Source organism: Ostrinia nubilalis, chromosome 10 (genome assembly GCF_963855985.1).
Source record: "Ostrinia nubilalis chromosome 10, ilOstNubi1.1, whole genome shotgun sequence".
NCBI classification, from domain to species: Eukaryota; Metazoa; Arthropoda; class Insecta; order Lepidoptera; family Crambidae; genus Ostrinia; species Ostrinia nubilalis.
In genome coordinates this window covers 14,915,420-15,134,846 of record NC_087097.1, presented here as the reverse complement: position 1 = coordinate 15,134,846, position 219,427 = coordinate 14,915,420, and the positions used below count along the sequence as shown (strand labels likewise).

The window sequence follows — 219,427 nt, the reverse complement described above, 5'->3', positions numbered from 1 at the left end:
GATATGGCCGCTGTTTCGGCAATACAACACCTGCAATGTTTTGTATATTCATTTTTATAAAATGAATGAAGTGTTTTTTACTTATATTTAGTGTTTAGTGGACTGTGTACAATACTGTGATAACTGTAATGGATGCAGAGAGCGAGTACGAAATAAAGAGAGCCCGTGATGCAATTCAAACGATAGACACCATCCAGTCTATGATCGACGTTTCTGCTGATATTCTCGAGGGTTTGAGGACGCAATGCTCGACGAGCGCGGAGCTTACGCAGCAGGAGATCCGGACCCTGGAGGTAGGGCTGGTGTTGGATGTGGTAATTTATATTTGCGTTAGGGAAACATGCCCTTGAAAGTATTGAGAGCGCCAAGAGATTCAAGGACCTTTAGACTCCAAGGACTGCAGTCGGTTGCCAGTTTGGAGGCCGTTCGCAACGTATACGTAGTGACCTTGCTTTTACGTCTTCCCTGTTTTCTGCACACGTTTTATTCGCGTTTTAATCTCACATTGATTCAGTTTTAAATGTTGATATCCACATGAGCAGTAATGCTAAGAAATTGCAGCAATAGTTGGAATGGCATACTAAATAGAAAGTAGAATAATACTGAATACTTGATACATTCCTCAAGAGAGAGTTTACTTGTGCATTAATGCTGATTTTATAATAACTTTCTTTTAAATCTTTAATGGGTGTAATTACCTCTGTTAGATAATAGTGATTGATGCTTGCAATGAGTGTTCTCATTTATTTTAAGTTAATAGTTTTTAATTAATTTACTGTGAAAACTACCTAAAAATATTTATTTTTTATGAAATACATTACACAGGTTTTTAGGCTTTATTGTAATTAAATTTTACATTCAAGAATTAATAATGTTGCCAATGACTGACATAGTTTCTGAAATCAATCATATAAACAGCCATTTAGTATTAAGTGACTGCATCAAAAAACATATGGTTGGCCACACTAATGTTGTCACAATACACATGATATTGATCAATAACAATGCAATTAAAACAATTCAATGTAAATGTTTATTGCTGTCAGTTTACATTATGGCCCCTGTGCCAAAGATTGTTTATAATCAATAAACAAAACATAATTAAACAATTGAGATTCCACTTATAAACACAATAAGCATTAATAATTATTTATCTTGATTTATAGCTTGTGGAGCAGAGAAAGAGTAATCAATTAGCAATTTTTAATACTCTGTTTATTTCCTCTGTAACATATTTAAAAACAAGAAGTAACGTAAAGAAAATAACTTACATGAATTTGGTGTCCCAAATGCCTATTTCCCAATGTAGGCCAGGGCTTTCTTTATACAAAACATTTTTATTTATTTTATTCAGAACAACAAACAAACATTAGGATATTCACAAATAAGCTAAAGTTTAATTTTGTACTATTTTTAACAGGTTTCAATCTTTCAATGGCTTTTTAGTCGGAAAAAAGTGATGATGAATATCATTGTGTATTGTTCATGTCATAGAGGATAAAATTGCATATCCCACTTGAATTCAAATACCTGTATGTGTTGTCACTCTGCCTGTCTTAGGATCATGAGTCACCGTCTAATTAAAACAAGTGAATCTTTTCCTGTGTTCGGATTGTATTCAAATTTTGTTTATCATACAAGTGACAAATAAATTCCACGAATTTAGGCATGTTTTAGTATTACAAACCTTATAATGCTGTTATTAGAAGTGTGCTAACTTTACTATTAAAGTACACTAACTTCAAAATGAGACCAAAATATGGTGGGTATTTTAGATGAGGTGATTACCTAAATAATATTAATGTGTTAGAAAATTAATTCAAGTAATTTACCACATGTCATTCTTATGGAGTTCAAACTCTACTTGAACAGTCCATTGCCATAAAATAATAGTTTTTTAATAATAGATTTAAACTTTTACTTTTATATCTCAGTTTTGTGATGATATAACATCCCTTTTATGCATCTAAAGCCTCCATTGCACTGAAGTGGTTGTATGTCAAGGTAATAAATTGTGCAATGCAGGTCATGGCCAAAGCTGTCACATGAAGGGATGTTTTTCTGGAAGACTAGGCTTTGAGCTTTTGAGACAGAAAGTTGATCACATACTTGTAATTACATTAATGCTAATCGAAGTATAGCAATTATGCAGTTGTATGAAACTTTTTTAAATTAATAAATGAAAAAGATATTTTTTTGTGAAATAATTTTTATAGGTAGTTCTACTAACTTTATACAATTTGTTATTGGAGCCGCGTGTCTTTTCCTGGATTGCAAAACAGTTTTTATGCTGCAATTGACACTTACTTTAAATCGTCTGCTTTCCCCTTTAAATGATTATGCAATAAAGTTTATCAAAACAATTTATTGTGGATGAGTAATACGAATCCTTGGAGCCCTTTACACAGCAGTGGACATTTTGCTGAAATGAACAAATACAGTGTGAGTCACGTTAAAGTGTACATATGAAAATAGATGAAACTAGACCTATTTTTATCGACAAAAAAGAGGTCAAAAAATTTTTGAGATTTTATTTTTATTTTTTATAGAATTTTTTTTCTTCCAATTACTTATTGTAAAGAAAACGTAATAACTTTTAAACTAAGCGGTATATCCTGATAAAATAAAAACAGTAATAATGCTAAATAACAGGCGATACTAAAAAAATACATAAAATACACAAAAAATGCCAACAAATAATAAAAAGTGATACTTTTTGAAAAAAATCTGCTCAAAAATTCGTGTTTTTTTGGTTATTTGATAAATTTCTCCAAAAAATGCCCCTATAACAGGTGGTTTTTATTACTTTTTATTATTCTCTATCGTATTATCTTTGTAAAACCAAAAATCGCATGTCTCTATCCCTATCACAACATTTGCTATGAACGTTTGAACAAAGGCCTGTCACCACATTATTCTCCGCTACAGGTAGAGACAATTTTAATTTTAACTAAAATGCTTATTTTACTTCGAAATTTTTTGTTTTTATTTGAAATCTAACTTGTCTTTATCAAAATTACAAATCTAGAGTCATTTTCAGTTTTGTTGATAACGATGCTTTGAATGGCGCGCCCGGAGAGGCTTAGTTCAAACGATCATTGCAAACGTTGTGATAGGGATAGAGACATGCGATTTTTGGTTTTACGAAGGTAATACGATAGAGAATAATACAAAGTAATAAAAACCACCGGTTATAGGGGCATTTTTTGGAGAAATTTATCAAATAACCAAAAAAACACGAATTTTAAAGCAGATTTTTTTCAAAAAGTATCATTTTTTATTATTTGTTGGCCTTTTTTGTGTATTTTATGTATTTTTTTAGTATTGCCTGTTATTTAGCATTATTACTGTTTTTATTTTATCAGGATATACCGTTTAGTTTAAATGTTATTACGTTTTCTTTACAATAAGTAATTGGAAGAAAAAAAATTCTATAAAAAATTAAAAAAAAATCTCAAAAATTTTTTGACCTCTTTTTTGTCGATAAAAATAGGTCTAGTTTCATCTATTTTCATATGTACACTTTAACGTGACTCACACTGTATATTGTTTGTTTTCAGGGGAAACTAGTGAAGCACTTCTCTCGGCAATTGTTCATCAAAGCGCGGTTCGGTGAGGAGTTGCAGCGGGAGCTGCGCGACGTGCCATGTCTCGCGCAGTGGCTGCGGGTCGTGGGGCTGAGCCCCGAGGCGATAGAGGTACGTTATGGCTGGGAGAGAGGTATAGAGAGCACTCCTCTAGGACACTGTTCATCAAAGCGGGTCGGTGAGGACCTGCAGCGGGAGCTGCGCGACGTGCCATGTCTCGCGCAGTGGCTGCGGGTCGTGGGGCTGAGCCCCGAGGCGATAGAGGTACGTTATGGCTGGGAGAGAGGTATAGAGAGCACTCCTCTAGGACACTGTTCATCAAAGCGGGTCGGTGAGGAGCGCCCCGACGTGCCATGTCTCGCGCAGTGGCTGCGGGTCGTGGGGCTGAGCCCCGAGGCGATAGAGGTACGTTATGGCTGGGAGAGAGGTATAGAGAGCACTCCTCTAGGACACTGTTCATCAAAGCGGGTCGGTGAGGAGCTGCGCGACGTGCCATGTCTCGCGCAGTGGCTGCGGGTCGTGGGGCTGAGCCCCGAGGCGATAGAGGTACGTTATGGCTGGGAGAGAGGTATAGAGAGCACTCCTCTAGGACACTGTTCATCAAAGCGGGTCGGTGAGGAGCGCCCCGACGTGCCATGTCTCGCGCAGTGGCTGCGGGTCGTGGGGCTGAGCCCCGAGGCGATAGAGGTACGTTATGGCTGGGAGAGAGGTATAGAGAGCACTCCTCTAGGACACTGTTCATCAAAGCGGGTCGGTGAGGAGCTGCAGCGGGAGCTGCGCGACGTGCCATGTCTCGCGCAGTGGCTGCGGGTCGTGGGGCTGAGCCCCGAGGCGATAGAGGTACGTTATGGCTGGGAGAGAGGTATAGAGAGCACTCCTCTAGGACACTGTTCATCAAAGCCGGTCGGTGAGGAGCTGCAGCGGGAGCTGCGCGACGTGCCATGTCTCGCGCAGTGGCTGCGGGTCGTGGGGCTGAGCCCCGAGGCGATAGAGGTACGTTATGGCTGGGAGAGAGGTATAGAGAGCACTCCTCTAGGACACTGTTCATCAAAGCCGGTCGGTGAGGAGCTGCAGCGGGAGCTGCGCGACGTGCCATGTCTCGCGCAGTGGCTGCGGGTCGTGGGGCTGAGCCCCGAGGCGATAGAGGTACGTTATGGCTGGGAGAGAGGTATAGAGAGCACTCCTCTAGGACACTGTTCATCAAAGCGGGTCGGTGAGGAGCTGCGCGACGTGCCATGTCTCGCGCAGTGGCTGCGGGTCGTGGGGCTGAGCCCCGAGGCGATAGAGGTACGTTATGGCTGGGAGAGAGGTATAGAGAGCACTCCTCTAGGACACTGTTCATCAAAGCGGGTCGGTGAGGAGCTGCGCGACGTGCCATGTCTCGCGCAGTGGCTGCGGGTCGTGGGGCTGAGCCCCGAGGCGATAGAGGTACGTTATGGCTGGGAGAGAGGTATAGAGAGCACTCCTCTAGGACACTGTTCATCAAAGCGGGTCGGTGAGGAGTTGCAGCGGGAGCTGCGCGACGTGCCATGTCTCGCGCAGTGGCTGCGGGTCGTGGGGCTGAGCCCCGAGGCGATAGAGGTACGTTATGGCTGGGAGAGAGGTATAGAGAGCACTCCTCTAAGACACTGTTCATCAAAGCGGGTCGGTGAGGAGCTGCAGCGGGAGCTGCGCGACGTGCCATGTCTCGCGCAGTGGCTGCGGGTCGTGGGGCTGAGCCCCGAGGCGATAGAGGTACGTTATGGCTGGGAGAGAGGTATAGAGAGCACTCCTCTAGGACACTGTTCATCAAAGCGGGTCGGTGAGGAGCTGCAGCGGGAGCTGCGCCACGTGCCATGTCTCGCGCAGTGGCTGCGGGTCGTGGGGCTGAGCCCCGAGGCGATAGAGGTACGTTATGGCTGGGAGAGAGGTATAGAGAGCACTCCTCTAAGACACTGTTCATCAAAGCGGGTCGGTGAGGAGCTGCGCGACGTGCCATGTCTCGCGCAGTGGCTGCGGGTCGTGGGGCTGAGCCCCGAGGCGATAGAGGTACGTTATGGCTGGGAGAGAGGTATAGAGAGCACTCCTCTAGGACACTGTTCATCAAAGCGGGTCGGTGAGGAGCTGCAGCGGGAGCTGCGCGACGTGCCATGTCTCGCGCAGTGGCTGCGGGTCGTGGGGCTGAGCCCCGAGGCGATAGAGGTACGTTATGGCTGGGAATGAGGTATAGTACGGAGAAAGAGGTATAGAAGGGAGATAGAAGGTTGGGAAAGAGGCATAGAGCGGGCACTGGGGTCATAGGTCTGAGCCTCGAAATGAAAAAGATATAGTGTGAGACGATAATGTTCATGGCCCTAAGCCAAAAGGTGAAACAAGTACAATAAAAGCTGTGGGATTGAGCCTAGACGCGAAAGATGTCCAGTGGGGGAGATGAACATGATATACGACTGAGCATGGCGTAGTGTTGTTATTATTCTAAATATTGAGACTTTTCAACTACAAAAAAGTTTAAGATTTTAAACTTTCGCGTTCCATTTCAATTAAAATAGTAAGACACGGGTCTTAACGCGACGTTTATTAATGAGTTACATTATGTACTCACGACTTGACGTTTCGGCTGCGATGCATCGCGTCGCGTTAAGACCCGTGTCTCACTATTTTAATACCAAGAAGTTCTTTTGTGTCAAAAACAAATATGTTGACCATATTCCAATGTTGTTCCAGGCAATATGCACCCGTGTCGGTTCTCTGGAAGAGCTCAGAGAGCGATCCGATCACGAGTTACGCGCACTACTGGCCGGCGCGCGCGACGAGGAAGTGCGACGGCTCTGCCGGGCCATGCACCGGCTCACCACCTATACAGGTGCGTGCGATTGTAGTCCTAATGACGCAGGTATCAAGGTCTGTTCTCTGGAAGAGCTCAGAGAGCGATCGGACCACGAGTTGCGTGCTTTGCTGACCGCGCGTGACTAGGAAGTGCGGCGGCTCTGCCGGGCCATGCACCGGCTTACCACCTATACAGGTGCGTGCGATTGTAGTCCTAATGACGCAGGTAACAAGGTCTGTTCTCTGGAAGATTGTAGTCCTAATGACGCAGGTAATAAGGGTCTGTTCTCCGTGCGCTGCTGGCTGGATAATGCGACAAGGAACTTCGGCGTCTCTGCCGGGCCATGCACCGGCTCACCACCTATACAGGTGCGTGCGATTGTAGTCCTTATGACGCAGGTAACAAGGCCTGTTCTCTGGAAGAACTCAGAGAGCGGTCGGACCACGAGTTACACGCTCTGCTTGCCATGCACCGGCTCACCACCTATACAGGTGTGTGCGATTGTAGTCCTGATGACGCAGGTAACAAGGTCTGTTCTCTGGAAGAGCTCAGAGAGCGATCGGACCACAAGTTGCTTGCTCTGCTTGCCGGGCCATGCACCGGCTCACCACCTAAGCTATACGGGTAGATGCGATTATAGTCCTAATGACGCAGGTATCATGGTCTGTTCCCTGGTAGAGCCCAGCGAGCGATCCACCACGAGTTGCGCGCTCTGCTTGCCGGGCCATGCACTGGCTCACCACCTATACAGGTGCGTGCGATTGTAGTCCTAATGACGCAGGTAACAAGGTCTGTTCTCTGGAAGAGCTCAGAGAGCGATCCGATGACGAGTTACGCGCTCTGCTTGCCATGTACCGGTTCACCACCTATACAGGTGTGTGCGATTGTAGTCCTAATGACGCAGGTAACAAGGTCTGTTCTCTGGAAGAGCTCTAGAGAGAGATCGGACCACGAGAGCGCGAGGAAGTGCGGCGGCTCTGCCGGGCCATGCACCGGCTCACCACCTATACAGGTGCGTGCGATTGTAGTCCTAATGCCGCAGGTAACAAGGTCTGTTCTCTGGAAGAGCTCAGAGAGCGATCCGATGACGAGTTACGCGCTCTGCTTGCCATGTACCGGTTCACCACCTATACAGGTGTGTGCGATTGTAGTCCTAATGACGCAGGTAACAAGGTCTGTTCTCTGGAAGAGCTCGGAGAGCGATCGGACCACGAGTTACGCGCTCTGCTGGCCATGCACCGGCTCACCACCTATACAGGTGCGTGCGATTGTAGTCCTAATGACGCAGACAATAAGGGTCTGTTCTCCGTGCGCTGCTGACTGGATAATGCGACAAGGAACTTCGGTATCTCTGCCGGGCCATGCACCGGCTCACCACCTATAACGGTGCGTGCGATTGTAGTCCTAATGAGGCAGCTAACAAGGTCTGTTCTCTGGAATAGCTCAGAGAGCGATCGAACCACGAGTTACACGCTCTGCTTGCCATGCACCGGCTCACCACCTATACAGGTGCGTGCGATTGTAGTCCGAATGACGCAGGTATCAAGGTCTGTTCTCTGGAAGAACTCAGAGAGCGATCCGACCATGAGTTGCGCGCTCTGCTTGCCGGGCCGTACACCGGCTCACCACCTATACAGGTGCGTGCGATTGTAGTCCTAATGACGCAGGTAACAAGGCCTGTTCTCTGGAAGAGCTCAGAGAGCGATCCGATCACGAGTTACGCGCTCTGCTGGCCATGCACCGGCTCACCACCTATACAGGTGCGTGCGATTGTAGTCCGAATGACGCAGGTAACAAGGTCTGTTCTCTGGAAGAATCGGAGAGCGATCAGACCACGAGTTACGCGCTCTGATTGCCATGCACCGGCTCACCACCTATACAGGTGTGTGCGATTGTAGTCCTAATGACGCAGGTAACAAGGTCGGTTCTCTGGAAGAGCTCAGAGAGCGATCGGACCACGAGTTACGCGCTCTGATTGCCATGCACCGGCTCACCACCTACACAGGTGCGTGCGATTATAGTCCTAATGGAACAGGTAACAAGGTCTGTTCTCTGGAAGAATCGGAGAGCGATCGGACCACGAGTTACGCGCTCGGATTGCCATGCACCGGCTCACCACCTATACAGGTGTGTGCGATTGTAGTCCTAATGACGCAGGTAACAAGGTCGGTTCTCTGGAAGAGCTCTAGAGAGAGATCGGACCACGAGAGCGCGAGGAGGTGCGGCGTCTCTGCCGGGCCATGCACCGGCTTACCACCTATACAGGTGCGTGCGATTGTAGTCCTGATGACGCAGGTAACAAGGTCTGTTCTCTGGAAGAGCTCAGAGAGCGATCCGACCATGAGTTACGCGCTCTGATTGCCATGCACCGGCTCACCACCTATACAGGTGCGTGCGATTGTAGTCCTAATGACGCAGGTAACAAGGTCTGTTCTCTGGAAGAGCTCAGAGAGCGATCCGACCATGAGTTACGCGCTCTGATTGCCATGCACCGGCTCACCACCTATACAGGTGCGTGCGATTGTAGTCCTAATGACGCAGGTAACAAGGTCTGTTCTCTGGAAGAGCTCAGAGAGCGATCCGACCATGAGTTACGCGCTCTGATTGCCATGCACCGGCTCACCACCTATACAGGTGCGTGCGATTGTAGTCCTAATGACGCAGGTAACAAGGTCTGTTCTCTGGAAGAGCTCAGAGAGCGATCCGACCATGAGTTACGCGCTCTGATTGCCATGCACCGGCTCACCACCTATACAGGTGCGTGCGATTGTAGTCCTAATGACGCAGGTAACAAGGTCTGTTCTCTGGAAGAGCTCAGAGAGCGATCCGACCATGAGTTACGCGCTCTGATTGCCATGCACCGGCTCACCACCTATACAGGTGCGTGCGATTGTAGTCCTAATGACGCAGGTAACAAGGTCTGTTCTCTGGAAGAGCTCAGAGAGCGATCCGACCATGAGTTACGCGCTCTGATTGCCATGCACCGGCTCACCACCTATACAGGTGCGTGTGATTGTAGTCCTAATGACGCAGGTAACAAGGTCTGTTCTCTGGAAGAGCTCAGAGAGCGATCCGACCATGAGTTACGCGCTCTGATTGCCATGCACCGGCTCACCACCTATACAGGTGCGTGCGATTGTAGTCCTAATGACGCAGGTAACAAGGTCTGTTCTCTGGAAGAGCTCAGAGAGCGATCCGACCATGAGTTACGCGCTCTGATTGCCATGCACCGGCTCACCACCTATACAGGTGCGTGCGATTGTAGTCCTAATGACGCAGGTAACAAGGTCTGTTCTCTGGAAGAGCTCAGAGAGCGATCCGACCATGAGTTACGCGCTCTGATTGCCATGCACCGGCTCACCACCTATACAGGTGCGTGCGATTGTAGTCCTAATGACGCAGGTAACAAGGTCTGTTCTCTGGAAGAATCGGAGAGCGATCAGACCACGAGTTACGCGCTCTGCTTGCCATGCACCGGCTCACCACCTATACAGGTGTGTGCGATTGTAGTCCTAATGACGCAGGTAACAAGGTCTGTTCTCTGGAAGAGCTCAGAGAGCGATCCGACCATGAGTTACGCGCTCTGATTGCCATGCACCGGCTCACCACCTATACAGGTGCGTGCGATTGTAGTCCTAATGACGCAGGTAACAAGGTCTGTTCTCTGGAAGAGCTCAGAGAGCGATCCGACCATGAGTTACGCGCTCTGATTGCCATGCACCGGCTCACCACCTATACAGGTGCGTGCGATTGTAGTCCTAATGACGCAGGTAACAAGGTCTGTTCTCTGGAAGAGCTCAGAGAGCGATCCGACCATGAGTTACGCGCTCTGATTGCCATGCACCGGCTCACCACCTATACAGGTGCGTGCGATTGTAGTCCTAATGACGCAGGTAACAAGGTCTGTTCTCTGGAAGAGCTCAGAGAGCGATCGGACCACGAGTTGCGCGCTCTGATTGCCATGCACCGGCTCACCACCTATACAGGTGCGTGCGATTGTAGTCCTAATGACGCAGGTATCAAGGTCTGTTCTCTGGAAGAACTCAGAGAGCGATCCGACCATGAGTTGCGCGCTCTGCTTGCCATGCACCGGCTCACCACCTATACAGGTGCGTGCGATTGTAGTCCTAATGACGCAGGTATCATGGTCTGTTCTCTGGAAGAGCTCAGAGAGCGATCCGACCATGAGTTACGCGCTCTGATTGCCATGCACCGGCTCACCACCTATACAGGTGCGTGCGATTGTAGTCCTAATGAGGCAGGTAACAAGGTCTGTTCTCCGTGCGCTGCTGACATGATAATGCGACCAGGAACTTCGGCGTCTCTGCCGGGCCATGCACCGGCTCACCACCTATAAAGGTGCGTGCGATTGTAGTCCTAATGAGGCAGGTAATAAGGTCTGTTCTCTGGAAGAGCTCAGAGAGCAATCCGATCACGAGTTGCGCGCTAAACTGGCAGGAGCGCGCCGGCTCTGCCGGGCCATGCACCGGCTTACTACTTATACAGGTAGGTGCAATCGGATTCAGAAAAAGGCCGAATATAAGTCGGAAATAAACAACGGTGGTAAACTCAAAAGGCTCTTTCAAGTTAGACGTTTTGAATCATTGGTTTCTAATGTAATATCTTTCAGACGACGTGTCGTTAACTTCGAGAGATATTTCATAGAAACCAGTAGTAATGTTGCGACTAGACGTCGCCTGCTGCGACCACGTGTAGTGTTGTCACATTTATCATGTCATTTATTGTCCTCTGCAGAGACGTATTCTCGTCTCTAATTAACAAGAGATTTGTCATTTAATTTGCGTATCTTTTCACAGAGGCCTTAGCGAAAGGCGAGGGCGGAGCACAGCTCCAACTATTCTGGGACTCATGGGAGAGACACGGGCACGCGCGAAACTCGCCGCGACCGCGCGCGCGTAACCACAAGCCTGAAACGCACCCCCCACCTCATCCACACCAAGCGACGCATGGGAAGAAAGGTATTTACCGTACATAGCATAAAATTATGGATAAGCCCTAGTTAAGAAGCGGAGCATGGGGAAGGAAGGTACCTAGCAAACAAACTATAAGCTTGTAGAAATCTGTCATACGCATCGCATTCTATCATACGACCTCACAAGTGCGCATCCGCATATTACATACGCCGGCGGTCAGTGATGTCACACGCGCAAAAGTAGCGGCGTGGCCGATCTAGTCGTGCGCAGGACTTTTGTAGATCGGCTAACTAAACTAAAGAAAATCTCGAGCGCGCGGCGTATATATTTGGCATATAATATGCCTACCTACACTAGGTAGCTACAGTAAGAGACGTGATATAGCACTAAGTTAGCAAAATAAGTTTTCTAAGGCCAAGCTGTATTTGGGACGTTCAGAAGCGCCCTAGAAAGGGCCTATGTATGTACTGAATAAATTATTTGATTTGTCTTTATGAAGTCCAGGATAGGGCAAGTTGTATTGCCTAGCTGGTCTTTTAAAATTATTTCCTGAGCTAAATATACTTTATCTCATCAATCTCATCATAAATCATCAAATCAAATAACAAACACTTATCCACAGGTGGCAAATCCCCCACAACGCCAGTGAGCAAGCGGAAACAGAACTGTAGTCTACCCGCGCCCGCCGCCTTGACCAAGTCGAGGTCGCACGAATCCCAGCTGTCGGTGCGGCCAGACGCCTCCGATCTTAGGTGAGTGCGATATTGAACCTTATTACTGAAGCATAATGATAAAGAGTATGTGAAATTCATTTCTGAATTGTGAAAATGACATTCCTAGACTGAAATCGACGTCACAACATAATCTCCAAAGAATTTTGAACCTTACAACTTAAGTATAAGGGTCAAGATCAAGAGTACCCGAATATGACGTTTACTTTCCGATTAACAATTGTCATTTTTCTGACATTGGATAGTGGCCCATTGGCCATAGATGGGTTATAGTCGATCTGCCACAGATAAAAAGTAAAAGATAAAGAAAACCATTAAAATTCGTCACATTATTTCTAACTCGTTTTAAATTTAAATCTGACGTTCGTCGACGCACCTTTACGTTTACGCCCATGTGGCATCTTTCTCACGAGGTTACACTTTCAATGTGTTGAATTTATAAACGTGTGATGAATCGATTTTGTGGCAAATTGACAATGACACAGATTATAAATATTTGAAATTGAATATTCATCTCCAAGTCGAGCAAAAAAGCGGCACGGCCGTACCATCCTTTTCTCGAAGCAATTCAGGCCATTTTCGACCCCCTGTATCATCGTTGTGGATAAAACTAGAAGACTGAATTTTCAGTATCCATGCACGCATTGTAAAGACACGGTATATTTCAAATTTCATTCAATTTGAACCAGTAGTTTAAGAATTATAACGGGTCAAAGTTTCTTAATTTTGTCACTCACTGACTGACTGACTGACTCACCAATCATCAAAATTCTAAGGCAATTCTAGCAGACCTAGAAGCTTCAAATTTGGAATATAAGTAGTGTTTAGTGTATGAATCAAGGAAAAACTAAAATATTAGGGGGCACGGTAGTGCAACCGCTAAGTCTAGCAAAATTTTTCAATTTCGGTCCAGTTTTATAAATATTTAATTAATAACTACTTACCTAAATAAGTTTGTAATATCATATAAAATTAAATATAAAGGCACACGGTAGTGTCCCCGCCAAGTCGAGTAACATTTTTCAATTTCGGTCCAGTTTTCAGCTCAAGAAGTAGAACCGGAAAAGAAAAAACGGAATAGGCCAGTAGAATTAAACACAAAAATTGATTGAATGATGAACCAGTAGAATTAAACACAAAAATTGATGAACCTTAGACCAGGCATACGGCTAGGCAACGTAGTCATGCAGCAGGATACAAGGAAGAGGGGCAGCCACAGTAGGTAACACAGAGTCGTTCAGGTGAGTGCCAAGAAGAGGTGCAGCAACCGCAGTTAAGGAACGGCTGGGACGAACAAGGATAGGCGCATCAAGCTCGTAAGCCTTGATAGGGTTACACTGGTTGAGGTGGCCCTTTTCAAGACTTGGAAGCCTGTGGGTAACAAACCATTGGACGTGGAGAGGGTCATTAATTATACGTATATTTTCTACTTTGCCAAACTTTAGCGCGAGAACGGTTTGTCCAAAACATATGAATTTGGTCTTATTCAATGCAGGATTAAGTGCCCTTCAACCGTCATGAAGACCACTTTTTGATAGGGTAAGTCCTTTACGCGGTATAACCGGAAAACCGAAAAAATGCCCCTTTCGGGGGCCCCCACCACTTAAGCACAACTCCGTCGAAGTCGAAAACTTAGGAGAGTCTTAATGGGCAACCAATGAAGCCATTAAAACAATAAAATCTTTTGTAGGAATTATTTCCGATTTAAAAGCTAATTCTACTGGACTAGAAGGCTACTTACAAAAATAAGAAAATTTCATAAGTCAGAGAGAGGACTTTAAGAAAATTCGTTGCTGGTTAGATATACATACAATAAGTAGAAGGTACCGAAAACGAAAAAAGTAGAACTGTTTACAAAATACAAAAAGAAATGAGATCCTATCAAAAACAATACTTGTCAAAAAAACCAAGTCTCGCAACTCAGTTGTTCTACGGTAAAAAGTTGTGAGATCCATGTAATACCAAGTCCAGGCCAGGAAATCTTTAACGTTTTACATAAATTATTGACTTGGCCATCGCACTAAATAATTTAATTTACACGTGTTTTCATGCGATGGCCAAGTCAATATATTTATGTAAAACCTTAAAGATTTCCTGGCCTGAGCCCCAATTAGCAATCCCAAATTACCATTAGCCCCTCGTGTTAAGCTAAATAAGCTTGTGTTACGAGTGGGCTCACCACAATAGTCGAGCGGCTTTGGGATTCGAAACCGCGTTCCTCGGATCTTGAGTCGGCCACTCCGACCCCTTCACCGTTCGGCTATCGTGGCTAATCAATTTCTTACATATTTTTTTTTGAAAATTATAAATAACTTGAAAAAATCGAACTGCCTAAGGCGGGAATTGAACCCACGACCTTCCGCTTGCCGGGCGACTGCTCTTCCAACTGAGCTACTTAGACACTGGATGAAACATTATAATTTTCAAATTAGTTTGAGATGCGACTCTTAACGCTAAAAATTTAATAACAATTTCTTACGCCCTGTATCTCACATTGACTTGTCCCCTTCCAGCGATAACAGCCAGTCATCCGCTGTAGGCACGACGGAGGGCACGCCGCCTGCCTCGCCGCCGCCGGAACCCGACACCACGCCGCTACACCGCCCGGCGATATGCAATAACAACGTAAGTGTACCACGAGGTTGAAACCTTTTGTCGGCCGTTTGGTGTAGTGGTCCGAATCGGACTACTATTCCGGAGGTTGCGGGTTCGATTCCCGCACAGTACAAACATTTGTGTGCATGAACATATTTGTTTGTATTGGACTGGGTGTTTTTCTATGTATAATATGTATGTATTTACAAAAAAAAGTATTTAAGTATGTTTATATCCGTTGTCTAGTACCCATAGTACAAGCTTTGCTTAGTTTGGGACTAGAAGCGCAGTGTAAAATGTCCAAGGATATTTATATTTATTTATTTATTTTTTTCGCAAACGCTACGGCTTTTGACCTGCATCTCACCTATACTCGATAGCTCGACAGATAGCTTAATTTTTTTTGTTGTGTTCATTACTGATCTCATTTGATAGCCCAATAAATAAATGCTCGTGGTAATCACTTTTGAATTGGCCCACAAATATTTCGCGCTATTTGATTGGTGACGTCACGTCACTCATTCCGAGAACAAACAGTGAATCACCCCTGGTCCAGGGCTGTTGACAGGTCCAATTTTTAAAAATCTAATAGTTTTTATTTTTTCAGCCAGTGTCACTCAAGATTTGATTTTCTTAGTAACATTTTGTAACGTTTTTTGACATATCCCAGACCTGATCATAATACAAAAAGAAGAAGAAGACTTTGAAATTAGTGTCATTCTCGACAACGTGCCGGGGGTGGTAAGCATAGTGGTTGAAACTAGAACGGGTGGCGTGAATCACGGCATCGCCCTATGTTTGAGTTCCACGCGAAAATATATAGGTAATTTAAATAATTAATTTCTCAGCCATTTCTTGATGGATTTAAAAAAGGAACTTCACCGTCTTTTTAAGTTTTGGTCTATATTTTAATCCCATTCAGAGAAATATGATGTTTTCAACATCACGAAACTTCTCCATTGAAGTCTACGCTATCTTACTTAGCTCAACATCGCGAGTAGTATAGATGACGTATTATACTCTCCCATTATTTCCAGGCAACCTTCGGCGCTCCCCGCTCGCCCAGAACGCCGACCGTCAGCCGCTGCATGGCGCACGACATCGCGCACCGCTTCACCAAGACATTCAACATGATCGCCACCTGCGACTACTGCGACAAGCAGATGCTCTTCGGCTCCGGCCTCAAGTGCAAGGAGTGCAAGTTCAAGTGCCACAGGTAGGGAGCCGCCAGGGAGCCGCATGGCGCACACATCGCGCACCGCTTCACCAAGACATTCAACATGATCGCCACCTGCGACTACTGCGACAAGCAGATGCTCTTCGGCTCCGGCCTCAAGTGCAAGGAGTGCAAGTTCAAGTGCCACAGGTAGGGAGCCGCCAGGGAGCCGCATGGCGCACACATCGCGCACCGCTTCACCAAGACATTCAACATGATCGCCACCTGCGACTACTGCGACAAGCAGATGCTCTTCGGCTCCGGCCTCAAGTGCAAGGAGTGCAAGTTCAAGTGCCACAGGTGACACGATCACGCAACCTAAACCTAAGCCCCAGATCAGACGGTGAAACGCAACTGCAACGAAACTGCAACTGCTAGCACTTTACTAGCACTAAGTTTCTGCCATAGCGTCCGTTGAGAGACCACACATGACGCGACCAGTTTGAAACTTTCAGTTTCATTCATCAGAATCATCAGAAAGTTGCAGTTTCGTTGCAGTTGCGTTTCACCGTCTGTTCTGGGCCTAGTTCGCATACTTTGCCGCAAAGTGTCATCAGTTTGTCGATCGACCAGTGACGGTGCGCACGCAAAATAGGTATTTATCTTGAAGCGCTGTCGTCTGCACAAGACCATGAAGGCACCCTAACTCCACAAATCGGTAATCCAAGAGAGAAGAAAGAATCGATATTAATTACTTTATTGTATCATCATTTCAGCCATAGGACGTCCACTGCTGAACATAGGCCTCCCCCAATGCTTTCCATGTTGATGGATTATTGGTAGCGGCCTGCGTCCAGCGCTTCCCTGCTACCTTTATGATGTCGTCGGTCCACCTTGTGGGTGGACGTACCACGCTGCGTTTTTCGGTACGCGGCCTCCATTCTAGAACCTTGCTGCCCCATCGGCCGTCAGTTCTGCGTACTATGTGCCCTGACCAATGCCACTTCAGCTTGCTAATCCGTCGGGCTATGACTAGTTCGTTTACGGATCACCTTATTTCTGATTCTATTCGATGCAAATACCCTATGTTTTGTATACTCTTATTCATTTGTAAATTTTTGTTGCAGAGACTGTGAAAGTAAAGTTCCTCCTTCGTGCGGCCTTCCGCCAGAGTTTGTGGTCGCGTTCAAAGAAAAATTTCACAAAGACGGTAAGTTCAATTACGATTTTAGCAAGAGTAATAACACTTTCTATCTAGTAGATTTTATGTGTCTTCAACTTTTGGACGGTGTGTTGATTAACCACTCCTTTCGGATAAGATAGATTCAAATTAAGCCGCCCGGATTTCACCAAAGCGGAGATGTCCCAAGCGGATACAGTTTTCAGCGAAGCACAGCTCACACACAAATATGACATATCTCCGCTTAGTAGGTTCCACATAAATATGTGTGAATAATGAAATTCTATTCGTTGTTTTGAACACATCTTCGCTCCGTTCGTTTTGTCGTCGTCCTGTGTTAGAGCCTTTGAATAGCAAGGGTTTAATTCACAGATTTATTTATTCACCGAGAGAGGAGAGTGCAGCTTATCGCACTGGCATGTGAATTTGTGCGAAAATTGTATCCGTAATTACATTAATAATATAACTTATTCCTTACAGCAGCGCCGGTGACAGGCGGGTACTACGGCTGCGCGTCGCCGGTATCAACTCGCGCGGGCGCGGGGTTATTCTCGTCGTTCACGAGTCGCCCGCGTCGTCGCCACGCGCCGCAGCCGCACCACCACCACACGGTGAGATTTTGAACTTTATGGCTTAGGCATAAGGTGGAGAATTGATTGAGAACGGGGGGCTATTCTCATCGGAGTAAGGTGGAGAATTGATTGAGAAGGGGGGGCTATTCTCATCGATCACGAGCCGACCGTGCCGCCGTCACGTGCACCACATGGTGAGACTTTGAACTTTATGGCTTAGGTTTAAGGTGGAGAATTGATTGAGAACGGGGGGCTATTCTCATCGATCACGAGCCAACTGCGCCGTCACACAGTATGTGAACTTTGTCTTTGGAGTAAGGTGGAGAATTGATTGAGGAAGTTTGGTACTTTATGGGGGGTTATTCTCGTCGATCACGAGCAGTCCGCGCCGTTGCAACGTGCCGCAGCCGCACCACCACCATACGGTATGTGAACTTTATGTCTTTGGAGTAAGGTGGAGAATTGATTGAGAATATTTGGTAATGCTGCCCGCGCCTCCGCCACACGGTGAGATTTGAACTTTGTGTCTTAGGTGTAAGGTGCAAAATTGAATGGCTTAGGTAATTTGTGCGGGGTTATTCTCGTCGTTCACGAGCCGCCCGCGCCGCCGCCACGTGCCGCAACCGCACCACCACCACACGATGAGATTTGAACTTTATGGCTTTGGAGTAAGGTGGAGAATTCATTGAGGAAATTTGGTAATTTTGGAGGGTTATTCTCATTGTTCCCCATTATGGGATGACAGGGGCGCCAACTGGTGAACTTGTTAATGACTGTACAAAGGTATTTGTAAAGCTCGACTTGTTCAAATCTCTTAAAAAGTCAAATGAGATTTTATTAATGAATGAAAATTTTAATGATCTAAAAATAGTACGTTTTTATTAAAAAAAACCTTTTGCAATATTGTATGTATAATTAATAATTGTTACTACTGATGTAATATTGTAACTTCTTCTTTTATTTTGTAAAATTTAATTTATCTTACTTAATCCTTCAAGCTCCGCGAATCTAGACACAATAGATAATCAATTGTTATGACATTAATTAATGCCGTCTGGGACTGAATCGGTTAAGAATTAATTCAGCAAAATATACCTTTATGTTTATTATACTTAATACTTGCTATGCCCTTACAGGGTGCTTGTGATGTATTACCCTACCATTTACCAACTGTCAAACCACACATGTAATGCAATGAATGATTTGATTTGATTTGATTTATAAATTAACGTATACCTCCCGCCAACAGGGCAACCCGGACTCCTCATCGAACACATCATCCTGCAACAGCTCGACTCCATCGTCGCCGGCACTGTGCGCGCCCGCGCCCGCCACGCCGCACCACCCGCCGCACGGCGCCAAGCAGCAGTTCCACTTCCCAGGTCAGTTGGCGCCGTCACTTACACTTCAAATTGTTAGTAATCTCCTGCAACAGCTCGACTCCATCGTCGCCGGCACTGTGCGCGCCCGCGCCCGCCACGCCGCACCACCCGCCGCACGGCGCCAAGCAGCAGTTCCACTTCCCAGGTAAAAAGTAAAAAATGTTTTATTTGACAAACAGAGCGACGTCACATTTACATATATTACAAAAAGAAGAAACATTGTGCCCTGCTGTCAAATAGGGGCCCGCTCAGCATTAATCGGGGCATGCCTCGACACCGATTTTCAGCGGGTCCCTTGACGTTGCTGCGCCCTACCGCCGAAGGAGAAGCACTCCGTAAAGTGCCTGTCCGTCGGCGGGAACACGCAATAAGGGGGCGGCGAAAATGTACCCAGGTCAGTTGGCGCCGTCAGTTATACTTCAAGTTATAAGTAATTTGGCATCGCCACGCTACCTTTGGCGCCAAGCAGCAGTTCCACTTCCCAGGTCAGTTGGCGCCGTCACTTACACTTCAAATTGTTAGTAATCTCCTGCAACAGCTCGACTCCATCGTCGCCGGCACTGTGCGCGCCCGCGCCCGCCACGCCGCACCACCCGCCGCACGGCGCCAAGCAGCAGTTCCACTTTCCAGGTCAGTTGGCGCCGTCACTTACACTTCAAATTGTTAGTGATTCTCCTGCAATAGCTCCACACTGTCGTCGCCCGCGCCCGCCACGCCGCACCACCCGCCGCACGGCGCCAAGCAGCAGTTCCACTTCCCAGGTCAGTTGGCGCCGTCACTTACACTTCAAATTGTTAGTGATTCTCCTGCAATAGCTCCACACTGTCGTCGCCCGCGCCCGCCACGCCGCACCACCCGCCGCACGGCGCCAAGCAGCAGTTCCACTTCCCAGGTCAGTTGGCGCCGTCACTTACACTTCAAATTGTTAGTGATTCTCCTGCAATAGCTCCACACTGTCGTCGCCCGCGCCCGCCACGCCGCACCACCCGCCGCACGGCGCCAAGCAGCAGTTCCACTTCCCAGGTCAGTTGGCGCCGTCACTTACACTTCAAATTGTTAGTGATTCTCCTGCAATAGCTCCACACTGTCGTCGCCCGCGCCCGCCACGCCGCACCACCCGCCGCACGGCGCCAAGCAGCAGTTCCACTTCCCAGGTCAGTTGGCGCCGTCACTTACACTTCAAATTGTTAGTGATTCTCCTGCAATAGCTCCACACTGTCGTCGCCCGCGCCCGCCACGCCGCACCACCCGCCGCACGGCGCCAAGCAGCAGTTCCACTTCCCAGGTCAGTTGGCGCCGTCACTTACACTTCAAATTGTTAGTGATTCTCCTGCAATAGCTCCACACTGTCGTCGCCCGCGCCCGCCACGCCGCACCACCCGCCGCACGGCGCCAAGCAGCAGTTCCACTTCCCAGGTCAGTTGGCGCCGTCACTTACACTTCAAATTGTTAGTGATTCTCCTGCAATAGCTCCACACTGTCGTCGCCCGCGCCCGCCACGCCGCACCACCCGCCGCACGGCGCCAAGCAGCAGTTCCACTTCCCAGGTCAGTTGGCGCCGTCACTTACACTTCAAATTATTAGTAATTCTCCTACAATAGCTCCACACCGTCGTCGCCCGCGCCCGCCACGCCGCACCACCCGCCGCACGGCGCCAAGCAGCAGTTCCACTTCCCAGGTCAGTTGGCGCCGTCACTTATACTTCAAATTGTTAGTGATTACTAATTTGACATCGCCACGCTATCTTTGGCGCCAAGCAGCAGTTCCACTTCCCAGGTCAGTTGGCGCCGTCACTTGTGATGATGACGATGATCCATCTCATTAAAAAACATGTTTTTTTTGTTAAATAACACCTATACAAAATATTTATCTAAAAGTAGGTTTCACTAACTCTTAGAAAAAAATCGATAGATAAATCGCTATGGTTTAGTTATGTGACATCTCTATAACTTTCAAAATCGAAACGTCATACGAATCATCTAGGTGAAAAAGACTACAAGTTGATATACTTTAAGTTTATTACACAAGTTCTAATTACACAATGTAAAAGTGCTTTTTTAAAGCCTACTTACAGAAATAAATGAGTTTTACTGAGTTTTTATAATTGAAAATTGAATTACCTTGGCCACTGACACATGACATAACCAGCCAAATACATCCTACATAATATACGAGTATATCCTCACAATGAAATTAACAGATAATTTAATACTTTACATAGCAACGTTTGTTCGTTCAGAAGTGAAGACGCCGGTATCCAGTCCGAACCATGCGTCGGTACAGTCCCCGGCGCGAATCTCCAACGATCACAAAGACGACCTCACTTCAAGCGTCAAAAGCGGTGAGTTAAACTTGAAAAATGTTAGACATTGACCTGGTATCTGAATTGAGATTTCCAGCTTTGAGCAAGCAAAAAATGTTCAGGATAAATTTAATATGAAAAGTTCATACTTGATTAGAAGATGATTGAGCAGACTCAAGCCAAAAATCTGGACGCAGGCCGCTAACAATCGATCAACGTGGAAGCATTAGGGGAGGCCTATGTTCAGCAGTGGACGTCCTATGGCTGAAATGATGATGATGATGATGATGATGATGATGAAGCCAAAAATCTCAATTCAGAAACTGGGAGATTGTAATTTCTCATACTATATTTTTAAAAGATGTCCAAAACCTTAAATGTCCAAATCGGGCGATCTTGTCGTCCAGTGCAAATCGCCAAAACGAGAGTATAAGTGACCTGGAAATGCCTGCTTCAATAATTATCCCGCATTCTGGAGTATGGCGACTCATGGCTATTTTCTTCAAATAAATTATAAAAAATACATTTAAACACTTCGAATTTGAGCGCGCATCGAGTGTCGAGTGGGTTGTCGTATGAACAACCTGCTTTGAACCCGGTGGCGTCTTGAAACCTGCTTATGGGCATACTTAACTCCACGGAATCCACGGACCCACGTTCTATTGATAATATTATGTCAATTTTTCACTCGGATTGAAAACTTGGCAGAAATAAGCCTCCCAAATAAAATAAAAATGTCAAAACCTATTTGACATTTGATGTCCTCCAATAGGGTGATTACTTTTGCCCCACCTTGTACAGTTACGAAATGAAAAGGTTCGTCAGTTTTCAAATTGATTCCTTCAACGAATCGCGAGCACATACATATTTCCTTTTGAAACTATGTTACAGAATTATCTCGAGTTAGAGAAAATAATCTTTAACTGTTCGTCAGTAAAGTTCAAAATTATTTAGATCAAAGTTGTTTGACGATTTAACTTGTCAAGAAGATTATTATGATTGATGAACTAAAACCTTCTTGTTGGTTCAGCCTGCCATTATCTATTAAATAAAAAAACTACATTTTGTGACATTGCTCTGATGGGATAGAAAAATAAACAAGCAAAACCTTATTCGTTAGCAAACATCATATTTATTTAAATGTTAGCAGCAATGTTTCTTGCACGGTTATGTTGGCAGGTTTGACTCTTACAGTACCTAGTGCAAGCGAAAACCGACACTGAGGTGACGAACCTTTTCATTCCGCGACTGTACTTATGCCACATATTGTTAACGCACAACGCGTTATTATACAGACGGCTCCCGCGGCGTCTCTCTAAGCGGTTCAGGCTCGACGGACAGCGGCGGGCCGCAGCGTGCCGACTCGCTGGACCGAGGCAATAAGCACGCCGACTCGCGCTGGCCGAGGCAGAACAGCGTGAGTATTACAAGTTTGATTCGTTCGTTTCAGCCAAATGACGTCCACTGCTGGACAAAGGCCTCCCCCAAGGTTTTCCACAATGAACGGTCCTGCGCTGCCCGCATCCAGGCTCTTCCCGCGACCTTTACCAGATCGTCGGTCCACCTAGTAGGAGGCCTGCCCTCGCTACGTCTTCCAGCCCGTGGTCGCCACTCGTTTGATTTTGATTGATTGCTACTTGATTATTTGGAGAAGTATTTAACATATTGCAACACTTTTTGGATTATTTATCTAAAGAAATATAAGGTTAGGGTAACATTGCAGTGTTGCCAATTTTTTACGTTAATAATAATTACGATAAAGCCCTGAATATTGTTCTATAGAATTTATTACAATTTGCCAACATCTTTATCGATCTTGAACTCGAACTGAATAAGGCTTGGCGCAGACCACCGATTTTTAGTTGGCCGATAGTTGGGCCCGATTTTAATTTGTATGAAGAATCGGCCAAATGAAATCGGTGTAATGTGCGAACTTCCATACATGCTCATACTGATGAACTCCTCGACTAAACTATCAGCCGACGAAAAATCGATGGACTGCGCCTAGGCTAACCCGTTTAAAAAAAATAGATGGTAATACAGTTATTTCAACTATATTTATTTCGATACAGAAGTTGATGTTACTATGAAAATAACGTTCACAAACCTATATTTACATACTTGACCAATTACACAGACAGACACCGAATAGTAGTCGAATGATTACAGGAAACAATTTTAATTCCTAACCGCAAGTGTTATAAGTTCAAATGTTAGACGTTGATGACGTATTCTGTGTTCCAGACGAAGCCCTACACGAATGTTCCCTTAATGACTGCACTAATTGTACTTAAGCGCTCGTTACGCCGATAACATGCACAGATAAAACTCTCGGTTTTTAGGGATGCTCGAGCGCATGTTTTAATCATATCGATAAAAGTAGAGAAGGTTGCATGACGAATAGAATTGCTTAAATATTTAATCCGGAGTAACTAAATCTGCATCCGGATTAAACTACACATAGAAAAATATGGGACACGTGAATCCAATTAATAAGGTTCTAAATTTTGAAATTAATAAGGTAACTTTTTTCAACTATAACGCCGCATACCTACTAATAATACGTACGAATCACCAAAATAAATGAGGAGTTCACATCGTCTTTTTAAATATAATTTTGTAAAAAAATAATTTCACATCACTAACATTTGCTCAAATGGTATAAAAACCCACTGACACTTTAAAAAAAATCCAAGACTATGATGATAAGTATGTTTTTAAAAATTAAAGTAGCAAAACACTATTCCCGAATTGAAATTGAACGCGAAAGTTTGAAGTCTAAAAAATGACAAAAAGTATCGATATCGGTAATCGACTCTATCCCAACATTATCCGGACATCGTCAGACGCGGGATACTGAGTCAGTGGCGTGATAATAATATCGTGCTGAGCCCTTGATCTCTCGTGACAGTGCGGTCTTTGTGAGCGAAACATGTGCATCTGTGATTGGAAATAATTTGAAATAGTGCGTTACAATGACAGACTTTAAAAATCGCCGCAGGTTGTTCGAAGAAGTAAGAATATAAATGTTTTTAAAGTTGCCAGTTTACTTTTTATATTTTAGGCCAGTAAAATGCGTCATAAATATGAACTGAAATAAAACAAATTAGTTTATAGTTTTTAATTATCTTGTCTCTATTTCTTCGTAAGTTCAATTTCCAGATGGGACAAGTAGCTAATCAGTCAAAATATTCCCCTTTGTATAAGAATTTCTGTTACTACTTCAGTCAGAGTAAAGATTTGAACGAAAATGGTAATAAATAACTGATTTTTTTTACCATTTTGAGATATCAATGAGTTCTCAAAGTTTTTCTAACTGTGTCGATAACATACTTATACATTTTTTTTCTGTTGAACTGATATTTTAAAGGCTTTGTGTCATAGTATCATTGGTTAATGGTGTAACCTATTCAATTTGCTTATATCATTTGCAGCTGTCAATGAAAGAGTGGGACATCCCGTACGACGAGCTGAAACTCCTAGAAGTGATCGGGCGCGGTCGCTTCGGCACCGTCTACCGCGGCAGCTGGCACGGCGCCGTCGCTGTCAAGCTGCTACACGTGCACTCGCTTCACTCGGACTGCGTGCCGCTGGATACCTTCAAGCACGAGGTATGATAGACTAGTACCTCATCTATACTAAAGCCTGGTCCGTGAGCACGTAGAATCCCGTCCAATGACCCCAAGCTACCCATCCTTATCGCTCGCGCGTAATTATATTGCTGTCGCGACTGTGCGACGGGCGCCCGCAGTGAGTGTGCGAGCGCGACAGCAACATAATTACGTGCGAGCGACAAGGATGGGCAGCTTGGGGTCATTGGACGGGATTCTACGTGCTCACGGACCAGGCTTTAGAAGTGATCGGGCGCGGTCGCTTCGGCACCGTCTACCGCGGCAGCTGGCACGGCGCCGTCGCCGTCAAGCTGCTACACGTGCACTCGCTTCATTCGGACTGCGTGCCGTTGGATACCTTCAAGCACGAGGTATGATAGACTAGTACCTCAGCTATACTAAAGCCTGGTCCGTGAGCACGTAGAATCCCGTCCAATGACCCCAAGCTACCCATACTTATCGCTCGCGCGTAATTATATTGCTGTCGCGACTGTGCGACGCGCGCCCGCAGTGAGTGTGCGAGCGCGACAGCAACATAATTACGTGCGAGCGACAAGGATGGGCAGCTTGGGGTCATTGGACGGGATTCTACGTGCTCACGGACCAGGCTTTAGAAGTGATCGGGCGCGGGCGTTTCGGCACCGTCTATCGCGGCAGCTGGCACGGCGCCGTCGCCGTCAAGCTGTTACACGTGCACTCGCTTCACTCGGACTGCGTGCCGTTGGATACCTTCAAGCACGAGGTACGTGTGACTCGGAAAGGGATCGTAATCGTATCACCATTCGCCTCGTCGTCAACTAGCATCAACCTAACGTAGGCACTTAACGTAAGCATATCGGCAGCGACCAGGTGACGCTGTGCCTACGGCTCGTCGACCGAGAATGGCAAGAGTGGAGAGTGGATGAGAGACGTAAGCTTGGTATGAAGAGCGGGGACGACAAAGCGTAAGCTAGTTTTGGTCGCCCTCTAACTCCCGGCTGAAGTCGTATTTAAAAGTTAAAAATCCATTGGTAGCGTAATCCTAAATTCTTTAGAAATTTCCATCGATGTAAGCAAACACTTGTGCACAAATTACACTATAATACTCACGTTTTCTTAATATCATACACATTATTTCACAAGCTCATGAAACCAACTTTATTCTCATGATGAAACAAATATGAAATCTAACATTGAAAACAAAATATTTTAACAAAATATTTGGATGGTGAAAATTTGTGCTTCATGTTAAAATGTCAAATCGACATGTGACGTTTAAATTTAGGTCCTATCTCTGGAAAATCTGTAAGTCATAGACAATATTCATAGATAATAATCTGTAATTTTTTTCGATTTTATTTCAAGTATTCAATTATTTCAATTACCAATTACTTTGATAATATTAATTTAAAATAAAATATAAACGAGGTTATATTCAACAATGTATTTTTTCTTCATTGAATGCAACAACACACTTTGCGAAGAAGTCTTTGAATTCAGCTTTATTATACAGACGAGTGTCACATAAAAAAGGCCTTTCTACCACTTTTCGACTGGTTTACGATTTTATTGTGCACTTTGTCTAGACCCACAGTATAATTTAAATTATATTTCCTATACAAATAAAAAAGGGAAAATTAAATGTTCTTTGATTAAGAAGATCCTATTTTGACGATCACATTACTGATCTCAATATCAATCAGAAGAGGGATTGATCTTAATAATTATACAAACGATCTTTAAAAATCTAATAATCGTCAGTTGCAGTCCGTAAATGACATTTACAGAATTGCGATTAACGAGAGATTTTGTCGCATCACTAGTAGATCAACTGACATAGACTAAAAATTCGTCAATGTCAGTTGGCCATATTTGTTTACATTTAGGGAAATTTCTAAAGAACTAAGGTATAGTTACCTCATGTCAGCCCCATAAATATATATGTTTATGTTTTTTCCAGGTGGCAACATTCCGAAAAACCCGACACGAGAATCTGGTTCTATTCATGGGCGCGTGTATGAAGCCGCCGCGGCTGGCCATCGTGACGTCACTGTGTAAAGGCATGACGTTGTACACACACATCCATCTAAGGAAGGACAAGTTCACGGCTAACAAGAGTGTGCTAGTCGCGCAGCAGATATCACAGGTGGGTATCATCATTATTATTATCTTTTAGTGTACACTGCAGGAGGAAGACCCTCTCCAATGAAGGCTATCGTTTTAGCGCTCACCAGTTAGCGCCACTGTAGAGGAAGGTCCTGTCACTTGCTAGTAGCGAAGACAGTGGCGCCAACTTGTGAGCGCTAAAGTGGTAGGAGGACTATCGCATTTGCACTCATCAAGATGGCGCCACTGTAGAGTAAGGTCCTGTCACTTGCTAGTAGCGAAGACAGTGGCGCCAACTTGTGAGCGCTAAAGTGGTAGGAGGACTATCGCATTTGCACTCATCAAGATGGCGCCACTGTAGAGTAAGGTCCTGTCACTTGCTAGTAGCGAAGACAGTGGCGCCAACTGGTGAGCGCTAAAGTGGTAGGAGGACTATCGCATTTTCACTCATCAAGATGGCGCCACTGTAGAGTAAGGTCCTGTCACTTGCTAGTAGCGAAGACAGTGGCGCCAACTGGTGAGCGCTAAAGTGGTAGGAGGACTATCGCATTTGCACTCATCAAGATGGCGCCACTGTAGAGTAAGGTCCTGTCACTTGCTAGTAGCGAAGACAGTGCCGCCAACTGGTGAGCGCTAAAGTGGTAGGAGGACTATCGCATTTGCACTCATTAAGATGGCGCCACTGTAGAGTAAGGTCCTGTCAATCGCCAGGGGTGCCAACTGTTAAGTATAAAAACGATAGCCCTCATTAACCAGAGATAAATGAAAGATTTGGACTACATTTCTCATGTTGATCAAATTATAGGTTTAGGAGCTTGGTGTTCTCAAAAATTTTAAAGTTAGTGCATCTTCAGGCATCCACGGGAAGAGCGAGGATGTTTCTATTTACTCTGCCGGAACCTAGTAGACAGATTACAGCATCTCAATATGCACGATAGCGATAGTAGTTGTGATAGGTTTTCAACAAAAAAATATTTACACAACACAAAAATTATCCTATTGCAGCAAATGAAACAAGCTGTGGTGTCAAGCAATATTTGTCAGTGTAATTCTTTGGATCTGCCAAGTTTCGGTGTAAAGGCTTCTGTTAATTTTCAATAAGCAACCTAATGGCAATCCTACTATCCTACTAATATTATAAATGCGAAAGTTTGTATTGATGTCTGGATGTCAACATGTTTGTTACTCTTTCCCGCTAAAACACTGAACGGATTTTGTTGAAACTTTATGGTATTGTTGTGTATAACCCAGATTAACATATAGGCTATAATTTATGACGATATGAGACCAACTAAATTTCAATAAATAAATAAGACGTGAGCAAAAAGCGCCATCTATCGTCATTGGTTAATTAAAATCTAATTTTGACGTTCGTAAATTATTCATGCGGGGGAAGCCGATGGCCGAGGTCCACGCATACGAAGTCGCGGGCGGCCGCTAGTTTCTTCATAAATTCTATGTCGCCTTATAGTCCATTTATAAGGTCGAAAATCAATTCAATGTTCTTCCTTAATTCCAGGGCATGGGCTACCTCCACGCGCGCGGCATCATCCACAAGGACCTGAAGACGAAGAACATCTTCCTGGAAAACGGGAAGGTGGTCATCACCGACTTCGGACTCTTCAGCGTCACCAAACTGTGCTTTGGGAATAAGTAAGTCAAAAGTAGTTACTTAGTTAGCCTTTGACAGTGCGGGATTAACCCGTAAACAAATTAGGCAAATGCTTAGTTAGAGCATCACTAAAGGGCGCTAATAATACAGGTATGATTTGCTGATACCCGTTTTCAACATCAATTCCTTATGACCCCTATGAAAACAAAATTCATAATAAGTGTTACCATAGGGGTCACTTTAAAATAAATTAAAAAAAGATTGATGCTGAAAACGAGCATTACACTTCTTATACCAGACCAGGCGGGTTGGGGAGGCCTGTGTGTTAACCATGAGTTTATATTAGGTTTACTCGCTAGGGACTATGAAAAAATACATAAAATGTATGATAGATCGTACAGCGCACTTGCTAGCAATGAGTTAAATTGTTAACTTATGGTAAAGCTACTGATATTCGCATATTTCTCCCTTATTCGCCTCTTTCGATATCCAAGTGAAGAATGGGAGTTATCCTATTCTACTCTGCTGGAACTGCACGTTTATTTCTCTATCTATTTTACAAATCAAATCAAATAGTTTCTTCAGTACATAGGCCCTTTCCAGGGAGCTTATACACGTCCTAAATTTAGATTTCCCTACCATCACTTCGGGATAACATATGGGCTGGTGCTGAAAAGAAGTGACGGAAGAAACTCAGTCACGTTTGTTAGCCTCTTTTCAATATCTATTTTACAAATCCTTGTTTCTTTTGCAGCGCGCGTGGCGATAGTTTGGGCATCCCGGCGGGCTGGCTGTGCTACTTAGCTCCGGAACTGGTGCGGGCGCTTCGCCCCCACGCGTCTCTCCACCTGCCCTTCTCCAAAGCAACTGACGTTTATGCGTTCGGGTACGTTATCATCAAGTCATTTAGGTCCGGTTTCTACCAAAGTGGAGGGGAGAGGACCAATCAAATTTCGGTATTTGCGCATTACTTCTCCGCTTAGGTTCGGTTCCGAAATCGGATTGATTTCATTCAAACACATCTTTTCTTTCCGCTCCGGTGTAAACCTGACCAGAGGTGGAATTGTGTAAAGCAATCGTAATCATTTGACAGTTCATAACGTACGATAAAGTCAGTTAAACAAAGCGTTTGAAGCAGAATAATCGTACGTTATGATGTTATGAACTGTCAAATAATTACGATTGCTTTACACAATTCAACCTCTGATTGATTTCATTCAAACACATCTTTCCTTTCCGCTTCGGTGTAAACCTGACCTTATTCTCCTCACTGAGTCCTCACTACCTTCCATCCCACGTTTTTAACACGTTTTTTATGTAATCGCCGTAAACGTGGAAACGTGGAAGTGACCTTCACTCGCGACTCAGTGGCCGCGACAAGCTACCGGTAGCGGCCACTCGTAACTCGTCACATAAATCATCGGTGGCAGTCAAATTTGGTGGGACAAAAGAATGGGGATTTGTCGAAGAAAAATTCTACAAATCCCCATTGATAATCCAAAAAAAATACACTGTCACATTGATTGAACATTGAAATTTACTTGTTACTTGATCTATAAAATATTTGTATATTAACTTATTTGTCCCACAGCACCGTATGGTACGAGCTTCTGTGCGGCGAGTACCCGTTCAAGGGGCAGCCGCCGGAAGCCATCATCTGGCAGGTGGGCAAGGGCGTCAAGCAGAGTCTCGCCAACATGCAAGCCTCTAGGGATATCAAGGTGAGTGGACTTTGGGTTGATGTAGTTACAGAAAAACTTAGGCCCGGTTTTATGATTCGTAGTTAAAATAACCAATAGTCAAATTTGACAGATGTCAAATGACAAGTGGTTAAATATCAGAAATAAATGTTTTTCGAACTATGGTTAGCTTGACTTTTAGTACATTTTTTAACTATTAGTTAACATTTTGTTAATATTTAACCATTAGTAACTAAATTTAACAATTTGTTATTTTAACTATGAATTAAAAAACTGGGCCTAGTAGATTAATGTCGGACTAGCAGACTCGTAATCTGAAGAACGCGGGTTCCATCCCCGCTGCCGCTTGACTATTGTGGTGAACCCATTCGACCACTCTTTCGTTGCATTTTAGTTTAACACGAGGAGATATTGGTTAGCATTAATTTAAAAATGAAAAAAAGTATATACGTTTCAGCAGTAGACGTCTTAATCGGCTGAAACGAACGAACGAATATAAGTGGTGAAAATGCTGTCATTTTTATATAAGAACTTTAAGAAATAATAGAAGTGAAGAATTAACAGACTGTTCACTTGTGATGAGTCATTATAATTGTATTATAATAATGTTAATGGATTTCTAATTGGAATTGAAGAAAAATCGGGTGACTGTTGTACCCTAAACAAAGTCTCATGTTTGGCTAAGGGTTAATAAAACCCAAGTCGAATGTAGTAGTGACGATAAAGTTATGGACCAACATTAACCTCATCTTACCCTCAGGACATCCTAATGGTATGCTGGGCGTACCGCGCGAGCGAGAGAGCCGATTTCCCGCGACTACTGACTACCCTCCAGAAGCTGCCTCGCAAGCGCCTAGCGCGCTCTCCTTCCCACCCGGTGCATCTGTCTCGCTCTGCCGACTCCGTGCTCTGAGCCCGCGCTCCGGCGTGCCGGAAGCCTACACAAACCAGTGCGAATGTACCCGTGGAGTGTGCGTAAGGGAATATCTGTGCTTCGGAATTCGAACGTATTCGAAGTTCGAATAGTGAAGTGTGCCAGTTAAAATTCCAGTGTTGCCAGTGGGAAAATCCAGTGGTTTAAATCTAGATGCGAGGAGCGTAGGCGGTTCGTGTGGGAAAGCCGGTTGAATCTAGGCATGCAGTTTGTACAGGAAATGAGGCGACTACCTGGCGAATGATTGATATCTGCCATATGATCTGTCAAACATAATTGGTGATAACCAGGAGTTTGAAATTATAATAATAAAAAGCAATACCAGCTGCATCGTCCACCAGTGTCATCCAATCCCTGACCACAATAATACCTGAGCGTCGCGTAGTTGGCTATCTGACAACACTGACAAGCAAATACACACTGCAAATGCACGCTGGACCGGAAAGCGCAATAAAGTGGAGAAGTCGTAACAAGTGGCCCGGTTTTCGTAAATTTCATTGGTCTGTCTGATCACCCATAAAATAACCCATTTTTTAGACATGTCCCTAAAAACCATAGACAAATGTTGCTTTATAAATAGATTGATTTTGCATCAGCCTGTTAGATAAGTATTGCTCGGTCCTATTTTTTAAACTATCAAAAAGTTTGCGACCAAATTCATTTACAAAAAATCTCATGAGAGACTCAGAACTGTCTCGTCTACCTAACTAGTGTCTATGGTCAGACGTGCTTAGTTTTCGTCTATGCGATCGTCATTTTAACGTTCAACGCCGAACGTCGCTCTTACTTCGAGTTGCATTGAAATGTGTTACTATAATAAAGTTATAGTTACATAAATTTCAATATTTTTGCGCTATAAACAACATGGGAAGGCAATGTTGCCAGTTATTTTCATTAGTTCCCAGTTTTTTTCGTAGTCTATAAAAAATTCAGAGCTGGCAATCTTGACATCCCATTTTGTGCAATAATTAATTTAATAAATCTTATTGTTATATTTTAATTAATATAGCAAACGGGTAATCGCTACTTAGTAAAACAATTATAAATACAAAAAAAATGTAATTATGTTCATATTATAAAATTATGTAGAAATATCGACTATTGTAAGTAAAATCTTGATCTCCGATTAATCGATAGATTAAATTATATTTTCGTATTTTTAAAATGTGAAAAGTTGACTGCTTTGTTGATAATGTAAATTTTGTACAGTGTTACGGATTTTGCTGTGATTGGTAGCATTGGGTGCACTGAGCTTTGGGAAGTGTATATAATCAGGCGAACATAACATGCTCTTGTAGTCAATAAATACTATTTTTACATAATAAACTCTTGCAATTACTTTGTATAGTGTACAGAGGTCAGTGCATACCAAGTTGTGAGAAAAGATGTCACATTAGGATAAGAGTTGACTTTTTAATACCTACTACAGATTATATTTCACTCCGAAAGCATCGATTTTGATCACAAACAAATAAAATTCAGTTTAATAACAGCGTTGAATTCAAATAATTTTACTTTGGAGTAATTTGTAAATAATATAAGAACATTCCTCTCTGTAGGTTGTTGAAGTTTTAAAACTTGATAGTTACTATTTCGAACTAAGTACATTTGTTTGTATAATATTTTAAAGAGTTACCACTTTCTATAATATTTCTAAAGAGGCTTAAATTTAGAACTAGGCTGAATTGACCACTTACGTGATACATTTATTACTTATATTCTTTGGTTATTTATTTATCTTTATTACATTTCTATCTACTTAATTTCTTTCTTCTATTATTCTATTCTATAATATAATATTGATGAATGGTTCTGCAGTAATGTATAGGTCAGATATCTTTTGAACATAATTACTTAGTTTTATTAGCATTTGTGTTATTAACATGTATTATTTAACTGAAAGCCAAAGAATATTAGTAATTAGATGTATCTGTATTATTGTTGGACATCAGGGACTTTAAAATGGAATGTATGTTGTAGAAATAATTTCTCAAACTAAAGTCTACATTGAAATAAGTATTAATCTTTCAGTTATTAAAAAATATTCAAACTGTATCTATGTAGGTAAATAGCAATTATTATTATGAAACATTCTCATTTTAAGTCCGTGTTTGGCACACAAATACTTAACTGAAATTGTAACTGAATATGTTATTTGTTTAGAACATTGCTCTTCTTCTAACTGTTGATAAAAATAAGTCCTATGACTTAGCCACTCTGTCAATTGTTTTGTAAAGTATTATTGATCACAAACATAAAATAGTTGATAAAATTAAATAAGATAAAAAAAAAGAAAAAACAAATTCATTACATAATAAAATGATAAGTAATAGTTTCATGTTTTCTTATTGTTATTTTATTGTTTACTTACTAAATTATTATTAAATTTATCGAAAGGAAATTATTCTGGTCACTCAACTCCTATTAAATTAATAGTTAGTTGTTGTAAATTATAAAATTTGCTGAAGTGACATTGCCACAATAATATGTATATATGTGAAAGTGGCATGGCTTGATCAATTGTATTATATAAATATTTATTCAATAGGTACAGGATAATGATCGGATTGCAATCAGTTGTAGTTTTACAAATGTATTGAGGTTTCAAGTGAATAGGTTAGTTGCATTTGCCAAAATAAATCTCCAATCACTGTTTGTTGTTGTTTCATTTAAGTACTTCATTTCAAAGACACTCAAAATGCACCTACCCTATATAAAAAAAATCACATAAAATGTGTGTATCGATGGTATCATATCATACCAGAAGAATAGATTTATGTTTCAATTGATAAGGAATCTTCTAAATAAATATAACAAAATTGTGTAAAATAACATTTATTGCAAGCATTTTATGAGACATGTCCAGCAAGAATGCTAGCAATATTCACACACATGCTCTTGATTTCATCACTATTTAGATATTCACATCCTAGGATAGCATTTCCTACCGCTATTGTTTCTCTCATGGAGTTTGCTTTTATCCAAATTCTTCCGTTCATGCCTGCAGCCAGTTCAAATGGCCATTCGTTTTTCAGAGCATTTAGTAATGGGCAATTTGGATTTAATATTTTTCTAACTAGATTTATGGAGCATTTAAAGACAAAGCCTTCATTGAGAACTCCTAAACGACCCTTCTTCCCATTTGAGTCCACACACACAATCTCAGGTTCCATATCTTTACTTGCCACTAGCATTTTGGCATACACAATGTCGCCTATCTGAACTTCTGGTCTATTCTTTTTTGTGGCATTTTCAAAGGATAAGTAGGACAGTGTGGCCGTACAACTGCCTCCAACATCAACGCGGAACACATCTCCAGCCTTCTGAACAACAACACCTATAACATTCTCCCCTCGCGAAGGAACGTATCGCTTCTGGTAGCTGTCCACCCAGTAAGTGTTTGGCGCTCGTTTCCTCAGAACTCCAGGTTTTGTGATAAATATTTTGTCTAGTTCTTTCCGCAAGCCAGGCCCGAGGATCACTCTGCTCTTTTCGCCGGCTTTTATGATGTCTTCACAGACGTCACCTGGCAGCACAACGTCGTCAATTGCAACTTTCATTCTGGAAATAATCACTGCTGGCTCGGTTGATTAACAAATTTTATAAAAATAATTTAACACACGTGAGGAAACCAAAACAAACCCTTTGGCAATTTGGCATTTGTCTGAAATGACACTAATGACAAGATAAGAATATTTTCACCCACGTCTGATTCGGACCAATAAAAATTGATTTGAACGGTCCGAATCGAACCCTACGAATCATCCCTCCGGTACCAAATACCGATTGATGCAGCCACCACCATTCACACGTGGTAGATCACAGCTGTCACTTTGACATTTCAGTGTGTTTATTTTCATTTTGGAGATGGTGTTTTTTGGTTATTTTCACTTCTAAAAATTAAACAAAATGCCAGCAGTTCTGGAGAACGATGTTCTCACCTACAAAGGCAGTAACTTCTTCCGGCAACGCTTACTTCTGGCGACTTTGAGTGGGCGTGCGGTTAAAATTGACGAAATACGGAGTACCCACGACGATCCTGGCCTCAAGGAGTATGAAGTGAATTTGATCCGGTTGCTGGATAAGGTTACGAACGGGACTCGGGTGGAGCTCAGTGAGACCGGCACGTCCTTGTATTTCCAGCCGGGAATTCTGATCGGTGGTCAAGTTACACACACTTGCTGCCCTCAACGGGGTATAGGTTAGTTTTTAAAAGTTTCTGTTTTAACCATCTCAAATTTTAATTAGTTATTTAACGGTTTTTTAGTTTCACTGCTACCATTATTACTCTTTTACACAACTTTTTGAGGTTATTGTTTTGAAGTTCATTTATTTTTGGATTCTAATTTCATTCATCATATTAATAATATCGTTCCAGGATATTACTTAGAAATCTTGCTGGCTCTCGGCCCGTTTTGCAAGGAGCCCCTCAATGCAGTCCTTCAAGGCGTGACCCACAGCAACTTGGATGTATCGGTGGACAAGATTAAAGCAGCAGCGCTGCCCATATTGTTGAAATTCATATTGGTGGATGATGGGTTGGAACTTAAAGTTGTCAGAAGAGGTAAATTTTTTTTTCACTTTCTTGTTTATTTTATGTACTAAAATAAAACTATTATAGTTATTTATCAATCTAATTTAATAACAATACATCTTTCCCAAAATTAGCTTTATTATAATAATATTTAAAAAAATCTACTAGTCAAGCTTCTAATAACTATCCTCTAGGCTTAGAACTACACTCGGCATCAAATAAATCGCACCTCCCGCAACAAGCACTTCTCAAACGTATGCATCCCCACTTCCCACCAACATTGGTTTCATTTGAAAGCTTAGTTCTAAGCTTCATTTCATTAAAGGAAAGGTTTTTACCCCAAAAATGTGTTTTTAGAAGGATCCAGAGTCACTTAATCAAAAAATAGGTAGTTATGCTTGAGCCAAATTTTATGGCTATAAAACTGTTAAGTTGGGATTAATTGCTATCCATCTGTTAAAAAGGACACGTAAGATCATTATTTGGTTTTATAACCACAAAAATTGGTCTACTTGGTCCCATAGGTGAGCCCCAAGTGAGGCCTTTTTTCAAGTCACATTTATGGTACCTGTTAATTGTTTATAAAAAAATTAAACGTGTTTTTCTTTAAGTTTATTTATTGGGCTTTCAAATAACACCAATATTGTTGAGGCACCATGATTGTGTCAAAAGAAAATCATTAAAGTTCGCGTCGCGGAAGGTGCGGTTTATTTGATGTTGAGTATATATTATATCAATAGGTCTAGTCTAAGCCTTTAAGGTCTTTACTTAGAAGTTAAAATTAAAACCATCATGCCACATTTAAATTCTTGTCTATGTTAGCATTTTATATTGCTGTATGAATTCCCAATAAATAAATTATAACAATGTATTTTTTTAACTGAGTTTATTCCGGTGTTTCTTCTCGACACTTGCTATATGTTTGTTTTAATTGCTGGAAGGGCCCTAAAGATAAGGAGACATGTAAAGTGCCCCATAAGTGACACTATAGTCTTTTTCACGTAAGATGATCCGTATGACGTTTCGAGTTTGAAAGTTATAGAGATGTCACATAACTAAACCATAGCGATTTATCTATCGATTTTTTTCTAAGAGTTAGTAAAACCTGCTTTTAGAGAAATATTTTGTATAGGTGTCATTTAACAAAAAACATGTTTTTTTTAATTAAAAATATTTCTGTAACAATTTTTTATTGATAATATTCAAATTCCATGGACTTCTTGTTCAAAAAAACGATTCCTAATAGTATAAGATCCCGCTATACAAGGACCTTCACCGAGATGCTTATTTGATGAAACATATTTTATATTCAATTTAACATGTCAATAATTATATTGCTTAAGGGTTGCCTAATAAATTTCAGTCCAGGATATGATTAATTAATCATTAAAAAAAGTTTTATTTTTAAATATTTCATCGGTTTGATTATTAAACAAACTCCATACCAATCGAAAGTATGAAGCCCATAGAATATGCAAACGTTAGGTTGCCTATTCTTTTCCAGTCATAACTCTCGGGTTGCCAGGTATAAACAGGTAAATTGATAGAGCATTTTGCATCGGTCTGATAATTTAATCAAATATAAATGAAAATAAAGATTATTTCATTATGAACACGGTGGTATAGGGTTGCCTGCGAAAAATCAGTCCTGAATGACGGTTGTCGAATTTTGTAAAGTGAAATTAAAACTGAAAGGTGACATTTTTCGAGTAGTTGGCAACATTTGGGAAAGACGAGTTGTATGAGGCGTTTGTGTGTCTTGTCAAGAGGTGTCGCTTGGGTGAAGAAATTTCTCCAGTGTTGCCATGCTTTCGGAGATTTGGTCCAAAAATGTCGAAAGTGGAAATAACGACTTCCGGTCAAAAATTTGGATGACGCCTCCTGCAAAAGGGTCGTACAAATGACATTTGACCATTTTCATCTCGATCACCTGGCAACACTTGCAGCTATGGGGAAAAGTATTTTTTTTCGACATGGGTGTCTTTAAAGTTAAGGACGGACAGAAGGAGATATGGCAGAAAAAATCCAAAAATGGGGTTTGGTCGGTTATACGACCCAAATTATGGGAAAAATCCGAAAATTCAGAAAATCAAGATGGCGACCGAGTGAGCGGCCATTTTGTAAAAAGTTTCAGATATCTGATTTTTCAAATGCATTTTTTGGGCAGTTGGCAACATTTGGGAAACTCGAGTTGTATAGAGCGATTACGTAGTTTGCTAAGGAGTATCGTTTGGAAAAACAACATTTTCCAGTGTTGCCATACTTATTGCATTTTTCGCTTAATCTAGACCATTTTCCGCGCCGTTTTTACTTTTTTTCTAACTTAAACCAATCCCGTGAAACAATTTCTTAAAACCACCCAAGTCCCAAAATTTTGTGGCCCCGTAACTGCCAGTGTTGCCAGGTAATCGAGATAAAAATAGTCAAATGTCATTAGTTTGACCTATTTGCAGGAGGCGTCATCCAAATTTTGGACCAAAAGTCGTTATTTCCATTTTTTACATGTTTTGACCAAATCTTTCAAAGTATGGCAACACTGGAAAATGTTGTTTTTCCAAACGATACTCCTTAGCAAACTACGTAATCGCTCTATACAACTCGAGTTTCCCAAATGTTGCCAACTGCCCAAAAAATGCATTTGAAAAATCAGAAATCTGAAACTTTTTACAAAATGACCGCTCACTCGGTCGCCATCTTGATTTTCTGAATTTTCGGATTTTTACCATAATCTGGGTCGTATAACCGACCAAACCCCATTTTTGGATTTTTTCTGCCATATCTCCTTCTGTCCGTCCTTAACTTTAAAGACACCCATGTCGAAAAAAAAATACTTTTCCCCGTAGCTGCCAGTGTTGCCAGGTGATCGAGATGAAAATGATCAAATGTCATTTGTACGACTCTTTTGCAGGAGGCGTCATCCAAATTTTTGACCGGAAGTCGTTATTTCCACTTTCGACATTTTTGGACCAAATCTCCGAAAGCATGGCAACACTGGAGAAATTTCTTCACCCAAGCGACACCTCTTGACAAGACACACAAACGCCTCATACAACTCGTCTTTCCCAAATGTTGTCAACTACTCGAAAAATGTCACCTTTCAGTTTTAATTTCACTTTACAAAATTCGACAACCGTCATTCAGGACTGATTTTTCGCAGGCAACCCTATACCACCGTGTTCATAATGAAATGATCTTTATTTTCATTTATATTTGATTAAATTATCAGACCGATGCAAAATGCTCTATCAATTTACCTGTTTATACCTGGCAACCCGAGAGTTATGACTGGAAAAGAATAGGCAACCTAACGTTTGCATATTCTATGGGCTTCATACTTTCGATTGGCATGGAGTTTGTTTAATAATCAAACCGATGAAATATTTAAAAATAAAACTTTTTTTAATGATTAATTAATCTTATCCTGGACTGAAATTTATTAGGCAACCCTTAAGCAATATAATTATTGACATGTTAAATTGAATATAAAATATGTTTCATCAAAAATAAGCATCTCGGTGAAGGTCCTTGTATAGCGGGATCTTAGACTATAAAAAGTACTGGTTCTATTTCTTTAAATTGAAAACTATTAATTTATTTTCAATGCGTTTATTAAAGTCAACAATCGAAAAATATAGTTGATTTTTGTGATGTTTTTAATAACTAAGTATTCACTGCAATCGATTAATGAATCTGTAATCGATTTTGTACAACAAATACCCCAGCACTAAATCTATTCCGTTTCACACATTGCATACATTAAATAAAAAATATTTTTACATCGTATTTAATTAAAATATAATCAATAGACTCAGATTTTACTATATATTTCAAGACAAGTAGTTAATTTTTTTTTATTATATTGCTAATAATATACAAATATTTTTTCAAAAATATTCTGCATATGTAGTATGCGTAATATGGATAACCTTGAAGTGTCATACGGATCATCTTAGGTGAAAAAGACTAGTGGTCTAAATTGAATAAAATATTTTTGATTTGATTTTATCAACAGGAGCCCCTCCTCTTGGAGGTGGTGAAGTAGTCTTCAAGTGTCCTGTACGGCGACACCTCAGGCCGCTGCAATGGACCAAATGGGGGCTTGTGAAGAGGATCCGCGGAGTAGTTTACGCGCTACGAGTTTCACCTACCATGGCCAATAGGGTGGTCGATTCAGCTAAAGGGGTGAGTGTGTTTATTTAATGTGATTAAATATACAGCTTTGCAATGGTAATCTTAGTACAATCTTTTGTCCCTTACTGCAGCATACTTCCTTACTATATGTTGATAAGATTTGAAGAAGTTGATTATATCTCTTGATTTCTTCTTTAGCAATAATAATGACATAGGTCAGGGATGGCGAACCAATGGCACGCGTGCCATCGATGGCACGCGCCACAATATTGAGGGCACGCCACCAATCACAAAATTCACTATAAAATAAAATAGTAAATAAGTCGTCCGTTAGTGCCACTGTAAAGTAAGGCTGTGGTAAGGCCTTTGCACTCGCCAGTGGCGCCACTTGTACTATTCGCTGGGTGCGAAGTACTAGGTGGGGGTAACATAATCTATCGCAGCGCTCATGGTGGTCAAAAGTAGAAATAATGTAAGCTCTGTCATCAGATGTATCTGTCAATGGCAAAGCGATTCTACATAATACATTTTAATATCATCAATTAATCGCATGAAAAGGGTCCTACTGGGAACTTAAATAAAAGAGTGGACTGTATTTCGATAGGGCTGGTTTAATAGCCGTTTACAATTTGGAAAAAACTAGACTATACATCGTGGTAGTACAAAAATGAGTCACAGTAGTTGTTGTGCACAGATGTTTGCCTTATGTTGAGAGCGTAAATTATTGAACTCTGCCCTTGTTTTGTTCTTAAATTCTTCTACATCTCGGACTTGTCCAGCCAATACCAACAACTTTTCTTTAAATACGGTTTGTGGTTGAAATTTGATATTGTAACACTCACAAACCCGTCTTCAAAACAATTGGCTCTGTGCACGATTACAGCGCCAACTAGCGTCCACAACTTTGTGGGCTCTGTCACATTGACATTTAGGTCGTATATTTGTGAAAAAATATCGAAATGAAAAAATAACAAATATTTTCGACTAATAAATTGTTGTGATATCACGATTTGGGTGGAAAAAAGGTTTTGAAATCATTTTGGTCATTCAAATCAAATGAGGTAAGTCCTAAAAGTGTGTTTAATTTTGATTGTGTCAGGGTTTGTTTACTTCATTTATAGTTGTAGTTTTACAGTAAAACAAAAAGAAAAAGCTACTTTAACGGTTTCATTATATAACAGTAAATATAATTAAATGTTCCTGTATCGCTAGTAATAAATTAAATATCGTTTTCAGATCGAAATGAGTATTGTTTTGAAGACCGGGTTTGTGAGTGTTACAATATCAAATTCCAACCACAAACCGTATTTAAAGGAAAGTTGTTGGTACTTCCGGTTCCGGTGACGAAAGTGTCAACACGTACGAAAGAGATCTCTGCAATCATTGTGAAATTACCAGTGCAAAAAGTGGAAAATCGGCGCGTACCGCGGTCGATCCGTGGGGCGAGCCAGCCGTGGTGGTGTTCAGGCAAAAATTACAGTGAAGCAACGAGTTAATTGCAAAATTAAACCAAACAAAGTGCCATTCAATATAACCTCAAAATTGAGCACATAAAAACATCGAAGGTAGTGCTGTTGCCATACAGAAAGTGACGTTGACGTATCTGACGTTGACGTTGACAGTTTGACACATTTGACGTTGATAGCCATAGACAGCTGTCGTCAGTGTTGCCACCACAGAAAAGTGATATTTCCATATTAGTGTTACCACTGCATAAAATTAAAACACACAATGGAAAAACAAATGGAAATACTACTCTCAAAAATAAACGAAAAATTCAATGAACAAACAACAACTCTAACAACAGCAATAACGAAAAATGTTATGGAGGCTTTAGACGAGAAGATGAAAATATTGATGGAAGAAAACAATAACCTGAAAACCAAAGTCACGAATTTAGAAAAGAAAATAACACTCCTAGAAAAAGAGAAGCGGAAGAATAATTTAATTTTTTTCGGCATTGAAGAAAAGGGAAAGACAGAAATAGAGATAGTAGATTTGGTGAAAGAAATTCTAGTCGAATCAGGAACATACTTAGACAGTCAAGAAATAAATAATGTCCAAAGAATAGGAGCAAAATCAGATAAAAATCTCCCAATCAAAATATCTCTAACAACAACTTGGAAGAAACACCTCATTTTGAGAAACAAGCATACCCTCCCAACAAATATTTATGTCAAAGAAGATTTCCCAAAGGAAGTACTCGAAATTCGCAAACAGTTACAGCCAAAAGTGGAAGAAGAAAGAAGAAATGGAAATATGGCATTACATATGGCGGAACACTAGCCGCGACAAAAGAAAAAGAGGAGATTCAGGATCACCAACCACTATAGCGAAAAAGATAAATACGGAGAAAACTGAAAATGTTAAGACAACCATAAGCAAGACAAAAGAAGTAGTAAAACCAAGCATACTTACATTTGTAGCGCGGGAAAGATCTGCCTCGTTGTCAGAGATACCAAAAAACAAGTAAAGGCCTTCTCCGACCGGAACCAGCATAGAGATACAACAATAACAACCACAAGAAAAACCTCAAAAATTTCTCCCCCAAGCCGGCTGGTCACCGTGGGGGAAGTCGACCAGCACCCTCCAACAAATCTACAATTACATTCTATAAACATGCCAACTAAACCTCATACAAAAAAAGGGAAACATAAACAAAGTAGACTATACCTATGCACACTAAACACACGAACCTTGAGAACACCAGAAAGTCTGCAGGAATTAGAAATAGCTATCGAAAACGTCAAGTGGGACATCTTAGGAATAAGCGAGATGAGGAGAATAGGAGAAGGTATAGAAGAAAGAAGCCACTATATCCTGTACCACAAAGGCGAAGTCGCTGGACAGAGAGGAGTAGGTTTCCTAGTAAAGTTAAAACTCAAAAACCAGATCATAGGATTTGAAGGGATATCAGACAGAATAGCGGTCATCCACATTAACATACCAAAATATCCGAAGGATTGGACAGTAATACAAGTCTACTCGCCGACAGAACAAGCAAAAACAACAGACATAGACGATTTTTACGACAAACTAAACGAAGTTACCGAAAAATATGCAAAAAACAATTTAGTCCTCATGGGAGATTTCAATGCTCAAGTTGGCGCTAGATCAGCTGGAGAAGAACATATAATAGGGAAATACGGAAAGGGCAAAAGAAGCAAAAATGGGAAAAAATTGGTAGAATTCCTGCTAGAGCAAAATCTAACACTCCTCAACTCGATGTTCTGCAAAAAACCTAAAAACAAATGGACCTGGGTATCTCCCGACGGTAAGGTTAGAAATGAAATCGATTACATAGCAACCAACAAAGCAGGATTATTCTCCGATACAGGAGTAGTACAGAACCTGAACTTCAACACTAACCATCGTATGGTACGCAGCTGCCTCAACGAATGTGGTCCAAAAAAGCCTAGGCCGAAAGCAATCCTAACTAATTACTTGCAGACTAGCAAAAGGAGAGATCCAAATGATAGTATAGAAAACTTATTGGAAGTTGTTACTTCGAATATGGACCTGGAGGAAAAATATAATAGATTAGAAAACAAGCTCACGAAACAGACACGAATACAAACAAGATACGGTAAAGAATCCTATCTAAGCGATAATACTATGAAACTAATTAAAGACAGGAAAAACTTGCTGTTAAATAAAGAAAAGAAAGGAAACCAGAAAGAAATATCTAACCTTAGCAAGCAAATTCGCGAAAACATGAGGAAAGATAGGAAAAATAAAAGACTCAAAACCCTAGAAAGTCATATTAACAGAACGGGAGGAACAAGAAAAGCGCTAAAGGAACTCTGCGAAAAGGGGAAAGAATGGATACCAAAATTAAAAGACAAAGAACTGACAACTACTTCTCGCAGCAAAATCCAGAATATAGCAACAAACTACTACCGCTTACTATACTCAAATCAGCAAAACAAACAGTCACCCGAAGAAGAACATGATATGCAAAAACATAATATGAACAAATCAACTGAGAGCATACCAGAAATATTAATATCGGAAGTAGAAAAAGCTATAAAAAGTCAAAAGACGGAAAAAGCCCCTGGTCCAGATGGGATAACAAACGAACTTATGAGAGGAACAATTAAAGAACTAAGCCCAATAATAACGAAGATCTTTAATGACATTCTAATTACCGGTTGCATACCAAGCCAATGGGCAGAATCGCATATAATACTCTTATACAAGAAAGGCTCAAAGGACGACATAGGAAATTACAGACCCATCTCCCTCATTTCAAACGTATACAAAGTTTTTGCTAAAGTCATTCTAAACAGAATATCTACACAGCTCGACGAGAACCAACCCGTGGAGCAAGCGGGGTTCAGGAGAGACTTTAGCACAATCGATCATATACACACAGTCAAACAGCTTATCCAAAAATACAAAGAATACAACAAAACTATTTACCTGGCTTTCATAGATTACTCAAAAGCTTTCGATAGCATCAACCATGAATTCGTATGGCAAAGTCTTAAAGAGCAGGGGATTCAAAATACCTACGCAAACCTAATTAAAAACATATACAGCCAAAGTAAAGCTAGTATCAGGCTGGAATCTACAGGAAAGGCTTTTCCAATAGACCGAGGGGTCAGGCAGGGTGATCCACTCTCACCAAAGCTGTTTACAGCGGTGCTAGAACAAATTTTCAGAAAATTAGATTGGGAACACTTGGGATTAAACATAAACGGATCAAGATTGAACCATCTAAGATTTGCAGATGACCTGGTGTTATTGGAAGAGGACCCAACATTATTGGAATCTATGATACAAACTTTAGCAGACCGAAGCAGTGAAGTAGGTCTAGAAATGAATTCAAGCAAGACTAAAATGATGACAAACTCAAAACAAATTGATATAACCATCAATGGTCAAAAACTTGAATACGTAGAGGATTATGTTTATCTAGGCCAGATAATATCGCCAAATAACCAAATGTCAAAAGAAATAGACAAAAGAATTGCGACAGGATGGAAAAAATACTGGGCTTTAAAAGAAATAATGAAAAGTAAGGAACTGGGTACCAGGATAAAACGGAAGACTTTTGACACCTGTATCTTGCCCTGCATCACTTATGGCTGCGAAACCTGGGCCTTGACAAAACGCCATAGGGACAAACTAGCAAGGTGTCAGAGAGGAATGGAAAGGAGCATGCTAGGATTGAAACTAATGGACAAGACCAGAAATACAGATATCAGGTGCAAAACAAAACTAACAGACATCCTAACACGCATCGATCAACTCAAATGGAGATGGGCGGGACATATGCTACGCTGTAACAAGGAGAAGTGGTGTAAACGGTTGACAGTGTGGTACCCGAGAGATAGCGCCAGAAACCGAGGTCGCAAGGCTTTAAGATGGGAGGATGAATTGAGGTTGACCGCAGGACCTCTATGGATGAGAGTGGCGGAGGACAGAAGGCAATGGAAGGAGTTGGAGGAGGCCTTTGCCAATAGGCACACCGAAATCTTAGACATTTTGTGAATGTTTTTTTTAAGTGAAGAAAGTGCCAAATGTAAAATGTAAAAATGTTTCGGAAATAAAAGGCTTATTATTATTATGTTGGTATTGGCTGGACAAGTCCGAGATGTAGAAGAATTAGGAACAAAACAAGGGCAGAGTTCAATAATTCACGCTCTCATCATAAGGCAAACATCTGTGCACAACAACTACTGTGACTCATTTTTGTACTACCACGTTGTATAGTGTAGTTATTTCCAAATTGTAAACGGCTATTAAATCAGCCCTATCGAAATACAGTCCACTCTTTTATTTTAGTTCCCAGTAGGACCCTTTTCATGCGATTAATTAATGATATTAAAATGTATTATGTAGAATCGCTTTGCCATTGACAGATACATCTGATGACAGAGCTTACATTATTTCTACTTTTGACCACCATGAGCGCTGCGATAGATTATGTTACCCCCACCTAGTACTTCGCACCCAGCGAATACTGATTTCGATCTGAAAACGATATTTAATTTATTAGTCAAAGTCAAAGTCAAAATTTCTTTATTTGTTTAGACTAATAAATAGTTCTTACAAATCGTCATATGCTCTTAAGGAGCCTCTACATGTCTCATAATCTTTTTACCCTACCAGCGCTTCGAGACCAACATTTGGCAAGTGCTGAGAAGAAGCGCCGCAACAAACTCAGTCACCACTGTCTGCCGGTTAATATAAATAAATAGAAATAGTAGTAGTAGGTACATTCGATTCAGGAGCAGTTCACTGAATTTACCATGCATTCTTGTATGGTGTATCATAAGAATGGGTATACAAGATTGCGTGGTATATTAAACAAGGTAGTGACGTGCTAATATCTAGACTTACATATTAAGGTACTAGTAGAAATGACTCGCATACATAAATTTGAATAACTTGGATTGACCAGTCCCCGAAATTACATTTTACTAGCGATACAGGAACATTTAAATATATTTACTGTTGTATAATGAAACCGTTAAGTAGCTTTTTCTTTTTGTTTTACTGTAAAACTACAACTATAAATGAAGTAAACAAACCCTGACACAATCAAAATTAAACACACTTTTTGGACTTACCTCATTTGATTTGAATGACCAAAATGATTTCAAAACCTTTTTTCCACCCAAATCGTGGTATCACAACAATTTATTAGTTGAAAATATTTGTTATTTTTTCATTTCGATATTTTTTCACAAATATACGACCTAAATGTCAATGTGACAGAGCCCACAAAGTTGTGGACGCTAGTTGGCGCTGTAATCGTGCACAGAGCCAATACTCCTCATTGATAGCATTAGGTGTTATTTGATGGCACGTCTATGACTACATCAAACATTTTTTTCTGAAAAGTGGCACGTTGAGACATAAAGGTTCGCCATACCTGACATAGGTAATCAAGAGTATTGTACCGAGATGAATGTAAAAGCACTTTCAAATTTATTATTATTTAGGTGACTTTAGCAGCGCGACAACAGAGCGACAGATGCACTGCCGATAATTTCATACTATATGACAGTGCGGCAGCGGCGTTTTTATAATGTGAAGGTTGGAATACGCTTCTGCCGCGCTGCTGTCGCGCTTCCAAAGTTCCGACGCCCTAATGTGAAAGCTCTAAGCCTTCATGTAGTTGAATGGAATACAGTTAAAACATTGTTGCCTATTTAAAATACAGGATCAGAATGTACTAATCACAGTTAACATTTTACTTCCAGGTGATGCTCAAGTTTCTGCCTGATGTGTACATCAACACGGACCAGTGCCGCGGTTCAAATGCCGGCAAGAGCCCCGGGTTTGGAGTCAGTCTGGTCGCCGAGACCAATGAGAAGACCTACTACTGTGCTGAAACTGTAAGTTGCATTATAATAATATTACAAAGGGCCAAAGTTTTTCAATCATCAACTATTTGTCTCCTTAAACTGCCTTAAAGGCTGGTAACACACCTGTAACGCCCCTGGGATTGCGGGTGTCTATTGGCGACGGTAATCACTTACCATCAGGTGATCCGTCTGTCGTCTGTCCGTCGTTTGCCTCCTGTCACATAAAAAAAAATCACTTTGCCTGATGGTTTGTGTGGATTGCATAAAAATAAAAATCAGTTTCGATTGTTCCACAATAGAGCACATTTGTTTTAAGATGATTTTCTTTATATGTTTTATTTTTCAGTTGTCTATCCATGTCGCACGCAAATGAATTTTTGCAACTCATAAAAAAATATTTATGCAGTAGGCTTTAGCACGTATTAACCACTGCTTCAGGACAATAAATGGACCAGTGCTAAGAAGCAGCGCAAGAAACCAACGCAAACGCAACATTCTCTTTTCGTCTGCGTCCACATTTAATATTAGATGACACTGTCTAATATATCCAAGAATAGAAACAATAACAGTGTAATTCTTTACAGAAATCCCTAGAGCCCGGCAGCGGCGAGACGTCCCTCCCTGAAGACATAGGACGGGAGTGCGCCAAAAGGTTGCTGGATGAAGTGTACCGCGGCGGCGCCGTCGACTCCGCCTTCCAGTGGCTATTGGCACTGTGGATGGCACTCGGACAGAAAGACGTCAGCGAGTGCATTGTGAGTACGGATTTCCTACGTAAAATAATTTTTTTATTCTGTTTGTTCTTTCTGGAACAGGCTAAGATTTTGATTGTAGCCGCTCACTGGAACAGGCTAAGGTTTTGACTGTAGCCGGTCACTGCAATAGGCAATGACTACGAGCGACGAGGCGACCATGCTGCCTAGTCATTAGAGTAGGCGCACACCGTTGATTTTTAGTTGGCCGATAGTTGTGCCCGATTTTAATTTGTATGAAGAATCGGCCAAATCGAATCGGCGTAGAGTGCGCACTCCCATACATGCCCATACTGATCAACTGCCCGACTAAACTATCGGCCGACGAAAAATCAACGGTGTGCGCCTACTCTTAATACGAAAAACAAATTCCACTCTAAATGTCAACACTGCAACTGGATGGAGAGATTTTGACATTCTAAAAGACCCAAAGTAATATAAAATCTCATGCATATCTGAATCTTATGATATTAAAGATCAAAGATTACTAATGTCAACTTTATGTAAACATTTAGCTTCCTATAATTCATTGAAGTGGAGAGCATAAAATTTTCTACAACTTTTGTCTAAGATATTTTTGTGAGATTATTGTTTTTGAGACAGTTGTATCTATATTTGTTTTGTACATTTTGGGAAAGAAGTCGCGACCATAAATTTCTCTATTTTCCAGGTCGGCCCGTTATCAGACTACACGATAACCTTCCTGCAGCATTTAAAAGAGTTCTTCGGCGTGATGTTCAAGCTGGAAGTGCAGAGGTCAGACGCCGACGAGTCGTCCGACGACGAAGACGGCGTCGCAACCGCTCATAAGATCAAGATGACCTGCGTGGGGATAGGATACGTTAATATTAGCAAGCGGACGCTGTGAATATACTTTAAAGAAAACAGTTTGGTTTTATTTTCATTTTGTGATGAATCTACAAAAAAGTTTCCACTTCTTCATTCTTGTAAAATATGCTCGTCATTATCAAAATTAACACCTAAAACAGTCCTGTTGTTGCATTTATAAATTATTATCGTTCTTTATAAATAAAATCGCTAAACTCGAGAACTTTTATGTTCAAAATATATTCGTTGTCTCAGGAATAAAACTAGGTTCAAAGAAAAAAAATGGCGGAAAAAATCTCCCCACAAAAACTTCGAATACTCGATATTATTTCGAGTACCAGGAGCACATAAATTCAAGACGTTATCTTTTCCTTGTCCGATATCTTTCGTCTCTTTCTCACTGTTGGTAAACATTATTCGTCTCGCTTTAAATAGATCTACAAAAAAATTACTAACTCAGTTTTGTCTTTTTCCCACTTAATAGGAAATCCGATATAGAGCTGTCTCACCATGCAAACATATTGTCCATTATTGTGGGTACGCGAATTATTTCGTACATGAACATAGTAAGGTCATCCATTGTTTTGTCTCCTTTCCACTTATACAAAATCGGCTATAGTGCTGTCTCACCATGCAAACATATTGTTCATTATTGTGGGTACTCGAAATATCTCCTTGACATTTATGCGGCCCTGGTACTTTTCAGTAATTCTTGTTTAGCCAATAGCCTTTTTCATGAGAAAAGGAAAGAAGAGGTGGTTATCGTGGGTAGACATAGACCACCTCCTTAATATTTATGGGTTCCTGGTACTTTTCAAGCATTCATGGATTTTATGGTTGAAGGAAAAAGAGCACAACCGCAACACCGTGCCGCAACAAACAGTCCACCAGTTTTGTGGGTACCCCACATTTCCTTGGTATTCATGTATTCTTGGTACTTTAAACGTATTCATAGGTTAAATGAAAAACCTTACCGTTTAACAATCAACCAATCGGTTGTGCTCTTTTTCTTCGTAAGTCATGAATTCTTGGAAAGTACCAGGAACCCATAGATACTAAAGAGGTGGTTTAGGTCTACCCACTTATCTTGTTTCCTTTTTTTTCTATAATGAGTGTAGAGTCTGTGGTAGAGTGAGGAAAATAGGCTAATGGCTAAACAAGAATTTGTGAAAAGTACTAGGGCCGCATACATGTCAAGGAGATATTTCGAGTACCCACAATAATGGACAATATGTTTGCATGGTGAGACAGCTACAGCCGATTTTCTTTAAGTGGAAAGGAGACAAAACTAAGTTCGTCATATCATTATATTATCTGTGGTCATATTATTTGCATGACGAAAGAGAGACGGATAATATTTATGTGGTGAAAGAAAAGGATGGCCTATTTTGTTGATGTAGGAAATAATTTCGAGTACCCACAATAATGGGCAATATGTATGCTTGGTGAGATAGCTCTATAACGGATTTCCTATTAGTGGGAAAAAGATAAAACTCTGCTAGTAATTTTTTTGGAAAGCGAGACGGATAGTTTTTACCAATAGTGAGAAAGAGACGAAAGATATCGGGTAAGGAAAAAACTCTTGCATTTATGTGCTCCTGGTACTCGAGATAATATCGAGTACCGACTGGTGCGATATTTAACTCTTGTTAGCAACACCATGAGATGACGTAGTCCGTTTGCCTTTCGATTACTCATTATTACCATTATTACTGTTAATGAATGAATGAATATGTTAATTAATTAATGAAAATGATAATAAGGTTGAATAAAACAATAAAATATTTATTTATTTTTTATTTCTTAAAAATAATTTCACATAAATCTTATAAACTAACGATTGTAAAATAATTAAGGCACATTTTGAAATAAGTTTCCTTTTTCGTTACTCGACTTAAATAATAATTAGGTAACAATATTGTTATTGGAAAAAGGAAAAAAAGATACTGAAAGTCGAGGAAAGTAACGATATACAAAAGTAAAACTTACAAAAAGTGTATAAAAAGATAGATTATACATTTGGCAGTGACCGATTTCAATAGGTAAAATATTATTTTGACTTAGAATATACAATTTTACTACAGAAACGTAACTAAACTAAGTATTAAGATTGTCCAGTGCAACAAATACAAGTAAAATAAAATAAGTAATGTACAAAATCATTTTTATCTTGCACCTTATTATAAATATGTTTTATATCAGTCAAAACCCACTTTATCACACAGTATAAAACGTATATTAATAAATAGTGGTTTAAAAAATTCAGAAAACTAGCGTGCATTTTATAAGTACTTTTTTATATTGTTGAAAGCAAAGACTTTATTTATTTCAATTAAAGTGTTTTTGTTCAATAAATAAAATTAGTAAATAGAAATTATTTTGACCCAGATTATTTGGGATTTTCACACCAAACTAATACGGAACTCTCCCAAAGCTTAAATATGCGAATTAGATTTCCTACGTCTTCAACGTCGTTAACAGGATACAGTCCATTTGTTCACTCCATAAGTATATAAAGATTTATGGGATTGTGGTAACGCATGTTACTACGCATCATTCATGAAAAATCTCTATAAATGGGCCAACCATTAAAAGAGGCTCTTGTTGGAGCCATTTTATTTGGCCATCAGCTGATACTGACTGATCTGTAAACTGTAATGAATGTTATAATGTCTACTGAACTAGTAGATGAGATTTACCTAGTTTGGTCTTAAACGGTAGGGCCAAATTCATAATTTTTATTAACATTCCACTAGTTCAGTATGTATCATGGGCTAATGGCTAAACATTGTGAACCATATTAATGATTCATTTAGGCTGGCACGGATGAGTAGGGTGAAATTTGGAATAATACGGTCACTTTATGTGAATAAAATTAATGTTCACTATTGTATTTACGCTCATCAGTTGTCGCCATTGCAATGCATTGGCGAGCAACAGGACCTCATTCGCCAGTAGCCCCATAAATTACACTTTCTATACTTGGAAACTATCCGTGCCAGCTACATAAATATAAATAAATCCAATAAGAGCCACTTAAATGACATTTCTATGTGGACAAGTCTATGTGGATTCTGTAGAGATGAAGTTACTGAGCTTGAATACGCCATCGGGTCTAAAGCAAGTTGTCCACGTGACAAGTCGCTTGACACTCGATGTGCGAACGATTTCAATGTATTAAATCACTAAAACCGAGATTAAGAACTGTGAATGACCATGCTTTCCGTTCAACTACCCTCCTCAGAAGCCAACGATTGTTTGACCTTTGGCTGGTTATTGTATCTAATCTGCTGTCTATGGATTCAATATGTCATTTAGGTGGCTCAAATCAAAAAGACACCTTCAAATTAGAGGCGTGAGGAATAGCTACAGTGGCGCCACTATGGCGCGCTTACCGCACCACTAGTAGTTTTTAAACAATTTCTATAATTTTTGCAGCTTCACTTCCATTACAATCACGCAAATTTCAAGGCGCCTTTAAAGAGGATCACTTAAACGTCCTTCTCGTCGCAGCCAAGCCCCGCCGACCAGTTACAAATGCCCCCCACGGGGTCGAAGCTGAGCCCCTTGGGACAGATGTACGCCCAGCCGATAAGGTTGCCCGTCTCCTGCCGGGAACACGAGATGAACTTCTTGCAGGACGTTGGATGCGGGAAGTTGCCGATGTCTAGGCACTCGATTGTACCTGTAAGAAATATTGATAAGACACTAATTTTATTTGCAAAATGACGTCTTGCTGACCGCGACTTTATATTTTACCCCTTACCAAAAAAGTTAGAATACACGATTTCCATTTGCGGAAAAATAATGTGGTGAACAATACATGAGTTGTGTACATCGCACATGATTCAACTTCGTAGAAATATTTATTTGGAATACTGGGCTTCAGAAGACCTTGTCGCTCCAAAGATTTTGGTTGCTCTAAAATTCTTTGACACTGCCATTTTTTTTTATCCAAAACGATGAAGCTCTTGGCCTGTATCTCACCGTATCTGATTCTAATATAGATTCAACGATAAATTAATAAAATTAGCCAATAGGTAAGTAGTAGGAGTTTAACATCTAGCGTCTAGGAATCTACTGAATCTACAAAAATGACGAGTAAAATTTTATTTTAAAAGACTCTTCTCACCTTTTCCATGCAGAACCACTTTAGCTCCTTCGATATATTTCTCCGCCACCTTCTCTTCCCCGTCATCATAGTAGTCATAATTCTCAATCGGCCTGTAGGTCCTCTTAGGCTCTACTGGCTTGATTTTCTCAAAAGGCTTCGCCCTGACCTGCCCCCTTCGGACCGCAGGCTTGGGGGTCGTCACCGGGGCTTCATAAGTTGGCGTGGTGGGCCTGATGGTGGTGGAGATTTTTCTTTGAAGCTTCTTGCGGAGGACTTTGCGCGTGGATGTTTGTGGGGTCGTGACAGGTGATAGGTATTGGTATTCGTCTGGAATTATTAGAATTTGTTAGTTTTAGTAGTTAGCGAAGCCGCGGGAAAAACAAGTCAAGATTAAGTTGGGATTACGCCTAGAAATCTATGGTGCTACGATTCTACTTATAGCAATATTAATAAACTACCTATGTTAGTTGATTAATATTATACAAAACAATATTCTTGACATAGACCTAACCAAGCTTAGCAAAACAAAAGTAGGTAACCTTTGGTTATCTTAAAAGAAAATCTAGATTGTATCTGGTCTGTTATACCTAGATAACGAGTTAATACATAATTATATACTTAACTATCGTCAATGAGGATCAGTACTGTTGTAGAAAATTTAATAAAACTAGTATCTACGTTAATCTTTAAGACATAAGAAAGATATATCTTTTTGAATTATCCAAATCGGACCATTACTTACGAAGATATTAAGTAATAAACATAGGCCGTTTCTGCCGCTAAAAGTCAACGTACGCAAGGCCGCGTGACGTCACTATATCCGAATCGAGCGCAGCCGGCGTACTATTGGGATGGAAAATATTTTTTTCCGGCTAAACTATCAGTTTTAGAAAAAAACTTTTAATAACATTTATTCATCAAAATAAAGTAGCCTATCGACCAGTAATTTTTTAAAATAAAAATTGTAAAAAATAAGTATCGCTATGTCCAAAAACCACATTTTCATAGGATTCGATGCAATGCGGAGACGCGGTTGGGGTGAGTGTAACTTAATGATTGTTTGTATTGAACATAATTATACATAATATGATGCTAATACCCAGTTTCTGGCCTGGGGGGGGGGGATAAGTCATACCCAGCTTATAGCCTGGGGGGAGGGGCAAGCCTTACCCAGCTTCTGGCCTTGGTGGGAGGGGGGGAGAGGCAAGTCATACCCAGTTTCTGGCCTGGGGGGGGGGTAAGTCATACCCAGCTTCTGGCCGAGCGGGAGTCATACCTAGCTTATGCTTATGGACTGGGGGAAGGGGCTAGCCTTACCCAGCTTCTGGCCTGGGGGGGGGGGGGGGTCAAGTCATAACCAGTTTCTATGGGCTGTCAAGTCATACCCAGTTTCTGGCCTGGGGGGGGAGGGTATGTAATACCCAGCTTCTGGCCGTGGGGGAGTCATACCCGGCTTATGCTTAAGGGCTGGGGGGAGGGACTAGCCTTACCCAGCTTCTGGCCTGGGGGGAGGGGGGGGGGGTCAAGTCATACCCAGTTTCTGGCATTTCTGGCATGGGGGGGGTGTCATACCCAGCTTCTGGCCGAAGGGGAGTCATATCCAGCTTATGCTTATGGCCTGGGGGGAGGGGCAAACCTTGCCCAGCTTCTGGCCTGGGGGGAGGGGGAGGGGGAGGGGTCAAGACATACCCAGTTTCGGGCCGGGGGGGGGGGGGGGGGGTAAAATCATACCCAACTTCTGGCCGAGGGGGAAGTCATGCCCAGCTTATGACCTGGGGAGAGGAGGGGGGCGGGGGAGTCATTTATTTATTTATTTATTTATTTATTTAATGAAAGAAACATACAGCTTTTATATTACATATAGGTACAGGAAAAAGTTTAGTTTATTCATAAGCCAAAAAAGTTTCCAACGTTAATTTGTCAATAGCGAAGACATATTATAAAAAGTTTCGTAGTAATTTAACTAGGTAATTTCGTTCATCAGAAACAAGATAATCCCACTTAAACGTGGTCAACCTTCTTAACATGTGAAGTAAAAACACGCAGAGAACAATTGAATATATCAATGTGACTGTATCGAACATTATGTGTGTTGCAAGCACGAACAAGAAATCTATTCTTTGAATAATTAGTTCTACAAATAGGAACAGAGAAAACTGCATTGGAGCGGGCACTGAGCCTGGGGCACCTGAATGACACTCGGCTGAGAAGGAAGGATGAATCTATGTAGTCATTTAAAATTTTAAACAAAAATACTTGATCCCTATGTTCACGTCTTAATTCTAATGACTGAAGCTTAAAATGTTGACACAGTATTATGAAAATACAGTAGCACAACATTTTAGGCAATAAAAAGTCTGAATTTGGAAATAACAATTTTAATCTCGAAAAATAACATTCGGCACAAATTTCAAGAAAATTTCAAACGTAAACAAAATGAAGAACAAAATTTTTAGATAAAGTAGAACAAAAAATTTAGAATTAAAATAAGAAAGCAAATTGGCACAAAATATGAATATTAAAATAGTAACTATAACATAGAATTTGGTAAAATGTTTCAAAAGTTAACAACAATCATAGTAAAATAACACAAGCAAAAACTCAAAAACAACTAACTTTAAAACCCTAAAACCCATAGCATATAAATGAACAAAATTAATACGAAAGGCTCTGATATGCAATCGTCAGAGGTATAAGAAAAAAAAAAAAAAAAAAAAAAAAAAAAAAAAAAAAAAAAATGACTGAAGCTGCGCTGAATGATCCCTAAACAAGTATTTAAGTCTTTTTAAGAATTTGTTTTGTATCCTTTCCATCTGATCAATATAAGTGGCATAAATTGGGTTCCATACTGTTGATGCATATTCGAGATGACTTCTTACTAAGGAGTTATACAACATTATATAGGTGTTTATATTTTTAAAATCTTTACATTGACGAAAGACAAAACCCAACATTTTATAAGATTTCGCAGTAACTCTATCAATATGAGACGCCAAGTTAAGTTCATTATCTAGATATACTCCCAGGTCTCTCACCTCGGCCACTCTTTTAATCAGAATGTTATTAAATGTATAATTATAATTAATCGGACGTTTTTTGCGTGAAAAGGTAATAGTATGACATTTATCAATATTTAATTTTAGGTTATTAGCTGAGCAATAATCATAAAAATTATTCAAATCGTTTTGAAATAGCAATGATTCTTCAACAGATTTAATGAATGTAAAAATTTTAGTATCGTCGGCGTATAATAATGCTTTGGAATGAAGAAAACAATTCATGACGTCATTAATAAATATATTAAAGAGAAGAGGGCCGAGATGAGAGCCCTGAGGCACGCCAGATGTGATAGGAACAAAGCTAGAAGTATAGCCCTTTATCGCAACTGCCTGGGATCTTTCGCGCAAGTATGAGGTCAACCATCTCAGGAGATCGCCGTGTATACCTACCCTTCCGATTTTGCTAATCAATAAGTTATGGGAAATTTTGTCAAACGCTTTTGAAAAATCCGTATACACAGCATCCACCTGGAAGCCATCCTCCATAGCTTGCAATGTTAAATCCAAAAATTCACATAGATTAGATTCTGTGGAACGACGAGGTATAAAACCATGTTGATTTGGGATAATTAACGGTTTAATTGCGGGGAAAAGAGAATCGTAAATTATTTTTTCAAAGAGTTTTGGTATTACAGACAATTTGGAGATGCCACGGTAGTTAGCGATATTATGTTTGTCACCATTCTTATGTATGGGCACAATAATAGATTGCTTCCAGATCGAGGGCATCACACCCTGTTTTAGAGACATATTAAATAGCAAAGATAAAGGAACTGCCATAAGCTTATTACATTGCCTGAGAAATATTGGGTGTATACCATCAGGGCCAGCTCCCTTGGTGACGTCAAGATTCTTTAAATATTTTTCGACAGTGTCGCTATCAATGTCCACAGAATTAATAATACAGGCGTTGTATGTTACATCACAATCCGAGGTATTGCTACAGGGGGGCTCAAAAACAGACTGAAAGAATGTGTTAAAAATGTCAGCAATCGTTCGACCCTCAGATGCATGCATATCCCCTAGATATAAACTGTCAGGTATACTACTGTTATCTCGCTTTGATTTTATGAAAGACCAGAAGTACTTGGTATTGATCTGGATATTTCCCTCAGCGCGAGCAATATATTGATCATAACACAAAATTTCATACTTTTTAACATCACGACGTGCATTAGAGTAGTTCTCATAATCGCACTGTCTACCATAAATTTTCCATTTTTTATGAAGTTTAAGTTTTTTATTTAGAAGTTTAATTAGACGTTTATCAAACCAAACAGGGTACCTATTGTTGTCTTTAACAATCTTTTGAGGAACAAACTTATTTATTAGATCATTGACAACCTTATAAAAGCTATTCACAGCAGTTAAAATGTCGTTTGGGTCTAGATGATTCTCCCAATCAATATTTGACAGTTCATAATTAATTTTAATATAGTCCGCCGCGTGAAATTGTCGCACTACCCGAGGGGCAGGACACAGACTTGATGTATAATTAATAATTATGTCGATACACAAAGGAGGATGATGACCGTCCTCAGGCAGTGACAACGGCGTGGCTCGTTGTACTGTACAGTTCAAGTCGGATATTACTAAATCTAATTTCCTACTGTTCATATTATCAACGTGATTATATTGAGATAAGTCGTTAAAGTTTAAAAACGCATATATTTGAGAAGTTAGTACATTATCTTGTGGATTTTCAAGACACAGTTTACTATCAGAAGTATGTGGAGTTGAGTTCCATCTAGCAATTGTTATATTAAAGTCACCTACAAGCAAAAACTTATCATGAGGGTAGTCAATTTTTAGATCAGAAATATAATCATAAAGCGATTGTTCCGCTATCAATTGGTTATCATTTTGTGGAAAGTAGCAACAGAACAATCTTAGCAAAGATGTTGTAGGACCCTGATTCAACAAGATATTAACACATGTTACGTCTGCGTCATGCATAAAAGGTAACTTACGTAATCCCTGCATACTCACGCTGATCCCACGACGAACTGCAACCAAGGTACCACCACCCTTTTTAACGGATAAGTTATCATAGTCACGATCAGTGCGGTACACGCAATATCGAGAATCGAACAACTCGGCGTCACAAATTCCCGGTAAGAGCCAGGTTTCAGTTATACATATAATATCATAAACGGAGTTTAGAATATTTCTGTAAAACATTTTTACCTTCGTTCTCAGACCCCTGACATTCTGATAATAAATGTTAAGAGTGAATGCAAATATTTGATTACCCAGCCATACCCAGCTTCTAGGCTAAGATTAAATAGATTTCCAGGAGGGAGCAGCTGTCCTTTCCTGCAGCAGCTGGCCCACCCATGGGAACGGCGAATAGATAGGTAGGTACGTAGGTTTAACTCAGAAAAACTAAATAACAGGTAGGTATTGCGTGTACATCGAAATGATCTTCATAGCAATGTCTTGTAGCCTAGGCAGAGTGTATCTGCCTTAGCCTTATTGTTAGAAGTAAATAAATTAATACTTATACATTTTTATATTTTACTTGGAAGAAGATTATGACTCTAACAACACATATGAACATTTTATTTGAATAAATCGCCAAATATACCACCGCGGAGACCCCAATCGCGTCTCTGCGTTCCATTGAATCGTATGAGCGTATGAATTTTATGCGTTGTTTTTCACAATTTCTATTTTAAAAAATTACCTATCGATAGCTTATTTTATTCTGATGAATAAATGTCATTACAAGTTTTTCTCTAAAACTGATAGTTTGGCTAGAAAAAAATATTTTCTATCCACGCAGTAACTGTACGCCGGCAGCGTTCGGATCGGATATAGTGACGTCATCGTCCCCGCGCCGGGCGGTCAGTGAACTTTTTTTAGTAATTTGGCCATAACTTCGTCAATTTTTGTCGTAGAACAAAAATTTTTGGACTGTGTATTAAGGATTTCTTAGCCCTATAAATCTGCATTCACAGCTAAAAATCGAAATGATCCTCATTATACGGTATTTTAATATTCATAGCGTAATTTACTCCAATTATCATAACTAGTGCGCAAATAAACGAATTAAGGCGCGTGAGAAAAGATTAAACTCGACTTGTTCTCATTATTGTCATAACTGTAATAATACCTAAATTAATCACGTTTATTACTTACCATCATAGGTCTTGGTAACAGGGGACTCCAGTAAGTATTCCCTTGTGAAATAAGCTGGCTCCGGGCTCACTCCAGTGTATTCTCCCGTCGAGAACGCGTAGTCTTCTACAGGAACAGGGATCAGCTTCTCACTGGACGATACATATCTAGGAGTTGAAGACCCTCGAGTGGTTGATGCAAATCTGGGTGACGATGAGACTATAGGAGGTGGTAGACTTGATAGTCCAGGATTAGTTGGAGGCACACGTCTTAAGGAGTTCGTTGGAGATACACCTGTCAGGCCAGGGTTGATGATTGTCGGCGTAGGGACAGCAGAAGGGCTTACATCTTTGACGGGGAAAGTACTGGACCTGAAGGTGGATTTTGGAATGTAAGTGGTAGTAGGCGGAACTCTTGGGACGTCTAAGTTTTCTGAGAGACCAGTGAAGACCTGCCCAGTAGCTATGTAGTCTTGAGTAGACGCTGGCGTTTGGTAAATTGGGGTGCTGGTATACTCGTCGAAGTAGACCGTCTTTCTGCTGTCAGTATACGGCTCCGTTTCTGTCTTTCTGCCTCCAGTGTATGGTTCCGTTTCCGTCTTTCTGCTGTCAGTGTACGGCTCAGTTTCCGAGCTGGTGTAGTATTGTTGCGTTGAGGTGATGGGCGATTTCTTCGTGGGGTTGGTGTCCTCTTCGAAGACTGGGATGCTTGGTATAGGCGCCGCGAGGAGCTGGTGCGCTGCGATGGCTACTGCTGTTTCTGCGTTGAATGCTGAGGAGCAAATATTTCCATTAGTTAAGAAGACCATAGGTATTTGAGTTATAGATCTAGTAATATGACTTCCGAAGATAAAAGATGTTTGTAAATGTTCCTTATTCAAAATACCTCGTAAAAATATTTAACTTTCCAGAATAAAAACAACGTGGTCATATCAGATTGATATATTGATTCTATTAGATTAGTTATTGCGTTAACATTCTAGATTAAAATTAGAGAGCCTTTAGGCTCTTTAATTTCAACTCTTTAGAATTGAGTTGAAATTCTATTCACAAGTTAGATTTATTTATAACACCTTTTTTGACGCAAAGAAAAGGAAAGGTCCATCAAGAACTTTACGTTGAAAAACTTGTCAATGCTTACCATCAATAGTAGTTCCCTTTCCTTCCGTAGTCTCTCCACTCTCCTGGCTCTTAGCAAGCAGCCTCAACTTCTCATCCAGCTGGTTCTGTTTGAAGCTGGCGCTGTACTTCTTGCTCTGGCGTTTGGTCTCGTCCTCATTGGTGGCTGAGGGGTTCTGGTCGCTGGCGGTGTCTTTAAGGTTGACTAGAGGACGCCGCTGGACTTTGAAGGTCTTCTTTTGGGTGGCCGGGCGAGGCTCGAGGGTTGGGTCTTCAATGATATCTATTAAAAAGCATAGTGTAATTACTTATACGGTATTAATACCTACACAAAGAAAAAACATAAGATCGCGTATTACTTGTGTTTGGCTGTGCTTGATCGATTATTTTCCGTCTGCCTTTTCTCATTCTACAATATCATTAGCTTGCAATGAGTGCAAAAGTTTTAAGTCAATTTAATTATTAAATATTCCGCTTAAATGCAGTCCGACCTTAAGATGTTGAAAAATAACAAACTTCTGCATAACTTTTTTAAATGGTCGCATAGACGAGGCCTCACTTCATTTCTTTCAAGAATCGGACACTTCTTTTCAGTAATTGTAGTTCTATAAAAATATCCACCTACACCACCACCTACAAGGTGGACCGACGACATCGTAAAGGTAGCAGGGAAGCGCTGGACGCAAGCCGCTACCAATCGATCAACATGGAAAGCAAAGCCTATGTTCAGCAGTGGACATCCTATGGCTGAAATGATGATGATGATGATGATGAAAAATATCAAGTTTTTTAGTGTCCTCAGTGTCCTTATACAAGACAAGACAAGATCAAGACACCTCATCTGAATGACTTATTGTGTTAACACAGATTGCAAAGTTGCAGAACTCATAATAAAAAAGTGTCCTTAGTTTTATGCAGGAACTCCATGTTAACCCGCTAGCGGATTTGGTCACTGCACCATTCGTTGGCGGCTGTGTGTACTAACCTGTATCCTCAATCTCCTGCAGCGACTCCTCGCTGCCCAGTCCCGCTGTGGAGTCGGTGCTGGTGGTGGCTTCCGTAGTGGTGGTGGTGGTGGTACTAGAGGCTGGTCTTCGGCGACTGGCCACGCGGAAGGGACGGCGCGTCAGCCCGGCTGAGGTGGAAGATGAAGAAGGCAGTGGTGTCGTGGTTGATGCTGTAACAAAAGAGTTGATGATGTTGAATAATTGTATAGTTAAATTATTTTAAAATACGGGTTTTTCAGGGTTCGTGTTTTTCAAATGTGTGCGAGTTTATTTGATAAGATAGGGGTTTATCGTGTTTTGGATGCCAATTAGCTTTGCTTATTTAAGAGTTCGTATACAGATTTACATTAGGAAAAGGTCAAGAAATGTAGAAAATAAACCCATATTATACGCCTATAAAATATGGTGGTTCACAAACTTACAAATAAGCATCCTTAAAACCTACCTAATTAGCAAAGTTTACAATGTATATTAACAAAAATAAATATGTGTTTATTACGCCCTTAAGAATATTGTAATGTAAAGAAAAATTAAATCAATAGAGCTATGATTATTAGAACTGCTTGTATTCACTTTGTATCTAGGTATTATCTCTATGTACAGTTTAGTTTTGATATACAAAACAAACGCGTTTAACATACGTAACACAATTTCATTGTATTCGTTTCATTAAAGCTTAATTAGAGGAAGTATTTACACAATACACAGCAAATATGCAAACAAGTCTTGGAATCAAACCTTGGCATTGAGGTGGCCTTATTATTCGGTATTAACCCACATACTGCTGCCAAACAGACAGACAATGCGTTTGTTATAGTTACGAAATAAAACCTATTTTGATACGATGGTGGCAATTTTAACGGCCATTTTGCAATTCTACATAATGACAGTCGAAAAGTTTTAATAATGTGAAAATACCAGTGGCTTTATTTAAATCATAACGATATATGAACTCATAACATTTTTTTGTTGGCAGAAACTGTACTACCTACTTGAGCACCGCGTCTCTCATTCTTTATTGTATTAATAACGATTTAGATAATATTTTATGTAAAAAAACGTAGATGTTAAAAAGGTATGTTTTAAGTTGGTAAGATATTATAGAATTTTTTAATGTTATTATTAACAAGATAATAAGTAGGAAACATAAAAAATACTTCAAGGATTTTTAAAATAGTAATGATAATGAGTCCGTAGCTCGTAGCAGTCGTAGCTACGAGCTGTCCTGTCTACATCGATTGTAGCTCACAGAAGTACAATAAAATAAAGATAGTAAGTGATTAAACGTGATTTTACACTTGAAAAACCGATGACCTCAGATGATTATGAACCCACAACTCTTCTGGCCACTGAGCTACGGAAAATCAAAGCAGTTAAAATTATAATTTGTTTGTAGAGATAAAGGTAGCAGGAAGGCAGAAAGCAAGAAGCCCGCTACCAATCGGGCGATATGGAAATAATTGGGGGAGGCCTATGTTCAACAGTGGACGTCCTGTGGCTGAAATGATGATGATGATGATGTAGATATGACTACGAGCATACTACAGCATGGATTAAAGTCCCATCATTGTCAGCAGTCCCCTTTTTAAGTGTTTGGGACTACCTCAATGGATTGATGATAAACCTTCGTAAAAACAGCCATGATGGATGGCTCATCTCGTCAGCATCAATACCACGCATCCACACATTGTTTGTCAAACCACAGACCGTGGAACGGAAGCATAGACAATGATTCATTAAAAACAGTAAAACAGTATCAACAATACGGTTATATCATTACAGTGGTTTACAGTTGGTTTATGGCACTTAGTGTGTAATTTATGTGATTAGTGGACGGTAGAGTTAGAGAGATCGGTTGATAATAATTCGTGACTTTCCCACAAATAATAACTACTTATGTTACAATTTTTCAGTTTACGCCCAGAAGTGTGATTATTTATTTGCTTTTTGCTCTTTGATGCAAAATGGTCCACAGTTCCAGCTACTCATTTCCGGTTATGACGTCTCGTTTTATCGTAATGAATTACCATTTGACAAGAAAGAAAGGAAAAACGGAAATGTGTAACTGGAACTTGCTGTCAATATAATATTTAAAAAGAAGAAATATTTTTAAATTAATACCGGTTTCTAGTGATACAGTACCTACGTAATACGATTACGTTAAAACGATCACAACACTATAACTTTATGCACGAAAGTGGAAGCATTGACCCAAAGCACGGAAGAGTCAAACATAACCTCGATACATTTAATTTATATCACGTCAAATCTCATACTTCCACAATCACTTCACCGAAACTAGACATGAAAGTGGAAGCATTGACCTAAAGCACGGAAGAGTCAAACTTAACCTCGATACTTACATTTAATTTATATCAAACCAAATCTCATACTTCCAAAATCACTGCACCGAAACTAGATTCATCACGACATGCATGCACTAAAAACTCATCTATCGTTATTATACTCGTAACGCTGAAGAATTTGTTTGTTTGATTGAACGCTCTCTAATCTCAGAAACTACTGCATCGACTTGGAAAAATATTTTTGTGTTAGACAAGTAGTTCATTTATCGAGGAAACCTATATGGTTGTTACCGGAGCATCAATTATTTTTTGTATTCCTCATGGTAAACTAAATATGCTTGTTACAGTGGGTTCAGTACACTAGCCCAGAGGTGGCAGGGATCGAACCCGCGTTCCTCGGATCACTATTCGGTCGCCTTCACCGTTTAACTATTGTCGCTAAATGTTGCAAAAACGTTTTTTAACTATGTATTTTCACGCATACGGAGTCGCGGGCACAGCTAGTACACAAACAAGTTGTTACATGGATATCGTGAGAAGTCGATTCGCACAAGCTTGATCTACATTATCCGTAGCCCAATTCTCGGCTATCAAATCAACACTCAGACCGATTATTCCCAATGATCCGTGATGCAAGCGCAACAGGTCGGCTGCGCAAGAGTGGATATACAGCAAACGTCAGTAGGTTCATTTTGAACATGAATAACTAATGTATGTGGTGTGTAGGTACTTTTGAGGTGAGGGATACTCGATTATTGATATTAATTGTCTCATTCTACCTCTAAATACCTAATAAAATATTAGTCCATTTTTTAACCAACTCCAAGAAAGGAGGAGAATCTCAATTCGTCCAATAAATCCTTTTTTATTGCAAGTAGGTTGAAACATTGTATATCCTAAAGCCTGTAGTTTACAGCTATTCCTTTACAGCCATCGCTAACAATTTTGGATGAAGAGAATTTTACAAAAATAGTAAACATTCTAAATAAACATGACGATATTACTCGTGCTATTAAGCATGCAATTTTCCACACAAAACTGATAACTTTGAGTAAGTTCGTAATATAATTTTCTATTTTGGTTAGTAGTGACTCTACCTACATCATGATAAGCTACCCGCTCGATAAAGCGTACCTACTGAATCTACCTCCACTATAGAACACCTCACAGAACACATTGAACAATTATAAATTGAACTCATTTCTTTCTTTGATACGTTTTGAAACTCTTTAGTGCTGGAAAAAGCGATCGAGCTCTGTCGATATGGACGTGGGAAAATATTAACTGGAGTTTATACTGATTGGAGTTTAGTAATTACGTGCCTGTAAAGAGAAAACTTACTGTTCATTTGAATTACTTTTCAAGAGAGTTTAATACATTCTTTTACTTAATTAATTCTTTACGTGACGTAGTGAATTTAATTACTTCTCTAGCTAGGATATAGTACGTAATACCTATCTAAGAATTAGGAAATAACTTGTAGTTTCTATAAGGTTAGAATTAATTTACTAGCCAAAGTTAAAGTAACGAAGCTCTGAAAATGGGATTATCTTCGTAATCACTTTTTCTCAATTTTCTCAGGACTTGGCGCATGCTTGATACAAACTACCTACCTTCAGGTGATGCTGTTTCGATGAGTTTTATAATGTTTATAGCCTAATATAATATGTCATCGACTAGGAATCCTATCGGGGTACCCACCCATCTGACTCAAAATAAAGAACTTAATTATATTTTTTGTATTTTAATTAATTTCGTAACTTTTATGATCAGCGTTTGTTTTTATAACAATAACAAAGTACCTGCTAGATAACTAAGTATTGCGACTAATCGCAGCGACTATCCGCACCGCGTGAGAACGCAACCCATTTGCCGATCGCAACGCAGCCCTATTGTGAGTCCCACGGTGTTGTTGTGCCATCATACTTTTCAGTTTTCTTGGGAAACGCCAGACCTAAAATGTTGCTTGCTCAATGGATTTAGAGATTAGAATTTGTGACGAATTGCTTTATAATAGCAATGGTCTGAATGAGATATGACATGGGAGTTTGTAACTCTAGAACATAATTAAAAACAAGAAGTCAATATTTAAAAATAAGCTGTGACGTTTAGTGTCTAAATAATTATGCTAGTATAAAAACTTAAAATGTACGTCGAAAGCTCTGCTTATGTGCTTTCCTAATGCTGATTTTCAGTGGAAGCTAACCTATCCTTGGTATTCCATAGCTGCAAGTAGGTAAGTACCTACTACTCATGTAAAAAAATATACGCTTGATTTTCGTTGCTGCCATTTTCCAATATTCCAAAGTACCTATTTGAAAACAAATATAATTTATTTATTTTACGATACATTAAGGCTGGGTTGCACCATCTTACTTTAACTGAGACAACCGTCAAATATCTGTCAAATTCTATACAAAAACACCGGTTATCGTCATAGTTACGGTCAAATTTGGGTGGTGCAACTCAGCCTTAGAAAGCTCAAGTATCGATCTTACTAGTTCAGTGTTACAAGCTACATGCCATAGAAACTTTTTACATATCTCGCCGAAGCAATAGAAAGGGCCGCACCTTGCGAAGGTATTTTGCTTGTCCAACTTGTTCGATCGATAGAAAATTATTACACAACTATGATTAACTTAGTTTGAACTTAATAGTAAACCTGGAGAGCAAAGCTTCGCTTGCAGACAAGCGATTTTAGATTTGTTGGATGGCAAGTCAATAATTAAGAAGTGTGAAGGACGAAATTATGTCTGGAAATAAATAACTTTGTTATTCCGTATTTTAATCGAAACTGACAAATTCAAATCCAGTTACACACTACAGTAAAAAACGAGTAGGTCTTCAAATTGCAAAAATTGTGTTCATCTTTTATAACTTCACTGTGAGGTAATGGAGCCGTAATCATCAATCTCTCCAAATTATAACTGAAAATCATCCACAAGCAAAGCTAATAATACAACCAATTTGTCTATGGATTAGGTGTTTTATAATCGACACTAATGATTGGTTACGAAACATGGAAAGCGACGCGGTAGATGGCGCGCGCTTTCTCTCATCTCCAGCAAGCACCAGTATGCTAATAGGTTATATTTGGAAAATATACATTTTGTCGATGAAGATTTACTATTTGACACTACGCAATAGTAGTAAGTTACCATAACATAGTGCAAGATAAGATTCACTTGCTTAAAGAAACATTATAGTATCTTTAACGTGTCTTGTCCATTTTATTCATATCATTTTATAAAGTTAAGACAAGTTCCGTAGTTTCTTGAGATTTAACTTCAATGTTTTTCTTGGAACCGTTCATTCAAACAGAGTACCTACAGGAAACCTAATTAAAAAGAAATATAGCAATTAAAATCTCTTACATAAAATCCTTACTTTCACGATACATTTTTAAAAGTTTTTGAATACAAATTCAAATATTAATTTTGAATGTAGTAATTTTTAGGGTATTTATAAACGTATAGTTTTATTTTAATACCAGAAGTACGGCGTTTGTTCGTTATTTCAGCCATAAAGCATCTACTACTGGACCAAGACCTCCCCCTAGAATTAGATGTTAGGGCACTTATACACATGCCCTAGTGGTGGTAGGGCATATTTGGGACAAGAGCGACAGAGAAGAAGTGGCGGAAGAAACTCGACTTTAAGGCCCAGTTTCCATTTCTGAATCGATCTAAAGTTGAGTGGAGAGATGATGAGGAAAAATTACGAAATCTGATTGGTCGGTTATTTAAAACACATCTCTCGTCTCCTCTGTTTTCCGCTATGGAGGAAAAACCGTCGAACCTTAGCTTTGAACTTCTATCTTCTTCTGATTAAATGTTGTGGGTCCAATGACAGTTTAACTTTCCCCCGGGACAAACTTGACATTCACTGGTTGGGTTTTTATTGGTGGTCAATCTGTAGATCCTGGCTACACAGGAGTTGCAGCGGTGGGAACGAGAGGTGGCAATAGTCCCGTATGGCGGAAAAACTCAACTTTAATGATGGCCCGATCTAGCGTACCTGTATGTAAGAGGTAGTAGCGTGAAATATTTGCTATGTCATCGGATCGTAACCTGCCTGATCCCCGGAGAAAGTTCTGGGTCAACACCCAGCGATAGCGTTGCATAACGTGAGAGTCATTGTTCGCTTGTTTTGAAGTGCAAAATATATTTTTGCTAGTTTTAATGCTGTAAACCAGGGCTCATCAATAGACAATTAACTCTCGGCAATTGTTAGGTAAATCAAGACATGTGATTACATATAGAAAAACAAAGAATGACAGGGTTTTTATTAAGAAACAGATTAGGCCAACGGCATCTTGAAAAGGACTTTGTGGATTTTTATATGATATACATTAATTTTAAATAAGGCACTGTCTAAAGTCAGGAGTTCATTTTCATAGAGATCATGAGCCTTTTAAAGCTACTGAATTACCTACTTAGCCTTTGCTGTCTGTACCGGATGAGAGTAAACAAGTAGCATTACCGTATATTATCGCCGATTACTTAATGTTTCTTGCGGTTTATGTTATAATAATACACGTAATAATATCATACTCGCAGTACGATCAAACAAGTTATATAGAGCTCAATCAGAGTGTGTTTTTTTTAAAGGTGGTTAAAATCATTAAGACACACATTAAGAGGGATACAAAAGGCGATCTTAATAGCCAATGACAGTCTGTCCCAGTCAATGTTCCAAACGAAAATAAGTAAGTCGTGTCCCGGTCAAAATTCCACATGGAAATATTGATTGAAAAACTGGTAAAAATGTATCTACAAGGCAAGGAGACGAAACATATCGTCTCGATCTGGACAGAAATATCATATGCCTCTTAGTATAATTTTTATGCATTTCCGACTGTCAAGATAATAATATCCGTTTCAAACTGGATTTTATTGAATTATAATTTCATGCATATTGTATTCAGAGCGTTGTTTTATCTCCGGAGAAAGTTCTGGGTCAACATCCAGTGCCGGCGTTACGGCGCTTGCGCAACGCATTGTTCAGACGCTGCGCGGGAGCAGAGCGCAGCGTGGCTTATGAATGGATGCCATATTTCATAGTAAAGTTTTTATTAGTAGAAATTGGCAATTAGAAAAATAGCCGAATTTGATACCGAATGGTCCACGGTCTTTTGATTTTAAATGCTTGTGAAATTGACGTTTATAATAAAAGCCGCGTGTCGAAGAGTGAACTATGAATGGATGCCGTATTTTATAGTAGAATTCGGTGGAAAGTGGATTTTTTTCTTTCAAAAGCCGAATTATATTAATACCCAACGGTGCCGAAGTGTTTTGATTTTAGTTGTTTGAGAAATTTCTTTAAAGGCTTTGATTTAAGCAAAAGCCACATGTCTTCTTACGAATGGATGTAGTATTTCATAGTAGAGTTCGCGTCGGTGGAAAGAGGCATTTTTTTGTATTTATTTTGTAATAAAACCTGTGTTGTTGACGATGAACAGTTTTTGTATTTCTTTTGATTCTATTTGTTTGCGAAATTGGCTTTTACTGAGACCTGTGGTGTGTAAATAGTAAAAATTATATTTGATTGTAAAGTGAATGTTAACGATGAAAGTTCAAACTCGGTATGACTCCAGTTTTATCATAGAAGTACCAGTTACTATTGGCGCAACATAGAGTTCGTGACTCGGAAGCCGAAAGTTATGTTTAAGGTGTCGTTGGGCGCGGTGATTTGCGGATGAGTGTTATTAAAAATAGTTTTAGTTATATTATATTTGAATTGAATGTTTATTTCTTCAAGGTCCAAATCAGTATAGGTCGGCTAGTATGTCTTATCACAGATCTTAAATAATTATGTAGATTGGCCTTAAGTGTGTCATATAAATACATAGATGAATTATTGATCTCTATTGAAACAACTAACGAGACTACTAATTATCGATCAATCTAATGATAGATCCATCCATATATTACTTTTCTGCAACGTTTATCAGATCGTCTGTCCATCAGGCAGGACTCTTGCTCTTACCACATGATCTGCCAAAGCAAACAGTGGCGATTGATGATGATCGCGTGATGAAACGTTGGGTTTGGCAACTACCCGCAAATTGATATGGCCGTGGCCGCCGGTTATTGTTGCGCTAAACATTCTTTGGAGATCAACTGATAACAATAAGTAGTACTTATCTGACTCATTTATTGTCCCGAAGCAGTGGCAGGGTTAAAGTAATACTGGGACATGTAAAAACGCTTTTGAAAAGTCAATTTTCAGACAATAATAGAAAAATACAAACAAAAACACTAAAAAAGCTTAAATCGAATGATGAGGTTAAAATTACATATTCGTGATCGTGAAATGTCACCCAGTTGGGAGTCTACAAAATTTTTGAAAAACTTTAATTTCAATGTCCTTGAAGCTTAAACTAACCACAAAAGCTTCTAAATACAGTTAATTGCACATCAGACTCTACATTTTTATTGCAAAATTGCACCACCATCGTACTACTTAAGGAGCTACAGTGTTAAGCTTGGTGTGCCGTGGTTTTGCCACCTTCATCGTAAGTGTTAACTGGCTGTAGCCCGTAGCCTTTGTTTTCATTATCACTGCTCGTTATCACTCTATCAGTTTGTGAAAGTTCAAGCGCGTAAATATGAGAAGTTTTGTGAAATACGTTTGGATTTAGAACCAAGGTTAGGGATATTAGATTGTTTTAGCTAGCAATATTAGGTATTCTTGCATTCGTTCGTTTCAGCCGAATGACGTCCACTGCTGGACAAAGGCCTCCCCTAAGGATTTCCACAAAGACCGGTCCTGCGTCGCCCGCATCAAGGCACTTCTCGCGACCTTCACCAGATCGTAGGTCCACCTAGTGGGAGACCTGCACATACTACGTCTATGGGCCTCATAAGAAGACTTAAGGTCATCCAAAGGGCGATGGAGCGTGCTAATATGCTCGGAGTTTCCCTGCGTGATCGGATCAGAAATGAGGAGATCCGCAGGGAAACTAAAGAACTGACATATACCCGCTAAAATATAAGGCATTTCATTGATTTAATTATATGGTATTATAACAACAAAAAAACATAAGTTAATAAACACAGTTATTGGACTTTTTAAAATGTTGTTACAGTACCACTCAGAACCAGTGACAATTCCAATAAAATCAGCAACTCATTGCCGACATTTAGCTCGGCGATCACTATTTCATCCTTTCTCTTTAGCATGGGATTCCCATGACATAAACGTAATCTACAGTCTTGATTTATTTTAATACTGGGTTGACCGGTCGGTGAACCGTAAAAAACCGTACTCTTAACATAACACAAAATACATCTATACTAATAATATTATAAATGCGAAAGTAACTCTGTCTCGCTTTCACGCCTAAACCACTGAACCGATTTTGATGAAATTTGGCATAGAGATAGTTTGAGTCCCGGGAAAGGACATAGGATAGTTTTATCCCGGTTTTTTTAAAACAGGGACGCGTGCGATGAAGTTTTTTTGTGACAGACAAAATTGCACGCGGGCGAAGCCGCGGGCGGAGAGCTAGTAATAATATACCTATTTATTTAGCTTTCGTGAAAGGGTTAACAGCTTGGTTTAACAGGGATATAGTTATGTAATTTGTTTTTAAGTTAATAGTGGTAGCCTTTAAAAAATCCAATTTGTGAATACGAGCGTTGGTGCGCTATGGAATAAACTCTAGTAACTTTATAATTTATCAATACATTTAAGATATTGATATTGAGTATGATAAGTTGTTTCATTTGAATATTCGCATTTTATTGCTTACGTAGTACCGGACGACCTTTGTAGAGGTTCAATATTTACTAAGGACGACGCATTTTAATGTCTAGGTCGAGCATCTATTGAGATCGCAATTAACACAGAGGTTGTATGCTTGATACAAGTAAATAAATAATGGTGGTTTATGAACCATTCTGTGTTCGTGAACGTGCATGAGTAGGCAAATTAATAATAACACCACTTTTCAAGTTCTCTCAAGAAGTTTGCGTCAGGTTTCAATAATCATCTCATCTATGTTATCTGTGATCTCATCTACCATTACATTTCATAAGTGCCACTAGTGGTCTAAATTGAATAAAATATTTTTGATTTTGATTATTTCATCAATTGATCCTTCTTCTTCTTCGTTGCTAAACTCTTGGCACAGTGGTCGTATGGCAAACTTTCTATTTTTAATCCTATTTTATCCTATTTTGATTGAATGTTATTTTTACTTGAATTATAAATACTTGACACTGGCTATACCTATGTGTAAACCGCACGAAGCCATAATGGAACAAAAAAAACTTCTTTGGGTCAGAGACATTGATACTTTTTGTTGTTTTAAAAACAAAGTAACAGGCATGTAAGAAAAAAATACATAAAAACACTTTTTTGACGTGTCGACTATTCTAATAAATTAAGTGCCTCTATTAAATTGATATTATTATGGATCTATACGGACTCAAATCGTATACCATAAATACTTACGATTTGAGTCCGTATAGAGCCTTTAATTTTTTTCTTTGCTATTTTTACCACACATTAATTTATGTTGGCTGTTTCTGATTTAGCGTACCCTCTGTTTCTTTGGACACATTATGCGGTCTCCAAGGCATTTTCTGGAGAAACAAATTATCTTGGGACAAATGGAAGGCAGACGCGCTCGGGGCAGGGCACCGACTAGACGGTCGGACGCGGTGAGGAGGACGGTGGGCGGGAGTTTGCATCGTGCGGTCCACACAGCTTATGACCGAGGTCTGTGGAGGAACACTATCTGTGGTCGCGATCTTCATCAGTGAGGGAACGAGGAAGAAGAAGAAGTTTCTACTTTAATTACGCCTTGAATCCTCAATAACACACAGTTTCATATGAATGAAAGGTAATTTGGCGAATTTCGACAGCCTGAAAAGCGATCGCATCTTTAGGCTGAGTTGCATCACCTAACTTTGACCGTAACTATAACGATAATCGGTGTTTTTTGTATGGAGTTTGACAGATTTTTGACGTTTGTCAAAGTTAAAGTAACATGGTGCAACCCAGCCTTAGATGTAAAGCATGAGCTTATAAAAAAAGTATATAAAGATGTTGGATAATTTGTGCCTTAACCAATTTACGTGTTCCATCCTTGTCAAGACTGCAAACCGTCTCTCCTTTCAATAGACGTATAACATTATCTGTGGTTACGTTTCTACTGACGTTCTCTCAGATTTTCCAGACTATTGCCTGCGATTACGATGCACTATAATATTACACGAATTACAAGCTATTGAAGTGAAACCGAGAGAAACGTAGCCTACAGGCTTGTAGCTTTCTTCTCGTGGGAAGCGAGCTTCTATACGGGGTGGTAGAGCAAGGAAAACTTATGTATCAATACGAGAAAATGAGAGGTAATTCCCATGTTTTAAATCTGGTAAAAAATATCTTGGATTAAACACCCAGTGCATTCTGACATTGATCTGTCTATTCGTTTTTAACTGTAAATAACTAACTAGGTAATGAATGATGTATGGAAAATAGCGTTTAATATTTTGCTCAGCGTGTTACGTTAAGGGTTTGATTAAACTTGTATAAAATAAAATACAAACGTCCAAAAATACTCTTTTCAGCCTTCAATCATTAATTAGTATAGAAACTTATTTTAGGCTAAAAAAAGGAATAAAAGTTATCCGTATAATAAAAAAAAAATAGGTTATTATACGTTCAATAAAAAATATAGTACTCATACTCATTCAAAATGAGTAAAACGTTTGGAAAATAAATAAAAAATATAGGAAGTAGAATTAACATTTTTTTAAAGTCTACTTAGATCAGATTTCAAATCTTAGAAAAAATATTCGCCGAATTTTTTGGTATAGCATCTAGCTAGAGTTAACAGAGGCGCTAAGTTCTATTTTTAAAATCATCCAGACCCAGTCCAGCTGACCTTAACTTTCAAACGGGCAAGTTCAGGCAAGACTAGCGATTTCCCTCGGTTTCCATAGAGTATAGACCGCGATAGGCCTAAAAATGCTATGTAACCTGTTTGGCGCGAAAACCGGACTCTGTAGGGCTGGCACTTGTCTGTTACTAAATACAGTAACTTAATTGTTGATGATTTCCAAAGATATTGTTTTAATATGTTGGAACTGATCATGTATAATTTTATCAAAGTAATATTACAAGAAAAATAATTGCATTGTAAGTATCAAGTTGTTAAAATAATCTATACTTATAATAAATCTGTATAGAGGTCAATTCTGTACATGAAATATATTTTCATAATAACTATCAGGGGGTGATTAGTGATCGATACTGATGCCAAAAATGCAATCAGTAAAATTTTTGTCTGTCTGTCTGTCTGTCTGTCTGTCTGTCTGTATGTTCCTTATAGAAACAAAAACTACTCGACGGATTTTAACGAAACTTGGCACAATTATTCTTCATACACCTGGGCAGGTTATAGGATACTTAGGAATTCCCACGGGAACGGGCATTAGCGGGAAAATCCTTTTGTATGAAAAATCTAAACCGCTTAAGTTAGACGCTTGAAATTTGGCAAGCAGGTACCTTAGTAAACTTGAAGCTTAGTTATAACAGGATATTGCAAAATTCCTACGGGAACGGGAATTAGCGAGAAAAAACATTTGTATGAAAAAATCTAAGTCACGTAAGATAGACGCTTGAAATTTGGCATGCAGGTACCTTAGTAAATTTAAAGCTTAGTTACAACAGGATATTGCAAAATTCTCACGGGAACGGGAGTTAGCGGGAAAAAACATTTGTATGAAAAAATCTAAACCGCGTAAGTTAGACGCTTAAAATTTGGCATGCAGGTACCTTAGTAAACTTAAAGCTTAGTTACAACAGGATATTGCAAAATTCCCACGGGAACTGGAATTAGCGGGAAATTCCTTTTGTATGACTGACTCACTGACATACCCACGCACAGCCTAAACGGCTAAACGTAGGCACTTGAAATTTATAAGGGACGTAGCTTAGGTACCGTAGAGGTGCATTAAGAAAGGAATTCCCGAAATGCCCACAGGAACAGGAATTACCGGGAAAATCCTTTTGTATGAAAAATCTAAACCGCTTAAGTTAGACGCTTGAAATTTGGCATGCAGGACCCTTAGTAAACTTAAAGCTTAGTTACAACAGGATATTGCAAAATTCCAACGAGAACGGGAGTTAGCGGGAAAAAACATTTGTATGAAAAAATCTAAACCGCGTAAGATAGATGAAGGGGGTAAAACGGGATCCACGCGTACGAAGTCGCGGGCGGCCGCTAGTAAGGAATAATAAGAAGTAAACGAAGTAGTACGTAACCGTGTTCAGATTGAAAGAGCTAACGAAATTAATTAAATCATAAATCGACGAAAAATATTCTCAACACATTGACAGCTGCTTCGTGTTTTGTGAAAATTAAAAACAATTTAAACGACTATGACGAAAGCACTTCCAGTTGGTTGCGCAAGCGTCTGGCTTGTATGCCAATTTGCGGAATTTCGCACGGATGTTACCTACTTCGAAATACTTAAATGGTGAGAGGGATTTATCTGAACAAGTGTAGTACAATCTAATTTAGTTTGGTATTAGACTTGGTTCATATTTGGCAAACCTAAGCGAATTCAATTTGCAGCTTCGTAACTAGTCTTTCAATTAATAGAAAATCCTGTCAATCTTTTTATCAATATACTTTTGACCCTATTCAGAAATCAATATCACGAAGAAAACATGAAACAAACTCCTCACTCAATTTTCTGTAAATAAAACCATAACCACTTATTGCACAGTCGGTTAAGAGTTAAAAGCAAAAGGCGGCAGCCCTACTCACAGTTCGCCCCACCAGGCCTTCTCCGCACGAACGTTCGCGTCGGTCGCTCACTGGTCCTCGAAGCGGTCGGTCGCCGCTCGTCGGTCCGATTACTCTTCGCCGGTTTCTCAATTCGCGCCTTTTCGGTCTCCTTCCGGGTCTTGAATTTGGAACCGCCGCGCCTGGTGAACTTGCTTATGCTCGTGGTGGTCTCTACATTGTCTGTGGTCTCAGTTTCTGTGTCTGTGGTGTCTGGTGGAGCGGTCGCTTTGGTGCGACGCAAGAAGTTGTTCCGGCGATCTTTGAGAGCCTGCGGAGGAAAATACGGTTAGTAATGTGCTATTTTTATTTATCCTGCTGTAACCATTTTTAAAATTAAACGACGTAAAATTTAATACAGTTTTTTTTGCTAAAACGACACAATAATAAAGTTTTTGAATTATTTGCGGTACATTAAGCATCATCTCAACAACAAATGACCATTTGATCGATATTAACTTAATTAATAATGCAATACACTTAAAATTACATTCCTTACTTTGTAACAACTCAATCAAAGTCTAAAAATAAAACAGCATTCTAGAGGATAGCAAACTAATAGTAATAAATAATGTATTTTGTCGATTATAAGAAACGAATAACATATTGTAACTGTGACTTTTCAAAAATGCACGCAGTTAATTAAAATGTACAAGAATGATGTTATAAAACCAGTCTCTACATTCTAACAACTGTAATTTCAAACGAAACCTCTACCCACCACAAATGACAGCAATTCACAAATTATGCTCAATGGTTCGTTAAACTTAAATCCAGTCTAATGAGCCCAAATTACGGTGAAGGTAAACTGAGAAGGATTAGTTCCATGGTTTTAACCACAGAGAAATAATATGGTTGCTGCGGTTTTCGATGTCATTGCGTTGTTTCTAAAACATATTCGAGGACATAGACACAATTACTACTGGCTGGTAAAAAAAACAGTAAAAAATGACAGATTCAAATCAATTCCATTGACTATTCGAATTTCATATTGCGCTATACAATTCTTTTATTATTTTAATTCGCTGTTTACATTATTTTTACAAATAAAATTGATAATTAGCATAAAATTTATATTAGCAACAAAACTAGTAACTTTTTATGTGACAACATTAAACGAAACATAACTGGAACTTGTGTCAAAACAAAACACATAATATTGTATTCCGCGTGTTACATTTTATTTATGGCCATTATTACATTGTGTTACACGTAACGTAACAGTTATATAATTGATTTAACGGTTATATTATACAGAACAATTAGTCAGATTTTTAAGATTATTTAATAGTTTTGATTGGTAGAGACAAGATAATATAAAAAAATATAAATTTTGACATTTTAATTCGTGTTGTTATTTATGTTTAAATATTACTTAATTAAATATTACATCATTCAGTGTGTCACTTTATTAAATTTCCACTAGCTCTATTCTTGTTGATTGACGTTGATTTTATCTCAATCGTCGACGTACATTCAATCAGCAGGTGAAATCTATACAATGAGATGTACAGTCTGCTTCAATAGAATTCGGCAACCGCTCTAACGTATGATTACTTATGCCAAAAATCTTCTCTTATCAGTATTGGATTTAGTGTCTTTAGATACAGTGGAATTTGCGAAGCTTTAATTTCACAGTACGGTGTTCAATGTTCAGTTTATATTATGTTTTTTTTTTCTCAAATCATCATTGTTTTCGACACTTTTGCGATTTTGGTTAAAGTGCCTAATAATGTGCTCACAGTTTACTGAACGTCGGAAGTTTTAGAACTTCATCAAACGCCTTGATTGCAGTCTCTACAATCATAATTTATCGTATCTAGAGTTTCTCTTTTTACCCTTTTCTCATATGATTTTTGTGTAACTGATTGAAATGAAAGGGGTTTGCATCATCCTGGATTACTTTCACCTTTATCAGGCAGATACAGGATGTGTTGCATATGCCGTTTACATCACTAAAATAACTGTTACACTTTATTTGTAAAAGGAGCTATTTATGGCGATTTTCGCTCAGTTCTTTTGAGGCGAACTGTACAGCGGGATGTAGAGGCAGTGGCGTGACCTGAAGCGTGACCACCACGGGCGCTTGCAGATCAAAATGCGCGTGACCGGATCACAATTGCGGTAGTTGGTATGAGCGGGGCGAGAGCGGTTTATTATAAGAGTTTTATTAACAAACTAGTGAATGAAGGCTTCAACAGAAGGATAATATTATTATGCATAGTGTGTGAAAATTCAATGAAAATGAAAATTTACTCTTATGTATGTAGTTCTTTAGTAAGCAATCTTCCTCCTTGTCTCTTTTGTACTGTTTATTTAAGCGAATATTTTTTTAATAATAATATTATTGATGACATATGAACCTTGCGGTCAGATACCTACATTGTTTTTATTTGGCAGAGTTCAAACATTTACATACAGCGATGCGTGATAAATATTGCACTTTGCATTCAATTCTTGTTTTTGTTACGAAAATGGCGTAGAGTCGAGGTCCAGAGCATTTGAACAAAACTGGTTTTGATCTTTGTTTTGTGAGGAATCTGAATACAAAAACGTTTGTTTTCTATGTTTTGTTGATGTTGGATCGAGTCAAAATGCCAGAATACTCCTAATACAGTTTTTAAGATCACTAATGCATTTAGTTTTTGTTTTAATGCATTCATAGCTGGATTTGAATTGATCTAACAGGAAACACGATCTTTTTGTTATTACATGTTTGTAATAATAGAAGTTTAAGCAATATTACTTGGTGTTATTAGTATAATAGAATAAGCTTGTCCAAAAGAATTCCGTTCAAAAGTTTGTGAATTGAAGGCTTTCTTATTCAGTTTTAAAGTCAAGAATTGTGACAGAAAGGTAATTTGTTGTTGGTACAAATTTTGAACTATCAATCTCATGTTTGATACTAGCTAGTTTGATACGAAGTACATTATTATTCTGTGGTTTGATTCACTTTTGAGCGGCGTTTCATAACATCAGTAGTAAGTTACTTTTTAAATACTACAGCAATCATCCAATCCACTAAATACCTCAAACTGATTACGTAGTAATCATCAAGCGACTAAATAAGTCTAGCTTGCACACGTCAGATTACACGGAAATATGCTGCGCACGCGGCGCTTCCTTCGCGCTTCGCCTTGTACAGAAGTGAAGCTGGAATGGCGTTGCTTCGATCGAGTATTTCTTCCTTATTACAACTTACTAGTAAATACTTAAGTAGTGATTACATGAAGAAAATGTTGCACTCAGATTTTTACACTTCAATTTTATAATACAGGAGTAAAATTAATTCACACACTTGCAATCTTTGAAAGCTTTTGCAAAACTTTTAAACAAACCATGAAGTTATTAACTTGGTTCTCTCTTGTTTTTGCCAAAAACTGGATTTTAATTGTTTCATTTTCTTTCGTAAGTTATTACATAATGTGTTTAAGTCAATTAACTCTATAGTTGTATTGTAATAAAGGTATTGAATAAGGAGGATTGAAATGACTTTTCTCTTCGACTATAAACTAAACCGATTTCCAATCTCCATGTACAAAACTAGTTTGACTTCTTCATACTGCCCACTATCTTATCATTCCGTTTATCTTTGCACGTCTGGTATCTAAAGCCCTTCAGACTGACATTTCAAAAGTCCATCATTACTTATAGCATCAGCTAATTAGCACTAACGACAGCTACTATTGACGTAGGTGACACTAACGCCCGTATTTACAACCGGTGCTTGTGACTTAACTTGCTTAACTGAAGCTGCAAATCGAATGAACAGCGTTGAATAGAGCCTCATAGTAATGTTTGTGAATACGGGTGAAAAGCCCTTCTGAATGACATTTCAAAAGTCCATTCTGAGGGCCTAGTATGAGTTTACATCAAACGCTATCATCACTAGTGAGCGCGTTAACAAATGACATTAAATGTATGACGGATTGTACAGCGCCCCTAGCGGGAAACGTTCAAAAACTAAAATTTTCATACATTTTTTAAACACGCTCAGTGAGCGCTTTTGTTGTAAACTCACACTCAGCCCACTGATAGGGCATCAGTTAATTGGCACTAACGACAGGCTACTATTGACGTAGATGACATTAAACGCCATTAGTTGCCGTCACTTTCAATTCTGCCCACGAGCCTCATAGGTGGTAACGCAGGTGTTACGGACGGGGACTGAATTTCAAATAACGTCTCGTTAAATTGAGGTCTAAAGTAGTTTGTGACTATGGGTATTAAGTAATATGTCAGGCACCCATGGTTCTAGCTTTGTTTAGTTTAAAACTAGTTGTGCAGTATAAGGATTATTAAAAAGGGATTGCAATTAACTTGGCCAGTATTGATGAAGACAAAGATAAACACAAAGTTTAAAGTTGAATGTCTGTATTTGTTCAGAGCTTTTGAGGTGCTTACACGACGACGAAGAATTTGCGTTTATGGAGCTTTTACATACTACTTAAATTACAGACAACGCTAGCTTTAACCTTTGCTCTAAGTTTTAAGATATTGATATATCATTGATTCATTTGAACAATACAATAATAAGTGATATATTGTAGGTACGTAACTATACAGGGTGTTACTTTGCATTCTTGCCATATTTACAGAGGTTACTATATTACTGATACTGAACACAAATCCGTAAAAAAATAATGCCCGAAAAAATTTTTTTTTAATCTTGAGTATTTTATTTTATCGACAATCTGTTTATCACACCACTAATTATCGTAACGCATGCACATCACTTGTTGGCGATGGCGATGGAGACTTTTTGACTTTTTATTGTATTTTTAAATATCTATTGCAATCTATTGTCTTTAAAATGTCTTTTTGACACTTATAAAAAACTGAAAAATCCATCAAACACAAATAACGTTAAAAATAATACAAAAATGACTGAAGTGAATACACAACACAACGAATAATTTAATCAAAATGGTGCTTGGAGTGTCTGCAAGACGTCTTAGACGAAATGCTTGATGACGTACCCTTAGTGTTACACCAAATGCTCTACTACCAGCAGGATGGTGCTCCCCCACAATAAGGACGTCAAGTGCGCGAATAATACGTTTGGTGAACAGTGTATTGGACGAGGGGTCCAGTAGCTTGGCCACCACGATCCTCGGACCTGACACCAATGGATTTTTGGAGTGACTTGAAACGACTGGTATGCGCAAAAGAGATAAACAGTGTAAACGCGTTACATGAAAGGATTGTTTTAGTGAAACTGTGATACAAAACGTTTATGTGTTGCGAAAACTAAAGCGAAAAACCTACGCTTCGCCGTGCTAGACTGTGCCTTCATCAGAACGGAGGACACTTTGAACACTTGAATCGCAGTACGTAAACTTTGTAAGTAGGAACTTATAAATAAATAATTAATTGTGAATAAGGTGATTTCATTTCATACTTATTTATTAATTTGTAAAAATAGGGTACAATGTTGTAAATTAATTGAAACCCTATTAATTATTACGTATTTTTGACGGTCCTAAGCCCGTAAAGTAGAAAGGAAAATCTGAAATCAACTGAAGAGTATTTTAAAATAGTTATTATGACTGGATAAAAAGGCTGGTACCCAGAGCCATTAAATTAAGAACTAGGCCACGCCCACTAGGTTTATTCCACTTGCACCTGTAGAACGTGCGAGACAAAATTGGTTTATTCCAATTTGTACTGAAAAACCAAATTTACTAAAATCTTAGTGTACTTTCTTTATGGGAGTCTCTTGTTTATCTTAAATAATAGGTATTGTTCCCTACTTTTATCTCTGTGAATATGGCAAGAATGCAAAGTAACACGGTGTATTAACCCTACACTGCATTCAGTCCCTTATGTGGGACAACCAATATAATTGATGCTTTTTCTGATTTGAGCCAAGTAGCGGCATCTATCATTACTTAAATAAAGTGACAACAACCAATAGCATCCATTTATTGCATTAGTTGAAATTAGATGGCAGCACTATCTCGCTTAATCAGTCATTTAATTGAAAATTTTGAACGTCAGCCACGCGCCGTGCGTATTCATTTTGAAAATTTAATAAAAAATAGTTGTTTATGGAATGCAACAGTGGATAAATTGTTTTCATGTCGAAATATCAGTGATCTAAACAAATGTAAGTATATTTTTTTGATTTGGCCGTGTTTCGATACTAAATTTTTACAATTACTGTGTGTTCCCGATGTGTCACTTCATGCAGTGATGATACCATTTTAGATATGTATACTAATGGTATGATGTTGATTATTTTTGCATAGTGGCGAAGAAAACCTCATCTAGCGCTCAAATCCAAAATTATTTGACAATACTATTAGGCAATGAAGATGAACAAGACTCCTCAGGCCGAAAGTGACGATGACATTGCCTCAATTAGATCTACCCTCAACAAACTTTCTGAAACATTTAGCAATAAGTACGGATGACGAAGAGCAATTTTTTTCTCTGAACAGGTATGAATTTGCTGCACCATTATCAGGGTCATTATGCTGGTGATATGCAGCAGCATAATATACCAAATCCTAGTGGTTAGAACCTGCTGTTCCCTACATTCAGATTCGTGATGCAGTTGGCTTCACGAACACGTCAATCAACAGTTGTTTCTTCCGCGTCTGCTGCAAAAGACGCTTCTCTTACATCTGCTGTTTCCGTCGCCAGAATAAAGCAAAATATCAGCTGGAAAAAAAATTTACCATGCAACAAATCTTGAGTTTTGAGGGCAAACCGATCTAGAACTAGAAGTTGAAATTCCTTTGCAATATTTCTTGTAATTATTTGCCATTGATAAGAAATACCATGTCAGTAAGTAAACCAGTTTGAAAAATTCAGCAATATCTACACTTCAATGACAATACAACTCAGCCACCAGCAGGCACTGCAGGATACGATCGTCTCCATAACTCAGACATCTAATAGAAATCCTAAAAAAAATGTCAAGCTATACCCAAACGAGAAGCATTGTCAGTGGATGAGCAGATGTGCGCTACTAAGGCCTCTATCATGCTGCGCCAATATTTACCTAATAAGCCTCATAAATGGGAGTAATCCTTGATAACTACTACACATGCCCTGTATTGATTACGCTTTAATTTAGGTAGGTCATTGCATGCAGTACCACATATGGAACAAAATAAAAAAATCAATTTTCTCCTCAATTACCAGTTTTTTTTAATTTTAGCTGTGCTTCCCGTGTTCTAGACCACAAATATTACCTGAAAAGATTTTTTTTTCTAAAAACAAAAAAATCATGCAGTGTAGGGTTAATTTTCATTTAATATTAAGTGAGAATGTCATTGCCACTAGGTCAACTTATGATTACCTACTCAATAATGATTTTATCCTTCAATTTATTGAACTTTTTATTGGTCATCAGTGGTATCTTTTGGGAAATATTTTGCCAATTAGTTTCAGAAACGTTATCATTGCCAAAATGTTTCTAAACCTTTAATCGTCTTTATAATTGGCAGTCAAAATCGTAAACTTGATAATCTGTAGGCGTAGAGATAATATTATAATGACGGCTTTGAAATTGCCTGTTTTCTGAATTCAAGGTGAACTAGGTGGATCGACGTACGAGTAGGTACTTATAAAGGAACTTGTAGGAATATTTAATAGGCATATTATGTATTAGAACATGAGTGTCATTCGATATCTAATAAACATAAGGTAGGAATTAAATTAATATTACTGGTTCAGTCACATCAGGCCTGTTCATCTCCGCGAGTTTACATCGAAAACAAAACACGCACGATTGCCCCCTACAAGAGTACTATTCGACAAGGCCTCACATACGAGCGAACATTGACTCACGCACGCGTATTCTTGTGTATGATGGAAAAAAATAAAGAAAATGGTGTACTAAATACTGTGAAGTATTTAACTGCCTAAATAATAATAAAAACACAGAATGTACTTTTTTAAGTTGCCTGAAGACACTGAGAGGTAAATAAGTAGTTAATATTATTCATGATAATTCATGCTAAATCATGTATTTCCTCCGCCATTTTCTGCAGATTGGCACCTCACGTCACATCATTTTACCGAAGTCAGCCCTATAGCTTCGGCGCAGTACCGATCACTAACGTTTGTCAACAAAACTTCTGACAAACTTGCTTGACTCTTGAGACAAGCTAAATTACACCATATTGTTAATGACATTGAGCATACATTTTTTTAAATACCTTCGCGAAGTAAAACTTCTGTACGTAGTACTTATTATTATTCTGTGGTCACATTTGAATAGATTATCGTTACGTATTTAAAGTGATCTTTTATGTTTACTCACGTGTTTGTTCTGGTCTTCTGTTATGGGGTATTTTCTCAGAAACTAGGTGGATGGATTTGAAATTAGTAGTAGGTAATAATATATATTCTCCTTTAAAGAGTAAATTTTCTAGAGATAGAGTTTATTTGACAACTTATATAAAACTGTTATTTTTAAATAACACGCGTAGACATCAATTTAAAGGGTTTTGAAATAAATTTTAGGTGTATTTAGTAGGTATACAAATGTACCAAAAATTACCATTTAAATGATTACTATTCTTTTATAAAAAAAATCCTTGCAAAGTAGGTAGATATCTTTTGCAAAAGGAAGCATAAACTAGCTGATTTGGTTTAAATGTGGTCAGTAACCTGAATCCGTTATGTCACTTCGAGTTCGAGATCTACATGTTGCATAATTTGTGACATAATTATTGATTACGCGATGATGTGTGATGAATGATGGTTATTGAATATTTGAAGATGACTTAGACTCTACATCTAACTTAGTGAAGTGTACAGACTACAACAAACTAACTTCGGATTTGAGTCCCATTGGGTTGTTCCCTATTATTTTAAACAATTGTCATCTCCCAGGGTTGTCTGGAACAGATCGCTTCATTGCTATAAGACCGGCTTAATTGTTCCGATTTGATTTGGTCTTATGTCGGCCGTTTGGTGTAGTGCTTCTAAAACGGGCTACTATGCCGAGAGGCCTCGGGTTCAATTCCCGGCCGGGCAGGAATTGAAATGATGAATTTTGTATGTATTTAAAAATAGTATATCCGTTAAGCACAAGCATATTAATTGCTTACTTTTGGGCTATATTATTATAGCGCTGTGTGAAATTGTCCAAAGATATTATAGACACGTTCTTTGACGTAATAGTGTTATCTTAATGTAGAGATATGTTAGGACCAGGTTATTTTAGGGCTAGGTAACTACTTAGTGTGGTAAGTAAAATATCAAGAGACAGCTTAAGGGCTATTTCTAAAGCATTTCTATCACTTCAAAAGCTTTACCGCCTCCTCGATAATAGAGCTTTTAATCATTGATAAAAATCACCTATAAATGAAATAACTGCGTAGTATTGGTAGTAAACTATACAGATTTAAGTGTTCCGGATTGTGATCGACCGGTCGCCCTTGTGTCGGAATTCGGCGAAGCCTCCGACAGGTGGCTGGAAGGTATTAATAATCATGATTACATACTGCCCACAAGCCTTCCTGGTAATCTGTAGGTTGTGGTTAAAAAAGGACTATTAAGTTCTGATAATTATGTGATGCGTTAAGCCTATACTTAGTCTTTAAAGAAAAAAGATCGAATAAATCTTCATTATGTCAGATTCTTCTGGAAATTGTAGTGGCATCCATAGTTAAGTAGTGAAGATTTAATTCTAGATTAATTATGTTTTAAGAGAGAAATTAAATGTCATATAAGATTACCATTTCACAAAAACAGCTTTAGATAATGAGACAAGATCCCACAGTGCATAACTTGATGAGTTGATATATTTTTACACCTAACAGAGCAAGCGTTTAAATGTAATTTTTAAGTACAGATAACCAATGTTGTACAAATAATACAATTGAAACCTCGAGCGATTACTTGTTATGTTTGTAAATTGATTTTGCAATTGAAACCTCAATTACCTATTTGTTGAAACACATTTCAATACGTGTACAACCCTATTTATTCCGTATACAAGAATTTTCGAAGGTCGCAGCCGCCATTTGTTATATCCTACACACATAATTGCCTAATCGAGTAAAAACCTACAAAGGAGTGACACCACTCAATCGCACGTGATTCGATTGTGAATCGATCAGCAATCGAGTTAAAGGTCACGATTGTGCGGAATACCGATGTTGAGCGAGAAACGAACGGAATTTTAAGGTAGCCTTTGTTTACATTTGCAGTTTTTAGCACACTCTTGTGAAAATGTAAATTTAAAATATGTTAATTGGTGACACAGCGCATCTCTAGAATTATCTGTGTTGATAAAGTTTCTATAAAATTAAGTTTCATGCATTTACGTGCGTATTCAAATGTCACACGAGCCAGCCGTGTGATTCGTCGAAAGTAGGTATACGTCATCTTTAAACTTAAGTTATTCAACATAGCGGATTGGAAAATTAATATTACCTACTTGGAGCTTGCTGTATTAATAATTAGCTTTCAAATATGTATATCATGCATTGAGGATCGATTTGGTATTATGTTTCGTTGGATCTTTGATTAGCACAAACTTTGTTGTACATAAACATTATAATAATATCTACAACTGTTCGTATTGTCTGGTTCATAAAGTACCTACAAGTGTTTAGGACTAAATGGCGCTCTACAATGTCTAATGATATTTAATTAAATGATTAAGTTTATTAAATATTTCCTCCACAAGTTACTTTGAAGCTAATAATATCGGTGAATTAGAAACGTATTTTAATCGCGCGCAAGAAATGCATTTGCCTCAACGTAGAAACCTAGGTAGCCGTTCTCTATGATGTCTACATGGTTTTTTGCCTTCATTTTATATATTTTTCTCACAGTTGATTGCGGTTGCGACAGCCTGCGCGGCATGTTAAAAACATAAGGCAAATAACGCCAATTTTCGTGTCGCAAGCGCGCGTGGCCCATCGTAGAGGGCTTTGCTATGAAATGGTTTTAGTGCAGATTGTATGCACAGTTGAATCATGTCTGAGGTATTTAGATGAATCAGTTTGTGTAAAGCTTAAATGGATTTAAGTGAATCAAATGTTAGGGAGGCTCATAGGATTAACTGTTTAATAAGACCTGTCCGGTTAACCATGCCAGATAGTTTTACATGAAGTTTGTGACTTTATTTGTACAACCAACACGAAGAAGAAAAACTTGCCTTCACAGGAATAATATTTATAATGGCTGACATTTTCAAGTAATTGGCAAAAAGCTTGACTGATTTTTGAACTTTTAACCATACGTGTTTTCGTTCAACCCTGTCAATATGACCGCAAAGATGACCATGCAGAGTTTTTATGCTCATGTGGTCTTGTACATTAAATCAGACACTTTGTATTAAAAAATATGCCCTATTACAACTGCTTAAGATACCATAGTTAGCTCGATGTGCCGTCGTCTTTGCAATGTGTAGAATGATAAACATCTTTTGATAAAAACGTCAGTTCATTTAATGCGAACTCCGGACAAAAAAGGATTTTTAACATTCAAATTGTCATAATCTTGTGACTCATACTTATATTTTTGATCCAAGTAACACTATTGTGAAATATAATTTGATTTACTATATAAATCTTATGATTTTACTTTATTTGAAATACTCACATAGGTAGTTATGTTTGTTGCAGACGTCATACCACAGAATAATAATAAGTACTACGTACAGAAGTTTTACTTCGCGAAGGTATTTAAAAAAATGTATGCGCAATGTCATTAACAATATGGTGTAATTTAGCCTGTCTCAAGAGTCAAGCACCATTTTGTTGACAAACGTCAGTGATCGGCACTGCGCCGAAGCTATAGGGCTGACTTCGGTAAAATGATGTGACGTGAGGTGCCAAACTGCAGAAAATGGCGGAGGAAATACATGATTTAGCATGTATTATCATGAATAATATTAACTACTTATTTACCTCTCAGTGTCTTGAGGCAACTTAAAAAAGTACATTCTGTGTTTTTATTATTATTTAGGCAGTTAAATACTGCACAGTATTAGTACACCATTTTCTTTATTTTCTTCCATCATACACAAGAATACGCGTGCGTGAGTCAATGTTCGCTCGTATGTGAGGCCTTGTCGAATAGTATCCTGTAGGTGGGCCATCGTGCGTGTTTTGTTTTCGATGTAAACTCGCGGAGATGAACAGGCCTGGTCATACTAACAAAAAACCTGTTTTATTGAATTGCCAATATAGCACAGCTCAGTCACGACTCGAATAATTTTATTACTTTAATGCCTATCCATCAGTATTTTAACATATAAATTACTATAAACGTGTTTGTACCATATAATTAAGGCATGTAGGTAGATACCTAAAAAAGTTGTTGAACATGTACATAAGTCTCACGATTTGAAAATTGATCGTATACAAAAGTAGGGTTGGAATTGAAAATATGGTTTCACATTTTTTTAAGTTGGAACTTTTCGTATACAATCTTTATATTATGTAAAGTTCTTAGAAGAACTAAGGTTTAGCTACAAGCTCTATGTTTCCCATTAACACATAAATTCCATGAATTCCATAATATACGTATTACTAATAGTCACACACCGTTTCAAATTGAATCTTATTGCTCAAGACAGAAGGTGTGAACACATTGTTAAGGTGTGGAATTTACAGCCTTGACTTGGTTTATATCGAGAATTAGCATTTCTATAGACATCGATGGTTTTTGTGATCGAATGAGGAAAACGAGTTTCTGGAATTCAATAAAGCTATGTGAAGTAATCATTCTGTCTAATGGCTTCAATGGTGCGAATTTGAAGCACACTGGTTTTGCCAATGTCGAGTGTTTAGAGAGATATTATCTATGTCACAGACTGACAGCTGTCGCCTGTCACTCAATTGAAGTTGTTTGTTATTTCATTGTGCAGCTTTTTGTATGTTTAATGAGGGTTTTCGCGTATGAAAGATCCGCTAGATGGCGGGACGTAGATGTGGGGTCTGACTGCTGCGTGATTGGTGGATTTTGACATATCTGTCAATGTCATGTCAAAAATAACCAATCATGCAGCATTTGGACGTATTTCCATCTGGCAGATTTTTCGGACGCGAAAGCCCTCATTCATTGTGATTGATTTATTTATATTGGACTAGTTCAGTTTGGATCGAGTCTTCGATTGACTACATTTACAAAATGTAGTCAATTTCCTCAACAATACAAAAGAGCTATTTATGTTGTACTGTGCTAATAACATCGATCATGAATATTAGAAACGTAGGTACAAGTATTAGTATTGTATATTAAACTTCTTGATTACCTAATACGCATGTTTCTTTATTCATTTATTTCTCAAAAATAATTACATTTTAAGACACGAATATTATCTTTCACACTTTTCCTTTTAGCACCAATAACTTTATTTACATAGTACACAGATTACGATTGGGCGTGTCAATATTGAACATGGCGTATACCTTACTTGGCTCTCAAAAACTATTTATACAACTCACATAATATATTTACCCGTTACAACATTAAGTTACTTAACTTACTTTCTATTTAATATTCTTTTAAGTATTAACTAATTACTTTTTGCGTAACTAAACGGGATATATAATTAATTATTGAACGCCGGTGGCTTCAGGTGTTTTCCAATTTACTTCCGTTATTTGAAGCAACAAGTCGCAGTGTTAAATTATTATAAAATATGATTATTCCTTAATAAGTGATGTAGAGTATTTTCTTATACAGATTTAACTTATTTTAATAATGAAAGATATGTGGTGAACTGAAGTGTGTGGTACATATTATATTAATTCGAGTTTGGTGGAAGTTTTCACGTAAGTAGGAAGAGTAAGAGGAGAATTTCCAAAATGATATTCAGTTCCTGTACTCGTTACTTCAGATTATTGAAAGTTTTTTTTATTATCATTTGTAGCATCGATTTATACCTAGTAATAAAAAAAATATCACTTCTAAAAATGATAATATTATGTGAGACTTTGTCAATTATGTGATTCTTTAACACACTGAATGCCGATTTTTTTGTTGAAAAGAATGTCATGAAAAATATGAAAATCAATTTGTTAGGTGTAGTTATTGATATTCAATAATAAATAATAAATAAATCCTTGGACATTTTACACTGCGCTTCTAGTCCCAAACTAAGCAAAGCTTGTACTATGGGTACTAGACAACGGAACAACTGTGTTATTTTATGTATCTTATAATTATGTACTTTTGATACCGTTACTACTACATGCTACTACTTTAGCTGACATTTTGCGCGACATATCCGCTTCCTGACCGACTGCGCCAAAGAGAGTAATGTTTCACCGACTTCACCGACTTAATTTCCCGCTCAAATACCTGTTGTGTTATATAACCACTTGACAGGTTGACTGAGTAGGCCGTCTAGGGCGTGGGCTCTTATATAAAGTTGACAATGAGTTTACGATACTTGCTCAGCTTTTACAAGCAAGATTTAAATTAAGTAACAAAAATGTCGGCTACACTTTGAACTAAAAACTATTGCCTATGTACTACGGGTCGGCTTTCTCGATCAGGTGCCGCCCTTTTTGATCTTGAATGTTATTGTACTATGTACAATAGTTACTATCTATTTATCGTTTCAATCGTTAACTAACTCTACTTAAACATCTCTTAACCATAAACCAAGTAGAGCTTGTTAATAGCAACTAGACAATGGGAAAACGCATTTAATATCTAATATTTAAATATAAGTAAACTTCCATGATACCTACTAGGTATGAAATACCTACGTAAATCATGAAATTCAATCAATCGTAGGTTTGAATAATTGTAAAAGTTTGATCCCCAGTCTATTGTAAGTAGCTCAGATGTAAAAGCTACATTATAAAGCCTTTGAAGAACATGTTTTCAAGACTAAAGTTAGGGTTTGAAAATAATGTTAGGCATACATTTATTTGACACGAAACTAAGGCAAACCACAGTTAGCTTTTCTTTAATTAAAAGAATGCGACCGGAACATTAGTTTAATGTTTGAACAAGGCATTCGTAGTTTATTACAACTATTTTGATAGATTAGCAAATCGAGTTTGTTGTATAACATTTCGAACGTTATACAAGTTGTAATTAAATTATATTGGGATATCATCAGAGTGACGACTGACGAATAATTAAAACGCATTTTATTTTAAATAATTAACTTGCATTTCAACAAACTAGTTGGTAGCAATATTTCTATCATTGTATAGAAGGGTTTTGTAGGGATAAAAATGGAACGTGGCGTAGGATTATTAAGTAAGCCCGTAATAGGGCGTAGCTTACCAAAGCTTTAAGAGTATAATCAAAATCTAGCCCATACAATTACTACAGTTAAATGATCATTATAATAAAATTACTTTAAACTTAGCCTAACGAAGACCAATTCAAAGTAACTCTTGTCATACATGCTTATTCGTTCATTGTTGTACAGTTGACAGGAGTTGAAGCTATACATTCTCACTGCAAAATAGCCTGTATTACAACGGCATAAGATGCCAATATGTACCTTGACGTGCGGTCATATAAGTCATACGCCCACTCAGTACACTCATCGACCGAACCTTGTCGGCAACCAGCTTAAAAGGCCGCATCTAATTTGGGAGTGATACTGATTGACTCTACTCGTACATTATGTGGTAACATGCATTTATAATTCGTTATTAAGCTACTCTGTTAGTTATATGACTCATGGTATAACTATTTTGCTTGGCGAAGAACAGTTAGGTATGTTTTATGAAGGTTGCACTAATGAAAAGTATGCAAAAACAGACTAAGATTAATTGAAGATTTTGTTCAGCTATGTGTGGGATGTAATGATTAAGGTCATAACCCTGGTGTCCGATCTTAAGCTGCTCTATGTGTCTGATATGGTCTAAGGACCATGAAGTTTGGCGAGTTTCCCTGTAACACGAAACCATATTTCTTTTTGGAGAATCATGTCTGCTATATTTGAACTAAACTCAGAAGAATTTAGCATTTTGTGTTTATATTTGAAGTGAATTAACTAATATTGTCTTTATTTCTGAGAGAGAAAATATTAAATAGTTATTTGAAGTCATCGTAAAGCTGGTATAGCTTAGAGGTTTTGTTTCTTTCTTTAAATTTTTATTGAAATTTTACCTTGGACTGGACATGGTGTAAAGTTATAAAAGTTTTGAGCTAGAAAAGGTGACCATATCATCCTACAATATTAGTTTGAGGCCGAGGCTTCTTAAAACTACTCTTTACGATTGTTTTTCATCTATGTTTATGGCAACGAAACCATAATCGTTCGCCCACCGCACAGCATTGTGTATTGTGCAAGCGTTGAACTATACATAATGGATGCTGGCATTGTCCATTTCATTCAATAGGGGAAAGTGTTTGTTTTCAGGAAATGTTCAGTGTTTTTTTCTTTGTTAAATGATTTATTACGTTGGTAGAGTTTGAAAATAGTATTAACTAAGTCCAGTGTTGCTTTAAAAAGAAAAAAAGAAAAATAGTCATTACATATTTGTTATTAAAATAAATCAGGAACAAACAATAATTGTGAGCTTGAAAAATAATATACATTTTAATTGCATTTTACAAATAATGAACCTAGGTTATTGCGTGGTTTTTTATTTAAAAAATATTTTGGTATTCATAAACTTTCTCTAAATAATGGCAGAACACGCTTTCAGCTGTCGAGCTTAAATAATGTATAAATCAACAAATAAAAAAACTATAATTAGTGTAGCTATTAGCCAGGGCGCAGACCATCGATTTTTCGTCGGACGATAGTTTAGTCGGGCAGTTGATCAGTATGAGCATGTATGGAAGTGCGCACATTACACCGATTTGATTTGGCCGATTTTTCATACAATTTAAAATCGGACACAACTATCGGCCAACTAAAAATCGATGGTCTGCGCCTAGTCTTACTATTAACACTAGCTGCCAAGGCGAACTTCGTACTTAGTTTATCAGAAATAATGTAGGATTTGGTAAAATATTTAATTACAAATCTGTTCAGTACAAAGTTAGAAACAAACAATCAAATCTTTCCTCTTTATAATTAGTGTAGATAAACCAAAATGCTGCTCACCCACCGAATCAGAAGCAAAAACAAACAAACGTAAAGTATTACGTAACCAACGTCTTCATTTAGAAGTTCCAACTTGAGCGTAGCCGCGCGCGCATAGAAAGCGGGTTTCTCCTTCGGATGCTGTGCGGATCGATCGCTTATTGTTTTTTTGCGCACGAGTTGCCGTGAACGCGATGCTTCTGAATTAAATTTATGTAACTGTTATTATTCTGTTTGATTACGATTTGATTGTAGGCGTTTTAAGATTAAGGGTCATTTTGTAGCGAGATTTTTTGCTCTATACGAGCATTAGAAATTTGATATTAATGGCAAAATGTAGAGTAAGATTTAATTTTAAGTTTCAGTATTATATTTCTGGATTAAATACAAACATAATTTTTAACGGTTTAAATACATAAACTGAGAATGTCCCTAAATATTTCAATCTTTTTGACCCAAATAACCTGCGAAACCTTAGAGTTAAGTTTTTAATGCGTATATTTTTAATGGTACCTTTGATTTTCATACTAAAAGATTATTTTCTTTCTTTTCAGAAGCAGCTAACCGAGCCAGCACGCAACGCGTATCGAAGAAAGAAGTACACTGAAGACAATTGAAGTTGTAAAATAAAAATCGTTTATTCTTGTGTCTCCTTAATTAAACCCTCGTCCTAGTACAACTATAGTTTTCCTCCGGACACTACTATCTTTAGAACCTAAATTAATTTTAGACTCCAAATCGGTTCAGCCATATTAGAGAGCTACGATGTTCAAGTCATATTTATGCTCCTTCTTGCTTGAAACTAAAAAATGGCAACCGGTAGAAAAATAATAGGACCGGTTTTTCACGATCGATTTTAATAATAAATAAACAAGACTAATATCATGAAGAGAATAGATTTCCAAATGTCCTGTCCTGGGTTCGATTCCCGGATGGATCAATTTAGAAATAACTCTACAATCAAAGAGCGGTAATTATCCTATTCATTTATTACCCACTTTAACCCAGAACTTCTTAAGAAAAACGGGAAATGGTGAAAAGGAAAAAGAAAGCCACATTATCGATAGTAAGTATATATTTTCCGATAAAAAAGGATTCCCAAGTAGAATTTTCGTATCAAAATCTCAAATAGGGCGTGTTAACCAGACTAATTGCAAACACAACGTTAGCACGAGTTCTATCAATTAATTACCGGTTAAACAGTGGATTAACTAATCTAGGAATTTAACACTTGACTAGCGACATAGTGACTCACGACGTAAGAATGGTTACTTGGTCATTAATAGCGTTAGAGACCGTATTAAATCACCTACTTGCTTGAATTCCTTTTGTAGTACGTAACACTGAATAAAGAATGATTTAACATTAATAATCTTAATCATAGACAATTAAACACTGCCTGGTTTAAGTTACGTTATGTCAGTTTTGGTCAATGTTGATTTTACTGTGGCGAAGAGAAAGCATTTTCTTTAGTAAAACGGTATAAGACGGTCTTACTTATTAGTTTCTTATCACGAATATGATTAGTTATTACTTTATTTGATAGTTCGTACATAGATTAGATTAGTTACTGAGATTTCTGCATAGATAACGTTAAATGCACCTAAATATTTAATTTCAACAAAAAACAACTGAAGGAAGGACAGAGTAAACGGCTGTCGGCGGCGGCTAAGGGTGGTGGGTTCGAATCCCACCTGAAGCTGTCTGTTATCTAGATTATTTCAGCCATCTCTTAGTTATTCATCTTTTATATGTGAGACTTAATAATTTTGCATGAGTTGCTTATAAAGCGCCTGCAAATATATTAACGCCCGTATTCACAAGTACCTATACTCTAACACTAAAACACAGCATTTCCATTATGCAACGCCACAGGGCTATAATGTATAATATGTATATAATATACATAAGGGCCAACCGGTCCTTCCAGCAGAGGCGTATGCGCAACGAAGATGATACAACACGATATTTATGGCCATCCCAAACGCAGTATCGTCCGCAGAAACAAGTATCGTCAAGGTATTTTTTCCATATCTGACCATAGTCTGAGTCAAGTCATTGAGGAAAACGTACAAGGTAGCCGGTACGCGTATTTAGGTGTGGTTGAATGAGGCGTGCTTGTTTATTTTTATTAATCGCAAGCCATTCAAATTAAAAGGTTCCTCAACTTTAAGTAATAATGTTAAGACTTAATTATTGTACAAAAAGAAGGAAAGAAAACACAGAGACGGTACAATTTAGGTGGTTATATGTTCATCATATTTATGAAATATTTTCAAAACTTCAAGACTGACCTTTAATGGCTATGTTTTGTCTATAACTAAGCTTTTAATAGCTACAAAAAGACTGGTGGCTGTGAGGGCAAATGTTTAAAGAAATAAAGTCTCTTAATATACTTGCAGGCGCTTCTAAACAAGCCATTTTTGTCGCAAAACGGTTATTATATCGTATTTCTGTATATGATGACTCTACTATTGCGTAGATCTTGATGCCCTTTACGTGGCTACTACTCTGCTATTAAAGATACCTGTATATTCTCGAACTCAACAGATTTAATTAATTGATATGGAAACTTTCGTAGGCATAAACAATTTAATATTCCCTACCGTATTTATGGCCACAAAGAATATAATAGACTATATTAAGATTGTTTTCAGCTACAAACAAAAATTTAATCATGAAAAGAGTAGTCATTAGTTATAGCATTGTACGAGTACATATTCACTTGGGTAAAAGTAATGAGACCCTTGATATAAATCATTTGTCAGTGACTTATAGTGATTGTTTATTGTTTATACATGTGTATAAATCGATCTGAAGATTATAGATAAGTCAGTCGCCTCTTAAAGTTTGAGAGTGAGAAGTACTGCTATAGCTTACACAAACAGATTAAGCTCTACGATCCGTTGTTGTCATTTAGCTCTATTTCACAATGCCTTCAAATAATGGCTTCCGATGTCAATACCCTAATGACATGTTAGCTAGCTGTTGTAACCCCTGTCAGATGTGGGTTGTGCAACAAAACGTTTGGATCAGGAATGTGTGTCTTAACTTGTTACTAATGAAGATGAGGTATTTTAATGGATGTTAAACAAAGATTTGTATGGCATTGCGGTTAAGAGTCGAGTTCATCAGAGGTAATTACAGGGTATTTGAGTAGGTTTACTTGTAGAAGGTGGCTTAAAACCATGGCTATGTTTTGAACATCACCACAAAAATTTATTATTAACATGAACATTCTTATATCACCCAAAAGTTTAGATGTTAATACTTATTTCTTAAAAGGTTAAGACTTTTACGTTGAATTCATTACTTTTTAAATACTATAATAAATTGTCACGGTCTCTACTCTCTACCGTTGTCAACGTCAACGGGACCCTTCCTGTTATTTTCCGTTTTCAAAAATATTTTCATAATACTGTAGCCTGATTTTACAGTAGTTAGGTTTTAGTTTTTGAACTGATATATTTTTACAAATAACGAGATTGTGTAAGTATCAAAGAAATACACAAGCTACAAGTCTATTGCCCCTTGCATTTATAGTGTACAACTGTAGCTACAACTGCGTAATATGTGCATTGAGTGATCATGTCCCATAGGCATATCACGACCTGCGCCGGCGCATCTGTCACGACTAGCTCTTAGTACTTCAGTTAGGATGTCTTCGCTGAGGTTTGTTTATAAATAGTGGTTTGCTATTGGGTAAGAGGCAAAGCAAACCATAGAGTCGAACGAATAGAAATACAGTAATATTTTTTGGAGATACTAGCTCTTAGCGATTGTTTCAGTTAAATCGGTTTTCATCAGTTAAAATTTACATTTTGATCTATTTATACTAGAATATGACTGAGTAGGTAGATAGACCCTTTTTTGTACACCACGCTAAATTAAATTGTAAGAAATGAGATTAGTAAGAATTAATTATAATTATTTGTCTTTGTATGACATTGTATGCTGTTTTACTACGAAATATAAGCGAGCTCTCTCAGAAAACTTTCGGGCAACTAAAAAGACATGGAACAGTAATTTTTCCATGTGAAAAATACAAAGATAAGTTACCTTATAAAGGGAACAAAGATCAAGCATATGATTCATCTATCTTAGTGCAATCTAACGAGCTGTTAGATTTAACCTCATGAATGGATTTAAACGGCCTAAATGTTACGGTGAGCGAAAGGGAAGGGGTTTCAGGGACGTATGTATACCACGTAAACATATACATCCGTACTATGATAGTATACATATACCACATAACCACATGTGCGGTTGAACTGGGTCATTACTGTATCTTACCGGCCACATGTGAACTATAATTATAGTATTAAAGTATACAATTAGGTAATTACAGGCTTATTTCATTTTAGGTCGTATAAAGTGCCCTGTGAGAACCACACTGGATTATTTGTATGGGAAAATCTAACTTGATAAATCAACACCGGTCAAAATAATACATATAGTAACTAGGTATAACTACATTTTATTTGTATGAGTCCCACTTAGTGCTGATTATGTTTCATTGCCCACAGTTTAAAACGAGACATTTACGCAAGTTTTTACACTATTAGAGACTTTTACACGATTGAAAGTAAAGTATTGTTATTTAGGTGACTTGTCAATTGCGTGTAAAAACCACATTATTTTCATTAATGGTGAGAAAATCAGTTAATTTCAAAGTTAAATGTTGTAGTTTTAATATCCATACCAAAATCTCGCACGTGTGTCCTAGTTGAAAAGTTTACATAACTCTACATGGAAAATCAACTTGTATATGGATTGCCGGTGATCTACCCGAATATGATGTAACTGAGCGAGCTTTCGTTTAATGGGTGTTTTTCCAACGTTATGTAATTAATACATAAAAACATGGTTTATGAATCAATTTATTAATAAGGTAAGGTTTTAATGGTTTGGTTTCTCACGAGGTTTCTTATGATTTAGTCAGAAGTTACAAGTAAATATTTATCGAGAAAGCAAAGCCACTGATTGGGATGTCATACACTTGTAACGTATCATTAGTCTGACACCAAGGTCGTGATTTCATTGTCACAACACTGTATTTATGTGTCACAACCCACACCGCGTGTAGAATGAGATTAATGCCGTTTGTATGTATTCAACCACTAATGACATACGCCCCTATTCACAAACATTACTATAAGGTCTCACATTGCGCGTGGACGCACAGGGTGACACATGAACCAATCACAGAGTGTAGAAACACTGTGCGTTCTATTTGCTGCTTTACTTATTCAAGCATCGTTTGTGAATACGGCCGTTTATGACCTATACTTAATAATGAATTGAACCACTTGTTAAAATAAGTTACATAATTTTAAAGATTGGTTTTTCTGACACTACTGTTTATAATTGTTCATTAATACACTCAAAACCATCAAAAGATAAATATTCATAGCTACAAGTGCCTTAAATTGCAGAGCTCGCAACAAATTTTCGTAAAGCCGGTTAATTTTGGTATCATAAAATTTCCATAATTGATGCCTAGATAATATAAAGGTTTCCGAATTCGGACTTTAATAATAAGTTGTGTAAGACCAAATTACGTCAGCAGGGATACGCATAGGTACACGCGTGATAATACTGCGTATTGGCAGTTAGGCAGTGCTTTCCTAGCTGAAAACTGTGTTTATTTATGAAAATCAGAGACTAGATAGTTGCAAGTATTTAGTGTAGGTACCTACTTCCTATTGTGAAATACAACTAGTGCTTGCAACTCGCTGTAGTAGGAAAATAGAATTTGTTAGGGTCCTCGACCGTGGCGACTTTTTTTTTTGCAGCATCGCTACCAACGCGCGTTAGTCGCATTTGCAACGAACTACAGATGTGATGCCAACGCGCTACTAATGCGCTATAGCAGTGCGACTGCAACGCTACAAAAAGTCGCCGTGGGCGAGTGCTCTTACATGACATTTATAAGGTAAAAATTTAGATTTATTCATAAGAATGGATTCCAGAACTGGGAGCTTTACTTGAGAGAAAGTTGTTGAAGAAGGCTGAAGCTTGGTTTCGTAAAATAACTAAATGTTTACGAGAAATAAACCAGTCACAATACATATGTTGAGAAAATAACATTTTCAGCACATTCATTCACTTAGGTACAATCTCAGATCATAGAAAGAGAATAGATATGAAGTCGCGCGTAACTACAACGAGAACCAGTGTCCCCACATTTCCCCCACCACAGCTCCCACACACACATTCAACTGTGTAAAAACAAAGCGACTGTGAGTCTACGACAACATGTGCAACCGGCTTAAAAGTGCTGTGATTGGCCAGAAGGCGTGCCTTATGGCCAATCAATGGCCGCGTTACGTGACGCACACTAAGAAAATGCTAGTGAGAGAACAAAGATAAAATGGAGTCGACAAGATATCGATACTTTAAATCGCTAGGGGCAAGCCGGGCAAGGCTCGAAACTGGTTTCACAAAATGCTTATGTATGAAAACCTTTTTATTATTATACGTTATTATTAACTACTAGTACTATCACGCATTTACTTTTTAATTATGGCGATCTGCGTACCGCATATGTTTATCAAAAATAATGCCTATAAATTAGGCTTTCAACTAGCTCTTATAGTAAAAAATTACATAGTTGACAGTTACTAATTACGTCTACTGTTATTATTTTTTTTGTAAAATCTTATAATCGCAAGTAACACATCATTTTTTTATTTAAAATTACATAATAGAAAATTATAATTTACTTCTATTTATCGATAATAGGAAACCGCATTAGAACACGAGCACGGCACTATGTTACGACCGGCACATGCGGCCGTACTGTGTATTTTCACACGACAGTGGATATCGGAAGAAATTAAATACATTGCGCAGTAGTTGAGCATGACATAAAGTGGTTGCTAACTAAATCGTCAATGTACAAGTGTGTTAGAATTTTTATCACCACTGATTTCGATATCGCAGTAACTGTTACGGCACTGAATTCGTTCGTAAAAATGTTTAGTTTTTTTATTTATAAGCAAAATACCAATGGATTTGCAATACTTACATGTAGTAAATGACTCCATTGTTCCTGTAGTTCTTCGTTTCACTTGTTTTATTGCACGTAACGACGCATTATCCAAAATATCGGAGAACATTTCCTTAGTACGACTGAATCGCGACTAACCTAGCTACGCGGCCGATGTTCGTTTCTGGGCATATCGCGGAGACACGCGCCACGCCCCCGTTTCACATCTATTCCCTTCTATGATCTGAGGGTACAATGCAATATTAATAAAATTACAAAACTCTAAAACTCTTATAAATCACTCTAAAGAATCTTATAACCACCGTGAAATCTTATAACCGTTTTATAAATGCCAGAAACGTAGCCTAAGTAGTTATTATGTCTTTACCACATTGTTCTTGTTTAAGAATAGCTCGTTCATGACCTTTGTTAGCAAAAACTAGTAATAGCTCGATGTCTAGAGATTAGTCTTTGAAAGTTCACAGCTTTTGTATACTCAGTAATGAGCCGTGTGAAACTATTGTTGTAAAACGTATTGTTGGACATTAATTGATTATTTCGAGGCTTGTTTGTTTTTTCTATAACACCTTTAGTTATAAAAACGATGAGGAAAATAACCATTTTTGATCGTATTATAAAACCTACCTAATACGTCCAGTCATTGGAAATATGAGGGGTTTTAGAAAGACAACGCATTTATTTAAACCTATCACTGTCTATAAATGAGACACAATGGAAAAATATCCCGTGTATAAATTCATAAAGGAGTAGGTATAAAGTGTACGAAATGTATAGAAATTGCACTTACCTTCTTTCAGGCTTGGCAGGCAGCTTGCAGCGAAAAAACGATTAAAACTTTATATAGCTTAAAGCTGAATAACAGCTGCTTATGCAGCTTATTTGCTAAACAAAAGCTTCTTTCACAATTGTGCAGAAACTCCAGGTAAAAATAATACGTTTTTAGGTTTTGCTGGATAAAAGTCACACAAAATTCTTAATCCTAAAAATCATAGAGATGTCGTATATTACTAATACTTTATTACAAACCTTTTCTTTTTGAATGTTACAATACAATTTGTTTCATCCACATAATACAAAATGCCCGATCCTAACTCTCGTATGTACATAACTTGGTAACGATTAATATTATTATTACTTTAAATAATTATTAACCTAACACAATTTGTAACTGAAAGTCTTTGCTATACCAAAATTAACTAACAAAATAAAATATACATTTTTGGTACAAAAGAACTTCCATAAAACCTAAAATACCTTAGTTAAAGCTATGAATCTCTAAAAGTATGACTAAAAGGAGTTGTTGAGATGATGCTATGTACAACAAATATGCCTGAGTGATTACGTATATAGAAATAAGTTATTTTAGGCACTGAGTGTCTTTACTGAAGGTAGCGCTAAGAACATCGCAAGCTTGTCTTCTTCAGACTCAGTGAAGCGTGTAGAACTAATTATAATTTACTTTTTATCAGTCGATCAGAGTATGTATATGGCCAGGTGAACCAGGTTCAAAGGAACCGCTTTCTTAAGGATATCTTATTAGGTTTCCCCATTAGTCTGTGGTGCTGCTGTTGATAATTTTCTAGGTACGAATGCTGGACGGAAGGCAGGCCTGATAGGTTTCACATACAATTTTCTTTCGGTTGTCGTTCTTGGAGCTTCAGTTGTGAAGGTTTTGGCGACTTTTGTGGTTGCCTTTTTTCTTACGTCTATTGGGACGTTCTGTGCCCGTGGCGCAGTGAACCGGGACTTGTTTGGACTGAATCCTGTCGTTTTGTTCGCTTTTTGGTTCGAATTCGAGACAACTGTAGCGTTGAGCTTTTTGAGAGCTTTAGGTGCGGGTCTGGTGAAGTTAGAAGACTTTATGATCGGTCTTCTTGGGAATGCGAATTTGGATCGTTTAGCATCAACTGGGGATATCTTTTGAGTGGTAGTTTCATCAGGAATCGTTTCAGTTGTTGATGGAATGTCGGTTGTGGTCGTTTGAGCTTCGGTAGTTATAGTTGTCGCTTGGGTAGTGGTCAAAAGATCCATGACTGGACCCATGGTCACACTGTCCGTAGATAATGTTGCTGTAGCAGTTGTTTCAGTTGTGACTTCTGATGTTAGTGGAATGACTGAAATGTTAACAGGATATTTGATAGTCGCTTCTTCAACCATAGGCGCTCCTTGAAATTCTTGGCCTTTAGCGAATGTTACAATGCTTCGACCAGCTTCAGGTTTTATTACTTCTAGCTTGACGATGTTAGCATCCTCGTTTTGGGTGGGTACTGATGCAGAGTATACTAGGAATGGTTGGTTTTCTTTAGCATCGCCGATTTTTCTTGCCATCAGAGGAGTTTCGGTTTTAAATAGAGCTTCTAAAGGCAAAGTCGACGGTTTTGTTTGCACACTTCGTGGCGTTACTAATTCTAAGGTCTTTGTAGTTTTTTTCTGAGTTACCTTCTCATTTTCATAAGCTGCTGGCACGAACTGCCATTCAGGAGTATAGGAATCGGGCACTTCTGTAGACTTGTCAGCTTTTTTGTCATCGTTGATGTAACTTAAGAAATCATCACTTAGAAGATGTTCTACGTGATCCTTGCTTTCATCATCCTTTTTGTTTGTATTTTTTATATGTCTGTATGCTTCATTTATGCTCTCAGAAGCCACTAAATTTTCACGTGGAGCATCGGCGAAGTTAGTCAAAGCTCTAGCGTTTCTAGCTTCGTCAATAACAATCAAGTTTTCAGGAGGATTCTCTACAGGATAAACGTGGCCGAGTTTTGTAAGGTACAGTGGGATTTCATCTTCAACAATCTTAATAAGACTAAATCGACTGACTTCACCGATTTTATCTACCATTGGTTTCTTCTCAACCATAATTTTACCTTCCTCTATAAGAGTAGTTTCATTGTTTTTATTGAGACGGTGTTTGTCTAATTTAGAGGAAACTTCAACGACTCTACTAACAGAGAATAACTTGTCGAATTGTGTTTTTACTATTGGTGATACTTGTGGTGCACTTGAAGTAGTCTCTGGTAAAGATTCTGTGGTAATTTCCGTATTTTGTTCGGTTTTGATATCAAAAGGCGTATTGTTTTCAGTTTCAGTTTGAGCGCTTGTTGAATCTTGAGTGCTTGGGTAGTTGGTAGTACCTTCAGTGTATTCTAAGTAATCGTCAGTACTAATTTCCATTTCAGTGGTAGTCTCGTTATCTTCAATGGTGTTAGTGGCCGTCGCATCTTCAGAAGTATTTGTGGTATCAGATAACGTTGAAGTGGATTCGGTCATAGAGAGGTAATCGTCATCATCGGCATTAGTCATAAACTCTGAGTCCGTAGTTGTGCTTTGAACATCATCATCCTTGTTTTGTGTTGTTGTAGAAGTTTCGGTCTTTTGTGACCCAATGCTTGGTTTAGGGCTTGCACCAACTGGTACATTATACCCAAGAGGCACATTTTGAACGCGCTTTTTAGTATCATTGACGGGTTTGTTACCTCCGAATCTATTGAATATTGCCGTACGGTTTGCTCCGAATTGACGCTTAGGCAATTCAGTGGTTGTTGAAGCTGCCCTGAAAGTGTTGGAGTTAACAACTCTGGGTTTGAAACCTGGTCTTTTAGTTGTGGGCACAAACTTGCTCGGTGGTTCTTCCTCTTCGAGAGGTTCATCTTCAGGTTCTTCTTCCGATTCAACATCATAGTCTTCCTCAACATCTTGCTCATTCTGAACATCAGGTTTGCGGGTAAATAATTGGTTTTGTGGTACAAAAACGAAGGGATTTTCTGGCTCTTCGTCCAGTATTTCCTCATCTGAATACTCCTCTTCTTCTATTTTCTTAGTAGTTCTGGCGGTAGTAAATGGTCTTCTTGTGAATTTTGATGTGAATAGAGGTCGTCTAGTAACCGCAGGTCTGAAAGAATCTGGTTTATCAGCGGAAGCAGGACTAGTGTAGACTCCAGGGTTGTATTTACGGCTAAAAACCCTGCTACTTAAGGGTACAGAGGACTCAGTCGTCGAAGTAAATAGTCGTTTTGGAGGCCTGTAGGGCAATCTAGCTCGAGTAGGTGCTGATGTTGCCTGGGTAGTACTTACTGTAGTTGTTTCAGGTTGAGATTCTTTTGCTTCGGTTACAGTTAGTGCAGAAGCCTCATTCTCTTGATTCTCTGACAGGTCCAAAGTTTTTTGTTCACCCTCAATTACTACTTCAGGTTTTGACTCTGTTTCGTCATTTTGGGCTGTTACTTCAGTCGGTACAACTTCACTCTCCGTAGGCTTAACTTCATTTTCAGTTACGAGCTCAGATTTTTCCTCCTTATTCGCATTTTTGTCACTTGGTTCTAAGATTTCATCTTTATCATCATTTTCGCTTTCTTTAACGACTTCTTTTTGTACCTCAAACGTGTCTTTGAATTTGACTAATTCTGCTTCATCAGTTGCAATCGTTGTTGGAGCTTCAGATGAAGACGGCAACAAGGTGGTTCTAGTCTTTTCACCATAGTTACTTACCTGCTCTGTTGTCGAACTGACCTTGGCTTCAGTGTTGAGAGAACCTACTGATTTTGCAATAATTGAGGGTTCTTCTTCGACAGGTTTGATTTTCTTACGGATGATTCTACGTATTTTTGGAACTGCTGGAGTAGAGGCTTCAGTAGAAGGAAAGCTTGGCTCAGGTGCCTCCGGAGTGGAAGTGGAAGAAGGTCGTCGTCTTATGACTCTAAATTTCTTCTTGCCAGATTCTTCCAATTGAATAGGAATTGTTTCAGTAGAAATAACGTCTTCTGGAGCAGTGGTAGAAGGCCTTATCTTTTTGATTACCACACGCCGTTTTGGTATATCTTGTACTTCTTCGTTATCTTCTTCATGTTCTTTCTCCTCTATGGCACTTTCTGATAGAGAAATGTCATCATTTTTCTCTTCTACGTCATCCTCGACTTCTTCTTCGTTAGTCAAAGTTTGTACAGTTGTGGACTGGCGTGAAGGGAATGGCAATTTGCGAGGCTGGATGAGAGGGGAACTGGTGGAAGATGGTCTACTTCTACCAAAAGGCAAACGAATAGGAGCCCTGGTAGTAGCTACTGGTTCATTATCATCTAAATTATCGTCACTGGTTGTCGACGTGGTACTACTTCTTGTGAAGGGACGGGGTTGGAATCTGGTGAAAGTTGGTCGTCTTTGAACTGGTGCCGTTTCAGTTACCTTAGACGGTTCATTAGCTGGAGCTTGTGTGCTAATTGTAAACCTACTACGTCCCCTAGGCAAGATGTTAGGTCGTCTAACTTCAACTGTCGCGGCAGAAACCTCACTATCTTCAACCTTATCAGCTGCCGTAGTCGATGTCCTACCACGGAATCGCCTTTCGGTTCTGGAAGCGGCGTTTTCTTTAGGCACAAATCTGGGAGCTTCAACTATTTCTTCATTTACTATTGGCGTCAACGACGAGGCTATCTCGTCCCGGGTCAACTGCGGTCTGAAGCTTCCTCGAGTGACTGGCGATGCTGCAGCAGGCTCTGAGTCTTCAGTTTGCGGGGTAACTCTGATCCTGTTCCTTCTGAACTGGCTCGTTTCTACAGTCCTAACACCGTTGATTTCCCGACTGTCTGGAGTTGTTGATCTTATTTTACGGGACAATTCATCTGCTTCAACTGAGTCTGAAGATATTTCATTTGGTCGAGATAGGGGTCGACGGCGCCTTACAAATGAATAGTTCCTAGTACTCACCTGTGTGGACGTAGATGGCGCTGGCCTGGTGGTGGTGGTTGAGGTGGAGCCTCGTCTGCGTAGAACTGTGCGTCGGGTTGGCGCGCTAGAGGGCGCTGAAGTCGTAGTAGTAGTAGGTCTCGAAGTCGTGGTCGTTGTAGTCGTAGCAGCTTCCGTAATCTCTTCATCGGCAGGAGAAGTTTCCAGTTCATCTTCAGCTGAACTGGGCGAGTTTAGTAAGGAAGATATTTGGACGGCAAGAATAGTGGTAGGTTCAGGACTGCTCGGTTCTTCGATGGTAGCTTCAGTAGTGGAGCGTACTCTCACGATTGACGTGTACTGAGGCTGAGTCGAGATTTCTCTTTCAAGCGCAGTGTTCTGAGTTTCTACCTCTTGCTGAGTATTCTCGTACCTGGAAAATAAATAGCGTTTTCTGTGAGTATACCTTTATTATAAGAAATATTTCTATTTAAAATTCACCAAAAAAATGTTTACTTACTGTGCAGTGGTAGTTTCTTCTGTTGTCGGTCTTTGCCTTCTAATAGTGACATACTCAGGTACATTTTCTCGTCTCGCGCTCAGGATATCCAGTGTGTTTGGTGTCTCGGAAACCGAGACATAATTTTCAACTCGTTCAAACAGTGCGTTTCTGAAATGGATAGGTGATTAGTTAAAATTTACACTACCGTTTGTAGACATTTTAAGAATACTTGAGGCTTTGTATTCAAAATCGAGTCTTAGTTACCTTGAAGCAGTATCATCAGCGGTGTCGGAAGTTGATGTTGTTGTAGGCCTCGCCCGACGGATATTAACATATTGAAGCGGCTTCGCAGAAGTTTTCACGTAGATGTCTTCCTCCACTGTACGGGCTCGAGACAGCTGCTGTGGTGGCTCTTCGATCTCATCTTCGCTCTCGTCACTATCCTCTTGAGGCTCTGGGGCTGCAGTTGTCGATGGCCGCGACCGGTTGATTGTTGTGTATCTGGATGATATAATAGTTTTTATGAAATACTTATTTGCTCATTGTTACACTACAAATGCTAATTAACGCCCGTATTCACAAACATTACTATGAGGTCTCACAGTGAGCGTGGACACACAGGGCGACACACGAACCAGTCACAGAACTCTATTCGACGCAGCGCGTTCGATTTGCTGCTTTATTTAAGCAAGCATCGTTTGTGAATAAGGGCGTTAAGTTTATTAGCTGAATGATGGATGGAAATAAATAACTTACTGTGGACGATCTTTTCTCAATAGCTTGTCTTTGTCGGCTGTCGGTTCCAAACCAGCATTCTGAGGTCCTCTTCGGCTGTTTTGGGCTGTTCCAGAATCGGATATACTGTTGCTACCAAACCTAAAAAGTAATATTTCTAAATTAGTAAAAACTTTTACAAGCGACATTTTACATAGCGTCATTTTTCATCTCTCGTTCATCCATCGTGGATTTCACGTTCATGATTATATTAAAAACATTAGCCTCGTTTCAAATTCGACTCTTCATCTACTGGTTTCGTGTAATGAGGTTCAAATAACTATTAGATGTATAAAATAGCTAAAGCTACTCACTTGCTCTTGCCCCTCGTTCTCTCTAAGACTTTCTGGTAGAGCTTCTTGTTGAATGAGGATGGCGTGGTGGTGATTGCGCCGTCGGTACTAGCGGATGTCTCTCCGAAATGTAAGTGCTTTTCTAGTTGTTCCACTCCACCTAAGAAGTTAATATTATAGTCTATCCAATATAGCTTGATTAGAATGACGGCTGTCAAACGAATGTGACTAGTGATGGGTATGTTTCGTACGGTTCACATAGATGTATCGATAAGTTTTCGAAAAAAATATATGAAAAAATGCACCCAATTTTTCTTCATATATCTTTATTCATAAAAATGACAATTATGATATAAATTTAAAGATAGTAAAATTTAAAATGTATGTCAAGGGTGTACAACCTAAGTCGTAGTCATTATCATCAGTGTTCTTCAGTGGTTTTTTCCTCTCGCTAGAGGGCGGTAGGCATCTCTTCTAGAGCAACGGTGCTATGAATACCCAAAAAATTACCGGTGATTGATTTCCGATGTTTGATTATTTAAGAATGAAATGTTTTTTGGTTTTTAATAGTGAACATTTAGAAAAACGTATAACTTGACTTAAATATGTTAAAAAATTTGTTAGAAAAAAATTTGTTAAATATGTTTAAGAAATAGTTTTAATTTAATATGACATTTGTCGATATGTCCCAACACTAACATTTTTGTAACTCGAGATAACCTTGTAGAGACGTCGTTAATACTCTAGCTTGATTTTTATAATTTCGAATTACTACTTATTGGTGTAATTTAACGCTGCATTTACACGAAATTATCATTTTTATTGGAAGCACTGTCGTCGAAAATATTGTTTGTAGGTCAGACGTGAATTATTTCTTGTCCGTCAATATTTAGCTCTCATTGATCGCTACTACAAAGTTATGTCGTTACTTTTGATGACAGCTGTCATTCTAATCAAGCTATATTGGATAGACTATAGTTTGTAGAAATTCAATAGTTTTAAGCGATGGAATAAATTTATTTGTAGGGTTTAAATATGAACTGAATCCTACAGGTAATTTTATTACAGTAAAACTCGTTTGCAGTGATATCCAAACTTATATTGTTGACTTCATAAAAATTCGAAGCTTTTTGGTTACCCTGAATCGAGCATATAAAGGTGAAAAATATGATGGAAACTATATTCCCATTGCCTTATCAAAGGTTAATGTTGATGGGAAAAGTTATGCTTTGCGTCTACTCGTAGAATATGAGAATAAGGGATACTCACCAACTTTCTTAATCAAGTCAATCAACTCCTTGATAACCCTCGGGTCTTCAGCCTCAATGTCAGCGTTATCTTCTGCGACATCTTCTTCATACTCTTCTTCACTCTGAAAATAAAGAATATTACATATTTTGCTTAAAAATGTCCAATAACGCTTTCCAAAAAAGAACAAGTAGCTTAGAAGGGTGGAGGAAGATGAAAGGTCCCTTCTTTTTAAACTAACAGAAAGGTATAGTGTTTAAATATTTTTTGCAACAGAAGCTTTACCGAAATGACAATTATTTTAAATTCTCATTTCTTGTCAGTTTCAAAGCTAAATGTTTCGTAAACTGTTTTCCTGATTTTGCTCAACTAATTAGCTCGACATTGGCGAAACAAGTGAGCTTCAAATTAACGCTATTAAAAAAGAAAAATGATTAAGTTCTAATTACCTCAGGCTCAGGAGTAGTAGTAGTCGTGGTAGTAGTCCTGAACAGCAGCGAGTTCCTGGTACTAAGCTTGATGGACTTCCTCGTGGTGGTGGGGGCGGCTGTGGTTGTGGTGGTGGACGGGGCTTTGGTGGCGGGTGCCTTGGTGGTGGCCGCTGGCTTCTTGCAGAGCACGTTGCGGGCGAAGTCGCACGAGTCGGCGGCCTTGTTGAAGAATAGACCTGGGACACAGATTGTTTATTGTAAGGATTTTTAAAGATTTGGATCAGTATTTTAAATAAACAACTTGAAATAATCGAACTGCCTAAGGCGGGACTCGAACCCACGACTTGATCAGGGGATCAGTATTGTGAATCTTTCCATTTGACAGCCATTGAAAGCTTTTATTATGGTGTGATGTGGTACGATGAGATAGATTCTATGTGAACAGACTTCGATTTCATATCGAACTGGGTAACTAACTCCCCTTAACTAAAACAAGTGAGTGTAACCTGACAACCCAATAGTTCCCAGTTTTAAATTTTGCCTTTGTTGATTGTTAATTTCTATGAATTATTACAGTTGGCGCATAGGTGACGTCATAAGTTTGATATGCCATGCAAAATCAATGGACGAATCGCGTTTTGATCGCTCTTATAAAAGTATGTCAATTTACTACAGGTGTCAGATTGTTGGTAACTTATAAATTAATGGTAGGTACTTTGATGTCTTGGTAACTCTTTAATTTAAGTAGGTACCTACTTCAATAACTTGATAGTTACTCATAGAAATAGTTGTCTTACCTGAAGGACAAGTGAACTGGTGGGCCACGATGCCCAGGTTCGAGGGTCCAGAGTCCAAACACCAGAAGTACTTCTTGCAGTCACGCGGGTGTTGGAAGAAACCTTCGTCTGTGCACTTGAAGTCTGGGGAAAATACATTTTCGTTAATTTGCTGTACATACAAAACATTTTTAATGTAGTTATAATATAGGTAGTTAATAAGTTATTGTTGATGTACCCTTTGGACCCATATACAGCTATGTAGTACTACTATCCGATCCGAATCCGTAAAAATATACATCTAGAAAATAAATTACTGATTTGTCGAATCTTGTCTCGACGAACTCGGATTTATCATAAAATATCGTATGCTCGTTTGCCTCCTGCCCATGAAAAACACAAAAAATTCTACGGCTACTCCAGACCGTATTTTCACGGGCTCGGATCGCATTTGAAACGGACTTAACTAGTGTAAAACAGCTCTTAGTTTTGGCTTTTAGGACCTTAAAAGTATTCGTACCTGCTCCTGGATCGGGCGTGGTGGGCGGCTCAGGGGTGGCGATATTCCAGGTGGGTGTCGTGCTCACCACGCTTGGTGAAGGCTTGCGCTTGCTGCTCTTAGTCCTGGAAACAAATAATATTCATTTAGAGCCCCAGCAACAGATAAAGAACTAAGAAATATTGTTATCGTGTAACTACTATGGAAGCAATAAATATTGAGTAACTATTAGTATAGATTCTATACCATCTCTAAACTATAGAAGGATAATTTTACAAAAAAAAAACACCCTGTGTAAGCGCATCATCATCACAATGTAGCGTCAAATTAAATCTAGGAAAAGGCTTTTATAAAGTGTAATAATTTCTACCAAAATTTGGCTAAATTGGTCCACTTGTAGTCGAAGATGATTCAGAAAAGGCATTCAGATTTAGCAATTCAACGAATCTAGTACAGCAGTAAATCGTATCTGACAGAAAATCAGATTATGTGTTATTTTAACCAGCGACCGGCTGCTAAATTGTACCACTTAATATTTCGTTCATATTCATATTACCAATATACCCGACTTTCCCCTACACCGACTATAGTCTGGTCTGCGAGCACGTAGAATTTTGTCCAATGACCTCAAGCTACCCATCGCTTATCGCTCGCGTGTAATTATGTTGCTGTCGCGCTCGCACACTCACTGCGGGCGCCCGTCGTACAGTCGCGTCAGCAATACAGTGTGAGTCACGTTAAAGTGTACATATGAAAATAGATGAAACTAGCTAGACCTATTTTTATCGACAAAAAAGAGGTCAAAAAATTTTTGAGATTTTTTTTTAATTTTTTATAGAATTTTTTTTCTTCAAATAACTTATTGTAAAGAAAACGTAATAACTTTTAAACTAAGCAGTATATCCTGATAAAATAAAAACAGTAATAATGCTAAATAACAGGCGATACTAAAAAAATACATAGAATACACAAAAAATGCCAACAAATAATAAAAAATGATACTTTTTGAAAAAAAACTGCTTAAAAATTCGTGTTTTTTTGGTTATTTTATAAATTTCTCCAAAAAATGCCCCTATAACCGGTGGTTTTTATTACTTTGTATTATTTTCTATCGTATTATCTTTGTAAAACCAAAAATCGCATGTCTCTATCCCTATCACAACATTTGCTATGATCGTTTGAACAAAGGCCTGCCACAACATTATTCTCCGCTACAGGTAGAGACAATTTTAATTTTAACTAAAATGTTTAATTTACCTCGAAATCTTTTGTTTTTATTTGAAATCTAACTTGTCTTTATCAAAATTACAAATCTAGAGCCATTTTCAGTTTTGTTGTTAACGAAGCGTTAAATGGCGCGCCCGGAGAGGCTTAGTTCAAACGATCATTGCAAACGTTGTGATAGGGATAGAGACATGCAATTTTTCGTTTTACGAAGGTAATATGATAGAGAATAATACAAAGTAATAAAAACTACCTGTTATAGGGGCATTTTTTGGAGAAATTTATCAAATAACCAAAAAAACACGAATTTTTAAGCGGATTTTTTTCAAAAAGTATAATTTTTTATTATTTGTTGGCCTTTTTTGTGTATTTTATGTATTTTTTTAGTATTGCCTATTATTTAACATTGTTACTGTTTTTATTGTATCAAGATATACCGCTTAGTTTAAAAGTTATTATGTTTTCTTTACAATAAGTAATTGAAAGAAAAAAAATTCTATAAAAAATTAAAAAAAAATCTCAAAAATTTTTTGACCTCTTTTTTGTCGATAAAAATAGGTCTAGTTTCATCTATTTTGATATGTACACTTTAACGTGACTCACACTGTATAATTACGCGCGAGCGATAAGGATGGGTAGCTTGAGGTCATTGGACAAAATTCTACGTTCTCACAGACCAGGCTTTATTATTGTCATAAGCAGTTTAGGTACCTGGAAGAAGAAGGTCTGGCGGTGGTGGTGGTGGTGGTGCTGGTGACGCGAGGCCTGTTCCTCCTTCTGCTGCTGGCGCGGGTGGCTGACTGTGGCCGGTCTGTTACGATGGAGTTGTCTGTCGCTCTGTAAAAGATACCTTAATTAGTAAGCAGTAAAGTTCACCATCGTTTGTCGGTTTCGTTTCAAGAGAAGTCTACTGCTGGATCAAGGTAATCCTCAAGAATTTCCACAGCGAATTATCCTGCGTTGCCCATTTCTAGGTGTTTCCTCAACTTTCACGCTCGTATTTACAAACATTACTATGAGGTCTCACAGTGCGCGTGGACGCACAGGGTGACACACGAACCTATCACTGAGCTCTATTCAATGCTTCTACATTACGCAACTACATTAAAATGAAATAGGTCCCCTATTTCATTTTAATGTAGTTTGAGCATGCTCTTGATAACAATCTCACTCTCAGAGGAGTGTAGATGCAATTTATGGTGGAGCGAGCTTTCCCAGAAATTGTCTATTGTGCTAGGCTAGGCTCTAGGTCTGGTTCAGACACAGCGATAGTTGCGCGGTGCTGGGCTGGTTCTTAGAGGTGGGTTGATGTACTACTTACCCAAGTTTAACAATGTACGCCTCCTTCGCAGCTTCGATGAGCGGGTAGGGCTTGTCGTGGCAGTTGCCGCGGAAATCGTCGTTGTCGATCGACCAGAACATAATACCTGTGAAAGACATAAAATATGTTAATAAGGATAAAATTCCGAGCCGCTCTGAGAGAATACGTTGTATGCGTCCGCATAAGCTCTTTTATTTAAAAAACACACAAACTAATGCAGGACAACGTGCGCCGTTTTACAGAATGATGTCGTTATATAATCATTACCTTTATGAGGAGGATATGTTTTCCTTAACGCCGAGCGCATTCAAAAAGCGAATTATTGAAAAACTTAAATTATTAATTATTATATAATATTTTTTTTTATATAGTAAAACTTTGGAGTGGGTCTGTAATATGCATGCTTACGATTACGATAAAATTACTTAATGTGACTAGAATTTGAAAACTAGAGAAACAGATTAGACACTTGAATGCGTGGGGTTTCATTGTTGTTGTCCGATTCAGTGTTGGTACTCTCTTCAACTCTCTTGTTTGCCGCAGATCGTTTACATGGTTCTGTAAGGTATCATGAAGTTCCATGTGGCCTTTGCGTTTTGTTGACACTTTCGCATTTATGTTATTAGTAGTGGTAATTTATTAAGTATCTGTAGGGTACGTACATTGCATGTTCATTTTATTAAACTAGGATAACGGTGTTGACTGTCCAATTAGGCTGTATATTTATTGAACTATCTTAAGAAAAAATATGTATTGTTCAGTTGTTTGTTTTCCTAAATAAATAAAAAAAAAAAAGGATAGGTAGTAAAAATATACGCATATTAGCTAAATTAAGTGAAATAAATGGGACAGATTTTAGCAATAACTTGCAAAACGGCAACATTGCTGTTTTAAACACTTTTGACAGATATCCTGTACAAAAATCCTCCTCATTCGATTCATCCTTTTAGGCTTTTTAAATACTTTTTTCTATGGGCTTTATACATCACAATATTTGAACGTTTTTGAGTACCTAGGTACTCAGTACGTAGGTATTATTTTTCAATCTACAAAAAGATGATGAGAAACAAATGTATTTAAGTAAGGTGTGAGAACCCCCAGTGTGACTAACTTAAGTCAGATTGAAATCTCACCTCCAAGTCCGTTCTCAGCGACATACTCCGCCTTCTTCTTCACAATATCGATGTCATCATAGCCGACCCACTGGTTGCCCTTGTAGGCCACGGGACCCATGGCTTTGGGGTTCGGGTGCATCACAGTCCAGTCCTCCTCCTCTTCTTCCGAATATTCCTCAGATTCCTCGTCAGATGTACTCCGCTTTTTGTTCGGTTTGGACTTGAGGGATTCGCAGATCTGTAAAAAATAGACTTTTTATTTTAGCGAGAGAAATATTGAAAAAAGAAACACAAAGATCTTAAACAATCTATGGTATCATACATAATATACTCGTAGACCCGGTACAAAACAATAGATGTAAGATTTTATCAAGTTACTTATTTCCAGTAGGTATCCTTTATCCAAGAATCCTTTCCTTGGTATCCTTTCTGTCATATACCTAAGTAGGTAGTTCATCTTATTGGTTGTGCCTGGCATCCAGTTGCTTACGGATTTAAGGACGTATAATATCTATAACTTTTACTTTACAGTCAATGAGTGGAATTTCTTGTCGACGCCCTCGGCTCCTAAGTTTTTTAACCCCTCATGAAGATGCGGATGATTTCGCATCTTTTGGGCACATTCGCTTTATTCTAGTTTTTATCTGCACCCTTCGGCATATTATATTTATACGAGTATAAAAAACTCACCTCGTAATAAGCCAGGTATCCCTTTTCCCTAGTGGCGTCTCCCTGTTCGCCAGGACCATCAGCAGGGGCTCCAATCTCCACAGCATCAGGGTTGAACAGCGTGTACGACCGTCCATAAGTCGGGATACCAAGCACCAACTTGTCGCGGTCCGCTCCGTTCTCGAGGTAGAATTTGATTGTGTAATCCTGAAATGAGAAAAATGTGGTTTAGGAAAGTGTTTTTGTATTTCGTGGACTGAACTTCTTTATTTATGAGTTTGAATACCTTACACAAAAGACAATGGGATTATTCCCACCTTTGCGTTGCTACAATTCTTAGGATTGTCGGTCCTTCTAAAACGGGACCGCTAGGTTATAACATTCGAGGTATTATACTAAATATTTGACGTCAGGAATCAAATAGTAGCAGAAAGATTTTGTATATTGTTTTAAACTTTCATAGTCACTAACATTATGATGCGTCCACACTGGGCGAATATGCTCGCGCGGCAAACTCGACATCTTGCTCACTCAAGAGCAGGGTGAGCAGGATGTCGAGTTTGCCGCGCATATTCGCCCAGTGTGGACGCACCATTAGAATAATTATTATTAACGGGACTGCTAACATGTACCACATGTACCTTATTTACGAGCCTCCGATATTTCGGCACTATTGCAAGCGCCTTGATCACGGAATAACTGAAGATCTAGCGGGTGAGATCGGTCTACCCTCTTTCGCTGTCTTTTATTACGATCACCTTCGGTACCACTGTACACCAACTCACTAATTTCTCGCAACTGTTCTCGACACACAACACTAACTATGCTATGGTAGCAATCCCGTTAGTAATAATTATTTTTAAAATAATGTATTTAGGTATTTTCTAAACATAGAATACCGCTATTGGTCCAGGGGTACTAATGCTTACATTCAATTTCTAAAATAAGGCGCTTAAAAGGCAAAGTGCGGCATTGGCCCTTATTTTCTTCAGACTATTCGCATTGCATTTCACTCGTATTTACAGTGTACTAGCGGCCGCCTGCGACTTCGTACGCGTGGATCCCGTTTTACTTCCTTAGGAGTTAAATTTTGCAAAACCCGTCTTAGTGAGCGCCTACGTTCTAAAAGAAACCCCCATGCAAAATTTGAGACTCCTAGCACTTGTAGTTTCTGACGCCCGTATTCACAAACGAAAGATGCAAATCAAACGCACAGCGTTGAATAGAGCACCGTGATTGGTTCATGTGTCGCCCTGTGCGTCCACGTGCACTGTGAGATCACATAGTAATGTTTGTAAATTCGGGTGTGAGATTTCGTAATGAGTGAGTAAGTCAGTCAGTCAGTGACCTTTCGCTTAATTTCATATAAATAGATAGATACTCACGATGTTAAGCTCGTTATCAACGCTGTACTCATTGGGCTCCTCAAGAGGGTAGAGCGGCGCGTGGTGGTTGACTGCTGGTTCGAAGGCCGAGTGGTAGTCGTAGGTCAGCAGGTTCATCCAGTCCAGGTATCTGAGGAGAAAGAGAAGAATTCCTTAATTTATGGCTCAGTATAGAGTATAAATCCTGTCATCCACGAAGACGCGCCCCACCAATTTTTGGTCGAGGGAAGCGTGTGGCGCGGGGAGTTTGATCCGAGCAATCCGAGCGTCATTATTGTAGGCGTGTACCGATTACGCTGAAACATTAGCGGAAGAATGGTGGGGCGCGTCTTCGTGGATGACACGGTCTGTAGCAGGAATAAAAAATAGTTAAAAATTCAATCCAACGACTTCGCCCGTGGACCAAGCTGAAGTTACATATAAAAATGGTTTTCGTTCAATAGCAGTTGTTTTGTTCTTTCTACCTGCGCTAAGCTAAGGAACTCGCAAAGGTTTTAAGAAATATGGTCTACTATATTGATAAATCAATAAAAAGGATTCCCAGACAAGCCCTCTCCCATCTCTATCTTAGATAGAAAATCCCCTTTGTAAGTATAATATTTCACATAATTTTATACCGCGCCTAAAAGATGAGATTCTAAAATTATCATATCAAATAGTTTATTCAGTACATAGGCCCTTTCCAGGGCACTTATACACGTCCCAAATATTGCTTGCCCTACCACCACTTCGGGACAACATATGGGCTGGCGCTGAGTTTCAATTATTTGATTTATTTATTCTTCTATGCCATATAGTTGGTACATAAGGCCATTCTCTGCCAGTTAACTTATTAGATTCAATATTCTACAATATTCGAAAAAATTGGTTATGTAACACTAAAAACGTTATATACAGATTTTTACCTTCATATTTATTTAAATAAAAATTTAACATGTAGAGGAAAGTTGGAGTTTCATACTTTCCTCACATAAGTTATAATGAAAACACGGGCATAGAATGGGAGAGAGTGGTAAAACTAAGTAGCATAATTAAAGTGTTTTATTACTTCATTATTTTATTATTACACTAAAAATACTTAAACCTGTCGTATATCAACAACTTTTTATTATTAAGTCACGTATAATAGTTTTTATAAATATTAATGGTATCTTTACACAGATTAGCATATATTTTCGCTTCGTAACATCGTTATTCGTTATATAATATGAAAAGAATCCGCTTCGAGCCTATGTCCATATTTATTTGATGTTCGCGAAACATATTATTTTAATGTTGTATTTTAATAATGTAGGAAGATCCGCGTGGGTTGATATTTGCATTTAGCGTATCGTTTGTGTATAATTTGTTATTTTTAACAAGCAATGGACCAAGGAACAGTAGACATAATGTATTCTGTACCAAAGGTCAAGGAGTGAGGCTAAGAATCCGGTATAGTGTTTAATCAGGTTTTTTATCTACGCATCTGTAGTTAGAGAGCTAAGTGTCCATTAGAAGTCCTGGGTACATTTCCAAGTAAATTATAAAGTCAGTTTGAGTAATATCTAATATTTCCCGTCGATTCTTTAGGATTGCTTAGTGTCTTTGAGCCAATATAATTGAAAAGACATGTCAGGAACTTTAGGCGGTTCGTAAAGGCTTTCACGAGGGCTTCTTACCTAACCTCAGCGTTCAGAACCTGTTTGATTAAAGAAAATTGAATAGTATCGAATTGACAAACATTTGAACAAACATTTACTGGTTACATAATTCGGTATGGTTTGTATGCTACACTTATAAATTACAATGTGTGTGTGTTCTTTAAAGAATATGGTTCATGGTGCAACCACAAAAGTGAACATAAATGTGAACACAAATAATGTGTCGACTCGCGAGTTTAACCGCAAAATAATCTCGTCAAGAAGATAATTATGAAATGCGCGATTATCATATTGCGCAAGAGTGGCTAGAACAAAGAGGTTCCGAAATGATCGCAAACAGAGCGGATAAGCAGATTGAAACATTTGCATTGTTTAGTACTATACGGTGACCATGGTGCACGCAACTGCACTCAGGAGGATTTGATGAGTGCTACTGACAACGCCACTCTTGTGGCGGAGTTTTGGGCTGACACTGTGTAGGTTTGTTGTCGACACGAAAAGAAGAAGAATGGTGCACGGATAAATAGGATAAGTAGGACTATTAGCAGGTGCGTAACTATTTACGAAGTGTCCATGGAGCGTGAAAAATTGATGGATTATCCAGTAAGTAGGTAGTTAGTAGTAAGCAACTGCTTAATATACAACCTGCTGTTTTATTCTTAGCATCAATGCAATGACAGGTCATTTGAAGCTTACTAATGCCGCTAAAACCCTGTAATCAGAGCAGTAAAAAAAACTAAAAGTTGTAGCTTTAAGTCCTACTAAGGACAACTCTCCAATGGCCTCTGGTGATATAGAGAGGTTTGCTTGTATTTAACGTGACAAATTTACGATACTAGCTTTCCGCCCGCGGCTTCGCCCGCGTGGACTACATTATATAGCCTATAAACCTCACGGAGCCCGAGACCTTTCCAACGAATGCAAAACCGTGGAAATCGGTTCGTGCGTTCTGGAGTTATAGCGTCAGGAAGGAAAACCCGACTTATTTTTATATGTATAATAGATAATTAAGCTATGTAAGGTATTTTGAACGTAGGTGGAACTAGTTGAACTGGTTATGTAGTTAGCCAAATTAATACTTAAGTGTTACCTAATAAATAAAGAATTTGATGTAAAGTTGATATAGGAAATTAATAACCACTAAGCAAAGTCCCAAATAAATAAGTGACTTGTTCTAAAATGTGTTCAGTTTCTACGCTGCATTGTAACAGTCTACCTTATAGATAGATCATACCCTGCAGGGAACTAGCCTAGACAGTAGCTATGTTTTAGCCTATGCAGTCATTGTGTATTCAGTGCAATGGGCTAACGTCCGCCATTGTCTCACATGTAAATGAGCCGATTGTTTACGAAAGGGCCGTAAAATCCGCAAGTGAACTTAGCATTTTAATTTATTGCAAAATCGTATGCCTATTTAATTCATTCACCTTGAATAAAACACATTTAAAATAGAAATTAGACTTGTTTGTGTGTTTGTGGAAACTAATTTGCATGGACACCCTTATTTGTAGAACTAAACCTTTGTTGATGGAATAATAATATTGGAGCTTTGAACGATTTCTGCGATTCTAATTTAACATTTTTTATAATTGATGACTTGAGCTGAAAATTGAACCTGGCCTGGCCTGTTTCTAAACACTATTTGAACTCATTATATTTTATTAGTAATTAGGTACTACTTCATTAGAATTTTCATTATAGATGACTTTTAGATGACTTTTATTAGAACTGAAATTCGGAAAAGGAGATTTTAAGAATCTCACTAAAACCTCGAAATGTGGCCACTGTAGCTCCAGCAGCAGCATCGTAAATTATGTTTGTTAAAACTATGTTATTATCTCACAACAAGCAGTCAGTCTGTGAAAGAGATTTTAATTAGAAGATTAGAAGAAGAAATCAAGTTTTTTAAACTAAAATATTCTAACGTCACAGGGTCTATTGTATCTTTTAGGACGGCGCCACACATTGGGTATTTGGCTCCAATATAAATATAGGTTTTTGGACATAAACGTAAACGGTTTTTGGACATAAACGTAAGGCCACTACCGTTCTTCACAACGATTTATTGAATCCAAGACTAATAACCTAGTGGTAATATACATGCATAGCTGGGCACCGTTAATCAAATAGTTAACTTCGTTAATCGTTAAACCGTTACTAAAAAAATTAACTTCGTTAAACGTTAAAACGTTACATTTCGGAAGATTTAACGCAAGTTAACGTTAATCGTTAATCCGTTAACATGTGATAATAAGACGAAAAAAAATACAAATAATTTCGAAAGCTTGTATCCTCTGTAGAATTTATTCTTCTTTTATGTTTGCGCTACAAGCTTTCGAAATTATTTGAACCTTGCATAACATAAATTATGGATTTTTAACTTCTTAATTAAGAAAATAAAAATCTAAAAAAAACGATGTACCTACATTACTATAAAAACTACCAACGAAAATTGTTTTGAACGAGATCTAGTAAGTAGTTTTTTTTTATTACCTCGTAAATCGTAAACCGCCTACCTATTACCGCGTAATCTTTCATACAAATAACTTGAATTAAAAAAAATAATATTAATCAATGGTACGGAACCCTTTGTGCGTGAGTCCGACACGTACTTGGCCGGTTTTTTTTCGTTTTAGTACAACTGCATTTCAGAATAAAAGCTTGTTTTTAAAAAAGTTTTTTAAATTATAATTTTATTATACAAGACAAATTCAACAAACCCAAACTCGATAAATTTCCTCCGTTTCGTTTAGGAATTCCTATGGCCACCTCCTGACTCCATCATCAGGACCCTGGACATCATCTAGTACTAAAGTGCTCAAAAAGACAAATCCAACGAACCCAAATTCGATGCGATTCCGCCGTTTCATTTAGGAGTTTCTATGGCCGCCTCCTGACTCCATCATCAGACCAGTTCAATGGTACCATAACTGTAGGCGATGTAGGTCGATGGGTGAAAGTAGGTGATAAGATGAAATGAAAAGTCTAGGTAGGAATATTGAAAATGCGGCGCGTCCGGGTGTGCACTGTGCGCACAAGACAAGTACGTTCGCAGATCACGAGAGTTCGACGACGAGACGACTGGCGGCTCTCGGCCGCGTGTGCGGCGCGGTGAGCCGCTAGAAGCTTCTGACCATAAAAGGATAGAGGCCTCCGGCCAATCAGCGGGCCGCATTGCTAACGGCTAGCTTGGAATGTTCTAGGCGCGCGATAATAATATTACCTACGCACGCACCCAGATTCGCTTACTTATTATTTAATGATCCAAAAACACATACACACAGTGTAAGTTCGACATAATGGTCAATAACAGTGTACATTATTATTATTACGATGTAAATATACTCATAGGTTATTAAACATAGATCCCAAGCTACGTAAGTTTACTAGTTATTTAAGGATTAAATTAAGAAGAAAATTAAAATTTATTTATTTTTGGTAACATAAAAAAAACTTATGTAGGTAAGTAGGTACTTATTTAGTGGCCTTAATGGAATAATGTTTATTCAAAAATTCGTTAAAATACCTCTGCGCTTGCAAAAATCTTTTATTTCAAACGTAGCAACGAAACGAAGCAAAAAGTTAGTTGCCGAAATCAATGACTTATTTTTATACCATACACAAATGGGATAGTTACCATGACTATGAAATTTAGAATTACGGTTATTATTACGTTAAAGCAGCACATTTTTCATGTTAATTTTAATCGCTTAATATCCCCTTAGCAAATTAAAAAATGTGATTCGTAATTGACTCGATCATAGCAGAAATTAAACGCTATCGAATTATCTACCTGTGATTATCGGCAGTCTTTAGTATTCCGAAGTAAATAAATAATTGTTCCCAACTATCAATTTCAAACTGAAATAATAATAATTAAAATCATCGTAGAAACAAAAAAATAAATTTATAAAAGTAAAGAATGATTTTATTATTGTTATGATTAGAAAGAATTTTGGAGTTGACATCCTTATTTATGCGTGGCGGAGTCGGCGGTATCAAAGACAGCCGTCCCTCACAATGGCCAATGGCCGACCGCGCTAGTGTTGTAAGTAAGAACCTCGAGTCTTAAAAGTCTTTGTTTCGAGACTTGAGTTTATTTTTAAGACTTCACATGAATCATTGAGCCTTCCGAGTCCTTTCGAGTATTTAAGTTCTTTGAGCTAGACTGAATCATGACATGAACTTGAGTTGGTGTATACAAATAGGCAATAATGAGTGATTTCATATCATCATCCGTATGTTATATCCTGATTGAAAATAAAATAAATCGCACAATACAAATGTAATATCAATAAAATTGCATTAAACGCAAATAATCGAATCAGAAGTATCCATCTAAAGACTGACGATTTTCTTAATCAAAAAGTTAAAACGGTCCAATAAAATAATAAACACACAGTCTTAATTCATTGCTATTTTATTTTCTTCAAACTTTTAATATGTAAGATTCCAAGACTCGAGTGTCGTATCGTACAACACTAGCCGGCGCCGCAGCAAACGAACTTGCCGCCGCCTTTAGACACGTGCCGCCGGCCGCCGGCTAGCGCAATGTACAGTCACCAAAATAAAATTAAGAAATGCAACAAACTTTTTTTTACTATTCAAATTAAAATTGTGTTTATTGTTAAATCATAGGTACATAAGATAGGTCATAAATAAATACCAAGTTGGAACGGAAATGATTCGGAAATTTTATTGAACTAATTAGGTACCTACCTACCTCATCTACTTTTCTATTGTAATAGAAATGATGACATTAACGATTAATTTAAGAATGGACTTTGATTTAGGATAAATGGAATATCAATACAAACAAATTGAAGAGTTTTATTTGCTTCAATAGTCTAATTTAATGTTTCTACATAAATTGACTAGGCCATTGAATTACCTTCACAAAACAATAAGTTTGATTAATTTTTAATTATTATCTGTTATAGGATATTTTACCATTAAATACTCAACACCACAATTTAGATTCGAATCAATTGAAATCGAAAGCAAGCAGATAAAATAATAAATAAATAAGTTTATTTTTTGTCGACTGTACGCCTATGCCAACTTTTCGGCTTTTTCTTTGGCGGCGTCGGCGTCTTTGTGTCAACAAAGGGCGTGCGGCTTGTCGGCATTTGTCGGCGCGTGCGCTTTGATTTAATTCAGTTTTTGACTAGCTTTCTTGTGTGAAGGTGCGTTTTGTAGTGCTCGTGAAGTGAACTATTACGCACAGGTGCACAAATGCAAATAAATTTACTAAGACGCGCCTTAAAAATCATGGCCTTTGCTGGTTGATTTTTCGATGGTATCGTGAATCCATTTTACTGTGATCAACATAAGATAATAAGGATAGACAACGATATGAGAGTAGGCCTGCAACATTGAAGTGATAGCTCGCCCAATCAGTTGATCAGCTAATCGGCTATCAGCTGTGACGACTGCTGTGAGTTGTTATGACGTGAGTGTAAACAACAAAAAAGTGTGCAGTGGTAGTGATCGTTGTGTGTGTTGTGTCTCGTGTTCCTGTGCAGAATGAATACACTACAGCTTTGTTGTGTGAGTAAAAAATACAACATGTTCCATTATGTAAGACGCAATGAATTTTTATTTTTGCCAGAAAATGTAACTTTGTAAAATCATTATAAAACACATACCTACTGAAAATTTGGTAAACTTGTTCAGTGTACCGTATAGATGCCCTCATTAAACGGAATGTAGCTAGTTTAGAAGGATCCTGTATAGCCTACATTCAGGCACCATCAGTTAGGTACATATTCATACAAATGAAAGGCAAATCTAATAAGATAAGTAGTAAATTAGTTTCATAAGTAGCCATTTTAATTAATAATATTAATACATATAATATAATACATTTAAATCTAGCTAAGTTGTACCTACTCTAGGTGGCCATCGTCAACAATAACATTGCATTGTCATCGTACTTACATAAGTATACCAAACAGCATAATCGGTTGAGGAGAACTAATTCAGTTGTAAATAAATAAAAAAATGCATTTTAATATATCGTTGCTTTAGTGATCTGATTATAAAAACTGTTGCTTTGGGTTCTGGAAGTTCTGGAAGCCCGAACGTACTTGTCAGAACGCGTTTTTCAGCGTGCCTGCTGTATCTTTTTGATAAATAGTAGGTACTGGATTAACGATTAACGGACTTAGGATACTTTAACGGAAGTTAACGAGTCCGTTAACAATTTTTAAAGTTAACTTAAAAGTTAATCCGTTAATAGAAATGTTAACTTCGTTAATTAACGATTAACGGATTAACGAGTTAATGCCCAGCTATGTATACATGTGTGGCGCCGGCTTAAAATAGGTTATTATGTCTGATGCTTCAATAGTTTTTTTAAACATTATTTGTAGTAAATTTTATGACCAGATTAGCACAAGATGCACCGCAGCTAGATAGCGTGGCGTGGCACGAGTGAGGCGTGCAATGCGCGTGCGCGCTATTTAGGTCAGCGCGCCACTGTTTCACTACTACCGCGGTTTGGAGCACATACCATTATACAATATTGCTGGGATTATAACATTATGATGGATGGCAGGTTTCTCTTTAAATAACAATTTAATTAAAAGCAATGCGAAAGTTAAGATCGATGGATGTTTGTTATTCCTTCAGGCAAAAAGTACTGAACGAATTTTGATGGAAGACAATTTATAGCTTTTTATTATTTTTATTTAATTTTTAGCGTTAAGAGTCGCATCTCAAACTAATACACGAACGAAACGGAAAGCGGAAGGTCGTGGGTTCAATTCACGCCTTAGACAGTTCGATTTTTTCAATTTTCAAAAAAGCATATTGGCTGCTTAAAGGAATATTTAGCTCGAAGACGAAAGACGAAATCGTTAGCAGAAAGAAGGTAGTTAGTTATATTGATAAAATTGACGTAATGGTCAAATTGCAGCTCGTGATTTGACGTCGGTTATGCGGAATATCTTTGCTCCTGAGTATCGCGTCACTTTTACAGAAGTTTCATAAAATTATACAGGTTCTGTAAACACCAAGTATTTGATATACTTTCTGAAAATATCATGTTTGTAAGCGAAATGGAATCGATATCACTATAGGTAGAGTTCCTAGAACTCGTTGAAGTAATTTATTCAAATACAATATGCCAACTAGAGCGTATTAATTCTAGGCTATTATTAAGCAGTGTGTCAACTATCAGGTGGTACTGGAAGCAGTTAGCGACTAGTCCAGCATCAACTAGTCGCGACATTCCGATGGGGATCACTGTGACATTGGCCACTTGTTACTTGTTACTAGTTTGTGTGTGGTACAAAAATAATGTAGCGATTTGATCATATAGATATAGAGAGATGCTAACTAATGCGCTGAGTTCGAAACTCAGTGTGGCATTAGAAATTCACACACACAAAGAAAACAAAATATTTGCTCATTATTCACTGCGTTATCAGTACTCAACGTTCGAATAATCTTTAGTACTACGCAAGCAATGTAAACTGTTTACATTAGGACGTCGTTGCTGTCATCATTGCTGTCACGAGCAATGTGTTCTGTTTTTGGGCATATTGCTGCGATAGACCCCGCTCCCTTGTCACATCTCCCTTTAGTTTCTGTGATCTGTGGATTAGATGAAAGAGGCTGACAAAGGTGACTGACTTTCTTCCGCCACTTCTTCTCAGCACCAGCCCATAATATGTTGTCCCGAAGGGGTGGTAGGGCAAGCTATATTTGGGACGTGTATAAGCGCCCTGGAAAGGGGTTATGTACTGAATAAACTATTTGATTTGATTTGATGAACACTGCGTTTGCACGTGTTAAGCGGCGGGGAATTTCCTTAGTTGCACTCAGGTTTCAAGAGTTAATAATATGTAATAAAAATTAACATTTTAACTATTTTTATTTTATTTTCGTTTGCCTCCTGTCACATAAAAAAAAAAAAAATTTTGTTCTTATCTTATATTTAATTTCTTTTAATAAGGTCTATAAAGTGTTATACCGGTTGTGGACTTGGAATTATCATATTATATTGTTATTAATGATATTTTAATGAGAATAATATTTGTATTACGTATCATTTAAATATTTGTGTGGTCTGTAAACAAGTATGTTAATTTTTGTAAATCTAAAACCAATTTGATCTAATTGAACATTGATACGAATCAAATGACAATTAGTTTTAAGCGCGAAATATGTAGCTGTGGTTTAAATGTATAATTAATTAACGAAGGAAGAATAATGCCATCTGACTTTAAATACATATTTAATTTAATTTAGATGACGCAAAATTAATTGACAAAATGAATGCTGATTCATATAGATCAACTTAAATGATATTTTAATACTATAGATTACCTATTCAATCACTCATTATGATTCATTGTTCTTAATTTAAAAGTTATAAAACTGAAACTATACCTACTCAAGTTTGGGGCATTGTTATCAACAACGACAAGAGTTGATAAATTGAAATTATTAAAATATTATGAAAGCAATAAAGATAATAATTATTATTGACGGGATTGCTACCATATACCTTAATTTCGTGTTTCCTTCCTTTTCTTACTTTCGAGAAATTAAGGTACCTACATGGTAGCAATCCCGTCAATAATAATTATTATGTTAGTGACCATGAAAGTTTAAAAGCAATAAAAATATTGAGTATTCTTAAATTACGCCCTATGTTTATTAATAGCGTGTATACAGTATGCTAGTCAATCATACTTGTCAAAGTTCCAGTTCTAAACCATTTTATGATCGTGATTTTCAAAGATCATAATCACATGCGCAATAAAACATTTGAATTTGAATTAAATCAATCGCAATAGTCGCTTCCTTGTACCATTCCAAATAAATGAAGCAACACGACATTGACTTAGTAGATTGGGCAACTAAGATGCTAATACGTCCGATTTCGCAACTCGTGCGCATTCATACGCGTACAGTCACACTCAAGTTAAAGGTGCAGTTTTAAGTCCGTCAAGACCACCATGCTCAAAATGTGATTCAATTTCTGTAGTAAATTAACTAGTATACTATGATTGACATAAATTAACTGAACTTCAATTTCAACCAAAAGCCCCTATCTTTGCTTGAGATGATGGATGTAATAAATTATTGAGTACTAGCGGCCGCCCGCGACTTCGTACGCGTGGATCCCGTTTTGCCCCTTCATGTTTTTTTCCCCGCTAACTCCCGTTCCCTTGGGAATTTTGCAATATCCTGTTGTAACTAAGCTTTAAATTTGCTAAGGTACCTGGACGCCAAATTTCAAGCGTCTAACTTAAGCGGTTTAGATTTTTCATACAAATGTTTTTTCCCGATAACTCCCGTTCCCGTGGAAATTTTGCAAAATCCTGTTGTAACTAAGCTCTAAGTTTACTAAGGTACCTGCATGCCAAATTTCAAGCGTCTAACTTAAGCGGTTTAGATTTTTCATACAAAAGGATTTTCCCGCTTATTCCCGTTCCCGTGGGAATCCCTAAGTATCCTATAACCTGCCCAGGAGTATGAAGAATAATTGTACCAAGTTTCGTTAAAATCCGTCGAGTAGTTTTTGTTTCTATAAGGAACATACAGACAGACAGACAGACAGACAGACAGACAGACAGACAGACAGACAGACAGACAAAAATTTTACTGATTGCATTTTTGGCATCAGTATCGATCACTAATCACCCCCTGATAGTTATTTTGAAAATATATTTCATGTACAGAATTGACCTCTCTACAGATTTATTATAAGTATAGATTAAGATTGCATCAAGTTTTGAGTTTTGATGTGTTTAGTTTAACTTATCTTACTTAATTATTTGCAATACTCGTATAAATTGTATCTAAGCTGTAATATAACTTGTAGCTCTAAACTCCTTAATATTAAAATTAATTACGAGTATATCGATCTTTATAATTTTAAAGCTTAAGTTTTAACTATTTTACCATACTGTACGTGTTAATGACGTTTTCTTTGTTATTTTGTGCATGTCAAAAGAAAATTAATATGGAGCAATAACTCTACTAGGGCCCTTAATTTTATGTATTGTGTCGTGAGAAGAATGTGCTTTGCAAGGCTGTCATCATCACTCGTTGGTTTTACGTTAATTTAAATTCTCATAAAAATTACAACATTGGTTGTAATAATACTTGTCCTTACTTTTAAGACATCGCTAAACAATGTTTGTTGAACGATTATTGAGGTTTGAACCAGCGTTCCTCGGATCTCGATTCAATCAGTCAATTTCAACAAAAATTCTATAATCTTAAAGTATATAGCTTAACTAAATACTTAATTAACATTTTTTGGAATGGCTCAAGCTTGGAATACAAATGTGGTTGTGTTCCCCAGTCGATGAAGCACATGATGTCTTGCCCTGCGTGCCCAAACACTAAAGTTCCTCTTGTAGCGGAGTTTTGGAATGACGCTGTATAGGTTTGTTGTCTAAACGACAAGAAGAAGAACTAAATACTTACTGGTTAAGAGTCTGCACGTCGAATCCCTTCTGTATGTACTCAATACCAGCCGGCACCGCCATGGTCAGCAGCAGACGAGGTTTGCCAGTCTTCTGGGATTCCTTCTCGAACTCCTCACGTAATTCCTTCACGAGCTTGGCGTAGTTCTCCCGGTCTTTCGGCTTGCCTCCGTCGCGGAAGGCTGGGTACTCCCAATCCAGGTCTAGACCGTCGAAGTGGTTCTGCCTGAGGAACTGTGGAAGAGAATGGAATGGGTTAATTATGGATGATATGCTAACTGAAGATTCTGATAGAAGGAACAGTTGAGAATCTTTTGGTCGTGTAATACTGACAGTCAGCAATGGTGTGTGGGATTATTGTCTAAATTTATTTTTACTAACAATTTTTTCAGCTGCCTACCTACTTATTAAAAATATATAGTAAACAGTACATCAAACTATACATGTTTTTAGGTAGGTATGTCTATTTCAAAAGTGATATAAAATGCTATTGTGTTTAACTTGATATGCTGTTGTTTCTATGATTAACCATGTGAGTGCATGCGGTCTATTTTATGAAATACAAAATCATGTGCCTATAGTTAAATTATTGAAGAAACAACTACTTACATTAATGAGAGTAGATAAGTGTTTTCATAGAACATATTTCTGTTTTAAGTATCAATATATCAAGACGCATTATTGCGTTAAGGAAGCTTTTGCAGAATACCTCAGTAAATAATAACCAAAGCTAGACAGTAATAATAATTGGTCTAGTTTGTCTTATTTACTCGCGAGTAAATAAATCTAGTTGATCTAGGGCCCATTCGGTGATGACGCAATAAGTGGCCGTCTACGAGTGCAGGGAAAGTGCAGCCACTTTCGTGCTGGGCCGATAAGAAGTTGTTCCGTGGAGGACCGCGGAATTGTGTTTGTGTCCATTGGAGTCGACATTATGTGAGACAACAATGATATTAAGTTATATTCTATCAAAACAACGAACATAATAATTATGTAAAAGAGTTTTGATTGGTTTTTAAAATTAATTCTGGTATTTATATCATACTCTCAAATAATTGAAATCAAAGCTATTAGTGATTCGTTAAGTACAAATGTAGTCCCAAACCAAGCACATCAAAGAATACAGATTTTTATTGCAAAATGGAATTTATTGCAAGTACATAACATGCTGCGTACTTAGTATACTCGTAATATGCTGTCGCCTGTACAACGCTCATAGTTATGGTTTACTCATAAAAGTGTTTTAGATACTACTTACAAAAGTCATACTATCTCAATGGCCGGTAATTATTACCGATACAATTCGACACCTATGGAAAGGTGGCTTAAGTGCAGTCCAATTTATTTTCAATCGTATCTACTTAGCTGTATTGGATTATTTGTAGCAATCATCGTAGAAATTGCCTTTTACCTACTAATATCAGGAAAGTACATCTTTAAAATCGTTAATATTTACAATTTAAAGGCGGCTACCAACCGGTCATTAAGGAAATCATTGGGGGAGGCCTATGTTCAGCAGAGAGGTCCTATGGCTGAAATGATGATGATGATGATAAACGTAGTTTGGCTTACCTTAATGGCGTTCCTGACGAATTCCTTCCTCCGCTCGCGCGAAGCGACCATGGGTGAGAAGCGCGTGGAGCCTTCATTCCAGCCTCCGATGGCCAAAAGGGTCTTCAGGTTCTTGTTGTACGTTTTCAGTCCAGTGAACTTGGCGTAGCCACCTGTTTGCAAAGTTCAATCAAAGTCATTTAAAAAAGTCGTCAAATTCTTAGGTCGTATGGACGAGATCTAAATGTGATTTTGTTCATGTCTTTATTTTATTTTTAAGAAATAAACACCTAAAGTAAACTTCAGTTCAGTGAAAGTTTTAAAGGTTTGCTTCGGACCTCTTTAAGAGATAAATCCGGAAAGAAATCATTCAGCACAAGACCAAAAAATTGACAATAACTAGTCCAAAATATAGTTGGTTAAAATGACTAGGGTTACTGGCCATAAACGGTGGACGAAGCGTATTCTTTGATCCAGTTTTTTTCTGTCCCTTATGTTCTAAAAGATCTAGACAGCTGGTAATTAAATGAGATGATGTTCATAGAAGCTGACTCTTTGAAGACAGCTAAAGTCCAGTGAGGACTCTAATTGACTGAAATGATGATAATGTAGACGATAATACTGACCTTTCTCAATATCCTGGTACTTATCGAAGGGTTTGAGCGTGTTGTCCTTGGTGAAACCCCCGAAGGCGTAGACCAGATGGGTGCAGAGATAGGGGTTGATGTTCTGCGGGTTGAACCGCGCCGTGCCGGGCCGGTACACCGACCAGTTGGTGTAGTAACACACCACTCGAGGCTCGGCCGATTGTGCTGGAAAGAAAAGGGTTCATTGTTACAAAGGATTTTAATGGGATTTTACGAAACTCCAAAACGGGATCCACGCGTGCGAAGTCGCGGGCGGTCTCCGAGCACGTAGAATTTTGTTCAATGACCCCAAGCTACCCATCCTTATCGCTCGCGCGTAATTATGTTGCTGTCGCGTTTGCACACTCACTGCGGGCGCCCGTTGCACAGTCGCGCGAGCGATAAGGATGGGTAGCTTGGTGTCATTGGACGAAATTCTACGTGCTCGGCAACCAGACTGTAGTTGTTACATAAATCGGACAAAAGCCAGTTGGATTCGCACATGAAGGGATTTGGCCTGGAGGCCATATATTTGGAAATATACTGCGTAGGTACTGCATACTCAATAGTTTATTGTATTTCACAGTGAACACATAAATTACAATTACAGTTTTGAACAACTAATAACTTATCATAACATATAAAACGTGTTCAGCCTTGTCACTAATCAAACGTTCGAGTTCAATCCATCAATACAAGATGGCGGGTATTTTATGAACGGTAGAACATCAAAGTAAATACTGCAGCATCATATATGCAGTTGTAATAGTCTATAATGTGCTGGCAAATGTTTAAACATCTACTGATCCAGATACAAAATTCATGCTCGTGATTCAGACATTAAACTTTTTACCAATAGATTGTTATTCCTACAAACTATTATTATCTTTTGTTTTGTCTAAAAAAATAAACTGTCATAAACAAATCTTGATTACAATGTTACAGTTTACTGAAATGTAAATGCAACAAATCGTTTTCCATGCTGCATTACTCCTAAATTCGGCGGAACTGGCGAAACTTAGGTCTTTTCTTTTGGATATTGGTTGCTGAAATGCTCCAATTTGGTATAACAAAGATAATTTCTCAGTGGCATAACTAAATCGTTGCGCAATCTTCACTGGACTCACGTAACCTATCACACACCTGTAACTTTGTAACACTAGATTGTTACAAATAAAGACGGTGTAAGAAAGTTCACTTATTTTTTAAATAAACTTTAATTAGTCTTGTGGTGCTTAAATACCTAAGTCCCGTTAATATAGAATTTATGAATAGATTCAGCAACCAATAAAGGCTGGATTTGAATTGATTTTTTGACCAAAATCAAGTCATCAAGGCCGCAACAAAGTATTCGGTTAACGAAAGTGCCCGGAAAGCTGCAGTCCGCGAGGAATGGCGCCGTATTGCGAGGAACATCAATCTGAATTGTGATTCACAATGATGACCACGACCACTCTGACAAGAGCGTACCGACTCAGAAGAAGAAACTGGCCAAAATATTATATTATGTATACTTCATACAAATAGTTTTACGTCTGTGATCTATACTAATATTGTGAAGAGGTAAAGTTTGTGTATTTGTATATTTGTTAAATTGTAAGGGGCAATCTCGAGATCTACTGAACCGATTTTAAAAATTCTTTCACCAATAGAAAGCCACATTAGAAATAAAAACAAGTAAATATAACCAAGTGTTTCGTAGTAAGCTTACTGTATCGTATCTGTAGTAATAGCTAGTCAATTTAAACCGATCGCCTGTTATTATGTCAGCAGAAACTAGATTTTGGTGTTACTTAAAAATTACTATAACTATCGATGTAATACATCATGATACAGAATAGAGGCTAGGTATTTAATTTAAAGTTTCTTGGTTGAGACAAATTACTTTGTCAAATAATGAGATCACGTCTGTTTTTACACTTAGGCCCAGAACAGACGGTGAAACGCAACTGCAACGAAACTGCAACTTTCTGATGATTCTTATGAATAAAACTGAAACTGAAAGTTTCAAACTGGTCGCGTCATGTGTGGTCTCTCAACGGACGCTATGGCAGAAACTTAGATGCATCTCAAAAGTAACTAGAAGTTGCAGTTTCGTTGCAGTTGCGTTTCACCGTCTGGGCCTTAGAGGAGAACTTGGTCTAAGAGTAGATGTCTTTTGTTTATATGAAGATAACTACTGCGCAGTTTCAAATTAAATGTCAAATATCTGCGATCCATTTTTTGTTCATTCATATTTTAGTACATACTTAGTACAATAAAGCGAAGTACGAGTATAGATTTTTTCCTCCACGAAGATTCTTCCGCTAATGTTTGAGTGTTATCGGTACACGCTAAATTACTATGAGTGCACACGCACACTACAATAATGACGCTCGTATTGCTCGGATCAAACTCCCCGCACCCCGCGCTTCCCTCGACCAAAAATTGGTGCGGCGCGTCTTCGTGGATGAAACGATCTATACGTTAAGTTTGCTCTAAAAGCTCTATAAGTATGAAAATAAAATAATCGAGGAATGCAATTGCATGAGGGTAATTAGGTCGAGTTCTGTACCACATTTCGTTCAAATTGGTTCAGAAATAGGATCGTACAGTGTAAATCGACTAAATCGTAACGTAAAATGGCACGCAAGATAAGTGTGAAATCCGCCGATTTCACATCGTCATCGTTCTCACTTTTATCATTATTTACGATCAATTTCGCTCTCATTAGTGTTGTTATTTACATCAGTATATTTTTTTTTAGAATACAATACCAGCTAATATTTATGTGTTCGAACCTCAATATGGAGGGGCATATATTAGTGCCATGAACACTGAGAATTTATTTTCGGTGTTTTAGTTCGCTTAGTAATGTAAAAACATTAAACGCTCGTATTCACAAACATTACTATCAGGTCTCACAGTGCACGTGGATACACAGGGTGACACACGAACCAATCACAGAGCTCTATTCAACGCTGTGCGTTCGATTTGCTGCTTCACTTAAGCAAGCATCGTTTGTAAATACGGGCGTAAGTCAGGGCGCTTTTACAAAAACACAAAACACGATACTATGTATTTCTAGCACTGAGCCTATAATTGGTTGAAATAAATAAACCAACTATGGATCAATCCTATGACAATCTATGTTCAAGTTCGAGAGTTATAAGTACGTTTCGTAAAACGCCTTAATTTGCTAATAGAAGGCTTTACATCACCAAATGATTGCAGTGTGACAAATATAGTTGCACGTATTCAAATTTAGGCGAAACCTGGAAGCAATGACCCGAACAGATGCGTTCGCTACAGCTGCTGTGCGGTGAACCGGTTGATCTGTAGTGTGGCAATCAGATATCAGAAGTGTTGTAAAAGCTTATGAAATTATCATAAATACTGAGAACAGAAGATAGCTGAAGAATCTAACCATAATGCATCCATTAGAAAATGAAGAAAATGCAATGTATTGCTTGAACCACGTTTCAGTACGAAGTAAGTGAGAAGGAATTAAGGATAAACTAAACGTTATAAATGGCTTTTTGTACTTTAAAATGCCAATCTCTTTAAAAATTAAATTATTGTTTGATGAAAAATTTAATTATCTGAATTAAGTTACTTTATACTAATTTATTTAAATCCCAAAATATTGTAAAATCATTTATTTTATTTTATTCATTTCGGTATACCAACAATACATACAAAGTAATTACATGAAAATTATTTATTAATAAAAATAAATTATAAAAGAAGCAAAAAACTAAAACCATGCGTAAGAGAAACTAGATGCGCTTGCGCAGAGCGCGTTGATGTCTTTTGTACTGCGGAAGTTAAAATCTTCAGATAGTAATTTTTCTCTGTTTTTTCGTTTATTATTATTAAAAACAGTTAAAAAATCCCTCTCAATAATGTAGTAATCAAGTAATCACGTTGTTAAATACTTTGCGTAGTGCGGAAGATTTATAACCGAGCTTTTTTGGCGAATATGCTATCAAAGAATTTTACTAGGAAACAATTTTACAAGATTTTTCCTTGTATTGACATAAAATTATAATATATAAAATAAATAACTGAAAATCAGTGTCTTGGCAGTAAAGCCATGTATTCATTAGGCAACATTTGTTGATAAACTGTTTATGACTAGTGTGAAACAAGTTTACCATAAACACGAGTTTCTGAAACTTGGCCGTCCACACTTGCTCTCCACTCATAGCGGGGAGCACGGCAACATGTATCATAAACAATGTTTCATTACCAATGTTTATGGACTGTTTACTGTTTACAGAGATGGTGAAACATTATGAAACATTGTTTAAGAACAGTTTATAAACAGTGTTTATCAACAAATGTTGCCTAATGAATACATGGCTTTAAACTGTCAAGATGTTACTGAGTGGGTGACCCTTTTTAACAACTTTGTTCATTTTTTTTTGTGTATGTCTTTAGTTGCCTGAGTTTGTTGTCAAAATAAAGTTATTTTCTTTCTTTCAAATAAAACTGCTCAGAAAACGCTTACCGCAATACAAAAACTGCCCATTAAAGTGTTTTCGACGTGTCTTAGGCTGGGTTGCACCATCTTACTTTAACTTTGATAAATGTCAAAAATCTGTCAAACTCTATACAAAAAGCACCGGTTATTGTCAATGTTACGGTTAAAATAAGGTGGTGCAACTAGGGTTGCCATGTCCAAAATCACAAAAGCCGGACTTTGTGTTTCATTTGGCCGGACATTTTACCCTAAAAGCCGGACATGTGACGGTGCAATTAGTGTCAGCTCATGAGTGAGTACGATCATCATCGGTTGCTAACCAACATCCTGATGCGTGCGCTTCATATGATTCTGTGGCTCGACTTTCGCCTGGCGCAACCAAATAAAAAGCCTAACAAAAGCCGGACAGGCCGGACAAGGCAATATTTGGCCGGGCAAGACCCTAAAAAGCCAAACATGTCCGGCTAAAGCTGGACGCCTGGCAACCCTAGGTGCAACTCAGCCTTAGATACTTGAATGCAGTTCGTTTGTGATGCTACATACAATACAACGCATCGTGCGTGTGGGCAAGTCTTCTGCACAAACTACCAACCCAAGGCCACCCAGTAGGCTGTGGTGTGGGCTCACAATCGCTCATTGTGTTCTCTTGTTTCGCGTCGCAGCCTTATTGCAGCCTCTTAATTAATGCTAATTAGACAAGGGTATCAAGTTGGTAAAAAGTACGAGTAGCTTGGTTACTTTGATCAAGCGTTAATGAGAACTTTTCTAGTAATGTTAAGAAAATGTATGCATGTATGTGAACATGAAAAATACTGTCAAATGGAAATTCATTTTTGTTGTAAAATAATAACTAGTATCTAACACCCGTATTCACAAACAATGCTTCCTTAAGTGACGCAGCAAATCGAACGCACAGCGTTGAATAGAGCTCTGTGATTGGTTCGTGTGTGACCCTGTGCGTCCACGCGCACTGTGAGACCTCATAGTAATGCTTGTAAATACGGGCGTTACACTATTTACCTTGATGTGCCGTCTTATGCAAGCTCAAAAAATTGACAACAAGTTTAAATAAACATAGAATGCAACAAAATACACTTTCTGACAACACAATGTTGCCAATCGTTGTTGCTGTATTTCCTGAACACTATAATCCGGGCGTTTTCAAGGCGAGAGTGAATAGGCACTTACAGAACAGATATGTACCATCCTAGACTACAATATCTCACTCAACATCAGGTGCGATTGCGGTCAAATACCTTCCTTGTCTAGCATAAAATAAAAAAAAACAATCAAAAAAGTTTTTTTAAAAAGTGTTATATTTTTATAACTTTCCTACGTACCTATCTAGTTTGAAAATTATAAATAACTTGAAAAAATCGAACTGCCTAAGGCGGGAATTGAATTGAATTTCCTAGATAGGCAATGATATAACTAACATTATATTTATAGATGAATTGATAGACAATAGCAGTAACTCCATGACTCACTGACAAAATCATAGATGATTCATCAAAGGACCTTATGACTATGACTTGTAGACCCTTGTAGCGATGTGAAAGGATTTACTAGACATTCTAGACATAGACTTCATAATAGTAATACTGTTTCGGACCATTTTAAGATTAGCCTAGAGTTTAAACTGTCAAATAAGTTATTCAATAAAGAATTTTATTTATTTATTTATTTATTTCCTCTAAATTAATAAAAAATTTGGAAAACTCGAATGCTTTCCTTGCACAAAGGCTTAGTATTGCTATCCAGCGAGGAAATGCAGCCAGCATCCTAGCCTCTTCGCCTCGCGGCTTTTATTTTTGAGTAAACAATTTTTTTTTGTTTAGAAATAGTAGGTAATTGTTTTTAAATATTTACCTGGTGTTGCTAGGGCGATGACGGCTATGACTAATGATAGCCATGTTGTGATATTCTGTGGACAAAAAAAAACATCTTTTAGTAGTGAAAAATAAGGATTTCTGTTATGAATAAGTAATGATTAGCATGAAGAGCTTTTAATGCCCATTTTCACAATCAATCCCTAATTTTTAAGTGACCCTTATGGTAAAACATAACAGAATTTTTTTTTCATAGGGGTCACTTAAAATTGTGGATTGATAATGAAAACAGACATAATTCAAATAAACTGACTTCTCACCTAAATAATCTGTAAAATCTAGATAGTGCTCCTTAAGTTACAAAATTTAAAATTAGCTACTTATAATGTAGGTATTTTTATAGATGTGAGTTATTTACTATTAAGTAAATCTATCTAAGTATCTGTCTACAATACATATATCTATTAATTACAACATATTATGTGCTACACATTTTGTAACTAAGAAGTAGGTAGAGTACAAAAACATCAATTATAGTTATTAATCTTACAGCAAACAAAACAAATCGTTCAATTAAGCACACGAAACTCGTCACGGTTGCGTCATCAAGTTGTCAAGCTGTCATCCTGATTTCAGATGGCTGTTGCAGTTACAAGACAAGTAGAATACGTATGTATGAACTTCTTTCTGCATTTTCTTATTAGAACGTGTTTTGTGTTGGTCCTTCCTACTAATATTATAAATCCGAAAGCTTTTGTGGATGTCTGGATGTTTGTTACTCTTTCACGCAAAAGCTACTGAACGGATTTTGATGAAACTTTACAGTATTATTGTTTAAAACCCAGAATAACATATAGGCTATAAATTATGACGATCTGTGACAAACTGAAATTCACGCGAGTGAAGCTACGGGCAAAAGCTAGCAATACATACAAGTTGTCCCAAAATAAGCAATGTCAGTGTTTGTACCGGAGGTAAATAGATTGAAGACGTATCGAATAAGTCTATTTAAAAAACAATTAAAATTTGGTCTTATTTAAAAACTCGTCAAACTAATTTATTTTTTAAATAACTTATTTTTTTATGCATAATATGGTAGGTATTTGACCGCAATTGAACCTGGTATTAAGTGAGATTATTATGTATTAGTCATATCTTAAAACTCATGAAACTTTTCTTTGGACATATTAGGCTGTTCGATGCGTGTTAGGTCCAGCTATTTCCAGTGTCAATGTGATTAATTTCGGAACACCTGTATAATGATTAACTTGAGATTTATCGCAACAACAGAATACGTTTTGTTTCTTTTACTTTATTCTTCTTTTAGTATTTTATGATAGCTTTTAATGAATGACTATCACTCCTATTTTACTATCACTTTATTACCCATTGTCAAAGCTCAAAAAACTCAATGCCTGGGCCTTCCATTACACGGCTATGACCTAACATTGTCAACACGCCGCACACAGAGACATAGCCACGAGTCACAGTATTAAGAATAAGAATAAGTTCAATGTTCAAACAGTATCTCTTATTCGTTCTGTTTATGAGATGTTTAATTTTTTTTTATGCAAGACAAGGCAGGTATTTGACCGCAATCGCACCTGATATTAAGGGAGATGCAGTCTAGGATGGTACATACATATTTGCCCTGTAAGTTCTGCCATGAAAACAAAATGGGACATCATTTACATTGCTATATTTTTATTTCATAAGGAAAGCTAGTTTCCGCCCGCGGCTTCGCCCGGGGTTTCCCCGGAAATTATTCGAATTTTTCTCGCCGTAAAAACCATCCTTGGACTTCAACGAATATTTAAAAAAGAGAATTGGTAAAATTGGTCCAGGCATTGTTGAGTTATGTGCAACACATTTTGCGATTCTTTTTTATTTTTACCTGAGAAGGGTTATTTTATATTATAGATTAAATACACTGCACGAACACATATTCAAAATATGTATTATCTAAGTAGTTTTGAAATTAACAAATCAGAGAACATTTAATTTTGTGTATTTTGTGGGAAACATCTGAGTAAACAAATTAAAAAAAAGGTTTTTTTCCAAATCAAGTAATTTTATAAAGTATTCTATAACTATCCGTTATACTGCACTTCCTGTATACTATACCCACACAAACACAAACGTAATAACGTGCGTCGTAAACACACACTGTCATTTCCCCTGTAATTGGACAAGAAAGACCGTCCATTGTGCATTGTTGCATACACAATGCGCTTTTGAAACGCGCAAAAACGACGCGTGCGCACGCTCGCTCGTACGATGTAATCTGTGGGATGAGCTATTTATGTCCACTTTTTGCTAATTTGTTTGGTTCATTCATTAGTATATTTATAAATCTAATGGTCGAAAATACTCTCAACATCAAATAAATCGCACCTCCCGTGACAAGCATTTTCAAACGTATGCATCCCCACTTCCCACCAATATTGGCACCATTTAAAAGCCTAGTTCTAATCGTCGTTTCATTAAAGGAAAGGTTTTTACCCCAAAAATGTGTCTTTAGAAGGATCCAGAGTCACTTCTTCAAAAAATAGGTAGTTACGCTTGAGCCAACTTTTATGGCTATAAAACTGTTAAGTTGGGATTAATCGCTATCCATCTGTTGAAGAGGACACGTGTGAATGTTAATCGTTTATTAAGAAACTAAATGTGTAGAATGAAATTCAATTCTAAGGTAGATGTCAATCACATGTTATGACTCTCTGTATTCACAAACATTGCTTAAGTGAAGCAGCAAATCGAACGCACAGCGTTGAATAGAGCTCATGTGTCCCCCTGTGTGTGCAAGCGCACTGTGAGACCTCATAGTAATGTTTGTGAATACGGGGTTAGCTTATACGCGAGAGCTGCGCGCGTTGATGTCTTTTGTACTGCTGAGAAGATGACTGGAGGATTTTATTATTTACTAGCGGCCGCCCGCGACTTCGTACGCGTGGATCGCGTTTTACCCCCTTAGGGGTGGAGTTTCGTAAAATCCTTTCTTAGCGGATGCCTACGTCATAACATCTACCTGCATGCCAAATTTCAGCCCGATCCGTCCAGTGGTATGGACTGTGCGTTGATAGATCACTATGTCAGTCAGTCAGTCAGTCAATCAGTTAGTCACCTTTGAGTTTTATATATATAATTTTTTAAAACTTGCTTGTTTTATTTGACAACTTTCAATTTTAATTTTAACTATGACGTACCGTTTAATATTACATTTGAAGCCAGTCTTAAGCCTATGTATTTAATTGTTACAGACCTTAGTTTAAGCTTGAGCTTACATCGAGTTTTGGGCGTTGTATTAGATACGTAGCTCATTCAATATAATGTATTTTTGAAATTTTTTTATAAGCAAAAGGCCAACAGGTCTTAAGTTACCTTACATCATAAGATGTCAACCTAATGGTTTATTAAAATGCTATATTAATCAGTGTTCAAAAGGAATCTCAGTTGTAATCGCAACTTCCGTTAGGTATTGCCTAAATACCATCATAACCTGTGACCTGAGAAGTCATTTCTTTATTCTATGACTAGCTTTCCGCCCGCGGCTTCGCCCGCGTGGAATTTTGTCTGTCACAGAAAAACTTTATCGCGCGCGTCCCTGTTTCAAAAACCGGGATAAAAACTATCCTATGTTCTTTCCCGGGACTCAAACTATCTCTATGCCAAATTTCATCAAAATCGGTTGCGAGGTTTAAGCGGGAAAGCGTAACAGACAGACAGACAGACAGAGTTACTTTCGCATTTATAATATTAGTTGGGATGGGATGTCACATGGAAATGTCAAATATATCGTAGCTCAGTCTAGGAGATTTTTATTTACAACAAAAAATATTATAAATATATTTCACTTTTAGTACCACAATCATACCTAATTTTAACCTTTTTAAAGTACCTTATAAAGGAAGGTAGGTATAAAACAATTTTATTAACACAAGGATCTTAAAACCTCAACCTGAATTCGCCTAAGCAACCTCTTTAAGGGCCAAAGGAATTGCTACGATTTATGGTTTGTTCCACTTTATGACTTCCGGGGCTTTCATAGACAGTCTGCAATTAATAACTACCCGTTAGGCTTCAATATTCATACCACAATCGACCTTATTATGACGAATTGGTTCCTCGTGGACATTAATAACTGTAAATAACAATATTAAAATTTAAACTGTAAGTTGAAAACCTTAAGGTGGCGATTCGCTTGCTTATTTTAACCAGTTAACTGTTTCATAATACTAAATACATATTCATTAACTCCGTCATCTGTTTGTATAATTGTCTACTTTTGTTCTGAAGGAATGTTCTTTGAAGTGCCGTTTATACAGGCTGTAAAATACAGGTCACCAAAATATCATGAACACTAACGTAAAAGTCGTGTTTCTGTGGTGAAAACAAGCAGATTTAAAGTCATGCTTTAGTACTAAATAAGTAGGTAAATTTCAAATTTAATTCAGATAACAGTTTATCGAAATGCATTCTATGAAGAATTATAATTTATTGTTGTATTAATCAAATACAAATGATCATTTCACAAACGCTATAGGTAATATGTAGTTATGGCAACTGTTATTATTTGCATGGAGGATTTAAAAACTAATTTAGAAAAAAAAAACACGTTTATACTGTGTACAACAACTTATCAACTCCCTGTATTTGGCAAGTTATGAATATTGAAAAAGTGCGTTCACTTTGTTCCTTTATTTTGCAAATGAGAAGTGTATACTGACGTTTTATGACGCCATATTTAGTACTAAGTGACGAATGTTTCTCTTTTACAAAGTGCTTGTTTAAAATGAAGTAAAATAGTAGTGTTTCGAGTGCCAGGTATTCACTGTGTTAACTCACACAAGTAATAAAAACAAACATTGTTATTAGTAAAAAAAATACAGCCTTCAGATTAATTTCTACAGAATATAAAATGATGGGAATTTTCAAATATTCAATTTTGACAATGTGCTCAATTCTAAATTAGTTTGTTTTCGCTAGAAAGGGCAATAAATAAACAAGAATAAACTAACAATGTCTTTGAACATTTTACACAGCGTCATCTAGCCTCAAAATAAGCAAAACTTACAATCACTATGAACCAGTTAAGTATGTAAAGGTTGAAATACGCGGTTACGCCACGGTCACCCTCGGCTGGTCGGTTGAATCACTAAATTGTTGATTCACGGGTGTTATTAAGTATTATCGTGTATTACGTTGACGTAACTCGATTGTGAGGCGATGAACTTGATAAGCGGTTATAGATTAAGTACGATAAGCACTTTATGTTTACTGCTTCGTAATCATGTGCTGCTGTAGGGATAAATAAAATGAGAAATGAAAGAAAGAAAGAAAATACATTTATTTGGCACACTAGAACAACAAATTACAGAAATTAATACGTTAAAAATGACTGCGAGTTATTAATTATATTAACCCACAAGGTGGACAGATAATCTCTTATAAGTAGCATGAAGGCGCTGAATGCAGGTTTCTATCAACCGGCCAATTTGGAAATCATTGGGGGAGGCCTATATTTATTTCAATAGACATCCTGTGGCTGAAATAATGATGGTGATGACTCAATTGTTCCTATTTTGTTAAGAGATCGCTGGCTTGAAACTAAAAGTATGAAATCTATTTTACGTAATTAGCTCTAGATTAGTTCTTGCTAAACATATGATAATTATTAGAACTGTTCCGAATATTTCATAATGTTATCAAAAAACTAGGCCACGATGCAAACGAACTCATCAATAACTTCGACAGTGTGTCATCACGTCAAATTAGATTGTAATAAATGCATAATCACATGTAATTACTGTAATAAGATGTAATTACGAGTGCACAGATCGTCTGTCACAATCGGAGCATTGTACTCGATTCTAGGTTACCGTATCAAGTTACTAAATAAAGTGACAGATACTCTTACAAGGCTGTATGTTTGTATGTTTGTTGTTGTAAGCATTTTTCATTAAATGATCACGCCTGCATCTCACTTGATGGAAATTGATAACCAGGCGGAAGGTGGAAGCGAACATCACCCGGAATCTTCAACCAGAGAAATCGAAGAAGAAAAAAAGAAAAGAAGAGAGAGGGAATCAAATCAGGATTTTTGATTCAAAGTCTAGGAATGTGATAGTAGAAGTACCTAACTAGGATATGTGATGTTCCATTAACTCTTTGAACCATAATTGTTCGCATGAAACCGCGGTAACAATGGATTGACTTGTTCGTCAACTCGCGAGCCTAAATTTTACATTGTTTCTCGTTTCACTTGTACTTAAAGGATTAAGCTTGCAGGTAATCTCCAACTAAAAACTGCATTTAAGCAACATAGAAGCATTTTTACAACTTTTTCACATACGCATTGCGTCACTACGCATCAGAAACAAGCGTGACGAGAGGAAATCGTTATGCACACGGAGGTGTTGCACAGCCTACATTATAAACCGTTTTGTGCGACAGTGTAGCTGGGATTGCGGCGCAATCTTGTATGTTTGTAGCAAGAGTACACAATATACAAACTTATGTCCTACATATCTGAGATCTGATTAATTTTGTGGCTGGTCTAAACTATGTAGTTTCAGTATCCGTTAGCATTAACACAACCTTCATAATAAGGGCATGTAGTGCATAGGTAAATTGACCGTGGCGTAAAGTTGTAAATAAATAACTACTGGCTAAACCAAATAAAAAAGAATAGGATTCAAAATAGCAATAAGAAGCCGAGATGCCAATTTTCACGTAAAAAATATTTTCTGTTTTATACTCGTATAGAGCATACAAATTACAATAGGTTCTTGCGATGTGAATGAAACCTTAATTTACATTTTGTTAATATTGTATTGTACATACATATTTATCATAGATATTCGTACTATTCTTAAGAATAGATAATCCTAAGACAAAAGATAAACGTTGTTCTAATCACCCTATTAATCTATTTCGAGAATGTCTTTGACTCAAAGTTCAATTCATCACAGCAAGTTTGTTCAGTGCCGAGGACCCTGACCCCATCGCACCGATTCATCTCTATATTCCTTTTGAATGGGGGCTGCATCGCTATGCGTTGCTATTGCCTCACAGCTTCTTACTTCATACGATTCACACGATGGTTATCTAAGTCATACAGACAGACGATGCAACTCTGTTTGACTCGGTCACCAACAACAAACAGTTAAGGCTACAACCACATAGAGCTTCTTCAAGAAATTTATTTAACCATAAGGGCATTTCTTTGAGTATTCCAGCGACTGGCCTTACTTTTGATGTGCAAAAAAATCTTTGAATTTGTATTTGAATTTTTGCTTGGTCCACGGGCCAAGTCTCCTAATTCAATCCGGTGACTTGGCCCGTGTACCAAGCTGAAATTGGGCTAAGTCGCCAAATTCAAACCGGTGACTTGGCCTGTGGACCAAGTAAAAGTGGGTCAAGTCGCTAGAAGACGCTCTTTCAGGCCTCAAGCCCTCACAAAATCTCTCTAAAGGGTAAGTTAATGTACTGTTTTTATTCAATCATTATCATCCGATCCTGTAGTCTCCACTACAGGAACAAGACCCCTTAAAATATACCAGAAATGGAACATTTAACCTACACTCTTTATGCTGTTTTGATACGATGGGGAGAACTAATGTTCGCATATTTATTTAGCCTTTAATCACCTTTTATGATCCAGGGGAAGCGTGAGAGTCATCCTATTCCATGCAACAGTAAAGACACAAAAGTGTCAATATCGCATCGTGTGGATACGCCATTAAATTGCTTTACGGTTGGTGATAGATAATCTGAGATGCGTGACAGAAATTAAAAGATAGTTTTGTTGTGTAAACAGACGTAACAATATGATTACATTGCCCTTAGAACCTTAGAATAATCAAGTCGCCTTCTTTCATATTATAGCAATAAATATTATCTTTAACTCTTTTGTTTAGCAACTAATTCATATATTCATTATAATTATAGCGAAAACAAAGTAAATTATTGGTAATTGATGTCAACTATAGATAAATGTTCTAAGCGTGCGAATTTCAATCAAACCTTCCTCTCTTTGCGGAAATCATTAGAGTCAGCAGCAGTCTTTCCTTACAAGCTTCAACGTTTTATTTTTGCAATAAAGAAGTGTAAGAAAGTCCATTACTTTGTCAGTAATGAACTTGCACGTAAAATAATGTAGTAAAGTGACGTAACGTGAATATGATTTCTATTCCCACGTCGCGATGGCGAGCGCTCGAATGTTATAATTCGACCACTTTCTCAGAATAGTTACTATTGTGGGTAATAAGCCACGCTATTCTAATACAATAATACAACGAAAGTTGATACAGAAAATCCACATGAACCACAAATACAAACAATCGATCAAAATCTTTATTTAGTCACACATACATTGAAAACATTAAGTTGTCTCGAATGTTTGTCTCAAAGCGTTGGTAAGGCAAAAAAATAATGAGACATGTATACTAATTTAATTAGTCTACACAAATAAAGATAATTATTTTGATTTTGACTTTTGATTTTCATATGAGATGATGTAAAACAGAATAATTATATTATTTTAAACCATGTGTGTTCAAATTCGTGTGAGTCTGATGCCTATGCTAGGTATCGAATACCTGTATTATAGGTCATTAAGCTCCCACCACCAAAAAACCATATTAGTACATTGGCAAGGCATTGAGCAAAATCACCAAATATTTTTATTTTGTGGCAAAAGTAAAACTGTGAGTCGACGATGTTGTGATAATAAGCTAAGCACCGGACATGTTAAGCTCTATAAACTTAAATCCCATTTTAAAAGTCACTCTTTTAAATAAGCTATAACTACGAGTAAGAGGCAAGTTAAAAAGCACCAATACATTATATACTAGTCTCACTGGATCAAATTTAATTGTGATATTTCTCAGTAAACAATACCTTATACTTACCTTTACATAACATATTATGATTCTTCATTACATTTTTTCTTATTCAGTCACTTATTTGCGATTTTTTTCGACTTGATTATGCACTGAATGATTGCAGATTAAAATTGGATTAGATTGTTTGAAATACTATGGAATTAACAGCGTGAGAAGTTAAGTAGACAATGCTTGTGGATTATTGTCCGTAAAAACAGGTAATTTAATCAAGTTTAATCTAATGAAATCAGAATAAAAAGACGATAATTACAGACAATCCTGACAATTGCTATGTTCTAGATGAGGAGCAGTATGCTTATGTATCTCAATTAGATGTGTATGATAAAAATATCAAATAGTAATACATTCATACCTGTAAATACATTATATTATGCACAAATAAGTTTTAAGCCGTAGTGCTTTCTTCTCTAAAATTCCAATATGGACTCATGTTAGAAGAATTGCACTAGTTTTGTTGGTATAGTTTAATCAGGATAGACATTTTAGTAAGTTTGTACTCTGTCCCCATCTTTCAAAGTTACTGCAGTGTAACTCAATTAGTTTCGTAATAACTGAATACAAAATTGATTAATTAGCACTTACACTGTTTTCGACTGCCGCCACGATGCGACGAACGCATTAGTTCCGGTCATGGTTAGTTGGGTGCTTCATGGGGTATTACACACCCAAACTGATGTGCGTAATAGATACAAGGTGTTAAAAAACTATGGCACGACAAATTGTATCAATTAATCTTCTAAATATAACTCAAAGGTGACTGAGTGACTGACTGACATAGTGATCTATCAACACCACACACCAAACCACTGGACGGATCGGGCTGAAATTTGGCATGCAGGTAGATGTAGGCATCCGCTAAGGATTTTACGAAAACCCCTAAGGGGGTAAAACGGGATCCACGCGTACGAAGTCGCGGGCGGCTGCTAGTTATGGACTATAGTTACGGATGGATTAGCTCAGTCAGCATCAAATAATTCGTGACACCCAAAGTAGCCAAAAAGTTCGCAACACGTCTTTGTTACAATTGGAATAAGGTTGTTTAAGTTTTTGGCCACTTTGGGGGTCACGAACTATTTGATGCTGACTGTACAACACAAAGGGTTATTTTATTTGAGCTTAAGAATCACCTCCTTTTGGTTTGGATAGTTTTTACCCGACTGCGCCAGAAGGAGGGTTACGTTTTTTTTGTTTACTCTGTTATTTTATTTATGGGGGAAAGAAGAAGAGTTCTCTGGAAGACTCTTAGGCTAAGTTGCACCATCTTACTTTGACTTTAACAAACATCAAAAATCTGTCAAACTCCATACAAAAAACACCGGTTATTGTTATAGTTACAGTCAAAGTAAGATGGTGCAACTTAGCCTTAGTGGGTAGGACTGTGTAGAGTCGCAATATATCTAGCAGTATCTTAATGACAGTGCAAGGGTAACTAAGATACTTGGATTTGGAACCACCTCAGAAAGTAAAACAGTAAAAGAAAAAGAAAAATCTTCATCATTAAATTACACTAAAAAGAAAAAAAAAGTTGGTCTAAGATTGTCCTAATGACAGTGCAACTTAAGGGTTTATTAGGATACAATGATTTGGAACCACCTTGAAAAGTAAAACAGTAAAAGAAATAGAAAATTTTTTTATCATTACATTACACCAAAAAACACAAAAAGTTAGTTCAAAATTTGACTTAACTATTTATAGGTGAAACTAGAAAGAAAAGTTTTATCAATACCCATGGCTAGAACCGGATTTATTTCTCTAGAATGTAATCAGTTAAGGACTAATTAATTACTTACGTAACTTTGCGTAATCTCAGTGCAAGTGTTTTAAATCCGAGAATGTGAGAATGTAAGCTAAACACACCTCATCAAATCCATCACCTTACTGAGAATCCGAAACCATAATTGAAGTAGACGCAGTAGGTATTCTATTACATATTATGTATACATACCTATATATTACTTTTTACACTCACTTTTACTTAGTGGTTACCGAGTTAGTTTCGGCAAGTCTCAACACTTGCCAAATCTTTATCTCGATGCGCTAATAGTTGATTGACGATTTATGGTGTTCGTCTTGAAAACTCAATAATTCACATTCATAAGTCTAATCGTCTACTCTTATCTAATAAAAATTTGTGGATGCTCTAGCAGGGTGGCTTCGAAACAAAGTCGTGGCATCAAAATCCTCAACATTCAGAGGAAAACCTAACACCTCTCGTTCCCTCCGCTATAACTCCAGTGTGTCCAGGATTTACAGAATCAATCAGAGGAACTCTTCTAGGTTCAAGAGTCATTACTATGTTAGGGCATTGGTCCTACTAATCTAATATCTATTACACCTACCACAACTGTCCCCACTGGTCCGTCAGATGTCCGACCTGTTCGTTACGCAAGTTCGATTCCCGGCAAGACACTCGAGTTTCTCTTTCCGCCTATGTACGCACGACTGGCCAATACATCGTCTTTTTGTCATCAAAAATTAAGTATTGTTTAAGTCCGACTGTTTGATGAAAAAAGGCGTTTTTTGCTGTGTACGTGATGTTTTGATCTGTGGCAGTTGAATGGGAACGGTTTACAACTGTTACTACTATTACACTAAAGTAAGAATAGTATTTAGACAAATTAAGCTATTAAGAAATGAGAAGGCAATTCATTGATAGTATTTTCTTTTATATTGTTCCATCACTTTTTTTCATCCTTCATCCCTTAACAGTTTCATGGACAGTGAACTGCTGCTATAGTGTCTGGGTTACTGTCCGGGAATGTGTTAACTTGCACGATAAAATCTAGACATTAGGTATAATAATGTAGGTCAAACCATACTTATCTCGTACTTAATTTATCGTTTAACTTTCCAGTCTTTGACTCAGGGGTAAATACTCAATTATGCTCATCCTAATTCACAATCAGAGGGAGTTGAGCAATTAATCTATCCTTATTCAAATTGATCTTCCTCATATTAATTATCATATATGCTCTGAGGATCCATTCATCACATAAAACGTATTTAGTAGAGTCAAAAGTACACATGGATGGCTATAATTTACATTTTTATGCAACAAGGAAGCAGTCATTCACACAAAAACCCTATTCGTGACACGTTAGGCCGGTCGGACGAGGCATCTCCTCATTATGGGCAGTTTACTAGGTCCAGTTCTGCATGTTAAGGTGCGTCCACACTTGCGTAGGTGCACGAACATTGCGGATCGCACCAATTTTTCAGTCATAGTATTTTCTCTTTTTCAGTCAAAGTTTTAATAAACTTTAATCGATTCGAGCCTAAGTGGAGGTAAGCTGAAAGGTATTGTGCTTCCCAAAAGATTGAAGATATTAGCATGAAAAAAAAATTAACTACCTATTTTTATTTCAAATGTTCGCGCGGAGTTCGCTAATTAATTTACTTGCAGGTAGAATCTTCTATGCACGACACGACCATGAACAGTAGGTACGTCGCCCGTTACCATATTTTACGAACATGGTATGGAGGAATGTAGCACGGAAAGTCGAATTAGAACGCTCGCACTGTACCTACTGCTTGCGAGCATACTTAAGTGTGAGTCCACCTTTACTCGCCCGGTATTGCTTCCGCGGGCCACCACGGGTTTCACCACTTCATGCCATTCGAATGGTTCTGGTTATAGTTAAAATCGCTGTTAACTCTGTCCTCTTCCTAGACTTTAACATGTTACATCCAATTACGTAATTAATAGCGGAAATCTTTAAATTGTCAATTAACTTTTTTTCTGAATCAAGATGCGACTAATCTAATCTAAATATTATGTGACAGTTACATGGCCTAGTGGTACGTGTAGTAGACTCATTGTCAACTGCGGTTGCGGATTCGAGTAAAAATGGGGTCAAAAAATGTTAGTTTGATGAGCCCAAAGCATTGATTTATACCTTTTAGTAATAGACAAACTTGTGTATTTACATTTATGTATCTACTAGCGGCCGCCCGTGACTTCGTACGCGTGGATCCCGTTTTACCCCTTAGGGTGGAGTTTCGTAAAATCCTTTCTTAGCGGATGCCTACCTCATAACATCGACCTGCATGCCAAATTTCAGCCCGATCCGTCCAGTGCTTTGGGCTGTGCGTTAATTGATCACTATGTCAGTCAGTGAGTCAGTCAGTCACCTTTGATTAGATTTCCTACTTATGTTTGTTGATGAGCACCTTCATGCTGTATAACGTAGAGCTGGCTAGCTGGAACCGCTATGATAGAACTGTCATTTATATTCAAATGTGATGTTGTCTTTAGCTGTGTAATGGCTGTGCCGAACTCTCTATTGTAAATATTCTACGTGTGCTTTGATACCAATATATTTATTATGTTACTACCAACCACTGTGTTTATTGCTCTGTAGCGGACTTAATATATCCCTAACAAGGGTTATGGGCCCAGAGCCCCAGAGCAAAGTAACATTTTAAAATAGTTTGTCGTGAAAATAATTTCGTATAAAGTGACGTGAACAGAATGTCGAATGTACGTATTGAGTTATTGAGAAAAGACAACTATGATAGTTGGAAAGTGCAAGTAGAAGCCCTATTGATCAGAAATGATTTTTGGGAATATGTCGGTCATTCTCACGATCAGGCGTTCTCAGCCTAATTACCATATCATTTTTGAAATTTGACTTAATTGACTTAAATGCATTTAAATATAAAACACATGAAAAGTACGAATTTAACAATCGTAAAGGCGTCAAATTATTCAAAGCGGTTTTCGTGTAAATGAGATCCAAAAATTTTATGGTCACGGTAATTAGATAAGGCTGATACTTAATTTAACGGTAATTAGAAAAGATATGTAAAATAGCAAAAAAAACAACATCTTGTATTGATAAATTTGTATACAAATATATAGCGTCATAAAAAAGCTGTAGGTACACTTAATAAACCCTTTGCAAAAAGAAAAACACTAATTTCTATTATTTATTGTATCAAGTTATTTTCAGTATACTGCAAGAATCGAGGCTATAACAGGAACACTTAGTTTCAGCAAGAAGGGGCTACGTGTCACATTCCAAATGAGAGCATTTAGCTGAATCAGAATCTTAATCATAATTTATTTGATATAAATGTGGTACAAACGATTTAACGTACAGATAATTAATGGATCAAGAGGTCTCACGAATTAGACTTTTCGGATATGCATATATCGAAAAAGTAATTAATGATATAAGTATTTTTTCCTCTTTTTAATCTATCTGCGATCAGCCATCAGCCATTATCAGATTAACCGCCTCTGTGGTCTAGTGGTAAGACCACCTGCTTCAGACGCAGAGGTCCCGGGTTCGATTCCCAGTGGGGGCAGATTTTTCTGTTCGGTTTGGTTGGTGGTAGGGCTTGTTCTAAGTCCGCCTGGCTAGCTACCACCATCTTACCTAAGTCTGTCGCCATAACAACAATGTTAACAACATTGTTGTGTTCCGGCAGTTAGAGGTAAGATAGCCAGTTCCTCCGTGGTTGAGGATTCCGGGTGTAGCTCGCTTCCACCTTCGGCCTGATCGTCACTTACCATCAGGTGAGATACAGGCCAAGAGCTTCCTCGTTGTGGATAAAAAAAAAAAAAAAAAAAAATTAAATTGAATTTGTAATAATGATAGTTCCAGCTCTGCATATCCCATGATTTGTCACCTCGATTCTTTTACAACAAGTTTTCAGATAGATGCTATTCGCTTTCTCCTGAGCCTGAATGCAGAATTCTCAGAATTTAGAAGGGATGCAGCAAATAGATTTCATGACGGTCTAGTCTTTGTTTGTAAGCTTCACAGGAATTTTCTACACCCTCATTGACGTTTGGTATCACTTCAGTGGACTTTGTAATCCAAGGTGCACAGCTCAAGATTTTTAATACTTTATTTTGAAAACGTTAAAGTATTTCTACATTTGCGAGGCTAAGTCGATGCCATATGTCTACATGGGTCTTAGGATGCATTTGTTTATAGTTTGTTCTCCAAGCTTCTTCTGCCCAGTATCCATTGCATATCACGAAGGTTTTTCTATGCATAACAAATCAGTTAGGATGCAGTCTAGGATGGTACAAAGTGCCTATTCACTCTTGTCTTGAAAAGTCCCACTGTCTGTTGATTTGTTCCCTTTTGTTCTTAATGTGATCACGCCAGGTAAGTGTTAATGTTGGACAATCTCATCTTCTTTGGGAAAAGTTAATATGGATAGATTTTAATGGTATTATATTAGAATTAATTAATGATTTAACATGTAAATATCAATGATATTAATAGTAAAAATAAGTGTCTGGTACGAGACATGTTTCACGCAGGGGTGACATCTCCTGGCCATCAAGAAGCCCCGATTTCACTCCAGCTAACTTCTTTTTGTGGGGTTACCTTAGGGGTTAAAATATACTCTAAAATCCAACAACCATGCAGCAACTGAAGCTGAACATTCGTCATGAAATCGAATCTATTTCGAGGTTACTCTAACGAAAGCTTTTCAAAATTTTGATGTCAGATTGGAAGAAAAGTCCGTAAAGTTGTTATGGGAAAGTCTAGGTATATTTCATATTTTATCATCATACTTATCCAATCGTGAGTGCAATTTGTAGGTAATAATTTCATACAACGGTGATTATAAATATATGGTAATTAGTACATGGAAATTATAAAACGACAGTTTTTCTTCAAAATTTCCAAAATCTGCAGCGTATGCAAATACTGTCTTACTACAACGTATGAAGGCCAAAGTACTGATTCTATTTAAATTAACAACGTGGATCTATCTTCAAAAATCAAATATAAAAATAAGGGCATGGTAAATAGAAAAATTGAAAACCAAAGATATGGTAATTATACTCTAACGCAATTCATCGACGGTACGCCAACGCAATAGACGTCTACTTGCTAACAGGTCTTAGAACTAACTAAGGGCTCGCGCCGCGCGCGTAAATGATGTGTCAAATATTATTATTTAGGCTTGTGTGTCCAAAAACAGAAAACGTCACGGGAATTAGGACTTTCGCTCGGACAAGCAGTTTTTTAATTCTAATTATTTACAGAATGGTTCTATTGAATAGATATTTTGCTATGCATAAGACAATCTTTTGTACTCTTTAAAATGTTGAATGGAGTGAAGCAAATCTATACGACATAAAAATTACAGCCAACTTTTAACATTAAGTCGGTGTGCGGACGCGTAACGGTAATTAGAGAACAGAGGTTCATGAAATTATTTAAGTCACAAATACTTAAAATAGAGGCCTATAATTGAATGCACAACTGGATAGGGTTGTTAAATAACATATAAAAATACTTGCATGTCTCTAATTTGTCATTTTTAACGATTTAACAGCCCGGACACGCAAAAACTAGCTCATCTGAGAATGGCCGATGTAAGTGGAGAAAAGTCAAAACCCACGGATGAGACATTATCAACAGCATTGGATTTTGCTGACAGAAAGGCAAGATCGGAGTTGATTTTGTCATTGGATCCGAGTGTTGTTCATCATGTAAAAAGATTGAAGACTGCACGAGAGGTTTGGCTGAAATTAGAGTCTGTTCGTATCACGTGGACCTGCGAAAAAAGCGACCCTGATGAAAAGGCTCATGCTACACAAGATGAGTGAGGATCAGAACGTATGCGAACATCTTGATTTATTTTTTGAAGCTGTCGATAAGTTAGAAGAAATGGACATCGTGATCCATGATGATCTTTTAGCGATTATGTTGCTGTATAGTTTACCAGCAAGCTATGAGAACTTCAGATGTGCCATTGAAAGTAGAGACGAGCTGCCAAAGCCTGAACAACTTAGGGTGAAAATTATCGAAGAATACAGTTCGAGAGGCAATACCCAAGTTGAGAGGATAGAAGGAGCTATGTATATAAATAAACATCAGAAGAAGAATGGGACTGGACCTGAAACAAAATTTAAGTATAAATGTTTCAAATGTCATAACTTTGGACATAAGGCATCCGATTGCAAGAAAAAGAAGTCTTCTCAGGCTTCAGAACAGAAACCTTCAGAATCTAGTTGCGTTGAGTCGTGTTCGACTGTAGAACATGAAGCTTTAACTGTGTATCATGTTTCAGATAACTGTTTAGCTATTGATTCCAAGCGTCTTCATCAGGAATGGTTGTTTGATAGCGGTTGCAGCTCGCACATGTGTAACAACGCAAGCAGGTTTGATAAAATATTGCCAAGTAACCAACAATTGAAATTAGCCACTGATTCTTTGACAACCGTGCAAGGTAAGGGTACTGTCAAGATATTAGCATGTAACGATGATATTACGCGAAAAATCCAATTTGAAGATACGTTGTTAGTTCCTGATCTACGTAGTAACTTAATTTCGATTTCTAAACTTACTGATCGAGGTTGTATAGTCACTTTTAAACGTGATGTAGCATATGCAACTAAGGATGGTGAAGTTAAGTTGACTGCTGATCGTAGAGGTAATTTGTATTACCTGAGAGAGCAGGATGCTTCGGCATCTGTAGTATCAGATAAGGATGTGGATTTGTGTAGATGGCATGAGCGTATGGGACATTTGAATGCTAGGGATCTTATGAAAGTACTGAAGAAATCGGGTATAGACGCCACCAAGTCTGATACTGAATTGCGCGATTGTGATGTGTGTGCTAAGGGAAAGATGGTTGCGTTGCCTTTTGTGAAGTCCAGTCAGCCATGTGACGAAAAGTTAAAAATAATTTATTCTGATGTGGTAGGCCCAGTGAGAGTTCAATCAAATGCGGGAAACAAATATTTTGTTACATTTATTGATGATTGTACTCGTTGGTGTGAAGTTTTTATGTTGAAAAATAAAAGTGACGTCTTGTCAAAGTTTAAAATATTTAAATGTCAGATCGAAAATTTGACAGGTAAACAAATAAAATATTTCCATTCCGATAATGGCAAGGAATTTGTGAATAGTGATTTTTCGAAATTTTTACAAGAAAATGGAATAAAAAGGAGGTTGACTACGCCGTATTCACCGCAGAGTAATGGAATTGCAGAACGGATGAATCGCACCTTACTGGAGAAGGCAAGATGTATGTTATTATCCTCTGGTCTACCAGCAAGTTTTTGGGCGGAAGCTATTGCAACCGCGTGTTATTTGCGTAACAGATGTCCGACTAGCAGTTTGAATGGAGAAATTCCATATGAAAAATTGTTCAATAAACCTGTAAATATTGGTTATTTCAGAACATTCGGTGCGAAAGTTCATGTTTTGGAAAAGGAGCCAGGAAAGGATAAGTTCGCAGCACGAAGTTCTCCCGGCATTTTTGTGGGCTACCCGGCTGAATCTGGTGGCTATAGGGTGTGGATATCCGAGAAAAGAAAAATAGTGGTGTCAAGAGACGTCAAGTTTCAGGAAGATAAGAAAACTGAAAGTGAAGTTTTGAAAGAACCATCTATTGAGCTGCAATGTGAACAAGATAGTGTTGATAAAAGGAAGACTATCGAGTTTGAATTGTCCAACAGACAATGTAGTTCACACTTTAGTGATCAACCTTCGAATATTCAAGTTCCAATAGATCGATCTCAAATGGGAAGAAGCAATTTTATCAGAGTTAAGAAGTTTAGTGAAGAATGATACATGGAAAATAGTAAAGAAACCACCTGATCGAAATGTCATTGGATGTCGATATGTGTTAACAACGAAGGTAAATGTTGATTTAACAGAAAAGAAGAAGGCCAGGCTTGTCGCGAAAGGATATAGTCAACAACATGGTCTGGATTACTTCAAGACATTCGCCCCAGTTGCTAGGATAGCAACGGTTCGTCTATTGATTGCTTTAGCAGCTGAAATGGGCATGGACATAGATCAGATAGATATAAATACTGCTTATTTAAATGGAGATCTTGATGAGAATATTTATATGAGAATTCCAGAACTGCTGAAAGAAAGTTTAGAAAAGCTGATAAGCTTGGATGGCAGAAAAAGCGAAATAGGCAAAAGAGCTGTGAAAATGCTTGAGAATATGAAAGCAGGGGGTGACACCTGTCTTTTGAAGAAGTCGTTATATGGTCTCAAGCAAGCTGGAAGACAGTGGAATATGAAGCTGGACATGAAACTTAGAGAAATGGGTTTGAGACCAACAGTGAGTGAACCTTGTATGTATCATAAATGTGACAATAATGGAGCAGACCTATTTGTCGTTATCTATGTTGATGATATATTAATTGCTTCACGCAAGAGAGAAACCATAAATAAATTCAAGCAGGAACTGGCAAAGAGGTTTGAACTAAAGGACTTTGGCCAAGCAACCTTTTGTCTAGGGATCGACATAAAGAAAAATGGTAATGAATATCACATGTCACAGGAGAGATATGTAAAGACCATTTTGAAGAGATTTAACATGGAGGACTGTAGTCCTGTACAAACTCCAATGGAGATGGGAAAGATAGCTATGAGTGGCAAAGAGAAGGATGAAGGAGGAAAGTCTTTTCCGTTCCGAGAACTCATAGGGGCACTTATGTTCTTGAGCGTAGTGACTAGACCAGATATCGCGAACGCGACGGCAAAACTCGCACAATTTTCAGAGACTTCTCAGGAAACTCATTGGAGAGCTGCAAAGCGGATCCTTAGGTACCTAAAAGGTACGATTACTCAGGGTTTAACATTTAAACCGATGGGTAAGTGCATTCAAGGTTATGCGGATGCAGATTGGGGTAACTGTGAAACAGATAGACGATCTTTTACCGGCTATGTTTTCATTTTAGGCGGAGCAGGTATCTCATGGGCATCACAAAAGCAACGCATCGTTGCGACGTCGACTTGTGAGGCTGAATTTGTAAGTTTAGCGGAAGCTATGAAAGAAGCAGTGTATTTGAATGGCTTACTGAAGGAACTTGGTCTTCACCATTGGTCTAAGGTAAGCATGCATGCTGATAACTTGGCTGCTATCTGTCTAGCTGAAGATCACGGTGTTTATCACGCGAAAAGTAAGCACATCGACATTAGGCATTTCTTTATAAGGGATGTGCTGCGTGACAATAAGTCGATAACTTTAGAACATTTGGCAACTGAAAATATGCTGGCAGATATTTTCACCAAACCTTTGCCTCGTATAAGGCATCACTTGCTGAGTAAAGGGTTAGGGTTGCGCGTACTCTAGTGCCTTGTATAAAGCATGAGTTGAGGGGGTGTGTTGATGAGCACCTTCATGCTGTATAACGTAGAGCTGGCTAGCTGGAACCGCTATGATAGAACTGTCATTTATATTCAAATGTGATGTTGTCTTTAGCTGTGTAATGGCTGTGCCGAACTCTCTATTGTAAATATTCTACGTGTGCTTTGATACCAATATATTTATTATGTTACTACCAACCACTGTGTTTATTGCTCTGTAGCGGACTTAATATATCCCTAACAATGTTAAATAAAATTCCCTGTACCAAAATGAAAATAAAGCTTTTATTCAAACTTAACCACTACACCGCAGACACTGTCTCATTTCAAATTCAATCCTCCTTTAATAGCACCACATCGATTAAAATAAGCTGCCATTGTCTAACCTTATCTTTATCCATCTAATACTCTTAATAAACCCCTTGTTAAATAATCCAATCTGATTAACTGATTCATTCGCATTTTTTGTGGCTCCTCAACAGAATAACCTTCCGACATTTTAATGACATGACAAATAGAGTCAGTCGAAAACCCGACGGCGGCCATTACTCATTCGACCACAAAGATCCAAAGATCTGCACACCTGAGCTGTATTTAAGTGGTTATTAATGCTTGCTATTATGCAACTGACAATAGAGAACATGATGTTCGGATGTTGTTGATGGTAGAAAACTACTGATGTGTTTCTACTAATTACTACCTGAAAAGGACTTGAAGATTTTAAGTAATGTCATCTGTCATTGTTGCTTTCTACAGGAGAGAAGTTGGCTCTTGACTTTGCTCTCTCTAAGTGGGTCTTTTCTTCTGATTAATTTCGTTGAGCTGCCATTAATTTAATTTTCACTGATTCTTTCCTTTGAATAAACTTGACCTATTTATGCAATTAATTTGTGTAAATATGACGTGGCTATTTACACTAATGAAGCTTATCAAGCTAGACACTAGTGAATCTTATATTATCGTAATAGGATATTTGTTACAAGAAATAGAAGGATATGTGCTGTCGACATTTATAGTCTTTTTAGTCATTTACGTAAGATGATCCGTATGACACTTCAAGGTTATCCATATTACGCATACTACATATGCAGAATATTTCTGAAAAAATATTTGTATTTCATTAGCAATATAATAAAAAAAAAATAACTACTTGTCTTCAAATATATAGTAAAATCTGAGTCTATTGATTATATTTTAATTAAATACGATGTAAAAATATTTTTTTATTTAATGTACGCAATGTGTGAAACGGAATAGATTTAGTGCTGGGGTATTTGTTGTATAACAAGATCGATTATTTCCGCGGTTCATTAATCGATTGCAGTGAATACTTAGTTATTAAAAACATCACAAAAATCAACTATATTTTTCGATTGTTAACTTTAATAAACGCATTGAAAATAAATTAATAGTTTTTAATTTAAAGAAACAGAACCAGTACTTTTTAGGAATCGATTTTTTGAACACGAAGTCCATGGATTTTGAATATTATCAATAAAAAATTGTTACAATAATATTTGTAATTAAAAAAACATGTTTTTTGTTAATTATCACCTATACAAAATATTTCTCTAAAAGTAGGTTTTACTAACTCTTAGAAAAAAATCGATAGATAAATCGCTATGGTTTAGTTATGTGACATCTCTATAACTTTCAAACTCGAAACGTCATACGAATCATCTTAGGTGAAAAGGACTATAATTACATACATACCAGACTTACGAATAAATACAGAAAACAGAAAATTATACTTCCAGATCAGTCAAATTCTAATGTATTTATTTAAGGATTGTGATAAATAATTACGTACCTAACTTTGTGAATAAGTTGCTCATAGACGTTTTAGGTTGGGGCATTTGTTAGTCATGCGCAGTGGGCGTGTACCGAAATAACTCCTGCTAGGAGTAAACCAGTAAGGTCCTCGTACTAAAATGCCGCTCAAATCTCAGCGATGATTTGATTTGAGGCTAAACATGTAAAATTATTTTTATTGCATTTCTGTTACCATACAAATACATGAGGTTCTAGTAAAAATGCTTTAGATTTTAGTTGTAATTGGGTATGACACCATTTACGAATAATTAAAAAGCTCTTAGAAAAGGTTTTGGAAGAAAAGAGTTACTTATTTCTATAAGACTACTAAAGTAAGATCAGACGTCTGTCCATCCAGCTATGGTATGTACCTTATGTAACTATTATAGGCTTCCTTATTATAAGTACAAATTAATTGATTTGCTCACGATTGCACAAATTACAACACTTTTCCTAATTAAACTACAAATATATTTTAAAATCTTGCAATTTTTAAACTTATTTATTACTGGTTAGTGGCTGCTATTTTGCTTTTAAAGAACCCTCAATTACAGAATGCAAGGTTAACATACTCGTATTTTCCAAAAGCAACCAACCACAGCAAATTCAAGCCATATTCCTTCGTATTTTAATATTTGGTAAAGCCACGCCTAAACCAGTCGTTTAACCATTTACTAACAAGTATATTCACCTAAATTACTTAACTCTACATCACTTGCTAGTTTATCATTATCGTAATAGACTGTACAATATTTATTTTATTCCACAATTTTATAAAATTTTTACACCAAAGTTTGGTATTATTTTGTTTTTTTTTTAATGGCAACCAAACCTCTCTGGGAAGTCTGGGAGGTTTATTTCTGCCAATGTCTAGTGAAAATTGACATAGTTATCAATAGAACGTGGGTGTTTCAGTTCTATTGATTTTTCATGGATTCCGTGGAGTTAAGTATGCCCGTAAGCAGGTTTCAAGACGCCACCGGGTCCAAAGCGGGTTGTTCATACGACAACGCACTCGACACTCGATGCGCGCTCAAATTCGAAGTATTTCAATGTTTTTTATAATTTATCACTTCATTGCACTTTAGAACACAAAATAACACCAAATTTGTACACTAAAGTCCATTAAATAATAAATTGAAACCATTAAAACAGATCGACCATGCTTTCCGTTCAACTACTCTCCACGGAATCCTTGGTATTAATAAAGAACGGTATGATACGCAATATTTGTGTCCATTAGTCATCAAATAAGTGGCTATACGAGTTATTATAATCTACGTACTCCCACCTATCTACCTTCTTCAATTGTCAGGTAAATTTCACTGAACCTTTGTTATTTTATGGTTTTAGAGAGTCCAAATGTGTGATTCTACACGTTATTCGTATACGCGGATTAAGAAAGCTTGAGACGCGGTAATCTGTGGGACATTACACGGTATTGTATGGAAGTCATTCAATAAAAGAAATGGAGAGTGATAGCTTGATCCTATTAATATTTGATGGTGAAAGTATAATATTTTACTTTTGTTATTGGCGGATTTGGAAGGAACATAGAGCTGTAGCTCTGTACTAATTCATGTTCTTATTTTTTAATTTATTTATAGATTTAATTACACAGGTTTTAGGCTATAATTTATAGACTAATTAGATTCTTCTTCTTCTTATCGTGTCGACAACAAACCTACACAGTGTCAGCCCAAAACTCCTAGATTATAGACTAGATAGAAATAGAATAAATAGATAGATAGAAAATAGACTAGATTTTTTATCTTTGATATTATTCTTGTATCTTTATGTAGGTATACAGCTTAGTTCAACAGTACCTACATATAAATCTGCACAGTTTTTTGGCAATAAATGATCTAAAGGTGCGCTCACACTGTCGTGTAGTTGGTCGCTCTGTTTCTTTTACATCTTTACTTTAAAAAGAGAAAAACAGAGACATACTGTCACGATGACAAAATTGATCCGTGCGCGCGCGCCGTAACACTTAACTTGCTCTCAATGGAATCCAGTAGCCCTACAATTCCAAATTCTCTTACGAAACTAGCCCAGCAACGTACCCACATATTTAGAATTTAGAAATAACATAATCATGCAAGACAACCATAGCAAACCGTAGTTTCATGCCCATAAAACACAAATGATCGTTAGAATTGATAGTTATTTTACGGTAGAGCTTATTCATTGCCGTACAAAATTTTGTACGGTTGCAAAATTACGCATGGAATTGTTTGTATGATTCAATAAAACTTGCGTGAGATTGATGTTTTATTGATGGATTTCACGGATATTACTGCCGTAAATTCTCTTGTGACTTCCATCAATATGACTTTTAACGAGCTGACCTTAGAAATTGAGATATAGCTGCGTATACTTTCTCGATTTTGATAACAATCCTACTAAATGACAAGCAGTGAAAGCCAGGTAGTAGTTTATTACAAGTAGGAAATGCCAGGACAAATATTATCTGAGGCCAGGGACTTGCAAACGGATCTACTAGACTTCAGTGAGAAGCAAACGGTAGGTAATAAAAAAATAAAAAAAAAGCTTTTTTTTCTAGACGATGTGACACTGTTTTTTAATTAGAACTGAAGTTGCAGAAAAATAAATGTTAAGATATCTACGAGACTGGATTTTAGGTGAAGTTTGCTTCAACGTTTGACCTCATCATAATCATCATGTCAATCAGGTAAGATGTAAGAGCTTCCTCGTTATGGGTTAAAAAATCGAATATGTTCAGTTTCTTATCAGATAATATCCTAGTTAAATAATTGACAGTTACCGTAAACCAAAGCTACCGTAAAGTTGGTGAATGGGAAGGTTTAACCGATATATCTCTTGGATGGCGGCAGAGTGTTTGCGACTCGCCGCTCTACTTGCGAGTGACCTCGAGCATTCCGGTGTCGGGTTCACTGTTCACATGACGTCGCTGCTTGTTGGTTAAATACCAATGATCGGTGATCACACTGATTTAACAATTACTCAAAGCAAAGTAAAAATGAGGAATGGGTGGAAAAGAAAAGCTTTAGGAGATGTAAGCTCTCTATCAAGTGTGAAAATCTACTCTACTTTCTTCCAAAACCACAATTTGCCTACAACTGAGTTTTCCCAAGTGTTTATTTACGTTGTTATTCTTTAACCTTCTGCAATATTGCAACTTATAGGATACTTAGGAATTCCCACGGGAACGGGCATTAGCGGGAAAATCCTTTTGTATGAAAAATCTAAACCGCTTAAGTTAAACCCTTGAAATTTGGCATGTAGGTACCTTAGTAAACTTAGAGCTTAGTTACAACAAGGAATTCCCGAAATTCTCACGGAAACGGGAATAAGACGGAAAATCCTTTTGTATGAAAAATCTAAACCGCTTAAGTTAGACGTTTGAAATTTAGCATGCAGGTACCTTAGTAAACTTAAAGCTTAGTTATAACAGGATATTGCAAAATTCCTACGGGAACGGGAGTTAGCGGGAAAAAACATTTGTATAAAAAAATCTAAGCCACGTAAGATAGACGCTTGAAATTTGGCATGCAGGTACCTTAGTAAATTTAAAGCTTAGTTACAACAGGATATTGCAAAATTCTCACGGGAACGGGAGTTAGCGGGAAAAAACATTTCTATGAAAAAATCTAAACCGCGTAAGATAGATGAAGGGGGTAAAACGGGATCCACGCGTACGAAGTCGCGGGCGGCCGCTAGTCAATAATAAAAACATGAACCAGTTTGGCCTCCAATGAAGCATAATATTATAACTACGACTTCCGTCTTAACGTAACGTAAATTCAAAATTTTCAAGAACCAATTAAAAAAATATTTAATTACCAACTGCTTTTATACATTAGATGAATTCTTTAATAGTAAACAAACTCTTTTAAGATAAGGCATCTCATAATGTAAGTTGCTAGACCTAAGTTTAGACTAGTCCTCTCTCACCACTAATATTGCAATACCCATTAACGGGTTATTAAGTTATAAGCTCATTGTTTAGATTAAGACCCAATTGTAAACACTTAATATGCAATAAAAAACTTGAATTTGAATTTGAATTTGAACGTACACCGAAGCTGTAGTAAATTATCTTAATTGCAAAAATATTAAAAGATAACTCTATATTAAGTAAGTAATTATATTTAATGCAAGCAAATAGGGCGAAAGTGATGACATAATCAAGATAGTTTAATAGTAGGTAAGTATTTTCATAATTTTAAATTCATCATGTAAATCGCTCTTCTTTGTTGAACTTAGTTCATATCTCGTAGGTAGGTTTACTGGTAGTTATAAACAAAAATAATAACTTATTTATTATCTGATCTAAGCTCTATTGCTTTATGTATTTAGACTTTAAGCATAAGTACACACGGCCACAGTGTTTTAACTATCCATTTCCGTTTTTGCTCTCGCTCTCATCAAATGGTGATTCTTTGCGATAGAACGAGATGACATGACAGGCAATGGGCAGTTAACACTGTTGCCGATAGTACATGGGTATTTCTCCGGAGGCAAAATTTTCGATGTCTTTGGGTATAGTTCTGTAACCAACTAACAAAATGGCATGCAATATTTTTTTTAGTATAGCTTAGCTTTATCCCTATCTGGCGCAAATTACCTTTTTGAAATAATTGCTGTCTTTTTACAAAATAAAAATATTTGAAGTGTGATTCTCTGATTCATATGGTGTGTCCGTTAGACATTTTCCGGAACAAAATGGTTGATGTAGCATTTTCCTTTTGATATATCAATATAAATTAAAATTATTTCGAAAGCTAATGAGTTGTCCTTCTACGAAAAAAATGTGTCATAATTTTAATTAAGTTAGTGTGTTCGCAAAAAAATAAATAAGCAGTGTCCGGCGTAAAATACTGATTCATATGGCGTGAGCTGTTCTTGACCATAACTGGTCAGGTTTTAATCATGAGAGTCTGGTTTCTGGCGTGGAGGCAAGCCCATCTTGCAACGGATGAGCTAGAAGGCAGACGTGGAGCTGGTTGGCTTAGAACCCGGTGTGACGAAGGCAAATACTTGATTCATCTGTGCTTGGTTCAAGTGGCATGCTGATTACAATGCCTACTTTATAAAATTACATTATTGCATTAAAAATCTAATCTGTCTTTCTTGTGATGCTTTTGGGTTATAGATTCATGTAGAAAAATGACAACACTGTAGTCTGTATGTATGACGAGTTTTGCTCGATTTTAGGCAAAAAACTGATTTATCTGTGCGTGATTCATATGGTCAGGGCTCTATATGAATCATAAAATACATTAGTTTTTGGTCTATCAAGCACCAAAAAAGGGTTTTTTAGCTAAGAATGACATCCCAGACGGCATCTCACTTAAGACCAGGTGCGATTGCGGTCTTGTTATGAATAAAAAAAAACATTATCATTTTTATGCTAAGAATAACTTATGTGTTTAAACAGTAAATAAGAAGTATATCCGTTAAGCTAGCAACCATAACACAAGCATATTTGTTGCTTATTTTGTGGCTAAATGGCGCTGTATGAAATTGCCCAACGATTTGTTTTTATTTGTATAGAGAACAATAGTGTCTAGACAAACCTAAAGAGGATTTAGGACGCTATTTGGATCAAATATGTAATTGCTCAATAATGAATAATAAATAAATAATAAATAATAATAATTTATTTATTTTTATTATTATTTCAGCTACACTTATGGCGTCCATAGCACATAATAATATACTGCTAAGCATAGACCTCCAATGATTTCAAGATTTACTGATTGCCATTGCCACAATCTCTATAAGCTCATCTCATCTTCTTTACCTTGTAGGTGGACGTCTTAACAACAATAGCTTGGATAAGTGATACAGCTCAGTAGAGTCAACTAAAATACCTTAGTGCCATAAGATGAAAGTCTACATCCAGTGTGTGTTATCAGTGATGACAAATTGTACTGAAAAGCGGCCTCTCACTATAGACTTACGAACCACAAAGTTGCATAGTGAACTATGGAGTGGACTATGCTTGTTTTTTTTATGCAATCGAATCTGAAATGAGGAGATCCGTAAACGATCTAAAGTCGCATGGTGGCATAGTCCGATGTTTTAGCAAGTTGAAGTGATAATGGGCAGGACACATAGTATACAGAAATGATGGCCGATGGGATAGCACGTTTCTGGAGTGGAAGCCACGTGCCGGAAAGCTCAGTGTAGACCGTCCTCCCACAGGAAGGCGCAGGATACAGGCCGCTACCAACCGGTCATTATGGAAATCATTGGGAGAGGCTTATACGTTCAGTTGAAATGATTATGATGATGACAAAATATTATGGATGTATACTAAAGTTTCAAAAAAATGTTTTTTCACGAATTATTGTGGAATCGTTGCATTTTTTCATAACAACAGATTATTGTTTTTGTTATAATATGATTATTTTCTTAATTTAGAGCCAATTGTACGTAAAGATTATAAATTTTATTTCTATTTTTGATTAATATGTAACAAATTCTGATTCATATGGGCACAAAATATTTGAACGTGGATATCTTGAAAACTACTTTACAAAAACGAGTCCCTTATCCAAATATATGTTATTGGGTGTACCTATTTTCATATGAGTCTATGTTACAAACCTAAAATTGAATTTGAAATTTGTCCATATGAATCAGCCGAAGAATGCGATTTCGAAGAAGTGCCCACATAGAAGAACAAGTGCAATAACCTAAGTCCAACTTTTAAACAACTAACTATTAAACAACTTTCAGAATATTAATTTCTGTCTTGTTTTAAATAAAGCTCACAGTTTAAAAAAAATATGAACCGTTATGTAGTCTTGAGTAATTTATTTTAGTATGTTACAAATCGGCAATTTGCACCATAATAGTCAAGCGTATCCCGGTCAAGAACTAAGCATTTCGAATGAAATCATTATTTAGCATTCTAATTACGACTCCTTACTATTCTGAGCACGCATGGGACCCCATAGACGATTTATATTCACCGCCCGACACCCCTTTCGACAGAGTTCTTGACCCCATAGCGGTGTGATGGTAGCCATGATACGTGCGCGTGCGACGGTGATAGATCGATTAATTTGAGTTAGTAATACTTGTGATAGTTGGCTTTTTTTTCGAAAAGAACTGCCATTTACTTACTACATAAATATGAACTATCTGCTTCTGCAGATATACACAAGTAACACATAATACATTATGTGCTATTGTAAGAAAACAGGGAAATTATAGTTTTCTTCAGAATTTTGGTATCTGATTTTCCAACGAAACATCTCTTTAAAGTATATAATTATTACAATTTTGCAATTAGAATAGTTTTGATAAGCATGTAAAGAACGTAAACCCATTGCAAAGAACTTTAGCGTAAGACCGGTGGTAGTGGAGGCCTGTGTCCAGCAGTGGTCAACATTAGATTGAAACGAGAAAAACCTTTTACTAAAATAAACGTTAGTGTAGTAAAATACCAAGTTGAGTTTAATCTGCCTTTCCATAGATCAAAAGCTTTGTTTTGTTATGATTAAAGTTACTGGTTAACCCCACCAAAGTGTAAATTACATGCGTAGTAAAAGCTAACTGGGAAGCTCCTTGCAAAGCTCTTGACCGTCGTCGGCGTGCCTGCGCCGCGCCGCGACCTTTTGCAACGACCTTTTCACTGAAGCACTGAATGCCTTAGAAGGCTTAGTTACTCAATCTAAGTGAATGCCTGATAGGATGTTTTTTTAAGACGATTTATTGTTGTGTAAAGAAATACAGGTCATGTCTTTGGGTACACAAATTGGTCGCCGAGCACTTAGAATTTTGTCCAATGACCCCAAGCTACCCATCCTTATCGCTCGCGCGTAATTATATTGCTGTCGCGACTGTGCGACGGGCGCCCGCAGTGAGTGTGCGAGCGCAACAGCAACATAATTACGCGCGAGCGATAAGGATGGGTAGCTTGGGGTCATTGGAAAAAATTCTACATGCTCAGAGACCGGGCTTTATCTGTCTCCACGTTTTTAGTGTTATGACTACGATTGCTGACTGTTGTATAATGGAAAGTATGTACCTAGTACACAATTTGACTCTACATTTTTGTTGAAAAATTGCACCAATTACAACTACATGACAATGTAATTTTATAATCACATTCATGTGATAAAGGGCACGAGCCTGCGTGATCTTAGTCAGTCCATTCAAGTCATTCAATTCAATACCTGATTGCTTTTTTCCTTTTAGGTATATCAGAATGAAGCAATACAAATACTTTTGTATTATATTTTCAAATAAGGCAACCCTCACGCTGCCTCACTCATAAGTTTTTTCAAACATTATTTTTAGTAAGTAATATCTTTTGTATCTTTGCTAAATTTTATGATTATGAAGTTTGAAGTGACGTGTGTTGGCAAAATGAATTTTCATGCAGTAAAAACATTCTATTCGATTATTACAAAAATATGCCATCTTCCAAAATCGATACAATTCCACAATTTATAACCCTCCTTCTGGCGCAGTCGGGTAAATATAATATGTTATTGGACATAAGGTTTGATTCGTAAATTCTACAAGTCTCCAGGCCTGAAATGTCACCTCTAAGCAAGGCTGAAACAACTTTTACATCGTGCCTGACGTACTACCATTGAAAGCTACAGTCTAGATATCACGACCGTGTCTGAGGCTGCATCGCCACGCGTGTCAATTGTTAATTGGAACGCGTCTGTGACCTTGCCTACTCCAGTTACTTGCGTTATTATATCATCGACATAAACGGAACTATAGAAAAAGGGTATTTAGCAATGAGCGCAGTACTTGTGAGATGCCGTTTAAGCAAACTTGGCTATGGTGATAAATTAGTCTTTAGGTCTGCGATAAATATTAAGGCTGAGTTGCACCACCTATGTTTAACCGTAACTATAACCATAACCGGGGTTTTTTTGTATGGAGTTTGACAGAGTTTTCACGCTTGTTATAGTTAAGTAAGATGGTGCAACCCAAAACTAAATATAATATCCTTGGTCACTTTACACAAAAGTGTAAATTCCTAAATAAAACATACATTATGGGTATCTCTTAAATACATAAAGGAATAATAAACATAAATATACATTGTACGGAGATTGAATACATAATCAAAATCAAAAATATTTATTCAGTTTAGACCACAAGTGGCACTTATGAACGTCAAAATGTAGTAAAAAAGAAAAGGTAGCCCTTATGGAGCACTTTACATGTCTCCTTATCTGATACGGCGCCTTCAAATCAGGCATCGTCTACCAGCAGGTTTGCCTCTCCGGGCGCGCCTATCTCTGCGTGCCCAGGTAAATCTGCCCTTGCTAACGTGCCTATTTCAGGACAACCTGGAGCTGCCACCGGGGATGCGCCTACCTCTGCGCATCCCGGCCGTTCCGTTTCTATGGTTGCCGCGCCCCTTGACCCAACCCTCCTGCCCGCCAGTCCCAGTGTCCCGGAGTGTTTGGAGGATACGGCGCCTTCAAATCAGGCATCGTCTACCAGCAGGTTTGCCTCTCCGGGCGCGCCTATTTCTGCGTGCCCAGGTAAATCTGCCCTTGTTAACGTGCCTATTTCAGGACAACCTGGAGCTGCCACCGGGGATGCGCCTACCTCTGCGCATCCCGGCCGTTCCGTTTCTATGGTTGCCGCGCCCCTTGACTCAACCCTCCTGTTCGCCGGTCCCAGTGTCCCGCAGGAACACGTGTTACCTGTCCGCACTTTATCTGAACGGCCCATAAACAAATCGTTGTGCACCACAGCCATCGGTTCTTCGCCATCTGTAAATAATCATCCATCACAATCTGTAATTATTATACCAAATTGTAATTATTGTCAACAACAACATTTGATTGACAACTGCCATAAATTTCGTCATCTAGACGTTATGTCAAAATTGAATTGGGTCCGTGACCAAAAAGTTTGCACTCGGTATTTGAAAAAAGGTTTACAAACTTATAAGTCGTGTAATCCAAATACTTTATGTCAAGTCTCCGGTTGTAAATACAGACATCGACATCATGAAAAATTACGCGCAGTCGACGTCCCTTGTGCTCCTTCCAGTCTTAATTCTCCTCCATTATCTGGCCCAGGTCTGCTGTCTTCGTACGATGATTTAATTTTCCGGGTTCGAGAGGATAGAGATTCTTGTTCCATTGCCATCAAGGAGATTAAGATTGGATCCCAATACAAGGACGTACGATACTTCCCATGTCGCGATCTTTCCTATTTGCCGATTCGATCATCTTTAGTGCTGCATGAGGTGCAAAAGCGAGCGCATTTAAAAGACTTGGGTTTCGATTATTCCGGAAGCACCCGCTCTTGTGCCTTCTGAGCTCAAGTTTGTAGTAGTATTATGTAGATAGAAGTAATCTTCAGCAAAACGTACGAGTTTTTGGTTTTATCCGGTATCCCATACCTGATCAGTAGGATTTCGCTATTTCTTTTTTGAATATTTCTCTTTGGTTACTAAGTGGTCAACCAACACATTATCCCACTTCCAATTTAATTTCGTGTATTTGTTATGGTTCAGTTCACACGTTTCCATTAATATTCGAAGTACAAATTGTGATTTTTTTGCTTCATTTATAAAGACATTAATTTATTAGTCTTCATTTTTAGTTCTCACTTTTTGTTGGAAGTCGAAGAGGTTTCGCCATTAGCAACTTCCATTTGTATATTATCGGTATTTAAACCACTTATTTCCATTATCTCACCTATAATATTTTTCTTGTGTACGGATCTGTTCCGTTTCAGCCAATGGCTGCATTTTTTCGTTTCAATAACGATCGCGCATCAGTTCATCAGGTGCTTGTAAGGTAGAGCTAATGTGTGTAAACCTTGCACGCTCCTGGCATTTCAAACTGTGCAATCCTAAGTTTATATTTATTTTTAACTTTAACATAAGCAACTTTTAATTTGTCCTAAACATTTGCTAAGTAAAGTAAAATTTCGACGTGTGGTTCTGATTTAATACCAAGATGGTTATTGTGGCTCTCGGTAACATCTAACTACTTTTGAAAATTGGATGGACACTTCTGTCGTCGAGAGTGGAAGTCTTGCGTGGAACGCATCGAGTTAGTGGATTGCTGACGTGTCATTATCACCAACGCCTTGCTCACGGCATACCAATATGGTCGTTGATGAGACTTTGGATACTGAAGCTCCATCGGATTTACGGCTCGCCATCTTCAATTTCGTCGTATCCAGAAAGGGACCGCTCGTAGCCTGTTGAAGCCAATGGCAGCCGCTGCAGCGTTAACACTCCGAAATGGTTGGAGAATACGGCGCCTTCAAGTCGGGCATCACATATCTACAGCTCTGCCTCTCCGGGCGCGCCTATCTCTGCGTGCCCAGGTGGAGCTGCCGCAGGTTTCCCTCTCCGGGCGCGCCTATCTCTGTGTGCCCAGGTAGACCTGCTTCTTCAAGTGTACCCGATTTGCAATCTGGAGCTGCCACCGGGGATGCGCCTACCTCTGTGCATCCTGGCCGTTCCTTATCTAAGGTTGCTGCGCCTCTTCCTTCAACTCTGCTGGACGCTGCTTTATCTACGGTTGCCACGCCTCTTCCTTTCTGCACGACGTCTCTTCTTTTCTGCACGACGCCTCATCTGTTCACCTTACTGCAAGACTCCACCACCCCCTGACCCTAAGCACATTTTGAACCACCACGTCACGGCACATAGTTCAATGAACTTTTAACTCTTTTGGTAGCCCACCTTAAGGCCGGTCGTATCAATCTCTCCCGCTCTATCTCTCTTTTTTCATGATATTCGTATTCTATCATTGTTGAGAGGGAGGGAGAGATGTTACGAACGGCCTCTTTTGATAGCGTTTATGGTTTATACTTTTATATTTTTCTATATGTCACTTGTCATCTCGCTGTCTCTTCTATCCCTGTATCCTGTATCTTCCTTTATTCCTCTTTTTATTATATCGCTTTCCCTTTCCTTGAGCCTGGGTATCATTTTTACTCCTTTTCTATCCCAATTCTTAACAACATACCTATTTATGCTAAGCAGCTACGTTACAAAAGTTACACGCAAATACGTTAGCTTTTTAAAGTTCGTCAATCACGATTACAAAACACTTTCGCGTGTAACTTCAAATAATAACTTACATAATAAGCAGAAAGTGTATAAATAGAATACGTCATGCGCAGGCGACTTCCCACTGACACCCATTTCCTCGGGTGTCGCGGCCACTCACTCTCACTTTCAACCTGCCTCAAGATCGCACTGTAATGTTTGAGTTCGATTGAACTTGATACGGAACTTAATAGTAAAGCTTTTTACAGTAGTAGAAGTTGTTATTTGGGTATTTGCTACCACTCCCCAATAATTCTAAAGCACAACTTTTCTAAAAAGGCACTTCATTCTGGCCTTCAAAACTTAATTAATTTTATATTACCTGTAAATTAAGATTTTTGGTTGCATTGTAATTGAAAAAATGTAGTTTAATTGAGTTGACAAAATAGTGACGTCACTGGCTAGTATTTCCATACAAAATCTATGGGAGAGTCTCGTTTTTACAGTTTTAAAAAGTACGTCAATTGATGGGTGGTAGCAAATACCCAATTATTAGGTACAAAAAGCTAAGTAAGAGTAATTGATGTTAAGTTAATATTAATGAAAAGAACCATATTTTTTGTTATTCCGATTTTGCTACAACTTATACTACACTCAACATCAAATAAACCGCACCTTCCGCGACGCGAACTTTAAAGATTTTCTTCTGACACAATCATGGTGCCCCAATAATATAGGTGTTATTTGAAAGCCCAATAAATATCCTTAAAGAAAAACACATTTAATTTCTTAATAAATGATTAACATATACCATAAATGTGACTTGAAAAAAGACCTCACTTTGGCCTCTCCTCTGGGATCAATTAGACCAAATTTTATGGTTATAAAACCAAATAATGATCACACGTGTCCTCTTTAACAGATGGATAGCGATTAATCCCAACTTAACAGTTTTATAGCCATAAAAGTTGGCTCAAGCGTAACTACTTATTTTTTGAAGAAGTGACTCTGGATCCTTCTAAAGACACATTTTTGGGGGAAAAACCTTTCCTTTAATGAAATGAAGTTTAGAACTAGGCTTTTAAATGGTGCCAATATTGGTGGGAAGTGGGGATGCATACGTGTGAAAGTGCTTGTCGTGGGAGGTGCGATTTATTTGATGTCGAGTGTAGTATTGGCTACAATACTGCAAAATTTCAATAAAATCCGTCTATTAATTTTGGAGTAAAAAAGTAACCCTTCCATCCGGGCATCCTCGCAACATTTCGCGTTTATGTCTATAGATACGATTCCAACCATCCTATTGCAATACTGAAAAAGATAGAAGCCTCTGGAGAAAAAGCTGGAGTCGAAGCTTGTCGCAGGCACGACATGCCAGAGGCTTAAGATTTAAGTTAATAGTGTGTATGTTTGTTACTTCTTCACGTCTAAACGGCTGAAGCAATTTTAACAAAATTTGGTATGCAGTTAGCTGGATTAACACCCTTAACACCCTGGATTAACACATACGCTACGTTTTACCGCGAGTAACGCCGCGGGGTACAGCGGTATTGTTATACAATCGACAATCAGACTACATCACTCTACATTTTTATTTCAAAACCTATCAAAACTATTTAAGACTAGCTTTTGCCCACGGCTTCACCCGCGTGAAATTTAGTTTGTCACAGATCGTCATAAATTATAGCCTATATTATGTTATTCTGGGTTATATAAACAATAATACTGTAAAGTTTCATCTAAATCCGTTCAGTAGTTTTTGCCTGAAAGAGTAACAAACATCCAGACATCCACACTTTCGCACTTATAATATTATTAGGATGCCACTGTCTTTGACTCTACGTACTGTTATCTGTCCAGTTTCTTGCCACTTCCTAACGCTATCATCCGCTTCTGCCACTCTCACTTTTGATCGTGTAAGTGGCCATTTGCTATGACGCTATCATAGTAATGGCCTGAACTTGGTAATGTCACGGCTGTCAAAAGTAATTGCGCTTATGTAATAAAATAAGGTAAGTAGAAGATAAGTATTTACATTATACACTTTAATAACAGGTGATGCGATAGAAACTACATTTCGTAGAGTAGTTTAAGTTAAAATCATAAGTACCCAAATTATTGGTCTAAACTGAATAAAATATTTTTGACTTTGATTTGATTTTAAAAGAATAAATAAAACAGTGAAATACAGTGCTTTCATAAGATCCAAAATAAGGGACTTAACAATACATAGTGACCAAGTTTCTTACGCTGCTTCTTCCCAGCATTGATCCTTATAATATTTTTCTGAAGCAGTGATAGGTTTTTAACCTATACAACGTATTTTAATCTTTTTTACCCATTGGAAATCCACTGTCATTCATTAGGTGTTTGACTGAATTATCCCTTTTGTTCAAATTGTAGGTAAAGAATAGTTTTGTTAATTTGTGTGTTTTTCGATTCACCATACTGTCCAATTCGGCAAAACTTAACCAATCCCATTTAAAACTATTTTAATGACATACAACATTTCGGACATAATTACTGACCAAAACCGGTACGGATACCATAGACTGTGACTCATTTAGTATTAAAATGTGGTTACATTAAAATTCCCGAATATGTCACCGCAAAGTCGAATTAAATGAAGGTCGGTTACATCATGGCTAGATTCAGGGCCGCATGCATACTACCAATTGACAGTGACATCGTGTACGGATTCTGCAATATATCCTCGTAGAGTCCGAAATAGAGTCAAGAACAATGTTTAGGGAAAAACAACTGATGAATTGTAATTTAATGGAGACTACAGTCTGCAGTTTAATGAGTATTTAATCGCAATTAAGCTGTACTAGGTTATAGTTTTAAGAGCTTAAACTTTAAGGTCACTTCTAAGTTTATAGTAAACTTTAAAGGGCATAAGGTACCTTATGGGCGTATAGGTAGTAGTTTATCGATTCCATAAGGCTTTTAAACGTTTTATCTGCTGTATATACGAGGCATTGTATATCTATACATATAGGATACGTGTCACCAAATTGACTGAGATTACCTGGGTGATATTACTTGATAACACGTATAAGTAACCTACCTGTAAATACATTTAACCCATAATATAAAAATATCTTCCACTAACCTTTATGAAACTAATTTAACTAGCGCATTTAACCTAAAGAAACTGAAACAATGTCCTAGTAGGAAGAAACAAAACAAATGCTCGAGGTAAATGACCCAATCTGAAACAATGTTTGTTGAATTCAATCGTGTTCTAGAATTTCAGGATTCAATTTTTAAAATCTTTCAAAATTAGAACGACGTTTACACCGTGTAGACAATAGAGCACAATACAAACTGCCAGTTACAACACTAGTTGCAAAAGATTTTTCGCACGCTGATATTATTATACTAATCGTTCATTATTCCACGACACTCGATTGTGAGTCTTACAACACAATAATAAGAATAATAATGAATTGATGAAGATGCCAGATTGCGGCAACATCTAGAATCAAATATTCGTGATCTATTCGTGATTATGAACAATGACGAGTGATCGGTAGCTTTGTAATCGAATAATTACAATCGTTACGGTTGCAACCGAATCGATTTAGTGTTTGAAATGGTTAATTAATTTATTCATCTTCTGTGATTGATTTGTTTTCTAAGCTGCCAGTGTTTAAATCATTTATAGTTAATCTAGAATTTGTAAGTTAAAGTAGTAATAAATAAACATAAAACATTGCGATGAATTTAGTGATACTTTTAGAATCGAAACAGTCGCTAGTTCGATTCAATTATCGATACCAAAATAAACGATTCTAAAACGGTACAAACTGCAAGTGATTGTAGGAAATACCACAGCCTCGATCGCCTCTGGGAAATCTACTAATTATATGAAACCATAGACTAAAACTACAGAATCCTACGCTGTAGGTATGTCTGCTGTGCCATATTTCTAGACAGGTTCCACTGATCTAAGTGTAATTTAAAAGCAAACGAGGCAGAAATTCCGGAGGACTCGCGAATTTTTAGTCAAATAACTAACACTCACATCGTACAGGGTGGCCCAGAAGAAAGTTCACTTTTGAAAATGTAAGGAAACGAAAACTGTAAATTTTTGTAAAACTTTAACCATTGTAATTTAAAGGAAATTTCATGCAATTTATTTTTAAATTTACTTTCTTTTTTAAATTTCATCGTACATGTGATTCCCTTGACGTTTACAACATTCAGTCAACATACATAAAAATTTTGGAAAACTTTCGTAAGAGTTACCTTGAAATGGATTCAGGATGGATGAAGGCTGCAGAGTTTTTGGATTTTTAGAGTATGCTCTGCTCACAATGTAACCTCACAAAAAGAAGTCTGCTGGAATGAGATTAGGGCTTCTTAGTGGCAACTAGTTTTCACCCCTGCTTAATTGGTTTGTTGCATCGAAAGGATGATTAATTTTTGAGAGCGCTATACTGGCATGCTGAAAAGCTTTTTGATTTCAAAGTGGCAAGATTCGCAAGGCTATGACAGGAGCACTTGGTTTCATCAAGATTGGACTACGTGTCACACTTCAAATGAGAGCATTTAGATGGTAAGAGACATGTTCCCACAAAAAAAATTTTTTAGGCAGGGGTGACATCTCCTGGCCACCAGGAAGCCCTGATCTCACTCCAGAAAACTCCTTTTTGTGGTGGTACCTTAAGAATAGAGTATACTTTTATAATCCAACAACCATGCAGCAACTGAAGCTGAAGATTCGGCAAAAAATGGAAAATAGGTTTCGAGGGAATTCTAATGAACGCATTTCAAGATTTTGATGTATGCTGATCGAATGTTGTAAGCGTCAAGGAAATCTCCTGGACGATGTAATTTAATAAAGGTAAATTTAAAAATAAATTTCATTTAATTTTCTTTGAATTGTAATGAATAAAGTTCTACAAAATTACACAGAATTTTTTTCCTTGAATTTTCAAAAGTGAATTTCTTTCTGGGCCACCCTGTATAAGTGACCGATAAATACCTATGAGTATTCTATAGACATTTTGTCGTGATTTGAAGTTATAAGGAACTGGTGCACTTCGCGACATGATATAATTTTAAGTTCTGAACTGTTCGTTTCGTAGAATTCGTAGAATTCATTGTTTGAAATATATAATTTACAGCTTAGAGATAAGCACAGCCACAGGTGCACCAATCTAAACTTTATCGTGAGAATGGAAGCGGCATCTGAGGTATTTAATTGTAAAATTAACTTAGGGCCACTTCAAAACAGTCGCCAGTTTATTGTGTGGATTAATCTTGTATGACCTAGTAAATAACTAGACTGTGAGATTGTAATGAGCTGTTTGTGGTCGTGGGTTCAAATATTTGCTTTATAAACATGGATGTGATATGGATGGATGAAGTATTTAAGTATTTATGATCCCTTAACTATTATCAGAGTAAATACAAATGAGTAGTGGATTAGCGGGGAGTCGCGCTGAATTTTGTCAGTGTGTGCGTGCGCGCCGCATACGTATTGGCGCGCGCTCACATACAGACCGCGCTCGGTGCGTTTCTATGAAGATGACCTACTCATTTGTATTTACTCTGCTATTAGCCATAGTATGGATGACTGCGATTAACTAAGTCGGTGTCTCATGAGGTATGGGAGCGGCACAAGAGGGTGTTTTTGGGACGTAAAACTGTAGGAAACTTGGAAGTATACTAATAAAAGAGGGAATTATTTGAATTTAACGCGGTTTATTTATTTATTTATTTATTTATTTATTTATTTATTTATTTATTTAGGAAAACCAGGGTTTTTATTGTCATCCACACGGATGGAAAAAGCACAGAGAATACAGAGGCGCATAGACAAAAGTATAAACTTTTTAGGCTAAACTGCCAGTCATTGGACACTTAAGAAAGTTATTGGACAGTTATTTACTGAATTAAAAATAGCATTTCTATTTCAACAACTGAGAGATTCCAACTGATGGAGATAAAAGGGCGTATTTTTTTAAGGAATATTAATTGTATTTGAAGGAATATTCATTTTAAGAAAATTCAAGGGTTGTTTTGTTCAATGACTGGCAGCGTCCAATGACTGTCGGTTTACCCTATTTAATGCAAAGGGCGGTGTTTACATAACTCCTACAAAAACGTCAACAAGACTTCAGTTGTGCTTCAGATTTGTATACTCTGTGACGTCATAATTATGACAATTTCATCCCCTCACGTACCGCTCGCATGCCTCAGGTACTGACTAATTTAACCGCTAAACCTATAGGTAGACGCTGTGGCCCTTTGACTCGTTGTAATAAGTGTGATTGTGCAAGCAAAAAGATTTAGTCGACAAGATTGGTGTGCATTTGGAACAATCTAAATAAATATAATTCAAAGGTGACTGACTGTCATAGTGATCTATCAACGCACAGCCCAAACCACTGGACGGATCGGGCTGAAATTTGGGCATGCAGTTAGATGTTATGACGTAGGCATCCGCTAAGAAAGGATTTTACTAAACTCCACCCCTAAGGGGGTAAACGGGATCCACACGTACGAAGTCGCGGGCGGCCGCTAGTTTAATATGAATATGATTTGGTTACTTAGACGAAAAATATTAGAAAATTACTTAATACTTCGATGAAAAGTGACATTGATTTACTTTAAATAACGATCCTTAAACACAAAGTTAATCGAAACATCATCATACACATTATACGATATTTTAATTATTGTGTGACAAGCGATTAATAATTTAGTCGAAATGTTTAAGTTATACTTACAAGTATTAGTTATCTTTGAATTAGAATAATTAGTTTTAAAATAATTGACACAAAGTCAAATTGCTGAAAAATGAAATCCTATTGATGTGCCGGCACATGTGCCGGTGACAAAAATATAAATCAATGCAAATTAATAAAGTCTCTGTCACACAGCTTAACCAGCTGTGTGTAAGTGGCTTTGATAACTAAACTTTTCATAAAATAAGAACGTCGTTTATTACGTAATTTACTTAATTATAGAGGAGCTGTCTATCTTGATAATTGAATAGCTGTCTATCTGTGCATCTAATATCTTACTTATCTGTAATTTTACCCGCTTTACATTCGATTTATTTCAGCGATAACTTCAGGAAATACATCAAGAACGTACCTGAAACAAAAAAATAAATAATTAGTTAACAGCCTACTTATGACAAGGTCGACTAAACTGCATTTTACTGAAACAAGGTTTTTGGAATTTATTAATTAAAAAGTTGTACCAAATTAGGTAATGAAATGTAGTGCCGATCAGGTTCCCCCACATTCCTACCCCGAAGTACCAACATTGTCAATATTGCAAAGCAATGTCATGTCAAGTAATATTATGGACATCAAACTCTACATTTTTGTTGCTAAATATACTACCACTAAATGCCAGTATATTTAGCTTTATGTGCCTCGGTCCATGCATTTACTCGTACAAGAATATTGTACAATTTTACTCTTTGTGGGCAAAGCGAATCTTTTCTAAACACATTAGAAATAAGTGAATCATCAATAGAATACAAAGAAAGAGGCGAACATATCGATTTGATATGCAAACTTTTTGCTGTCAATTTACATTAAAGAATCATCATCTAAATGTCACTGGCAGTCAACAAAAGGTGCAAAAAAAACAATAGATCATAATTTGGAATTCGCGAGAGGGCGGTGTACAATTTTGAAAAAGGAAAGTATGATGACCGGGCGCGTTTGAGAATCGACCAATCGATGAACATAGTGCTGTTTAACGTCGATAAAATGGTATTCGTTCGTTCGTTTCAGCCAAATGACGTCCACTGCTGGACAAAGGCCTCCACACGATAATCATCTAAATTAGGTAGATTTTTTAACAACTGTCTACTTTTACATACTTCAATTACTCTTTAATACCAGCAAAAATTCGTCGCTTTTTTCTGTGCAATAAATTTGGTCGGTCATAAATATGATAAAACTGTCATCTGCATTATAATCGAATTTCACTTTCATTAATTGATTTTTAATAACTAATTACCTACATTTAGAAGCCCGCGATATAATTACGTGATAAAGAGATTCTTTATTATTAAAATATAGTGACATAAATACATAATAGACACTGATATGAAGATAAGTTACTTAAAATACGACGCTTTATGTCGCCGCAAAGCGAATTCATTTTCACAAGCGTTTATTTAACTTGTTCTATTTAGAAATGTGTCGGTTTTGTTTAACTATTATAAAGGCCCTAACAAGCTCATGGGTTTTTTCACAAAACTTCCGTTGAGAAAAAAGTTGCCCTTTGTCTGTTTTTGAGTTTTACCGAGTTTTGTTTTGAATTAGTTGTTAAAAGCAGGTTGATTTTAACTTTAAATAATATAGGCGCTGGTAAATTACACAATTTATTGACGACTTTAATTTATTAGACCTTTCTTTTTAGTTGCTAGTTGTAAGAACACAGTTTTTATTCGATGTTGCCAACGTTTATCGACATCTCAATACCACATTCTCCAAGGTCATCGACAACCTGCCGCACTACCTCATCAGTGTTGCGTCACCGATACCACTTTCTATGGCGTGTAATCTGTTGACACCGTGGGCGCGGCGTTATGTATGCAGGAAAAACAAGCACGTATGGCGCGTGAGGTGTTACGCGGGAAAAGTTTTTACACGGATCTTGTATGATAAGGTGACTTTGACGTTAAAAAATGTGAATTTATTTCATCCTCATCATCAGGTCATTGTCTCCAGTGCAAGACTCTCTATTTTGCCAGAGACAGTGGAGAATTTGGCCTAAACTCCCCATGCTGGCCAGACATTAAGGGCGGCCAGCAGGTAACGCATTCCTCTAATGACTTTTTATATAAGACTTTGTGTATATTCCTTCAAGTATACTAAATATTACATATTTTCATAAGAGTAAAAGTCCAACGGGCGATGGAAGTTCTCTCTGGGATGATGGGAGATGGGAGGTATCTCAATGATAAATTACTAGGCTCTAACTTCTGATACATTTTTCGGTTGATCTAGGGTGGTCCTCCTCTCTTCTAATTGCCGTGCCCGACAGGGCCCATAATGTTCTAATTTTAAGTACATAATGGATGTAATAAAATATTGAGTATTGAGTTTGAAATGGCCATTCCATTGAATTTAAAGTTCACCGTTCGACTAGTGAAAAGTTAGTTGCTTTTGTCTAAATATTTTGTCAATTTATTTATACTATTTGATGAGTCATTTAACTAATTATCACCTGCGCTAAAGCGCGTTATTACAACTAATACAATTGACGAAAAAGGTCTCATTTCCTATTCAGTCCTTATTCTCACCACAATCACCAACACCTTCTTTGTCTCTAACTTCCCAATCGGGAAGCATTTACACCGATTCTGTTTGAATTTAGGTGGCATATCGCAATAAGCCCTTTTCTAAAATGTCCTTAAGCCAATGGAATAAGGTTTAGAATATCGACAACGGTATCAGAGCATCACTATGCAGGCCGGTTGCACAAACGCGGGTTAATGCAGCTCGAATGAGGTAAGGCATTAGTGGACTAATTGGTCATCTGTTTCAGGTTACGAAACTTAATTATTTGGTCAAGGAATTGCATTAACTAAGGCGTTGCACTATCTTACTTAACTTTGACAGACGTCAAAAATCTGTCTAACTCCATACAAAAAGCACCGGTTATTGTTAATGGTGCAACTCAGCCTAAGAGTAGGCGCACACCGTTGATTTTGATGTTGATGTTGATTTCAGTATGGGCATGTATGGGAGTGCGCACACTACGCCGATTCGATTTGGCCCATTCTTCATACAAATTAAAATCGGGCACAACTATCGGCCAACTAAAAATCAACGGTGTGCGCCTCCTCTAACTGTTTTGACAAAAACAGTCAACAAAGTGTTTTAATAATGTTAGTTTAGCTGTACTTTATTTAATTACATGCATCCAATGATGCAACACAAATCACATAATGGCTGTCTCTATAAGCAAAATAGAAAAGCATATAAAAGTCATATAAAACCTTATTTACTTTCTGCAAATAGATATCTGTAAAATCAGTAGTACCTACCTATTAATAAACAAGGATTTTAACTGAGATATTAATCGAAGCTCTAGGGTAAATTGATAAAATCTTATAAGACTTCCTAGAATATTATTATAGCGGGTTTGTTTATCAGCAATCCTTCCTACAATATAGTTAAAGCAAATATTTTTAAAGACATTTCTGAAAAAATTCTGTACGAATTTTGAGGAGGTGTGGATACTGGATAGCATATTTTATTGAATTTTTCTTTTTCTATAATCTAGTGAGAGTCGAGGGAAACACTTTAATGCGGGATTTAGTAGTCGTAGTAGAGTACCCGCCCAAATAGCACCCGCACGAATAGCACCTGGCCTAGTCCACATAGAGCACCTATCGATATTGCATTTCGGTGCAGCGCCGGACCGACCATTGTGGAAATCCTTGGAGGAAAACTTGGTCCAACAGTAGATGTCTTTTGTTTAAAACGAACGAACAAACTAAAAACAACCGAAGTCGCAGACTTAAGCTAGTATTTCATAATCACAGGTTACCTAAGAGTATACTATAGGTAAGTCCCTTGGTAAATATGGAAGTAAGTAATTTCTCTTTCTTTCACATATTTTTATGCAGGCCACGGCGACAGCGCATCCGTCTTGCGTAAGATATTGCATCGCTGTTGCATTTCATGGAATATTGGTATTCCATATGTAGAGACGCAATGGGACTCCACATTATGATATACTAGCCTTTGCTGCGGTTTTGCCCACGTGAGTTGGTTCCAGAAAGACTTTATCGCGCGTGTGTTCCTTACTCTTTGCATATCACCCCAAACTCAATCTCTACATGAAAACAAATATAGAAAATATAACTCCTCCTTTTGACGCAGTCGGGTAAAAAGACAGACACAGAGTTACTTTACTACTCAAATAATGTACTCGTAGGTACTAGTGGCCGCTAGCGACTTCATACGCGTGGACCCCGTTTTACCCCCTTAGGGATGGAGTTTCGTGAAATCCCTTCTTAGCGCATGTCTACACCCTATAAAGAAACTACCTGCCATAGGTTATAGTTTCTGAGACTTCCTAATTAATTAGAGAATTGTAGTTTGCTTTTATACAAGTATATACATAGATTGATTTACAAATTTTATACAATCATACTAAAAATCAAAAGTGCGTCAAAAATGTTATACCTAACTGATTCGTAACAAAAAACGAGACGTAATAACAAAGTTTAATTTCACGCGAATTCAATGTCTATTACAATAACTTGAATTCAGTAACCGGTTGATGACATAATGCCTATGACACGGTGATCCGATGACACCGATTTTATTTTCATTTTTAAAAGGTTCGAACTTTTAATATATTCAAAAATTTAATATCTTCAAAACTACAAAAACAAGTGTTTATTTAAACTCTGAAGTAACTAAACCATACGCCTTACTCAATAATATGTGCTTAACTTACGAAATGGATCACTCTTTTATAAACTCTATCACTTTGGGTCAACATTAATAATATATCGGTTAGTGCTAAAAAGTTTATCAAAAATCTCAGCTACCTTTAGTTACCACATTCTGTAATGGAAATACGATTAACAAGAAACAATATCAGCTATTTTATAATGGAAATACAATTCACAAGAAATTAATTATCAGCCAAAGTGAAGCAATATTAGTTACCACTGTTAATTTCACGTGTCAGCTCACAAGTTTGACATCTAGACTTTGTTCAAGATAAGTAATATTTACAAAAACTTGAGTACTTGTACCTGACACATCACAAAAATCTCATGTACGCACTTACAACAGACATCAGACTTACATTTGTTTTGCAAAATGGCACCTATTGCAATTGTCAAAGAAGCCACGGTGTTAAGCTTGATGTACCAAGTCAGACAAGATACTACACTTACCGATTGCAAGAGTGCCAATCGGTGTAAAAGAGTGCCAGTCGGTGTGAGCATTATTTCAGCTGCCAGTTAGCGCTCGTTGTCTAAACGATTACAGAACAGTTTTGCAAGCCCTTACATACGGCAACTAACTATTTCTCAACTTCACCCGATTTTTGTGTACTAACACTTTTGTAGGTAACCATTCAGGTGTGAATTTTGTGTGGCGCGAGATCCACAAAAGCGATGCATGCCTTATTTTTATGCCTTCATTTCATGCCATATGAACGAAGTACTCGTACCACTGGCATTTATCTCGCTCTACAATGTTACACAAAGTAATATAGGTTCAATGTTAGGCCCATTTCTCAGGTCATCATGTCTTTAGAGTCTCTAGATTTAAGCAAAACAGACTTAATCACAAACTGAACCTGATGATGAGTAGATCATAAGAAAAATGTGGTAGAGGTTCATTCATTCGTTTCAGCCAAATGACGTCCACTGCTGGACAAAGGCCTCCCCCAAGATCCTGCGTCGCTCGCATCCAGGCACCTCTCGCAACCTTCACCAGTTCGTCGGTAGAGGTTAACATCCTACTATCGGTTAAGCAAAATGAACATTGTGCAAAACTCATCAATGGTGCGCAAAAACTACTACTAATGAATAGGTTTACACTCCGCTGGCAATCAACAGGCAAGAGTAATCCAAATATTACAAATGGCAACGCAACGTAGGCCGGTGGCCAGTGGACCGGTAAATGGGAGGTTTTTATTCAATCATCTTTGTTCAAATTGGTAACCATCAATCAATCATCTTGGTAAAACAATTGTGGGTATTTGTAACTTAAGATTGGCGCAAGCACTATGACTTTTTATGTCTCATGTTACAGGTATACTCGTAGAATTTAAAACTAAGTGTGTCTTACAGTAAGTAGAGTTATTCTCGTTTCAGTCAAATGATTTCCACTGCTGGACAAAGGCACAACGACCAGTCCTGCGCCGGCCGCATCCAAGCACCTCCGGCGACCTTCACCAGATCGTCGGTCCAACTAGTGGGGGGTCTGCCTACACTACTACCTCTTCCTGGCCGTGGTCGCCACTCGAGAACTTTTCTGCCCATCAGCCATTGGCATAGAGTTTATCTACACTAATATTAATTATTAAAGAGGATTTTTTGTTGTTTGAATTGAATAGGCCCCGAAGCTACTAAATTGATTAAATTCTTGCATCATAATAATGTCTGATGAACATAGACTTTCAAAAGCGGTAGCTAGATTTTTATAAAGACAAAAAGTTCAAAAAAGTAGCTGTCTAATACGTAATGTAAAACGTAGGTGTGGCGGTTTCTCACAGTTGATTATCGTTGAAAAAAAAAAGAAAAAATCAAATTCAAACGTTAAGTCGAAATTATCGACACGAAATAAAAGGAAGAAACACTTTTGTTTGCTCATTATTACCTCTATTACCTAAGCAGGTCACAATAATTACGACAAAGCAAAATCATCATAATTTCGACTAAACAACGGCTAATCACAGACTTCCAAGGAAGTGTGGAATTAGGAGCAAATGATATAAAATCCGGTACAAATTCCCAATAATTAGGATAATTGCGCGCAGATTCCTCGGCGGCCGTTATGCAATATATAGAATACCGGAGGATAGCGTAAAGAGAACAGACTACACGTTATAAAGTTCGATGTTTTTGAAGGCAGAAAACACAAAAAAGTTTATACATTATGACGTCATAACCCACCGCCGCTCAACTAATAGCCACGATAGCCGAACGGTGAAGGGGTCGGAGTGGCCGACTCGAGATATGAGGAACGCGGGTTCGAATCCTACTATTAGTAATTTGTGCAATACACTGGAAAACACTGGTTTTCAGCAGTTATGTACCTATCTAGGATTTGTGTTCTTGATGCCTCATGTATGACGATAGTGAGATCCACAAAGTAAACATTATGGCATCCCAAAGTAGTGGTAATACGCGCTCTTTTCCAATGTTGTTCTGTGGAATGCATTTTTAATTTAAATTAAAAAAAACTGTATTCAATTTACAATATACACAAATGGATTTAAAGGTATTTTTCGTCGTGTTTATCTTTATATAAATATTAAAATTAATGTTCTTTCTTGGATTGAATGCCTTTTAAATTTTAACTCTTTTCCGTCAGCTACGCGCGGAGAATCGGCCAATACGCAATTTTCCCGTTTAGCGCCGGGTATTTCGCAACCTGCCCGACGCTTTCTATGCGTACGCGCAGCAGTATGAGGCCGTCTTTGTATGGAAGGATCTCCTGACCTTTGCTGGTAAGTGAATGAAGTCTTGTTAGAATAAGTTACCTTTTAAGGCCGAGTTGCACCACCAAACTTTAACAGTAACTATAACGATAATCGGGGTTTTTTGTATGGAGTTTGATAGATCTTTGACGTTTGTTAAAGTTTTAAAGTAAGATGGTGCAACCCAGCCTTAGTAACTATTCTATTGTATGGCTTCTTCGGTTACTGCTTGACTTGTGAGATTTTCCGGATGTTTATTGGTAGTAAACATGAAATGTACTTGTTTCTATCTAAAATAGGTTTCTTTGATTACTTGGACTAAGAAAAGACAATGCCGGAAATTCTTACAATACTTCCGCGCAAAATGCAAATCTAGTATGTAAAATCATCAAACTTCTAATGCTCGTAACTCAGTTCAGACTAAGTTTAGAGGTATACATGTCGTAATAAGTTTGGTTTATTACACTATTTTGTAATAAAAAAAAAGACGCCACCTTCCATAATGTACAAAATCTGGCATTGCCATTTGTTATACGATATTTTATGTAGCAAGCATGACGTGTTAAAGTATCCTTTTAAAAAAATCAATATTTGAAGTGTTTATTTCTTTTAACAAAGGGGGCTAATAAAATATGGCATTCTTTATATTAAATTATCAATTAGGTGCTAGACATTGTCATATTAAGATTGATTGTTTCAGTCTTGCTTATTACTTATTAAAAACGTACTGAATGAAACATTTTACTCGTACAAGTCCATTATTTAATTCTAATCTTCGTAGACGTTAAATTGTGTAGAAGTATCAGAACCCTGACCTTTTGACTCTAGCTGTCAAATACCTGATCCATCACTTTCTCTTGCCTTTGGTCATTTTGCATCGTTGAATTATACTCATAATCACTTGCATTTATGGTTGCTTCTTAAATAAGATACGTCTTAAGTTCTCGTCTTAATGTGTTAAATACACAGGCATTAGCCTTTCATCTTGATCTACCAATTAACACGTTGAAAGCCTACAAACAAGACACAATAGTAAAGCAATGGCGTATCGCATAGGTTTTGGAGACTGCTAAAATGTTAATAATATGAAACTTATCTACATAATTAATATGTTGTTATGTTAAAATAGTCTAGAAACTGGTAGAAGATCTAGAAAGCTTTGATGAACGATGGAAATCGACATTAACATGCCACAAATTAATAAATAAAAATATTCTTATACCAAAGAAAGAGCCATCAAAAAGGATCCTCCGTAAACCATTATTGCTAAAATTGTGTCTTGATACAGGATTTCAACAGGTACCTATTGTACATCATGGTTGCGATCTATCTTTTCTTAATTTCATCAACTATTATAACTCAGCAGGTAGCAAAAAGAGCGTTACAAACATAGATTGCATTATAATCTAATTAGAGGTATTATTCAATACCATCTGAGCTACTGAGCAACTGAGCCACTTCTAAGGGAGTCGAGTCATAGAGTCACTCGACTGTAACCACAAGCCTACTCAGTGGAACCACTCTATAAACTAATAAATGGGATAATAAGAACAATCGATTGTGATTTCCTCCAAGTAATTGCGGCTAGAAATGTGTACCAATATTATTACTAGTTTTTGTCCGCGGCTTCGCTACGGAAAATGGAAAATCTTACAAAAACACGGACAAAAAGATAAGATTTATACTATTGCATTTATAAACCTTAGTGGTATTTACGAGCAGATAATCTTTCGCCCGTATTCATAAACGATACTTGCTTAAGTGAAGCAGCAAATCGAATGCACAGCGTTGAATAGACCTTTGTGATTGGTTCGTGTGTCACCTTGTGCGTCCACGCGTACTGTGAGGCCTCATAGTAATGTTTGTGAATACGAGCGTTTATCTTCTATGATTTGATCACTATTACTACTTGTGTGCCACACCTTTTATGAGTGCTCACCCATCCAAATACTGACCACTCCCAACCCAACATACCTTTACCTTCAACCACTAAAATTCATTATTTTGTTAAATTCACATATATTTGCAAATACAAATTACGTAATTTGAATAATTTATTCAACATCCTAGAACGTTCAAAATAGCCCCAGTGTAGTCCCCAGGATAAGCCCAAAAGGCTGGCAATATTATTTCTAGATAGCCAAACGAATGTTTATTATTTTTAAACGAATACTTAACTTATATGGGTGATAGTATTCGATCCTCGACTCGCTCGCTTTCTCCTGAAACTTGCGCGCTCACGTAATCGCTTCTAGCATAAATATTTATTACGATGACTGTGTATAGAAATGTACACTCTCTTCTTAACTATTTTTAAAGGATTAGAACTTTTTTAAGTACTTCTTCTACAGTCGAGTTATAAAGACTCTTTAGATTATCTAATACTTTATAGGTATTCCTTAATATTAAGAAGGTTTCAAAATGATGGTTCTCCGCTAATTTAGGGAACGTAACTTGACAACTTGGTAGATAGTCTAGATTTATATTTTTGTCCTAGTTAATTAATTTTAAATGCAAGTATTTACGCCCAGTCTTTACTACTAACAATTTACAAACATACACTAATCTTTTAGTTGCTTGAAATAGCATAACAATTAACATCATTCATATAGGAAAACATTAAAAAGTCACCTATTTCCGCGTTCTATAAATCAATGAATGTATAAATTAAGGCCGGGTAGCAGAGAAAATGGCGAAAATGAGGTTTTCATTTTTCATTTTTGAGGTACTAAACAGTAAAATTAAAGCCTAAGATTTTTATTGGGCATAGTTGAGGATATTTTCTAGGGCTATTAACGGATGGAAACACGATTTGATGAAGTTGACTCGATAGAATAAATTCCCAAAGTTACCTCTATTCGTTTTCTATTTATGGTTTTATTTTTAAAATAAGCGATTTTAGATTCTAAATCTTTTACTAAACTAAAGTTCAGAAATAACTTGAGGGCTTTTAACGGATGAAATCTTTATATTGCGTCTTATTTAGTTACTATGTTAAAAAATGTGGAAAAAATCGTCCATGACGGCTTGGACAATCTCAATCAGTCGCGCGGTGGCGCTTACGGAGGACGGACGCGTATCAGTTTTTTGGTCGTGACAGTTCGCGATTTGTCAATATTTTTGACAATGATGACTTTGATGAGTCACAGTATAATAATATCAGTGTTACTGGAGAAAGCTTCAATTCAATTTTGTCTACCTATTGAAATTTAAATCGTTCGCATCCTTTTAAACGAAGACTCTACTCATGATACATAGTACATTCCTCAAATATGAGACAAAACCAATGAGTTAAAATTACATTTTAATAGTACCTACATACAATCGTCTTACACTCTTTAGAAGAGCACACTGACACAAATAAATAATAAAAAATACTGTCTAAGGTCTGTAGCTAAAGGTCTAAGCTGTAAGATAGAAGAATCTTCTAGCCAAAAAGATGGCAGATGCAGCAGATGTCAACGGATTTAAAGCTGGAGTTCATATGACTCCTTTAGACTTGAGTCTCTAGAGCGTCCCTTCCTCCACCATGCGTAAGAATTTTCACAAAAATACTGTCTAAGGTCTGTAGCTAAAGGTCTAAGCCGTAAGACAGAAGAATCTTCTAGCCAAAAAGATGGCAGATGCAGCAGATGTCAACGGATTTAAAACTGGAGTTCATGTGACTCCTTGTAGACTTGAGTGTCTAGAGCGTCCCTTCCTCCACCATGCGTAAGAATTTTCACAAAAATACTGTCTAAGGTCTGTAGCTAAAGGTCTACGCTGCAAGATGGAAGAATCTTCTAACCAAAAAGATGGCAGATGCAGCAGATGTCAACGGATTTAAAACTGGAGTTGATGTGACTCCTTGTAGACTTGAGTGTCTAGAGCGTCCCTTCCTCCACCATGCGTAAGAATTTTCACAAAAATACTGTCTAAGGTTTGTAGCTAAAGGTCTAAGCCGTAAGATAGAAGAATCTTATAGCCAAAAACATGGCAGATGCAGCAGATATCAACGGATTTAAAACTGGAGTTCATGTGTATCCTTGTAGTTTTGAGTCTCTAGAGCAGTGGTTCTTAACCTTTAAGTCATGAGGGACCATTTTACCGAATTTCTGTCTTGTCAGGGACCACCTCATAATCGGTCAAAACCAGTTTGACTGCAAAAATCAGTTAAAAGTGGTTTTGACCAAGGTGTGCAAGTGCACATCGTGGACCACTTGGAATGCCTCCAGGGACCACCGGTTAAGAACCACTGCTCTAGAGCGTCCCTTCCTCCACCATGCGTAAGAATGTTTCAAAAATACTGTCTAAGGTCTGTAGCTAAAGGTCTAAGCTGCAAGATAGAAGAATCTTCTAGCCAAAAAGATGGCAGATGCAGCAGATGTCAACGGATTTAAAACTTGGAGTTCATGTGACTCCTTCTAGACTTGAGTCTCTAGAGCGTCCCTTCCTCCACCATGCGTAAAAGTTTTCCAAAAATACTGTCTGAGGTCTGTAATAAAAGTCTAAACTGCAAGATAGAAGAATCTTTTAGCCAAAAACATGGCAGATGCAGCATATATCAACGGATTTAAGACTGGACTGGCATCACCTTGCAATGTCATCCTCTCATTGTTATCTGTAATGTAAATTATTTTTAAAATGTATAAATAAAATGTTCGTTTTATTATTTCAATAATCTGACCTCTCAACTCAACAACACTACACAAACACCTTTGTTCGCAACTGTACTGACGAAACCTCGATATTATACCGTTCATTTAAGATGGCAAGCTTTTTGCTGCGGTAATGCACTCCAGGTAACCGTGTGTGATGCTTATTGCTCATAGTGATTTTCGATACAGAGCCCCGTACATACGTTATACATAAATTATGGAAAGAAAACACCCAGACCAATACAAAGAAATATGTATGCAATTTTAGTATGATATTTTTATTTATTAATAAACATAAAGACTGAACAAAATTGATGCGTGTACTGATTAATGTAATTAACCACAATGCAAAGCTTTGTGAATTGCAACAACTATAATTTATTATCCAAGCTCTAAATAATCGCTACTACGAGTAACTGATCTACCGATAGGTCGGGTGACGTAATCTTGAAATTCTTTTAGCCGGCGCGGAACTTCCGGAGGGTCGGGTGACGCCACGCCTCTTTGAACCGTGTTTACTTTGGCAGTCATATTCTATGTTTATTCGATTCTAAAATATATTCCCAAAAATTTTGAAAGTTGTTTTAATTTGTATCACTTGGATATGATTTTTATTAGAAAGTGCTGTGAGTGTGACGCTTGAACGGAAGGAAGTCAACCTAACCTAACCAACTGCGTATTTCCAAACTGCGTATTTCTATACTGTGTAGCCGCGAGAGCTCTTTGGCGCGCTGTCTTCGGCGAAGTATTGCGCGCGCAGATTTTGACAGCGCGAAATACCTACTTTAGCAGAAATACCAAGCCTTAAACGTCTAATATATGCATACACTTTTGACGAGCTGTCATAACAATCATTTTACACATACATTTAATTGAAATTTCATTGTTATTTTTGTAGTAAAACAACTGAAATCACATGTTTATGTCAAACTAATTTTACAGGAATTAACAGGAAATTGAAAATTACTAGTGTCATTAGGCATTATTATTTATTAAAATTTAAAATGTTAATTAATTTGCTAAAGAACTATGCCTATAAGTTCGATAAAACTTTAATAAGCAGTATTTTTTTTTTACTAATGATTCTTAAATTTTTATTGACGTCTCTAAAACTGCGTTTAGTAATTTTTTTGAACTCACGATTTACAACATATCCTGTTCAACCCGTTTAAATTGATTGGCTCTACACGTTGGCTCCAACATTGGTCCCAAACGTGTAGCTCTAGGAAAAAGTATTGGTACACAACGTTGGGACATCCACACCTTGGCTTTGACGGGACATATAATAGCCAACGTGTCGACGCCTCATGAAACTAATCACAGATCACAGAAACTAAAGGGAGATGTGACAAGGGGGCGTGGCCGGTGTCGCAGCAATATGCCCAAAAACAGAACACATTGCTCGTGTAAGCAATGATGACAGCAGCGATATATGTCATAATGTAAACAGTTTACATTGCTTGCGTAGTACTAAAGATTATTAGAACGTTGAGTACTGATACCGTAGTGGATAATGAACACGTATTTTGATTACTTTGTGTGCGTGAATTTCTAATGCGACACTGAGTTTCGAACTCAGCGCAATACTTGGCATCTCTCTACATCTCTATGAAACTAACCGACCAACGTTGGTAGCATTGGTGGCAACGCGTGGCGCCGGTGTAAAGTCAACAAGAATTTTATTCGTTTCGACAGAGCATTCCTTGCCCATCTTCGTTTTGCAAGTTGTCGACTTATTTAAGAAATGTCAGAGTTGATGACCGTCGACCTTGCGAAAGGTCACATCATTATTAACATAAATATTCAATAATCGAATGTAAGCCTTATGAGTGAGTTCATAACTCTCATTTTTTTGTGTCGCGGTAGAGATGTGAATCTACATACTACAGACCCATATAAGGTTGGTAACACGCAGGTGTGTTGTTATATAAATATTTTAATATTAATCGGTAAAATTATTGGCACTGATCAAGTATCCTTTAATTTTAAGATATTGTATACCTACTCCTAATGGGTATCTTTATTGGTCCCACTTATATTCTTCCTTCAAGGTATTCTAAGGAATACGGCCAATAATATTATTGCACATAAATAAATCTTTGGACAATTTCACACAGCGCCAGCTAGCCCCAAAGTAAGCAACTTAATGCTTGTGTTATGGGTGCTAGCTTAACGGATATACTACTTATATACTTTTTTTTTTTTTTAAATACATAAATATTATACATAGTCACACCCAGACCCGTCACAGAAATTAAAATTCATCATTTCAATTTCTGCCCGGCCGGGAATCGAACCCGGGACCTCTCGGCATAGTAGTCCGTTCTGAACCACTACACCAAACGGCCGACAAAACATAAATATGTACTTGTATTGTTCTTGAAATAAACCCGGAAACTCTGGCATAGTAGGTAGTTCGGTAAACTACTAGGCAAGGCGGCTGATTTCTTTTGACATTTGAGATGTGCAATATTTATTTATATGGCATAACATCTCCGAATTCATGTCGCTTGTCAATCAGACGTTATGTATTACTATTTGTGTTTTATAGAGAAAATAATAGCGTTGTAGAGCTGTCTCTATTGTTGCGAAATCACTTTAATAAATAATGTCTCAATATTCAGGATTCCATGCTTCCTAATCCATTAAGACTTCTTATATGTAGGGTCACCTTTTAAGACAATATTAAGGGTCCCATGACTTAAAGTTAGATGCGTTTATTATAAAATGCATATTAACTGCAATTGTGTGTTGTTTTCTGCAAATAACGTCCCAGTAGTTTCTATTGGAACTATTTGGAGCAGACTAAAAAGAAGTTTCAGTCTACATCTTTCGACGGTACAAATTACTACGACACAATTTTAGTTTTTAAACTATTTTTTATTTTTATAAACAAGTTATTCAATTCTGATCCATGAATATTTTTCATCCTGCAACAGCAGTGTATGAAAAATAATCAATTTTCGAAACATGAACATTGACCTTTCAGTCTAGCACCAATAAGCGAGTGGCGCTTATTCTCAGTTCACTAGACTAGTGCTAGCGATCGTTCGCAAATGTCACGGGGGATTTAAGCTCAGCACGACTTTGACTTTTGGCTCCGGAATGCATTTTTAATATCAATTCCATATCTGTTACGTTACATAGGAATGTATCATTCAGTGCTCAAGATCTATGCCATTGGGGTTCGTTGAGGAAGGCTTACGTCCAGTAGAGGAATGGGCTCCATGGATTGGAATAACGATGAAGTTTATGGTGGCATTGTACCTATGAGATCCTACTTTAGTATTGTGTCTTGCTTGTAAACATTCAATTCTGTACCGTGTTCGTCAAGAAAACTTAAGAAAAAGCTGTGATAGAAGCTTTTAGTATACTAAGGCCCGATTCGACTAAACTTTTATCCGAGAATAAGTCATAGTATAACTGGCACATTGACAGTTTCAGTATGCGAAATATGTCAAAACTGACGATTTATTCTGAGATTAATATTGACTCTTGTTTGGTCGAATCCACCCTAAGGGCTGATTTTTCAATCATCGGATGACTTTTAACCGAAGAATAAGTTTGGTACATTGACAGTTTCAGTATGGGAAATATGTCACAATTACAAATTTATTATTCAGATGATATCTGACAATAGAAAAATCAGCCCTAAGTTTAATTTAAATATGGACCAGCGTGTAAAAATTCAGAGCAAAAGAAACAAAAGAGTTACGAAATTAGTTGATAAAATAAAAAGAAAATGTTGTAGTGGCCAGTGTCACGCGACTAAAGAGTCTGACTGTAGGTATACGATTATTAAGAGTAGGCGCACACAGTTGATTTTTAGTTGGCCGATAGTTGTGTCCGATTTTAAATTGTATGAAGAATCGGCCAAATCGAATCGGCGTAGTGTGCGCACTCCCATACATGCCCATACTGATCAACTGCCCGACTAAACTATCGGCCGACGAAAAATCAACGGTGTGCGCCTACTCTAAGGCAACAACAGGAACTAAATGCCAAATACTAAGTAACATAAAGATAAGTATAATTAAAAGTTATCTTATAGTTCGGTCTAATTTCTAATAGACTTTCTATTTCAATTACAAACCTTATCTATACGATAACAATCTCGCCAATCAAGAAAGTAAATATTTATAAAGAAAACGCACAAAGCAGTGTTGTGTTGCAAAAAATCGTGCGTAAAAGTGAATGATCTATCGATATCGGTATACGAGGCACGTTGCGCTTTCTCAGGCTAGGGATGTGACTGACCGCTCGATATATTCCGAACGAGTCGGATTTATGATTGTCTTCCTTGATCTTTGTATTTTATTGGCATTTATAACTTATGGCTTGTTAAAAGAATTTGGCGTAAGTCCAAGACCACGTGCGATGTTTGAATCTGGAGGAAGCCTTTGTTCAATATTTAGACGTCCTATGGCTGAAATGATGATAATGATATTGAAGTCTGAAGAAAGTGAAAGAAGAGAAAACCTATAAAAAATTCCTAAAAAGGGTAAAACTTTAATTGAAACGTTTTTTCAGGTTACTGTTTTTAAATTGAGATCAGAAGTTGCAAAAGTATATTTATCAGGCAGCTACCAGTATCCAACGTTACGCTGTGACTTTCTTCTGTCAATTAGGAAGTAATCCTTCATTTGATCGAAGATATAGTCCAACGTAAAACGACGTAAAAGCAGAAATGCCTATCTACGAACGAATCAGAGTACAGCAATGGCCGACATTCGATGTTTCCATAAGATATGATCTGCAATTGCTTGCTATGGGAAGTACTTACTTCTGCTAATCAAGCTAAATGTTGTGGGGTCTTAAGTAGTTAATATTATGAGTGATTTTGCCACAACGATGTTTAAGACTGTTGTACTATCGACTGTACTTCAAAATAAAACGAATGCCACCAACTCTAGTTATATTGTTTTTTGTTTCTATTAAGTTGATTAAATATTTAATTTAAACCACTTTGAAAGACAACAGTGCCTCAAGAAAGACACTGTAGCATCTTATGTAGTTGAAATAGGGATAATTAGCTTTTGCCCGCGGCTTCACCAGCGTGAAATTTAGTTTTTCACAGATCGACATAAATTATAGCCTATAATGTTATTCTGGGTTATAAAACATCAAAATCCGTTCAGTAGTTTTTGCGTGAAAGAGTAACAAACATCCAGACATGCAAACTTTCGCATTTATAATATTATAAGTAGGATTTTACAACATACATGTTTGGATGTGCAGTTTATTGTACAAATAGCGCTTATTTATATTTAATACTAGCGGCCGCCCGCGACTTCGTACGCGTGGACCTCGTTTTACTCCATTAGGGGTGGAGTTTCGTAAAATCCGCTCTTAGCATCTATAGCGCATACATTTTAAATTTCAACTCTCTTACTTTAAACACATAGGACTTTCATAATAGAAACTTCCAACCCTCCTTTTATCTCCTTAGCCCCCGTGGTTGATTTCTAATGATACATTTTCAGTATAAAATATGTACCACCACCATTTCAGCCATAGGACGTCCACTGCTGAACATAGGCCTCCCCCAATGCTTTCCATGTTGATCGATTGGAAGCGGCCTGCGTCCAGCGCTTCCCTGCTACCTTTACGATGTCGTCGGTCCACCTTGTAGGTGGAAGTCCCACGCTACGTTTTCCATCCCAGAACCATTCTGTCCCATCGGCCATCAGTTCTGCGTACTATGTGCCCTGCCCATTGCCACTTCAGCTTGCTAATCCGTTGGGCTATGTCAGCGACTTTGGTTCGTTTACGGATCTCCACATTTCTGATTCGATCTCGCAAAGAAACACCAAGCATAGCCCTCTCCATAGCACGCTGTGCAACTGAGCTTCTGTATAAGGCCTATAGTGAGAGGCCACGTTTCCGAGCCATAAGTTATCACTGGTAACACACATTGGTTATACACTCTAGTCTTCAGGCATTGAGGTATTTTGGACAAAAATATGTTGCGTAGTTTCCCGAACGTTGCCCAGCCGAGTTGGATTCGACGATTGACCTCCTTCTCGAAATTGGACCTAGGGGAAGCCCGGGCAAACCGAATAACCCAGGTAAAGCGGATAAGCGATTTTTCTGGAACACAATAAGAGATGGCTTTACAAGTTGCGGCTGCGTTTCGAGTGACCCCTCTGACTACACCATGACAGTTGATTCAAAGCGACTGGTGCCTTTCGTTTACTTTTGTGACAAAAAAATTGTTTAGTGTGTTCTTCTTACGATTTTTGATCAGGTTTGTTCTCATTTCATTTGTTTTTACGGTTAGCTAACCCAAGAACGATTTAGTTTTGCAGATTAACAATGTTTTCTAGTAATATTTGTAATATTAGTATTACATTAAACCGGTATTGAAATATTAAGAAAAAGCATGTTTAGAAATACACGTTTTGGGCAAAGCGGATAGGGCAAAGCGGATAACTTATCCTTGTATGTGCAACTGGTATTTTATTTTTCTTTTCTTTTCTTTTCAGAATAGTGTTCAAGCATAAACGTAAAACAAATAAGAAACGTAAACGGTATTAACTTCTACACCAGTTAAAAGCAAACAAGCAATAAAATACAAAAAAAAATGATAGTAAAATGGATCCACCCATAGAGGACTGGATCTAATGCTCAAAGTGCCACCGTTGGGCACATTAAAATTGTACGTTATTGATGGACTTGACAGTTATTTCTGCGATGACTGTCAGGAGTTACTGCCTAACATGCTATACCCGACGTAGCTTATCCACTTTACCCGACCGGGTCGGGTAAAGCGGATAATGGAAGAGGTTTAGAAAAAGTAATAATTAAGTATGAAGATATTATATTTTGCTACTTTTAACTTTACAATTGCAATTGTGATTATATGTGCCATAAATGAAAACTAAAGGTTGTTCCTAAGTTAAGTATTTCTGTGTTATTTTTTTGTTTTTCCTTAACTTATCCGCGCTGCCCGGGCTTCCCCTACCTAGCTGGATCGTTTGTCCGAGGTAGACATACCTACTTGTCGACAATCTCGAGAATTGAGCTCCCAACTGAAACTGGGTAGGGCGCAACATGGACATTCGACATAAGCTTCGTTTTGTCCATGTTCATCCTCAGGCCTACCTGTTGGGAAAATCGATTAAGGTCTTCGAGCATTGTTCTAAGATCTTCCAACGATTCTGCCATGACCATAATATCGTCGGCAAACCGATGTGTACACAGTACCACAGTGTACCGAACAGTATATGTACACCTCCACAATTATCTAGAGATCATAGTGAGCATACATTTTAACTTTCAAGTCTCTTACTTTAAAAACCGAGGACTGCAATACAGACTTCCAACCCCCTTTTTAACTCCCATAAGGGTTGAATTTTGCAAAATTTCGTCTTAGTGACTACCTACGTTCTAAAAGGAGGTGTATTCCACTTTGATCACCTGGCTTTGATCAGCCAGGTGATCAAAGTGGACTTACAGCGACAATTTAGTGTCCTTTGAATTTATTCTGTGCCTTTGATAACCCACGGATACGATGTCCTGGGTGAGCCAAGTGGACTCTAGTTAAATTATTATTTTAGTGTCCTTTAATCATCTACAAACAAAAATACACCTCCTCTGAATAGTCACATGTTCAATTGTTGTACTACATATTTTGATTTGTAACATTTTTGATATTTTCTTAAAACCGCAATAAACAAATTGGACATGGTATGTGACAATTCAGAGGTATGATTTATTTATAGGTGATCAAAGAACACTAAAAAAATAATTTAACTGGAGTCCACTTTGATCATCTTGGTGGTCAAAGCCAGGTGGAATAGACCATTAACCCCTATGAGAACTCTTTTGAGACTTGTAGTTTCTGAGACTTCGTGATGAGTGAGTGAGTCACTTAGTCATTCAATTACCTTTCTTTCTACTAAAATTATACGTACCTATAGTAATTATCATTAAAATCAAATAAGTAAGTACCTACCAACCTAAGTAATTAAAATAAAGACCCTACCAAAAAATTAACAAATTACATACAGAAAATAAAAACGAAGTAATTCTTATCCTATTTAACTACAATCGCCCACGCGCCCATCCCATTTGTCCGCCGCTGAACCGTAGGGGAACCTGTTGTACTTAGGCCAGTTTTTTGAATTTTGATTTTTTGAAAAATAATGGTGATAGTTAAACTTGTCTAGTGCAGTTATATTTAAAGATCATTTAATTAACTACATAATTCATTCATAAAATTGTGTATAATTTTAAAAATTTGGGCATACAAGTTGCTAGAAAAAAAAAGGGAAAACTGTCCTAGGTACCTACAACAAACCAGATGTACCTTGGACCGTGTACGTTGTACCTATTTAAATTTAAATAAATGCTTATATTCGCTTCAATTTGTTAATTTTCTGTTAAATTATTATTTGAAATACCAATTATTACAGTTATTAGCAACAATATCTAAGTAAAAATATTTTTAAAAAAAGATCCTCATCCATATTTTTTGTACTAATTATTTTTCACAATTTTTTGGCAACAAATCACTTAAGTTTAAGCCGGCTCTCCAGTCCATGTTTAGCCTTACACAATCAACAAAAATATGACAATATTCAACATTTTTTCTAGAAAATTTTGTTGAATGTTGATATGTTATGTCGTGTAGGACAAAATACGCGCTGGAGTGGCTTTAACTTGCAATCTAGTTTTTTTTATTTCTTATCATTTAACTTAAATTCTAGCAAAATATCCATTAAAACCGCTTTATCAACAAAAATAATCTTAAGAAAGTCATATGAAGAGACATTAAACGTAAATTTAAAAAAACATTAGAAATTAAAAAAATATATATCAAAAACAGACTTTAAATTGCTATTTTGAGGTCTTCGGGGCATTGTTTCTATAACAGTATAATTTGTTTTTTTTATTACAATAAAATTCTCATTAAAACGTAATGAAAATCAGTGACCAAGGTACATCGCTAGTTGGGTGGTCAAGGTACAACATTACGACTACTTCACTTAATAAGCATAATAAACCCACTTCCATTTGAGCTTAGGATCTGAAACTCATATCGTCCAGTAGCTAAATATATAAAGATTATGTTCTAACTATAACCGTTTTGTCAAACATGCAACATTTTTCATAAATTGACATGAAGTAAACCTTCAAAATCTCACTGCGTCAGTGTAAAATATTAAATTACCATTTTTTCTTGTACTTGCACGGCGTCGGCGAATCTTAGCTAACTTCACGTTAATGTTGACAAATAACGTATGTAATACCCTAGACAACTTTTCATAAAACCTCATAATTTAAAAAATATATACAATTGTTTTAGGTACAACTATGTCCAAGGTTCAACAGGTTCCCCTACCCTAATATTCATCTCGGTAGATGGCGGCACATAGTAAGAATTTGCAAGGAAGTTTGTAAAAAGTCACTAATTAACACTTTGACTTGCTCGTTTAAACACAGTGAATGATTCAAATAGGTTCATACAGTGAATGGTTCAATTACATAAAATATCTTTATTTATTAAATTTTCAATATTATTTACGAACAGCGCTATTCATAGTACATGTAATATTTAGTTACTAATTTACTAACGATGTCGATAGATGGCGTTTGATAGCTTTGCCTTCATGAATATTTACGTACCTCAAAAATTTTTGTCAGGCGCAAGAAGATTTTAAGCAATGACGATAGATGGCGCTTTTCCACGTCTTATGAAAATCCCAAATATTTTACGGGACCCTATTGTTTTCCAAAATAAAATTTAGCCTATGTTACTCGTGAGTTATGTAGCTTTCGAATGGAGAAAGAATTTTTAAAATCGGTCCAGTAGTTTTTGAGCCTATCCATTACAACTAAACAAACAAACAAACAAACAAACAAAGTTTTCCTCTTTATAATATTAGTGTAGACATACACACGTTACTTAGCTATAAAATCCTTTTCACTGATACTTATAATTTACAACAAATACTATCGGAATAGGAATTAGTAATAAAAAGCAATGAAGGAAACTGAAATAATTGTGTTAAGTTATTGTATTCGGAAGTATATTTTACAGGGCGTGTATAATTTTCGATAACAATAATAATAATTTGCAATAATTCTTTAATATGAGGATATGATTATGGACTCTTGCATTGGAATTCAGTTAGTTTATAGGTAACTAGCGGCCTCTCGCGACTTCGTACGCGTGGATCCCGTTTTACCTCCTTAGGGGTGGAGTTTCTTAAAATCCTTTCTTAGCGGATGCCTACGTCATACTATTAACATCTACCTGCATGCCAAATTTCAGCCCGATCTGTCCAGTAGTTTAGGCTGTGCGTTGATAGATCACTATGTCAGTCAGTCAGTTACATTTTTATTTGACTCCGTTTTTATTATTTCAGGCTCATATGACTTGTATCGTCCTGTATAATTTAATTTGTGGGATAATATTAAAGAAATATTTGAACTTTTTTCACATTGTCTATCTGTTGGGTAGTGAACACAATATCCTAATATTAAGACTAGACGATGCGTTACTATTAGTTACCAAATTAATAACTATAAATATGTATTGTTGACACAGAGCTTTCTCGCATTCAGACTAGGTACCTTTATTCATTTATTCCACAGAATTGTATTGTTTTTTATGGATTTACGAGCTGTGAAAGTGATTTTGTGAGGAGCATTTGCACAATACGATAAATTCAATTTTTTCTTAGTTTTTCACCAAGATCTATACTCCTCACTAATATTAATTGAATAGTGACATTAATTGATAGTAAATCAAGAATTTATCAAAATCAAAATCAAAATCAAAAAATATTTATTCAGTTTAGACCACAAGTGGCACTTATGAACGTCAATAGAAAATAATAAAAAAAGAAAAGGTAGCCCTTATGGGGCACTTTACATGTCTCCTTATCTTTTGGGCCCTACCAGCGCTTCGAGACAAACATATGGCAAGTGCTGAGAAGAAACGCCGGAACAAACTCAGTCACCACTTATTGCCAGGAATTATCTAACGGTAAGAATAGTCAAATTTAAGTACATCTAATATGTGCAGACTGAACTGACCACGCATCCTTGTCATCAATATAGTCTCGAACCTTGTAGTACCCTTTGGACATAAGGGTATTTTTTATATGTATCTTAAATTTGTTTATTGGCAATTCGACAAGGTTGTGTGGTATTTTGTTAAATATGGTAATACATTTCCCCAAGAATGAATTACCTATCTTATGCAACCTAAATGATGGAACAGCAAGTTTATTCTTATGTCTCGTGTTAAATGAGTGGACGTCACTTTTCTTAGTAAATAAATGTATATGTTTACGGACATACATAATGTTATCAAATATGTATTGCGAAGCCACAGTCAATATATTGATTTCTTTAAAAACTTCTCTAAGCGAGTCACGTGGTTTAAGACCGTATATTGCCCGAACAGCTCTTTTCTGTAAAATGAAAATTGATTCTATGTCTGCTGCTGAGCCCCACAGTAAAAGACCATAAGACATAATACTATGAAAATAACTAAAATATACAAGCCTTGCTGTTTCAACATCAGTCAAGTTTCTGATCTTTCTCACCGCAAAGGCAGCTGAACTAAGTCTTCCCGCCAAGGCAGCAATAATTTCGGTGGCTACTACAAATCGCAACATATAAACGCACCAAGCTATTGCTTTTCTCTCGGCTCCGTCCACATTTCAGTTACACCGATTTACGAACACAGCATCAAATATATGGGCATTTTGCATAATTAGGCCACTGTTATGAGACGAGAAACGACGTTGCGTGTTGGCTTTGTAATTATTACTGTTTAATATACGCTGCACACGCATCTTTCGAGTTCCGAAGATGATTCATTTTGTTTGTAGACATAATTTCAACCAGAATTTTTTTCCAGTCTTTCAGTTGGGACGTGTTACACTAACAGAAACTTAATTTTAATGCCTCTGAATGCATAAGAAAGACTTATTAACACATTACATTAAGATAATATTGTTATTATGTATCGTTCAGTCCAATACAGTAATGTTTTACGCCCATGGCGGTTTTTCAAATCTGACATAAGTTATGACCTCAGTAGCTACAACCCACACGGAAGAAGATGATTTTAAACATCGAAATAAATCAGTTAACTATTGACAGCTTCATCATTTGATTTAAAACGATTTTATATTCATGTTTCAATCTTTCTTATTGAAAAGATGCCACGAAAAATTATAATCTTAAAATGAAAACCATTCACGATTGATGTTGGTTGATGCCCTAAAGTTGTACTCACTTACTTTGTTCTGGCACTCTCTCTCCCCACAAAAGTAAAGAATAAAATATGTTAATTACCTGAAACAAAAGAATTGGAAAATCAATCACAAATGCATTTATTAAATGATGATAACAAAACGAACAAAAAAGGCATTAAAATTCCATTTTTCAAACCATTTTTAATTTATTTTCAATTCGGAAATACCTCTCCTTAACAAAGACATACCTAAGTAAGACCTAAGTACCGTAATTTTAGTCTTTCCTTAGAAATAGCACCTGTGTTGATTCTCACGGTATCTCATTAGAGATATAAATTAATTTTGCAATTTGCCGATAGCAACCGTTGCGTTAGACTTAGCACCGATGCAAATCGATTTGCGTAAAAAATCTTGCTTCTTGCGCTCGCGTCGCTAAGTGGCAAATGTGGGGCGCTACAGATTTTTAAATAGGTTAACTTTGTTTACAAAACAATGTTATTGACTCCATTATTAGAAACAGTTACACAAATAAAATAACTTGCGAATCGACAAAACCAAAGCTTTATTCAAAACTGATGAAATTCTAGATAATCTTCTGTAGATTACATACAATGCGTATTTTTCCTTTTTATACAGACTGTATTTGTAAGAATGCGTTTACCATCAACTTGTTCACGTAAAACTCTTAATTTTCATTATTAATTTAACAGATACCTACAAAGAGGCTTTTTGAATCATACGCTTTGTATACTCGAGCTTCTCCACCCCTAAAGCTAGGATGAAACTGACCTTTAAAAACCTAAAATAATCAGTCTTCTGAATTAGTCATGGGAGAATAGTGACGTACATTAACGTCATTCTCATACTCAAATTTTGTAGTGGTCAATATTCGTGACTCTACGTGTGCTTCCGGCATAACAAATACTTTTGAATTAATCTGTTTCTTAGTGGCCATTTGGCCATACGGATATATGACCAACTGAAAGTGTCACTGGTGCATTGCCCGAGTGATGCAAGCAGCGCGGAATCCGCTCGCTAACGACCGTACTGCACCGCGTGATTGCTGTTAGCTGTGTTACCTTGCATTACGGGAAAAGTTGCATACTGTCACTATACTAAGCGTACGATATGTAGGTATATAATTTTGAATCATAAAATATAAATATCGCGTGTATCAGATGTGTCGTTTTGGAAATTATTTTTATTTCATTACATAATAGTCTTTAGTTTTACTACCTATTCGATTTTTCCTCTCAATTTGTAACTACTAGGTATTTTAAAAGTTTAAATTGAATTGAACTCTTTCATTTTGTTTAGCATCGTTAGTAATCGTAAAGTTGGTGATCTTTTTAAATAATAAATAAAACCTGCTTTTAAACTTTTTAGCTCTAAGAAATAACTCAGCTCAAATAGCTGAAACTACAAAATTATAATGACGGATTTGCTATCAGGACTGTAATTATTTCATATAAATAATCTAGACATCCGGACTTTCGTATTTTCACCGATGATTACTCTGAATTACTTCTTCATAGATTATTATGAATTACTGCGTAAATATCTCAATGTCTGTAGAACGGGAAATGCATGTGCAATATGACTGTAGTTGCACATTTACTTGCATTCGATAGAGATGGTGAATTGGTTTCGTCGGCCGAAAAGGCCGAACTGAATTAAGTGAAAAATGAATTCGAAAACCATCGTTTTTAATTGATATGTTGCCATTTCAAATATGATCTTGGTATCGAGTTAAAAAACAATATTTTTTGCTTTAACTAACACTTGCTTATGGAAGACCCCGGAAGACCCCGAATTACATGAATGTCCGTAATTAATAACGACCTTAAAGAAGCCCAAGTTAACAGTAAGACAACCCAGGACCGAGCCGCCTGGAGACGTATGATGCGGAGGGCCGACCCCAAATAAAATGGGAATGGGCCAGGCAAAGCAACTAACACTTGCTTATACCGACAATATTAAATATGACCTTTAAGTGAACATGTCAAAAGTATGTAAACCATTACATCACATTACATTACTCTACCAACAATGTTTACTATAACTTAAAAAATATGGAGCTATAATTCATTAACAGCATTTTTGGGTCGAAAGCTTTAAATATCCGAAATCAGTTAGGGACAGTAACGTTGACAAACATGCCCTTCAATTCGGCACAAAGCCGAACGTGATATTCGTCTCTACTCCAAAGACATTAGCAGCAACTCACCAATGCTTGCTTTCCCCGTTCGAGAGAAAATTTAGTGACAGGTATTGTTGCTTGTCGCTTGTTAACCGATCGGCCATTAAGGCAATAATGTTGCGCAACACGAGACAACATGGCGACAATACACGTGTGCGGTCATCGGATAATTGGTGACTTGATTGCTGAAGAGATAATGAAGTGTTTTGAAATAAAGATTTGGACATCAATGGACTCCCATAGATAGAAGATAGATTAAAAACTTCTTTTCTTTTCTTATCTTAATTCTGATGATGTCAACTGACTTACTTACGTCATGAATTCTATACCTACCTACACAATAATTAGTAAGCCATGGTGATTTATGAACATTTTGAAATTCATCAAAACAGGCTTGAATTAATGCTTGTACGAAGTACAGTGCATTCAACTCGCCCGTAAGCGCGCGGTCAGCATTTACCAATCTGACCCAATTTTAACCTTTTCATTATTTTAATATCTTTAAGTTAGTTCGCGTTCGGTTACCATCGCCGCGTGTACTCAGCATACCATTTAACCATTTTTAACCATTTTACGAATATACCAAGTTTAACCAATTTTGACGTTTTATATTATTTCATACTTATTAATTTGTTGGACTTACACCCGACAATGCTTGAGATTGATTCTAATCAATTCGCTGTTTTACAACACAACTACCTACCCTTCACAGACTTCCCTTATCGTATTTTCACCAAAACAGAACTAATGATTCTATTGAGAGGGAAAATTTTACACTTTGTAGTAACTTATACATCAATTTCAGCTAAAATCTAACTGATTGGTCAGTTTCTGAAATACTGACTCTACATTTTGTTCCCATGAGTCTATGTTACTCGTAACTCGTCAACATCAAGTAAACCATGAGTGTTCAATAATAGAAGAAATATGTGTAAAGGCAACAAAGTAAGGAATTCTCTGAAATAATCATGGGAATAAGTGGCAAATGGCGTATAATTTCGCGAAGTGAGCAAACGCAACCGTGCGGTGGGCTGTAATCTAGGGTTTGTGGTCGGGTCTACTTTAACTGAGAAATGGACACGCCTGTTATGACACCTTTATAAATGACTATGGCATTAAAATGACACGGAATCTGTTATTTAATATTTTATGCTTAATATTGCTCCATAATTTCAGCCATAAGACGTCCACTGGTGACATAGCCTCCCCTGATGTTTTACATAGCGACGGTTGGTAGCAGCCTGCATCCAGCGCTTTCCTGCCACCTTATACCTAATACTCGATGGTGCGCCGAAATATTTGCTTTAATTTGGGAGTTTTATCAAGGTCTTTTCTATCACACTTATCAGTATCAAACAGTGTCTGAAAAAGGTTCACAATATTAAATCAACTTTAAAGAAGCGGGCTTACAATCATGCCAGTTTGATTAATTGACACAGATTGATACATACAAATCAAACAATAAACGAAATAGTTACCCCTTTGTTAACAGCCGCCGAATGCTAAGTGATATATTAAGAAAGTGGGTAAACCTTCTACTAAAACTTTATGACAAACAATTATCACCCACTCACTTTATATATAATTTTAGAGAAGTTATTTATTATTAAATTGAATTTCTTACTGTCATTTGCTGTGTCAAAAACATTAAGGTTATTAAATTAAGTTTCTTTTGTAATAAATAATTTGCTAATTTATAAAATTACGAGATAATAAAATAAATATGATAGAATTATATAAAGCAATTTGGCGTTAGAATTAGTTGTAAGTTTACCGTTAGCACGAAAAATATTTTTATTGGTTTAGTAATCCGTTAGTAGAGCATAACGTTCTTTCAAATTCAAATTCAAATTCAAATTTTTTATTGCATATTAAGTGTTTATTAATCCGACTTATTAATTGTATAAAAATTGTTAGATATATTTTGGTATACTTTATTCATCTTAAATCATCAAACCGTAGTTTCAGTGCTTCAATGTGATCGTAAAGGTTTTGAAATTATTATTATAATGACGAGATTAACCACGAGACCAATTAAACTCTAGAAAGTGTAATTGGTTAAAAAAAAACAGGAAAAAATCTTATAAACGGATCAAAATCAATCGAATGGGTTTACTCCAGAAATCAATTTAAATGAATAAATTCAAATACCTACTTCACTTTATAACTCAAATTCAAATACTCAAGTAGGTATTGCAAGTAAGTATCTAAATAATAGCATAACTTGCGTCCTACATATTTGTTTAATTATCAGCTTTAATTCATTTGTAAAATAGAGTTTATTTTCAATTTATAAGAAGGTACGTAACTGGAGATCTATTTGTATTTTGCGGTTTAACACAAAGTAGCCTTAAAGTTGTCTGGTACAATTAACTTCTAAACTAATGATAAACTTTAGATCAATTGCCAAATTAATTAATAATATAGTATGAGTTGTAAACAGACATTAGTATTTTTTGTGTCATACTTTACGAGTATCTTGTTCCCTCCCTAGCACATCAGACAGTAAAGATTGACAATTACGAGTAGCATCATTAACATAGATCATTATGCCCGTTTTCACCATCAATCCCTAATTTTTAAGTGACTCCTATGAAAACAAAATTTCTGTTAAGTGTTGCCTTAGGGGTCACTTAAAAAATAGTAATTGATGGTGAAAACGGATATTAGTCCATTGCATGAACATGATGCTCTTTAACTCAATAGAGGCAAATAAATATTTTGTCTACACTCTCACTTTAGTCAGATGGTTAGGGGAAGCTTGATATTAGGAGACCCATAATTAGATTAAAGTGATCCTATTCTACGCGGGTCCGTGGCCGAGTCCCCCAGTTTTCGACGCACCCGTGGTCGACGCCCCCGGTCAGTTAAATTCGATTTGAAGCAATTTTTAATCAAATGTACAGTCAGGCACAAATAAACGAATAAATATTTATTAGGCCAGTAGAATTAAACACAAAAATGAATCTAATGAAATGAAAATAATTCCTACAAAAGTTTTTTGTTTCTTACTACTGCTGGTTTTGGGTTAAAATTTTGCTCCCAGATTGCATAAATAGCGTCAAACATGCATAGTTTAGTATAATAATTAGCTTGTGAAACTTTTGTCGTTGACTGTACTTAGTGCAAAAGATGATATTCAATTTATTTAAATCGGGGGCGTCCACCACGGGTGCGTCAAATACTGGGGGACTCGGCCACGAACCCTTCTACGCTGCCTTTAAATATTTTTTACGTAAGTCGTATTTATCTTGTTTCCATTTGTTGTCACTATTATTCCGTAACTAGCTTTTGCCCGCGGCTTCATCCGCGTGAAATTTAGATTGTCACAGATAGTAATAAATTATAGCCTACATGTTATTCTGGGCTATAAACAATAATACTGTAAAGTTTCATCAAAATCCGTTCAGTAGTTTTTGCGTGAAAGAGTAACAAACATCCAGACATCCATACAAACTTTCGCATTTATAATATTAAGTAGGATTGCTTACAGCCTAGACCTTCTGCTTAGATCCTGTCATAACAAAAGCAACCTCCAATTTGGTATTTACTCAGATACCCGATCGAGGTTGCTTGGCTATTTAAGCCCAGACAATAGCAGCCATATTGTTAGGGCTTCCGGTCCATGTGAGGTTCGCACGAAAATATACAATATCTTAGATCTAACGCCACAATAGAACATTTTGGACTGTTACAGATTCGCACCTTGAAAATGTAGAGTCGGCAACGTTCAGTCAGTTAGAGTATTGTTTTCTAGCGTCTTCGTTGATATATTTTTAAGTACCACTTGTTAGTTATTTCCCTGGTTAAAGTTTCTTCCGTTCCAAGACAATCCTTAATCATCATAATTTCAGCTACAGGACGACCACTGTTAAACATATGCCTTCCCCAATTATTTCCATATCGCTCGGTTGGTATGTATTTTATATAAAGTTACGACAATAATAATTACGAAACTAGTTGCCTAATTATCTTTTAATAACAATTAAAAGTTATTATTAAAAGACAATTAGCCAAACACTTTTCAATATCTCTACCACACCAACTTAGCGCATTGAATTTCCAATATTTCCAATTAAAATGTGTACTCGTACGATGTATGTACACTATTGTCCAACATTATGTTGGTTACAACTTGTGCATACCTACACATAGCACCTGGTAGGTATCTTATTATTTGGTAATTTAGAAACAATGGAATAATTAAAGAGATCCAAAATGTGTTTTTAATTTCAAGAAGTTAAGATAGCTAAATTATAGTGTACTTAGCTACATTGATAGTTTTAATATCTTTTCAGAAATTCTCATGGAATAAAACAACATCAATTACACTCATTTTCAAAGAAAGACAAAAAAAAAACAGAACTCTTCGTAACCAAAGTAAAATAATGTAGATACTGAATTAAGTATGTATATTCAGATGGCAAAAGTAGTTTTCAAGATTATTAACTCATTGAGACTTATCTTTAAAGAACAGGCGGATCTGTAATAAAAGAAAATCACCATCGATTTTCAGAAAACCTCTTTTCTGTAGTTGCTTATATCGTGTTTCTCAAATTGCAAAGAAAATCGCGTATTACGCAAGTCCACTAACGAACGAAACGCTAGCGCGGGCGCGGGCGTTTGAAAGCCGTGTTTGCCCAAACATTATACCCGGTGAGGTAATATCTATCTACTACTTGACCGATTTTGGACGTCTTCATCTTACGTGTGAGTAAGGTGTAAAGTCGTAAACGACATAACCTAGTTCCAAACTGTCCCCCTACACAAAATGCACTTTTTGATCGAATCGAAAATCGAATCCGTCAAACTCCATACAAAAAAGGGCTTTTCGGCTTTTCATCACTTTGCGATTATAATTTGCACTGGTTTTAAACAGCATTTAGTTAATTGTTATTAAGAACAAAGTAGATGAGGCCTTTGTCCAGCAGTGGAAGTGTTCTTTGAAACGATAAATTCTATTTAATATGCCATGATTAGGTACACGGCACTGTACAAGTATGTAGTCATATCCCAAATCCATACAATGTAATTAAATATGTAATTAATATATTCTTTACATCTGACATTTGCATCGCCAGTATTTTATGTACCTGACAAGCCACTTAACTTTTAATTAAAGTTGGTTCTTCTTCATGTAAAGGGCGACAAGCATCTGCCTGTCACAATAATAATTTATGGTTAGCCTTCAGTTTTTTCACTAGGAAAGGACACTGAAGGAAGACTGCATTTTATTGCAATCACATACAACAGGTTCTGTTTTTACTTTTTCTTTTAGGCTGACCTTTGTTTTAACTATCAGGTCTCAATGAGGCAAGTAATATGTATTTTCTCGGACTCGATTGCTTTCAGGCAAGCCGTAAAACTTGTTCTAGATTTTAAATATATCGAAATATAAATAGCGCTCTTCGTTTCAGCCAAATGATGAAAATGAACAATGAAAATGAAAAATATTTATTGCTAAACACTAAAAAAATAAATTACTTACATGTGAATGGGTACACAGAAATAAAGAAAAAGAAAACGTTATAAACAAAAAATTTAACCTTAAGATGTTACAGTTTTATAGGTAAACAAATGGTACCAGTCTCAGCATTATGCTGAGCTACAAGCTCAGTGCTGATTTTCAGACCGGCCCTGAAACTGGTCGGTTAGGTTGGGAGGATAGTGTTTTTGAGGCACATGATAATTTTCTGTGGCGGTGTAGGTGTTTGAGTGTTTTCTAAGTGTTTTATGTTGTTGTTTGATGATGTCCACTGCTGGACAAAGGCCTCCCACAAAGAGTTCCATAACAACAGGTCCTGCTTTGCCCGCATCCAGGTACTTCCCGCGACCTTCACCAGATCGTCGGTCTACCTAGTGGGGGGTCTGGCTACACTATAGCCCTCTTATTCATTAGAAAATAAAACAGCCTAATATTACCATTTACTGGTCTTTCTAGAACAATGCTGTCTTAGCTTTAGACCAAACTGGAACTGAACTAACCGGTTTATTCAAGCTTGTCAAATTAGATATTTTCCAAACAATTTGTTATATGTATTAGATAACTAGTTGTTAGGTACAGTTCATTATACATATAGTTGCTTTGTTTGGTAATTCAAATTACTAACTTGACTTACTACGATTAAAACAAGTGGTGGAAATATGTAGGTGTATTTACAACCAATAAATATGTCCCACAACTACAAAGGTTTATAGTTACATAGTTTGAATAAAATAAAGAATAAGAATAAATTAATCTTCAACAAATTCTTTCCACTATTATCAACAACTTGAAATCCTTACTACTCTGGTCATAAGGCCTATACATTTAGATCACAGATTACGAAACCAGTCGACATTGTCGCCACGCCCTTGAAGGCTGTATACAATACCCTTCTACAGATAACCACTGAGAATTTGCATCAACTATTCTTTATGAATAGGTTTTTCACAGATAAAGCTAGGGCTTTTTATAATAAGGATGTAGGTAAATTGTATTAAACATAGTTTTGAACATTTGATGACCGTTGATTAAAACAATTGAATTAGGGGTCAATGTAGAGAGAATAAAAGGTCAAAGTAGAGATGATAAGGACGTAATATTATCACATGGCACACTTTAGAGCTCTCTCTTTCCCGTGGAGACATCCTGTTTTTAGCAGGATCCCGCTTAGCGTAAGCCGAACATCCCATTTGCAGTGTACTGCCATCTTAATTAAACTACTTCTTTCAATTACAATTTAAAAAATATTTTTTTATTTTTTTATTTATCCACAACGAGGAAGCTCTTGGACTGTATCTCACCCCTCATTTACCTCTGTAAATTAAGATTTTTTGGTTGCGTTGTATTGCCTGCTTGCCTAATTTAAAATTAAATTTTTAAGACAAGAATGAAGTCTATCTTAAAAAATGTTGTGCTTTAAAATTGATGGGGAATGGTGTCATACGACAGTCCAGTTTCGCTGGATCCTGCATCACTGGTTCTTGCAAAGCTAATTTTTTTTATCCACAAAGAGGAAGCTCTTGGCCTGTATCTCACCTGATGGTAAGAGATGATCAGGCTGAAGCTGGTGGAAGCGAGCTTCACCCGGAATTCTCAACCACGGAGAATGCTGTTAACATTGTTGTTATGGCGACAGACTTAGATAAGATGGTGGTTGCTAGCCAGGCGGACTTAGAACAAGCCCAACCACCAACCAAACCGAACAGAAAAATCTGCCCCCACTGGGAATCGAACCCGGGACCTCTGCGTCTGAAGCAGGTAGTCTTACCACTAGACCACAGAATTGGCTATGAATTGACGTGGGAAAGGGCTCTTAGGCATCCAACTTTCCTCATTTTGATCGCTAATTTGCTGTAGTTATTGCCCAATTAAGGCTTGCCAAATTAAACCAAATAAACCTCAAAAGCAAGCATTCTAAGCAAATATCATGAATTGCGCAAGCGGTCAAAAAAGCAGTTATGTTCGCATCATCCATCAGGTTACGACATGTTCATCGTAACAGCGCAACTGGGACGTTTCTTGTAAGCCAGTAATGTTTGCTTGGTTTCGTACCAGACACTTAGTAACTACACGTACTTAAGATAGATTCATATTATCTCTATTACTGTCTTAGAACCGTATTACAGAAGAAAGCTCGAAACTGGATACAATTTTAAGCATTGATTGCGGCTTCCGTTTGGTTCATCATCATCATCATTTCAGCCGTAGGACGTCCACTGCTGAACATAGGCCTCCCCCAATGATTTCCACAATGGCCGGTTGGTGGCGGCCTGCATTCAGTGCCTTTCTGCTACCTTTATGAGGTCGTTGTTTGGTTAAATTTTCATATCATATTTAAAACCTATGAGCACAGAGGTTGAATCGACTTTGATCATTGTTTTGAATATGAACAATAATCACCCTCATACAGGTTCCCACGTCTTGTTCCCACCACTGCAACTCCTGTGTAGCCAGGATTTACAGCTTGATTGCCAATCAAAACTCAACTAGTGAAGGCCAAGTTTGTCCCAATGGAAGAAAGTAGAGTACATAAAAGAGCCTTATAATCTCTAGTATATCTGTCATCAGAGATACAGTCATTACTACACCAATAGTCCAATTTAAGTCGTGGTCAATTGGTCATAGCAACGAGTAGTAATCGTATTTTCGATTTCATATGTCGGTGCTTGATTGTGTGAAAGTTATATTCAAGTGAAAATCATAGGACAGGCTGGATGTAAAATTTACAATAAAATATAGTAGCTACTATAAAGAAGTTATTAAAACTAAGCCGGAATATCGTCCTTCATTACTAAAAATATTGATCATTGATTTAATCAAGTGGTTTGCCATTTCCATCCACACTTGACATCAATTCACGTAGACAAGTTTCATAAAATTATAAACTCAAGTACAGTCAACAGCGCGACACATTTTTGTTGAAAAGTAGCAGCTCACCTATTATAATGGCATTACGTGCCACAGTGCTTAAATTGAACTGCGGTTAACTGTACAAGTTCGAAAACTAAACATACGAAGTGTCAAACCGGTCAGCGCAGGCGCATATTGGCACCACAGCCTCTCTAGGTCTCTCGGGGCGTGGAAAAACGCACTCGGCTGTGAAGGCTATTAATTGTATATGTTTAAAGCCTAAGTAGATGCAGATAAATGTGTTTATTTACGTTCACAAGGATTTTTTAATAGGCAAAGATTTTCGTTTTCGAGAACAATGAAAAATGTGGTTTATCAAGATAAATAATATGAAAAAAAGTACTTCTTTTGATTGCCTTAACATAACCTATGTACATCATCATCATTTCAGCCATAGTGGACGTCCTATGGCTGAAATGATGATGATGATAATGAACCTATGTGACTGGCGACTTTAGTTACTAAATCCGCAAATAAAATCTAATGCGCAATAGCAAAACTAAAAAACTAGTATACTTATAATAAAGAAACATAAATCCAAAACACGACAAAAAGCGCTCCCTAAGCCACTGCTATCACTTAAACCAGTCCAGCCTTATTCAAAAGTCAAGCGACAGTGAAATTACAATGATAAATTACCTTCCACTTCTTATAGTCCAAAGAAATGGCGCACGCGCACCATTTTGAATGGTTCACATACAAGTCGGCGCGTTGAAGTCTTTTGTATGGAGCGACGCGCTTCGAGAATGGAGATACATTGTAGTACTTTTGTAGCGAGGGCTACCTACACGCGTTCACTGAATAGGTTATTAATTGTTAATCTATCTATACTATCTAAACTTCTATACTTAATAAATATAAATGCGAAAGTAACTCTGTCTGTCTGTCTTGCTTTCACGCCTAAACCACTGAACCAATTTTGATAAATAAATATCCTTGTACATTTTACACTACACTTCTAGTCCCAAACTAAGCAAAGCTTGTACTATGGGCACTAGACAACGGATATAAACATACATAAATACTTTTTTTTTGTAAATCCATACATATTATACATAGTAACACCCAGACCAGTCACAGAAATTAAATTTCATCATTTCAATTTCTGCCCGGCCGGGAATCGAACCCGGGACCTCTCGGCATAGTAGTCCGTTCTGAACCACTACACCAAACGGCCGACAATAAAATTTGGCATAGAGATAGTTTGAGTCCCGGTAAAGGACATAGGATAGTTTTTATCCCGGTTTTTGAAACAGGGACGCGCGCGATAAAGTTTTTCTGTGACAGACAAAATGCCACGCGGGCGAAGCCGCGGACGGAAAGCTAGTAATATAATATAATAATATCTTTAAATAATAATGTACATTATATGAATAGTTTTAATTGAGTATGTCGATCAAAGGTGTAATCATTTTGCTACGAGACTTAATAGTTCGTACGTAGCATGATATTTGTGACATCCATTCGTACATACTATGTATCGGTAAGTGTATTTTACTGTCCACTTTCAACCATACCTTTATTAATTTTTTATCTGTGTTTTCCTAGCATGTCACTGTTTTATTATTTGTCGTTTTAGTTACAGATGTTTTGTTTTAGTTACAAAAATATCTCACAGTGCCATTTAAGAATTTACTTTTCTTTCTTTTTGCTTCACATTTGGCTATCGAGTGGTGAATGCGGATGTTTTTGTGAACATAACTTTATTTTACTTTTATTTCAGTGATATTGTTATACTTATTATGATTACCAGACACTTTAGCTGTATTCTTGTAGTCAGTCTATTTAGATTTCTCCATTCAAAATACTAAATATACCTCTAACACTATTTCAAATTAGAAAAAACGCCTTAAGTAGCCCTTAAATCCTCTATGTCTTTCAGTTTCCGCACTTCTTAAGACAAAGCAGTAGTCCGGCTAGCAATAGACCTTGGATTCACCATTCACGTCGCATCGTATACAGTGAATTTTTCAAATGAAACATATTCCAGACTAGCGACCGACCGCGACTTCGTACGCGTGGATCCCGTTTTACCCTCTTAGGGGTGGATTTCGTAAAATCCTTTCTTAGCGGATGCCTACGTCATAACATCTACCTGCATGCCAAATTTCAGCCTGATCCATCCAGTGGTTTGGGCTGTGCGTTGATAGATCACTATGTCAGTCAGTCAGTCAGTCACCTTTGAGTTAAATATATTTAGATTCTTCAATGCATTTTAGCACAGACAACATACGAAATGCAACAAGAAGATACAGAATTCCCGCGACAGGGAATGTGCGCGGGCGCACCAAGGACGCAGCTCGCAAAGAGCAGCACAGATAACTATGGTTGACAGTTTTATGCCTACGCTGAAACGTAGTATTTATCCTCTAAATAAATTAGGAAAGATTATTTAACCGAGTAACAAGTCAGAGCTCTTTTTTCAGAAGCAATATTAGATTTTTTCTACTTCCTTTCTGCCTATTTCGCTTTGTGAAAAAACCTATGCTCGCCACTCAACAACAAAAACCTTTATTGCAGAATGAAATTATTCGGTTCAATCAATAATTTAGTTAATATTGATGATAATAAATAGAGTTCGTTTCCTTTCTAATACACTGATAGATCGCTTACAAGATTCTTTGAATATTACTGCTGTACTTCTTGTACAGTACAGTTGAAAGTGAGAGTAGACCAATCTAGTTTGAACGACATTCGGAATGTTAATAATTACTTCATAGCAACTAATAAAACACATTCAACAAGTTGTAAAAAGTGATTGGTAATAAAAATGTGGTTGTTTAATCTATGCCGGACTCTGAGCAATGCGCGCTATGCGAATAGATTAAATAGACGCCTTGAAAGGTCACAAAGTTTTTGCCTTTTGTTTTATTATAGTTCTTTATTTTATCCTATTATAGAAGGAATGTACCTAATCTATATAAATAAAAATGAATTGATGTTCGTTAGTCTGATTAAAACTCGAGAACGGCTGGGCCGATTGAGCTGATTTTGGTTTTAAAATGTTTGTCGTAGTCCTGGGTAGGTCTAAACGGCGAACAAATACGCGCGCGATATTGTTTTTCTGTGACAGACAAAATTCCACGCGGGCGAAACCGCGGGCGGAAAGCTAGTCATGGATAATAATGGAATTCGCTGCCTGCTGCTGTCTTTCCCGAAGACTATAATCCGGGCATTTTCAAGGCGAGATAGGCATTAGCCACAGAGATTTAGGCATTAGGATTAGAGACAGAGAATAGGCACTTACAGGGCAGATATGTACCATCCTAGACTGCATCCCACTTAACACAACCTACAATACTTATTATAATAATTATTATTAGAATTATTTTTTTCCTATTCCCTGGAGAGACTTTATAAAAAAAGTGTCGGCCCAGTACGCGTAATTTTTCAAATATATTTTTATACAATAATAGACATTATATTCCAAATTGCTTGATGTACTTCCTATCAAAGACATCTATAATTTATTTGATTGCTATTGTAAATACGAGTAACATTGCAATGCCCTAGCAGGGCCCATATGTTTACCTTACATATTTTATAAGACCTTACTGTACATACATACATATGTGATGCAATAAATAAATGAATATGAATATGAATAACATCAGGTGCGATTGTGGTCAAATATCTGCCTTGTTATGCATAAAAAAAATCGATTATTACTTGTACCTACTAGACACACTAATGAAACTAGTTCTAAAATTATATTATTAAACATACTTTGACGCTCTTCTCTGTATTCGATACAGCCAAAGGTTTTGCATTTTAAGGTAAGAAAGACAGTTTTGTTTGTTGTAATGATACTATTCTGTATTTTTCTTTTTAAAGATCAAAAGCTCTTATAATTTTGAGACTCTACTATTGATTAGTTTCAGCCAAATGACGTCCACTGCTGGACAAAGGCCTCCCCAAGGATTTCCACAACAACCGGTCCTGCGCCGCCCGCATCCATTATACCTACTCTACTATACCTACCATCAAATTCAATTCAAGATTTAATCAAGAGAATTCATAAAGGGAAGTGAGAATCATGAATCGGCAGTAAAACTAGTTACAAATTATACATTCAAAACGATATAAAGGCAGCCAAGACGAGCCTAAATTTGAGTTACGCAACAAAAAAAAGTTCATAGCAATGCGGATTGCGACGAATAACGAATTAGTCGCAATCGATTACCATAATTGGATAGTAAATGGGAAAACCAGTTGTCATTTTATTGCGTTATGTATCGAATATCTAAGAATTTGTGTGAAATCATATTTCGTTTATTGGAATCGATCAAAATATCGTGAATATCGTGATGGTAGTGAATTGTTGTAACCCAAAAATGGTCGAAAAAGACAGATTTTGTAAAGGGTCAAACCTACTCTTAAATGTGCTTTGCCTAGGGGGAAGATAGGGGAATGGTACCCGTTTTCACCATCAATCCCTAATTTTTAAGTCACCCCTATGGTAACACATGACAGGAATTTTGTATTCAATGGGGTCACTTTAAAATTAGCGATTGATGGTGAAAACGAGCATGGGTCTTTTGCTTTATTAGTGTTTCTTATTGTTGAAATAAATAATTTTATTTATAGAAAGTTGACTAATCTCTAGTAAATGATAATGAATAAAAATACAATTAATTCACCTGAAAAGTATTATTTATTGTATTTTTTATTTATTTTCAGTAATGACTACTTTTAGCTCAGACGTGTAATATGTAATGTGTGTGTGTAAAAAAGTCTTAATATTGATATTTGTTAATATTTCCACTAATTGTCCTTACATTACTCGTATTAAAGAATATTTTCATTATTTTGTAAAAATCAAGTGAAAACCGTCACGCCAAGAGTGAAAATACAAATCGGAATATTCGATTATGAACAGATTAAATTAACCAGTCTGTTACTCAACGATAGTGGATCCAAAACTTTCATTAAGGCAAAGAAAACTCGCCAAATATTTTTGATTACGTATCGCTATGCTAATGACCTTATAATAATATGTTACGACACATTTAACGACTCTATTAATTAGGCGTGCACATGAATGTCTACTTTCCTACAATTAAAACTTAATAACGAGGAAATGTACGCTTCAGATGTATTTCTTCATAATTAAACGGCTATTAACGAGCGGCCATTACTGAAAACAACATAAAAGCATAAAAAAAACTTACCATTTTCAAAACTGTGTTGATGAAGGTCCTTCTTCTAGAATCCCCCATTTCATGAATAATACATTAAATATTACAAAAAATCCTGGAACAGTCTTTTTCTAACGATCACAACTGTTTTTTATCACATTATTCACAACACCAACAAATTATAATCGATTCAAACCGAATCGATGCACTCTGGAAAACACTGGCCGTTGACACGCGCGTGAAAAATAAAAATGACAGGCGTTCGGAATTCGAACCTCGTTTCGGCGGGAAGCGTTTACTCGCGCGAGCTGCGCGCCACAGACTGCCAAGATGGCGGGGTTTTTTTGACGGTTCACACGAGCCGATTCACTTTCTACGACCTTACGTTGTATGCGACTTGTAATTAAGCATAAAGTTTTACGTAACCTCCACGATGTAACCCGAGTCAGTTTCGATTTCCGCGATTTTGATTGTTATTGCGAATTTTGGGGACGCGCAAAGGTCGCGCGGGCGCACCTGAATCTATACTGCCCTCTAAAGTTCGAAGTTTGAAAATCTAATTGGCTAACTTCAGTCAGGAGGCTGCAATTTTTTCATAACTACCAACTATTAAAAGTAATAAAATCTTTTGCGAAATTGGGATTATAGACATTTTACTGGCGTGTTGCCATATTATGCAAGCTGCAATTCTGAAGAATGTGGAATTGTCAATGTTTACGGATAGGCATGCTAGAGCGATTTACTATCGGCAGGGAGGAAAATGGAAAGTGTTTTCAAACCGGTAGCGCCACTTCCCGACGCGCCATAAAGACCGACTAGTTTTGACCGTATATATACTGCGCAGGATTCTTTCCGAATTCTTTCGTAACGTTCGCAAACATTTTACGTTTTGAAACTTGATTTTGTCATGTTGACCAAGAGGAGGACACTAAATATGCGAAGCAGAAAGTATGGTTTCATTCATAACCACGCCTCAGTAGCGTGTTCATAAAGTCCATCAAATAATGACTTATTCATTATGAGTTTCACTGACAAGCTAGCATCTTTATGTGATTTCTTATCTTTTAGAAGATCTGAACATCTCTATTATGTTATGGTGGAGCGGTAGCTGCCGTTATTTATTATATTTTTTATCAATGTCAAGTTCAACTTTATTGTTTTTTATACATTTCTCATTCTAAAAGTAAGCGGTCAATGGTACTAACACTGTCACTTGCATTTAGCTCCGAAAATAAGTATTTGTTAGTAGAACCAGTAGAACTAGAACCCAAGATGTAGGTACGTGTATAACAACTAAAATGTTCGTTCGAGTTTAAGGCAGTTAGACGATAAAGCCCTTTTCTATGAGAGGATAAATACACCACTTTATCGTTTCCTATAACCATAACTCTAAAAAAGACGACATAAAATATTTGGCTATAGTATAAATCAATCGCAGTTAGCATTTACAACATACGTTCTCTAGCCTTCGAAGTGTCCTAGATCATGCGCGTGCGGCGACAAAAACGCTGGAATGTGCCAACGCCGCGCCTGTCAACTGTCGTACGACAAACTGTGTTCCTTCAGGAACAAGATTTGTCAGTTTTTGCACAAAATAGAAAGGTTTTTGTGTGTCATTCAAAAAAGCTATGATTTGCAGAATAAGTTTCAATTCGTATCGACTGAAGCAAACTAACGTCGAAAGTTTAAAGGATCATCCTTATTCTCTCTATTTTCTAAACCAGATTGTTTATTGCTAGCGAAATGATCTGATTAAGCCATTGTATTTCTTGTGACTTAGGTAATTGTTGTACTTCAGACACTTCAGTAGTCAAGCATTTTTCATGAAAAATCTCCTAAAAATTATATAGGTATTTTTGTTTTTTATGTATTTATAAATAAATAAATAAATAAATAAATAAATAAATAAATCTTTGGACAATTTCACACAGCGCCAGCTAGCCCCAAAGTAAGCAACTTAATGCTTGTGTTATGGGTGCTAGCTTAACGGATATACTACTTGTATACTTTTTTACTTTTTTACTTTTTTACTGTGTATTTATTGTCTTGCCATTAGGGGATATCCCATTCTTATCTAGGATCTACAGCTAGACTACAACAAAGTAATCAATAAAAGCTAAGTTAACCCGAACGAAACCCGTTAAGAAAGTTATGTCAACGAAATTAATTCAAAACATATGTATAGGTAGAGTTATATTTAAGGCTCTAAGTTTTATTCGTCGTTTCACCCACCACGTCCACTGCTGGACATAGGCCTCCCCCAAGGTTTTCCATAATGAACGGTCCTGCGCTGCCCGCATCCAGGTTCTTCCCGCGACCTTTACCAGATCGTCGGTACACCTTGTAGGAGGCCTGCCCAGCCCACGCTACGTCTTCCAGCCCGTGGTCGCCACTCGAGAAGTTTTCTGCACCAACGATCAAAGTCTCTGCGCGCCCCACGCACTGTTTTATTAACATTGTAAATACCACCATTATACTATTCACTATCACCAGCTGCCGCGCGAAACTTAATAATCGCCCATTGATATTTATTCGGCAAAAACTATCCAAACATCAGTCGCCATGACGCAACAGACATTCTTTCTCCACACTGTACAGTCGATAGAGAAAACTTAAGTAAACTTATAGGCGATAAACATAAAGATGTCTAATAGGTACTTCGATCCAGATTCAATCCTTCAAAGATCATCCAGAGAGCTCTATTAAATAAAAATCTAAGGATATTTTTATTGTAATTGTAATAGAGCTCCCTAGATGTTATCTTAAACATTTGAATTCTTAAATCCCTTATTCCCAATACAATATTATAACTGTAAAAGTTATTTTACTTTATCATATTATTACATTGACTTAAAATGACTTAAAAACTAAAATTTAAAAATTACTAATGATAAAAACTATTTACAAAATAAAAATATTGGTTACTTTTACACGCAAAAACTACTGAACGGATTTTGATGAAACTTTACGTCATACATACTACGTAGGTATATCAAAATAACGAGATATATCTAAGATGCTGACTTGTGACAAACTAAATCAATTTTAATAAATCTAATAGGAGCGCTCTACTACACAACCACGGAAAAGGGATAATTAATTATTGCCTCCATCTAATTCTATACTACGACGACGAAGCTATTTT

At 37.5% G+C, this 219,427-nt stretch overlaps 4 protein-coding genes, 1 long non-coding RNA gene and 1 other non-coding gene across 6 annotated transcripts; 2 read left to right on the top strand and 4 right to left on the bottom strand.

Moving 5' to 3' along the window:
• Positions 1 to 34,006: 34,006 nt before the first annotated feature.
• Positions 34,007 to 34,851, bottom strand: LOC135075339 (exosome complex component RRP40). The gene has a single exon (XM_063969769.1). It carries the CDS (start codon positions 34,745 to 34,747, stop codon positions 34,037 to 34,039), a length of 711 nt encoding a protein of 236 aa, XP_063825839.1. The 5' UTR covers positions 34,748 to 34,851; the 3' UTR covers positions 34,007 to 34,036.
• Positions 34,852 to 35,010: 159 nt separating this feature from the next.
• Positions 35,011 to 48,808, top strand: LOC135075335 (probable RNA 3'-terminal phosphate cyclase-like protein). Its single transcript, XM_063969752.1, has 6 exons — positions 35,011 to 35,388; positions 35,566 to 35,751; positions 39,734 to 39,903; positions 47,067 to 47,201; positions 47,756 to 47,926; positions 48,594 to 48,808. The coding sequence occupies exons 1-6, from the start codon at positions 35,097 to 35,099 to the stop codon at positions 48,789 to 48,791; spliced, it is 1,152 nt and encodes a 383-aa protein (XP_063825822.1). The 5' UTR covers positions 35,011 to 35,096; the 3' UTR covers positions 48,792 to 48,808.
• A 1,725-nt stretch (positions 48,809 to 50,533) lies between these two features.
• Positions 50,534 to 216,600, bottom strand: LOC135075327 (mucin-5AC). The gene is made up of 25 exons (XM_063969739.1): positions 216,316 to 216,600; positions 135,772 to 135,826; positions 129,438 to 129,623; positions 128,833 to 128,984; positions 127,262 to 127,494; positions 115,173 to 115,302; positions 113,809 to 113,994; positions 113,137 to 113,356; positions 112,004 to 112,109; positions 111,394 to 111,519; positions 109,480 to 109,583; positions 108,981 to 109,103; positions 108,202 to 108,419; positions 107,774 to 107,876; positions 106,526 to 106,664; positions 106,194 to 106,313; positions 105,702 to 105,938; positions 105,456 to 105,605; positions 104,978 to 105,368; positions 75,261 to 75,549; positions 61,148 to 61,339; positions 60,185 to 60,445; positions 59,066 to 59,815; positions 52,884 to 53,192; positions 50,534 to 52,436 (listed from the first exon to the last, which is right to left on the bottom strand). The coding sequence occupies exons 1-25, from the start codon at positions 216,361 to 216,363 to the stop codon at positions 52,243 to 52,245; spliced, it is 5,022 nt and encodes a 1,673-aa protein (XP_063825809.1). The 5' UTR covers positions 216,364 to 216,600; the 3' UTR covers positions 50,534 to 52,242.
• Positions 72,524 to 72,611, bottom strand: LOC135075789 (U6atac minor spliceosomal RNA). The gene has a single exon (XR_010258111.1). It is a non-coding gene; the product is annotated as a U6atac minor spliceosomal RNA (small nuclear RNA).
• On the top strand, positions 75,475 to 92,944 carry LOC135075348 (uncharacterized). Its single transcript, XR_010258011.1, has 2 exons — positions 75,475 to 75,566; positions 92,820 to 92,944. It is a non-coding gene; the product is annotated as an uncharacterized LOC135075348 (long non-coding RNA).
• On the bottom strand, positions 100,278 to 104,971 carry LOC135075328 (uncharacterized; the record flags this gene model as incomplete). Its single annotated transcript, XM_063969741.1, has 1 exon — positions 100,278 to 104,971. A coding segment is annotated over one exon (4,158 nt), but the record flags the coding sequence as incomplete, so codon positions are not given.
• Positions 216,601 to 219,427: the final 2,827 nt, after the last annotated feature.

What these genes read in the sequence shown, in the direction of transcription:
- LOC135075339 (XM_063969769.1), bottom strand. Translation starts at nt 34,747, where the DNA reads ATGAAAGTTGCAATTGACGACGTTGTGCTGCCAGGTGACGTCTGTGAA.
- LOC135075335 (XM_063969752.1), top strand. Translation starts at nt 35,097, where the DNA reads ATGCCAGCAGTTCTGGAGAACGATGTTCTCACCTACAAAGGCAGTAAC. An exon ending in CTGCCCTCAACGGGGTATAG is followed by an intron (nt 35,389 to 35,565) that starts GTTAGTTTTTAA and finishes ATATCGTTCCAG; the next exon opens with GATATTACTTAGAAATCTTG. An exon ending in TGGTCGATTCAGCTAAAGGG is followed by an intron (nt 39,904 to 47,066) that starts GTGAGTGTGTTT and finishes TTTTACTTCCAG; the next exon opens with GTGATGCTCAAGTTTCTGCC.
- LOC135075327 (XM_063969739.1), bottom strand. Translation starts at nt 216,363, where the DNA reads ATGGGGGATTCTAGAAGAAGGACCTTCATCAACACAGTTTTGAAAATG. An exon ending in CATCGCCCTAGCAACACCAG is followed by an intron (nt 129,624 to 135,771) that starts GTAAATATTTAA and finishes TTTTCTTTCCAG; the next exon opens with CACAATCGGCCGAGCCTCGA. An exon ending in AGTGGTTCTGCATGGAAAAG is followed by an intron (nt 52,437 to 52,883) that starts GTGAGAAGAGTC and finishes TATTTCTTACAG; the next exon opens with GTACAATCGAGTGCCTAGAC.